General features: G+C 38.4%; 16 protein-coding genes across 18 annotated transcripts; 11 read left to right on the top strand and 5 right to left on the bottom strand.

The window, feature by feature from the left end:
* Positions 1-2,558: 2,558 nt before the first annotated feature.
* On the bottom strand, positions 2,559-24,169 carry apol1 (apolipoprotein L, 1). The gene is made up of 37 exons (XM_084732850.1): positions 23,923-24,169; positions 23,714-23,767; positions 21,988-22,059; positions 21,643-21,708; positions 21,398-21,466; positions 21,091-21,162; positions 20,897-20,965; positions 20,709-20,771; positions 19,866-19,931; positions 19,710-19,778; positions 18,763-18,828; positions 18,610-18,678; positions 18,448-18,519; positions 18,278-18,346; positions 18,120-18,179; positions 17,297-17,362; positions 17,007-17,072; positions 16,567-16,614; positions 16,318-16,386; positions 16,169-16,222; positions 15,963-16,037; positions 15,159-15,212; positions 14,334-14,399; positions 14,002-14,079; positions 13,828-13,887; positions 13,085-13,138; positions 12,282-12,350; positions 11,583-11,633; positions 9,925-10,017; positions 9,739-9,789; positions 8,298-8,387; positions 8,127-8,177; positions 6,272-6,310; positions 5,494-5,571; positions 5,352-5,388; positions 4,203-4,254; positions 2,559-3,856 (listed from the first exon to the last, which is right to left on the bottom strand). Exons 1-37 carry the CDS (start codon positions 23,923-23,925, stop codon positions 2,902-2,904), a joined length of 3,195 nt encoding a protein of 1,064 aa, XP_084588976.1. The 5' UTR covers positions 23,926-24,169; the 3' UTR covers positions 2,559-2,901.
* Positions 24,170-25,566: 1,397 nt separating this feature from the next.
* Positions 25,567-58,855, bottom strand: tep1 (telomerase-associated protein 1). The gene is made up of 56 exons (XM_084732000.1): positions 58,699-58,855; positions 56,382-56,884; positions 55,561-55,749; positions 55,226-55,375; positions 53,723-53,887; positions 53,497-53,634; positions 53,149-53,220; positions 51,294-51,418; positions 49,784-49,941; positions 49,444-49,553; positions 49,221-49,299; positions 48,204-48,396; positions 46,939-47,200; positions 46,682-46,834; positions 45,717-45,788; positions 45,339-45,460; positions 45,051-45,116; positions 44,350-44,493; positions 43,944-44,235; positions 43,698-43,819; positions 43,382-43,495; positions 42,984-43,101; positions 41,812-42,000; positions 41,131-41,297; positions 40,048-40,189; positions 39,525-39,704; positions 39,285-39,377; positions 38,401-38,536; positions 38,087-38,246; positions 37,775-37,908; positions 37,587-37,675; positions 36,719-36,833; positions 36,529-36,555; positions 36,228-36,438; positions 35,965-36,085; positions 35,223-35,347; positions 35,039-35,138; positions 34,796-34,951; positions 34,138-34,350; positions 33,902-33,958; positions 33,595-33,730; positions 32,699-32,947; positions 32,405-32,556; positions 32,085-32,192; positions 31,870-31,974; positions 31,473-31,602; positions 31,246-31,331; positions 30,673-30,799; positions 30,206-30,336; positions 29,991-30,112; positions 28,706-28,849; positions 28,062-28,161; positions 27,065-27,176; positions 26,866-26,948; positions 26,392-26,496; positions 25,567-26,077 (listed from the first exon to the last, which is right to left on the bottom strand). Exons 2-56 carry the CDS (start codon positions 56,880-56,882, stop codon positions 25,958-25,960), a joined length of 7,770 nt encoding a protein of 2,589 aa, XP_084588126.1. The 5' UTR covers positions 56,883-56,884; positions 58,699-58,855; the 3' UTR covers positions 25,567-25,957.
* A 1,555-nt stretch (positions 58,856-60,410) lies between these two features.
* LOC146317809 (uncharacterized) lies at positions 60,411-72,335 on the top strand. Its single transcript, XM_084733040.1, has 5 exons — positions 60,411-61,200; positions 65,685-65,780; positions 65,874-65,979; positions 70,007-70,108; positions 70,677-72,335. The coding sequence occupies exons 1-4, from the start codon at positions 60,675-60,677 to the stop codon at positions 70,062-70,064; spliced, it is 786 nt and encodes a 261-aa protein (XP_084589166.1). The 5' UTR covers positions 60,411-60,674; the 3' UTR covers positions 70,065-70,108; positions 70,677-72,335.
* Positions 72,336-76,434: 4,099 nt separating this feature from the next.
* LOC146317808 (protein lifeguard 1) lies at positions 76,435-83,775 on the top strand. The gene is made up of 6 exons (XM_084733134.1): positions 76,435-76,586; positions 78,276-78,534; positions 78,851-79,051; positions 79,555-79,683; positions 80,446-80,589; positions 82,974-83,775. Exons 2-6 carry the CDS (start codon positions 78,277-78,279, stop codon positions 83,106-83,108), a joined length of 867 nt encoding a protein of 288 aa, XP_084589260.1. The 5' UTR covers positions 76,435-76,586; position 78,276; the 3' UTR covers positions 83,109-83,775.
* Positions 83,776-85,293: 1,518 nt separating this feature from the next.
* parp2 (poly (ADP-ribose) polymerase 2) lies at positions 85,294-96,708 on the bottom strand. The gene is made up of 17 exons (XM_084732697.1): positions 96,513-96,708; positions 95,447-95,656; positions 95,033-95,206; positions 94,727-94,797; positions 93,269-93,319; positions 92,927-93,023; positions 92,693-92,768; positions 92,500-92,602; positions 92,238-92,391; positions 91,476-91,614; positions 91,305-91,368; positions 91,070-91,204; positions 89,216-89,343; positions 88,871-88,970; positions 88,396-88,494; positions 87,073-87,197; positions 85,294-85,488 (listed from the first exon to the last, which is right to left on the bottom strand). Exons 1-17 carry the CDS (start codon positions 96,583-96,585, stop codon positions 85,329-85,331), a joined length of 1,959 nt encoding a protein of 652 aa, XP_084588823.1. The 5' UTR covers positions 96,586-96,708; the 3' UTR covers positions 85,294-85,328.
* A 316-nt stretch (positions 96,709-97,024) lies between these two features.
* Positions 97,025-104,077, top strand: mettl17 (methyltransferase like 17). Its single transcript, XM_084732698.1, has 14 exons — positions 97,025-97,468; positions 99,167-99,308; positions 99,410-99,559; positions 99,843-99,930; positions 100,568-100,649; positions 101,037-101,110; positions 101,191-101,285; positions 101,411-101,481; positions 101,851-101,958; positions 102,084-102,152; positions 102,254-102,304; positions 102,402-102,494; positions 102,576-102,778; positions 103,947-104,077. Exons 1-14 carry the CDS (start codon positions 97,400-97,402, stop codon positions 104,038-104,040), a joined length of 1,389 nt encoding a protein of 462 aa, XP_084588824.1. The 5' UTR covers positions 97,025-97,399; the 3' UTR covers positions 104,041-104,077.
* A 1,574-nt stretch (positions 104,078-105,651) lies between these two features.
* On the bottom strand, positions 105,652-109,900 carry sdr39u1 (short chain dehydrogenase/reductase family 39U, member 1). The gene is made up of 6 exons (XM_084732212.1): positions 109,742-109,900; positions 108,279-108,385; positions 107,741-107,823; positions 107,363-107,484; positions 107,088-107,240; positions 105,652-106,158 (listed from the first exon to the last, which is right to left on the bottom strand). Exons 1-6 carry the CDS (start codon positions 109,755-109,757, stop codon positions 105,731-105,733), a joined length of 909 nt encoding a protein of 302 aa, XP_084588338.1. The 5' UTR covers positions 109,758-109,900; the 3' UTR covers positions 105,652-105,730.
* Positions 109,901-116,071: 6,171 nt separating this feature from the next.
* ltb4r2b (leukotriene B4 receptor 2b) lies at positions 116,072-119,260 on the bottom strand. Its single transcript, XM_084733044.1, has 4 exons — positions 118,436-119,260; positions 116,938-117,138; positions 116,781-116,824; positions 116,072-116,368 (listed from the first exon to the last, which is right to left on the bottom strand). The coding sequence occupies exons 1-4, from the start codon at positions 118,775-118,777 to the stop codon at positions 116,119-116,121; spliced, it is 837 nt and encodes a 278-aa protein (XP_084589170.1). The 5' UTR covers positions 118,778-119,260; the 3' UTR covers positions 116,072-116,118.
* A 15,600-nt stretch (positions 119,261-134,860) lies between these two features.
* nfatc4 (nuclear factor of activated T cells 4) lies at positions 134,861-154,782 on the top strand. Its single transcript, XM_084732730.1, has 13 exons — positions 134,861-135,520; positions 142,847-143,013; positions 143,975-144,487; positions 144,561-144,736; positions 145,573-145,735; positions 145,937-146,037; positions 147,525-147,626; positions 147,993-148,180; positions 149,356-149,496; positions 150,529-150,584; positions 150,761-150,887; positions 151,369-152,076; positions 154,514-154,782. Exons 1-13 carry the CDS (start codon positions 135,319-135,321, stop codon positions 154,582-154,584), a joined length of 2,715 nt encoding a protein of 904 aa, XP_084588856.1. The 5' UTR covers positions 134,861-135,318; the 3' UTR covers positions 154,585-154,782.
* A 3,486-nt stretch (positions 154,783-158,268) lies between these two features.
* bcl10 (BCL10 immune signaling adaptor) lies at positions 158,269-161,890 on the top strand. Its single transcript, XM_084732348.1, has 3 exons — positions 158,269-158,824; positions 160,299-160,587; positions 161,238-161,890. Exons 1-3 carry the CDS (start codon positions 158,774-158,776, stop codon positions 161,639-161,641), a joined length of 744 nt encoding a protein of 247 aa, XP_084588474.1. The 5' UTR covers positions 158,269-158,773; the 3' UTR covers positions 161,642-161,890.
* Positions 161,891-164,821: 2,931 nt separating this feature from the next.
* On the top strand, positions 164,822-171,606 carry mcoln3a (mucolipin TRP cation channel 3a). The gene is made up of 13 exons (XM_084731903.1): positions 164,822-165,180; positions 165,792-166,023; positions 166,710-166,877; positions 166,972-167,125; positions 167,399-167,480; positions 167,560-167,656; positions 167,759-167,858; positions 169,050-169,162; positions 169,581-169,730; positions 169,835-169,936; positions 170,029-170,151; positions 170,281-170,487; positions 170,596-171,606. Exons 2-13 carry the CDS (start codon positions 165,796-165,798, stop codon positions 170,734-170,736), a joined length of 1,665 nt encoding a protein of 554 aa, XP_084588029.1. The 5' UTR covers positions 164,822-165,180; positions 165,792-165,795; the 3' UTR covers positions 170,737-171,606.
* Positions 171,607-172,146: 540 nt separating this feature from the next.
* ssx2ipa (synovial sarcoma, X breakpoint 2 interacting protein a) lies at positions 172,147-180,678 on the top strand. The gene is made up of 14 exons (XM_084731902.1): positions 172,147-172,458; positions 174,813-174,960; positions 175,160-175,326; positions 175,494-175,703; positions 176,563-176,673; positions 176,773-176,908; positions 177,015-177,090; positions 177,184-177,364; positions 178,103-178,250; positions 178,473-178,609; positions 178,801-178,974; positions 179,076-179,193; positions 179,958-180,111; positions 180,345-180,678. The coding sequence occupies exons 2-14, from the start codon at positions 174,918-174,920 to the stop codon at positions 180,487-180,489; spliced, it is 1,800 nt and encodes a 599-aa protein (XP_084588028.1). The 5' UTR covers positions 172,147-172,458; positions 174,813-174,917; the 3' UTR covers positions 180,490-180,678.
* Positions 180,679-181,316: 638 nt separating this feature from the next.
* Positions 181,317-185,216, top strand: LOC146317799 (guanine nucleotide-binding protein G(I)/G(S)/G(O) subunit gamma-5-like). The gene is made up of 3 exons (XM_084732685.1): positions 181,317-181,534; positions 183,785-183,927; positions 184,929-185,216. Exons 1-2 carry the CDS (start codon positions 181,367-181,369, stop codon positions 183,908-183,910), a joined length of 294 nt encoding a protein of 97 aa, XP_084588811.1. The 5' UTR covers positions 181,317-181,366; the 3' UTR covers positions 183,911-183,927; positions 184,929-185,216.
* A 1,367-nt stretch (positions 185,217-186,583) lies between these two features.
* gpt (glutamic--pyruvic transaminase) lies at positions 186,584-218,161 on the top strand. Of its 3 annotated transcripts, none has more exons than XM_084731416.1 (12): positions 186,584-186,697; positions 194,476-194,662; positions 206,280-206,369; positions 206,569-206,677; positions 207,502-207,635; positions 207,910-208,153; positions 209,467-209,546; positions 209,642-209,778; positions 210,353-210,527; positions 212,701-212,856; positions 215,323-215,435; positions 217,497-218,161. In XM_084731416.1, exons 1-12 carry the CDS (start codon positions 186,663-186,665, stop codon positions 217,585-217,587), a joined length of 1,551 nt encoding a protein of 516 aa, XP_084587542.1. In that variant the 5' UTR covers positions 186,584-186,662; the 3' UTR covers positions 217,588-218,161. The 3 variants fall into 3 exon arrangements, with proteins under 3 accessions (XP_084587542.1, XP_084587543.1, XP_084587541.1); XM_084731417.1 differs by lacking the exon at positions 186,584-186,697 and adding an exon at positions 193,792-193,957; XM_084731415.1 differs by lacking the exon at positions 186,584-186,697 and having other exon boundaries at positions 194,050-194,662.
* fuz (fuzzy planar cell polarity protein) lies at positions 186,707-188,451 on the top strand. The gene has a single exon (XM_084731418.1). It carries the CDS (start codon positions 187,050-187,052, stop codon positions 188,346-188,348), a length of 1,299 nt encoding a protein of 432 aa, XP_084587544.1. The 5' UTR covers positions 186,707-187,049; the 3' UTR covers positions 188,349-188,451.
* Positions 218,162-234,426: 16,265 nt separating the features above from the next.
* On the top strand, positions 234,427-238,006 carry c1ql3b (complement component 1, q subcomponent-like 3b). Its single transcript, XM_084731809.1, has 2 exons — positions 234,427-235,904; positions 237,217-238,006. The coding sequence occupies exons 1-2, from the start codon at positions 235,284-235,286 to the stop codon at positions 237,394-237,396; spliced, it is 801 nt and encodes a 266-aa protein (XP_084587935.1). The 5' UTR covers positions 234,427-235,283; the 3' UTR covers positions 237,397-238,006.
* The last annotated feature ends 2,378 nt before the right edge of the window (positions 238,007-240,384 follow it).

Here is a 240,384-nt window from a genome sequence, read left to right as displayed (position 1 = left end):
GTGTCCTCTGTGGTAGCTACATATGCGATATAAAAGTGTTAGAGGAAAACATTAAAATTCAATTTATCCTCTGAAAAATCCTGTGCTCAAACTATAAAAAATATCCTGTAACCATGATAAGATTAGAAAAAAAAAATCTCAGTGTTCTTTATAGTGATTTTAGGTTGCAGTAGGTTTTGACTTATTGTTGAAAATGCTGATGTTTTATTTTGTGCAAACACCAGTAAATGACTCCAATATGAAGGTCTCCTCTAAAATCACAGCTGTGTAATGTCTAAACATTCAGTCAATCAGTGTGTCATTGTCAGGACTTTGGATCTCCCATAACATTGAACAGCTGTCACCCTAAATCTGTAAGTTAGTATCCATAATTCATATTTGACTCCATACAGAAAATCACTGAAAACCTCAGATACTAACTGTAATCTCACATGAATTCAACCCTCTTCCCCTAACTGTTTATACATAATCAAATTAGTATGTAAATTATCCATCATGTTAAAAAAAAATAAAGAATGACAGTAGTACCAAGACATTTGCTGCTAGCTGACTTACATCTACACTCGTGGAAATCAGTGAAGAAAAGTAAATAGCCAAGGACACTTTGAAAGAGAAGCTTATCTTGGTTATTAACTCGGCAAATAACAGCTCAGTAAATGCACAGTAGTTGTTAGCAGGAAATGAAATGTTTGTTCTGTGGCATACAGACTTTACAAAGTGCACAGATTGACAGAAAATGTTTTTCTGACCTTTAATTATCAATTTTACATTTACATTTATTACACATGGAGTTCTACAATATATTGCACATCAAAAGGTATTATTGAATGATCAACACCCAAAACAAGATGGAAAAATAAATATAAAGTTCATTCAACAAACGGCAGAGCTGACATCATCAGAGCTTACAGTACAGATCACATATCAAACGTTGACATAATAGTCTATAAAAAATAATGCCATGTTAAAGGAAATAAACAGTCTGACACATTCCAGTCGTCTAATAACGGATCATTTTAAACCTGGAAACCTTTCAAACACCTACTGTGACAAAAGACATGATTGTAAATCAGCTAGCAAAACCTTTTTCCCATTTGTTGTCACCTCATAAAAGTTGCACCAAATGTTCATAAGCTGAAACTTACTCTCACATTTAAGCGTGTTGACCAAGTGGAGATTTTCCAATCACTAAGTTAAAACATGCTCTTCTGCAAAAACTCTACTACTAACTAACTGCAATTAAATAATTATATTCAGTGCCAGCTTGCTTAACTAACAGAACCAACTGACCAAACACCATATTCTCCAAATTACAAAAAATGCTTAGACACATTACTAAAGTCTCTTGTAACTAAGATATTACTACAGTACAGTTGATAGCAGTTGGCATAGCCTCAGTTTTGAGAAGCAGCAGAAATACCAGCATGGAAGCTAAGCAACGCACGGTTTTGGACAGGGTCAGTAATGAAACATGTTTGAGCCACTATTTAAGAATATTTTCACCACTTTACCTTACTGTCAAACAGCCTTTTCTGATGGGAAACCTCTTTTATGTAAGTCAAACATTGCTCTATTTTGCTCAACCAAACTCCACTGGTAAAATCAGTAATAATACCTCCAAGGAGTTGCTGAACAACCACTGCCTTTGTCAGTTATTTTGCTTGTGTTATTGTGTGACTTTGATGTTTTAAAGGGTTAGTTTGGATTCACCAAAGTTACACAATAAGACAAACAAATTAACAGATTGAGGCAGCGGTAGACCAGCAATGCACATGTTCTACGAGGTAAAATGGTTGCTTTTGCCAAAGAAGTCTGCAGCAAGATATATTGGTTGAAGATTTTGAACTATGCCATATACTTTAACAGATAGTTTTTTTTAGATGGCTAAAATTAAATATTTTGCTACTGATCTTGTCCAGAGCAGTACATTGCTCAGCTTCCTCCACCGATACCCCTCTCTCCTTCCTCAAATTGGGGGCATGTTGACTGCCACAGTAATACACAGACTATGGATAAGTACCTCAGACAACCTGCTTTAAATAATCCAAACTATCTCTTTAATGTGCAAACCATCTTAGTGAGTCACTGGTTTGAAACTAGTAGCTAGTAAGAACTTAAGACACAATCTTAGTGATATATTGACAAACACCTGGTGTAACCTCATTCTTTTTCTTTGTCACTGTAATTTTGTCATTTAATTGGCTCTTTTGTCAAAACAATCTAAAACAAAGCTTATTATTACCATTCTTAAAATTGAGACCAATATCAAGCCAAATAAGACTTCTACTAAAACCACATTAGATTCAAAACTTTCCATTAAACAGCATAAGGAAACAGACTAATGAATCATATTTCTAAGGCATTATAAATAATAAAGGCACTAATCCCCATGAGTATTCACAATCCCTACACCTGGTCAGTAAAAGTCCCTGTGCTTCAATATGAACCAACACACTCTGAGGAAACTGAGAGCAAAAAACTACAGTCTAAATTAAATAATTTGTCTCTAAAACTGTACCAACCAAATGCATGAATTAGTTAAAACTTTGAATCCCATTTTCTCACAAGACAGCATGGTGGTTCCACAGCTTTGCAGAGAAGCAGATATGTTACTCAACCACAAAACCTCAGCTACTCCCAGTACTGTAAATGCTGTTAAGATTCAAAAGGTTCATAAAAGAGTTCATAAGTTACAGAAAGCACAAGTGAAGTCTCTTCGCTTTTGAATGTAGTTTTTAGGAAAATGGCACCAACCACCTCTTATGTGCAAACAAAGCATAAGTATGCTGGAGTTTTGAGCCACTACATGTTTTGTGGGGAAGCTGGGAAACGAACAATGCTTGAATCTTCCAGTTGAAACAAGAATAATGAAGCAGAGTTTCAGGCCTTTTCCAGTTCCTGTCAAACATATTCTCTGTTCTCTATGTCCTGTTTAATGGCTTTTTTAATACGGTCGATTTCATCCTCCTCTGAACTGTCATATTTGTCATCTTTCTCCTTCTTGTCACTGTCCATAGCAGCTGTTTCACTGGCTGTGTTTTCTGGCGTGGTGGACTGCAGCTCCTCTCGGATGGCGTTTAGCTCTACCAGACCCTCGTGCAGCTGCGTCGCCACCTCCCTGATTTTGGCAGCGAACTCTGACTTGGCGCCTTTCTTGAGTTCTTTGGAGTCTTTGGCCACAAAGTAGATGTCCATACCTACAAAGAGTCCGGTGAGGACACCAGTGGCCATGCTGGCAATCTGGACCGCTCTGGCTGCTGTACTGCCTGCCACATTGGCGATCTGCACCACACGCATGATCTCGTTAGCGTTGATGAGGATGGCCTTACCTGCCATGGCACCGTCCTCGTAGAAGCTAGTACTGAGCACAGGGAAGTCCCGGTTGTAGGCGTGTTTCTTCATCTTGATCAGGTCGAACTTCTTCAGGTTCTCGATACCCTGCTTGATGAATTTCAGGCACTTGTTGAGGTCAACCATCTTTTCCTGATAATCCTGCACGATCTTCTCCACCTTCTTGCGGTCCATCGAGTTGTTCACCTGGTTGGAGATGCCAGCGCCCGCAGATGTCAGACCGCCCGCCGTTGCGACGCCCAATCCCACCGCCGTCACAATCAAGGAGGTTCCCATGGTGACTGGTGCCAGAGCAAGGCCGGCGATGGTGGCCACGCCCCCGATGGCGCTAGTGGAACCACCGGTGATTTGAGCAATCTTTGTGTTCTTGCTGAACTTGTCCAGGCCATCTGCGATGCTGTTGAGGTCGATCACGTGCTGCCAGAGGCTCTCAGCACGCTCTGAGAACAGTTTGTTGAAGACACGGATGCCCTTTTGCACCTTCTCTGCCGTCACAGCAAACGCCCTGCGAGGAAAACGGGAAGAACATTAATTACACAGACCTGGACCACTGTATCTTAAAGGGATACAGATGGTAAAGTGGGGTGGAATGAGGTATTTATCCATAGTCAGTGTTTTAACTATAGTAGATGGCCATTGACATGCCTCCAGTTTGGAGGAGCAGAGAGGAGTACCAGCAGCAGTACACTGCTTAGCATCTGTGCTCGGACTCCTCTCTGCTTCTCCAAACTGTGGACGTGCTGACTGTCATCGGCTGTGGGTAATACAGAGACCATCGGTAAGTGCCTCATACAACCCTGCTTTAAATAATCTGAACGATCCCTTTAACACATATTAGAGCCTTCACTTACTTGGCCTCTTCTTTCTCTGTCATGTCATCATCTTGAGGCGTGTCCTCCCAAGCTGAGGAAGTAATAAAGAGACAGATATTTATTACATGGCCAAGAGCATGTGGACACAGAAACATCTTAATCCAAAGGCATCAACATTAATATGCTGTTATAACATTTTTTCAGGCTGCTTTGGAGTCTGGCTGCAGGAATTTGTTCATTCAGCCACAAGAGCATCAGTGAGATCCAAAACTGATGTTGCGATGATAAAACCTGGTTCACTGTCTGCATTTCTATTTATCCCAGAGGTGTTTGATGGGGTTGAGGAAAGGGCTCTGTGCAGGGCAGCTGTGTGCTTCGTGCACAGGGTCACTGTCATGTTGAAACAGGAAAGGGTCTTCCCCAAACTGTTGCAAACAAAGTTGGAAAAACTCTATTGTCTAAAATACAACTGTACGCTGCAGTATTAAGATTTCCTTTAAGAACTTAGTAGGGATGACCAAAATGCTTTGAAATGCTTTCTACTGCTGCCACGGTAATCAGTGTCCAAATCAGTATTCAAATGCACGTTTTACAAGTGCAGAGAAAAGCATCCTCACAAGGGAGCATTTCTGCTCCGTGTGCACAAATGTGTGAGCTTGAACTTTTGCATGTACACACTGTGGCTGATGTCTCCCATCCTGTCCTTGTCTCATTAGATTTAGAATTACAATAATAGTATATAAGTTTGAGGAAAGTATGATAGTGATGCACAGGTTGATCCACAACCTGGGTCAGGCAGGTTTGGGTCAGTCTTACTCGGGTTCGGGCTTTTGTACTTTTAGCTCAGCTGAAAGCACGTTGAAAAATTTAAAAATCCTGACCCACTGACTATAATGAACAGATCGCAACAAACCAAATGTGGGACAGAACGTATGTTGTGCTGCGATGGGAGTTTCTGAAAAATTTTGATATTAAAAAATAAACATTTCTATTCTGCTTGTAACATCTTGTTATGTTTCGCTCTCTGGTTGATTCAGTAGCACACGGTACAAAATAATTAAAGAGTTTCCTAGTCTCTGCTGTTGTTGCCTACATCGGCATAGCTTATGACTTTGTGGTGACTTGCAATTTTCCCCACTGCAGGGAAAGTGAAAAAAAGCCAAACTATGTGAAAAATTTGTGACTTACACTCCACTGTCTTCCACCACTCCATGAGATCCACATCCTGAAAGACACCATTAGATTTATAAGTTGTATGTATGTTAATAATGTGGCACCAGATTGTATTGAAATTGTTACTATGGTGACATGTTTTGCTTCACAAACCAACCTGGCTGTCTTGAGGCTGTGCTGGGTCAATACGTAAGTCCTCCAGCTGGTCAAACAAGGACCTGTTTCCACCTTCATTCTAAAACAACAGAAATAACACAACTTAAAAATGATATATCAATACCAAGTGATTTTTTCCCTGGGTAAAAGTAAAAGTCTGGGTCCACCATGTAGCTGAAGAGAATGTCAGTGAGAGAAAAAAAAGACTCAAAACAATGTATGAAGTGTCACATATTCTCAGTTTCACTTTTTACATTGTATATTTCAGATAAAGAGGAGGAAGTGATGGTAAAGGGGGTTCTGACTTTTTTTTCTGCTGTTTTTGCAGAAGTAAAAAGTGCTGCAAATCTGCCATGGACAAGTTGAAAAAGGAAGCAGAGAAACAAGTCTGGGCACATTGCATTCTGAACTCCTCTTATCTTCCATGGTAAGTGCAGACACAAACACTGTGTGAAGGTGTGGGGGTGGGTTTCATGTCAAGAGAGGAGAAGAAGAAAAAAACAACAACAACACATGTTGAGTATTATAGTCTCTGTTGGGAGCTGAGTGGACACCCTGTAGGCAAACAAAAGACAGAGGCCTAGTCAGATGACTGAAACAGACCTTTTGTAATTCTGAACCACAATGAGTAAGACGCACCAACGTGTCAGTGTGGTGGACAAATACTGTCCACAAATACTCACAGAGACTGGGAGGGAAAATGTTAAAAGTTGCTTTAAATGTAACGTGAAGTGAATGAAAGAAAGAAAAATGTTTGATGAGTGTTTTATTTTCTTTACCTCTGCTGCAGCTACGTCCTGTGTCTGCTTCTGTTTGGCCTGAAATCAATAAACACAAACACACACATCCAAACACACAGTTAAGGCATTTGTAATATCACTCACTCATTCTTGAGAATGGAGACAAAACTGTGTTTTTAAAAGGTTTTGATTTTTACTATTCAATTATGCTGCATTATGCATATTTTATATATATTATATATATATTATTATGCATATTTATACATATATTTCAGACTCTTGGCTATTAAACCTTGTAACTGGCCAAACTAGTGATTTAATTTTTATTTAATACCTTTTTGTTCTGGCTGAGAACTTGAATTTGTCAACTCTGTCAGACACATAATCATTTATAACACAAAGAACACACATTAGGTGTGCCATGATATTTTTCTTTATTTAAACTAATTTATAAAAATCCTTCTGAACATATATTTGATGAAAACAACAGAATATAAGAGGGGTGTGTCCAGCCTTTTTTGACTGGGTGACCCAAGTGGGGCACTGACTTATTTTGATCAATTGCTTTTTTTATTATTATTATTTTTTTTTAATCAAATTAAAAAACGGTACTAATTTTAAAACCTTTTTCAATTATTCAAGAGAACTGAGATTTACGTCACCATGACTCCATAAGATAAGAATATCAGACAAGACTGGCGTCTTTCGGAGCTGACAAAATGACATTTTTTAATTTCACAGCATAATCATAGTGAGTAGCCATTAATTTTTTTTTTTTAAGTTCTCAGAGTGCTCTTGATGCTAATTAAAATACACATTTTAAAGCCATAATTCTTATTTAGCTTTGATTTATAAAGGCTACAGAGTTGATATGTTATATTTGATACACATCTGAAAAGCAATATTATCTAATGCATTCATCAAAAAATAGAAAGTTTACAGTCTACATTTTTTTTAACTTCTTAAGTGAGACAGGGTATAGCTAACCCTTTTTATGTCTAATTAAATCATGTTTATGTAAAAATCTGACAGACGTGATGAAAATCTGGGACACAACTTTAAGCGGCCACCCTTTTCATTAAAAATATGTTTAAAAACAGAGATGATTATAATAGCACATTTTTACACCTACATTATTGGTAGGTATTGTTACTTTTACATTTTGAGGGATGTTAATAAATTTTAATTGTTTGAAGTTGTGAATTCTTGTCTGGGACCAGGGTGTTTTCTGGAACAGGAAACATTTAGAAATTTTAAAAAATTAAAGCAGACCAAAACATTTTATAAACTACATATGTTTCATTTATTTAAAAACTTAAAGTGGGATTAGAGTGTTAGAAGTAATAATTTCTAATGTTTTGGTAAGTTTGGGAGAACATGATATGTCCCAGTTGTCATGAACGGGTGCATCATGAAATTTAGCTTCTGGATTGATATTGGTCCAATACAGTCCAAACGACTATAAAGCCTTTACTTAGAGGCAGACCTGTTCTGGAGGTAAAAGTGATCTTTTCGGAAGAAATCAAAAATGAGTTATGAAGCAACCAACGTCAAAATATAATTGGAATAATAACTTCTTTTTTAAAATCTTCCCTTGAATCAGTAGCTAACTTGTTCAGTGGTTTGCTCATAGAGGTAGAATGTACTTGGAATTTCAGCAATGCTAACTTACTAATCTCACCAAAATAACATGGCAGGACTGCATATTTTCAGTTACTGTAGCAGAGAAACCCTCTGACTAATTTGTTGTATGATGGACGGATGCAGAAGATTTGACTATCGTGTTGTCCTCATTGATGAGTTAGTGTGTTTGAAAACATTTTAGCAGTGTTATTTAAATAAACAGATGTTGTCCACACAGGAGGAAACAGGTTTGTACATGTTGGAATGTTACCTTGACCCGAGGCATGAAGGGATTATGTTTCTTAGGTTTCTTGACTTTTGTCTAAAAAGAAAATCAGGATAGAGGTCAAATTCTGAGCAATTTCAGTAAAATGAACATTTGTTCCTGTTCAATCAGTCAACAAGCAAATCTGGAGCAACAGGAAATGAGTTAAAGCACCACCTCTGTTTTGTCTTTTCCCTCCTCATCTTTCTTTTCCTCTCTGGATGAAGAATCATCTTCTTCTTTCAGCCCTTCATCGTCAGATGAAGCCTGAAGTGAACAAGAATCAAAGTGTGAACATGATGAAATAAATAAGTACATTGGAGAAATAAAAGTAAAACAAGGTTGCAAATAAAATAGTCAACAATGATCTCAAACAGTGGAACAAGTCACACTTTTCTTGTCTCTGCATGTTTAACCTTATTCTCTTGCAGCCTTTACGTTAATCTGATGACATTCAATTCAAACTTGTGCCATGTTGAAAATGCTTGGGAAATGTTACTTGGTCTAACTTGTAAAAGCCGCGGTTGTGGCTTTCATTTAAAAGTGACCAGGGTGCTTATTCACACATGAGAATAACCTTAAATTGCCATTAGATTAACCTAAACGAGTACATGTCTGAAAAGGCTTTATGCTCACACATCTGTATTGCTGCAATATATCTTACAGTCATCAGCGGTAACACTGAGTTTATTTCTGCTGAGGATGACTACTGTCATGAAAAAGAAATTACATGTGAAACTTGTGCTGTGTATAAAATCATTGCCTTGTTTACTCATTCTCTATCCCCTATAAAAAAAAAAAAACACTCGATAGTTTATCAATCAAAGTTGAGCAGGAAGTTGACATTTTGGACACATAAATAATCATCATTTTGCACATCACTGACAGGTATAAATGTATAACTTTAACATCTAACAAAAAATATTGCCTTTTGGAACATTTTGCAGGGGGTATTCAACATGATAGAGACACTGCTTGTTTGTTCCTTTGGGGTGGATATATTTTAGACCAACATTTGGAGCAAAAAATAAATTATATGCACTTTGCAACAAACAGGAATCTGACACAGCTTTGGATTTTACATGGATTGGTGTAATGAAAATCCTCTATGGGCGTAAGTTTTGCTTTGTCAGTTAACACCAGTTGATATCAATTTACTTTTGTCCTGATAGGTCATATTTTCAACATTCATCTTGTCATCATCATAAAATTCATAGTTATTCTATTAAGTCAAGCACTCTATGCCTGAAATGGGTGGATGTGTTGCTCTTCAGGACTCTGTCATGTACTCAAATTGAACTTTCTCCAGTTCAGCAGCATGCAGAAACACATTGTCTGCTGAGCAGGCAACAGAGTGATACAGGTCCACTGTAAAAACATATGATTTCTTTTAGGATTTAAGGATGCAGAAGATGTGACCATTATGTGATCATTATAACAAAGCGCAGTTAGTTGGTGTGTTAAAAGTCATTTTGGCAGTGTTGTGTGACTAAGATGTGACTATTGTGTTGTCCTCAATGATGAGTTAGTGTGCTGAAAGACATTTTAGCAGTGTTGTTTAAATAAACAGATATTGTCCACATTGGAGGTAACAAGTTTGTACATGTTTGAATGTCACCTTGACCCGAGGCATGAAGGGATTGTGTTTCTTAGGTTTCTTGACTTTTGCCTAAAAAGAAAAGATTCAGTGTTACTCTGTGGAAGATGAAGAAATTGTTTCCTGATGACAATCATTGTGATAATTAAACCAACTGTTCAATTAATCAACAAGGAAACTGGAGCAGAAACAAATTAGTTAAAAGACCTCCTCTGTTTTGTCTTTGTCCTCCTCATCTTTCTTTTCCTCTCTGGATGAAGAATCGTCTTCATCTTTCAGCCCTTCATCATCAGATGAAGCCTGAAGTGAACAACAATCAATGTGTGAACATAACATTGAAATAAATCAGTAGCTCGGACAAAAAAAAATGACACAAGATTACATATGAACTCAATCCAAATTTAAAATAAAATTTTAATTCTAACATTCTGTGGCCTTTTTAAAAAAAATGAGGAGGTTATCAACTACGTATAGAACATATAACCAAAAGAGAGACAACGTTGAGTGAAGCAATTTAGTGATTTCATCTACCATCCATAATGTCTTTAAAAGAGTCAGAGAATTCAGAGAAATCTCTGCATCTGCAAATGCAAGTTAAGACTCCACCATGCAAAGACAAAGGAATACATCAACAACATCCAGAAACATTGCAGACTTTTCTGGGGCCCGAGCTACTCTGATATGGACTGCCAGGGATGTCTCTGCTTATTCCAGCAGGACAATGCCAAGACACATTCTGCACGTGTTAAAGCAGCGCGACTTCATAGTAAAAGAGTTCAGCTACTAGACTTGGCCTGCCTGCAGTCCAGGCCAACCTCCCATTACAAATGTGTGGTGCATTTTGATGCACAAAATTCAACAACAGAGACACCGGTTCAGCACATGTCATGTACGTAAAAATGACTTTCAAAACTTCAGCAGTTAGTTTCCTCAGTTCCAAAAAGCTTACTCAGTGTTGTTCAAAGAAAAAGTGATGTTTCACAGTGGTAATCATCCTTATGTTCCAACTTTTTTTGGAACATGCTGCAGGCATCAAATTCAGAATGACTGCATATTTACAGAAAACAATAAAGTTGATAAGTTGGAACATAAAATTTCACATCTTTTTACTGTCTTCAATTGACAGTGGGTCATAGAGGAATTGCAAGTTTTTGCATTTTGTTTGTGTTTATGTCCCAGTGTCTAAAATTTTGGTATTGGGATTGTAAATTGAGCAATAAACTGAGATTTTGGACATTCATAAAGTATCATCATTTTGGATTTTTCAATTTCATAAAAGTGTAACTTTCACATCTGTCATACGGAGATACACTGCATTGTGGAATATTTTGTAGGAGGCAATGAGAGTTAGAGTTAAAACAAAAAGTGAGCTCTGTGCACCAAATAGGAAACAGGAAGTACAGTTTTGTCAAAGCTTTGGATTTTACGTGGGTTGGTGTGGAAATTCACTGGAACAAGTTTTGTTCCACCCATTGAAATCAACTTTTTTTTCCTCCTGATGGGCTGTATTGAATATTCATCTAGTACTGGATGCCTGAAATAGGTGGATGTGGTGTGTAGCACAGGACCGTGACATGTAGGATAACAACAGCTTAGATCGATCGACTCAAATTCTAGTTTCTCCAGTTCAGTGACACGCAGAAACACATTGTCTGCTGAACAAACAACACAGTAATACAGACCCACTGTCTTGGCAAAAAATAAAAATAAAAAAAATCAAAATTGTAAAGACAGGATGCAAAATATGTGACTACGTGTTGTTCTCAATGATATGAACAGCTCAGCGAATCCAGTGTGGATGTACTTGGTGGGCTGAAAGACACAGGTATTGTCCACATGGGAGGAAACAAGTTTGCACGTTTTACCTTGATCCGAGGCATGAAGGGATTGTGTCTCTTAGGTTTCTTGACTTTTGTCTAAAAAGGAAAATCAGTATTTCAGTGTTATTCTGAGAAAGATACAGAAATTGGTTCCTGATGAAATTGTAAAAATCAAACCAAGAACTGTTTAATCAACCAACAAATAATAATGGACCTGAAGGAAATGGGTTAAAGACCTCTTCCTCTTCTTAGGACAACATGATATTACTGTCAGACAGTATTTAGTAAAGATTGTTTTAACAACCTGACAAGCTAATTAAGGAAAAACACAAGTGGGAAAACTGTATGTTAAGGTGTTCAGTTATCTTGTGACTAATAACTATTTGCAAACCACATGGATTGGCAGTAACCACATGTCATTTGAATGGCTCTGGCATGAAAGAACCGACAAGACAGAAACAGGAACTAACAGAATGCCTGCAGCTAATACTGTTTGTGTTTGTTTTCATCTTCGCATAGCAGCAAATACGAACCATATATATATATATATATATATATATATATTATACAATTTAGAAAACTAACAAAATTTTTAGACTCACAAATGCACATACACACTATAGAGGTCAATCAGTCAGTCTCTATAACAATTGTGTGTAACAATCAATTATCTGAGCTTAAGGCCAATACTGAGCATTAGTGATTGATACAGTTTGATTGTCAGTGGTGAAGAGTTAAACTTACTGTTTTTTCATCATCCTCTTTGGCTTCAGCAGATTCATCTTCTTTGAGGCCTTCATCATCTGATTGGTTCTGCAGAAAATTAAACTTATTAGATTTTAGCTAATCTTACAGTATGATTGAGCAAAGTGTTTTCTACATGTGCGCACTGATATGTGATGAAAGGTGTGCCTGTGTTTTTGTCTGCAAAGTTTTAATGATAAAGGCTTGTGGAACTGTGATATCATTCAAATTATTCAAATGGTATTATTATTGTTGATATTGTTGTAGTGATGCCAGTATTCAGTCTACAAATCTGACAAATTTAAAAATTACAACTGTTCGTGGTTCTTCAGAATTGTATTTCTTTTAAGGTGGAAATAACTTGAAACAGCTTTTAAATAATTAAGAGATATTTTTAGATCCCTTCCAGACATTTTTTAAGACAATAATAGTAATAATGAATGTAATAATAATATAATAATAATAATAATATAATAGTCTCTGATATGTTTTTTTTCAATATCAGAGACACAGGATGTCTCCTTCTTCACAGAAAAGTCCATTTTCAGTGTGCGCTGAATGTCTCAGGTTGAATAAGCTGCATGTTTCAACATGACTGACGGCCAAACTAGTTTTGACTGAAGGGGGCTTTAAGTCTAAATTATTTTCTGGCTTAGTATATTCTTTGTAGCTGTGGTCATAAAGAAACCTTAATTATATCCAATAACTGATATCTAATATTTCACAAACAGCCAATACTGGTCAGAAATATCAGCAAACTAATCCACTAGAATAACAACCACATTGTATCTATGTGTAAGTACCTGATGGTGGCTCTTGTGCTTTTGCTGATCACGTCTCGCTGCTTTGTCCAGCTCCTGCAATTAAACCAGAGCAGTTTCTTTAAGCACGGAGCTAATAATTCAGCACACACTGGCACACATCTGCCCCACATCTGCTCCAGCAAATAGCTAAAACACCACAAGCTTAAACTGCCTCCTCTGACAGTCTGGCAGGAACTACAGGAGTTTTTTTCTCTCTGGAAAACATGTCCTTGTTATCCCGCAGAGGACAACGTATAAGAAAGCGACACTCTGCTGATACTGTACCTTTCCATGTCTACAAACCATGTCAGAAAGCACAGTATGCAATGTTGAGGCTTTCTGCTTGCTTACTGAAATACAGTCATTAACTGATTTAACTTGCCTTCTAACACATATATTCAAATATATTTGAACTCTGAGAAAGCAGAAATCAGGGTTCCTATACATTTTAAATTTAAAATTCCATATTTCTCCAATTTCAAATTTCCAGATCTCCTGTTAGATTTTCTAGGCTACATCTGACATCTAGCTTTCTTTTTCCATTGAAATCCTTCAGCTACCAGGCTTTATATTTAGAATTGCCAAGCCACTCCTACTAGGAAAACTTGTATTTTAACATTGTGGCCACCTGTGCACTGTTTACTAAAATCAAAATCCATACTTTTCCATACTGTGTACCGACACTGAGCGATATGTAGACAACCCACACATTCCTTAGTATAACTGATAAATGCCAACCGTACCTGATTTTCCTCAGTTCCTCTTGGTTTTACTTTCTTGTATGTGGACATGCTCTTCATCTCCTGTAGAGAGATCACAGCTTTAATAACTCAATTTACCAGACAGAGCCGAAGTAAGAATAGTATCACTTGGACAACATGTCACTAAATGACAGTTGCATTCAACTGCTTGCGAACCTCTTCAGTTGGTCTCGGGGGGACCAAGGGCGTTTCACTTCTTTCTTTTTTCTCTCGCTGGATCATGTTGCTTTTGACCTGACAAGGACACACACACACACACACACACACACACACACACACACACACAGTCACACAGTGTGGTGGCACAGGAGGACAGAGAGGCTTGACAATGAACAAGGAGAATCTAAAGGGAGGTGAAAAGGAAGAGGAGGATGTGGTGAAAGTATGGAAGAGGAGAAGCATGAGGACAGAGGGTATTTTTGACAGAAGTTGATCAGCTGTGCGTCCGGTCACTGATGACTCATGTGTGATGCGAAAAATAGACTGACCACTTTCAGCTTCTCTTCATCTTGTTTCTCATCCTCTTTGAGCGTCTCTGTGTCTTCAGTGTCTTTCTAAACGAAGGAACAAAGGACAGTGATTATTAGTAACTAATCCTCATCAACCAAAATCTGGTCACTTCTGCAGCGACTGAAGGATAACTTCAGTATTTTTCAACCTCGACCATATTTTTCCATGTTTTTGTGGGGAGCTGATTGATTTTTTTGTGTCTAAGTAACTAAGTGAAAAATACCAAAGTTACCCTTTAGAGGACCATACCAGTTCTTTTGCAAGATTAACTAAAAATCATGCCCTATGTATTTTAATTTTTCATAACAGTGGTCATAAAAGGGATACTATAACTATAAAAAATATAGTTCTAAAATTGTTCTAACTCAGGTGAATGGTGGAGTCTGGACCACAGCTTTATAGTTATGGACTTCTCCATCCACTTAAGCTATATTTTTTAAATCCTTGGTGTTGGTGGCCCAATACTATCATTTTTTTTAAGTTTTAGTGATTTTCATATTGTACAAAAATAAATGGAAAACAATGGTTGTCTAACTTGGTCGTAAAAATACACCCTAAAGTCTAAATCACATTCATATTGTTTGTAAAATGGTTATATGTGGTGTAATGTATATGTAATCTGTAGTTAACAACATGCTAAATCACTGCTATGGTCCTTTAAAAGTGTGCATCACTTGAAGCTCATTACTCTTCACTTAAATGAACAAACATCACCATCACCATTATTACAGTCCCATCACCGCTACAATAACTATCTCACTGACGCCGCCACCATGACCAAACACAATCAACAGCGTAGTTACTTTGTTTGCAGAGCGGAATATATTCAGTTTGGACATGGCTCCACCCACGGTGCTCTGAGAGGGTGGGACATGGACACATCATTTTAGATTTGTATTTGCTTTGTCAGCCACTTGACCCATTGGGTTCTAATTTATACCAATATATTGGCCTGGATAATATATTGGCCAATATTAGCTAACAGTCCTGCCGAGATTTTGGTATTGGGTATATGTCAGCCGTTAAGTAACAACAAACTGAAGAGGAGAAATGTAATGTAATGGCAAGATCTAAGATCTAATCTAATGGCAAGAAATTTTGGATAGTCATCATGTTTGCACATTACAAACACAGTCTGGGGTTAGCCAAGTCTGAGTTAGAGGTTGTCATCTGGGGCTGGGTGGAGACAATTATTACACAGAACTTGTATTAAAACAATTTTACTTGGTCTGTGTAAAAAAAAAAATCCTGTAAGACAAGCTGATTACAGATATTTGAAGTTGTTCCTTGTGAACTGAAAGATTTTAGGTATGGTGATCTCAACAAGACCAGGCAAGACAAGTAAAGCTGGACTGCAGAGTGAGCCTGTGGGTAGAATACTTCCCAAAAAGCCTCACCCATGCACACAAACATACACAACTGGCATTCAACACCAGGAAGTGTCAAGCACCCCCCTCGATTGATAACAGCCAAACAAGATATAGAGGCTGTTCTATTCCTCAATGCGTCATATCTGTGCTGAATAAAAAGACAGTTAAATGTCAGAAATATGACACCATACTTACAAAATAACACAGAGAAACAGGAACAAGTAAACATCAAAGCACCTGTTTGTTGCCTGATGACTTCTCGCTGCTCACAGGTGGATCCTCATCATCATCAGAGGCTGCCTGCTTTTCATGCTGCAGAGAGAAGAAAGAAATCATTATTTTATGAAAGACCCATAAAAGATGAGGAATAGTTTTATTTTAATGTATCCATTTATCAAAAGAAACATTAAATATTTTTTGAGCATAATCTAAACCTTCCTTACTTTGTTTGCAGATCGAAAGGGATTCAGCTTTGTCATTGCCTCAGTAAGCTTACTCTAAATAGGAAACAAAATAAAAAGAGCAAAAATACAGTAAGAAACATACAGAAATAAACTGGGGATTGAAACTGGGAGATAAAATCTTTACAAACCTGTTTGTGACTGGGCTGGCCCTCTCCATTGTCCATTATTTCCTCACTGTCAGAGTCAGAGTTCTTGTCCTGCACATTGAGACAACATTTATTGTAAAATATAAACAGTGGTAGATAATCGTAACAATAGCACGTCATCTTTCTGCCAGAGAGACCATTCAATTTCAGGGGAGGTTGAAGGAAAAGATGACGGTGACGATGCATGGTGACATGCAGAAAACGTCAAGAATAGAGTGCACCACTTCTTACCTGTTTGTCAGTGTAGAATGTGCTTTTCATCATCGCACTGAAACCATTCTGAAATAAGACAAGGACATTGTTACAGTCCACTTACAACAAAAAAGGCCCCAGTCCATGCCTTTGCATCACAAAATTTCTTTGAGCCAACTAAACCTTCCTAAAACTCGCTCCTTTTTGCTCTGTGCTCCAGTACTCTCAGGTGCAAAGCTTGTTGTTGACTTACTTTTTTAAAACTTAGCTGAACTATTATATTCAGTTTTTTAATTTAATTTTTTTTTTATTTTCAACATAGCACAGCCGAGCACACAGCATATCAAAGGAAAAAGCTGACCGAGGTTCAAGGCTTGTTCAGCTGTTGGAGCACAGAGTAAAAAGGGGTGGGACCATGATGTCCAAACTGTTTTAAAGCAGCAGAGAAGAGATGCATTTACTCTGGCATAAGAACCCACTTGTTTGGCTTTGGGCTTCTCTGTAGTAGAGGCGTTCTCATTTGAGTCACCAGTCTTTTCTTTATCCTGTAACATCACAATACATGTTACCAACATGCCATTAATTAATACTTGGTTGGCTAGAGTTAATTAAGACCATGACCAACAGTGTTATGTGCTGACAGAGAATCCAAAGCAGTAAGGTTACAAACTGATTATATTTGCTGGATTTTCTGCTGATGTTGATGTAGTGCAGGTTCAAGTGAAACCCAAAAGACAAAAACTAATCTGCAGTAAGCTTCATCTCTTACCTTTGAGGATTTCTCTATGAGGCTGTCGCTGCTGGCAGAGAGTTCACCTTCTACAGGCAAATCATCCTAAACAGAAGGATACAGTCAGAACGTAACAACCAAGATGAATAAAGACGCTCAAGTGTTTTATTTTGAAGTAAAATATCCTATATCCAATGTTCGTTTTATAAAATGGTAGCAGGCACTGGTTCAAAACACACTGGTAGTAAGTATTAGTGAGCAGGTCAGAAATGAGAGAAAACTGGCATCAAAAAGCAAGAGGGAAAAAAGGACTTTCCTTTTGAGATCCTTTCATCTGCAACCAAACAGAGGAATCACTGCACTTTCTCTACTGGCTGCAATGTGGCTTTATGAACTGCCATTTAAAAAATCTTTGGTTTGGTGAATAAAGAAACTGCTGGTGGCGAGCTGGATGTCCATGTAAAGTATTGATTCTAGTGATCATTCTCTCTCTCAGTGATCTGCAGTGTTTTCACTTCTGTTTAGTATCAGCTCAGCTTGCTTGGAACCTCGACCTAGATCACACCAAGAGGTGATACCAGTACCAAGTACCAGGTACTATCCACAATTTTTAACACTGAAAAACCAAAAAGGAGCAAGTTGAGTTGTGCCATGCAGTGGAAACCTGGCATCAGTGGCTTTAAGAACTCAACCATGCAGCAAAACTGAAAATCAAAATGAACAGATGGATTGATAAATGAATGAACTTTTTCACTCTTGTTTAATGTCACGTTAGGACTTTTTAGAAAACAAAAATATCTCTCAAACAGGATATTAACTTTGTGAAGTGAAAACCTGCCACTGACAAACTTGGCCATCTTACCTGAAACTGAGATCTGGGAACTTTTTTTCTGAACACACCACTAAAGATTCCTCCTTTCTCCTGAGAAAATAATTAGAACCCAATGCTTAATATCACTACATTTGCTGTTATGTTTCATCTTACAATATGGTGTCAGTTGAGGATTGAGGTGGCCTCACCTTAGTGTTGTTATTCTCAGAAAGGTTGTCGTTGCTGCCTGAGAGCTCGCTGGGTGCAGACAAATCATCCTGAAGGTGAGAAACAAATTTAAATGTATATTATTCTAATAATTTAGAGTAACATGGTTTGATGGCAAGATAAATAAGCTGCTGCAAAACTTGACTCTCACCTGAGATTCAGTCCTCGCTCCCAAAGGCTTGGGGGATTTTTTAAACATCCCGCTGAAAATCCCTCCTGCCTCCTGGAGCAAAAGTTAAATGGAAATGGTTTGAGAAATTTTGCCCACAATGGATGAGTTTAGTAAAGTATTCCTCTGCCCTCACAACCTCACCTTAGCATTGCTGTTCGTAGACAGGTAGTCTGTGCTGCCTGAGAGCTCACTGGGTGCACATAAATCCTCCTGAAGACATGACATTCCCTAATGATTATTATCATCATGTCCTAATAATGTAACACAGATAAAAGTGAGATTCACTATTCTCACCTGAGATTGTGTCCTCGCTCCAAAGGGCTTTTTTTTAAACATCCCACTGAACATTCCCACTGTCTCCTGGAAAAACATCGCATGAAAATGTTTTTGTGAAAATTTGCCAATAATGGAGGACTTTAGCAAAGTGTTGGTCTGGTTTCAGATGTCAGATGGATATGCAGGCACACAGCAGTCTGGGCTCTCCTCTCAAATGCTGATGCATGCAGGTTTAACTCATGCCCATCCCAAAACACACAAAAACAAAAAAAGAAACACACATCTTCCAAATTCTGCATGCACATACAAACAGCATTGAGGTACAGTCACATTATCCCACAGCTCAATGAAACTGCCCACGCTCAGCCTTGTAAAAGGATATGATGTCCAGTGGTGGAGGAATATTAAGTAGTTGGCTGCAGTAGAGTTATTGTATCCATATTTACACTGCACTGTAACTACAGCTACCTTGTGTAGTGGAGTAAAAAGTAGGACTGAGCAATTAATTGCAATTTTTTGATAAAGGTCAAATGTGTCACAACATGCCATTATTAATGAAGCATTGTGATGCAATAGAGAAGCCCTGACCTACAAATCATATTCTCCACATGCAAGGGAAAATGCTTGCTTTGTGCAGGCCACAGAAAAAAAAATCACATCATCATCGTTTTTATATTTTCTCAGTGAAAATGAAATTTAAAAATTACCATTCCCACTAAAAATGATGACTCATATTGCAACTACAGCTGGTTGATACAGCTGAAAAATAAAATGTTCAATTTTAGTCAATATCAATAATCATTGCTAATTTCTAATGACCTATTTTTTAACAAAGAACAGGAGAAAGAAGGTTAAACTTAACCATTTTAATTAGCATGAGCAGGAACAGTCACAGTAGCTGAATATCAAGGATATCAAGGAGACACTTTAGATTTGTTTGATGAAGGTGGCTGGCTAAAACTCACCTTAGTGTTGCTGCTCACAGACAGATTGTCTGTGCTGCCTGAGAGCTCACTGGGTGCAGATAAATCCTCCTGAAGCAAAGAAACAAACATCCCCTACATATTATCATCATCTCATAATAATGTAACACAGATAAAAGTGAGATCCACAACTCTCACCTGAGACTGTGTCCTCGCTCCAAAAGGCTTTTTTTTAAACATCCCACTGAACATCCCTCCTGCCTCCTGGAAAAAAGTCACATAATAATTATTTATAGTTTGTGTTATTTAAAATAAAATAAAATAAAATAAAACCAGTTGTGTTGTATTTTGAACTGATGCAGCTGTCAGATGAACAGGCAGGGATTTAGTGCTTCACACACTGGCCAACAGATTGCTGATGCATGCAGGTTCAGTTCACGCTTTCAAACTCCCACAAAAACACAAACACACCCTTTCCAAATTCAGCATCCACTGAGTCAAGGTCTACACTCCTACAGAAGGTTAATGTCCAGAATCACCGACATATATCACTAGTTAACAGGAAAAACTCAGTCTTCTTTTAGGGTAAAATCAATGTTTAAAAAAACAGCAACTTTTCATATGATGTAAATATGATTTTAACTCTTAAATACCAACTTTGTATAACCCAGTAATGTTTTAGGTACAGGAGGCTTCTGTCCAGAGAAACATCTTCTTTTGCACAGGAAGTGATGTATTCTCCCCGTCATCACACCTCCTCCTAACATACAGCAAGTGAATGATGAAGTGCAAAAAATTGTCCAGATAAACTATGAGCAAATATTGTAGCACGAAGGGGAAATATGATATTTTGTGGCACCACTTGTGATTCCTCCCTTTGCACATGAGTGTGTAAGTTCCTCTTCCTTAATGTTAACTAGTGACATCTGTTAGTTATCTTATTTATTTTGTTCACTACAGTACTGATTTTTTACTTTTTATCTTTCTTGGACTTTTGGACAACTACTGCATTTAAAAAAATACTTGGCTGATGAGACTCACTTTAGTTGTGCTGTTTTCAGACAGACTGTCATTACTGGCTGTGAGCTCGTTGTCCAAAAGATCCTGAAACACACAATCATCAATGAGCCTCATAGTTAAATAATACAACACAACTTTTTACATTTCAGATGATCACTGTACTCTTCAGAGGATTTATCTCTGACATATGATAGAAGATTGTGTTTCACCTGTGAAGGTGTACGGACATGTCCTGGTTTAGGTCGTTTCAGTATTCCGCCCAACACACCTGATTTTTCCTACAGAGAAAACGTCAGAGGAAGGTTTACAGGTTTTGATGAAGGAAGGTTTAGTTTCAAAGACTATCATGATGAAGTTTTGTGTGGGAAAGCTAAAATTGTCACAAAGCAGAAATTAAACTCACCTTTGATGACTTGTTGTCTGTCAAGCTGTCACTACTGGCAGACAGTTCAGGATTTAGTATTGAGAGGGTGTCCTACAAAAGATTAAAAAAAAAAAGTATAGTCTTAAACATAGAGTTCTACACAACCAGAGGAACATATATTTTAACAAACTTAATTATTTATATACTTTTTTTTTTAAAACTTTTTCCCATTTTTGCTGACAGGTGTATAAATAAATTCTAATTTCTTGCTTGTATGACATAGTTGGTACCAACTGATGCCTTAGGTCATAAAGAGCACAGTAAGTTCAAGACAGTCACTACAAACCTGCTGCTGGCCCTCTTTGGCAGCTTTGGTTGTCTTCTTAAACATTCCTTTAAACACGCCTCCTTTCTCCTGAAATATGAATAAATAAGTGCATCTACATGCTATAAAAACATTGTTTCTTAATGTATTTATAACACAATGATATATTCTTATTATTATTATTAACATTAGTTACTGATGATCAGAAATAGAAAAATAAAACCTAACACAACAAACAATTTACAGAAATGTTTCCTGAGCATCACCTTGGTGCTGTTGTCAGTCAGACTATCACTGCTCTTTGAAAGTTCACTGCTGGCTGATAAACTGTCCTGTAAAGTCAACACAAAACCTGTGTGAGTAGATGCAGAATCAAATAGTATAAATCCATAAATTGGTTATAAGTCTCATATCTGCATTGTACATGTCTATTTTACAAAATAATAATAATTTTGTTGCTGTACATATCAACAAAACGTGTGTGAGGAAACATCTTAAATACTGTATTTAACATTCAATGTCAGTTACTAATATTCAATATTAGCTTTTCATGATTAAATTAATTAGACGTTAAGTTCTAGATTTAAAATAAGGAAAGTTAATACAATCACCTGTGCTTGGACAGATGGTTCTGTAGACTTGGCGGATCTTTTGAACATCCCACCAAATAAAGCTGCTTTTTGCTGAATGAGGAGCAAAAAAGAGAAAAGCAATTTAGGACCTAATATGCATATAAACATACAAAGGATGAAAACACTAATCTCTACTGTGGTTTCAGTAGAGACATATCAGCCTCATTCAGAATGTAACAGAAGGTTAACATTCACCGCCACGACCTGTGTGTCAGCAGCAAGAATCTGGTTCTATGTGGAGGCTAAACATGAAAAGATGCTGCAAATGACTGACAATTCACTCATGACTTCAATAGCTGACACGATGCATTTACTGGTTCACATCTCACAGCCCAGCTTCACGTCCAGATTTCAAGTCTGAACTTGAAGCTGGTTTCATGTCTGGACTTGAAACCTTGATGACAGTAAATTTAGAGTGATTGTGATGTTTCTAGCTCTGAGAAAATTAATGATCACACTTATCTGCCTGATAAAGAATCACATAAAAAGACACTGAGCCATTCATTACCAACAGACTGAATAAAAAAAAAAAAGGAAAACCACAGTGAAGTGTGGGCTCTGTTTTTAATTTCTGTTTACATTTTAAAGCCTTTTCTAATGATAAGGAGGTAAATAAATCAACATCTGCCTATAAACTCAACATAATAGAATCAGATCAATTAAATGAGTAAGTTAAGTGCCAAATTAAATTGTTTTTCAGGAAACTTCCAGGAAACAAGTAAATGAAGATACATAATACAAAGCATTAGCACTGAAACAAGTTATATTTCAACAAACTAAGTACCCATGTATTTTGTCTTTTCCCTGACCATTTGGAAAATCACACAGACAAATAGACTACATGCTATATGACACACATTTCAATGTTTTGGCTCTGCACTCCAACATTTAAAAAAAAAATACAAAAAAACAAAATATTAAGTATGGGACCAAAGCATTTTGCCTTACTTAGCATTATTATATCCTATTCAAATTTAATTACAATAACACAGAAAATTAAAGTTTTACAATGTACATAGTTTTCTAAAGGTATATTAATTAGGCTGCTCTTAAGAAATGTGCCCCTTTCACAAAAGAAACTGTAAAAATTCACCAGAAATCAAGAGAAATACAGAAAAATTGTGACTCTGAGAAAGAAACCTGGAGTCTCGTGGGGAAATCGGGTGGGCTGACATTGTATGAGTACTCCTGCTGCTTCTCCATACTGAGGGTGGACCTACTGCTACCTACTTCATACACTGACTATTATACAACCCTGCTTCAAATAATAGGAACTATCCCTTTGAGTCCTGAAACTTGACCCTCACTCTTCTAGCTTTGTGCTTCATTATATTCATGGCGTCATGGGTACTTTGGTGTTGGGGGGGGTAAAGGGGGCCCAGTGGCACATTTTTGCCCTGGAGCAATCTGGTAGGTTAATCCGGCCATGATGGCAGGGCTACAGTTACTTTAATGTAAAGTCAAATTAAAGCTGAAACTAAAAACAACAGGAAATACGTTGATAATTATGGACTGCACTAAACTACGTATTTGTGAGTGAGGGTTTCAGCTGCAGCGATTGAGGTCAGGTCAGTAAACCTCTCCATGACAAGACTTTAACTGACTTTACCAAAGAGAAAATCTGTAAATCCCAACTGTTCAATCCTTTAAATGCTAACATTAGCTTAAGTTACATTAAAGACAGTGCAAGACAACGTGTACTCACGGCTACGCCTCCTCCATCACACTCCAAATCCAAATCCAAGTTTTCGTATCGCTCCTGTCGAACAAACATCGTCATTAACGTACGCATTCACACACGCGCGCACGTTAACCGACACTTTTAACAGCTAACTAACGCTAACGTTCATGACAAGTCTGTCTGAAGGTCTCGACACAAACGTTTTTAAAAGACGACTTTAGACGTTAACTCACCATTGTCTGCTTTATGTCAGTCCTTGTTTAGTGTTGGGTTATTGCTTTGATGTCAGTTGTTGTGAACCGACGTTAGTACTGATTGATCGAGATGTTTCCGTCCGCAGTCAGTTTCTGTTTCTCTGTGTTGATACAGTCGGTTGTTTTCACTCACTAGCCCGTGAAGTTTAAGATCCTCCCTGAAAAAAAGGAAAAAAAAGGAAAAACAACAGACTGGAGATCACAGACTTTCCACAGGTCCTTGTGACTTGAGGTTTAATATAGCTACAACACTGAAACCGGTGGACCCAGTTTTTTTTTTACTTTTACCTGTGTGTTGTCCTCCAGGTGAGGGCGTGTCTGTCTGTCTTACCTGGGAGGTGGAGATGAGCCTGGTGCTGCTTTCAGGTGCTGCTCGGAAACTCCTGTTTTCCACTTGGAGAAACAAACAAACAAACAAACAAACAAACAAACAAACAAAAAAGCGCTGGACAGATGGACAGTCAATATTATCAGCCCGATACTGGCCAATCACAGCTGTACCATTCTATATCAACATATATATTATCTAATAAGTGCCAGTATGAAAACTTTTTTTAACAGGATTAATACCTTTTTAAATAGACAGTATTTTTCACAGTATATTATCAAAATATACAAGTGAAAATTGAGAATTTCTTTACTCCTTAATATTGGTATCAGCATCCGGCTTCCTCCCACAGTCCAAAGACGTGCAGCATAATAGGTTAACTGGTTATACTAAATTGTCCATAGGTGTGAATGTGAGTGTGAATGGTTTTCTGTCTCTGTGTGTCAGCCTGTGATGAACTGGTGACTTGTCCAGGGTGAACCCCGCCTCTTGCCCAATGCCAGCTGGGATAGGCTCCAGCCCCCCCAGGACCCTTCAAAAACTTTTTCCCAGTGCCAATGTTTCCATTTCCAACATCTGATTTGTAAAGTTAGGAATTTAAATGTGTAAATCAAAAGATCAGGTTCTGTCCGACACACTGGTCCTTAAAGGCAGTCATTCACAGAGACTGGATCATGACCCACAGGTGAGCCACTGGAAATTTTATTTTGATTGGGTAGTGTGTTCTCAATAAGAATCATTTGGAAAAATGTGTTTTAATGGACTGATGACAGTCTGAACAAAAGAAGTCTATGATTTGAAATATATTACAACAGTACAATGTGATTATTAACTGTCATTAAGGTTCATGTTACTGTTAGTTTTATGATGGCTGGGTATAGTTTTAACCACTTATCAGGATTTATTGCTCTAAATGTGGCTCATTGTCAATATAACAGAAGCACTTCAGATCAGATAACAGAGTTATAAAAGCATTAACTGATAAGCTGTGTTTACATATCTTCCATCGATATCTCACAGGTCTCTCATAGAGCTTCTATAAAATGTTCCAAATAGGGACCAAAGCTAACTGTTTGTTCTTGGTTCAATCCTTTAAATGCAATTATTCACACAAATATGGCAATAGCAAGGCTGTCACTAGACCTCTTCTTGTCCCAGGAACATAAAACAAACACTACTGGTCAGAAATCCCTTACTGAAAAACCTGTCAAATGCGAACAAAGTATTGCAGACAACATTTATTGGATAAAACCATGTAGTCTCATTTCGTCCTTTAAAAAAACACAACAAAGCGCTGATTTGAACATAATTTTATTGTCAAAGAAAATATCATTTATGTTTAGCCCCCATTTTTCCACTTCAAGTGTTTCATATCCCACATTCATATTTTCCCTCCCTTTCAATTTTCAAATAAACGAAATACTTCCACCCACACAAAACTACAACTGATAATATTTTTAAAGCTTAAAGTATTTTTTTTACACTTGCTTGTTACATTTGCAAGTTTAGACATCTAAATTAAAGGCACATGTAAACATTTCACCTTCTTTTTTTTGATAGGCTAATTTATTGCGTATTCACCGGCACTGAAGCAAAGACCAAGCAAAACATTTCTGGCAATCTTTGGTCTATGTAGTGATTAAGTTTTTTTTTTTTTTCTAAATGCTGTATTTAGCGTTTAATATCTTATTCTTTCCAGGACAGAAAGTAGAGCTTTCCCTGTCCGTCACCACAAACCAGTTGAGTGGGTTTTTCAGGGTTCACCTCCAAATGCACAACAGGTCCTGCACACACAAACATACCCACCTGGAAGACAAGAGGGAGACAAAGAACAGAACGCAGCTGTTACTGATTAACAAAAAAACTTAAGGTTAAGTAATGAATTAGTCAGAATGTTGCGTAAGAAGAGAGCAGAACCTTTATAGTGCACTACTATACTTTTTTGCCAAGATTTAGATGATAAGATTGATATCACTCTCATATATGTTTGTTAAGGGGATGGTTGTGATTATTTTAAGTGGGATTGTATTGATAGCCTGTATTATCTGCGGTGGATGCCGGAGGTGAAAATAAGTACTTTTGATTTTGGGGTGAACTGTTCCTTTAAGACTCTAACGTACCTGCTTCTTGGTGTTTCTGTCCCACAGCTTCACTGTCCTGTCATAGGAGGCTGAGATGATGGTGCGGTCAGTGAGTCTCAGCACGCTGATCTGATCACTGTGGGCCTGGGGATAAAACATCACTATTAAAAACAACTCAGAGGAATATTCATGTTCTGTTGCTAGGTGTCTCTTTCAGCACCGGCACTGGGTTTTGTGACTGTTGGTTGGACATCACCTTGGGCTCTAGGAAACTGTGATGAGCATTTTTTAAAAATTTGATGCCATTTTGTTAATTAAATCACAGTGCAGTCTAATCGCATTTTGTGAGAGACACCAATTTGCAATAACTCATCACAAACTAAATGTGGAAGATTTCAATAACTGTAACTGATGCCTTCTCAGTTTTTCTGAGGTTTCTTTTTGCTAAAAGCCACAACATAAAAAATGAACAGCAATCTGTCATGTTCTGTTCCAGAGTCTCTCAGCTCTTACAGGTTTTCTGCTTCTCCATGTGGAAGGGTTTGGAGGCTGTCTGAACCACATGTTGCCCTTCACGTCTCCACACACAACAAAATCTGAAAGAACATAAAACACATCAGATAATCACACAATAAACTAAACAAATAACTGGTAACTGGTAAGTAAGAGTAGTGACTCTCACACGTGCAGTTTAAACACTTATGTACGTTACCTCTCTTCATAGTTATAGCTGATATCGTGCTCCCCTTCTTCTCCTCTTCGTCAGTCTCTACTTTCATTGAACTGAAAGCCTCATAGATTATACTGTTGGGGCCCATGGCAAACTGAGGAAAGAGAGGACAGAGGCATTGACCAATAATTACAAAGAACAAAGTATTTTGTGCACTACACTTGAAGTTTGACTTCATTTGTAAAGTAGGGAAGCAGGACCTTCCTTGTGTAAGGGATTACTATTTGTCAGTCCAGCCGAGAGTCTAGTAAACTGTTGTAACTCCATTTATGTGGCTTGAAATATATACTCTATATATAATAGAAATAATCTATATCAGCACTCATGGAATGTCTCTCATCTAATCAAATTACTTGGTCAGAACTAACTATGATTTTACATTCAAAGAGAGATTAAGTTACTCAGTTGGCCAGCATATGATCTGGATTTCACGCCAGCATTCCAAGACTAGTAACAGGCAATGGTCTCAACTTAAAATTACAGCTCTATGTAACATTGTTAGAAACTAGAGGCTGGATAGCTTTCAGAACCTATGCTTGATATAGAGTTAGACAGGGCAGATTTCTATAGATACTTACAGTTTTGTAGCTAGTTTTGGAAATAGATAAAAGGCCTTAATCCAAAAGAAACAAAAGTATTTCACAAAATATGTACGGACACCTGTAATTCATGGAGAAATAAGGGTATTATGAGCAGTTATATTATGACCTGTTATAACTGGGCAAACACTCAACAGAGTATGTAAAATAAATGTGAGAGAAGAAATGCAAATAGAAATAACAGAAGAGATGTGGACTGATGCAAAGAAAAAACAAAATCTCCTCCACAAACTTGTTATCCTTGAGAGACACTGGCTGAAAACCATCACTTCTTTCTCCATCATCACTAAACAGAAATCAAAACAAGCTGGACACCCCTCTGCCATATTGGAGGGAATGTGGGACAACAATGGTGAACTGTGCGTATGTCTGTAACTCACCAAGAAGCTGATGTTAACTTGTCCCTCTGATTCGCCCACCAGCCACATGCTTATCTCGTCCTGAGGGATCAACCCCAAAATTCGGACCGAGTTGCTCCAACTGCAATAAAGAGGGATTACTTCAGTATGTTTCAACCTTGACACTATTTTCCCATGTTTTGGGGTCTAACTGACAAATGAGAACAGCGTTTTTTAAAATTCGTCTGGTATTGACTGTGACTACTACAGCCATCAGTCATGAAACTGTGCTCGTTGAAGTACGTCCACTAAATGTGCTTCTTAATGCCATTTTATGTTAAGCGTCTGACATTATGGATGTAAAGAATCTGTACAGGGAGACACTTTTTGGAAAAGAAGATCTTTTTGTTTAACCAGAAACAGCTGTTTAATTGCTCTGGACAAACGCACCATTTACAGAAACAGTAATTACATAATTCTAAAACACACTTCATTCAAAGTCAACAGAAACGAAATAAACCAAAATGTCATGGCTCATCTTTCCATTGTTTCAACAATCACCAAATCAGGACATCAGAGAGGCAGCGGAAAGAAACACATCTGACACATCTAAGAGTTTATTGAGTAAAATTAAGACTAGTTTAATAAAACAGATGTGTCTAAATATATACAGAATATAGTCTTACTTGTTGACCATCTGGTGCCAGCTGTACTCCTGATTGCTTGGCACGGCAAATATTGCTCCATTGGGTCCCACTGCGATCAGGAGTGAGCAGTAGTTGAGACGGACCACTCGTTCTGTCACTTTGTAGGTGGTTACCTTCACCAGGCTTGAAACAACAGTAATACAGAACAGGGCAGGACTGGTTAACATGTACAATCAAACTCATCATGCACTTCAGGGAGTGTACCTTAAACTCTATTATATTTCATAGTAAAATATTACACTTTTTACTGTACTTATTTGACAGGTGTAGTTACTCGTTATCGTGCAACTTACGATCCTATGAAAGACAATTTATTGTTATACAGTAAATTAAGCCATCTGACAGTATATAACATTCATTCATTCATTCATTGTCTGTAACCGCTTATCTTTGAAGGGTCGTGGGGGGCTGGAGCCTATCCCAGCTGACACTGGGCGAGAGGCGGGGTTCATCCTGGACAAGTCGCCAGTTCATCGCAGGGCTGACACAGAGACAGACAACCACTCACATTCACATTCACACCTACGGGCAATTTAGAGTCACCAATTAACCTATTATGCTGCATGTCATTGGACTGTGGGAGGAAACCGGAGTACACAGAGAGAAGGCATGCAGACACGGGGGAGAACATTCAAACTCCGCACAGAAAGGCCCTGTCCCAACCACAAGCTCCCCAACACCCCCAGCTGGCTGGGGGATTCAAACCCAGGACCTTCTTGCTGTAAAGTGCTACTTTTATTTTATTTTGTTAAACAAAAACAGCAGAAGCACTGTAAGTTAAAAGGAATAAATAAATTTTATATGAACAATGCTGCACAGGTCAGATTTATTATTTATTTGTTTTTTCAAGTTGTCTTTTTTCTTTGTTTTTTAATATCACAATAAATATTGTGAATTTATTATTAAATTAATCAACTATTTTGATAAATATAATATTCCAGAATCTTAAATGTCAATATTTTCTGGTTTCGTTACTCCTTTATGTCAGTAAATTGAATATCTTGAACAAGATATCTGAGGACATCATGACCCCCCGCCATTTACTGACATTAAATAAGCTACAGATTAATCGACAGTGAAAATAATCATTAGTTTAGTCCTACTGGACTTATTGTGCTATTATTTGATATTGTTACATCCCTGGTAAATGAGAACTTGTTCATGACTCCTGACTAAAATAAGTTTTAAAAATAATATAACAAAAATGGTGGACAGGGTAAATCCTTCTTGGAGATTTCTACTGTGACCTTTTGCTGTTGTTTACCTCGCGGTGCTGCGTTGTTGATTCCACACCAGTTTCCACACGTCAACAGCAGGTTTAATGTAGCCGACAGCAAACTGGTTATCAGGCATGGAGCAGATCGCTGTGATGGTGCCGTCTGAAGTCTGACACACGCAAACACACACACGATATAATTACATAAACAAAACATGCACGTGTTCAGTATACATTGCTTTCTTTGTGCGTGTCCTCTTCACCTGCTTGTGGCCAACCACAGCGTTGTGCTGCCACAATTCCAGGAAACCGGATTCATAACCAGCAAGAAGCAGATCGTCACTTGGAGCGAAGCACAGAGCTGTGACTGAGCCTTTCTGTGTGGGAGGAGCCTCTGAAAAGACAGAACACACACGTGAGGTGGGATACAACATACATCAACCAGGTAATGTCTCTGTCACTGAGCAGCATCAGGTGACGACTGTGATGAATGAAAGAAGATGGTGGTTTCAAACAAGGCTACAGGTCACACCTATATTAGTTTACTGCTTATATTTGAGACTTTTTTGACAAGAATGGATAATTGTTATTTGGTGAAAAATAAATGATATATCAACTACTTTTTGGGAGTAGCTAACTAAAATGTAGCAATGGAGCAATGAATTTCATAAATGTACTGTGGACCATTTTTCTTAATCGTATTATATGAAGGTAGAATATCAAGTATTACGTGTTGTCCATGTCCAGCATCGCAATGAGCAGTCTTCAGAAACAGTGAGGAATTCTGGGAGCCTTTCTTTGAGAACAACTGCGCTTATCGCACCGTTGTGACCCTGGAAGGAGCTGAAGTGTTCCACCTGTGTGTTAAGATACAGAATGTGAGAGAGGACACAAAAAAATAAAAAAAGAAGTGCCCATATGCAACATTTCTTTAAAAAAATCCCTTTCAATCATCATTTATGACCCACTAGTACTGCGTGGTAGTGGCTGTATCTGCAGAGGCCCTGCCCTCCACATGTATGTCCTTTTTTTTCTGATTATTTTACCAACCCATAACATTGCTATTTGATGTCCTGGAAATAAAACTCATCAACTATCGTTCTGGTGCCTGAACAGCCTGGACAAATCCTACTGATTTTCCCTTGAAGTCATTTGTGCTCTGCATCCAGATAAGAAGTAAGGATGAGACCAAATCAAAGAAAATATGTGACTAAAACTAAAAAACAACGTCAACTAATATGATGGAAATATTTTACTAAATTGGGGAAAAAAGCATATTCTCATTGTATTTTGACTGACAGACCTGTAGTGGTTTCCAGAGCTGCACTGTGCCATCATCAGATGCAGTGAGAACAGCCATTTCTTCTGGGTTGACTTCTTTGTTCTTGTCTTAAAAACAGTTTTAAAAAAGGACCAATTAGAGTCACACTCAGGCTTGATCACTCTTTATATTGTACAATATGAAATAATGAGGTCGAGACAAATACAAAGACTGGAAGTTTATGTGCACTGATTTTCCAGACAGTTTACCTGTAGTTGGTAGGAGAGCACAGTGGTGGATACGCTGCTTGTGTGCTGCAATGTGGCAGATTTCTGTGTTTGTTTCCCAGGTCCAAACATGTAGCGCTCCCTCTGAACAGCCAGCGATCACATACTGTCCCTGCACACAGAAACACCAAACACCAAATCAACACAGAAGTCCCTTAATGAAGCAGATTGTTTTGCAACCTAGATTCCAAAATAGTTGGAACAATCAACTGAATATAGATTATAAGGATTTTCTTTTTACACAGCATCCAACTTTTATTGAAATTAGAGTTCATTTACTACAACTACATATCAATTAAATGCATAAAGATTTTTCAGGATATTAGAAAAAAACACATAGTTCTCTGGTATATAAACTACAGATGTATAACTTGCTCACCACACAGCAGACAGACGTAAGAGGATTCTTCCAGGAGATTTCTTTGAGACGCTGGCCCGCCTGCAGATCCCACAAACAAAGCCTCCCATCATTTGAAGAGCTAATCTGAAACAGAAAATGGAGGCTGATGAAGACAGATTTATGGAAACACAATATTCCTGTGTATCTCCGGTTTGTTACATTTCTTTATGACAGAAACTGTAATGAAGATTTACCACACAGTCTGGAGTCCAAACACAGCCGGTGATCCAGTCTTTGTGACAGTGATGGAGCGGCTTCGAGAGAACGGCAGGAGACACACTCACGTCCCACACCATCAGTGCCTGAAACAACATATCTGTCAGTACTGCATTATACCGACCAATCCTACGCTCATTTACATCAGAGACAGTAGAAAGACTGCACAGTTCAGTATACAGTTTACACTTCAACAGCACCACAGACTACATCGTTCAAATTGATCATCATGTTGACTCAAAACTGTTTCAACAAAAACTGAACATTAAAACCAACCATTTGCTGATTTTTGCTGTACCTGATCTTTTCCACCAGACAGCAGCTGGTCCCCGTCAGGACTGAAAGCCATACAGGTGACTCCTCCAGTGTGGCCCTTCAGAAGTGCATGAGGATCAATCGCGGGGTCGAGGGCCAGATCGCTCAGCAGCCACAGAAAAATGGTGCAGTCCTCTAAATCAACAGAAAACACAGAAGGGTAAAAAATAAAACAGTTATTAGCAGAAAGTGTGTCACTGTAAGAAGAGGAGAAGGGGCAGCTGAGAAATGTTGCTTTGGACGGTCATGTTTTTGTTTTAGCATCAGTAACGCTCACCTGAAGCTGTGGCCAGGTATGTGGAGTTTTGTGCTATTGCCAGGACGACACCCATTTGGCCAGCAAACATTCCCCACTGTTTCAGTCCACCCCTCATTCCCTCCTCTCCTTCTTTTTTCTTCCAGACCCTCAGACGTTTGTCACTTCCCGCAGACACCAACACATCCGGTTCGGTCTGCTCTGCACTCAGAACGACCCACAGCATGGACTGTACAGACACATCAAGGTGGGCGTCCCAGATCTCCTCAGCTACGGTTAAAATAAAGACAGTTATGGTCTGTTTGTTTAATACATCTGTTTTGTGATTTTTTTTAAAAAGCATATTATCCTGATTTTGTGCAATATTCACACAGGGAGATGATTTACATCTTTGTTATTTAACATAAGCTTCATCAGTCTTTCATGTTGTTTGTTGCTACTGTTTCAGTTTTACATCCGTAAACGCACTGAACATAATTTCTGCCATTACAGGTCTACAGGTATCTCTCTCTCACTCATTTCTCTGGGTTTGAAAATTTTAGATAACATTAGTATACAACTAAACACAAAATATAACATACAGCTGGTCTAATTAATTTTAGACATTTTAATAAAGGATTTTCAGATTCCATACTCAATATTAGGGCTGCAAGATATGGTAAAAAAACATATTGCTATTATTATTTTGACATTATTTTTGCAGCTAAAAGTTCTGTGTGTGAAAAAGCATGTCATGTTGTGGGCTATGTATTTCTTCCTTCATGGGAGTATAATATTTCTGTGATTATTTGAGAATGACGTTTTTTTAGACTGCTCGGTTTAGCAGGGATGTGTTAAAGTTATATATATATTTGTCTTACATCCTTCTTATTCTTTGGTAAAAACTTGTAAAACCCATTTCTTGCACATAAACACACCTGGATTAACACTGAAGAGTTTGATGCCCTCAGCGTTGTATCCCACAGCAACATAGTCTCCATTAACAGCCACACACAGAGCAGCAGGCTCAGAGGTCACAGTCTTACGCTTCTTCAGAGGAGGAGAGAGCTTGCCCTAAAAGATTGATTTGGAGAGAAAACGACGCAATTCCATCTTTTGTAACCAAATGGCGACTACTATTTTTCAATCATACTCTGTTCATTAACACTAATTCATTAACACTAATGCATGAAAGATGGCTGAAAAGCATGAAGATGAGCTATGCAACATGCAGTTAACACTTACTTCATTACGTATTAATGCAGAGACTGAACGTCCAAGTCCCCCTGACCAGAGCTGGAGCTGTTTTACAGAAGAGCAAAAAGACACAGAGAAAAAAGAGGTTGTCCATTTCAGAATAAGGGACAATGTGCTCTTGAGAGGATAGTTCACTCCAAAGTGAAATAGCAATAAAGTCAGTATAATTCAGCCACTCTGGCCTGCAGAGTTAGGTTCAACGTGCACAGGCCATGATGCCTCACCATATGATCAGAGCCGGCGCTCAGCAGCATCCTCCCTTCATCCAGGAAGGCGAGGGCCTCTGTGGCTCCAGAGTGAGCATGGAAGCAACCCACACAGGTGGAGGTGGGCACCGACCACACCCTGACCTCTCCAGACACAGAGCCAGAGCAGAGCATGGAGGAGGAAGAAGAGAAGGAGAGACTTCGCACAGAGCGCTGGTGACCAGACAGAGACTGAGGGAACAAAGAAATGATGGCTGTTTTTTTTTTTCAACATTATGTTTATTGGTTTTATAACATACAACCCTCTGGCTAAATAACTTAGCAATGTACAAAAATGGATTCAAGACTGTTTAGAGTATAGAAGAAGTATTATGTTATGGATGCTTTCTTTAGAAATGTTAGAGCCACCCCAAATCTCTGGAAAATTGTCAAAACACATCCACAAAGAGTGCTTGTTTTGCTACTGACAGGCTCAGATTGATTTTCTAAGTGTCTGACAACATAATAGAAAGCATCACTACAGAGACAGGCCTTTTTTTTTTTTAAAAGATCAGATCATTTTTGTTTTAAAAGAAACTGCTATGTCGCTCCGTTCAAAGCCACCAGACTCAGTTGACAAAAACAGTAATTTTCCTCTCTTTTACCATTCTTTTGGCCTCTCTTCATGATAACTCACCGCCAGAGTTTTATTCTGGAGCCAGTTCCACAGGATCACATTCCCATTCCAGCAACCAGCAGCCAGCAGGTGATCATCAGGGTCAAAGGTCACACAGTTTAAAGGGCTGGAGCTGGACAGGGCTCCCACCTCATGACCTTTAGTAGAGGACCACACCTGACAGCAGAAAAACATTCAGTCAGCATAATTAATGAACCAGTGTGTAAGATTTAATGGCATCTAGCAATTGCAGATGAGACTCACTTTTAGCATGGTGTCCAGAGACACAGTGGCAAGGTGCTTCTTGTCTGCAGTGGTATCACTTGCCGTTATCGCATTAGTGTGAGCGTCAATAAGCGCAGCCCTGCAAGGAACATGAGTCAGTTAATTCAAACATCATTAGCCTGTGTTTTATCTGAAGAATCTGAAGATTCAACTGCCTACTCACCTGCAGCCATTCTCAATGTCCCAGAGCTCTATTCGTCCATCAAACGAGGTGGTCGCAAGACGTCCATCCTTAAGAAAGATGCAGCTCGAGATGCCGTCACAGCTGCTCACCAATGACTTCACTTCCTGTTCACAGCCATTAGAGAGTTAATATTAGACTTTTTTTCAGTATATGTGACAACTGAGCATCTCCTTTTTGTGGTCACGCCTCCTTTATTATGAAAGGCTGTTTCTGGTTTGTTGCAGATGCTTTCTCTCATGAAATTATTTATTCTCTTTGCTGATTGGAGTTTGAATCTCACCTGTTTATAAACTGCCATTTCTGTATTACACTGATTATGGCTCAGAGCTGAAATGTGATTGTTTTTTGCCCACAGTAAACAAGAAAACTAAGAGAAGTATTTATCTGTGAATACTGGTATTTTGTTTACTTTTGTTTGCCTCTACACTGTTTGTTACGTGTGCAACGGCAGCATAAAGGCAGAAATAAGGTCAGAATAGAGGAAAAATGACTGAGCTGCTGCATTTACACATGGTTACTATAAGACATGTAGAGGAAATGTCTTGCAGATTTTCTGTGCACCCTGACTTCTTGTGTACGTGTAAATGTACTGATGTGAACTGAAAACGAGTGTGGTAATGTGTGAGGTTCACAATTGTTCGGAAACCAGGAATACAAACCACCCAGTCAATCTGGAAGACCACAAAATGCCTGACAAGATGAGGGAAGAACCTGTTCATACCTGTCCAGTCAGTGTGTTGATGATATGCAGCGTTCCCTGACCAGTGCCGACCACCATCAGCTCTCCATCTGAGCTCATGACCAGACAGGTCGGTTCAGAGGAGAAAGTCGACACCAGCTGACTGCAATGGAAAATACAAGACCATCGACACATTCATCAATATTCACTCAAAAACATAAAAGGCTAAAAAGATGAAAAACGAGATGAACTGAAGATATTTGCATCTGAATTAAAGGGATACATACAACAGCAGAACTGCTTACCATCTCTCCTGAAGGACCTGATGGTCATTGTTTAGCCACTCAACGAACTGGACCCCTCCTTTTTTTGCCAGGTTTTGTGCCCAGATGTGAGCAGAGGTGTCAGGAGGCTCATTGAGGGCTTGCTGAATGCAAAGAGCTGGCCAGGAGGAGAGCAGAGGGGCATGACGCCGCAGGAAACTCCGGCAGTCGTCTAGACAATCATGGAAACCAACTGAGAGCACAAAGAGAAACTTGTAAGAAGAAGGAGTAGAACACACTTGGCAGGAATTCATTTGTGACTTATGTATTTTTAAGAACTTACCTGACGGTGCAGACTTTTGCTTGTCATCTACAGGAGAGGGAAAAGGTCACAGGATACCAACATTAGCCGTCAAAGTCAGGTTCATCCAGGTGAGCACAAGAAAACATTAAGTACTGAAGGGAGAATCATATAAAAATGAGCCAAACAATCACAAGGTGTGGCCACACTCATCACTGTCATGCATGCTCACCATACAAGATGTAGGTCTCCAGGAGGTGGTGCAGGAGGCCATGGCGTACATTAGCATACAGGAAGAAGTAGCTGGAGAGCAGGGAATGAAGAGCCTCCAATTGGCCACTTTGAACCTGAATGAGGCCAAGTAAAGGCAGGCAGGTGTTAGTTGGAAATATCATGTGTAACTGTGGCGATCTGGAGGATCTCACATCTCAAAAAGTCTTAATTGAGCATTCTGTTTGGCATTAAGTATGATTCAAACATGATCAAAAGAAAAAGATTTAATTTGATTTCATCGCAAGGTTTAAATAATTTCCAACAATTATATATCTAATGAGAAAGTAAGAGATGATAGGCAAGGTGTAATTAAAACTTCAATTGAGTCATACATGATGAAGGTCAGCAAGCTGAAACTTTTGACTGCATAAAGTTAGTACATGTGACTAGAGCTGAGCGTTAGTACTCATTACTTTTAAGGTATTGTTCATGGGCTAATGGCAGCCCTCAGAGCCATTTGTGCAGCCCCCATATGTGACCCAAAACACATGCATTATTTATATATTGTTTCTTTTCAATACTTTAACTTTCAATAGTCTACATTTAATAAACTACATGGGTACCGCGTCAAACTGTGACTCCCTAACAAGGTTAGGTTAGAATGACATGACAGGATGACTGAGCTACTGCTTCCATTGCAACAACTGTCACTGCATGTCTGCTGCAGGAATTATGTTCTGTTATCACTGCTCGCGCTGCTTGTTCAAGTTACTGATTTCAGTTGACAGCTTGGCAGTTTAATGTGGAAGTGAGACAGATAAAGTCATTTGCCTTATCTGCTGATCGCTTTTCAGTGTGTGTGTGTGTGCTGATGAGAGACGACTAACCAGGCTGGAGGGCAGGTGCATGACACTGTTAGGCTCACAGTGAAGGAAGGTATCTGTGCCCTGCTGGTCAGCTAGTGCCCACAGGTGAGCTGTATAAAGAGACAGGAGAAAGTGATTGAAGACTAATTCAAATATACTGTGACCTTTACTTATTTACACTGTATTAAAACAGATTGTGTGTACTTTACCTGCCAGTACGAGATGAGCTTTGGTTCTGTCACTGTCTGTCTGGAGGAGAAAGTCATCAAAGGCCCTCCTCACCTCCGGATTGGGTAAAGTCAGCAGGTCGTCAGTGTTGTGGCAATGAGACAGACCAGTCAGGCTGAAAATAAGCATCCAGATAGGTTTAATAATTCTTCCTCCTTTAGAAATGTGGTCTGCAGTTTCACTTTTTATCTAAACAGGCTGTTTTCTACATAATGAGGAGGACTTTGTTACTGATGCTGGGATTTTTCCCAGCATCCCTACTTCTTGGATTTGCATCCCTTTGGGACTCATACCTTTTCAAACTCTGTACTATACGAGTGAAAGTTGCCATGGGAATGCGTCCTTTGGGCTTCCTGGACAGATGCAGCACTTCCTGCCATGTGACCTGTCCGTCCCGTGAGGACAGATCATTACACGTGCTCAGTACAGAGTACAAGTCTCCCTCCCTCAGGCCTGTCGATCAAGACACCAAAATGTTGAGGCAAAAACAAAGACAGCTGGTTATAACATCCCTTTCAATATTTTATCACTCTATGTATTGCTCTTCCTGTCAATTTACCCAATGTAACACTCCATAAAGTTTAAGATGTACATGAAAATGACTTACCGGTGGCACTGACAGCAAGTACTGCCAGAGCCCAGCGGAGCCCCAGCACGTCTCTGTACTGCGAGCAGAGTCGGTCCAGGCTGTAGTGCACCAACTGACTCAGAGACTGAGGCAAACCCTGGAGGTTCTCCTTCAACTAAAACATACAAAAAGTTTATTGTAATCATTGTTTTTAATCAACAAATTGATAATCATGTGAATGCATCAAGTTAAACTGGTATAGGGGTGGTCTAATATTGCAGTGAAATGGTCGAGATGAGCAACACTTAACTACATCATCGGGTCAAAAGATGTCCAGGACTTTGGTTTATCATTAAATGGCTGCAAAAGTAATTGCAGCATCAGCTGTACTTTATGTACACTGCTAATTAGCAAATGTTAGCATGCTAATGCATATTTAGCTCAACATTATCACTATGATACACTCTCACAGAGCTGCTAGCACGGCAAGTCTTGTTTTAAAGGGAAAGTTCACCCCCAAATCAAAAATATGTTTTCCTCTTACCTATAGTGCTATTTATCCATTTAGTTCAGTAGAAATAAAATAGTTCCTACGTGAAACTACTCTCAACAAAGTCTGGAAAGAGACATGGATGTTGAGTTTCTAAAATGTTTTTGGGGAGAGTTTGAGCACCACAAGCTGAGTGCCGTCTAATTCTGTCAAAACAAAACAATCTACATGTATAAAAAGCACTACGGGTAAGATTTTTTGATATGGGGGTGAACAGTCCCTTTAATATTGTCATTATTTATGTTTACTGGTGTTTGCATATTGTGAGAAAGTTTTATGTAACATCCACCCAGTACACAGTATTATCACAGCCAACGCTGCAAAGAAAACCAGTGTGATGATTGTGGAAGTGTCAAAAAAAGTGACATGAAACCTTGTCAAAGGTGGCAAAGTTCCTCAGGTCTTCACAGGCCAGGTGTAGGTAGAGAGGACTCACTGCTCCCCTCTTCATTATCAGTGTCTGGAGCTGGACAAGCAGACACAGCACAGTTAGAGGACAAAAAAAACTGATAAATTAACGAAACATTAAAAACTGTCGGACAGCTGTTATCCATATCAATGGCAGCATCACGCTTAGATGCAGAATTTAGTATGAAAAACATAGAAGAAGAACCTGGTTGTTGAATGCAGATTCACTGAGCTTCTTCCCGAATGTGTCCAGCCCTCTCTGAACTATGTCCTTCCGGTCTTGCATGGTTAGTTGTCCCACAGTAAACAGGACAGCGCCATTTTTCTTGGCCAGTGTTTGTAACAGTGCTGCTTTGGATGTGATGCTCACCACTAAACAAATTCCCTGACAAGAAAAAGAATACCTCAGTCTTACTGATGCAGAGAAATGCTTAAAAAATTCAACCATAAACAAAGCAACCAGTGTATATTAATGTAGAGGAGCAGCTCCGGACATTGCTAACAATAATGACATAAATATAATATGTATAATTTTAATATCATTTTGTGCCTTGCATCCAAACCATGCAAGTTTATGAAGATCAACATTTTGGCAGAAACATCAGTCTTACTAAATTACAATAAATGCACCTTCAGTTTTTGAATTCTGTCTTTTTTTTTAATGTCTTCTAGGACCTCACTAGAACAGGTGTGTGTTTCCCTTCAGTCTTCCTATCCATGTAACTGACCTGTGGAAGCTGCTGTGGTATCCAATCAGAGCAGAGCTGGCCTTTGGCGTCACGGACATGATCTACCCCGTCGACCAGCACTGTCAGAGGTTTTTTGTCCTTCATGTTGCACAAACTGGAGTGAAATTCTGACACCAAATCTCTGTGATCACAAATAATTAAGAGAAAAGGCAACAGCTGTTAGTGTATAGACTATACGACGTACTTGTAGATCTTAAAGAGATAGTTCAGATTTTCTGAAGTAGGGCTGTACGAGATACTTATTCATGGTCATTATATTACCCACAGAAGATGGCGGTTACTAGGGGAGGGAATCTCTTGACCCCCTAACAATTCAATTTCGATTCAGAGGTCTACAATGTGATCATAAAATAATTATCATTGTAATGCGTCAAAATTTTGGATTTCTATGCATGATTTATTTTCTCACTGTGTGCTTTATTTTTACTCTACTTTTAAAGCATAACATCTTTGTAATGATCAATAATTAGTTTAGGTAGAACACAACTTGAATACAGCGTGGCTCTTGTCCAGGTCCTTTTTCCCTTCAGCTCAATAGAAGCCAAAATGCTTCCATATGTTAGCTTTTTAACAAGGTTTCTACACGTTTTCAAGATCAAATTCAAGCATTTTTCAAGAATTTTCAAAGTGCATTTTCAAGCTTTCTAAGCACCTTACAGTTGTGTTAGCTGTCTTCGCCAAAACACAAGAAGAAACTGAGCTTAGCAGATAAACATGACACGAATGTACACATCTGTTATGTTTCATCATCCAGTTGTTTCAGCTGTGAGGAACATACAACCTGTTAGTTTCCCATCAGAAAAGGCAGACTGACAGCAAGGTAAAGTCATGAAAATATTCTAAATATAGCATGTGCTTTTTATTTTTAGGTAAAATATGTTTTGCTGCTGACCCTGTCCACAGCAGTACATTGCTTGGCTTCCTACACTGGTACTCCTGCTAGTTCTGCTAGCCGTCATCTACTGTAGGTAACACACTGGCTATGGATGAGTACCTCATACAACCTCAAAAAACATGAACCATTCCTTTAACTACTTTAAGGACAATTCAAAAGCTAGGTACTTGTAAGAGTGGGGAAGAGGGGATTCCTCCTCTGTATCCTTCAATTTCCTCAATCGCTGAATGAGGCACTGGAGCAGGTTTTCCACAGAACGTGCTGATTGGCTGGCAGCAGTAGAGTAGGAGATGGCATCAGTGCGGTGAGTATAGACGAGGTCTGCTAGAGCGGCCTGAGTGGAGAGGGAGGAACAGGGGTAGTAATGTTTCCAATGTAGAGGACTAACATTCAGTTACCAGTTTATTAGGTACAATAAGCTAAAACTGATGCAATCTCATACAACAGTCCTTAAAAAAAATCTTTCAGGCAAGTTTAGACTGAGTTGCACGAACAAGGATTAATTTAATCTAAGGTTCAGATGAAGTTTCAAATTGAAAATTTAAAAAAGTTGCTCTGTATTCCTTAAAAAAAAAAGATTCTTTGCTACCTAAACACTTGGTTAGCCTAGATGGCCTACTCACCAGAACATTATTTTACTCAAACCATCTCAAAAAGGAAGCTTTTTTAATAGTTAAATCTCCTAAAATGTAAGTTTAAATTTCATACTGGATCACATTTTACATTGGAGTTTGGTGCAACATAGTTACACCATGATTTAATTGGATTTAAAAAATAATCCTTGTTGGCACAGCACGGCCTTAATAATAATTATTAAATATATATTTTTTAATTATCATTAAATTTACCATGAAGACAGTTTTGCCCTCTCCAGGTCCTCCCTCCACCACTATCATCCCTCCTTTTGGCTGGACCCTCTCCACCATCTCGACAGCCTTGATCATCAGCTTCTGTCTGCCGGAGAACTGCCTCAGCAGCGCCTCGTGGTGCACCTCCTGCTCAGTCACAGCGGACACAGCCCCCGCCTCGTCATGCTCCTGCAACACGGAAAATAATCAGGTGTTATTTCTGATCTACTGTCTGTTTGCTGTGTTGACAAATGTTGTCACTGTAGTGGTTTCACACAGCGATGGAAAGTAAACAGATTTAGCCGAACGCAAATTTTAAAAGGACCAGCGTGTGATTTAGTGAAAAATGCAAATCCCCTATCTAGAAACATGGCATACACCCATTAAAACATACTTATGAATATTATATTCAGTTTCTGCCATAGTCTGAAAATAAATCCCTCTAAATCTTACATATTGGACCTTTGAATAAAGAAAAGGACACTTTCTTGCATATTTTGGTTATTGCACAGAGGTGCAGGACAAAACAAACATGACTAAAGACTAAAGACTAAAGACTAAACATTTGTATGCATTACAGAAAAGCGATTTTATAGATTTCAAAACATTATTATTCCTGTTTAAAGCCTGAAATAGACCAGAAAATTGATAGAAATTGTTTATATTAAGATTAAATGACAAAGAAATTTAATTTGAAATGTCTGGATGCACATACCAAATTAAAGCAGATGTGTATTTCAGTATATGACATCCTGATCAAATATTATATATTACATATTAATATATTATATTATTCAATGTAAGAAAATGTATAGAGAAAAAATTTCCATCATGGAATTGGTATAAGTGGGTTACAGAATATTATTTGATTTTGTAAAACTGGTTTCAGCGTGTACACACTGAAATGAGCCAGCTCTAGTCAAGATAATATAAGATGAAGAAATGGAAGTAAAAATGGCCAGGAGCATTCATTTACTTCATAAGATTTATTACTAAGGCCCACTGTGAACTGGGTTGTAATGTTTGTCATTTTTAAAAAGTGGATCCCCAGAAAAAAGTTAATTGGACTAGTTTACAAAGGATGCAATAATATAGATTAAACTCAACAACATGTGAAGTACCACTGGCATATTTAGGAATAATTAATGGTGATCTAATAAAATAACACTAACTTCCACAAACTGCTTCACAACAGCCGTCCACAGGTCTTCCAGCACCGCCTTGCCAAAGTCATCCAGGTTTTTCAGATACGGTTTTCCCTCCACGACGCCTCCCCACTCACATGTGTAACTATGAAAAGAAACAAACAGAAGAGGCCTCAGCTAGTAGCTAGCAAGTTTTCTCAAAATATATTGTACTTCACCAGTAAATACTGGTGATCCAGTATTACGCTTCGTTCAACTGGAACTCCTAATTATGATCAAAGTCTCAGTTCACAATGTAGGTTACCAAATACCACTTTTAAAACTACTAAAATAAGCCTTAAATGAGCAGTACTCTCAAGGTGTAGTGAACTGTTGTTTTAATACCACAGCTACAGTGCAGTCGGGAGGTGACTGAGATGACTCACTTTTCAGTGACCTTGACTTGACTGTCATGGATCTGTCTCTTCAGAGAGGCCATTTTAGACTCGGCCTCCTTTGATTCAGGAGCAAAATCAGATCTCCAAGCCACGGGAATCGATCTGAGCAACAACAGCGGAAACTTAAATTAAAACACAAAAGACTTAAATGGATTACAGAACTGAAACCAGTTTTATGGAATCACAAATATTTTACAAAAACATCCTATGAACATTTTAAAAATTAACTTGAGGAAAATGAAACTGGTAAAAGAAAATACTTGACGCAAATTGTGACGTGCATATGTCAGTATGTATTGCGTACTTGACGATTTTTGGGTCTCTGAAGTAGCAGAACATTCGCTGGTGTGCCGTGTCAGGATAAAGAGCCTGGAACTGACGGATCTCCATCTCTGTGATGGACAGGCCTGCTGGGGCCGACTTCAGCTGCACAAAAAGAACGAAATAATGCCTCTGTAAATACTTTCTAAGAATATTTTAAATCAATTTTTTTTTATTATAACTAGAAAATTATGAGCAAATTTAAAACATTTCTGATCTCAAGTCTTACCCAGCTGTGCTGTGGCAGGTCAGGTAGGACAGGTTCAGGAGGCACCAGGCCGTACCTCTCCCCCAGGATTCCTACCATCATCTGACTACGACACACCTCTGACAGGCACAGCTCGGTGGCCCGCCCCGACTCCTCCTCCGTCACACCCCAACGCAGCTCCACCTCCTGCACGTAGAGGCAGTGCGACGCAGCCCGACGCCGGAGCTCCGGGAACACGTTCCGCACCAAGATGTCGCGCTCGGCATGCATGTCTCTGAAGGTGGAGGAGATGAACACACGAACACCTTGCCACCTGAGGACAGAGGAAGGAGTTGGTGTTAAACTAGCGAGGAAAAGAAAACATCCTGGACAGCAAGCCTTCAACGTCAAGTGTCAAATTAGAAAACCACTCAAACATTAAAATTACCTTAACTTGGGGCTGGCAGGTATTGACGCGACATTGTTTGTGGTCTGAGAGTCTTTAGCTCCCTCTGGAGGTGGGATGTTGTAGAGTTTGTCTAAATGCTCCACGTGGTCCAGCAGCCTGGATGATCCTCGTTCTGCAACAAACCTGGTCACACAGTTAAAGAAATAGTTAAAGTGGAAAATACTTTTTTTGCTTTCTTGGTGAGAGTTAGGTGAGAAGATTGATACCACTCTCATGTATGTAGAATAAATATGAAGCTATATCTTATAGCTGGTTAGCTTAGCTTAGCATTAAGACTGGCAACATGGAGAAATAGCTAGCCTGTCCCTGTCCAAAGGTAAAAGGTAAACAGTCCTCATCATCCCTTTTAACGTGTTACATCTTGTTTGTTTCATCAAAGTATTTCTTGACCAGGTCCAGTGACTTTCTGGTTGTTTTCACATTTCAGGTTTTGTGTGGAATAAGCAAACGAGACATAACAATGTGTAATAATTGGTGAGCTGGTAGATACAAGAGTGATAGTGATCCTCTCATCTAAATTTCAGCAAACCAATGAGCATGTAAATGAATACATTCCTACCATTATCAATAAATCACAATTAGAAAGCCAAGGTTTGCTTTCAAGTGCCATTAGGCTTAACATGTCTTACATTTACACAAAGAATATAAAGCTGATAAAAATGAGCAACCAGACATTTTACCTCAGCATCTGTTCACTGAAACCTGCCAGCTTCACACAGTTCCTGTCACTGGTGTACTCCAAGTCTCTGCAACAATACAAGCATTCAGGGTGAGTTAGAAACGAGAGAGGGGACAGAAATCAGCTGAAAACATTTTTGCAAACAAACAAGTTTTAAAAGAGCACCCATCTATGCTGAAAGAATATTGAAAGAAGAAATGGTAATTGGTCTGAGTGCAACTTTAGCCTCCCAACAGAGTCTGTAAGACATAGGAGTAACAACAGCTGCAGCAGCAACTTGTAGTTTTACCGGCCTGAGAAGTAGATTTCCACCACGAGGGCTTTGTTGTTTATGTCCTTCTTGTAGTTGTTGACGGTCCATGTGACTTCATGATTCAACCAGTTGTCAGTCAACATGATGATGTTGTCCACCTGATATACAAAAGTGTACGAAGTCAAGGGTGACAAGGAGGAACCTTCAGCTGTCATCTAAAGCCACGGCTCTCACTGTTTTGACTTCTGATCACCATCGTTTTAGAACTGCAGGTCTTTCGTGTTCATGTGAGTTTAGCAGCCACCATAGGTTCATAGTTTGCATAGTTTGCAATCTGCAAGTTCAGGCTAGATGCTACTAAATCACACAAACTAGTCAAGACTAGTTAAGATGCATATGTAGAAATAAACTAACCTTGTTTTTCTTGTTGAATATCGTAGAAATTACATCCATTTCTTCATTGGAATTGTCACGTTGACATTGCGCCTGTAAATGAGAAGAATTCATTAATAAAGGCCAAATTAAATTAATTAATTTTTTCAAAACACAGACCATCTGTTATTTCACCAATTCAGAAATATACTTCAGTTAGAGCAACAATAGGTAACAAAAGTCATTAAATTTACTGAAAAGGCTGTCTAAACTGCTTTTATACCTCTTTACCTCGTGTGAGGTATAAGGATCTTTGTTAGTTAGAACTGTACGCTACCACCTTACATTATATCAGTTTTTGGGCTCCTAAAATATTGAATTTAAAATGATATAGAAATAGTAATATAATAGATAAATGCAGCAAATTTGTGAAGTGTGAAGTAGATGAGGGAAGACTTTCACTGCCTTTAACTATTAACAATTAAAAACAATCCCCTACATGAAACACTGAATATTTCTTGATTATTATATACCTATAGATATTTTAATTAGAATGAAAAAAAATAATTATATATAAATAATAATGACTTTTATTATAATTAATTAGATTTTTTTTTGCCTTGCATTAGACAAACAATTCGTGGACTGTGAAATCAAGATTTTTTTTTCTTTTTCTTAGGAAATATTCCCATAAATCAGTGGGTACTAACAAAATAATAACAAATGGTAGATACAAAAAAAATAGAGAACATTTGCCTGTAAATGGTTACTTGCATGGGATCCATTGTTTGTTATCTTTGTTGTTCAATGAAAAAATAATAAAAATAAAAAAGGAAAAAAAAAAAGCTTACCATATCTACCCCTTTTACAAAACATGTTCTAATAAGCAGCACTTTTACTCCTGGGTTTAAGCTAAAAAAACAAAACAAAACAAAAAAACAAAAACAGAAGTTCTAAAAACAGAAAAACAGAACACAAGAAGGATGCCACAGAAACAAAGCCCTGACCTTTATGTGTTTCATCACAGTCCTCACGTTATCCAAAAGAACATCAGACTTCAGTTTGACTTCTTCATGCTTACTCCAGTCCATTAACCAGAACTGAAAGTCCTCGGCACTACTGGCGATCATCAGAGAGAGCAAAACTGCCACCTCCATTGACTGAGAGAATGTAAACATGGAGACATCAGGAAAACATGAACTGGGTTAGCATTGTTTTTAGCAGCTCATATGTCCTGTGTGTTATTACTAATCAGAAGACCTACAGAGGGAGTGAGCGGGTCATCCTTCTTTTTCTTCCCCCGTCTCCTTGTGGACTCTTCATCTTCCTCTTGCTCCTCTTCTTTTTCGGGGTCTGGTGGGAGGCAGAAGTCCAGTTTCAGGGACTGATCATCCCTTATGTTATTGGACAGTAGGATGACGGTCCGTCCAGGGAGTGGGGACACGTTGTAACGACAGGAGATCTGAACCGCCGTCTCCAGAGCTTTGCGGTAACGGTCCAACAGAGCGACATCATACTGCCTCTGACTGGATGCATAGACACAGAAACAGTTACAATGAGTATACTTCTTTTCAATCCATGCAGATGTAAATCTTGTCTTTTTAATTAATGTAATAAAAAAAAATTCTCCATCAAAGCAAACACTGCACACATTTGTTTTTTGTTTTTTTTAAATTTTGATTAGCATCAAGAGAACTCTGTGCTGATGGAGGTGACATACTGTAAATCTCAGTTCTCTGTTGACTAACGTGTTTGAAAGTACTTTTTTCTCAGTTTAGTTAAAAATAAATCAAATAAGTTAACACCTCAATTGGGCCACCCAGTCAAAAAAATCTGGACACGCCCCTGTACATGACATCAACTCAGTCTCATAGTCAAATCAAATTATTTTCTTATATTCCTTAAATATATGTTCATCTGGATTTATAAAATTAGTTTAATCAACAACAAAAAAAAAAAAATATGGCACACCTAATGGGCTTTACTTGATGTTATAAACTATTACAAAGTCAAATTACATTATCAACAGAAATTGTACGTGGGAAACATTACAACTAAAAATACACTGCCTGGCCAAAAACATCACCACCTGGATTTAACAAAGCAAACAGGTAAGAGCCTTCAATTAGATAATTACTGCAGTGATTAATATATTTCAGCTGGCAACAAGTTATTTAAGTCTAACTGATGCAGTGAGTAGCTTCTCATGTCTTAAACAACCATGTCAGAAGACATATCGTGTGGTCGTGGAAAAGATGTTATTCTGTTTCAGAAGAATCAAATTATTGGCCTGCATCAAATAAAGAAATAAAGTGGTGAACCATCATCTTCCTGGAAGAAATGTGGTCAGAAAAAAATCTTTAATGACCAGAGATCACTTAAACATTTGGTGAAATCAAATCGTAAAAAAATAAACTCATGGCTATGTTTAATAGTGAAAGCAAGAGCATTTCCATGCACACAATGTCAAAACAATATCAGAAGATATAAGAGAAAAAACACTAAAACGGACAAAGGACATTCTCATACTTGGCCTTTATGAGCTCAGCCTTCTTTATTTTGTAGAGTCGATAGATGAACGGCACTCCAAGTGTCACCCTGATCCTGCTCCTTGGAGTTGTGTCCCAGTCCTGACGGTTGAAGCGTTTGCTCTTGGGAATCTTCTTCAGGATGCCCTTCAGGATCTCTTTAACGGGGGGCATCGCCTGCTGTGATGCTGAGGCTGCAGGACAGAGAGGCAAAGAGGAGGCACTGTCTCTGTTGCAGGTCAGAGGTGCACAGATATATCTTGTCAAGAAAAAACTACTAGATCTGTAATACTCTGTATGGGTCAGCACACATAAAACCAGTATCTGAAACAGCTACACACTGCAGAGTTAAGAGTGCATTTGTTGGGGATTGTTGGGGATTATTGGGGACGAGCTTCTGCTCTACTGAGTATTTGGAGCGACAGGACAGTGTACAGTATATGGGATTATCGCCAACTTTTTTGACAACTGATTAATTGTTTAAGTTATTTCAGGCAAAATTTTCAAATATTTGATAATTCAAGATTTCAAATGTGAGAGTTTCCCGCTTTTGTTGTGTCTTGCATGACGGTTACCAGAATATTTGGGGGTTTTGGACTGTTGGTAAAACAACACAAGGCATTTGAAGACGTCACTGGATGGCGTAATGGACATTTTTCACTGTATTCTGATGCTTTATAGACCAAAAAATTAATGATCAATGATAATTAATGATTAGTGGTGATAATGAAAATGATCACTAATTGCTCTCCTAGTCTTAACATGAGATTTGTTGACATTAAGAAAAATATAAAACATCACTAGCCTCATCCTTTAAAGTCCACAGCAACAGAAAACATCTGTAACGATGCAGCACAGTTTTTTTCATTTAGCATTATTGTATTTTTGTATTTGAACTTTTCAGTTATATTTTTACATTTTGGACACTCAAAATGCATTACCCTGTCTTATAAATTAGCTACCCAAAAATTTGTTTCTATTTTCAGTCAAAAGTTTAATGCCAGTTGATGTATCTCACCCGAAGTGTAAAGCTCCATGATGACTTTGTAAGCAGCGAGGAATCTGAACGGAAACTGTCGGCTCTGAATAACTGCTTTCTGTAAGCACAAAAACGTTACACAAGGCATATAAAGAAACGTGACAACCAACTGAAATACACATGTGAGATTTTTTTTCTTTTGTAATGAAAAACTGAATTGTAATTTTTAGAAATAAAGACTGAGTACATGCTTTACTCTCACCTTATTGGTCAGTTTGCTGAGGATCTTCTTGTGATGAGCCTCACTGATGCCCGTAATGATCATGTTCCTCAGGTTCCTCAGCATCGCCATGAATGGAAGAGACTTTTTGTCTACATGGTAGAGACAATGTTCATCAACATGTGTTCATGGACGTTTGTCTTGGAGTATTATTAGAGGGGTGTTTTACTGTATAAATGAAACTTAGATCTCATGTAAAGTGTGCTGTATCTTTAACTTAAGTTAGGCTTTTATTTATCCAAACAAATGTAAGAAACTTGTGAAATGCGAAACAGACAAATGCCGCAGATTGTTCCAATTTGTCTGTATGAGCTCAGCAGACCTATGAGCTTCTCCCAGGTGGCGGCCTTGTTGCCCTCCAGACTGAGCAGCCGTTCCCACGTCTCTGGCTCTTTGAGCTTCATCCGCTGCCCGGCTCTCTCTCTGTCCCACGTGCCCTTCATTCCACTGCGATTGAATGTCTTCAGGTCAGCAGGATACCTGGGAGCAACACAATCATGATTTTAAAGTGGAAGCAGGACGGACACACAGATAGACCAGGGGTAAAAGTTACGTGCCTTTAGGACAACAGAGATATCACAACAGGCTTGAGACTGAATCCATTCTTATTCTCCCTTCATATGTCCACTTTTCTGTCTTCATATTGTCTAAACAATAAATGTACAAAGGAATAAAAATTTGAATTATATCTGCCCTTTATATATTTTCTGACTGTACGCTTGTCATCAAATTTTGGTAAAATAATAATGGCATTCACAAAAATTAAAGATGATGACTGGCAAGACGTGGAAAATACAGACCTCCTTCAACAAGTCATGGATATTGAGAGAGTTCTCTTGGAAAAGTTTTATCCATTTTTTCCATCACACTCAAATTCAAGAGTAGACAAAAATTAACAACACTGGAGAATGTGTGAAGCACTGACTGCAGATGACTCACATATATTTTGTTTTGGAAAACTGGACAAAAAACAATGCCAAAAATAATGAAATATGATACCTATGATCTACATGGTCCTTCTTCTATCTTCTATCTTTGAAATTGTAACTTTACTAAAGACACTGGAGAAATAATGGATAGGTATTTGGTCAAACTACTGTTGATATCCAGTAAGAAAAACTCTCACAAGGAAATGAGGAGAAATAGACACTCAGGGACAGTAGATGATATTTATACACTGGAAAAACTGACGCACTGCGTGCAACAGAGCACGCTCTATAAGTTTTAACCACACGACTTTAATTAAATCCAAACAGTTAATGTTTTGTATTGTTGCTTGGTATGGGAAGGGCACATAGTTTGTCTGCAGGTTGCTTATTTGCATTTATTTCCATAGAAGACGCTTAGTTGGTCTACTGGACCTGGATGTAATAGAATCTCCTTTTGAACCAGTCTGTAAACTTTGTCCTAGTGTTTGCTGGTTGTCCACCAGTGTTTAAATGTTTTGTGCATTTTTAAATGGTCCTCTAGGCAAATCAGTTTCCCTCTAGGGACAATAAAGACAATATCTGTAATCTGACATGAGGATTTTTCACTGTTATTTTTAGTATATTTATGAAGTTGTCAAGAACTTTAACTCCCTCTGTGTGATACATCCATGGAAAACAGATAATGAATGACATTATAACACAACTGTAATTATATAAAAAATATCTTCACAGGAGATGTTACAAATGTTTAAGACATTAACAAGCACTTAAAATGTCCTTAGCTCTACTGAGGTCTACTCTACTACAGACAGCAGGTGAATGTTATTTATGGGCGTGCTCTGTGTGGACGCCAACAACATTCAACCTACTCATTAAATGATTAAGTGTGTTTGTGTGTCTTACTTTTTTCCCAGGATGGCCATAACATGTTCAGCCGGTTCTTTAATGTGAAGCCTCTTGATCATCTTCTTCATACTGAACTCATTCTGCTTTTTATCCACCACCTTTTTGCTGCCCTCTAGCTGCAACTGCGCCACACAGACACACACAAAAAAGTAATTAAAATAAGAACATTAGCAACTCTGCAAGAGAAAACCTGCAATAAATATAAATTATACAAGATGATGATGATGGGATTTCTTCTAAGGCACCAAAACAATGTGTTTTGGTGGTCAAAATTAATAATTTTTTTAGTTTAGCAATTTTCAGCAGACAAATATTCACATTTTAGTGTGACCAGACAATTCAGAATTTCTGACTCCTATCCTGCTTATCCTGAAAATAATTGTTACACTGAAAGATAAGCTTAAACGAGAACTACCTATATGCTGTGAGACTCAACTTAACTGAATACTTGAAGGCAAAAATGTTGAGTCCTGATGCAGTGACAAGGTAATCTTGAAAGATGCTGCTAAATGTATTGGGTATTTTGAAGTGCTGCCAGTTTGTCATGAAAAATAAATAATATTATGGAGGAATGTGCAACACCAGACCCGCTGTCACCAAAGTAAAGAAGACGGAAAATTCAAATGAGAGATTTCATTAAATTATCAATTAGTCTACAAAAATCAGAATCAGATCAATAGTTTTTTCCTACTCTGAATCACAAAAATATTCTGATTAAATCACAAATATAGGCTACAATTCCTGCTTTCAGTTATGTAAAAAATGTCAAAGTATTATTGATGTGTCTTCACTTGTCTGTTGCACTGATTAAGCTATCATTAATAACAGATTGTTGATATAATTTGACTGGTTTTAAACCAGATGATGGAAAGTGCAGCTGCCCTTACAGGACAAATTTGTAAAAAAAAAAAATATCTAAGAAGCTCCTACAGCTTAATTACAATCTTGTCTGCTGAAAAAAATGTATAAAATGACTAGTAACATGGGGAGCCTGGGTAGCTCAGTCGGTGGAGCATGCGCCTCATGTATGGAGGTTGTGGCTCCTCTGCAGCTGCCGTGGTTTCGAAGCCCAAGAAAAAACAAACAAACTTTAACACACCTGTCACCTGTGCATAATGGTTCATGTGTCTCGCAAACACTGTCAGGACACTTTACTTCATGTCATTCACAGGATCTTTAGCTGATCTTCATAATATGAATAACAAATTATCAGAGTTACAGTCTGATGTTATTCTGCACGTTTTAATCTTTCGGACGTGAGACCTCCACCCCAAACCTCCTCTGTCTCTCTCTGATGGGGGTTTCTTCTAAAAGCAAATGGAGGGTTCTGATGTTCAGAATGAATATTTTTATTATAATTTAAGTTTAGCTATTCGCACAAAACCCATACTTGTATTCACAGCAAAGATGGATGTGAATTAAAGTACCTACACTTAGCTAAACCCCACTTCTAAAATTACATAACTTGTTATGAAACCGTCTCAATTTATTAAAGATGCCTCCACATGAATACATAAACTAACATCCACAAGAAGACTGGCTCTAGGATTAACCCTGAAATCAGCTGAAACAAGCCTATGTTTACATTTTCCCACAGAGTTACAGTGAGTGGTGTGTTAGCCAACTACAAAGAAGCAGAGGGAGATTTTTATTTAGATAATTTTATTTTTGACTTTATATTTCTGGTTATTAAAGTGGAAACTACTTTTATCCACAGGGGGATCAAAAATCAATGAAATATGAAAGTTCCTTGTAGTAGCTTTAAATATAAGTGACTAAAAATGTATAAAAAAAAAAAAAAGAAAAATAAATCTTGAGTGACACAATAGGAAAGTACTTTATATTAACTTACAAACTTCTTCAGGATAGTTGCATCTGATCTGAGCAAGTTCGCCCACTCTTTCAGCATCTGACCACTTATGTTCTGAAAAGAAAGACAGCATAAGAAGAACAAACTATAAATAGACCAACAGTGCAGTGTTAATGTAGAGAAATGAGTATATTGTCCTAAAAATAGAAACTGCACAAAGTTTCAGTTAACGGCGTATGGAATTTTTTTAACCACAGTGAGAACACTAAAGGCAGGAAATATAATTAACACTAATATGGACAAACCGTTTTCTGTCTGATAATGACAGAGGTGTAATATAATTTGGTTTAACTTTAATTTTAACACTGAACTGGCTGAATGCTTCTGTACCTTGGCTTTGCGCCTGTTGCGGCTGTGTTTACAGCGGTGTTTGCGTGTGTTATATTTGGCCAGCTGATACTCGCTGAACTGCTTGAACTTGTCAGCCATCGCCTTCTTCAGGCACATTGGCAGGGAGCGGCTGAAACACTGCAAACAGACAAAAGTTGTTCAGACTGGACAGAAGTGACACATCCAGATTCCACCAGACAACAGACCACGCTCGTTCAAGACTTACCGTGCTGTAAATCCTGACGACTTCCAGCCAATCAGAGGGCAGCTGCACAGCAGCACAGAAGTATCTGCGGACATGTGACTTGGTGGAGGGCTGATTGGCAGCCAGAGCCAACAAGAAGTTTGCTGTGATGCGGATGTTCAACTGCTGTCGAGTGTAAACTGCTACCTGAAATGAAAAGGAAAGAACAAACACTCTGTACACAACTAACGAAAATTATTATAAACTTTTATAGTCATTTTGGGGCCAACTTAAAAAGATTGTCTGGTTAGTTTGTTTGTGTTATTGTGTGACTTTGGTGTTTGTCAAACCGCCATCTACTGTTGGTAATACACTGACTGATCTGACTAATCTGAAATACGCCTTTCATGATGTCACCCTAGACACCCAAGACCAAAAGCAGACAGTTAACCATCCAACAACCACGTTGGAAACTCCAAATGCTGTGCAGCAGTGAACCTGCACTTCAGGGCACTTGACAGGAGACACCTGACAAGCGTTTTTCTTGCCGCCAGCAAAAAAGCTCCAGTAAACTAGAAACTGGTGTAAAACTGAGAGTACAGGGAAAGGGCAGCAATTTGGTGAAAGGTATTCACTGGAAAAGGGCGACCTGCCTTTCAAGAGTTAAAGGAAATATTTTCAACATGAAAAAAAAAATGTTTTACATGAACCACATATCAAGGAGTCAAAGGTCTTTAGTTGCACAGCTGGGAACACAAATCCTTCTTCTGGTCATTTAAGTTGGCAAACTGAAAAACATTCATGGGGACCACAAACGCAAAATAGGAGAAGTTGAGAATGAATCACACTTCCTTCTGTGTTGCCTGTTTTTATGGTGACTTAAGAATAGAAGAATATCTATATTAAATGAAACATCTGTTCAAAATCTAGGAATGTTCTTCTGCGCTGATGTTTAATTTTGAAGCTCATAAGTTGGCTACCTTTGCTTCTGAAGTTGGGAAAAAGCATCAGGATGATTTATTTGTTTAGTATCAACTGCAATTTATGTTCCTACTCTGGTTTCTGGTTGTTTTTTCTACATAACGGTGTCTTGTAAGCCTGTTTGGGCTGGCCACATTATTTGTGCATGAAACAATAATAATAATCAAATCAAATCAATCATGTATATATACAAGTAACAACTTTTGCTCTCACTTATGTGTTTTTCCTACTGTCACGTTTTTTCCTTTCCAAGTTGGAAAACTCAGCCAAAATGTTTGTATTTTTCAAGTCTGTGGCATCCATTTAATCCTGCACCATGCTGTCATATTGTGCTGTACCCCCCCCCCCCCCTTTTAAAATACTTGAATAAATTATATTGAAATAGTTATTTTTTCTTTCAATTCTTGTGATTTCCATTATTTCCAGTAGTGTTTTTCTGGGTGTATTTTCCCAGTTGGTTGACGATGATGTCCCAGAAGTCTTCAAACTTCACTGTTTTTACATTAAATTAGAAGTTCAGGAGCTACAATCCATCCAAACACACGGACGCACACAGACACACACCTTGAGAAGAAACGCTGGGTCGTTGACAGAAATGTCCGCTGCCAAGGTTTTGATCCTGGTCCAAACACTGTTCTCTGAGTCCCAGTCCTGCTGGCCTGGAGCTGTGCTCTTATTGACCAGAGAGCAACACACAGCATTCAGCAGGAGGTACTGAGGAAAAGAACAGAAACACAAGCAGGTCTGTGTTATAGTCACTTTAATCGACACATAAAATAAGCACACAGGAACATAATTTGGTAGCACTGGTGCAGAAAAATAATAAACTTGCAAATACGGCACCAAAAAATACCACGTTTTTATGACATAAATATGCAGAGTAAACTATTTTCTCCAACCTTCTTGTCTTTCAGCTCCTCTTTAATGCTATCTTCTCCTCTATCAACCTCAGAAAATTCCTCCTGTCTGATGACCAAAGGTTGTTCGAGGTCCTGGTCATCCAACTCTGTTTCCAGGACCGGTAGTTCCATGGGTGTCCCAGCATCCTCCTCTTCGTCAGTCAAAAGATCATCTTCCTCAGAATGTGTCTGATGCAGAAGAAGTCGCATTAAAACGGTAATAAGACCAAACTGGATGCACCAAAAATGACATTTGTCAAATATTTTAAACATGTTTAGCAGTAGGGGTGTCAGAAATCTTTAAATCAATGATTTATTTGACTTCAATGTTGAGTCTTGACTTGTAAGATCAAACGATCATTGGTTTTATGGCCTGACAACCATCATTTACATCTTCAAATTACTTTTGAAAAGTTAAAGACTATATGGTATCAGCTATGATAGAACAGTGAGTAGGCTGCACTGTGTCGTTTTTAAAGTGTTGTTTTTATGGCTGGTCACTCTCCAGACCAAAAGTAGATGGTAGAAAAAACCCCCAAAAAACATAGTGAAAATCACAAATTCTGCATTTGACTTCGATTGTTCAAATTGAATCAATTCTCTATTTAACATTGAAAATGTGACACCCCTAATTAGCCCCTAATTAACCCCTTTGACTAAAATCTCATAAATTCATCCTTGAGTCCAAGTGGACTTTTGTACCAAATTTGAAGAAATACCCTCCAGGCATTTCTGACATATCACGTTCATGAGAATGGGAGGCATAAAAATCCAATATTGTGCTTCCCTTGTCAAAAAGTAAAGCAGAACATTTTGCGTACCACACTTGCTTCTTCATAATAGGACTGCATCTCTTGAGATGTTTCCTCTTGGTCTTCGCCTTTGTCATCATCTTTCTTCTCCACTCCACCCAGACCATGATGTATGAATGAAGATGGATGAGCAAAGTGACTGAGCAGAGCACTGCTGTTGAAGGATGTTGACAGCAGGGAGTTATTAGGGACAGAGGTCAGGGAAAAAGAGAGAGGTGAGCTGCTACTTAGAAGCTTGTTCTCAGTGCTGAGGAGAGGAGAGGTGAGGGAAGGTGAGAGGGAAGGGGTGGAGAGAAGGGAGGAAGTGGTGGAAGACAGGCTGGAGGGCTGGAGAGCAGGGCAAAGGGAAGGTTGTGCTGTAAAGCTTAAGAGCGGAGAGCTGGAGGACTGAGCCAAGAACTTATTCTCCAGACTTGGAGGAGCGTAGTTGGAGGACAGACTTCTCCCACATGAAGCCTGCTGCTGGAGCTGCTGCGCTCCATCTGACTGCTGCAAAGTCAGCGCCCTCATCTCTGCAGAGAAACACATCAATCAGAAGGTCAAAGACCGACACAAATTTGAGCTCCTCCTCTCAATCACAAACACAATCCTTCACCAAGACAGCATTAATGTGGAGTCTGTCTGTTTGGTTGGTTTGGAGAAAGTGATATTTGGCTTGTATAACGGCGATTTCCCATCAGAGAAGGCTGTCTGATGGCGAGGTAAAGTACACTTAAACCATCTTTTTTTTTTTTTTTTTAGGTAGACCTTTGTTTAAGTGGCTACCATTTGCTGGTGACCTCATCCACAGCAAGTCATTGCTTAGGCTGTGCTGGTTAAATTATTTGCAGTGATTTATGGGCACTTTCAATGAAAAAGGCTCCTAAGTGAGTTGGGATAAAATCATTTAACATGTAAACAGATTTTATGCTAGATTCATTTCTTACATTTTTTCCCCTACTGTATCTGCCAACTCAGTATCTTCTTTTAAATCACTTTTGAAGACTTATTATCGAGAGGCTTTGTTATAATTTAATTCTTAACAACTGAGTTGTACTTTAAATTTGACATTGCACATCTTGCGCTGCTTTACGTATGCTTTAAGTTTCATTGTACAGATTGTTAATTATATTGTATCCTTGCTATTTCATCCATTATTTTTAAGTTTAATTCTGTATGCTTGCCTGTTTGCTCAGATACTACTGTGCATTTTATCATTGTGTTTTATGTGTAAAGCACTTTGATATTTGCTATACAATTAAACTTTATTACTATTATTGCTACTGTCATCATTATTATTATTAGTGTGTATAAAAACTGAAACAAAATTTCCCAGTGATTATCACTAAAGATTTGTAGATTCTCATAGGCACGTGTGTCTTTTTTCTTGTATTTTGGGTTCTTTGCAGCTTTGTAAAATTGACAAAACGATACGTCGGACTTATAGCCAACTTAACACCGAAAAAAGGTATAATGCATGTGAACATACAAAAACTAATCAGGACTTGTATTGAGAAAAGCAGTTCAACAGCATTTCTTCTGCTGTTTAAACAAGCATTGCACTGCTGTAGTTAAGGGTGTGTTGCCCCATTGAAAGCATCCATAAAAAGGGAACAAAGTCTAAAAACAAACAGCACATGGTCTGATAGACTTTTCAGTTTCACCACACAAGGAGCACAATGGATAAAATGCAAAAATACAGAGCTGTAATGAATGAATGTTATTAAAAGTCTTTTGATAGTTGATTAATTGATTTAAGTCATTCTTAAGGGGCAGAAGTCAAAATTCTCTGATTCCAGCTTCTTAAATGTGAAACAATGATCAACGTTTTTCACCATTTCTGACATTTTATAGACTAAGCAACAAATCAGTTAATCAAGGAAATAAGCAGACTAATCAGCAATGAAAATATTCGTTTGTTGCAGCCTTACAAAAAATATTTAATTATGACAACAATAACTAAGTAATCTGGCACACAGCTGAAACTGAGTTAGGTTGGATAAGACTCTTACATTGATGGAAAATGTTTAAATAAATACCAACAAGTTTATTGTTGTACTGCAATCTATTTCCTCTTGCTAATAAGTTAGTATTTTCCACCTATTCATACTAAATGTGAACTTCTAGACCGTGTGTACTAAAATTTAACCAACAGGAGGAAAATAATATCACTACCACGATATCAAGGCAGCCACTAGGTTTATCTGACATAATGAACTGAAGTGGGACATTAGTTAACACTCAACATTAGTCAGTATGTTTCCTAGGAGCTTCATCTTTGCAATGACTCAAGAGTTTGTGTAGGTGTGGTGGTTAGCCTTGAACAGATCTGACGTAGAAAACTCACCGCAAACACCTCAGTACAACCTGCCCGGACGAAGCGCGGCCTCTGAACAAACGTGTCGTCTGGCCTGTAATGTTTCTGTTTGAAGTGCTGCAGCATTAGCTTCTATTTCTGAAGCTGATCGACCTAGCTAAGTATGTCCGGCTGCTGATTTACTGTAAATTTCCTCATACGAGGAGCAGCTGCTTGGCTACTCGACTGAGACCGCTGATTGGTCAGAATTGTTGTATACTTTTTTACCGTAATGGTACTTCTATGGGTGCCTACTCTCAAATCATCTAATATTAAGCTGAATGAAGGTGGAATTTTGATTAGGAAGGGAAAAAAAAATCACAGATTTTTAAAAATTTTATTCAACAAATAAGATAAGCTTATTTTAATTTACATTTTCACTGAACTCACTTCTATTATTGTTCTGTTATACACTGTTTTTTGGATTTTGTATTGTTTATTGTTTGTTGCATTTCACTTTATTTTTAAAGTTCTAATGTTTTTATTCTTATGTTATTGTAATTTTGGAGAAATCTCTGGCACAAGAATTGTCTTCGGGATCAGTAAAGTTATATCATATCTTAGCCCAACAAAAAATGTACATATTATGTCAGGCACATAACAAAGTACACAACACAAAATAGAGGGGCTGATAACAACAAAATATCAGAAATAATAAGAAAGTGGGGGATGAAAACAAAATAAATCGATGTAATGAGAGACAAATAAATATTTTACTTTTAAAAAAAAAGCTGGAAATTTAATAATAATATTAAACTAAATAGAAATCTTTAAGTTAATAAATAATGGCAGACATTAGAGAAGAACAATTAATTTGACTTCAGGGGGTTCATCAAGCATGTTTTTTTTTTGTAATTTCCTAAAAACTTGAGCGAGAGAATTAAACTTGAATTAAAATCAATCCAAAAAAGAGGTCTGTGAAACTAAAAATTTGTGTTTGTATTGTTTTGTTTATGAATATAGAATTTTCCTGATTTTTTTTAAAGAAAAACATAGTCCAGAGATTTTTTACTCAGGTTGCCATGATAACAAAAAATATTTTAGGAGTAAAACAGTAAGTTAAATTAGTGATATCGAAAATGTGAGAATTTAAATCAGACCAATTTTTGGTCAATTATTATTTTCACACTGACAGAATAAATGAACAGATGTTTTATCGTGTCTACAAGAATAACAAGAAAGATCAATATCCACATATCTGGAGAATTTAGAATTCATCTGATAAAGTTTTGAAATTAATTCATTTTACTTGGTTAGGAATACACAATTTATAAAATAAAAGCCATGTTTCCCTCAGTTTATTTCTTCCAGTAAAATGTTCCTCTCACTGTGATTTTATTTTTACTTTGAAAGATTTTAAAAAATGTTTTTTTCCTTCAATCAAAACAAAAAAAATGACACGTTACATCAGACACATAATAAAGTACAGAACACAATACAGAGAGCTGACAAAAACAACAACAAAAATGAAATACATATTGAAAAACATACAATGAAACCAACGTGTAATAAGAGACAAAAATATTCCAGATATATTCTAAATTTAATAACAACACAAAATGAAACTGAGACTTTAAAAGAAAGAAAGAAAGACAGACAGACAGACAGACAGACAGAAAGAAAGCCATTAGAAATTTTGAATTGATCTGATTTCAGGACAAACGGCTCGGCTGACACGGTGACGTTACCGTAACTGTTTGCGTACGGTTCAAAGGAGGAAGCGAAAACGCTCTATTTCCGCTGCAGCAGCGAGAAGGGGCACGTCAAAAAAGAAAGGAAAATGTGGACAAATTGAGGCCAGAGACGGAGCGTCGAACTGCGTATGTCGTATTTGTTGGGCTCAGTTGCCAGGCATCTGTTCTTATTTAAGTTTTCAGACAAATATTTGACAGTTTAAGGGTCGTTTCGAGGTGAACTCGTCCCCTTGTTCTGTGGTGGTTCTCTTTGAGGAAGCAGCTCGGCTAGCGATGGGGACGAGAGCAAGTCGCCTACAGGAGGACCCGGTTCCCTCTGCTTTCGGAAAAGATGGCACAAAGCGGGATTCCTATCGGCGACCCCGCTGTACCAGGCCCACCAGTCTCATGGTCGAATTCTCGGGGAGCTTCGAGGACACGGAGCCCAACCGGAGCCGATCGGAGGAGGGTAGCGACTCGGACCTGGGGCAGCATGGGGCGAGCGCCGACGGTAGCCCCGCTGACCACCACAGCATCCCCTCCAGCATTAGCCAGGCGTCACCTGTGGACGATAACAACAGCGAGGGGAAGCCTGACGAAGACGGCAATATTAGCCCTGAGCCCCCCGTCGTAGCGGAACACCAGCCCGGAGAGGAGACAGGCCGCACGCCCCACCGCACCTTTTCTGAGCGGCTGCCCGGGAATCGACACTCTTCAGCCCGCAGCGTCGGCGCAAGATCCGCCCGGGTCCGAGGCACACACCAGCGGCCGGTGTCAGAAGCTTGGATCGGCCTTTACCGTGTTAATAACCGTCATGGCAGTAAGTTAACACATTCACACTGTGCGGTAGTGCTACATATATATTTTTTATTATTATTTATGGCTTATAAATAACCCTGGCCATAGTAATTGTCTGGTCTCCATCAGTAGTTGATGGTTTGTCTTGTTTTTTAAATGTGAAGACAGCTCACATGCCGTTTCTATCAGATGTTAAAGGGACAGTTCACCCCAAAATCCAAACTCATTGGACGCAGTTTCATATGGAAACTATTCTGAAAACTATTACTATTACTACTGAAACTATTCACAACCAGGGCTGCAACTAAGAATGAGTTTCACTGTCAAATAATCTGCTGATTATTTTCACAATTAATCCTTTAGTCAATTATAAAATGTAAAGAAAATTGTGTTAAGTGCTTATCACAAGCCCAAAGTGACATCTTCATATTGCTTCTTCTGTCCAAAACCCAAAGACTCTTCATTTACTTCCATAAATGACAATCAAAAGTAGCAAAGTCCCACATTCAAGAAGCTGAGGGGGAAAAAAACTGTGAAAAATGTTCATCACAATCTGTACTTTTTAGGGGCTTTGATCACCACAAGCTGAGTGCCATCTAGTCCTATTATATTCGAGAGAAGTAAGACATATTTCCCAAACTCAGCAAGTCACACCAGAATCATGTAGATGATTAAACAGCATTACCGGTAAGAGGATAAAATATGTATTTTTAGAGTTTAAGGTGAACTGTCCCTTTAAAGTTTCATGGAATTCATGGATGAGTTAAAGTTTTGTAATATCAGGAAAAATAAATTACTCAATACCCTCGACATAGAAAATATGACGAAATTTGAGTCATTACTGTTGATCCTCATATGAGACAGCTGATATTCAACTGACGACAGGAGTGGATGAGGTGTTCAGAGAGAATAATATGGATGTGATGGTTAAGTATTAGGCAGGGGTATTTACTGTCTTGTCTTTAAATTACTCATTTTGTCCAACCAATGGTCAAATATCCAAAGACTCTTCATTTACTATCAAAAATAGCAAAGAAAATCAGCAAATCCTCACATTTAAGGAGCTGGAACCAGTTTGAAATCTTTGCTTGAAAAATGACCAAAATGAATAATCGATTATCAAAAAAGTTGGTAACTAATTTCTTTTCAGTTGATTAATCAACTAATCATTGCAGCTCCACTCACAACAAGGTCTCTGGATGGTCTTGAGTAACCAGGTCATGATTTCTGGAAAGAGACATTGTTTTTTGAGTTTTACGGATGTAATTTTTGGGGCGCTTTGACCACCAAAAGCCATAAAGAGAAGATCAACATTTATACAGCCAATATCTTGCAAAACTCTGCAACTCACACCGAAACAATCTAGTTCTACAGGTTAGAGGAAAATATGTATATTTGGAATTTGCAGATGAGTTGTGGTTTGGCAAAATTAAATGACTCAATTGGATAAATCAGCAACTATTTTGACAGGCGACTAACCATTTGGAGTAAAGTTTTAAGAAAAAAAAAAGCCCAAATTCTCTGATTTCAGCTTGTCAAATCTGAATATTTTCTGATTTCTTCACTCCTGTATGACAGTAAACTGAATATATTTGGGTTGTGGACAAGAAAGGACATTTGAGGACGTCACCTTGGGGGAGTTGGGAGACAGTGATCAAAAAAATTTCTGACATTTTATGGACCAAACAACAAGTCGAGTAGGGATGAGTAGAATTTAACATTTTAAAAATACTGTGATAATAATAGTCATGATCATTTTGGTCACTATAATCATGATATGAAATTTTCATACTGTTTCATCTCCATAATCAAGCAATTGAGAAAATGATTGAGAGATTAATCAGTAATGAAAATAATGGTTAGTTACAGCCATGGACTCAATGCCTCAATATAAATATGCTGTGTGACTTTTGTTACTTTCATGAGACAGATGATATTTAACTGAAGACAGGTGTGGGCAACAGAGAGAATAATAGTTATGTGGCTATGATGGTCTAGTAGTAGGTAGGGGTGATCATTGTCAACTTTTCTAAGCCACAATAGTAAAATAAAGTCACTCTAAAGCTTGGCCTTTTAAGGCCAATAAAAGATATCTAAGACTGTTTCAATAGTACACAAACACATTTATTCTCACATCGTGCTATGAATTTTAAATCAAAATATCTCCCAGTGTAACCTTCAATCTACCCAGAGTGAAATTAAAATGGATTATTTGGGGAATTTACATTCCTGAACAGATAATCTCTTTTCCCGTGCTTGCATGCTGACTAAAATCATCAAGAGACCCTATTGTATGAGGCAGAGCTATGGCGTAAAACTGGAAGTGGTGACATTCAAACTCTCATATCACAAGGCCTGTTGACAGCGGCTGTCAGTGGTAAATCCTACAGCGTGCAAGTCGAAAACATTAAGTAACTGACCGCCTCTTTTGTAAAAGTGCATTAAAACGGGAACATAAATATGCGGAGGAAGTGAACATGCGCCCTTGGTCTGCATTAGACAATCAGATACAGAGAGATGGTGGTTGGTGTGACGGTAAGCATGAGATTGCGAGCCAAAACACAACAGTGTGGTGGGTTTCCCAGGCCAGCCCTCTAGCAAGTGTAGGGAAATGGGTCACAACTTCACATGCCCGCTCACTGCTAGCAGCAGCTCATAGATGGAGGAGGAGGAGAATGTAGGGCAGCAAGGCACTGTTTCTGCCTGCCTGTCTGTCCCGTCCACTCTGTTGTAGCTTTCCCTGCAGCCCTTTCAACTGTTTTGCATGGTGCATACGAGGGCTGGGATGATGTGCTTATCTCCCATTTTGATACTGCGATGAAACTTTAGCGCTGATTCAATATGTTTTGCAATTCTACAAGTATTGCAATTTGATATTATGACTTACTGCAAAGTTGTTTGCTTTTTTTAACACTAGACCATGATGAAAAGTTGAATCATACACTTCTAGAGACTATATCATGAGTCACATTTCCAAAAACGACAGACATCACATGTCAGTCAGTCTGTCTGAATTCTATTTCAGCAGCATCGTTGCTATACTGCATGTACAAGTGGTAAATATAGTATTTTTTAAGTTAAGCTGTTCCTGCTCACTAAGATAGTGCCATTAGAAAATAATAAATAAAACAATATGTTAGGCCAAAATGAATAGAGCCCCTGATTGTTTTTAAACCCTTTGAGTTTTGACCCTTGGAGGTTGCTGTAGCTCGTCAGAGTGGAGCGTTGAAACCAGAGTAACAGACTGAGTTAATGTGAAGTCAGCAGATATCAGTTTCTTTCCATAGACCGCAAAGTAGGACTACACATACAAGGTGGGAAATTAGCTCCAGCCACCAGTCAAATAATGGTAAAATGTGAAAGTGGCTGGTAAATACCATAAAGTACACACAAAATAATGATTTATTATTGAGTGGCTGGTGAATTTGAACATTTATCTGTTTGTGGTTGGTAGATGTTCACATTTTAAAAAGTTAATTGAGATGAGAAGTGAAATGGATTCATTTGTTAAGATAATATTACTGCAATCATTAGTCATATTTCCAGAAACACTGACCTGTTGCTCGATTGCTAAAATAATATTACTGCAATTGTAATGCTAATTTCTGTTAACACGTAAATGAAAATTACCAATTTGCATTAGCATCGTGCTAACAAAATAAGAGCTTGTTAATTATATGGAGAAAAATATATAAAAATCAATTCAGTAATCCTAAAAAAAAAAAAAGAATCACAATACTTAAGAGTTTTTTTTTTCAACAGCTGTTAGCTGATTTTTTTTTTTTTACAGAATATAATGCAGTTAGGTTTTTTGTTTGCTTGTTTTTGTTTTATAGATAGAATTTTATGTATATTTGATCCTTTTACTCAATTCCAGTTATCCTATTTGTGTTTTTATAGACTTGTTTATAATTATTAAAACCAATGAAAGTATACAGTCTATCAGAATATTGGCAGATTATATAAATAGATTAGAATGGAATCTTTATTGTCATCAGGGATGGAAATTTGTCCTCCGCTCACCAAGCACAAGAAATAACAGAGCAGTTAGTATAAAACAAATACATGGGTAAGGTCAAATTATATATTAAACACTATCCATTAAACACTTAAAGCAGTTCATATCATGTCTGTGGCTTAAATCACATCAGTCACTTTGCAGAGTTAAGAATACTGATGGCACTTGGGACAAAGGACTTCTTAAATACACTTTTAGTTGCCTGAGGGACTCTGTAGCGCCTCCCGTATTGATATTAGAATTTTCCGCCCTGATATCAGCCCCAGCCCCAAAATCCAGTGTCAGTCATACTGTAATTCACACTGTGTCCCGGTTGAGAATACAGCCTTCACACTGGCTGATTGTGTTTCAGTCTGCCCTTCGACTCAGTCGGTGTAATCTAGATGTCCAAACACACCACTTGTGCTCAACATGATGTGCACCTCATCCATCATTTATATCTCACTGTGACACAGTGTGTTAATCTCGGCTCCGTTGTCTCTGTGTAGATATCCGCTGTCCTTTCTGCTCGAAGCCCTTCCCCGGGGGTCGGATCGAGGATCACCTGTTGAGCTGCCTCACGTCTCCTCCCCTACCTTACAACAGTGAGTATCATTATATTACAGAAATGGCCCAGACGGTTGTGTTTTTAAAAAGCTGGAAACACTTATGGTTGCTTTGTGTGTGCGTGCGTGCAGCGGATGTGCTCAGTAAAGACAGCGGAGAGTGTTCCATCTGTTTGGAGGACCTGGTGCAGGGAGAGACCATCGCCAGGCTGGCCTGCCTCTGCGTCTACCATAAGAGGTAACAAAGTTCAGTTGATGTATTTGCATTACAATAACGAACACTTCAGACATATACAAACGAAAAGAGGAGAGAGAAAAATGCAAATCAATGCAGGGGAGATTAAAAACAGACGTTCAAATGGCAGTAAACATTTCAGATCTGAAAAAATGTGGTGTCTGGGCTCAGGAGTTTTTGTACTCGTGCTCATATCACTAAGCATTTCTGATAATTAAAGACCCATTGTCCTTGAACACAATATGATGTTCTTAAATGATCTGGACAACCGCTGCTGAGGTACTGTGCAGGACTGCAGTCAACCAAAGAAAATCTCGACTGACTGAAATCCTGCCTACTGTTTAACCTATCGATTGATCGACAAGGGAAAAAAAATGCTATTTCTGTATATTTATTCTTAATATCTGCCTCCAGTCAAATCCTCTGTGGAATCTGATGCAACAACCCTGTGCTTACATTTTCACAGACTGCACTGAGTAGTAAGTTAAAAAGAAGCAGGAGGAGACTTTTATTTAGATCATTTTACTTTAAACATTGTACTTTGTGGTTATGGCAGTAGAAGTGCTATCACTTTTGTCTACAGGGGCCTCCAAAATGAAGAAAATATAAAAGTTCCTTGTAGTAGCTTTAACTAAATCATCCAGAGTGTACTGAGCGCTCTCTACCTGGAAGTCTAAATGGTGATAATCAAAGTTGTGGTTCCAAACAAATGAATTCCTTCAGTTGTTACCTTCATGGCATGTCTATCAAGTAAATTTGTATACAGTGGCAACTAGGGCTGTCACAGGACCAGAGTTTTAACTTTTATACAATACTTGTATTAAAAAAATGATACTTGTTACCTCCTTCTATACCACAGCAAACAAAAACTCTTTGTAGTAGCTTTAAATTAACAATCTGCCCACAGTGCTGGTACAGAAAAAGTCACTGAACACTGTGTCGATTTCCAAATTTCAGGCAAAAAATAAAGACTGAACTGAACTGAGGTCTTGAGGGAGCTTTAGATACTTTTAAATGTTAATATTGTATTGTTTTAAACAATGTGGTATTGAAAAGTATTAAAGTATAGATACTTTAGACAACATTTGCAGAAACACACACAAACAGTGGCTAGTGGATCAGAAATTGACTTGCCTGAAGTTAATTTTTACAAATTGTACTATTAATTAGTAGTTATCAAATAACAGCAAAGACTAAAGGAAATTATCTTGTTTAATCTTGGGCTGCGCGTCTACAAAATGTCATAAAATTGTAAAAAAATGTCCATCCCGGTTTCTCAAAGCACAGGTGATGTCCTTAATTGTCTTGTTTTGTCAGTTCAAAACCCAAAGATATTCAATTTTGTATGATAATAAACACAGAAAAGCTGAAAATCTCTGTATTTAAGAGACTGAAAAAAACATTTCTGCAATTTTAACATGAAAAATTACTGAAATAATTAATCAGTTATCAAAATAGTAATAATCCTTTTCTACTATTTGCCTGGTCGGGCAAGTGAGTTGCTTGATTTACTTCCCTAACATCACATTTTACTTGCCCAGGGCAAGTGGGCACTTCTTACTGTTGAGCCCTGTCCACTCATTTATTCTGTCCTCTGAGGCCGGGGGCCGATGTAGTGATTTGTGCCGTTACTTTGACATGGTGTCAATTAGTTTGGAGCCGAGTAAATGTTCAGTAAATACATCAGTTCTGCATATGTCTGTTCCACCCCTAAAAATAATGGATTAAGAGGTGCTTTTCTCATTCTGAAAGGAACACTAGTGTTGAGAACATAAAGACCAACCGTCCAGAAGGATTCAGCCCTCGATGTCTCATTAAGAATCATTATTTTGAACATGAGAAAAAGTGGTGAAGTGCAGTATATGAGTGAAAATCTGTTCACTTTTTGTAGCAAGAGAAACAGTTTGTGTGTTTCTGTTCTCTTAACAATTTATTTTACAAATTAATGGTGTGAATATTTTCCACTCCAGCTTTCACAAGTGTGAAAATTACTGCATCGTTACATTTTAATAAGACACAGTCACAGATTTATCAGATCAAAGACTTGTGAAAGCATTTTTTAGACTTATAGGAAAAAGAAATAACCGTGAAGCTGTTAAAAGGACCACAAGTGTTTATGCGTGTTTCAGACAATTTACTGCTAATTTTAACGTTCAAAGCGTGCTGTAATGCTCAACGCTTTTGGCCTTTCCCAACTTCCAAGGAATCACTGGTTCCCTATAATTTCAGTACAGCATGAGACTGAACTTGCTGAGACTTGACATTTACCAAGATTAGGTAATCCATCATAGTGAAGAAGATCCTGTCTGCTATTTTTTCAAGCACTCGAATCTTCAAAATCCGCTCTCCATTTATACACCACAATAATGTTACCCTGGCGACAGTAAAAGCAGACATGATGTCTAACTATGATAGATAACCCGCAGAGAGAAAGCTGAACATGAGTTGCAGCACAAGTTCGAGGGATGACTCAGTACCCCTTTTTCATGTCTGATACTGCAACCTTGAATATCTTCCAGGACCAGTTTGATACTGTCTTTTCCCCTCTCTTAAATGACTAAGCTGTTAATAATATATTTATATGGACGCACTTTGCTTAAAATAGTCACCTAAAACCATTGTACTCAAACTGTGAAACAAATTTCTCCTGACACAAAGGAAGAAATATGTATCCTACAACATGACTGTTATGCAATACTTCTAATTCTTTTCATTTAAACAGAAAACAGCATCTTTGATTGGTCAGCACCATTCAAACATCCAAAATTAAATTTTAATAAAATGCATAAATTGCCCTCAGATGTTTTTGCTTTTCTTCATTCAACTTTGTCTTTATAGAGGTTATTCTGCATGGAATATTGAATGTAAATGTTAGTTAGTTATTGCTGTTTTGGTACTTTTTTGTTCGTTTATGTTTGTTTTTTTGGTGCTGTGTGTTTGTGACAATTAAGTTTTCGTTCTGTTTTAGGTTACTGCTGTTTTTGATTCTTTTCATTTAATTTCTGAATTAATTTTGGGCTTATATTGCATTTTCTTGTCTTATTGATACTGTGTGATTTTAACTTATTGTCTTTTTATTGTTTTGTGTGGACCCCAGGAAGACTAGCGACCACTTTGTGGAAGCTAATGGGGATCCAAATAAAGAAAATCTGATCCAGCGATTCTGGCCAGTGTTGGACAGATACTGAGTATTGGATGAGCTCATCTCTAATAAGTTTGTCTCAGTTAAAGCACACAACGTGTCTATCTTTTGTTTTGGTCAAAGAGAGCAAGATGTTTTCAGTTTTGTACCTCAGTTTGTAGGTGTGGCTGTTTGGCTGTGTTGTAATTGGCTTTCTGATCCACCCAGTCGAGCAAGTGAGATTTGGAAAAAGCCCCTGGAATTTTCTAATGTAAAAGATGACGGGGTTGGAAATAATCATACAGTATATGTTCACACAAGCTTTTTTTTAACAATGAAATTATTGTATTAGTGTCTACAAATGATCATTTTCATTCTTTATTAATCTGCTAACTATTTTCTTGATTAGCTTATGAATCATTTGGTTTCTAAAATGTCTGGCAGAAGAGGAAAAAAAAGTGTCACAGCTCCCTGAAGCTCAAAGTGAAATTGTTCGTTTTCTTTGAATAGGTGTCCAAAACCCAAATGTGCTCAGTTAACTGTCACTAAATCGTCACTATTGAGAAGTTGCAAGTAGCAACTATTTGGCATGTTAGCTTGAAAAATTACTCTCACTCTTGACTAAGGTTTTTAGCTGTGTATTAATGATTGAGGCAAATAAAAATAAGTACTAGCCCACCACAGTTCTCACTTGTAATCTCTGGTCCTATTACATTTAACAAACCACAGGTCCTTAAGCTTATTCACAACCGGCTGCAGTGATTACATTCAGTTTGGTTTCACTGTCAGTAAGTGGATTGATCCTAAAAACCAACCATAGAGGTTCTGGCACATGAGTTAACTTGAGTGAATCAGCATGTCATGTCTTGGTGTTCCCTCCCTCATCATCTCTGGTCTTTCTCCACGTAGCTGCATTGATTCCTGGTCCAAGGTGAAACCCTGCTGCCCTGAACATCCCTTTGATTGACTCACAGGTCACATGTATTCCGCACGGTGACCAACCCGACTCAGGTAAGTCTCACTAAATGACCTCTACAGTGAGATTCAACATCAGGCACAACGAACCTGCCATGTTAGTGAGAAATAATAAACCAGAAGCTACCAAAGTGTCATTGGAGCCAGTACTTTCCCAGACCAATCATAGAAGTAATCAAGCCACAATGATAATAGTGATCCATTTCATCAGTGTGGAATCTGCAAGCTGCAGCATAAACAAAACATCCACATAATTAGTATGGAACATTAACTTGACTCATTTGTTACGCTCCACCCGTACTAATGGCATGCAGTGGTCCCACTATTGCAACACATCAAACACTTTCTGTCCACACTGAATTTGTTATTTGAGTGCAAAACCATTTTACGCCAGTTTTCTGCATTTGACAGACACATTTCAGTGTTTTATGTGATTTTGAATGTATTTGCCATATAATTATATGATAAATTAAACCGAATAATTATATTAATGTGATATTGATTTCAACCGTATTGTCCTACCTATGCCTGTTGCAGACTACAGTATATTTGAAGTATGCATTGCTGTGTCTAATGGCCACTCTCCCTTTTTCCACCCACACAGGAGACTACACTGAATCCAAGTAAAATCCCATTTAAAAAAAATAATAATAATTGAACAAATAAAAGCTCACTGTCCCTCTCAGACGCAACCCTATATTTGAACGGAGAACAGACGATCTTAAGAGGAAGCTCCTGTTAGCGACACTCAACTCTCTCCGTTTGGATCAGTCCATTTGAACTTGGTCTGGACCGTTTCATGCCAAACTCCAACAGTAAAAACGGTGGCTCCGTCTAATCTCTGGTCGAGACCCTTGTTGGAACACAAGTGGAAGAGGTTCTCTTTCTATATTATGGACTTGGCCTGAATCCAAGGAACATTTAAAAAAAAAAAAAAAAATCAAATAAACCCTGTCATCCCAGAGATGGAACTTGCCCCAGGACGATCTTTTACTTTTCACTTGGGGAGGAACACAAAAAAAGTTGTCTGGATCCTCTCCTGAGCATTTTTTTTCTCCCTCCAAGTGGGACTGGTTATTTTATCAAGTATTTTGCAGAAAAAGTATTGTTCCATGTCATACATTGGATGAATGTTTTCTTTCCTCGGCTGACCCCAAATGAACCAACCTCACACTGAAAGCGTGAACTGTTCCCACATAAACATTGCTTTACTTTGAACCAGCTGGAGGTTGAGGGCTTGTTTTTGGTGAATGGGGGCTGCCGTTACTAGGTGTTTTTTTTTTTTTTTTTTTTTCTATTACCTGTAAACATTTCAGGGGAGGTTTGGGGGCTAATTGTTTTTCTGAGTAGGTCAGTTTTCTTGTAGGTGGTTAGTTAGCTCTGAGTTTAATGTGCTGCTACTTGCTGAGTGTTTAGGAAGGTTGTAGGTATTTCATAGGGCCACAGTAGCACTGGTGTTGGCACCAATTTGAGCACTTTTGTCCTTCAAGGCTGATTTTTTTTTTTTTTTCCCCACATAAGTTCTGGGTTTTGTGTGTGGGTGTGTGTGTTGAGATGATGACCAGGGACAGGAAATGTCCTGAGCATGACTGAAAGTGTGTGAATGTGTGTGTGTGTGTGTGTGTGTGTGTTTACTGTAAGTTGCCCAGAAGTCTGCTTGGTCAAGCGGGTTACCCTTTTTTAATTTTTGATGCGAGTTTTTAACAACAGTCACTCTAACAAACATCCTGTTACATGTGGTATTGGTACGCAACATGGTGGCTCATGTGTATGGAAGAGTATTAAAGCCAGACCTAAGGACAGAAATGAGAGGAGGAAGATTTTTTTTTTAATTTTGCATTTCAAGAATTAAGTCAACATGAGGAGAAATAAAGGCATGGTATGTAATTTCTGCCAGTCTCTCTCCCATCAAGACAGACTTTGATGACATCATGAAGTAGCATGAGATCATGGGAGTTGTTGACTTCATTGTTAAACAACCACCACTGCTGATGAAACTCTATCAGACATGTTTGCTTCTTTCTTCCCGACTCTCTGACTTATCCTCAGATGCTGTTGACAGGTGACCAAATGAAACACAGTTACCTACATGATTGGAAACATTTGAGATAGATTTGACAGAAATCATATGAAAATGAATAACGTGTTTCCTAAATGTTTTAATTTTCATTTATCATTGTTGTAGGCCCAAAGTGATTCGTTCATTCTCAAATTTGAAAAATTTGTAGCGTCGCCACAGAAAATAAAAGAAAAATGTAAGATTTTGTCAATTAACAGCTCTTTGCCTTTTCCACTAAATATTGCTGGTGGCTAGTTGTTAGTCCTCCTAGGCTATGGCCTATGGCTGCCAAATCCAAATAAAGAAGGAAAGAAGAAGGAAAATGGATCCAATTTTTTTTTCTTTGGGGCAAAAAATTTGATTGTAAAGGTTGGCAACCCCTGGTCTAGTTATTTAGAGTTGAAATGTTGAGAATAAAGTTAAACTTTCAGTCAGTATTAGTCCCTGGCATAAGAAAAAATATTTTTTTTATTTTTGAAAAAAAAAAGTAGAAATGTTGAGAATTAAACTGGAATGTCAAAACTAAAGTTGAAATACGGCTCTGAAAATATTTTCAACTTCACACTCAACATTTCAACAAACAAAACTCTCAACATGCAAAAACCCAGAAAAAACTTTCTTCCCTGATTTATTTAAAGTTCGACTTTGTTCTCCACATTTCAACTTTCTCGACGGTTTGATGTAAAATTCAGAAAAACTTTCTCCTCACATATTTTGTTTTCCTATGCCTGGCTCTAAGGCTTTGTTCCGACTGCAAACAAATCAGATTTGTTTCTCAAATCAGATATTTAAGACAAGACAAGTCGTACTGTTAAATGCAAGTAATCAGACTGGATTAGTGTGTCCAGACATGACCAATCTATGTGCATGAGTTGCTGTGGTAATGACTTAGGCGTCAGTAATTACATGACATGGCTTTCTAATGTGTAACAGAAACCTCATCCAAGTGCCAGAAGACAGTTAATTTGAACATCCGCCTGTTGTTCTCTGTGTTGACTTTATCATTGTGTGTTGCTTTGTGAGTGACACATAAGACAGTTTAAAATCCAACTGGAGCAGCCAGACTGAGACATATCTTCAGGAATATGATTGGAATTGATTTTCAAACCATAGATGCCGCATTGGGATGTGGATCGTACGTCAACATTGCTACCATATCGGACAGGTCAAGGCTGACCCATAAACAAATAGATGTGAACAGAGGAGCTGCGGTTTTACTGGATAAGGTAATAGAACAAGGTTTTATGAGTAAGAAAAAAAAAGGTTTATTTTGTAACTTTCTTATATTTAAATTGAACCATTGAATATAAAGCAACTCATTGAAGTCATTTGAGATATAAATGTTATAATGCTTTTTATCCAAAACAAAAAACAAAACAAAAACATGCAGCTCCTCCGTTACCATGCATTTGTTCATAGGTCAATCTTGCATTTTATGGCAGTGATGTTTACGTAACGCAGCGACAAGCTGAAGTGATCAGTGCAACATCTACAAAATAATATGTCTCAGTTTTAAACAACACCAAATGTTGCTTGCATTGGGGGGCAATCTCACAGACACAGACCTCTCCAGACGCGTCGCCAGCAAAACCATTGTTTTGCCTTTGTCAAGGCGTTTTTGAAGCACCTGTATCGGTAGCTGTGAGTCTCTGTGGGATCGCCCCCTTTCATGTGTTTTTTTTATGTCTGGACAGATTTTTAGAAGGTTTTTAAAAAGTCCAGACTTTGTAAACTCAATCTGGACTTGTATCATACTGTACTTATACCACATATACCAAAAAAAATGGATTTTGACTGGCAGTCTGAACAAGGCCTAATACTCTTCTGTACATGTTGTCCAGCTGTACTTTGAATGCGGTTTGGGTTTTTATCCCACTACACCCTCCTCCACCCTCCTCTCTCTGGGGTGTAGTCCGGATTTTTGGGCCAGACCCCAAGAGACAGTTTGACCATCTGGTTATACTAATGCCAGATCGGGGAGGGATAACAGGACGGATGGACTGAGGGATGTATTTTTGGGGGCATGTTTACACCATGTGGCATCTGTGTCTCTTTCCAACACTGGAGGCTATGGACAGCTGATGGTTAATTATTACATAACTAGCCCCCACCTCCCCCCCTTTTTTGTTTTAGGTTTTAGATATTATATCATCACATTATGATCATAATTATTGCTAAATGTGTTAAGTGGCTTTCCTTTGCCTTTTTTGTGTGTGTTGATTGCCTTTGCCTGGTGAAGGGGTTCTTGTTCCAGCAGGTATTTGTAGTGTTTTTAGGGCTGAGCTGAGGTGGAAGCACAACGGTTAAGGCTGCTCGACAGATGCTGCAGATTGTACACAGGCCAGGGGAAAGTGGGGAAAACATGAATTGATTGCATTTGCTGCCTGCTCACATGGCAAGTCTGTTCCATGTATTTTAATCTGTGTGCTTACATGCGGTATGGATCAGTTTAGAGGTCAGCCCAGTGCACAGGTTTCCTACTGGCTAGTTTGTTCACCCCCCAGCCTGTTTCTTCTCTGGTCCCTGGTGTTCTGCAGTCTGAGGTGCTAATGACTTGTCCTGCCACTAGAGGGCAGCCCTGTGCATGTTTCTCATTTTTTGTATTGGAGAATATAAAAATAATGCCAAAAGTCTGTTTGTGCATCGGGGGCATTGTGTGAGAGTGCGGAAGACGAGCTGCATTGATCATTAGATGTTACATTTGTTGTGGTGATAAGTTATAATGTTGTATACTTTGGCTGGGAGGGGTGGGGGTGTTTGTGTGTGTGTGTTTGGGGGGGGTTTAGAGGTGGTGGTTGGGTTGTCAATAAAGATAATAAGACAATCTAAAACCCCCACATTACTCTCATTTACTTTCTTACCCCCTGTAAGCTGTGTGGTGCAATACCTCAATTTTTACCAATGCTAACTAAACGCTCTGTGTGTAAACTAGCTCCTCTCCACCGATGGTATTTTGTACAAATGTCCCTAAATCCTTGGTTTTGAATCGCAGGAGTGTGCGCCCTGCGCTTTGAGGCCGTTGTATTAGATGAGAATGTTTTTCAAAGAGTCACCACAGCGGTATCTGCATCCCCAAGATATGGACAATCTGCCTTTACTCTGGTATAAAAACAAATTGAATTTTATTTATTAAATTGTAAATATGTAATGCAATTCAAGAAAAATGGCTTGGTCTTTGTCTGTTCAATATACTGTTTCTAAGCTCCAATCTTTTGTATGTCTCAGAAATTGTTTTTATATGTATTTTTTACAATAAATATGTGTGAGAGACGTTTTGTGAATGTCCGTTTTGTGTTTTTAAGTGTTAATGATGTGTTTGTAGTTGTTTGTGATGTTCAGTGACACCTAAAAAAGGACACACTGTCCCGACAAATGTTAGTTTAATGACAGAATTTAAATTACAAAATTTACGCCACTGTTTAGTTTTGGTGATATCAGTGCAGATTCACATATTTAAGATTATATTTGGTCTCATATCATTCATATTTTGCCCAGCCCTCAGTGTGAGTTGCTGAGTTTCATGTAGGAACTACCTTCCTAGAAATGAAGTAGTTCCTACATGACTCACAACAAAGTCTGTGGATTATCTTGAGTAATCGTGTCATGAGATATTGCTATTGAGTTTTTCAAATGTACTTTTTGGCCCTTTGAGCACCACAAGCTGAGTGCGATTTAGTCTTATTATATTGAAGAGAAGGCAAACTCTCCAACTCACACCAAAAATATGGAGATGGATAAATAGCACTACAAGCCAGTATTTTTGACTCTGGGGCAAACTGTCCCTAGAAATATCTGATCTTATTAAAATACATTATGTTTTATTGGCACAAATAATACACAACTCTTAGCTTGATACTGTAATCAGACTGAAATGCCATTTAGTTTCTCCTGCTGAAATCTGAGACAGTGGACAGTGATTCAGAGGTTTGGAAACAGACTACACACTTATTATTACTGCAGTTAAAATTTCTGCCTGGCAACAGCTGACATCAGTGGTTCCTAAACATTTTCAGGTCAAGTATTCCCAGACACAAATCAGATAATAATGTGACCTACATTTTCCAATCTATGATTTTGTACAGAACTGGCAAAAAGTGACAACTTTAGTTAAAGATACAGTGTGACAAAGACTATAAGTTGACTTTAATTGTACTCAACTCTCGACAGTCCAAGTTTACTGTGGACTCTATAAGACTGACGTTGGGGCCCCTGGAAATCTCCAGACAACCTTTGCCCCAATGTGAAGTAACAGCGGAGTTTCCTATTGCTGCACTGAGTTCTCACAGACTGGAATTTTTTTCTTCACTTCATGCTGACAGGAAGTGAAACCTGACACCACAGGTTGGTAGAATAAATCAGACCCATCACTAAACCAGAAAGCTTTTTTGTTTAGTCTCCTCCACACGCAGCACCTTGTGGTGTTAAGACTGTCGTTGTTCAATAATCCAGCTAAAGGTAAGCAAATTATTCACTTTATTCTCTATTACAGAACTTCTTCTGTGTGTAAAGTTAAAGAAAACATCCTACTGTTTACTCTACTGCATTTGTATTTGCTTGTGGCTTGTCAATATGACAGCAAATATTTCCTTAATAACAATAATAATAATAATAATAATTATAATAATAATAATAATGAGAAGAAGAAGAAGAAGAAGAAGAATCTTGTAAAGGGTCTTTTCACTCAAATTACTATATACACAGACATATATACATATATAACCATTTACACTTACGATTATCTACTCATGCAGATACTGTTCTAGTAATTCACTCACTGTACATACTGCACTATTTCCAAAGCCAAATTAAATCTCATTTCAAAAATTTCTGAGGTGCATTTTCAAGCTTTTCCAGCACATCACAGCTGTGGTAAATTATCAATTTATATTCATATCAAGAAATGTGTCATAGCGACTGCAAAGAACTGTAAAAAGGAAGCAGGCGGAGTGCTGTAACAATGGATCTTTTCAACTAATTTTATTTGAAATAAATAATTTAAAGAAAATGTATCTCTATTCACTGCCACCCTGAACATATACTTAAACATTTAACCCTCAAAAAACAAAAAATAGTCCATCCAAATATATTTAGTTAAAATTAGATAAGTCAGCAAAACATCAAAAACAGTTTTTTTTTAACTACATAACATACATAACACAACACTGGTTTCTTTGCTATGTTTACTGTAAGAGAAGTGGCCCCACAGTTCAAGTTTCATTCCCACCTTGGGCAACCAGTCTGCAGCAGGCCTACATCCAAACTACATCACAGGAAATGATCACAATGACAGTCAGAAATCTCATATTATTACACAAAGGTACATCTGAACTGACACTGAGTGAAGTGTAGGTGTGTTTGATTTAGAGACCAGCTCAGCCCGGCCTTTGCTGAAGCAGCCGGATGATGATGTTTTAAGGAGAGGACAGGAATCAGATAAATTTTGACATTTTGGTCACAAACCACAGGTGATTTTAATCAAATAGTAAGTGACTGTCATTAAATAACACCTGCTGCCCTTTAATGACTTCAGTCATTGATTATTTATCAACATGAAAACAATTGTGAAAACTAGTAAATATAAAAAAAATATTTTCACATACTTAAATTCCTTACATTTTATGACTCAGACACAGGTAAGTGAATAGGCACGCTGTATGGCAAAACATATGAGAATTCTATGAATATGTAGTTTATCTCTGTAGTTTTTTAAATTTTTACTATGTTTTGGCGTCTTTTGGTGTTTCCTTAGTCTTAGTTGTAGTTTTACTTCAAGTTTAGCTTTGTGTTGACACATTGCATCCTGGGTATCCTGCTCTTTTGCTGTCTGTCAAAGCACTCTGCAAACTGTTCTTAAAGGTGGGATTTAAAATTATTATTATTATTATTATAACTGGTTAAGTCTCAGGCTTACACCTCGTTGATGATATCAGCAGCCCTGGCTGACAGGGACAGTCCTGGCTGCTGTCAACCAGTCAGAACTGGCTGGAAACATCCTCTTCATTAGTTCAGACACCAAAGTTAATGACTAAATTATACGAAATATTTGAGGAACTTGCCACTTCAGCTGCTGAACAGAATGTGTCCCATCATCATTACTTTTGTATAAGTTGATCTTTTTAGTTAACTGAACTTTGTCTCCTCCAGAATGTCAAACACAGCCAAAGAGACAGAGGACGCTCCTGGTTATGATGTGTCCTCCTACCAAGGAGAACAACCTCCACCCTACTCTGCCGTCATGCCAGCATACCCTCCATCCAAAGTAGACACAACTTACACCCATCAGCCTACGACTGGGTACGAGTCTTTCCGAGACGTGATCCCGGAGGCCCCCCTGGAGACAACTCCACTAATAACCTCGTCTTCTTTTGACGACGAGACAGTGAGGAGAGGCTTTGTTAGAAAGGTTTGTACAACTCTCAACTTTTGGCTTCTGACTTCAGGAGTAACTGCATTTTTTTTTTTTTTTTTTTTGTGCTTTTAACTGATAGTCCAGCTGAAGAGATGACAGGAAAGGGGAAGAGAGACAGGGGACAACAGGAAATAAAGGGCCCCAGGTTGGAGTTTATCCTGGGGGCACATTCTACCAAGTGGGCGCCCTGTATCTGCATGTTTTATCCATGACAAACAATCTTTGTGACATATGTTTGGTTTCTCCCAATAAAATACTTATGAGAAAAGGACATTTTGTAATGAAGTTTTGTTCTTTATGTTTTCTGCAGGTGTTCGCCATCCTGACTCTGCAGCTGCTGTTCACCTTCAGTGTGGTGTGTGTGTTCACCTTCTGCAGCGTGGTCAGAGACGCCGTGCAGATCAACCTCTGGGCCTACCTCAGCTCCTTCATCATCTTCATCGTGGTCGCCATCGCCCTCAACTGTCTAAAGTCCTTCAGTCGGCGTCACCCCTGGAACATCGTTGGTTTGGTGGGTTACAAACACAGAGGCATGAATCCTCACGTTTTAAATGAGGAAATTTATTTTTCACAATATAGATACTGTCACAGATACCAATATTAAAAATACACAACAAAACATTTAAATAATAGCCTAAAGGTACAGTTAGACGAAATGAAAGAAAAGTTAAAGCCGTTATAGCTGTTCAAAAGGAAATATACGCCACTGTTTACTGAATATGAAGAGATCACAAAGTCACATCCTGGAAGAGAAGTGAAATATTTTGATCAAGTTGGCAAACAGCTGCCTTAGCTACATGTTGCTCAATAAAAAACAGGTTTCTGGAGGAACTATCCAACTAAAAACTACCCCAACAGAAGTAAAAGTATTGAATCTAAAATTACATAATTACATAACTATATAAAGACATAAAAATGAAGAGTCTGTTTGATGCAGTTGTGAAGCAAACTATGAAAAAGATCTTTCCCAGATATTCTCAGAGTTGTTTAATACATTGAATTTTGCGCCTACAGGTTGTGGTCACCCTGAGCTTGTCGTACATGGTGGGAGCCATCGCCTCCTTCCACAACACCACTGCTGTCGTCATCACTATGGGAACGACGCTGGCCGTTTCTGTCGCAATCATTGCGTTCTCCGCACAGGTCAGACAACCAGGCTGAAGAGCTGCATTTCAAAACGCTTCCTGTACACACCCATCATGGTTTGCATTTGTTCTAAGAAAAGATGTGCAGACTTTTCAGTTGCCTTATGGGTCAGTTATGAAGTTATAGCTCTCCACCTTATTCTTGTAAAGAATATCCATATTTGACTTTGGGATGGTACATGTTGTGCTGGAAAATATTATCAGAGGAGGTTGAACATGAATGTAGAGCTGAAATGACTGGTCAGTTCATTGATAAGCTGCTCAACAGAAATTTAATCCGCAAATGTTTTGATAACTTTTTTTTTTAAGTAAAAAAAATGGTTTGGCATGGTTCCAGCTTGATTTGACATTCAGATTGCCACCTTTGACTCTGGGAGACAGACAAGGACACTTCACAGTTTTCTGACAGTTAATGGACTAAAAAAAATAATGGATGAATAGATAAAGCACTTGAACGATTGATCATAAATCAAAATTACTGGTAGCTGCAGATCTATATACATATATTCTCTATTACAGCTGTTCTTACTGAGCTGTATACACTGTGTGCTGAAAAAAATGTGTTGAACTAAGTAATTATGTGCAAATACTGTGTGAGATTCAAATAAGAGTAAAAATAAGAATTAGAAAATGTTTTAGTAAAAATTCTCTGATTTCAGCTTCTTAAATATGAATATTTTCTGGTTTCTTAATATCTTTGTGTTTGAGGACATCATCTTAGGCTTTGGGAAAAACTGGTATTTTTCACCATTTTCTGCAGACTCGTTATGATTTCACCATCTGCTACGGTGTTGCGCTGATTCTGGCTGTGGACCTGCTCATGTTCGGGTTATTTTGCACCTTCTACTACTCCTACATCACTGATGTCGCCTATGGGTGTCTGGGTGCTCTGCTGTATTCACTGGTAAGGGGAAAATCTGACAATATATACAATGACAATAATACTGGTATTGAAAGGAATCTGCAAACAAGACTCATTCAACAAGTCCCACTTCCCTGTTCCCACATAGAGGGAACAAAATCAAAAACACATACTTACATAAGTCACTCATAGATTTGATTCCTTCTCTTGCTACATTTGCGTGATTTGTATTGGACCCGAGACCTGAGAGATCCAGTATTGATATTGGGCGCCAAAACTTACATAGTTCACTCAGTGAATATTGGACTGACGCCATCGATCAACATATCGATTGAGAGTCTACAGTCTGATGTTGTATGAGACATGAAACATGCCGGCTAATTCAACATGTTCTTAATTTTTAGATATTTCAGTCCAAAACCCACACACACAAAATAAAAACAGAGAAGCAAGTCAGCAACTTGTCTGTATCGGCAGACATCCAAATTCAGGTACTGGAATTGGTTCAGAACTAAAAAAAAAAAAAAAGTACCAAATTCAGTTTATACTTTTTAAAACCACCTAGAATGCAAGTTGATGCCTTTTTCACAATCATACCAGTCAAAGAATCTCAGAAAACCAGTAGAGATATTAAGGCCTACAAACATTACAAACATTTCTAATTACATATTCAGAACACATTTTTGTCAGCACCTCTAAGGTGTTATATAATGTATCACTTAACACGGCACAGATATGTGGATGGATGGATTAGCCTATTAAAAAAATATTCATTAGTTTCAGGCAAAATCAATAACTGATGAGTAATGATAATGACTAAAACCAAAACCAAAAAAGAATTAAATAGCCTCCAATTCACATAATCCACTGCTGCACTAGTCTCACTTGTAGTTTATAGATGTATAATGTTTCCCAACAGCCTGCAACCACATTAAATTCCCCCCCCCCAAGAATACAAGTGGTTTTGCACGCTCATGTGAGCCCGTCTACAGCAAACAATTCCTCTGTGAGAAAAGGGAAGCTCTGTGTGAGGTTCGCTGTCAGACTGCACAGTTCCACTTCATATAATTGAAATTTTAGACACTTAACTAATCATCCTCGTTTGTGTCATCACTGACAGGTGTGGAGCTACACAATAGTAACTTTTGCATCTATAAAATTTGACACATTGCCTTGTGGGATTGTTAGCAGAAAGTAGCACACATGCTATGGATGCACTCAAATAAAATGGCAGAGGGTAAATGTGCAGAGTGTCCAAAATCAAAACTACATGCAGACTGAGCAGGTTTTCACACAAGAAAAGTAAAAGTGGCATTATCAGTTTTTTTTAGTGTACTGTTGATTCACACTTTCCTGCCACAATGCAATGCACAAAGGAAACTGGCTGCATTCCAGTCATCACAGAATTCGAAAATTTCCAACCCACTGATAGAAAAAGTAGAATGGAAGCCACTGAGAGTTCTACTTGTAAACCTGGGGCAAATGAAATCTACCCCAACTTCACGAAGAAGCAGTTGCATACATGCATACAGAATTATAAGAATAGAAAATAAGATGTGTAAAAATATGTACATCCAACTACAATATATAAAATAGATAATATAATAATAATAACAAATGTATACAGTAAGAAGTGTGTAAAGGTGCATGTGTCTGATCTACAATATATAATAGCAATATAAAAATATAAAACTGCAATATGTAGAAAATAGATGAATAAAAATATGAGAATGGATAGGCTAGTGAATGGAAAATTTAGATATATTTTGCACAAAAGTGCTGTCAAATTAAATGTATGAAGGCATCTGTTGCCCAGTGCATCTTTTCCCATCCTTTCTTTCATTTATATATAGGAGGCTGCTCCGCTGAGAATTAAATTTTGTGTACACTTGCTAGAGAAACATCATTTGTCACAGATAGACATGTTTTTTGTTAACATTTGGCAATGTGAACCTAGAGTGCTCGGAGGTCGGAAGTTGGAAATTTCAACTGGGAAATTCTGACCTCCGCCTTTGACTGGAACGCAGCATAAATGAGCGCAAGGGTCAAAGCCACACAGGCCCGCGGGTGGATGCAATGACAATGACTTTTAGGAATTCATCGCACACAAAAAGCAACTTCCCCAGCAGCATTTTAAGTGAAATAAACATGATTTGATGACTGCCAGCTGTAAAGATGCACTCTATACCACTCGGCCCTTTTCACATCAGACAGTTTGACTTGTCATAGCAGTAAAAGTACAGGTGCTGCACAATACCACAACCCTAAAATTGAAACAGCTGAATGGATTTCAGCCATCGTTTTTATTATTTGCACCTGTTCTTTTCCCACTGTGACATGCCTATTATAACACATCATAATTTACTATTAGTTATCTGTTATTAATCTCTCACCCTGTCCTCGCCCTCACTTCCTGACTAATTCAGTTCCTGATGATCGACTGTCAGCTGCTGATGGGGATGATGAGCCACCGCGTGGATCCGGAGGAATACATCAACGCTGCTCTGATGATCTACCTGGACATAGTCCTCATCTTCCTTTTCCTGCTGGGGAGGAGGTGAAACTGTACATACATGTAGACAAGCACACACATTAACTCACACAGATGAACACTCCGTGTAACCTCAATGAAAATGTCCTTTATTATTATTACTGTAATGTACATACTGAAACTCCATCCTGTTTTAAGTGACAATGAATGAATGATATCGATTTTTTTGTTTTGACTGAATCTTGTCTTTGTGTCAGTTTGACATAAATAAAAAATTCATTTATAAAACTGTTGTACAATATTTGTTGTTTCACACTGAATGTTAACCCATACAACAATTTAAATTACTGAAACAAAAAGGCAATCGCCTTCTAGTTTTTCAACATTAAAAAGATACATTCAATAACATGCAGGTAATTATTCAGTATAAATCCTCACGTCAAACTTGCCTAAAGGCTCATCAAGTTATTCCATTTATGCCAGAGACTGATAATCCATAAAATCTGTAAGGCCATTTGTGGTTCATAAAACACAAAAAAGGAACCAAAATGCAATGAATGTTTCCATATGTGATATGCAACACAAGACAGCTTACTATGACTAACTTTACATGCACAAAATATTCCAGTTTTGCCGTTATTCCAAAAAAGACAATATTCCTACTCAGCTGTTTACACGGCTGATGAAAATGCATATTCCACTAATATTTCCATTTACACGTAGCCGTGCATAATCTGATTTACTCTGAGTTTTCCACCAGTGGCCGACTTGTTTTCATTCTTTCTTGAAAAGGTCCGCGTTGCCATATTTGGGCGTATCCAAAAAACCTGCATGTATCTAAATCTTTCACAATGTTTAAAAGCAGGTGTGTTTGTCCAGAAATGTGGGTTCTTCTTTTGTGCCTTGTAAGCTAAAGATGCATGAATGGTTTCTCTGTTTCTTGTGACAGATAACCAAAAATTTCACATTTAAGAAATTCATAAAACCTGTTAATACGCACTTCAGCATAAGAAAGAGCAAAGATGGATGATTTAATATTTCACAGCTCTGACCAAACCAAATCTAAGTGACATCACAGTTCTGCCTCTTCAAATGTTATTTTTTCTTGTCTGGTAAAGTACATAAAAAAATTCACAAACAGACTTCAAATGATTTGACATAATCAGTCAAATTAGATATTATCTGCTATAATCTAATTATTGGAATGATGTTTAATATAGATTCCCCATTGTGGGCCAATATTTATCATGCATCCCTCTTGCAAATGCTGGCTACTGGGTTTGATTACAATGCACAAAACTGACAGTAAACAGCCAAGAGGCCATGTGTCAAAAACTGTGGTAAAAAAAACCCTATAGATCTTTTATCGCAGTCATATTGATAAGAAATGGTAGGGTAAACACAAGTGTTACCAATTAAATGAATTAAGGTTCCCCCCAAATAATATCAGCATATCCCACATGTCTATGTTGGGAATAAGTCAAATTAGGGAATTTTCAAGCAGAATATCCTGTTTACACACCTGTATCAAATTTGGAATATTGTCACGTTTTAAATAATAGTGGGAAATTAGTGTGCATATAGTCGTAGTCATTATCATGAGGACATACACAATATAGACCAACATGGACAAAACATAGTGCAAAAGTTCAGCATATTTTCTTCTTAGTGTATCACATGGATCCATCCTCACCAAAACTGTAATCTCTCTCTAATAACCAAACAATAGTCATGATTATTTTACAACATCATTTTCTGACTCAAAAAGAACAAATATAAAATGTTGTATAACTCGAGAAAACTCACTGTAGAAAAAGTAGAAGCTGGTGTTTTTCTCAAATTCAAAATTCACACACCTGTTTACATATTGAGAAAGTTGTATAAACTTTGGACCTGTCAACCCCCCTTGTGGGCATTGCTGTAGGGCTGCAACCAATGATTTATCTACCAATTTGATTCTTAATTAATCCAGTTATTTTGTCATCAGGCAATAAAATGTCAGAAAACGGCAAAATAGGTGATGTATTAATATTGCTTGTTTTATTCCATCAACAGTTCTCACTTTTAAGAAGTTGCAACTAGATAATATTTAGCATTTCTGTTTGGAAAATGAAAGAAAAACACTAAAACTATTAACTGATTATTAAAGTAGTTGCCAGTTTTACCATCCAATCCCCAACACCTGAACAGTATGTAATTGTACATGACGAAGTGATGCACCATCCCTGCTTCATGGAGAGAAATTCCTTCCCAGATTTCACACACACACATTTTTTTTTTTTGCACAGCCTCACCACAGTGAAGAGTAGTTGAACTTGATCCGCAGCAGGTACCTCATGCGAGTCTGGGCAGGGTTGTAAACGATGAACTCATTGTACAGGAGGGAGTAACTGTTAGCTCTACCCACCCCGGTCCTCACCCCCGGCCCCATCGGCACGGTCACACCATCCCTGAGAAAGAGAAAGAGTGAGACAAATGAGAAGATGCATTTTTGTGAGGACCATTCTGGTGGCTTTAACATATTAAATACAGATTGGTACAGAGAGTTAAGATGTGCTTGAGATGAGCTGAGACCAACTGGTGCCTGGAAGGTTGGGAATCTAACAAATTATATGATGCTTTTGAAATTTGTTTGGCAGTAATATGAAATATACTCATTCTTATGGCTGCAACTAATGACTTTTCTAACATACTGATCTGACATTTACATCTCTATGAACTGATTTAATGCTCGTCTCAAGAAAAAAAGGCCTAGCCCAGAATTAGGGAACTAATGTTTATCGATTAAGTGACACAGAATTTAACTGATGATGATTAAAAATGTATTAATCAATGGTTTACAAATGGCAGTAATTGTGCCTTATTTACAATTTAATAATTCATTCAGTAGACGCTTTTATCCAAAGTGACATACATCTGAGAGCTGATGACTGATGACATGACTAAGTGCCATAAAACAAAGTTCAAGTCTGATAGGACAGCCTTCTACAGGCAGTACACGAGGCAATACATCAAGTGCCCTGGGTGTTTAGTCTTTTCTTAAAGAGTGAAAGGGATTCTGCAGATCAAACAGAGTTAGGTAACTCATTCCACCACGGGGAATTACAAAAGAGTCCGTTGTGGTGGTTGAACTAGTCGGGAATGTAGACCTGAAGGGCCTGAGGGCGTTCAGGTAGACGGAAGACAGAATAACTTACTTAATAACATGGACTTCCACAGACAGTATATCGTAAGTCACATTACCAAAAACACTGCACATCACGTGTGTCAGTCTCTGAGTTTTATTTCTGCAACATCGTTGCTATTCTGCAGGTAAAAGTGGCAAATAAGAAGTCAACTGCTACATTTAGCTCTTCCTACTCATCAAGCTTGAATAATATGTACATTTAGCTGCAATGATGAGTCAATTAATTGATTAGTAGATTGAAAGAAAATTAGTTGCCAACTATTTTGAAAATCGATTAATTATTTCAGTAATTTTTCAAGCACTTATGTCCAATATTTGCCAGTTCCAGCTTCTTAATTGTGAAGATTTGCTGTTTTTCTTTGTCATTGATGATAGTAAATGAAGAGTCTTAGGGATTTTGGACTGTTGGTTGAAGATGTCACTTTGAGCTCTGGGAAACTGTGATGAGCATTTTCAAAATGGTTTTTGAGATTTTATAGACTAAACAATTAATTAATTAATCTTGAAAGTAATCAGCAGATTAATCCATAATGAAAATAATTGTCACAGCCTACTCAGAATCCTAGATCAAAGATGTTGCCATCAAATATCCTGTTTTGTGCGACCATCAGTCCAAAACCCAAAGATATTCAGTTTACAATCGTAAAAGACAAAAAAAAATTAAAATAAAAAAAATAGCAAATATTCACATTCTCTGTGCTCATCAATCTGCATTTTTTATTTACTAATGTAATTAACAAACTCCCCCTCTCAGACAACATAATGATTTTTTGTTGTGTAACAGTGAGCACAATTAAATCGATGTCTGGCCTGTATGAACTGTATCAGTGTAATGAGACAGACTAACAGTGTGACAGAGTTTTTGGGGTCAGGTCCAGTCTGTCCCAGGCCCTTGGTACTGTCTTTTCCAGCAGGCAGATTGTTGGCCTCGTAGTCGGCATCCAGCAGCTCATTACAGTCCCCCAGGGCGACCTGCGACCACACACAGACACAAAGAATGGACAGTGAAACAGTGCTGCATCACAGCTGGGCCAAACGTAATGTGATGTTCAAATCATGTTAGATTTTTTTTTAGGATAATACAAGTTTTAGACTTCAGGTTTACAGGGTCTAAAATAAACAGCCCATAAGCATCAACCACTGAAATCAAATTTATCTTGATAAGTTTACCAGTAACTTTAACAGACAACAAAGTAAAAATATTTTTACACTCCTTTTTGATAGAGGTGATGAATGTGTGAGACCTGTTAAATGAAAATCTGCTCAATAAATAAGTCTTCAAGTTTTGTAGAAGAAAACACTGCTTGTAACTTTGTTCAACTTTGTTTTGCACAGTGCTAATAACCGACACACAACTGTGTGCTACAGACTGACAATACCCAAATAAATTACAGGTATATAGAGGGTTTTTGCAGGTTTCAACAGGTTAAATTTTAGACTTATAAGACCTTTTAAGAACCATTATGAATGCAATTTTAGACCGATTTTACATTCATATTGGCAAAAAAAAAAGTACAAGGTCAGTCTGCATTGGTGGTTACTGGGTCAATGTTGGCTTTGTTTTGTACTTGTTACAATGTGATCAACACAATTTCTCCCAAAAACAGACTAAAGTTAACTTCTTTTATAAAAGTAATGTTGCATTCATAATTCATTTTTGAAGACCTATCTAATTGTTAGGGTTGTGAAGGTTCAATCATGCATCAGGTTTTAATATGTAAGCACTCCCTCCTCCCTCTCCTGTCTCTCCTCTTCATTTCTTCCAAACGGACAGTGAAAGAACTGATGTCGTACCAAACTTCCATAATGGCCAAGTGTGAAACAAAACGTGTCAGACATCAGTTTAAAGCCACAACAGAGTACACTACAGCATCACTGTTCCTCTACACAGTCAACTTCAATCAAAACCACAGCACTCTTGATATGAAACAGAGCAGAATATCATCTTACTGTAAAAATGCATTTTAAACCCTTTTAAAGTTTAAATATTCTCATGCAGGCTACGGTATCTCATTTAATTAGATTCAAATTAGATTCCTAGTAAGATGTTAACACCACTGTAATGTCCTCTTCTCTTTCTCTTTCTCTCTCTCACACACACATACACAGACACACACACACACTCTCTCTCTCTCTCTCTCAAACACACACACAGAGTAAATTAACTCACCTCACACAGTAGCAGCAGTCCAATATTGCTGTTCTGATTGGCAAAGCAGTAGTTGGCACTCTTTGACGACATGTCAGCAAAATAGATACCTTTTCCAAACTGAATGAAGAAGAAACAGGGAAATTATCACTGGAATAAAAACTATAGCTGTATTGAAGAAAAACTTATAATTTGTAGATAACTTCATTCCAAACTCCATCATCTGTTGAATAATATAGAGGTTTCTTTTCCAAAAATTGCATTAGGTGATTTTGAGACCCCACATCAAGTATAACAAACACCTTGTTGTATTGTATGTATTATTCCTTACAAAACTGGCAGCAAACTGCTTTAACTGAGCCAACAACATGATTTTCCAAAATCCATTTCTGTTGTATACTATTTATTTTTGACTTGTGATTTGACTTGTTTTTTTAAACAGAGGACTTCTCTTTGAGAAAAACAGTATATGCATTTTTTTTTTTGTCCATCCTACCATGTAACCAGTTACGGGGGCTTCAGGTGGGGCCACTCGAAGCCCCTGACTGAGGATGCCAACCCAGTTAGACAGACGGGACCCGTGCCACAACAGAGTCCTGGAAGGCAGGCAGGAGGCAGGCACACAGGCAGACAGGTAAACAGACAGACAGATGTGGGTTATGAGAAGAGAACCGTCATGGGCATCATATTTCTATTTACATCATTGTCAGACATTATGCAGGCAAATATAGAGCTACAGTGAGAAATACAGTAAGTCATCTGAGACAACATAAACCAGTGACGGTATAAACCTTAAGGTATATTGATACTATACAAATACTACGCCCACTGTGTATTTTACCTGTTGTGTAACTGTGAGAGGAAGTTGTTGCTTTCGCTGTCTCTGTCCACTGAGAAGATGTCAAGGACAGTCATGGTGTAGTCAGAATGGGTGGGAGCGTGAGTGGACTGGAGATACTTTTCTATCACCTTTAACCAGAGAAGAAAAGAACAAGATTCAGGTTACAGCAGCTTAGTTTCACTCAACTTATTATTAATTTTGTCTGAATGCGTTTCTGTCAGCCTAACATACAGGAATATTATACCAGTATAGGAAAATAAATAAAGCAAATTAGTAACCAATTACTTTGTCAAAGTTTGCAGACACAGAAGTTTCTGATTTGTTTTGTGGCTGCAGTGCTTTGTGGTCTATTAGGGCTGCTGTCAGGGTAAAATATACCTTTCTGTTTGATGAACCACTGACAGTATAGTTACTGATATACATGAATATACATAAATGTAGATGGCTGAACTGTCAACTCCATTGTAGCTGGTGAAAATATCTTCATATGGCCAGGTATGCAAGGTAGCTAAAGAATATTTTTTTAAAAGTATATTCAGTCACACTTAAGGGAAATTCTGCTGTTTTTAAACAGGGGCCCTATTTTTATGGATCCTAAATAACACGTTAAAACACCAAAGTTACACAACAAAGTAACCTATTGTAGACCATTAGACCAGCAAACCCCCATGTTGTGCTAGGTGAAACTACTGTTTTTATCAAAAGAGTCTGGTGGCTTTGAAAAGAGCAATATAACAGCTTTAGTTCCCCATCTGACAAGGTCTATCTCTTTTGAAATCCTTTCCATCCTGAGAATAACAATCTGAGCCTGTCGCTGGCAAAAACAAGCACCTTCAATGGACGTACTTTAACAGACGCATTAGCACCCAAGGAATCTACATTGCAGCCATTATACCCCATTTTGCGGTCGCCACTCTACCAATTTGAAAACCTTTTGTAAGAATTAGTCATTTAGATTAGGGCTGCATAATTAGTCAAACTTTAATTGAAATTGCAATATGGCTTTCTGCAATTTTCAAATTACAGGGGGTGCAATATTTGTTAAAGGAAAAACGTGTCAAATTTCTTTTAAATAAATGAATGTTGTGAGACAGAGATTTCCTGTCTCCCACATCAGATTTAAGAAAACATCTTCACACCATAGTCATTTAACATGTTTTTCAGTCAAAATAAGAACAATGATGTAAAAATTATCATTACCCCTAATATCGCAAAATCATATCTCAAAAGTGACCCCAATAATTTTATTCACTCAAAGATGGGGGTCCACAAAACCTGTGGTCCACTGATGAAGTGCAGACATATCAAGAATACAATCCCTTCATATTCTCTGTCATAAAGGTAGTGTAGTTCCTTTCTGTGTGCGTAGTGCGTGACAGAGAGAGAGTGGGAGAGAGAGAGTGATGCTGAATGCAGTGGAGCAGAGGAAATGTTGAGCAGTAAAGTTGCAAATCTTTGTTTGAATACAATGTGTAAAATAAGGGTAAAACAGGTTGCAGCTTCGCAAGACCAAAGCACCTGCGTGTGTCATATTTCCCAACTGCTTGAAGTTTCAGTACGACAATCAGCTCTACCTACACTGGAAGAGCAATGTGCAGTGGATAAACTAAGAAAAAGTACCAAAAGCACGTAAAGTCGTGTCGAGCCATGCCATCCAGTGAAACCAGGGCTTTGGATTTATCAGTCCTGGCTTTTCTGATTTGACTGTTATACAATTTCAGTGACTTGGTTTGATAATAAATGCACCATATAGATCCTGAGTGTACATCCATAAACAGAGTTGCATTGCAGTAGTGTAGGCTGATAAACCTTGACCTTCATCATTATAACAGCTATGAATTGCAAAACACAGACCATGTACTCATTGCAGCTGGTGTCCAGAGGCTGCAACTGGCACTTGAGGGAGCGGTACTGTCGGTCCAGAGGATGCTCGTCACTGTCTTCGCTGGTGCGAACCATTTTCACTGCTATCTGAATGTCACTCAGAGCCTTGAGAAGGAAAGAAGACAGAAAAAATAAAGATACTATAGCACAGATCACAGATCTAGAGGAGCAATTGTTGACCTCAGTTAATGGAGAACCTCTTTACCTCCAACAGTGCAATTTTTTCCTTCAGCTCATCCTCTGTACGAATAATTGGAGGAGTTTTCAACCTGGAGAATTACATCTTTTAGTTACAGCAAGAGCGAGATCTACTTATTCAGACATCAGCCAACAGCATTAGAGCATCTCTGTGACTGTACAGCCACACATTCCCTACCCAAAGTCATGAGGGATGCGGGTGTAGAACTGGTTGCATGCTTCCAGCAGCTCACGATTGCTGCCCTTCTTCTTCAAGCAATCCTCGATCTTCTTTAGTGCCATGTAGCCTGCACGGATCTGCTCTGAGGTCAGCTTCCCTGCAGGGAGAAAGACAAACAGTAAATTTGAAAGCTTAAGGTTTGTCACCAACTGAATCTACTCACACAGTCAGATAACACAACTGGAGCTAAATGACAACTTAAAGGCATAGTTAAGATTATTTGAAGTGGGGTTGCATGAGGTTCTTATCCATAGTCAGTATATTACCTACACTCCTGCAGGGAAGTTAAGCAATCTACTGCTGTGGACAGGGTCAGCAACTAAATCAAAACAACTTTCCAAACCCATCTGACTTCAATGTTCAGTAACACAATAACACAAACAAACTAACCGATCGAGGCAGTGACAGACCAGTTACTCCTATGTTTGGCTCAGTAAAATTTCTGGTTTCATTAAAGGAGTTTTGACTGGTTTGGAGAGAGGTATGTTTGGCTTATATTACGCTGGTTAAAATCCATTTTGTAGCTGACTCTGTCATCTACTGTTGGTAACACACTGACTATGGATAAATAAAATAAAATAATTCAAACTACCCCGTTAAATATTTCTTCTTATTATTTATTTATTTATAAATGTAAATCTTGGAAAAGTTATTAGTAGAAATTAAGAGTATAAGAGGAAAAAAATATTTCTGTCGTGATTTTAATTCTGTCAGACTGACCGAGAGGAGCTTTCCTGGTGTCAAACTTCATCTCCAGTACACACTCCTCCATGGCTTTAAGGTCACAGATGAGCTCCAGGAGTGACTGGACCTTCAGATCCAGCTTAGAAGTCTTCTTTTTGGGTGCAGCATCCACTGTAGTCTGGTTCTCCTCCTGGAACAGTGAATAATGTTTATGTTCACATTGGAAGCTCCTATTTCCTAGATGTCAAATCTTGATTACAAAGACAGTGAGGAGATATATGGGCTGTTAGTGCTTTGCCTTTTCATCCGTGCTGTAGTCCATGAACACCATGTCATATTTTCCAGCTACTTTCTCAAAACTCGCTCGGTGTTCCCACTCATTCTTGGTCTTGTCTAAGAACCTGCGGCAAAACAAACAACTTTCAGAATTTTCCGAAGCTCACTTCAATGTGAAACATCCAGACTTATTTTTTTTAACTGCACAATCTCACTTTTTCTTGAAGATGTCTTTGGCTTTCAGCAGGTCTCCACCACAGGCTGTCAGACTGTTCTGACCTACTTTTCCCACTGAACAAACAGAGAAAACAAACGAAAATATATTCAGTCAGTTAGTTTACATTTTAGAAAAGATCATCCAAACTGCAGATTTGGGTTAATTTCCTGCATTAATACAAACATTTATATATATTTCAAATATGCTAACAATCATCGGCACATAAACTCACCCCTGCCCCATCTCATCCACACACTGTAAAACTTTGAGTTGTCGTCTTCCAACAGCTGGATCAGGTAGTATTTGTTGTTATTAAACTGAAGATTTGTCTGCAAAATAAGACAGAAAATTTTTTGCTGCAAGTCTGATAATCTATTCTCTTTCCTAATAATCAAAATCCAAAATAAAAACACAATTCATACAATATTTTTAAACAAATATTTGGAACAAAAAGAACTTCACGTGTAAAAAAGACAAAGAAAACAAAACAAAAACACTTTTGGGAAACCCATTCTAATTCATCTAACAGATACCTTTGAGTCAACTTGCAATTAAATGTTATTAAATATTTTACCTGATTTAGCATCACGTCATAAACATCATTTCCTTCACTGTAAACATGAGCCTGCAAGAGAAATTACACAGTTAATAATATAATTGAGGTTAAACGCACCTGATCTGAGGCTTGTAAAGAGGAAATTTAAAAACTTCTTATTTTCTTTCTTACACTGCTGTTTGTTTTTGTTTTTACAATACATTTTCTATACAGTAGTTTACTGAAACAACAATCATTTAGGAAGGTGTACATACAAAACACAGCATTTTTTTAGTAAGTAAAAGTGAGTAAAAACAAGGGCAATAAGTTTTTGGTAAAAAATAAAAATAAATAAATACTCTATAAGCACTGCATATAAACAAGTCATTATGTTCATTATCAATTATTCTGACATGTATTTTTTAATGAATTATTGTCTATGAAATGCAAACCCTCCCAAAAAACCCAAAACATAACACAGTGGTGAAAAAAACCCACAACAATGTTCCAAAACTCAAACTTTGGTCGCTGCAAACTGGGCTAAGTGCCGCAAAACATGTTTTTGATTGGTCTAAAGGAATGCAAACCAAGCCGGGCATTTTTTCCCTTATAACAGAATGTTTATGTGTGGAGTCAGACCTGTGGAAAGAGGTCTGGCTATGCAAGCCCACTATCTTGTTAATCAATTAATAATTTCAGTCAATAAAAATGTTTTCTGGTTCTAGCTTCTTAAATGTGAGGACTCACTGGTTTTCTTTGTAATTTATGATAGTAAATGAAGAGAGTTTGGGTTTTGATATGGATTCATTAGTAGGACTGGGAGTTATGATCCCTTTTGGTCGGACAAAAGAAGCAATTTGAAGGCGTCACTTAGGGCTCGTGGACATTGACAGAAGAGTTTAAAAAATGTTTTAACTTCTGCAGACTAAACGATCAATGTGAAAATAGAAAGCTTAATCGCTAATAAAAGATAATCGTTGATTGCAGCCCAATTTCAAAGATTTGAGCATGGGTTCAACAATAATGTCTTTTTTTCACTTGTCCTGTTGGGAAGTGATTTTTTTCTTGTCCCTGTCAGTCCAAAACCCAAAGATATTCAGTTTAATATAATAATAAACAAAGAAAAGTGGGAAATCCCCATATTGAGAAGCTGAAAACAACATTTTCTGCCATTTTGCATGAAAAATTCCTTTAACAATTAATTGATTTGAAATTGATTTCTGTTTAATGCCAGGTTTACTTGCCCTTAGTGGCATTTTATTTGTCACAGGGAAGTGGGTAAGCCTTCTTGTTGAACCATGCGAGTTGCAATCTAATTAATTTTTTGGATTGATTTAAGATCAGACATTTAGGACACTCAAGTATACAAACCATAAACTGTGTCATGCTCACAAAGGAAACTGTAACCAGAGCAACAATGTGCATAGCAAACAGGAGTCACAATGTGGCTGATGTGAATCATGAGTTTCATATCTCATGTTGACATGGATACTGTACCTTTCCGAGTTTGGCTTTACATTCAGCATCAACTGGAGCTTTTCCCTTCATGACCATTGTCTTTACAACCTCTGTTAAATATCAAAAGACCAGAGACAAACCATTAATGAGGTCAACTGACATCTAATATGACGTACAGGTAAAACCATGTCCTTTTAACCTGTATAAACCCAAAGAACCAGAAATCGCTTGATGATGTTGCCCTAGTTACTACACTTTGTGGGTCACCAATTACTGAACATTACTACCTTATTTCACTTTGGTTTGTGATTATTATATAGACAACAAGTGTGAAAATCATAGCACTGTTATCATCACCTTTTGTTTCTTCTTTGGGCATTTCTTCAGTTTTTGTCTGACCCTTGCTCTGCCCTCTCTTCCTCTTAGCTGTAGGTTGTTCTTTGGTCTCCTCCGCTTCCTCCTTAACTTGAACTGGGCTCCCATTATGTGCAGTCACGTCACCTGCATCATTCAGATTTTCTGAACAAAAGAAGACAATAGAAAAAACATGTTAAATACCTTCAGTAATTTTGATCATTTTATCTACAAATACAAAATTAACAAAACTCCATCAGTTTCACGCAATAGTTCTGTTATGACTACTACTACTAACTACAACTTAAAGCTACATAGAGAAAATCTAATAAAAGACTTACAAAAATGTGATCATGTGTGTAATAAACACAAGCAGAGCCCTAACCCTAAAACACACAAATGCACCTGGTTTTACTGTCTGTGAGCGAATTTTCCTCTTGTACTTGGTAACAGGATTGATTTGAACCATCTTCTTCAGGTCAATTTCGTAGGCCGTCCCAGAGGTCAGAGACAGAGCAACAGAGGTTTTTCCTGAAGAAACAGCCGCGTCCAACAAGGCGCAGGCCGACGGTGGGTATGGCTCCCACTGTCCTTCATCTCCTTTCCACTGCCACACTGGTCACACATAGAGAGAGAGGGGGTACGGTTTACATGCTTAATTACCACTGTGACAATTCAAATACTCTAATTTTAAACTAGCAGTTCAAGTTCTGGTAATGTGGAATTACCTAGAAAATATTTTGACAGTTCAAAGAGAAAATGACTAAGATGAGCTATTAAGTTAATTAATAATGAAAATAACCATGCAAAGCCATGTTATGTGATGTTATTAAATATCTCTGTATCAAGGCATGTCTAACAACTGACAGCAAAGAACAAAAACGCTCAACTTAAGATTCAAACACCAACTGCAGCAATTTGAAAAGTTGAGACTGATTAAATTTTACCTGAGATACTGACTACAGTCTGCTCTGTTCCAGGTTTCTGTTAACCCTCTATACATAAGGTACAAGTAATACATTTCATTCCAAAAAATGCACAGTTGAAATGGTTATTCATTTTTTTATTTGTCTCGACTCAGTTCATATTTAAAATTTGTAAAGCTTTTTGGGAGTACTTATACATTTTGAATAAACCTCTCTTGTGTTGTTCTTACACAAAACTAGCTAAAGTAGAAGAGTGAAAAAGTGGCTTTTGAGGTAATGATGGTTACAGTGACAAGCATTATCAGGTTATACTAACATGACCAACTGGAAACGGATACAGATGTTATTGAGCAGAAAACTGTTGTTTCATACGATAACTGCAACAACAGTACAGCCCACATGGACGGTGAATATATGACGTTTATTTTCCTGCTCTAAAGTCACTCTGCCTGGACATGTCTCGAGTCCACAAGTGACGTAGTTACAGCAGCTAGCTAACGATATACTGTCAAGCTAATGTCCCGGCGGGGAAAAAAAACACCCACCTGTTTTTGACAGGACTTCTTCATTTTCTTGTGCACTCTGACTTTTATTTCTCGAACTTCTTGTGCGCTTCATGATGGTTTATGAAAATAACTACCCTAGGTAGTTACGGCAGTGACGGAAACACAGTAACAACAAAGAGGGCGGAAAACTTTCCCCGCCACCGGTTCCTAGTAGCCGGTGCCGCTAAAGATCGTTTAGTATGAGGATGAATCACGCCGTGACGCATGCGCTCTACAACTTAGAGCGCGGTCGTGTTTTGAAGAGAACCCTTGATTTGCGAAACTCTCGCGATTAGTATTTTTGCGGTGGTTATTTATTGTGTACCCTGTACAGTTCCTTACATTTGGCAATATGAACATGCTGTAGTCAAAATCTGGATAGATTTAAGGACAGGAAATCCTTCAGGTTATGGTTGAGAAAAGATCGTGGTTTTGGTTAAAATACAAACTCTCGCGAGATGTCTCGCGGGTTTGGATAGCCCTTCTAGATGCACGGAGGCATTTACTGTTACCATGGCAACGATTTAAGCACAAAACTAAAACAAATTAGACTTTTAATACTATCCGTTTTTGTGTAATTTTGTTCATACCATGTTAATATTGATATTTTCAAGACGTAAGCCACATAACGGAGCTGTTTGACTGTAGTTTCCTGGTTATATTGTTCATCTTTAAATGTAGCCGGAAAAAACGACGGAGTGAGCACTCTGTATGTGCTCTTATGCGTGGAACAAAACCTCGGGACCAGACGTTCCGCCTCTACAGGTAGTCGGAATTATTTTGTTGAAGGATTGGTAGAAACCTAACGTGACACCGCGCTCATCAACGTGTGGATGAAAGTTAAAGTGAAATATAAAGCCATTTAAACGCAACAAATCACCGCAGATATGGCTTCACGGAGCTGTAGCGCTTGTGTCCTTTGTCAGAAGGCGGTGGTCCTGCGGATGATGTACAGGGTGAGTGTGTTTTCAGTGTCCTTGAACGTAGCATCTTTACCAATGAGGAGGTTATAGTTAGACAAACAGCTCAACCAAGACTGGGATACATTTTTATACGTCAGAACTTAATGTATCACGTTTCTTCTTAGGTGAACTAGCAGCCTCATCTCTATTCAGTGTAACGTTTCTCATCTAGTTTTTGACTAGGAAATACATTTTTTCCCCTAATCTCCGACAAGTTATTATTATAAAAATATTATTTGCTACAGTTAGATTGTTATATTAATCGAGATATTGTATATTTATGTCTTTTCTGCAAAAAGCAATAGGAACAAAAATCTTGGAATCACAGTCTGAATCAATTATTTAAAAAGTACTGATAAAATATTATTGAAGAAGCCTCAGCAACTAAATATCTAACAAACAAGTTTCTGAAATTCTTTTCTGGTATTGATTTTATTATGGTCATCATACAGTCTGTAATACAGATAAAATTATTTCATCTAAATAAAATAGATCACAATTCAGTGAATTTAATTTATCAGATTGTAAATGGCATAGAAATATGCAGTATGACTCTGTGAATGCCATGTAACCCCACTTAAAAGTCAAGACTCAAATCTGTTCCTACAAATCAAGATTTAGGGAAGAAATCAGAAATCTACTTGTAATAAAAAAAAAAAGAAAGAAAACATAATATATGGTCAAATGGACTATAGACTAAAATCAAAGGCTAAAATCTTGCCTCACAACGTCTTGTCTGTCTATTATAGTTTTCTCACTTGCAGTGGCTCAAATCTTCTTATTTAAAAAAAAAAAAATCATCTCTGAGCAGTTTGTTGTTCACAACAAATTTGGATGTCTTATTTCATCAAGCTAATTGCATGTGTTTTGGCACATGTGTGCAAAAGAGTTAGTACAGTTGTCCACAGTTTGCACAATAACCACTTTTCTATGGCTCACTGCTGAAAAATGATTCACAATTCTTCACAAATTCTAAATATTTGTTCATCCTTTGAGCAGTCACGTGCAAAATAATCTGTTCAATTGTCTGACTGAATATATGACATGGAAAAACTTTAAATTTTGGGTGCATTGGCCAATTGTTTGGCACAATAACTAATTTTGAAGGATGAATAACCCTCATGTCAATAGAAAGTCAGGTGTGTTTTTTTAATCCACAAAGCACTGCTGGAGTTTCAAAGGAAAACAGTGTTGCAGAAACTCCAAAAACAACATAAGTTAATTTTCAAATGTGAAAAAAAAATGCCTCCACACTGCTCATCTAGTATAATCTGACTTGAACAATGTAATGTACACCATGTTTTAGCCAAATGTTCACTGTAGATCCTCAGCTTGGAGCCACATTCACGTGCGAATACACACCATCTGAACTGGGTCTGTGGGGTGACATGTGCATGCACAAGTGAACAGCATGCTGGAGCTTTAGGTGACTTGGATTATACCAGATGAACAGTATGGAGGTATTTCTTGGAGTATTTTTGTTTCTTTTTTCTGTTTGAAAACTGGACACCATTCAGTTAAATTGGAAGATTCTGCAGCGCTGATTTTCTGTGAAACTCCAGCAATGTGTTTGGGTGATTTATCCCTTTAAGACTGTTTCCAAAGTCATTGAGAAAAGCTGTATTTTGCTTTAACTCACTAGAGCTTAAAAAGGTGGTAAAGAAACATTTGTTTTTATTTTTTTATCCTCAGGGAATGAGTGCAGCTGCACATCCACAGTCTCAGGTAGATTTCCTTAAAGGAGAAGCACACAGGAAGCACCCGGGTGTGACCAACCTGAAAACTCTGTGCCTGCCTGAGGAGCTCCAGACAGCTGCACAGTCCATTATTCACAGTAGGTTAATAAGTTATTACTGTGGCGGTCAGTTGGTGTCTTCAGTGGTTCTGAAATTAGTGAAAATGCGGTGTGCAACTCTGTAATTTCTCCACCTGTAGGAGCTCAGGTAACTCGCCTAACTGACAAAACTCGCAGCCTCACAAACTTCCTGTGGAGCAGAAAACGAGCGGTGGATGATTTGACTCTGAGGAAAAACGCTGTGAGTCTGGAGAAAGAACTCTGGGAGAAAGCGATGGAGAAAAGAGGAGGTGAGTGACACACAAATCAAAACATAATAATTTCAGGGAATATTCACACTTATTTTGCTACTGTTGTTGTTTGCTACTATTTGTATATTTGACTTAGATTCTTTTTTGTTTGTTTTCCTTGCATTATTTTGTTTTCCACATTTTGTAGAAGAAGAATTTAATGGCTAGCAACTGCTTCATTGTAATTGCTGTGCATATGACAGATAAATATGTCTTTACCTTAAATTTTAAGAGATTATATGATGCATCAGTGAGAAGTAAGTACATTTGTTTTATATTGCAGACATAGATGAACAAGCACTGGCGGACCGCATCAGGAAGAAAGTGTTTTCAGAGCTCAAAAGAACCACATATCACTGGACTCCCGTGAAGTAACATTTGCTTTCATCTATTCTTTTATATGAGGATGCTGTACTAATTGATTTAACTACTTTCTAATGTAAAAACAGCTTTCTTTACCCAACATGAGACAAAACACAAGTCTGATTTGTGCCAATGATGATCAGTATTTAGCAGTTTTATGCCTTTTATAGATGTAAGGTACATTTGCACCTTTGTTTTCATATTGGAACTTGCTTGATATGAAGTTCACACTCTTAATGTGTCAAAAACTCTCAGTGTATCAGGCTCTGAACAAAGCGACGGGGTTTCATGAAGTCCTCGCTTAAGTTTTCTTCTTAAGTAGGACACTTAAGGATCAATTTCTCTTTACTTTACTGAGGGATTTACTTCAAGGTGCAGGACATTCATCCCCATAAAATGAGCGATGTTGTGGTTAAGATAGCGTCAGAGGTACATTTAGGTTCTTTCCTTATTTTAGTTGCTAAGGTTTAACTAACTTGAATCTTGAACTTAAATCTTAAATACTTAAGTGAACATTTTAAGGAAACCAATCTTAACATAAAATGTTTTGTGCAACTGGCGCCTGGAGCTTGTAGCCGGTGATTTCTCCTGCTTCATTTTGTGATGTAGATGATTTTGTGATGTAGCTCACTGTCTGTGTTTCAGGTATGACGAAGAGTTGGGCGTGGTGTACATGGCGGCTCGGCTGGCTGGAGGCTATGCGGCAGTGAGGAGAGCCATAAATGAGGTAATGAGCAAGACGGTGCAGATCGAACGCTTACTCATCTGAGAATACCAGAGCTGTTCTTAAAGAGTCACTTCACCCAAATAACAAAAAACATGTTTTTATACTTAAACGGAGTTTGACCAAAGTATCAAAAGGTTGTAAGATGCTTTATTATGTGGTATATGTACAAAGTTAGGAATAGGCTTGAATTTGAATATGCTCCTTAGAAAATGCTTCATTTTCAACACAATCCGGTGTTTCCTGTACACATCTTTCTATAAAGTCTTTTAATATTTGAAAGGAAACATTTGTTTGATGTCTTCTGAGGTCAAATTAAGTAGTCATTAAATAATAACACAGTCAAAGTCTTAAAAAGTTGTCTGTTTTTTCTTTTTTTAATCATTTCAGATAAAGAAGAGGGATCGATCTTTTGCTCCTCAGTCTCTCCTGGATTTTGGTTCAGGGTTGGGAACAGTCGCCTGGTTAGTGTTCCACACCGATGCTGCACAAAGTGGTTTTTCATGTAAATTACGGTGACATGAATCGAGTTGTTCTCCCGCAGGGCGTCACACTCGTGCTGGGGCGACACTTTGAAGGAGATGGTGTGTGTGGACAGCTCCGGGCCGATGAACCTCCTCGCAGAGCGACTTCTCAAAGGTGCACACGCAAACACTTCTGTCAGTTTTGATTCAAAACTGTTTAGTTTGGGCCTTTGTCAAAAAACTGAAAATCTAAATCAAAGCATTCTAAGTATTTTTTTTTTTTTTTTGTTTGATGAGCAGGTGATGACGAAAGAGCTGAACCTCACATCAAACAAGTCTATTTCAGACAGTTCCTCCCTGTTTCTCCAAAGGTAAATCACCACAATTTTTTTATTTCAGCAACAGTTAAACATATTCAGTGTCAGAAAGTTAAAGAGTTTCTTCAATTTTTTTCATTTTTTGGGCGGGAAGTGTTGGCCTTTGTGGCTAAACAGAGACACAAAATACAAAAATTCATCAAGAGAAAAAACTACAATGATGAATGAATGAAGTGCTACTCACATATTTATGGTGAAAGAAGGTGTCTGCGAAATGCAACATATGAACACCACAGTAAGCCTGTTGCACCACGTTGTTAAAATTCTAAAATAAAAAGAGCATCATGTGTTTGGAGCATTTCTGTCTTAATGTATTTATTATTGTATTTACTAACACACACCGTCCTGTGTTTCTCCCTCCAGGTGCAGTTTGACTTGGTGGCGGCTGCCTTCACTCTGTCAGAGCTCCCTAATGTGAAGGAGCGAGAAGAGGCGGTGCTCACTCTGTGGAGAAAGACGGGCTCGTACCTGGTTGGTTGACATAACTCATATAGATGATGTGCACTTTACTGTAGATTTTCTGTGTGTGAGGTGAATATATAAACTGCTACTTTGATGATATTTGATCATATTTTTCTACATTTTTTTTGTTGTAGGTGCTGGTTGAAAATGGGACCAAAGAGGGCCACCAGATACTGATGGAGGCCAGAGACACTTTATTAAAGGTATTCAAATACAGTAGAAAACGGTTGTTAGATGCTGCTGTGTGTAAATGATTTGACGGTTGAGACAAGCAGACTGATGACATCCAGTTCTCCATCTGCAGAAACAGGAGAAGATCGTCCACGACGCCAGACCAGCGTCAGTGTTCGCTCCGGTATGTTAAAATCTCAGCTGGTTTAAAATATCGCACTGTGCTGTCAATCAGTGTCCTCTTACATCGTCTCGCTGTTTTGTGTTTTTTTTCCCCCCAGTGTCCTCATGAACTGATGTGTCCTAAACTGTCCACTAAGCTCAGCACACCCTGCAACTTCCAGCAGCTGTACAAGCCTCTGCGTCTGCCTGGGGTGAGATCAAACTTCAAGATCTATGCTAATATTGTTTATGTCTTCTTTTGTTTATTGATTGATTCATTGATTGATTTTCAGCACAATGAACATCAGACGGAGAAGTTCAGCTACTTGATTGTGACCCGGACAGAAACCGAACCAGCAGAGGCAGAAACAGAGGGCGTTGACTGGGCCAGGCTCGTCGGTCCTGTGCTGCGCAGAACAAGACACGTCCACTGTCGACTGTGCTGTCCAGACGGACAGCTACAACACCTGGTGGTGACGGCGCGCAAACACAGCAGGTAAAATGTCCCGCAACACAAATACTGTGAAACGCAGCAACAGCATCATCGGGTTACTCATCGTTAATCAAGATTCACAGCTTGTTTTTTTTTACTTGTGGTCTCCTCTTAAAATGAAGGCCAAGTTCAAAAATGGGTGCATAAAGACTACTGAGTGCTCATGGATCAATGTCAATATGTTGGTGTAATCACATCACAAGATGGTCTCTAGTGTTGAGATATTAAGGGCATTGATCCAAGTATTATAGGTTTATTTCTAAACACAGGGGAGGGACTGGTTCTCTAACAATATTTAAGCTGCTACAATTGATTCTGGAGAAAGATAATTAATTGATCTCATTCCCAATCATTGAATACTGTCTCTAGAATTGCTTGTTGCACCTTTAAATATTAGATTAATATCAGCTATCTTTCATACAGTCATTAAACTAAAACAAATTACTTACCTGCCAATAATTCCTCTAAAATAGGAAATTGAACTTTTTGTAGAGAGATACGAGACCACCTGATGTCAGTGCCATTTCTACCTTTTCCTTTAAACCTTGTAATTCATAATAACAAGAAAGCATGTGATGAAGTGTCACAGAAAAAGCATCAAAGCATACAGCAAGTATGCCATACCTTGTCTGTGATACACATATGCAGTATTTATTATTAAAGGTATCAGAGGATCTAAGGGAAGTTATTACAATGTGTAAGATTACTGAAACCAAAATGCCAATTATATTTTAATTTAACAAAAGAAGCGGCATGTTTCAAATGTTAAATGCTGTCTAAACAAATGTACAAAAACTTTTCCTTAATAAAATAGTTTAAATTTTGATTTAAAGTGGATTTATTGGTAGAATATGCAGTCTGTAAGTTCGACGATAGATGGCAGCGGTCATGTGAATCCTCAACAACTATATATGTAGTCAGAGATTCAGTAAACAGGTCTTCAAATCAACCACCAACATAAAATGCTAGCTCTTAGTATTTAGCAGTTTCTTTTTGTTGTTGTTTTATTTCTGAGTGAACCAAAGACGTATCACAGCGTCTTTGTGGTCATGGTAGCAGAACGCTCCTTTACTGACGCTGCTTGTCGGTTGTCCATTGTTTATGGTGTCTGATCATGGCTTAATTTTTAACTCAGTTTGACTGAAAATTGTGTTTCATTTCCTTTCATCAGAGACATGTACCGCTGTGCTCGGAGCAGTGACTGGGGGGATCAGCTGCCAATCATTCGGAAAGTCAATGACGACGTCCAGACTGATTCAGAGTGATGATTCAGTGACGAAGAGTGAACAGACTCCGTCTTCAGACCTTTGAAACGATGAAAAAGCACTGAAACAGAGATAAGATGGCCGTCCAAGGATTTAACAACTTTTAGTACAATAAAACATTTTAACTGTAAATCAAGACTCATGTTACAACCGACTACTTCAATAAAAACCCATAACCAAACTGTACTTTACCCAGCGTCATTGTGCACTACCTTCAGCAAGTAAGGAAGTCAATTTCTTACAGCAAGCATGATGCAATTTGGACAGTAATGTGATATTTTAAAAATGAAGAATGCGACATTTCCTCCTGCATGTTTCAGCACTTAAAGGTTAAAATTTACAATCTGGAAAAGTACTAAAAGACTCCCCAAGTCAAAAAGCACCACTCATCTTCATGGTTACTTTCTCATGTTCGAGGTGATTATAAGGGAGTGGTTACACTGTAGTGGGTGTACTGATCTAAGAAACTGTGTTGCATTAGTTTGCTGTATGAGGGTAGAAAAAGGAGAAAAGAGGAGAAGAACTGCAACAATTACTTGATTAATAGCTTTGTGATTTGAGAGAAAAATGTCCCTTTCAAGCAAAAATCCCATATTTGATTATTCTAGCTTCCTGAATTCTCAGGTTTTCCTTATTTTACATTACAGTAAATCGATTCTTGAGGTTTTGAACTGTTAGTCAGACAAAACAGGACATTTGATGCCATCACCTTAGGTTGTAGGAAACTTTTTTTTTTTTTACTGTTCTCTTGTGTGGTTTTTATGTACTAAACCAGGCCTATTCAATTTGGCAGCCCTCGGCCACATCTAACCCTTTAACAACCTCAATCTGGCCCTTTGATATTTTATAAAAATGGATAGTTTTATCTTATTAAAAAGTTTTAACTCAGGCTGTTTAACCAGACGGAATATAGGAGAGTCAAACTGAACATAAAAAGATGGTAAATGCAACTTCGTGTTTATTAAAACAAGTTACTTCTAAGATTATACAGGTGTATTGTTTCTCCTGTGGTTTTGTACATGTGTCTTTTCCAGTTGTGAATAAAAAAAATTAAAGGTGCATTGTTTTACACACTCCTGATTTTACAGGTCACACACAGGAAATGTAAATGTTCAGCCCCTTTGCACATTTTTCATATCTGGCCCTTTAAGAAAAGTAATTGAATAGGCCTGCGCTAAACCATCAATCAAAATGAAAATAGTTGTTATTCAGAGCCATAATGTCCAGATCATCCAAACTGTTCACACATCAGAGTCTTTTATGTGAAAGAAAAGAGTAAATGTTGCTGAACAAGAAATACAGGTACAGCACAGCATGAGAAGTGGATTACCACGATACGTTTAGCAAAAGGACTTATGTCATGTATATGTAGTCCTAAATGTTTTCACTGCTGACCAGCAATCCAGCTTGAACAATCATATCCCAGTGCACCTCAATGTGTATTTAATATAAAGTCTGAACAAACCCTTTAGAAACAAAAATCTGCAGATTTTAAACCCTGATTCATAAACTTGTCTTCTGCGACATGAAAAACATTTCCTGATCAGTCTTATAAGTAAAGAATATGACCGTCCTCCTCTTTGTCATGATTAGTTCTTGTTCAAGTATTGATTTGAGCTGTCATAGTTGTTTATATTGTTCAAACACAGTAAATATGAACACAGTTACAGAAAAGTCAGCACACAACATTTCAACTCCCAACAATCTCTTTCAGGGCTGAGGACAGGTCCGGGTACTGGTACTGAAACCCGGCCTCTTGAGTCCTCTTTGGTATGACCTTCTGGCCCTGCGTGAGGACCACGGCCCTCTCAGAGCCCATCAACGTGTTCATGACGAAGCTCGGCACAGGGAAAATGGTGGGCCTCCTCATGACCCGACCCAGCTCTTTAGTGAACTCGTAGTTGGTGTTCAGCGCAGGCGCGACACCGTTGAACACCTGTGGCGTCGGAGACGGGGCGTCAGCAGGCGGCTCCAGGGCGTGAGCGATGAGTCCCGCCAGGTCTGAGACGTGGATCCACGGAAATGGTTGACGTCCTGACCCCAGGGTGCCCCCAAGGCCGAGCCAGAAGGGCAGCAGCATTTGCTTCATGGCACCACCATCGCGACCCAATACTGCCCCTGGTGGAGAGAGGGAGGAGCAGATGTTTACCAGTCCAAGTCTAAACAAAATACTAAAGGAATAGTTTTGATTTTTTGAAGTGGGGCTGTTTGACATACTTCTAGTCTGTCTATTTCGTTTGTGCTATTCTGTGACTTTAGTGCTTTAAAGGGATTGTTTGGATTCACCAAAGTCACACAATAAAACATACAGATCGAAACAGCAGCAGCCCAGTAACTCACATATCCTGCGAGGTCACTGAGTGACTGTTTTTGCTGATGGAGTCTGGTGGCTTTGGAGAAAGTGATACTTGTCTTTTATAACGGCGGTACACCAGGAGCTCCTGTGTTCTACAAGGTAAAATTACTGATTTTGCTAATGGAGTCTGGTTGAGCGTGAGAGAGCAGATATTTGGCTCATATAACGGTGGTTTCCTGTTGAAAAAAGGTTATCTGAAGGCGAAGCATAGCAGTACATTTTTTAGCTTCTTACATCAATAGTCCTGCTGCTTCTTGCTTGTATTCTCTAAAATCCAATCCAGTAATTTGTGCAATTTGCCTTCAAAAAGCAATACTATTTAAATAATTTTCTCTTAATATCATGCTGTGCTAAACATTTATGTTTACATTGACTAACCACCCAAAACCCTGCAGGTACATTTAGACCAAAATATTTTTCTGATGTTGTGGAGTGACAAAAAAGTAGCAAGATTTCAAAAGAAATTTAGAAACATTGCATCAGCTGTTCTCAAACAGCGGTGAGCAAGCACTCCTTCCAGGGAAAAATTAACTCACTACTTTTTTTACACTTCAACATTTCTCACTTTTAGTGCCCTCTTTTACAATTTATGAAAATCCAGCCTGTTTGTTACACATGAGCTTTCTATGTGCAACTTACTGACACTGTATAACAAAGTTCACTTACAGTGAAATAACTATTGTTTACATACCAGGCCTGATGATGACTTGTTTGGTGTTTTTTGCAATATTTTCCGGAAGAAGTGCCGTGGCCTCCCACTCCCTCACAAGTTTGGAGAGGAGGTCAAATGGTGTCCATTCACTGTCTTCTGTATACTGGGCTGTCAGACTGGGCTTGTAACAAGCTGCAAGTCAAAAGGCAAAATACTAAATAATGTCACTGTATACTATTTGTGACTTTGTGTGGTCTTTTGTGCCACTAACAGCAGACCAGACTGTCAAGTTTTATTATCAGGCAGAACCTCACCTACACCTGATACCAGGACCCAGGAGTGAGGAGGACTGGGGGAGGCGGCGATGGCTTGAGCCAGAGCTTTTGTAGTGTCGATACGACTGGAGAACAAATCTTTTTTGTAGCTTTCATTCCACCTGAAACCACAAATAAAAACAGATCAGGTCTGAACTGTGTGCGGTGTGCACACACAAAGTAACCAGGGGTCCAGGCTAAATATCTACAGTGAAAGTTTAGGCTAAAACTACCATTCACTTATTCATTCACCATACAAAGTCTGGGAGATTCTGAACCTGACCTTTAATCAACATGAGAGTGAGTGGATAATGACGGAATTTTCATTTTAGGGTGAACTATCCCTTTAACATCAATGTACGTAGTTGTCGCTCTCACCATCGTAGTGGGTTCATCAGATTCTCTCCAGCCAAGTTGACAGCACCCTCACATGGTGGGAGGCCACTAGACTCCAACTCACCCTGCAGAAGCACAGAGGAGAAAAAATCAAAAGCTTCCACAGACATTTGAGATTAGAGCTGCAGCAGTAATTTGATGAATCAATTAGTTGTAAACTGTTAAATCAATCACCAATTATTAATCTTTTTGAGTCACAAAAATATACAAATTCTCTGATTTCAGTTTCTCAAATGTGAATATTTTCTGGTTTCTATAATCCTATTTGACAGTTGAGACATTTGAGGACATCATTTTAGGTTTCAGGAAACACTGATTATCATTTTCACAATTTTCTGACATTTTACTGACCAAACACCTAATCAATTAATCGAGAATATGATTGGCAGATAAATTGATAATAATTGTTATTTGCAGCCCTATTTGACATTACAAAGTGCTGTTATGAATCAGGATCTCCCCAAGATGAGAAATGGCTTTGGTCCCTTCTGTTTGACTCTGAATTAACCAGAGATCATACCCATGTTATCTTCCCCGGACCAGGCTGTCGAGAGATCACTGTGACTTCATGACCTTTGTTTTTGAGCAGGCGAGTCAACTCACGGCCCACAAAACCAGATCCCCCTCCTACAAAGAAGACGATACAGAAGAAAAGCAACATACTGTATTAGATATTGACGATGTTATTTATAGACATGCCCCTGTCTCTCATCTTAAACATCTAGATGCTGTCTTTTACCCAGCTCTGCTGTTGTATCAGAGGCTGGGTGGTCCTCCCTCTCTGTCAGGTGAGATCAGCATTTTTTTCTATTCACCTACAAAGGACTATTCCAAAATTACTACCTTATTAAACGTCACTCCAGATTTACATAAAATTTCATGACAAGAATATTTTATACTGCATTGTTTACCTTTTGTCATGCTGTTGTCTATATTAAGAGATGTAAGAATACACTGAATATTATGATTGAAAAAAAGTCTCAATACCGTACCAGACTGTGACAAACTCTACCATGATATTACATTATTAATCATTTTATTTATTATTCTTATTTTATTTTATAAAAGAACTGCTGCTACTGTCTGCCGCATTGTTTGTGTTTTGCAATTATACATACATAATGAAGCAATCATTGTTAAAGACAATTCATGCCAGTTTTTTGCATTTACTTGGGTCATGGAAGGCAAATGTATGTTAATCACAAATAAAATTATTACTATAAGCAACATAAGAATCATTACTTTATTAATGTATTTCATTTTTTAGTATGGACTTAGGTCTCACTTATAAACGAGATCTCAATGTGACTTCCTGATTAAATAAAATAATAAACAGAAGAATCACACATATTCTATCAGCTACCAGTTACAGTAAATGTGGCTGAGAGAACAGACGGTTCAGGTCGTATTTGCCTGATTTGAATGATTTATAATATTGATTGCGCTAGATTCTGATGCAAACACACTGTGCTGAATGCAATCAGATGTCATCATAAACTTTACGAATGTCAAACTAAAGGCACTAGAATCAGGGTCGTCTCTACTGGGAACCCTTGATTTGCGAAACTCTCGCGAGATTTGTATACGTTGCTCTTTACTGTGCACGTCAAATCAGGTTAAAATTGTAAGTCTCGCGATAACTTTCGTGGCTCTAGGGTTCTCTTCTACACATGCGCCATAAGCTCATGACGGGTGCGCATGCGTACTATGCATGCTTACAAAACAGGACTTTTGTGCATAACTTTGGCAAATTTAGCCATACAACAACTTTCAAATCGTAGCGACAGTTTCCAGGTTTACTCACACAGCTGTCACGCTTTTTACTGTTATTTCATGGGCGAACAATGCACATGTAACTTACGGATACATTACATTCAATCCATGCCTGCAATGCTGGCATTAACCAACAGCTAGCTGGTAGCGTTATGTCACATTGACCTTTTCGAGCGACATAAAGATGCAATTATTAAATAACGTACATACCTATTAAGACTCTCATGGTGGCTCAGGCACCGTCCAATGATGAACTGAATAACTGAATGTTGCAGCAGGTCACACCGCTTCTTTATGACTATACCTGACACACAGGCAGTGAGTTGTTGTTGGCCTTTTTGTACCAATAGGAATACCGTAGCAATATCTGAGACGTCATTTTGTAGTTTAAAACGTCATTGCGTGTGTGGGAATGTGGTTTAAAACAGCAGGTGGTATTCAATCACGGGCTTATTGAACCACACAGTTGGTTATCTCTCCAGTGACTTATTAATGTTTAATCACTAAACAAGTGTGTTGATTGAATAAGTCATGGTTTCAAACGTGTTTTCATGTTAGGGACTGCAAATAAAAGGCTTATAATACACCAATTTATTAAGTTCAACTCATACAATCTGTACCACTGATATATATTTTGTATATACTTATTTATTTACAGTCAGTGGTGTATACACATATGTGAAGACAAGGCAATGACCCTACATTTTCATGGTGAGACACCATCTGCTGAGGGTAAAAATAGGGAGATTATTTACATTATTAATTAGCTTGGATCCTCCCTGTAAAATCAATCACAATCATAATCAGAAAAACTTCATTGATAATAAAAAAGAATGTAAAAATGTGTGTATTATCCTACACAGTAAATGAAAAAAAAAAAATAGGTCTATTCATAAGTGTCAATAAGTCCAGCATTGATGCCAGTGTAAACGAGAGTATTGCATTGTTGAATTATTGCACAAAATGATTATACTGAAGGGTAAATGAAAAATCACCTCAAATTCAGCCCCCAATCAAAAATCTAACAAAAAACTACAAAATAAGACACGCAATTAGCATAAAATATAGGGTATATATAATATAAAGAACAACAACAGATAATATTACTGTTTGGTGATTCCTATACTTATTTTTAATTAAGATTTATTTGATAGCTATTTTAAAATTATTGTGAAATATTTTATCGCTAATTTTTATATTTTATTAGTCCAGAATTATGTTTCTATGCACAACAACGCCACCCTTAGCTGGTAATTAAATTATGTCTGAGTATTTGTTGATAAATTTCTCTTATTAAAAAAAAATATTATTTCAATAATAATATGCATTTGCGTGCATTAAAGAGAAAATACTGTGCATAATTTACGGGTGTATTTGGCTCTTTTACAGGCTCCTCCGTCAGACCCGGAAGCTTCTTCCTGTTATGTGACGGCAGACAGCAGTGAACACGTGGTTTTGATAAAGAGATAAATTGAGCTTCAGCCTCATTAACATCCTCTCTTCCTTGTTGCGGTGAAGGAGGTCGGACGTGTTGTGGCCGGGAGACAAACACCGACATGTGTACATCTGTTTACGGTAATTATTTACATGTTGAGTCTATATTGTTTATGTCGTAGGTGGCTGTATTTATGAATCTGCCTGTGGCTGTTTGTTGCGGTTATTTACGCACAGGTCGTCATTGTTAGCTGCTGCTGCTGCAGTAGCGCCAAACCGACCTCATGGTCTGAAAAGGTAGTAATGAGCTGAACTGGGCCTCATTCGACAAATTACAGCTTAAATTTGAAAGTTACATCCCAGTGAATCTTCTGTTTGGACTAAAATGACTTGATTAGTACATTAATGAATTCCCAGGTATTACTTTTCTAAATATTGACGTTATATTTCAAAGTCTGCTGCATCCATGCATGCATTGAGCATAATTGGTTTGTTTGCGTGTGCAACTGACGGGCATAAATCTTTAAGTTTTAGGGCGATCAACCTGCACTCAGTAGTTTTAGGTTATGTTTGCATTGCTAAAACTAATGCAGTCTAATTAAAATCCATTTGAAATGGATGTTGTTGTTTTTTAAATTCGAAGGTTTGAGGTGTTGCTTAAAGGTGTTTCTATTTTGTCCACGTTTATATTAGGGTTGTAACTATTATTTTCATTTAGGGCTGCAGAATTAATTACAATATGGCCAAGTGTAATATCCCAATTGCAGTTTTTCAAAATATGGTATGTTGAAGTACTGAAGTTCTGCAGGTATGTCCTGGCCTACAAATCTGTTTAGTTCTCAACATGTGAGAAAATGTTTTTGTAGATCCCAGCAAACGTCGCATCGACTTTTTTTATTTTTAGTAAAAATTAAAATTGTAATGCAAGAACTGTAATTCCCAATCACACCACAATTTCAGGCAGATATATGTATTGCAGGACTGTTTGTGGTTTGTGGCCAGGCATTATTTACACGTGCTGCAGGGTGTTGTGGGTTTTTCCTGTTTGAATCTGCATCTCAGTGCAGCTATAGAACCACCTTTTTTAATAATAAATCAACTTGAATCTTTATTATAAAGTCAAACCTTGATGATGAGTTGCATGTGAGTCCGTGTTTCACCTGAACCTCATGATTATTCTTCACTGCACTGATGGGTTTGATACAGACACTAATGAGGATGTTTATTGTCTTGAAAGTTGAAACTAAACTGGTCATCTTTTCTGTTTAGGATATAAAGGCCTGGACTGAATGCATCTTGATAAGGTCAGTGTGTGTTTGAATTGTTTATTATTACACTGATTATAAAATCTGCCAGTTTTAGGTCCTGTAGGTAAATTTAATGCAGTATGTTGCTACAGTGCTGCATTAAATCTTGCATTCATTAATGAGGTTTAGGTTTTCCCTCATTTCTGGAGGGAGTAGTTTATGTGGCTGTTAAATTGCATTCTTACACTGAAGTGTTTTTTTGTCTCCACTAATGTACAGCCTTCAAAGTAACTCATGTTGAATCACACCTAAAACGTTTTAAAAATATATTAATTCCTCTTTTTTTGCTTTTTACAGGTAAAATGGGAATGCATCAAACTGATTCCACTGCTGGATCATTCTGAGTTTGGAAAGTTTGTTACTTGTACTGTGTTCATAGTTTGAAGGAAATTTGAAACCCTGTTAAAGGGATACTTCACCTCAAAAATGAAAATTCAGTCATTATCTACTCACCCTCATGCTGATTAGAAGGTCTGGTTTAGATTTTTTAGTCCAGTATTTTCCAACCCTGTTCATCAGGGCACATTGCCCTACATGTTTTAGATGTTTCCCTGCTCCAACACACCTGATTCAAATGATCAGCTCATCAAGCCTCTGCAGACGCCTGATAGCAGCCTGATCATTTAAATCAGGTGTGTTGGAGCAGGGGAACATCTAAAACAATGCAGGACAGTGGTACTTCAGGACCAGGATTGAGAAACACTGCTTTGGTCAATAAAACACTGCTGGAGTTTCACAGGAAAACTGTTGCAAGTGACCTGTTGTCAAATGGGGGGAGGGGGACTGCTCACCTGCTGTAATCAAAGTCTCCTAAAGTCCCGACATGCCGTTGACTTGTGTGCACATACAGTCCTCCAGACACCCAGCTGAGATGATGTGAACGTGACTCCAAGCCAAAGATCTACAGTGAAGGTTTAGGCTTAAAACATGGTGTAAATTATGTCTTTCAAGTCAACTTGGCATCTTGGAGCTTGAGGACAATTGGTTACATTATTTTTCAGTTTTGTCTGTTTTGTGGACTGCAAAACTAAACCAGACCTAACCAACCAAAACCAGGGTGTGTAGATAATGACAATTTTTATTTTTGGGTGAACTGTCCCTTCACTGACTCCATTGCCTGTAAAATGACTACAATGTAATCTGCACACGTATTATGTCAAAGTCCTTGTTTAGCCCTGTGACTGAGCAAATGTAAGATTTACTGGTAAATAAAGATTTTAAATTTTGTGTTGTCGTAAAATGTAGTACAGAACATGCACATTTGTCAGGCAGCTTTTCTTTCACATCCTCATGAAAACACCTGAGGAAATGTGTTCATTGAGAAGGTGAGAAATGCTTCTGTAAAACCTTTTTAGTGCAGTCATAATTCAAAGATCCTAAAGCTGTTCATCCTAAGAGTATGATGATAAATGTGTTTAGGGCAAGTTGGGTTTTTGTGAAGGGTGAATTCAGGTGCTTTTGGACACTTTTTGGTAGATGACAAAAACAACTAAAATTTTTAAGTCTTGTGTAACTTAAATAGCTTCTGCTATTTTCAATGGAGGTAAAGTGTTAAAGTTCTCCAACTTTAGCCCTGTAAAAAAAAAAAAGAACCATTATCTCACTTGATACTATATATTCAGGTAAAATGGGACCATCATTGATAGTTAAAAGTTACACCAAACAATTGAACTTGATTGAAAATCAGTTGTCTTTCATGTTAGTTTATAAATTAATTTCAGTTCAGAGATTATTGTGCAGTCCCTCCCTGTACTTCAATATTTATTGACAGATATTGACACTTATAACAGAGTGGAATAAAACTGTACAGTTACTCAAGATTTAATGGCTTCTGGTAGCTCAGAAACATGGCAGTTTTGCTTCAGAAAAAATGTCCCATTTTAACTTAATTTTTTTGTCCTAGTCTTCCTGAATGCTTTAGGTACTCGGTTTCCTGTGTAGTATATCTGTTAAAATATTTGGATTAAAAGTGAGTCAGCAAAGTTCAGCATCCTGTAACAAGTTTTGGTCTTACAGTCTTATTGGTTTAGCGGCAATATCCTTATAACCAAAAACCAAATATCAACCTGCCACGTGGTTTCAAGTTCTGGGACCAGAAAGAACGTGTGGTAATTGGCTGTGAATGTGTGAAGAGCTGAAGATGTAAAGCCTCATTTGCTCCATTTTACCCAATGTCCCACAGTGTAGAATAGGGCTGCACGCTTATTGACATATTAGTGAAAATGGCAATGCGGCGAAGTGCGATATTCAAAATGCAGATGCTGCAGTTTTTTTAAAAGAACAAATATGTGACAAAACAGTATTATAATGTAGAGATGCCCTGGTTTTCAAAACTTGTTCGCTAGAAATAAAACATGTTTGTTTGGTACAAACACAAACAAGTGTCACATCATTACAATTTTAATAGTATTTCATAATACTTTTGCATATTAAGTGAAAATTGTGATGCTAAAATGACCACACAGTCTCAAACATAAATGTCAAAATAATTGCATTTTTTTTTTTTTTTTTACAAAATTGCGCAGCCATATTGTGGGATGTAAAAAAAATTAAGTCAGCGCATCAGTGAATTTCTGCTTTATTGAACAATAAAATTACATGTTGAATAAAAAAAAAATTGTTACAGTGCTTTTAAACAGTACATCAGTGCATGACACTTTCAAAATGACTCTAAACTGAAACTGAGATCCATGTTGTACAAAAAGTTTAATTCAAAATGTTGGCAACTGATTGCGTTGTCAAATCCCACATCACAAAAAGTGAGGGAGAATACTAAGTGGTAACTTACTGATCTAATTGACAAACTGCAAAATGCATAATAAAAAAAAGGGGCAAAGAGGTTGTAACTCAAGATTTCATTTAGGTTTTGTTACAGAATAGAAAAATTGGTGCAGTTTTTGTAGTACAGAGCTCCAGGTATTTCAAAGAGGAGGAAAAAAAGTTGAAATAAAAGTATTTGAAGAGTGGATTTTAGTTCTCTGTAATAAAATGTTTCATGCACCAGATTCTGTTTGGAATATTGAACATTGTTCAGTGTGGTTATGATGCAACAACTAAATGAACAGGGTGAACACAAGTATTTCAGTTATCTCTTTGGTCTGTGGTCAGTGGTCTCTTTGATCTGAAGGGTCAGTTTATTAGGTAAATGGACAAAACACTTAAGTCCCCCCTCCCTCATTTATAAAAAATATATAATCATCTCATAAAGTGTTAATAACAAGCATGTATTAATGTATTCAGCACCCATAATTGGTTGCTGCTGTACATATAGACATATACGTGTGTGTGTGTGTGTGTGTGTGTGTGTGTGTGTGTGTGTGTGTGTGTGTGTGTGTGTTTGTGTTCACAGAAGTTATAAGTGCTGACAATTACTGTACATGAATAAAAACTTTAAAATGCCATATCTACATAAACTTCATTGTAGTGTGTTATAAACCATGCATTAAATGCTTATTGCTTTTAAAGGTGGGCTTTTAAAGTGAAGTGTTGCCTGTTGTGAAATGAAAGTTTACTAAAGGTATGTAGTTATTTTGTAGATATTAATTATTTTGTGTAATCCTTGAAACTGACACACAATGTAATAAAATAAAAATTTCATAGAGTATTTACAGTTCTGAGATACAGGTCAGATACAAACAATTTAATTTCTTGTGCCTGCACCACTGATTTATAGACAAACAAATTTTCAATCTATCTACAAGTTGGCTCTAAGCAGGTACACTGGTTTTGTCCATACTTTTTAAGCTCAGCAAATTCAGGCTCAAATGTTGCTTTAACCAAAATATACACACTCCATATGTAGTTTTACAAATGTTTTCTTATTTATGCACAAAGTTCATTCAGTGCTCATTTCCCATTTTGTGAAGCTGGCATTCCTGTGCTGGAGTCAGCATTACTGTTTCCCATAGTGTATTTACACTTTTTTGTTCCTGTTTGGTCCAAAGATGTCCCCTCGAAGAGACGAGCCATGAAGCTGAAGCCGTTCTGCTTGATGTAGGACTTTCCAGCGAAGGTGTAGAGGACAGGATTGGCACAGCTGCTGATGAAGGCCAAAGCTGAGGTCACTGCACGACTGGATTTAGAGATATGGTCCAATCTGCAGACAAACAGAGCATTTTAAACTAAAACCTGCATTTATACGTTTGAAAAACATATTTAGTGACTCCAAAAATGAAAAATTAGCGTTCTTGAGAGCTTACAACTACAAAGCTGCAAAGAATGGCTGCTGAGAGACATAATATGACTACAAAGAGACAAAACATGGCTGCAAAGAAACATACATACATCTACAAATGTAATGTAAATTAATCAGCTTTTCTCAAATTTGATATAAGGAAAAACTGTTCTGTGAAACATTAGGGCCTAGGCCATTACTTTGACACTAGAAAAATCTTATTGATTGACTTTCTTAATATTTCTGTTGTTATTATTTATTATTATTATTATTATTATTACTACTATCATTTTGAGATGGTGGGTGAAAATGGTGACAATCTTTTGTTACTCACATTTCTCTTGTAGATGACTCGGGGTCATACCACTCAGCTGCCACCTTGAACAGACCAAAATATACTCAGTGTTAATTTGAAACATCAAGCCATTGATCTAATAACAAATATTCGTATTTCATGTGATAAATGGTTCTGTGAACATCCTCTCACTCACCTGTATCATGTTGATAACGTGGTATGGAAGCCAGAAGATCCCAAACATCACCACAATAGCCAGGATGAGATTCTCGCTGCGGACCTTTCTGCGGAACTTGGTCTGCCTCAGGCGTCTCAGGATGAGGACATAGCTGATTATGATGACTGTATAAGGAAGAATGAATCCTGACACTGTCTCAAGGGCGTACTGAAATCTCACCTGCACACAAGAGGATAAAAACACAGATGTGGCAACTGTAATGATTGCATGGATTTATGTCTGACATGAATGGATCTGTCAAAACAAGGCAGGGCAAAAAAAGGGCGATGTGTTACCAGCAACATGTTTGTTCATCAAACAAAGAAAGAAAAGCAAATGAAAGAGTAGATATTTTAGTATTTTATATGATTATAGTATATTTAAAATTATTATGATAGCACAAGTTTTTGTTAGCAGAAAATTATGTCAAACAAGTCCCAGAGATTTTTAAAAATCTAACCAACCAGAGCGTTTTTTTGTTCATTATGTTTCGACATATCAACATGGAGTTTATCGAAGAAAGCATTCAACAGATGTTTAGTCTCATGCAAAAATGACATAAAAATAGTCACTGCTTTTTCATCCGTCAGCACACAATTTTTCCTAATCTTCATGGGTCTTTAGACCACGAGAAACACAGACAACATCAGGATGAAAGAACCTTTTAGCCCTATGAGAAGAAACTCCTGGGACTAAAAGCTCTGGATATTTTGGGTGGAAAAGCGGCTATAAGAGACTAGCTGCTGAACATTATGGAGCATTTAGCAAATAAAGAGTCAAATATTTCCTTAAGTAATTGGTGAATTGGTGGTGAGAGTGAAAATTGTTAAGTTACACCTTGTTATGTCGTTTTTGTATTGTTATATCTTTTACGTTATATAGTTTTTGTCGTGTTACATCTTTTCCATCATTTTCATCTTGTTACATGTTTTACATTATTTTTGTCCTGTTATGTCCTTTGTGTAATTTTTATCTTGTTACGTTGTTATTGTCTTACTATGTGTTTTACATTTACATTTTTGTCTTGTTACATCTTGTTACATCATTCGTATTTCATCTTGCTACATTGTTTCGTGGTTTTTGTTTTTGTTTTGATGTATCTTTAAGCAATTTTCGTCTTACGTATTGTGTTATTTTCATCTTGTTACATGGTATTCGTCTTGTTACTTCTTTTAGATGTTTTCGTGTAATATTTTTGTCTTGTTGCATCCTTTTTTGTTGTTTTTTTCTTGCATCAAAACTAGAAGAATAAACCTGTTTTGAAAAGGAATAGAAAATACATGACAGGAGTAAAAGTAAAAAGAAATACTCCAGTAAAGTACAGATACCTAAAAAATCACTTAAGTACTTTTACTTAGTTACTTCACATCTCTGGTTATGGCCTTTTGAGCAAACGCTAAATCATTTAGTGAAGAAAATAATCAGATGAATGACAGGTCATGAAAACAATTGTTAGTTGCAGTATTGATCTACTTACATGTCGAGGCTGGGTGTGATTAGGCGCACACACCAATCTTGTTTTATTCCTTTCATCTTTGTCTTCTCTCACGTCTCGAAACACAAGCGAGGGGATAGCAATCAACATCACCAGCACCCACATGCCCACGATCACCCTCATCACAACCTTCTTGCTGAGAAGGCCGGACACCCTCTTCGGAAACACCACAACCACCAGCCTGTGCACGCTCATCAGTGTGATCAGGAAGATGGAGGCGTACATGTTTGTGTTGCACAGGTAGAACAAGCCTTTACACATGGCATCACCGAAGATCCACGTCTGCTTGGCCAAGTAGATGATGAAGAAGATGGTGAGGGCCATGAGGAAGCCATCGGCACACGCCAGGTTGAGGATGAGGAGAGTGGTGACCGAGCGTCGCCGGGTTCGTGCCAGGATGCTCCAGACGATGAACAGGTTGCCAGGGACGCCCAGGAGGAAGACCAAGCTGAGAATGAGCGAACCCAAGGCCGTGGAGAAGTCATTGCTCACAACGCTGTCATCCTCTGGGTTCGTGGTAATGGTCCTGAGGACAAGAGACAAAGTTAGAAGCTAAATATATTTGCTATTAATAGGACAGTTCACCCCAAGATAAAGGTTACAAGTTACAGCCCGCATACCTTGGAGGTATTTTTGCACGTTAACTAAAAATCAAATGCATGGCTCCTACAACATTAGTTCCTACACGAAACTGCTCACAACAAGGTCTGCAGATTATCCTGAGTAGCCGCATCATGTTATGACGTTTCTCTGGCCAATATCTCCAAAACTCTGCAGCTCAGATAGACAGATGGTTCATTCAATCACCTGCCAAGTGTTTTTGCCAAGTGTCTGCCCTTTTCCAGACAGTTTCTAAAGACGATTTCCCAGATGGCTCTGTTTTAGACGTGCTCATGTGTGGTTATGTGGTCTTGTATGTTAATGCCATCAATCTGCTTTTATCTGTGCTTATTATTTTTTTAAATGTTGTTTATATACAAGTAACCCACCAGGGACTGCAGATAAAAACTAGTCTGTATGGCATATTTACCTGATGATTGTGATCATGTTAGTCAATGTGCTTTGTCCCTTCTTAAATAAACATAAACATAAACATAAACATAAACATAAACATATACATAGATGGACCTTCTCTGGAGTAGAGACAAAGCAAATCTGACCTTACCGTTCAGTCTCTGCACTTTCATAGTTTCTAACTGAATCTCTGTGATTTGAAATTTAGTTTATCTCCTGATGCTCTTTTTAAGTATATGCTTTGCTTTACTCTTTTGGATAACAAAATAACATGGGATTTTTATTGTGACAGATTTCTAGGAAGTAAAGTGTTTGCTGTTTTACAGCAAATTGACTCAAGCAAACCTCATCTTCCATTAAAAGACGTTCCGTTTGAATGGAAAAAGTGTACAGGATGAATAAATGGCACAACAGGCCAGAGGAAAATTAGGTAAATACATATATCTGATTTTGGAGTGAACAGCCCCTCTAAATCACCAGCTTTGTTCATGACTTTGTAGTATCGCCCATCTCATCATGATGATTTAATATCTCATTTTTCCGAGAAACTTTGTCATTATTTTGACAAGATGATTAATAATCATTCATTTAAAAAAACAACACTGCAGCAAACAGGAACAACAGGCAAAACAACATGATGACAAGACTCTTAGTTCCTTTAGTGAGTCACGCTGTTTAGGCCTGTTCTGGCTGCAGGTACTAATCAGGAACATGAGCTGCTGGCAGGATAATTAGATTTTAAATGAGGAACCTTTTGTACACCAGGCTTTTGCCAAAGTGAGCAATTCAGCATGTCAGAGACCTGCACCTCAGTGAAGTGGAGATGGAGCAGAGGACATGGGCTTCCACTGATGCTCCACTCCACTGCATGAAATAAGATTCACTTAATTCTGTCAAACAGCTGTTTATCACTGCTGATTATATTTGGTCACAACCGTACAGGATCTAATTTTAGCATCAGTGAGGGTGACATTTCTTGTATGTCATACCTGCTTTCAACACTGATCACATCTATGCTGAAGTACATTTACTCAAGTACTGTACTGAATTACAAATTAAGGGTACTTTTACTTTACTTGAGTATATTTTTCTCATGCTTTATAGTTTATATCCTACTTCACTACATTTCAGATGGAAATATTGTACTCTATTACATTTATTTGACAGATTTAGTTACTTAGTTACTCATTTCTTTACAAATTTGCACACAAAACATATGAAAATGTATAAGTCCAGCGGAAATTATTTAACTATTTTGATGACTGTTTAATTTTTCAGAAGTATTTAATGTTTCCATCTTCTCAAATGTTATTTCAATTTTAATTATTTTTTAATGATTTTGAGGTTTCAACTTTTGGTTAAACAAAACAAACATTGTGAAACTATTTTCAGAATTTTTATAAACCAAACAATCAATCAGCAGATTAATCCATCCTTGAAAATAATAATTTCTTTCAGTCTTAAACAAAATAGCTCAAAATCATCTGCACCTCAGCTGACCAGATCTGAATTTATCCACACCTGTTTGTTATTAAAAGTTAATGAGAAGATATTTTCCTGAACTTTATTCCCCTCCTGATGGCTTAAAAAAAAAAAAGCCAGTTTGAGACTGAAGTCAGATGTCAGACAGGGCTGCCTCATCTCTTTTGAGAACTTCCTGAAAATATTTGCTCAACAACCTGTTCAATAGTTTTTTTGCAAATACTTTGACAAAAAAAATGTCCTCAAATGTCCTCAAATGTCTTTGTGGCACATTGCATCACTCTTCTATAACGTTAACAGGAACCAGCAGTTTAAAAAAAATAATTTCCTCTTCAAGGAAAGGGTTTGTAACTGTGAGGTAGTAAAAGAGGTAGTGAAAAAGTGAAAAAAGGTGATTGACTACATAATAAATAAAGCACTGGTAATTTAATTATTTCACAGACCACTTTATTCAAATCATAGAAGAATGGGGGTTTGGTCTGGAGAAAACAGTGCACCAGCAAACAAAGATAAAAATGTTGTTCACTGATGGCACACAGGCTGCTTCCAGGAGTAAACGATGACTGCCACCCTGACGCAGCCTCTAAAATATTCACAGCAGAGTCTGAAGCCAACAGTGGTGCTCAAACTCAGAGGCAGCGTGCTAAAACACGCCGAACATTAGCAGCACTGCGTCAAAAGAAGACCAGGATTTCGACACAGTCTTTGATTCACTTTCTGTTTTTTTTTTTTCTTTCTTGTCCTCATTTGTCTCTATTCTTTGGACTCTTTCTCACTGTCCAGGGACATGGAAACCAGAACCACAGAGTGCACAGGTCAAACCAGGTTGACCTTTAAGGAATGACACAGTTTAAGATGTCATATTCCTGATTAACCCCAACTTGTATACGCTGGATTGGAAAAATTATAGAATTTAATTGGGTCAGAGACGATATGATCTCTGCAAAACCACATTTCCCTTTATGAGTTCATGTTTCCTGATTAAGTCCTAATTTCCTTGCTCTGGTCCCACTAAAGCAAACTGTTTATTTTCCCTCGATGGCTATAGTGAATGAGTAAACAAAGCCACATCACAAGTGGAAAATGACAACAGAAAAATATAACATAAAACTGATGCTGTCGTATGGAAGGATTTTCTTAGAAATGACAGATAGATTTTTACAAGAATACAGTTACAATTTATGATAAAAAACAGATATTATAAAGCTACTCCCACCCACAGACGAAAACAAAAAGACAGAAATCTGCAAATCATGATGCAGGGGTTCACAAACTTCATGTCAGACTCACACATTAGATGCATGTTAGACCATCGACCGCCGGTTTGAGAGGATTTTGTGTTAAGGCATAAAATGCTACATTTTCAAAAGACTCATATAAACGTAATCCCTTTCAATCATCAAGTATGACCTACTATTTATCAGTATTTGACATCTTGCAAATAAGACTTAACAATAAACTATCTTTCTGGTTTACAAACAGCTCGGACAAATCCTATTGATTCTACCTTTTAGGAACCTCCTCTGAGTGCTTTTTATTTATTTTGTATTTAAGTCTTTATGGTCAACCAGTGATCAAACTAGGAGGAAATTACAATAAATAAAAACAGCCAACCCTATTCCTTCCCTTGTTGTTCCAACTTTCAAAAAATGTGGTAAAAGTTAGAATATTAAATCCCCCCTTTTGCTGGGTAGCCCCTACAACGCACTGAACGACCCCTGTTGGTCCCCAGACCCTAGTGTGAATACCACTGACTTAATGTTGCAATGAATATACAACATAATTATACTGCTGTAAAGGAAAATGTGCACTGAGGAGGAAAAACTGATGTAATTTATGTTTAAATGACAAAATAAGAGAAGGTCTATAAAAAATGGGAAACTGACAAATGGAAAACAAAACATGATTTTTTGACAATTCTAAATACTTATTTGGGTACAAAAACAACAAAACAAAACCTAAGAAACATTTTAAAAGATCATAAAATCCAAACAACACTGAAAATGACCTATTCCTGCCAGAGACTCTATTTGCCAGTAAAGTCGTGACGATGGAGTCCAAAGTTTTGAAATAATGAGTCATAAGTTTGTAATAAATCCGCTCCGTGTAAATAACCAAGTCAAGAAAAGTAAATTATTATGTTAAGAAGGAAGAAAGAAGAGGAAAGAGGGCAGATGTTAGTAAAACCTGACAGACAAACTGAAGAAAAATGTCAATAAAAAGTGAAGAACTCAAGGTGCAGGTTTTCTGGTTAATGATCAAGAATGACTGACCTTCCCACCTACCTGTCTGTGATGTTTGTCATATTATATATATATATATTATCCCACTGCTGCTCTGTCTCCTCTCTGTCCAGCTCTTACAGCGTGTCCCTTACAGTGTGCGATGGTGTCTGTTACCTCCGTCCATAATAAACTGAATCACATCCTGCCCCACAGGCTGCAACATGCTGTGTAAAAAAGGGAGGCAGAGAGGCGTGTCCTTCCCTTAAACTCTCACTCTCCCTCTGTCTGAAGTAATGTATATTCATCTCTATATATCTGATTATTTTGTGGAGTGTATTTTAAACTTCCTGTGCTTATAAGCCTGAGTGCCTGAAGGCACTTTATAAACAAACATGCATTCTTCCTAATAGCATGTCCTACTGTCACATATGGAAATGCAAATTTGTGTGTCCTGAGGCACTTTTCATGCTACGTGAGTCAACTGTTGCGTAATCTGAAGGAGTAGAGGACTATAGGTGATTCAAATTCTTGCACAAGCTCCCCTGTGTCATGGATGCTGAGCACACAAGCGCAAACATGCATACAGATAGCAGACACACACACACACACACACATAAACTGACACTCACTGGTTCATACAAGTCTCTGACACTGACAGGAATGCTGGAAGAAGTGAAAAAGTGAGAAGAAGCCTCAAAGACTCAAAGAGTGAATGAACAGGTAACATTCATGCAGTCTCATACCTACAGAGACAGACTGAGAACATTTCACATTATTTTGAGAACTACTAGCTTATTTGTAGTTAATAAGTCATTATTTTCAGGTACTAACTCATTATTTTGAATTAATAATTCATTAAGTCAAAAGAAGAGCAGGATTTCGACACAGTCTTTGATTCACTTTCTGTTTTTTTTTCTTTCTTGTCCTCATTTGTCTCTATTCTTTGGACTCTTTCTCACTGTCCAGGGACATGGAAACCAGAACCACACAGTGCACAGGTCAAACCAGGTTGACCTTTAAGGAATAACACAGACACATTCCCGATTAACCCCAACTTGTATACGCTGGATTGGAAAAATTATAGAATTTAATTGGGTCAGGTTTTAAAAAGAGAGAAGAATGAATGGAATGAAAAAGATGATATCTCGGGGTATTACAATGTAGGAATGAGATGTTAAAGGGTAACTTTGGTATTTTTCTACCTGGACCCTTTTATTCCTATGTGTTTGTGTCTAAATGACTAAAGGGCAAAAAAGCTGTGGGATACACGCATCCAAAAGACTACAGGTGGTAGATCAAAAAAGCAAACTGAAGCAAACTGATTGACAAACAAATAGATCTATTTTCTATGTAATGATCTGAAATTTTATTGAAGATTTTTAAATTGTGATGTTTATTCTTAGCCTGTGATGTACTAGATTTGTATTTGTGCAGCTTGGTGCTTCCAGTGCTGTCTTTTACAGGAATGCTGTCTCCCATGATCGGTCTGGCTGTGGGACCTGACTGACTTCCAATCATCAATGATCAATGGGGACAACAGTTTTTGAAATTGCTCCAGTTTTGATAGAGAGAACCGCAACATAATTTCTCTGGGCAACCGTTTAAGTAAGCCTGCTAAAAATGCTAGTTTTTGCCACTGATGCGCTCAAATTGTTCTCCTAAGTGTCTGGCAAGATTCTGGAAAGGATCGCTACAGAGAGAGGCCTTTTTTAACGAGAAAGATCTTTTTTGTTCTGAATACCGCTTGCCTCACTCTCCTTTTCCATGAGTGTAAAGGAGACTTTGGTGGCCATGGTTCACCTCAGCTGAAGAGGGCCCATGCCTTCTGCATATAAACGGCTCATTCTGGGTAACGAAAACACAATTATTATTTTTTTTTAGGTCATCATACACTAATGAAACATATCCCATTCCTGCTATATTCTGCCAATAAACCCCTGTAAATTTTACACACTGGACCTTTAAGTTGTTTAAAACTTTAAGAATCTAACCAGAGATATATGTTTTTATTGTCTGTGCTTGATGCTGCTAAATTCAGACATCAGAATTGGCAGCGGGGGTCAGTCTGCTTATGTAAACAGTACATAGGATATAAAGTAAACAAATATAAATATATTGACTTGAGCAGGTCATTTTTAGTCACAGGAAATGACACTGACCTTTGGCTCAGACCACTTTAGGACACTGTTAGTGCAGCTTCTTTTCATGAGACAAACCAACATGTTATATTTTATCTCTCTGAAATAAGTTCAATGAATCAAATTAATTAAAGGTTCATGTTCTCACTGCAGCAACTTTAAGAGTGAAGTGTGATGATACTATAAATATCAAATATTTATTTCTGTACTGGGTTATGTTGCCCATTGTCACATTGTTGAAGGGGACCTGTACATTAAGTCTCTTATAGGAGGTAAGTATGGCTGTGATTCTTTTTCCTGGTACTGAATGTGACCAGGATGAAGTCTGTTTACTCATCATATAGATATACAGCGTGTAATCTGTAATCTGTTACTGAACATACGGCCACACTGAACAAGAACCTGTTATATCCATGACAGGAGTGATGAAACACTGGAAAAGATCATTACATTTCCCAAACTCACAGAGAACCATGAAATCATTGATTATTGTAAATGCACAGTCAGAAAAACAGTTTAGCTTTTCATCTGACCATAATGATGTACAGTTTCAATAACCGTGTCCACGTCGGACAGCTGTCGCCTGTTTGCCTTTTATTTTACTGCTGCTCCGATAAGAACTTGTCTGAATATATAGTATGTGAATATATTTTAATTATTTATAAATAAATTAAACGTCCAGGTATTTATTGTCCCAGTATGACACAAATTGAATATAGTATTCTGAAGTGAGTTTTTATTAGTGTATGACGACCTGTCATTTTGTTATCTTAAAATGAGCTGTTTATAGTTTCATGATGGTCACCATATTGCACACGGCTCTAGATGTGGACTTTGTGTTTTGTCTGTGTTTCGCAGGCACCACAGATTCTGCTACACCAGTGATATTCAATACAATGAAAAACTGGTTCACACTGGGAATCCTTTTGTTTATACAAATTAGTAAATGTTCAGTAATAACTCTTGGTTGATGTTTGGGAAGTTGCGTATAAACTTACACGCACTATAAGAGCTGAAATGTGCAGTTCATTCTGTTCCTGGTAGGAGAAGTTTGTTCATGATTAATTCCAACATCTCAGTAAAATGCATGACGCAAGCTATTGTATAAACTCTTTTCAATGTTACCAAAGCATTAACAATTAAAATGAAACACAGTAAGATATCAGATCTATCTGTCAATCCTCGCATCAAGATAATTTAGTTAAGAAATTAGGTTATTAAGTCATTTAATTTCTAAATAATACATTTGAAAGAAATGTTTGGGGTTTTTTTTATGTTCATTCATGTTTGTTTATTAATTGGCCCCTAACCACTTATAATTTTGCCTTTTATCCCCATGCTAGGAAATTGAAAGTGAAATGATGTTTTTGCAATCTCCAAACTCACGACTAGATGCCTCTAAATCCTACGAACTGGTCCTTTAATATTTAACAGCAATCTAACAGCAATTTAACAGAACATCAGTGAACCAGGAATCAAATTGCAAAACACTTTTCATTACAATAATCTGTAACCTCAGGCTAAGAAAGCAGAAGTGGTTGTTGTGGAAAGTTACGGTAAAACTGACAAGAGGCAGCAAGATGAGCTGAGGAAACATGTCTCTGACTGCTGCATCCTTTCTCCTCTGCTCCTCTCCCTGTACACCAACAGCTGCACCTCCAGTCAACAGTCTGTCAAGCTGCTGAAGTTTGTGGATGACGCCACCCTCACTGAACTCCTCTCAGGTGGGGATAAGTCTGCCTACAGGTGGGAAGGTGGATCATCTGGTGACCTGGTGTGGACAAAGGAAGTCAAAGCTCAACGCTCAAACCCTGTAAAGCATCAGCAATCAGCCATCAGCAAAAAAATATGTTTTGTTTGTATTATATTTGATATGTCTGCCATTTATGAACATTTTAGAAACAGAATTATTGTTAACTGCTTTTGGAAAATTGAAAGAAATTTATTCTTTTTTTTTTCAAACAGGAACATTTAGCTCGCCATGTGGTTGATATAGCTTTGATATAACCGAAAAGGTTTTGCTGGTGTATCTACAATATACTCTTCTTCTTTAGATAAACTTGAATCTTTCAATTTTGGAAACGCAAAAAAATGTATTTCAGTCAGAAATTGGTTACAGTGAGCTGTGAACCTGATTCCACGTTTTTGAGGTTACTCAGTAAATTCTGAAAGACATTTCTGGTGGTTTTGTAAAACTCAATGATTCAAGTTTATCTAAAGAAGAAAAGTAAATTGTCTCAACAGAAGATGAGTAGTTGGTAAAACTCTTTCAAAACTGAAGAGTTTGAGCTGAGCTCAAAACTTATCTAAGTTGCCTTGAAAGTTTTCTCATCATTTTCATTTTAACAGCGTATAACATACAGATTATGATGGTGAAGGAATTATTTCAGTGAAAAAATAAAAAGACAGTTATAAGTAGACACTTGCTATATGTTTGCAACATCCAAGTGATGATAATGAGAGCAGTTTGCATATAAAATCATATAAATATATTAAGATGACATTTTTGTCAATTCTACGTTAAAGTAACGTACAAAATATTGAGCAATTATAGGTTGTTATAATACAGTTAATATTCATATATTATTCAAATATTTGTAACAAAATGAATGTTTTTCCTATTTTTTCAAAATTAGCAAAGATTCTCCTGCCAAAAACATGCAAGTTATTCTGTGAAGGCAGCCATGTTGGATATCTCACTTAAGGACCGGCTGCTGCCTGCAGTGCTCTGATGATCCACCAGGGGCAGAAGACATGACTCAGACTGAATGCAAGAGGTTGTAATGGAAAGTACTGATATCAAAAGAATGGAAACAAACAAGACGTTTTGGTAAACTATAATGTTTTGTTGAGATAATTTTCTATTCATAGAAAGTTGAATCCTTGAGTTAAAAAAAAAAATGCATTTCAAAAATTGTTGAATTAACTCACTGAGGTGGAGATAAATAACAGTTAATCATTTAATATTTTCAGTTGCAACCATTTCACTTTAAGCACCTGAATAATGACAAATCAGGTTAGACTTAAAACTGAAAAATTTAGTGAAGGAAGTGGCCTGGAAATTCTGATATTTTTTTTTTCAACTTTTTGTTTTTTAAGAGTGAAATGGCAATAAACCTGATTTGTATTGTCTGAGCTGACAGTTGGGGAAAGTTACAGTAAAATTGTTCCACCTTTGACCACATGATGGCAACACGTTCACATGAACCAATTCTTCTGTTTCTCCTCCTCCCATAAACTTGACACTCAGCAGTTCCTCCTGCGTGTTGCACTCATCCATCACATTGCAACAATTTATTAGCCTTTCAACTCCACAGTTTCACAATGGCCTGAAACTTTCCATTTCTAGAGCGGCCTCAACTACTGAAAACATGCATACATACAATACCTGCATGTGGGAACTTTTTTAAATTTCAAATTCAAGTTCAGTTTTTATTACCCAGTGACCTTAGTATTAATTGGAAATTAATCACATATAAAACTAAAACAGTTAATTTTGCCACTATGGCTAACCAAGTTATTCTCTCTCTTGAAATTAATATTTATCTACTGTATGTATTTTTTGTATTTGACCTTGAACCTTGACCTTGCATATTTTTCTCTCCATTATGGCCTTCCATACACACTATACTGCCAGTACTCACTCCCAAACACCTTTCTAAAACAGAAGATAAATCTGACAATAGCAGCTTTACTAATGTGGGTGAGGAAAAAAGTTGAGTTGGGATGTTTAGTGTCACAACACAATGTGATGTAAATCACTTGTTGGTCAATCAAATACATACAAGCACATATTGCTGGTTGATTACTTCATAAAGCTTTGTAAAGCTGTAGTCTTTTCTTCCTCTTGTTCATTAAGATAAATAAAATGTCACCATAACTTTCCAGAGTTGCCTCAAGATTTAAGATTCAAAGAATTATTTGTCATACTGATATTTTTTATGTGCTGTGCAATGTGAGGGTGACCTACTCAAGAGGACGTGTGAAAAGGCTCATGTGAGAAAAAAGCTCTATCTAATGTAACATTTCAAAGATACAAATGCATATTAAAAAGTTTAGGTGCATTGTCATGCTTTATCATGTTTCACTGTCTGATAAGTCTTTCTGGACAGTGTCTTGTCAGTGGTTCCAGCTAAACACTTTAGATATAGCTCTCTGGGCATCTAAACCCTAAATCTGTTTTGTGCGTGTTGCCCTGGTTCGCCCCATGTACTGAGGCTGTGAGTCCTCTGCTGTGGCTGTGGGTTTGACTCCTGCCTGTGGCCCTTTGCTGCATTTCATCCCCTCACTCTCTCTCCCTTTTACTGTCATACCTTCGGTTGTCTTATGCATTAAAGGCATAAAAAGACAAAAAATAAAATAAAAGAAAAGAATAAAGATTTTCAAAAAATTTAAAAAATATATCTGTTTTGTCTTTCCAACACAGACAGTAGACTTAAACGTCGGTAACATTGTTACTGGATGTGATTATTTTTCTTCAGGTGGTGAATCTGCCCTGCCTTTGATTGGCTTGACCTGATAGTCTTATCCTAAATCTACCCAATCTCACTCCTAATGGATAAATCTGCCCAGATCACAGGAGTTGCACACAGGAGACTGGGGGGCTATGGAGCCACAACTATGAAAACTTTTATCTAACATTCGTAGCTAGCTAATGGAGACTCAAGAAGACTAGCCGCTGTCAAAATTTAGAGGAAATGGTACCAAGCCATAGATGCAGCCTATAACGCACGCTTTAGTCGACAAAATGTTAAAACTTTTTAAAAAGTTGGTGTACAAACTACATATTTGTACAGTTATTTGTACAGTTAGCAAATGTAAATCACTTTACACTGCTAAAAAAAGGATACTTGAGACAACTCTTATGCTTTGAAATGAACCAACCTGTAATCTTTAGTTTGAACCTTAGTGAGCTGTGAACCTAATTTGTCATTGTTTCGTTGCCTGAAAATTAAATTGTTTTTAATTGAAAATATAAACATTTTTAACCAACATTCACTTTCATTTGAATTTTTTAACTAAAAATTTGTGGAGTTTATAAAACTCAAAGTTTATCTACAGAAGCAAAGTCCATAATCTGAACAAAAGATTAGTAGTTGGTGAAACTTATTGAAAACTTAGAACTTGAGGTCAGGTCAGATCACTACACATTTACTCCTTGCAGTAACTTGCATACTTCTTTATCAGGATAATGTTTCCAGGTAATCCATTCGCAGCCTACCAAGTGTAAATGGGGTCACAGCAAAATTAATAGCTGCTTTGAAGCCCTCAGACACCACAGAGCAAACAAAGTGAAAACCCCAGTTTCGATTCATGTTTTACCACCAACATTTAGGAATACACAGCTTAATTTTCTAATAGAGTCCAGTTCTCTACTTGCATAATGTAGTGAGACTGTTTTACGTGCTGCACATCTGTTTGCTTCCTGTCAAAGTCACCTTTGCCTCCATAACTAGTGATTTTTCATCATTATCGTCGGCTTCAGTTTTCACAGTTAGCTTGGTGCACATTATATTTACCGTTTTCTATCTTTTTGAGCATTCTGAAGATCACCTCAATGTTTTAGACAACCATTACCAGACAGCTAAGTAGCTAACATTGTCGTCTTCACGGCGGCAGCGGTCTCAGTTGTTGTCATTATAAAACTGAAAAACAGTTTGGGTCTTGGAAAATAGGGTCCAGGCTGAAAATTCAATTTCAAATTTCAAATTTCAAATTTTTCTAAAGACAGTCATTTTTGGCAGATTTTCCAAGCACCAAGAGAAAAGAAGAGCCATAACAACATCATGTTAACTAATCTGTGAAAACCAGGCTAATGTTGGTGCTACCCTGAGTGATTAGCTAACACCTCCAATGATTATCCAACAGCAGTGTTTCCCAAACTATTTTTTTTCTGGGGATCCACTTTTTAAAAAATGCAACTAATTGTGACCCAATTCACAATAGGCCTTAATTATACATCTCTGGAAGAATTAATTTGTGAATACTACCATTTCTGCATCACCTCATATTATCTTGGCACATTTTATTGAAAACATATACACATTCATTACTTTATAGATGAGAAAAAAATGTATTTAAGAGAATTAACAGGCAAAAATTTGCATCTCATCAGTAAAACAGTATACACATTTCAAAGCTTCATAAAAAGTGTACTCTTAAATTTGCAGAATTTCTCTCATTGTCTTTTATTTTTTTTGGCGACCCAAATAAACTCCTGTGATCCACTGTGGGTGAATGACTAGGCCACAGCATCAAGGTGGTGTTCTTGCTGGGTTTGGCTCCCAGCAGCCTGGGGCTGAGTCACTGCTAACCGAGCCAGCAACCTGGGCTAACCGACCTAACCGCGGTTAGCCTCGGGTTGCTAGGAGCTAAACAAGAACAACAGGAGCAGCACCTCGGCATGACCTCGGTGCTGTGTTCCCTGTCACACACGGAGGCTGTGTTCATCCTTGGTGAGAGTTTGTGGGTGAGAGGGGAAACCAGAAAATATTATCTCCGTAAAATATGATTCCGTTTCACCAAAGCAGTGAATTAAGTCATAAAGCTCTGATTTTGTACAGTGAGGCCAAACAATCCACTCTGCTCACTGGATGGATGAATGGATCCATTTGTCTTCCACGCTCCATTGCGTCATAAGCGGGGAAGAGTCTCATTGGACAAATCTTTAGTAACGCCCCCGTGAGCAGGATAAGTCATTAACCATTTCAAATCGTTTTGCAGAAGAAGGCACACTATGAAATATCATTAAAAATACCAGAGAATATCTACAAAACCACTTTTTTTTGTTCATTGCTGGGTCAGATACTGGTGTATAGGTGACAAATAGATCAATACACATGAAATAAAAACACTTGAACATTGGTTTTGAGTTCATGGCAACTTTAATAGGGGTATGGGTTATCAGATTCTGCCTTGGGCCCCAGAAAGTCTTGTGTCGGCTCTGCTGGCAGCACTTTTTTCTCTCTCCCGACCAGACTGTAACATCTTGAGATCAGTCCAGGATCCAAGGCCTGCCCACACAACCCCAAGAGGATGACAGGGAGAGTGAAACGAGCCCCCAGTTCCACGCCAGTACAACATACGCCTAATGATTGTGAGAATTGGAGGAGGGTGAGGAAGGAGGACAGAGGGGGGAGACAGAAGGGAGAGGGGGGTGGGGGGTAAGGAGCTGGACTGAGGCGGAGAGAGCCAGAGAGAGTGTGTTTATTTAAGTTTTTCGTCTCCTGACTCAGACAGAGAGCAGACTACAGAGGATAATGAGAAACAGATCTTTGGTGGAGAGGAAGGGGAGGGAGGGGAGACTGAAGAGGAGGAGGAGGAGTTGGTCGGGAGAAGAGATGAAGGAGGAGTGGGGTAACAAAAAAAAAGGAAAAAAAGAAGAGGAAAGGGGGAGGAGAGGGAAGAGTGACAGCCAAAAAAGGGGGGCTGTCGTGTTCATCGCCACAGGAAATAGGCCCTCTTATGTTCACTAACTGACATCACTAACATCACAGCCCTGCATGGTGGCCCGACGTGCAGCAGCCGGCCCACAATGGCAGGTTTTTGGAGACAGCGAGCTGCTTGCCATGAGTCCTGCTCATGATTGGAATAGCAATCATATTGTTTTGGGGCTTAAATGTGTGAGAAAAGTTACTGATGTTGAGAATGATGTGGAGATACACCTAATTCTAGTGGAAAAAGATAGGTGGATGATGCAAAATAAGATGTAAACTGCAACGAAAAGCCATATGTGCAGGGTTTAAAATAAGTGCTCCTGGATTGAAATGAAGCCACTAGAAGAAAACACTGTAAAAAAAAAAAAAGCTATTTGTTTTATCTTTAAATAGTTAGCATCCAGGCAGCCTTAAAATTTTAAGTTGACTCAGTTTGAAAGGACAAGTTGATGTAATTTTGTACTGATTCAAATCAAATGAACTTTTCTATTCAAATAAACTATTTTAATTCAGCTTACTTGAGAAAACATGTAACAAAAGATTAAGATATTAAGTTGAACCAACAACTCCTCCGTCACACTGACAAACATTTCAAACAGAATTGATTTCTTTTTACATGAGGAGTCAGTTCTTTAAGTAATTTCCAACTGCTCCCAGTGAACTTATAAAACTTTTAGTGAATTTAGTGAACTGAATCAGTAGTGACATTCATCATTTTTGTTTTCATTCATGAAAACAAGCAACCATGACTTATCTTAAATTACAGAGGCACACACCAAGTTTCCATCACATGTTTTCTTTGAACTGTAAAAAGAAGGATTCGTTCAACTCATTTCACAACTTAATTTCACATCAAAAGACTTCAAATTAGAACAACCCATGTTCAGTTCTGAAGTGTTCTGGAAATAAATTTTAAATTTAATTAACTTGGACAAATAAAACGTCTATTTGTCTATTCACTATATGTAAATTCTGCCACTGGCGGTCTCTCTCACATTGAGACAATAACTAAAGATGTGATGTGATGATGTCGAGAAATAGCATGGGATCACGGAAGTTATTGTATTTATTTTTAAACAACCACCATTGCCGATAAAGATCTGTCTGGCGCAACTCAGGCAGTCATTATGTTCACACATGAGGTAACACGTTTAAGTTTTATTCACATTCCGCTTAATCATGTTCACCGACTTCTCTGTGTCTGAACATTGTTGGAAACGTTTGGAATAATGTAACTATACAACCCAAGAAAACACAAAACACATGTCCAGGTGTTTTTAGACATTTTAGGTTTAGTTGCAACATCACGGGTTACTTTTTAAACCTGATAATATCATGGTTTGACTGTGTTGCACCAAACTTTAAAAATAGCTTAAAACTTAGAAAGATTAAATTTAAACCTCTGATTAGTTTTAACTCTAAACATATTAAATTGAATTCTGTTGCCTAAAAACTCCTATTTAAAATGTAACCCAGTATTAACTTTAAACTCACACTTGAGGATATTTAACTTTTAAAATGGCTACATTTTATTTTAGATGGATTGAGCATTGAACTTTTTAGCTTATTAGAAAACAATAACATTTTGTTTGCTTCTTAAATATTGCAAAAAAAAAATTGATTGTTCTGTTTATTTTTTAACTAGTTGGTAAACAGTGTAACGTTTAATTGAATTTTAACTATCTAGGAAACAGTTTAATGTTTTGTTGACTTTTTAACTAGCTTGCAAACTATCTAAACAATCTAAAGTGAGATTAGTTTTTAATTATGCAACAGAGCTCTGCTCTATTTTAAACCTGGATTTACTCACTTTAAACATGATTTTGCTAAACTCAGATTAGAACTAATCTTAGATTAAATTAATCTTTGTTGGTGGAACCTAGTCTTGATGTTATAAATGTTACATATTAGGGCTGTAGTTTTAAATTGAGAAAAGTTTTGTGGATATCCCTCTATGATATTTTTACAGTGAAACCTCCAGAGTGAGTGAGGAGGGGGGGTGGGGGGTGGGGGGGGGGGGGGGGGTGAGGAGGGAGGCAGGCGGTTGGGGCAGGGGGGATTCATGACTGACAGGCGCAGGGTCCTATGGGGAATGAGTAACGGACCAACTGGAGCTGGGAAACCCACCCAAAGGCAATTAAGGGTAAAGGACGACAAAAATATTTGATAAACTTTTTTCTCTCTCTGTCTTGACTGGGGAAGAAGAAGAGGAGGAAGAAGAAGAAGCTATTGGGATGTCGCTGGATGTAGAATGAAAGAAATATCTGGGAGACATGTTTCGGAAAAGACCGTGAGACATCCTGAGCGAAGATTTGATGTGGACAGCAAGGCATGAAGGCTGAAAAAGTTGCAAATACCCGAGCAAGAAGCAGCAGCAGTCCTCATCGTGTGGAAGCAGCGTGGAAAAGTTGCTGAAGTTACATCTAAATCATCCAGGAGGAGGGCTACTTGCGCAATGACGCGCACATAGGAAAAGGAGAAAAGTTGTTGGGGAAACTTTCGAGGACGTTAAAGTGTCTCTATCAGATTGTATCACTCTATCTGTATCCTGTCCTTGCTGCCGGAGGGCGATGGGGGCCGCGCCGGGCTCGGGCTGGGAGGAGGGCGAGTTCGAGTTCAAGCTGGTGTTTGAGGAGGACCCGCCGCCGCGGCAGAGCCAGCAGGGGCCATCCCCGGTGCGCGCAGCCGAGCCGGAGAGCTCCATTCCCGGGGAGGAGAGTGAGGGCGCCCTGCTGCACCTGGAGCCCCACAACAGCAGCAGCAGCAGCCTGGGTGAGAGCCATTTACTGGATGTAAAGGGAGACAGTATAGAGGAGGCCTGACAGACACTGTGGCTACAAATGCATGGGAACTTGTTTGTGTGTGTGTGTGTGTGTGTGCGTGTGTGTGCGTGTGTGTGTGTGTGTGTGCGTGCGTGTGCGTGTGTGCATGTGCCATAACGGGTGCCTTCATCTGCGTGCTTGTGCTTATGTGAAGTGTGTGTGTTTGATGTTGCGTGTGATGTGTGTGCGTGCCTTCATCTGTAAGCATGTGAGCATGAGTATATTGTTATTGTGTGTTTGTTTTGTGTGTTGTGTGTGCATATTTTAGTGTTTTCCTGATTGCGTGCGTGCATTTGTGTGTGTTTGTGCATGTGTGCGTGCAGCCCCAGACACAATGTGTTTCTAATCAGCTGTGCGTGTGAGTAGAGTTAACAGCTGCCATCTGGGAAGGAACCTCAACCTCTGTGTACTGAACACGCACCACATACACACCTCCCTCCCTCCCTCCCTCAGCCTCCATCTCCTCAACTTTTCTCTCTCCACACACACACACAAACACACACACCTCACATCCTCACATCCACTCTCTCATTTGTTTCCCGCCCACACTGGCATACAGTTGTATTACCACACCCAAGGCATGAAAGTGAACTGCAGGAGAAACAAGAGAGCGATTCTTCACTCAAGGTGATAACGTTTTTAGTCTCTGAGCACTTCACTTTGCTGTCACTCCTGGTGTTCACATTTATGTCCTCAGCTCTTCATATCTATTGACATAACATGCAAACCAGTGGAACAAGACTCTTTTGGCTTAAAGATCCAATGTGTTAGATTTATTGGAATTTATTGGCAGAATATGGCAGAAATAAAATATTATAAGATAAGATCAACTTTATTGATCCCACACCAGGGAAATTCACATGTTACAGCAGCTCTAAAAATACAATTAGAAGAAGGAGTGAGTGATACATGGAGTGCAAAGTTAGAATTAAAATCCAAAAGAATTAAAAAATATAAAATCTGAAATTTAACAAGCTATACACTAAGACTGTGTCAACCATATACACCTTTCACTTATACAGATATATGGCAATATTTGGATGTATGGACAGATATATGGATATGTATGGAAAACTGCAGGATAAATGCACACATGTTGAAATATACACATGGTGTGTACCATTATATTAAGAGAAAATAATGTAAGAAGAAGTAAAAATTCACAGAAGATGATTTAACAGTAGAAAATGTCACAAAGGGTTATTGCACATTACAATTTTGTTATTTATTTATTCTTTATTTATTTTTTTATACTTTATTAATCCCCAGGGGAAATGACATTTTTCACTCATATTTTATTCTACACACAGTCCTGAAATGCACACATGCACAAACAGAACCTATAGATATGCATTGGAGAGATGTCAGAGCCAGGGGGCTGCACACATACATATACATACATACAGTCAGGCGCCCTGAGCAGTTAGGGGTTTGGTGCCTTGCTCAAGGGCACGTCGGCAGTGCCAAGGAGGTGAACTTGCAATTCTGCAGCCACCAGTCCATGCTGGACCTGAACTGGCAACCCTCCTGTTCCCAAGCCAGGTTTTTATGGACTGTATATGTACAATAAGAGTATATGAGGATATATTCTGTCAGATGGTAATGTAATATGTGTAAATATTAGTAAATGAGATATGCAACATGAGACAGAGGCTAGTGCAAATCAGCTGTATGCTGATGTCGTAAGTGATGAGTGATATAACAGACACATAACAAGGCTACATTTTGATTCGCTGGTGCAAAAGAGTCTGACAGCTGTTGAGATGAAGGACCTGTGGTCGCGCTTCTTTTTGCAGATTATCGGTTTTCTAACACTTCTCCATGCTCCCCTCCAGGGAGCTGCGATGTTTTGATTGCAACAAATACCTCCAATTTAACCAATCCCCATGCATTGTGCATGACCTTGCAAATTTGTCCAATCACTGCAACTTTTCCACAAATTTGACCAATCATCGTAGCTTTCCAGTTCCACCAGTTATAGCCAAACCAGATCAATGTTTTTATTATTTACTTTTTTTTTCATGGGTACTGAAAAGAAAAGAACAGAGTTTGTCGTTGACATTAACATTTATGTTCTGTGCACTTTCATATTTTATAATTTTGGTGCTGTTTTTGAGTTTTAGCTCCAAAAGGACTTTAGTTCTTTGTGGAATACCCCCCAGGTTAACTTCTTCACTTCTTAATAAAGTGTGTTATGTTAGAAGTTGTGTAATCCTCAGCCTTTTTGGTGAGGAGTGTGGTTTCATTCTCCCTGAACAAATAGCCTTTGATTTTTAATGAATTATACAAAAAAGCACCTTTTTTTAAAGTTATGTTTTGGGCTTTTTTTTGCCTCTATTGGACAGGACAGCTGAAGAGCAGACGGGAAAGGGGGTAGAGAGAGAGAGGGGATGACATGCAGCAAAGGTCCGCAGGTGTCAAACTGGCAGCCACTGCAGAGGACCAACAACCTCTACACATGGGGTGGACACTCTACCAACTGAGCTACAGAGCTGCCACAAAAAAGCAACTTTTTTTGTTGCAATTTTCACTTACACCGGCAATTTCATTGCAAAAAAACACCTAAAATATTACAGTATGCATCACAAAGCTACCGTGAAATCATGTAGTTTAGCCCACAACAGTCCCCCAAAAGGCTAACGTTAAGCTAATGCTAATACTAGCGTTGCTAATGCTACGTATTTAATGTAGGGTTGGGGGGTGTGGTCTAAAATGTTTATGTCAGTCTGATTTCAAGCATGGACCGTAACGGCATATTTGTTTTTCTTTATATTTCAGTCTACATTTTTGTGCACTGTGGTGAATTGTTACAGACCAGTTAAAACCAAAACCGTCTGTATACAGTCTGTTTAGCTTAGTTTGACATATACTGTATCTTCAAACCTCAAACTTTGGCAAAGCTCTGACGTTATTGGTTCTTTTATCTGTGCTTTTAATGTTTTGTTGTAACTTATTATCATGCTGCAAATGAGCTTAGAGGTGCATTACCACCAACAACTGTGGTAAGCCGTCCTCCTGCCCAAATCATATTACCTTGCAAGGCTGCTGGATTTGCGAAATCGCTGCTGGAGTAGAGAACAGTGTTTCAATTACATAAAAAACCTTCTTGTCTAGTAATGATTGTTCTAGGTACCAAATCCTCAGCCTTTACCAGGGAAACAGAGTTATTGCTTGTGAAAAACTTGAGATTCTGATTGCAAAACACATGAAAATTAATGGTCTTATTTTTTGTGTGTGTGTGTTTGGCAAGTAACCATGGTATAACCAAAAAACAACCTTTAAAGGGATAGTTCACCCAAAAATTATCAGTCATTATCTACTCACCCTCATGCTGGTTGTACAATAGGTCAGGTTTAGTTTTTAATCCACACTGCAGCAAGAAAAAAGTGTTGCAGAATCTCCCAATCAGTTTAAACGAATGGTGACCAGTTTTTAAACGGAAAAAAACAACTGAAATAAAAACATAAAATGCCTCCGTACTGCTTGTCTGGTGTAACCCAAAGTCTCCTAAAGCCCTGACATGCCGTTCACTTGCATGGGCACAAAGTCACACCACACACACACCCAGTTCAGACAGTGTGATCATGCATGTGAACATGGCTCCAAGCTCAGGCTCTACAGTGAAGATTGAGGCAAAAAAACATGGTGTAAATGACTGTCTCAAGTCAACTTGGCATGTTGGAAATTCTGCAGCGCTGTTTTCCTGTGAAACTCCAGCAGCGTTTTGTGGACTAAAAACCCGAACTTCGATCGGAGGATGAGTAGATAATGAATGAATTTTAATTTTAGGGTGAACTATCCCTTTTTAAGTGTCCATAATCAGGAATTAATGGACTCTACAGAGGCTGCCATGTCGTCCATTAATTCTTGATATTGGACACATCATTGGGTATTAACCCTATGTGACCCACAGGTTGAGAACATAATGTAAACATCAGTTTTTGTGAGAGGTTCAGTTCAGGACACAGAATAAAATATTACAGTATATGAGATCCTGCACACTTGAAACAAGCTTTATTGTGTTCAATAAGTGTGAGGTACGTGTTTGTGGCTCGTAAACTCCTCTGTTGGTTTGCACACAAACATCTAAATCATTGTTTCATGTGAAAAATAAACCAGCAGAGGAGTTGCCTCAGCACTGCAGCTTTAATCACTTGGAAATATTTCTGTTGCCAGGAAACATTTGAAGAGATTTTTCACCCCAAGTCTTAATTTGTTGGCAGTTGCCGTTGTGTGTCCGCTTTGTCCAAAAATTGCGTGTTTGTGCCGTCACTGCAGCGCTACAGCGATCCGTTGGAGCCTCGCTCATTACAGAGTAACTACTGTTTGGCTCCATGTGGAGGCCGACCACACCACGCTGGGGAAATTTTGTGGTGAGGACTGTGGTCTCGAGGGGTCGTGTCCTCATTGAGATGATTGTTTGGTGAAGTTAAAAAAGTTTTGTGAATGTTTTCTGGATTTTTTTTTTAAAAAGGGGATGAAGAAAAGCCCCAGATCACCTTCACAACTGTCCAGATTAGCTGCAGATTTCTTAGCAGTGTAAGATTTGGATCAGTGAGTGAAAGGTAAACTTCGTGATTTGGTTACAATTCCCACTTCACCCTTTACTGCACTATTTGTGATTATAATACATGGAAAAAATGTATTGAACCAGTTCTTCACAGTCAAAGTAGAGTTTAAAATGGGTGTAAATTGTTGCCATATGACTGTGTGAGATTATGAATAAAAAAAGAATAAAAATCAACAAACCAAATATCCTGCTTTGTCATGTAGTTTTCGACCAAGAGTTGGGACCAAGTCATTTTTTTCCAAGTCCTCCCACTCAAGTCTCAAATAAAGTCCCAAGTTCCTAAACTTTGAGTTGTAAACAAGTCATAATTTCCTCAAAGCACAGGCAGACACGAGTGGATTTCTTGCTACTTGTTTGTTTGAACTTCTTTTTCCACTCCACCATGAAAACTAAACACAGTGTCAAGAAAATATAAGTTGGACTATGTTAAGTTAGCATAAAAAATAGCATGCATGTTTCACATATTGCAATTTGTTTTTTGTTGAGGACCTCATAGTTTTTGTATTCAAACAAAATGCTCTCCTGCAACTTGATTGGATGCTGTTGGATTGGTTCAAAAGTGGCTCTAGAGCTAACGTTGGGCAATTCAGGCAATGAAGGGAAATTAATTCATTCGTAGCACATTTTTTAAATAACAAAATTTTTTTGTGTTTGGTGTAAGCTGTCAAGTATTTTCAAGTTAAAAAGATCAAGTCTAGGTAAAGTTGTGTTTCATCGGTCTTAAAGTTTGAGTCGAGTTTCAAGTCTTTTTTGATTTTGTCTAATTGTTTTTAAGTCATCAAATTTGTGACTTGAGTTTAACTTGAATCCAAGTCATGTTATTCAAGTCCATACCTCCGTTTAAACCTATATATGCTGATATTTATATTTTGTTTATCTATAGTCGCTTGTAATATTTCTGATTTAATAGTTCTGATTAATTTTTCAGAAATGTATCATTTACCATTGGAAAATAATTCACGTTTGGGAGTGTAGCTTTGCCAACTCAGACTGGACGATGTCTTTCTGGTCTGATGTGTGGGCTGTAACGGCCAATCACATGACTGATGCCAGCAATTTATATGTTGTCTAGTAACAGTTATTTGGCAGTCTCCTGACTTGTGGGATGTTGCATTTGCCGCTGATGTAAGCATATTTTTATTGATGAAATATCTGTACACTGTCTTATGGTGTATTTATCTTTACTCTCCTATGCGTTCTGTCTCTTTCTCTCTCTCTCTCTCTCTGTGAATATACATCACTCAGTCCCTCCAGAATTTCACAGGCTGTTTTTAGCTTTGTTGCTGCCTAAAATGCCTGATGTCACTGCAGTTTTTCTAAAAAATTGTGGTGCATATTGCAATGTTTTTCGGCATTTTTTTGCAACAAAATTGTGGGAGTTCTAAGTGCTCTAAGCAACCTTACCAAAAGGCTTTTCAGAATTACAAAAATTCTAACAAAATATGTGTTATTTAAAGAAGTGCACCTGGCGGGAAGTCCACAAAGAGGCAAAATCTTTTTTTTTTTTAGCTCAAACAAAGAGCAAGCACAAAATTATGAAATATAAAAGTGCTCAGAGCATTTAGAAATGTCAATAACAATGACAGACCTTGTATTCTTTTGATTATTGAAAATACAACAAGTAATAAAACATAGAATTGGTTCATTAAAACGTGGATGTATGACATGTACATGGGGGACTGCTATGATTGGTGGAACTCTCAGGAATCTACAAATGGTCAAATGTGCGGAAATGGTGATTGGACAAAATTGCAAGGGCTGCGCAGAATTCATGGGGTTTGGCTGAATATGCGTTGATTGTTGTGATCACAACATTGCAACTTCCTGCAGGGACTGATTACTGGTCAGATTGTGTGTTTTTGTGCTGAACGTCCTTACTGACACAAGGCACAAAATTAGCACCAGCCACCAGCCAAATGCATCAAAATTGATGTCATTAACCCTCTTCACTTTTGTAATATGTTGTTTCTTAGCTTCAGTGGAGAGCTTCTCTTTATGTGGGCATTTGACTTTTGCGTGTACTTTATGCGTTTCTGATGATGAACAGTTGACAGATGACAAATAACTGGCGACAGTGACAAATAAAGCGCTATCTTTCAAAAACGGCATTACAGCTCCTGAATGCTCCGCGGTTCCCATTCCCTATTTACTGTGCACTTCCTGAGGAAAATTTCCATTTGCAAGCATTTTCCATATGGCAGCGATTACAGATCAGCAAATAAAGACGAATTGATGTGCATTGAATGATGTAGGCATGCTGATGATAAAAAATGAATCTTTACTTACCACAAATTGTGTTTACAGTAGTTTGATTGACATCTAATGAGTCTTTTTTGTGCCAGATGTAAAATAACAGCAGAATTTGAGAGCTAAGTGTCAGTTTGTGGTTATGAGAAAAGATTAATGGGAGGTCGCATGACCCCAAAACCCACAACATGTGATATAAAAAGAAAGTATGTTCAAACAAAAGGGGAAAAAAAAGTTTTTTTGACAAGAAGGAAGCCAGAAAATAAACTGTTGCCAGGTGTAAGTAAAGGTGTATACTAGGAGAATAAACACACTGTAAACTTTTAGGCATTTTTTAAGACCAGCTTAACTGTAGGTGCTCTGAACTTGTGATGTTTGCCACTTCATTTTATAAATCATGTTTTGGTGCCAGTGTTTGTCATGTTTCCACACGTTAAGTCTGATCATTCTTTCTGTCAGTTACAGATAACCACATGGCTGCCACTCACACGGGACACTCCATCAGCATCCCCAGCCCGCCGCCCTCGGCCAATCAGAGAGCTGGGATGCATTCCCCGCCCCCACGACGGGCCCCCGTCAGAGAGTTCAGCGGGACCTATGAGAGCCTGCCGGCACGCTCTGTGCAGGTGAGACGACCTGTTGATGCTAAAAAAACTTCTAGACCATTCTGCACTTCACACATATTTAACCCATTAACTGAAAAATTACCAAGAGGTGATCTCAACTATGGGTCCTTCACCCAACAATGACATGTTTCTCCATACAATTACAAACTTTAACATACGTTATTATAAATATTTAGCAGTTATTTAACTGGAGATTGCCTGATTCTGAACTAAGCTAAATCTACTTAGATTCACATTTAATTGAAGGAAACTAAAGCTTCAAAGATTAAGTTGCTGCATAAAGTGGGGACACTTTTAACACAAGCTCGCTCTGACAACAGTTATATCTGGCTCTGCCCAGTTTTGTTGATGCAAAGTCCAGGGAAGATATATTACTGTGGATCTTTTTTAAATCATATTAAAGGGTTCTATGTAGATTTTTTACGTTCCAGACATCCAAGGTCATGAAACTTGCTTAAACTAATTCATTGACCATTTAGTTGATTTATTTTCAATTACAAACAGGGAAATCACTGTTGCATTTACTCCTTGTTGTTATGTCTGTTGAACCATGAGTGACAGGATTCAAATGGATGACTCAGGGACAGATTTTGATTCAAAAATGCACTTCACATGTCTTCACTCGCCAAAAAGAGGCACATATGTAAGTTGTAGGCAAACAAAACCAACAGTTGATAGCTAAAAGTGGGGTCAGGATACAGGCAAAAATCCAAAAAAGCCGAAAACTCATGACACCTGGAAGACAAAAGGCCGGGATGCTAGACAGGGCAGGACAGACGATCAAAACTGGGCGGAAACAAACGGGACAGAAGTGAAGTGGTTAAAAACGTGAGGAGAAATGAGTAATAAAGTAAATTACTTTAACTGATTATTAGATTTATGACATTTTCACATTTTCTGTACGTTGAATGAGAGTCAGTCTGAGAATATTAAAGTGATCTCGCTGTCATCTTCCCTGCAGGTTTCGGAGTCTCGTGTGGTCGAGTGTCCCAGCATCCAGATAACCACCATCTCGCCCGAGGATGACCCAGCACCCACCATTTCCAGTTACTGGGACATGGGTGGTGGTGGTGGGTGGGACAGAGAGCGCCTCTACCTCCCCCTGCTGGACCCCTTCACTTACCGCGACAGGTGTCCCAGCTCCCTCAGCCCCAGCCCCGCCTCCAGCCCCTCGTCCCGCGGCTGGCTCAGCCCCGCCTCCAGCTGTGACTCCCTGCTGGTGGAGGAGGAGGAGCTGAATGAGGCCACGATCAACTTCGGACTCTCGCCGTCCTCGAGGCCCACGTCCCCCGGTGGTAAAAAGCGTCGAAACTCCCCCCTGGCCTCCCCCTGTACCTCACGGAGGGGCAGTTACTCAGAAGACCTGCAGGGATGCAACCCCGAGGGAGGAGACTCCATCACTCTCTCACAAGCTCCGCTCAGCAGCTGTGAGCTCAGCATCCCACAGAAAACCAGGAAGACGTCGTTGGAACAGGTAATGATGGTGCCTCCACGAGAAAGATGATTCAGACGCTGATTAGTTAAAAAATTACTTCTTTGTTTTCCAGTTGTCTCCCAGGGAGGTGGACCAGGAGCAGGCTCCAGGCCACAGCTCCCCTTGTCTGCTGCCAGAGACCCAGCAGACCAGGAGAGAGCCCCCCTCGCTGGGCATGGACTACCTCTCTGTGCCCCCTGCTCTTGCCTGGGGCCGGACCCGAGCCAGCGCCCACAGTCCTCTGTTCAGGTAAGGACACACAGCACCGCATACATGATAGTATCCATCAAAAATCACAGTCTGAAGCTCAGTAGATTGACAATGTGTTAAAGGATTGGTTACCCAAATTAAATCAATTTTAAAAATTAAATATGAATTCTCTACTTGCACAAGTGTATCTGTTGTACATCTGTTTACTGCCCATCAGCTCTACAGTAATGTTAACTTCTCCACCAAAATTAAAGGGACAGTTCAGCCCAAAATCAAAAATCCATATTTTCCATTTAGATTTTTTTTTTTGGTGTGAGTTGCTAAGTTTTAGAGATATCAGCCGTAGAGATATCTGCCTTCTCTCCCGCATAAACTGTCTCCAACAGTGTCTCTTTCCAAAAATCATGACCACAGACCTTGTGAGCAGTTCATGTAGGCGCTACTTCCTTTCTAGGAGAAACAAAGTTTTTCTGGTGAATTCTACTGCAGAAAAAAAATAGTTCCCACATGAAACTGCTCACAACAAGGTCTAGGGGCTATCTTGAGTAACTGGGTCATGATTTTTGTAAAGAGTTTTGAATTTGTCAAATGTATTTTTGGTGCTTTGAGCACCACAAGCCGAGTGCCATTTAGTCTTATAATATTGGAAAGAAGTGAGATATCTCGTAAAACTCTGCAGCCCACACCAAAACAATCTACTTGGTTAATTAATTTGATTTCAGGGTGAACTGTCCCTTCATTCACCTCACTGTGCTTTTTCATCCTTAAGATTGTGAATACTTCTGGTATTTCTGTCAAAGTCAGCAATTCCAGTATAATCACTGCAAAAAAAAAAAAAAACTGTCTAATGCTTTACTGATTTTATACACTTGAAGGTCTAATGCCCTGCCACCACTTGACTGGCCGCTGCCCTCCCAGTTTGACCAGTATGAACTGCGTATTGAGGTGCAGCCTCGTCCTCACCACAGAGCCCACTATGAGACAGAGGGGAGCCGAGGAGCCGTCAAGGCTGCACCAACGGGACATCCTATCGTCAAGGTGAAACCAAAATCTGCAGATTCAGGCAGTTGTACATTTATAACATAGATGGTCTTATAATTAAATTATTTTACCACCTTATTTCTGTTGAAGCTGAAGTAAAAATCATGTCTTCATAACACTAGAACAAAGTGTTAGGACACGTGCTGTTGGCCTCATCACAGTTTGATTTCGTCCCTCACACTGTGTCTCTCTGTCCAGCTGTGTGGATACACAGAGAGGAAGCCGCTGTCCCTTCAGGTTTTCGTTGGAACAGCTGACGACCGATCAATCAGGCCACATCCTTTTTATCAGATACACAGGTACTGAACTGTATTTCTCTCTAAAATCAAGCTTCCTTCCATCATACATTAACATTCAAGGCCACACAACATACTGTATGTTCATCATCTGACCACTGTGGCTTTAACCATTACGTAACTTACCACCAACTGCTTCTAGTGTTGGTCCAGGAAATTTCTTGCACCAGTTGTTCTCAGTGTAATTTGCTCTGGATGAGAACATCAGCTAATTTAAAACATGTAAAATCTTAAAATATGATTAAAGTCCATTCATCTAAATAGATGAAGATGAGGTGCATCAAGAGCAAAGACGTGTGTCTACTGTGTGCTCTCTCATGAAATCCATGAAGTCGCCATAAACAACGTGTTTTGAGAGGAGAACGTTAGAAAAGAAGCTCAGAGTTAAAGAACGTGGACCTGATAAGCCGACATCATAAAGCAACGACAATCAGAGGAAGATGATAAACTCTCTGAGGAGAACATAGTGACATTTACATCTCTCAGGGAGAATTTATATGCAAAAAGTAAATTTTAAGCCACAAGATGGCAGTTTTTAATTAATTAATTTATTTATTTATTCTTTTTCTAATAGATATTGGTGTGTTTAGAATTTTCCTCCCTTGTCTGAAGGTTTGTGGTATCAGATTTCTTTCATACTTATTTAGGGTACTTTTTATCTACTTTAGTCTTTCAGCATAAGTTGTAAAATAAAATAGAATTATTATAAAGGATTTGCACAAATTGAAGTAACTTAACTTACCTTAACTAAGAAAGTTCCATGAGGTTATAAAACATGTTCATTTAGTTCTGCAAGTACAAATAAAGGCCCTTTTCGTACATTAAAATACACTGGTCTGATACCATAAGATGTTTGTCTGATTTTCGCTATAGCCCCCCCTGGAGAAAAATTCACCAGCCGCCACCGATCTATGGGATATTTTGGAAAAGGACATGTTTCATTTGTGTTTTAGTAATCAAGACATTTTCATGACCACATGATTATTTGTTCTTTTCATCATACAATCATCACACATAAACTTAAAAGTGTTTCATTAAATTTTACACACTATAAGTAGAATTTAACTGGAGCAAATATGATGAAATGTAGATTCAATTTTTAAAAAAAATAAATATTTAATGTCTAATTGATAGTGGGTTAATCCAGGATAAAAAATGTCCTTTTTATTTATTTGTTCACATAAATTAGTTTTTCTTTGTAACTTAAAGTGCTTCTGCTTTCCTTCTTTAATAAAATAAAATAAAGCTACCAGCCATAATCTAAATGTGCCAAAAATTGTCATGAATTGTCTTTTGGCAATGAATGCTTGAAGTAGGTGCAGTTGCAAAACAAAAAAACAATCCAGCAGTCAATAATAATAAAATAAGTAAAATACCATTAAAATAATAAAATATGTGCACCTGTGACAGAGCAGCTGTCTTCGATTCAGCGTAAATGTTGTGAAGTATGAATGGAGGTCCGTTAAATTCCTCTGTCTCTCTCCTCTCAGGGTGACAGGGAAGATGGTGGGAACTGCCAGTCATGAGAGCGTCCAGGCGGGGACCAAACTGCTGGACATCCCCCTCAACCCTGAGAACAACATGACTGCACTGTGAGTAGATGAGAGAGACGGGGAACTTTTCGCCTACAATAGGTTTTATTTGTGCATCTTATTCAGCTCTGTTTTCCACTTTCATTTCTTCTTTCCCAGTATCGATTCTGATACCTATTATTTTTGTATATATGTGTATATATATGTACACATGAGAATATACATATGAGAAGCATATTTGGTCACAAGCGAAATTGGATTTCTTTTACTCTGCAAATATTGAAGAACTAATGAGATAATTAATTAATGTGAATTAACAACACTAAAAAGCAACTGCTTCTGCAAGGTTCTGAACCTCGACCGCAGCCACAGTAAGTAGGATGTTGCACAAACGAGTTAATCAACACCTCTGTTTTTGTGTCGTAGCATCGACTGTGCAGGGATTCTGAAGCTGAGGAACTCGGACATTGAGCTGAGGAAAGGAGAGACAGACGTTGGAAGGAAGAACACCCGTGTCCGTTTGGTGTTTCGTACCCACCTCCCTCTAGCGCCCCCTGTGGCCCCACCAGGCCGAGTGCTGGCTCTGCAAGTCGCCTCCCTGCCCATTGAATGCTGTAAGTAGCTGTTAGACACAGTTTTATTGTAACAAATCTGCAAAGACAATACACCTTTACATAATACTTACCTAAGTAGGTTATTAAAGTCACTATAGATGTTTTCAGACCAGAGGAACTTTTTCGTAGTTCTAATAACATTTTGAGGATCGCCTCACACTGCCGCACTGCAGTAACTTGGGATTGTAGTTCTTAGAATCCACTTGAAAGATTTTTTTAGCTCCTGCTTCATACTCAGTACTCTCCCAGCACCAGAGGGACCTTGAGTGACAGAAGTGTACATTCATTGGTCAAACACACAAACCAAAGCAGCACTGGCAATTGCCGTTTTCAAAACCAGTGTAAAACATTAGCCATGTAAACATTAGCCTTTAAAAATAGAACCAAACATGGACAAAGAATGGCATGCTGGGTTGGTGTGTCTGATGTGCAGAGCACATTCACACACCGATTAATGATTTGCCATACTTATTATTTTTGCACTCACGCTAATTACACTGATTTTCTTCATACTAGTCCTTCCAAAACAGTCCAGAACTTATCTAAAACCTTCCAAAACGTATCCAAAATTATCCAAAACATCTCTAAAACCATCCAGAACTTTTCTAAAACCTTCCAAAACCTCTCCAAAACCTTCCAAAAACTTTTCCAAAACTTTCCAAAACCTTTTCTAAAACCTTCCAAAACTGTCCAAAATTTTTCTAAAACTTTGCAAAGCTTTTCAAAAACCTCCCAAAACTTTCTAAAAGCTTCCAAAACTCTCCAAAACCTTCCAAAACTTTCTAAAAGCTTCCAAACTCTCCAAAACCTTCCAAAGGTTTTCTACAACCTTCCACAAACTTGCAAACCCCTATCCAAAACCTTGCCAAACTGTAATAGTAGTAAGGAGATATACACCAAGCATTAGGCACACAACCTGAGAAAGTTTCAGTTTGTGTTTGTATGTTGTGCAGAAGTGACGTTGCTATGGCGTTGCTAACCGCTGGCTGACTTACGTCACATTTCTATTGGTGGTGGGAATGCAAAAAGAAAAACAAAAACTTGAAAACACCGTATACGTATGGAAGATTTGTGGCGTGCATCACAAGTCAGAAATGTGTTAATGCATACTGGTTTTAAATTATGAGCGTAGTAATGAAAGTTATATTTAATTCTCCTGACTCTCCCTGCCTCAGCCCAGCGTTCGGCTCAGGAGCTGCCCGTCATCGAGTCTGTCAGTCTGACCTCCTGCTCTGTGGAGGGAGGGGAGGAGCTCCTGCTGAGCGGCTCCAACTTCCTGCCAATTTCGAGAGTCCTTTTCATGGAGAGAGGGACAGGTAAAGGTCCACAAAGGACACAGGATGCTTTATAATGTTGTTTCTGATCCTGTGTCTCAAATATCGTGATGAGTTCCTGACCAAATTATAGCCAGAAAAAAATGCAGATGGGTCTGGAATCAAATCCAAATTAAAAAAATCAATTTCAGTAGTTACGGTAATAATAATAAATCAGCCCACTGCATGAATAGTTTGTTTTCTCTTTTTACTCTTTTTAATTTAGTGTAATTTGTCACAGCTCAGGACAGTGTGTAACCACGATGAAATGCCAGCTTACAGACCCAACTTTTTTTTTTTACAAACCGCATCATGAGTTGGGCCATGTGATGTCTCTATATGAGAAAATGTTTTCGTGTGAAACAGGTTTAATCTGTGTGGGGACAATCAGAGTTTTTCATAGTGACTGTGAAACACATTTCGGTTGATTTTTTTTTTTACATGAATATGTCTGTCACGGTTTGAGGGTGCAGGAACAGGGGGAGGAGTTGGGTTGAAAGAGCGAGTTATTATTTATCCTGGAAAACAGTAGTCATGTTGGAAAAATAATCAACTCTAAAATCCTTATCTTTATGGTTAAAAGCTAGTAGCTCTTTTAAAAGTCACATGCCTGCGATTTCATTCACTTACAATTAATTATATTCACTAAAGTACAATTTTGACATATTGGCACTTCATTTCAGTTTTTGTAATATTTTGTACTTCTAGTCCACTACATTTTTGAGGAAAATATTGTACTTTTTACTTTACTTCATATATTTGACCACTTTATTTCAAAGTTAATTTGATTCAAATTATTCATACAGAATATAATCAACTAATAATTTATAGGTTAAGCTACCCAGCAGGATATAAAGCAATTAAAATTAGCTCCACCTTTACTAGCTGCAACATTAAAGGGATAGTTCACTTACAAATGAAAATTCAGTCATCTGACCTGTGTGTGTGGGGTGTGATTGTGTGTGTGCACAAGTGAACATCATGTCGGAGCTTTCTATGTGTGTTTTAATTCTGCCTCATGTTCTTATCTATCAGATGGTAAATTACAGTGGGAGGAAGAGGCTCATGTTGACCGTGACAACAGCAACGAGGTAATTTTGTATGTGCGATATCAGTCCAAAAAATGTCCAAAAAAAACCTAACCCATTTTGAACAAAAGAGCTTTTCATCACTGATGAAATTGTACAGTAATTTAATTCAGCTAAAGCAATAGACAAATGTCCTCTAACCTTTAATATTCTGTCTCTACACCTCTTTTTCACCACAGTGTTTGTTGTGTGTGAGAGTCCCCGCCTACAGTGACCTGTCCGTCAGTCGGCCGGTGTCTGTTAGTCTTTACGTGTCCAACGGGAAGAGGAAAAGGAGCAGCACTCATTGCTTCAAGTATCTCCCCAGTGAGTGTCCAATCTCACCTCATTCACCTGTTTCTCTGCTCTCTGTCGTGGGTTTTGTTCAGTTTTTGTGTTTATATTTGGAGATGGTGATACCATCGTCCCTGAGATTAGTTCCCAAAGATTAGGGATATGATGATGTCAAAAACGATGAATGGTACAATAATACCAAAATTAAAAAATCAGTGATACTTAATTCGTGATATTTCTTCATAACAACTTGAAAATGTACTTAATTAAATGAGAAATCTGATGTTTATGCATTTTTGTTGATATAAAATTAGCTGACTAGGGTATTAGGGTTGCAAATTGTGAGCACTTTCCTTAATCAATCATTAGTAACAGCAGTGATCATTTGATCGTTATTAAAAAAAAACATGAAAAATGTGCTAATTTGCTAACATTCATTCTTAATTGCATTAATACTGAGTGAGATAAATAATATTATTTCCACCTATCAGTTCATTTTTTTTTGTCCTTACAGTTATGTTCAAAGAGGAGGACCCTCTGCTGTCCCGGCCCTCGGTGCTGCCTCTGGACGGGGGGCCTGTGTGTCCTGTGGGGGGTCAACCCAGGATGGACAGGGGCTTCCATGTGGCTGACGATCGAGGCCTGGGCTTTCACCTGCCCCCGTACCCCTCCACCTACTCCCCACCTTGCCCCACCATGGGTTACCACGAGGAGTACTGCTCCAAACCTGACGCCGCGGTGGACGAGCCCGGCGGGTCCAGAGCGCCGCTGTCCGAGCGTCACCCCAGCTTCGAGAATCTGGAGCTGGGCTTCACCGAGCTCCTTCCCCCCCTGTACCCCCGTGGCCCGCAGCCCCCCTCTCCCTCCCCGTCCCCGTGGCTGGACTCACCCTACCTGTCTTCCTCGCCCTCCCCCTCCCACTCCTCCTCTCTCAGCCCGTTTCCTGCCGGCAGTCCCATCTCCACCTCCCCTCTGCCTCCCATCCCCACCTCCCCTTACCCCCAGTACTCTGCTTATCCTCAGGAGGTTTGTCCCTCCCCTCCCTCCAACCCCAGCCCCTATCAGGACATCTGCCCAGCACCCTACTCCCACTATGACAGCTGGGACCCCCAGGGAAGGGTGCTGGGGACGGGACACGGAGGAGAGAGGGACACCAAGATCCAGGAGTGTCCCCTGGAGTTTAGCAGCTCTGCCTCGATGCACCACATCACATTCGAAGAAGGTCGGTTCATGTATTTGTCTTAATTAGTGCAAATGTGAAATAAATCATCTGTTGAGAATGTGATCTAATTGTCTGTATTGCAGATATGGAAAAGGCACTTAAAGATGATAATTTAACCTTTATTTATACACAAGACATCATTGAGGGGTTATTTACAGTGACATTGAGTCAATTAGAAGCAAACAACAACAACAGAGACAGAGAAGAGACAATGCCACAGCTGACCAATAAAAAAAAATGTTAAAACTTCTCGTTAAGAAGAACATTTGATAAATAGATAAATTACATTGTATAATAAAATGCAGTTAACAAAAACCCTAAAACTTGCAAATGAAGCAGTTTGTTTGATAGATAAATTAAAATAGAGACAGAGCACATTTAAGCCCCGCCCCCATCGGCGGGTAAACGATCCATGGCTCTCTGTTGACTCGTATTGTGTGACGGTACCTCTTGTCACTTTCCGTCTTCTAGCAAACAACAGAAAAAAGTTTAAAAGCTGATATGTGCTGGCATGCGCTACTGATAAGTTAAAGAACCCAGAACTAAGTTTCTATAAGCTGCAGAACCAAAAAAAACAAGTCTTTAAGAAGACAGAAGTGGAGACAGACGTGAGGCGTCAGCAGGATGAACGGGGACTTTGTGGGATCCTGACATTTAGTTATTTTATGTCTAGATTACAGTTGCTAATTTGACCAGACAAAGAGTAGACATTAAAGATAGCTTGGCCATAAAACGCCAGGTTTTGATCTTTGTTAGGTAAAATGATGATCTTATCTGGTGATCCGATCATGTTGCTGTTCATATTGAAGTAGTTCACCTCTGGCCGTTCAGTGGGATCATTTCTCACAGAAGAGTAGAGGAGAGACGCTGAGATTTACTGGAAATATTGAGTTTGTCGGTATAACTTTTCTTCTCTGGTAGACACACGGTGCTAAAATGATCTCTTATGCTGAAATCTCAATCCTCATTTTTGTTCCAGAGATCAGGTGCACTAAAATATTAAAACATGAAAGCTATTTTGTGAAGTAAGTACAGTTGAGTGTGAGGATTAATGTGTTGGATAATAACAGACAGGTGTTGTGTCTGACTTAATTACATAAGAAATTATATTTTAACGTTCATATTACCTCCTTGGTCAACTACTACTTAACTGTAAACTAAAAAACAACTTCACAAATGAAACAACGAATGCTCTGTCGTGGTTAAAGTATGAACAAACAAAGTTAGCATGTCTTTTTTTTTTAATTGTTTGTCAGGTTTTGCAATTTTTCAACAACAGATTTCAGTTTTACTTTTGTAATTTGAGTTTAAGTCAGGGTGGAGCTCAATTGTTACAAGTATGTGACAGCCATTATTATTAATTATTACTATTTAATTTATTAGTGATTATCTAATGACAAGAAAGTTATTTCTGGAATTAGTAGTGAGTGTTTTTTTGTTATAATCAGTTTTGTGATTACCCGACTTCCCCCGCGTTCAGCAGCCCTCTTAGCCGCCGTGTGAGCCAGATGCTGTCGGCTCTAGTTAGGAAACTGCAGCGACATTTTTTAGAAACTTGAAAAATTACACCATTTTGTCTGCCTTGCAGCAAACTGCCCAGTCTATTCTAAGAGTTTCTGCAACCTTTAATGCCTAAACCCCTGTTTCCGGGATAATAGAAATACTCGCTTGCATCACAGCTGAACAACTTTTTACCAACCACCATTTTCCCATGAATGCTCAATCAGTTTAATGTATACGTTTAGCAGTCAAAAAATGAATTGTCAGTGTCCTCTGGTGGATAAAAATGTCAGATATATATTTGGCATTTCTGTACTGCATTTTCTTGATATACACACTGATAAGATATATTGGCGATAAGCTAATATCGACTAATATGTCTCTGATATTATCTAGTTTTTGGACATACTCTTTCTGAACATGTATTTTGAACCAATCAGCAATGAAGAATTGTGATGTGAGCCAACCAGCAATGCAAAGCATTTGACCTACAAAGTATTTAAAAAAATGTGAACAGTACATTTTCTTTTAAATGTTGATGTCAGAACCTGCAGAATAAATGTAGATGCATGTAGAACCTGCAGCAAAAGCTGTGTATACATGTGAAGGAGCTCAGGCCTGAGACAGAGAGGCTGCAGATACTACATATACTTAAAATGTACTTAAAGGTGCAATAAATTATTCAGGTGAAAGATTGGTGCCACCAGCCCAAAGTATCAGTATCAGACTACCTTTGTGTAAGAGGAAACAAGTTTTTTGGATGCTTCAATCCCTGCTGCTTTTCAGCTAAATAGGATTAATTCATGTTAAATAATACATACAGGTTGATTACCTATGATTATAGCGATGCATAAGCTCAGTGAAGTGTATACTGAGTGTATAAGGTGAATGGAAAGACGGAGTGATGTGATTGTAATTTTCTTTTCTCCCTCCACAGTGACGGAGTTCATCGGAGAGGACATCCGGTCGTACCAGTCAGGCTCACAGATGGACAACCAGCCAAACTGATTGTCTCCCATTTGATATTCAGCATAATTTTAAATCCATCATGCACTTGGTAGTAAGATGCATCGCTCCAGTTACATGTGACATTGACAGGGGAATTTGATTACCAGGACACTGTTGTAATTATGACCACAGGTAACTGTTTTATAAAAGGGAAACTAATGTTTTTAACATGTTTTCAATATAAATTATACAACAAAGTGCTTGGGTTTGGTGTGTCTTGTGTGTCTTTCTAGCTAAAAACAAAATTAACACTCAACCAAGATGAATCCAGAACAGAAGGGTTTGAAGGAAAAAGGCTTAAATCTGATGGAAAACGAAATCGTTTAATGAGATATTATGCAAGATGCTGCATTCTCTATGGAATCTATTATCCTGCATAACTATAAAAATATATTTCCTTTGTTTCAGGAGATGCAATTACTTCATTTTCCTGATTGTGTCTTTATTCTAAGATTGGACTTAATCCATCCTGCAGTAGGAACACATTTCTCCGCTCAGTTCCTGGATGTTATGGAAATTTTCTAAGTAATGGCGACAGGATTAAGGATCACGTTTTGCCAAGCAGCAGCAATTATTATGTGCTTTTTGTGGCTTTCTATGACCTCACTTTAAAGGATTCGAAAGGGGAAGAGAGAGTAGAGGGATGACATGCAGCAAAGGGCCACAGGCACAGATCCCACACACGGCCAGTACAGGGGACACAATATTAAAATAATGTAACTTAATTACTTTCCATTACTCTTGGATAACCTCAATATCAATTGTGGCGAAACTGCTTAGCCTAATATAATGTTTTCTGTTTGTTATGTTTATTAATTGTTTGTCCAGATATTCTTTCCTTTGTCATGCATGAATGCATGTTTAGATTAATAGTGGTAATTACGTGCCTGTAAATGTACTCTAAATAACATTATCCTATTCACAATTCACACTCAAACTTCAAGTAAACTGACAGAAACTAGCAGTTGGTCTATATAGCTAACGTTAGCAGTTGGTCTGTGTAGCTAATGTTAGCAGTTGGTCTGTGTAGCTAACGTTAGCAGTTGGTCTCTGTAGCTAATGTTAGTGATTGTCTGTGTAGCTAATGTTAGCACTTGGTCTGTGCAGCAAAAGTTAGCAGTTGTTCTGTAAGCTAATGTTAGCAATTGGTCTGTGTAGCTAACGTTAGCGGTTCCTTTGTGCAGTCAGTGTTATCAGTTGGTCAGTGTAGCTAATGTTAGTGGTTGGCCTCTTCAAATTAGCTGTTAAAGTCTTGGATGATGACTATATTTTCACAGCTGAAGGCAGAACTTAATCCCCATTTTTACAAAATGTAACTGTAATCTGATTATATCTTCTTTTCTGTAACTGTAATGGAATACAGTTAAATTTTTATGTATCCTAATTACGTAATTCTGTTACTCCACAGTAGGGCTACAAGGATTATTTTCATTGTCGATAATTTTCTTAATTAATCATTTAGTTATTTGGTCCATCAAATGTCAGAAAATGGTGAAAAATGATGTTGAGTGTTTTTTGCAGAGCACAAGATAATATCCTCAAATGTCTTATTTTGTCCACAACCAAAAGATATTTAATGTACTGTCATAGTGGAGTAGAGAAACCAGAAAATATTCACATTTGAGAAGCGGAAGTCAGAGAATTTTGACTCCTTTTAATTATAAAATATCTCAGAATGATTAATCTATTATCAAAATACTTGCAGATTAATTTAATAGTTAATTAATAATCAATTCTGCCCAAGCCAGCTTATAATTTATCTTATCGCAGTGGATGTTGAGTCTGTGGGTCATGTAAAGGTAAAGTGTTGAGACAAAAGACAGTTTGACCTCATGAAAGGACGATGAGACTCAGCTGTGACTGTTGAAGCTGTTTGAAAGGTTTGAATGAGAAATAGTTTGTTAGATCCTCTCTGAGCAGAGCAGGTTTTGTCTTGGAGAATAGTGCCACCTGGGGGGACTCGGGACCCGGGTGCCTCAGCAGTCCTAAATCAGCAACTGTTTGAGATATTATTCAACCTGCTGTAAAACTTCACAGCTCTTATTTTCTATTATGCGTGCTTTCTCCACAAAAAGGAGTGTGGCTACAAGAAAGATAGACAAAAGTGTTTAAATATCGCAAAACAACAAAGGCAATAAAAAAGCACCAACCTGAACACCAGACACTAAAGTAGCATTATATGTTTTCTTGACAGTTTTATGGGCCTAAATGAGTCGGTGCAACCATAAATGGGCATGCTGGGAGCTCGAGACCAAAAATGCCTTAATGTTAAGGGATAGATACAGTTGGTGTAGGGCTTTGAAATCTTTTAAGAAGAACTTGCTGTTGGAATCTGGAGCCATAATTCCTCCATGACATTGACTTTTCCAGTTCCAGCTTGTACTTTTTTCTCTGGCTGCAGCTCAGGAAAGGTAGTTACACATGGAAAGTTTATGAGAGCTGAATGTAGCAAAAAAAAAAAAAAAAAAAAAAAAAAAAAGGGAGGTAAAACTCAAAGCACAAACCACTGACCAAGATTATTATATTTGCCCCTTTGCTGCAAATAACAGCATGAATTTGTTTATATTATTAAAGTCTGCACTGCCACCCTCTGTTCTCATTTCAGATTCAGATTCAGGTCAACTTTATTATCTCACGCAGGGAAAATTGTTTGGTCCAGTGCTGCAGACATAAAGACACCAAAAAATCCCCAGAAAAAAAAAAAAAAAAAAGAATATCATACATTATAGGACCACAATATACTCATAAACGCAGTTGATCACATTGAGACAGAATAAACCAATAAAGTCAAAAAAACAATCAATCCAAATCAGTAAAATCAAATTTGATGTAAAAGTGCAAATCACCAACAGTTTGTGCAGGCTGACATAATGAGGAATAAGATGTCTTGTACTTGATTTGTGCATATATATACATATATATAATGTTTAAAAGAAAAAACAAAACAAACCAATAACAACAACAAAAAAACAGTCCAGTTATGAAATCTATTGTAAATTGTATGTATATTTTTTATATAGAAATGTACACATGAAAAATCTCTAAATGTGAATTAGCAGAAATCCCCCAAAAAAACTAACAGATGATTTGAACTGAGAGAGAGAGCATGCGCCGATGTCCACAAGCAATGATGATCATGCTCTGTCAATCTTTGTCTTAACTGCAGGTACGTGTGTCCCAAATTATTTTATATCGTTGTTATATATTTTAGGAATTTTGGGAACGTTTAAAAAAAAAGAAGAAAAAAAAAAGTGTTTAAAAGAAAAAACAAAAACAAAACAAACAAACAGTCCAGTTATGAAATCTATTGTAAATTGTATGTATATTTCTATATAGAAATGTACACATGAAAAATCTCTAAATGTGAATTAACAGAAATCCAAAAAAAAGAAAAAAAAGAAAAAAGAAAAAAAAAGATGATTTTCACTGAGAGAGCATGCGCCGATGTCCACAAGCAATGATGATTATGCTCTTATCATCCTTTGTCTTAACTGCAGATACATGAAATAAACCTGACTGTTGCCAACCAAAAACCAGCTCCAAGAGGTTTATTAGGAATCACACACAGAGGTCACATATGTATGTACAGATAGATAGTTAGATAGATGTCTTATAATTACTTATATTACCTCCATATTATAATGTTCCATAAGAAGTCTCTGGTAAATGTACGTCACCTCTCTGCTGTACGTGTGTCAAGTGTGACGATCATCCAACAGCGCCACCCAGTGGACAGTTTGAATTTAACTTCACCTGTATCAGACACGTTGAACAGAGTTTAAAAACTCAACACGGATCAACAGGAGGAAAGTTGGACAACTGAAGCCCATTCTGTCGGTGTAATAGACGGTTTATCTTAATTGTATAGTTTTTTAACTACAAAAACCAGCCGTGAGTGTGAAACTGACGAGTCTGCTGACAGTGAAGTTCAACTATTCTTCTTCTTCTCTTCTCGTGTCGACGTAAACCTCGACACAATCAGGAAGTCCGGGGATTATTGACAGAAAACTTGAATGGACATGCTATACGGCACCTTTTAAGGACAGATAATGAAGAACTACATCCGATAACGCTTACAATTAATGTATTGATGTAGTTTACCTCATTATCACCATATTATTAACTTATATTATCTGGACTCGTCGTCGTTACCCGGAACACCTGGATTTTCAATTTGCGGGTCAGAGGGATGGATGTTCCTCATCTCACTGAAGATGAAATGGCAGAGATTAAAAAAGACGTGAGTACTGTTATTCTGACAAAATATTGCATCCAAACACAAAATCATTCAAATATGGCAATGTATGTTGAAAATACAGACAGATCTACGGCCGTGCTGCCACTTTTTGCACCTCATTTGTCGTTAAAGAGGCCTGTTAAAGGAGGAAATACCCCACCACACCTTCTCTGTGACCACATGAACTATCAGTCCTCTGGATGATTAACAGTACCACGGTCACAATAACACACAAAAACTGGAGACTGAGGGCACTTTTATTGTTGAACAGACAGGACTCACTACCAGAAGCTCAAGCAGAGATAGAAACAACTCTGTGCCATGGAGAGCAGGACCACACCAGGTTATACAGCTGATATCAGACCCCCTGCTTTAGGATTTACTGTTATGTTTAGTTAGGAAGTTACCCAGTAGTCTTTGGTTTGAGTGACAACCTGCAGATCCTAAGCAAAGAGTTACCCCTCCTAACAGCAATAGCTGCAATAACAAGTCGATTAATCAATTAATTGTTAGCTGTCAAGCTAATCCTAAACTATTTTGATATAGGCCTGGGTTATATAGCTGAAAAACCTATCAAGATAGTGGGAAGTGTCATATCGGTTGATACCGATAATTATTGATCATATAGGTTGTGACTGACAACATGTTGTATACTCCAAGGGGTGGAAGTAGTTAAGGTGATAGAAAATAAGTTTGTTCTATTATAACTGGGAGATACAGGCAAAATCACATATCATGGTATTTTTGACCAAATACAATGATTTGGTGCTTTCACAAAATATTAACACAAGGGTTTTTTGCATTTTTCTTAATAGGTTCTTGAAAATGCTAACAATCAATTAATAAGCTATAATTAGTAAGATACATAACACGTTTTTTCTTTTTTTTTTTTCTCATTTTCATTTTTTCTCTTTTTCCCCTCATCGTAAGTATAAGTTTAAAAAGCCTATATTATCAAAACAAAAAAGACAATTAATCTGTAAGTATTAAATTATCTGTTTTGCTCTGAGACTTTTCATTTTTTGGATTTAACAGCCATAGCTGTACCAGGGAGACTTGAGTCTGGAGCTAGAACGTTTAATAGGATAATCGATTAGTTGTCAACTGTGAAATTAATTGTCAACTATTTTGATAATCTATAGATCAGTTTGAGTAATTTTTAAGGAGTAAAATCCCCTCAAGATTCTCTGATTTCAGCTTCTTAAATGTTAATAAACTGCAATAAACTGTCTGCAGTAGTTTTTATATTTTTTTTTGCCAGTGGACATTGACAATATGGTCAATTCTATTAGAGGAGAGACTTGATGTTTTCTATAAGTAGGTGAAAAAATAGTGCATATATCTGTATCAGTGAAAATGAGTTATATCAGACACTGGCATAAATCTACTATTGTTCATCCCTTGTTAGTTGCAGCTCTGCTAACAGCTCACTTAGTTCTCCTTTTGCCTCTTCTGCTCGGCTGCTGTGGATCTCCAGGTGCTGACCAGATTGCGGCACTACCTCTGCGACAAGATCAGAGCCGAGCGCCACCTCGACTTCCTGCGCTCTCGTAGGATCCTGACGCGGGACGACGCAGAGGAGATCAGCTGCAGGACCACGCAGACCAAGAGGACGGCCATGTTGTTGGACATACTGGCCGAGAACCCGCTGGGCCTGGACGCCCTGACCGACTCCATCAAAGAGATGCGCTCCCAAAACTTCCTCATCACCAAAATCACAGATGAGGTGCAGAAGGCCAAAAACGAGAAGATTGAGTCTCTAAGAGGTGAATGAGCAATCTATGTTATGTTCTTGATGCTTTAAAGGGACATTTCAGTGTTTTTGAAGTGGGGTTGTATGTGCTTATACATAGTGAGTAAGGCTGGGTATACATTTAAGTTTATAAGTTTATAAATTTCTGACATCTGTATCACTTTACGGGTGATACAGATGTCAGAAATTTATAAACGATACGTGTTCAATACCCATCACGTGAGTGGAAGCATTCCTGAAATAATGCTTCCCCATTTTATGCTTTTATTTTTTATCAGATGCCACAGGTGTGTAGTATAGCAGTACTATTATCATTTTCCTCTGTCTCTGGCGTTCTTTAACTATCAGACTGCACCAGACCTTGGCAAAATGTGGCCCTGGGGCCGGACGCAGCCCACTGAAAGGTTTCATGTGACCCACAAGATCATCATGGAAATACCAAAAATTAAAAGTCTAGCAAAGACAGTCCTTTCCATTATTAGAAATTTGGCCATTATTAGGACCTTATATAATTTGTGTGGCCCACAGCAGCCTGATGTGCCATGAAAAATAATGAAAAATAATTGCCCACATTTACAACCTGACTTAAAAAAATCACTCCCTTTAATTCAACTTACTCACTTTTACTTACTTTCGACTTTTCCCCTCTCTGTCACTCTACAGCAGCAGCTTCTAGTTCCTCATCTGACAGCAACCTCAGCCCTTCAGGCACAACCAGCGACCTCCCCCCGACGTTTTCAAACAGTTCCACCCTGCTCTTCCACCCGGACGGAGAACGAAGCCCGTCCATGTCAGACATAGCGGGCTCAATCACCCTGCCGTCGTTACACAGAGGTGGTGGAGACTTACCGTCTGGTGCTGGCGCTAGCATTGGCGTAGTTTCCTCCACGACCTCTTCCAGCCTCCCGAGGCCCGGGGATCCCGGGGCTCCCCCCCTGCCAGATGAAGTGATGGTCGAATCTCCCTCCAACATAGACGCGGGAGCGCCAGGGTACACCAGCAGCGGAGGGGACGCAAACTTCCAGCCTCTCCGGTCGCGCTCGCTTACTCCACCTAGAAATTTATAATGCAATTAAAAGGACAAACCAACAGAATCCTCGACCACTCAACTCATAAATGAACCCTTGCATTATTGTCTCACACTCTTTTTGGTGTTGCTCTTACCTTTAATCTGGCAGTTATCAAGAAATCGCTACACATGGGAAGGATATACTACTACTATACCAGTTAGCTTGTTACAAGAGAAAATTGGGACAACTTGGGTATCGAGACAGAGCGCAATTAAGTCCCGCCCACACTGGAGGGGAAAACAATCCATTGCTTCTTGTTACTTTCCGTCTCCTAGCAAACAACAGAAAATGTCTAAAAGCTGCTATGTGCTGGGATGCACGGCCAATAAGTCAAAGAACCCAGATTTAAGATTTTGTAAGCTGCCAAGTCAAAAAAAAAGTGGATACAGACATGAGCAGCATGAATGAGGAAACTGTGGGAAAACAAGACATTTGAGGACATAGAGAAACACTGATGGACATTTTTCACCATTTTCTGACAAACGACTAAAACAAACGACTATTAATAGATTAACTGAGAAAATAATTAACTGATTAATTGACTATGAAAATAATTGTTAATTGCAGCCTTAAATGGTGATCTTACCTGGTTTGTCAGTTGAACTTGCTGAAGTAATCTTTTGACGTGCTTTGATGTCATCAGTGAGCTGCAGTCACTATGATAGCATTTCAGCACTTGGTTTCATGTTGTGGTGTCGATCGTTCCCCCCCGGGTGGGTGTGGTCGTGCTCTGTCTCCATTGTTTGAAAGTTTTTGATGGTGGTGCTGACTTGAAATTAGCTAAAATAATACCTTAGTTTTGAGAATATATACATGTTTTTCGCAAAACTTCTGTTTTGTATTAAACAACCAACCGCGTTAAATGTTAAATGTTGTCTAAATGAAAGCAGGTGGTTAAAAGTTTGCCTAAATATAACTGGTAAAATACTGATTTAAATCCGAAACTGTCTGATCAATATACAAGTAAAGCAGAGTTAGAATGGATGAGAGCAGCTAAACCCACTTGACTGGTGGTAAATATAGATTCAGAAGTCTTTGCCACTTTAAACGCGTTAGATAAGAAAAAAAGTATTGCTTTTCTGACCAGACGGGTGAGCAATTATGTTATGTCTTTGCTGTCACATAGAAAACATTAAAGAAATAGTGGCGCTTTCGGTCTGCCTCTATCAAAGTGGACAAAACTGACACGTACACTTAAACTATTAAATCTTTAGGTAATGTATTTCAGCCACTTTTTCTAACATTAAAACGCTTCATTTTGCTGCTTCCCTGCTGTTGAACCAAACTCCATTCTAAAAGCAGGTGTTTTATGGTAAAATCATATTTTCTCACATTTAAAACTTTAGTCACACCATCACTAAGACTCAATCTACATCCACAATCGGCACACACGTCTTCTGCTCAGTAACATCATAAACTAACCTATGAAGAAGTGTTCGACACAAACGCACATACTGACCGGCCGCGTTTTCAGTGTTTGTTTTCGCCCGAAGCGGGGTGCGGTCATCCTCAGCACAGGGATGTGATGTATGGCTGTTCTCATTCATTTGATGACACCTTTCGGTACTTAATACTTTCCGATACTGATGCTTCAAACTTATTTGTGTGTGTACTGAGGTTTGATACCCATGTAGAGAGCTAAGAAAATCTGACTCATCCACTCCTACCTACTCCTCCTCTGTTATCAAAGGTGTGATGTATGAAAACATGGCAGCTACAGTTAAGGTGCTGTGAGGAAGTTTTATACACTGGAATGACTACTTGAGCCTCTGTGTGTGAGCCTGATCTCACGAGACGCTGCCTTTGACCAGAGCGATGTAACTTCAGATAATGATTTCCAGTTCTTTCTGTGCAGCATTAAGTAAACAAGTTGCTTTGCATGTTCATCACTACATGAAGTCTTGAATCACAAAGCATGTTGTGAAATACAAACTATGTCCTGCTCTTTACTTCATTCACTGGTCATGTACATTAATCTGTTGCAAACTAAAGATTTTCTACAAGAACTCAACTCATGTTTTCTTTCTTCATTTGTGACTCTTGGTTTAGAAATACATCTTGTAGTTTAGTGTTAGAAAGTGAGGACATACAGTATTATTAAGGCAGGGGTATCAAACTAATTTTTAAACAGTTAAAGCATGTCATAACAACCTACAAATAACACACCTCATCACCACCTTTTTAGTGGGAAGAAGTACATTCTGAAAATGTTGCCAATTAATGAAAAATAGATGATGGACAGCCTGAAACGGGTGCAGTTTCAATAAGGTTTTAATGTTTTTTCATGTTCAATACTGTAATTAATGTGCACTATAACTTACAGATGATTAGATGATAAGAACAATGTTTTTTTAAGTTTTCAATACATTTCCTTTCCTGTGTAGTAATGCTAGTGTGAAGCACAACACCAACTTCAGTGGAGCTAATGAGGAAAAAGGTTAGGTTGTCTCCTGCATTGCAAACTATTTCCATATTCACAGTTTTGTCTGAGCCTTAGCAGAAGGGTGCCAAGAAATATTGTTTTAGGATAGAACTCTGATACAGATTATTTTGTACTAATGCTGCTGATTGGCAACGGTTTCATATAATATGTTCAATATTTTTTCAGGTATTCTGGTCTGGAATTAATGACTGCAATTTTTTACACTTTGCAAAGTTGTCCAGTGGGCCACAATGGACCCTTAAGAGGCCCTGTTCTGGCCTGCGGGCCATACATTTGACACCCCTGTATTAAGGTAACAACAAGCAATCCGGTAGCACTGAACATTACAGTTAATGTGGTAATTGTGGGGTAATAGTTTGAAAGGTAACAATGAAGTCTTACTGTGTAGTTACTACAGTAGTACTAAACTATTCTGTAATAGTATAGTAATGTTTTGGTAACAGTTTGTTAACAATAAAATGATTTTATCTGTGCAATAATGGTATTAAAGTTGGTAATATTAATATGGTGACATTAATGGGGTAATAACCTGATGATAACGAGGTAATGTAGGTTGATGTTTTTTTTATATTAAAGGTGACTGTTAGCGTTTTTATAATGCTGAAATTCATCCTCTCTTATCTTCCAAACATAAATATAAGATTGAATTACATGTTAAATGCTGTGACTTGTTACCTTGAAACACTGTGTAATAATCCTGAATCAGGACTGCAAAATGAGGATCTACCTGCTTTTATTTAATTTCACACCACTTTCAATTTATCACATTTGACTCATTTGCTTTCTAATAATACTGTCTTAAATGATATTCATGATATTCACAATGTCAAATTCAAATGACATTTTTGACAGATTGCAGACGCCTACAAACAAGCGGTGTCAGTTTGTGTGCGTGCAGAGACTGTAACTGGGGAGCTCTATTTTTGTTTTGGAAAAACTGGAAAAGCTTAAAATGACACAGACGAGTGACAGTCATTGTGGTGAAGGCTGGTGCGGTGACTGCATCTGCAGCTGATATTCACAGACAGACAGCAGGGAGTGTTAGACTAGACAGTCTGTGGCTCACACACACCTCCACAGCAGGTATCAGCAGGTAATTCTTATTCTCTTATTTTACTGTATATATGTTAACTTTTTCCTCAAAGTTTTGAGCTCTTACTATGTAATATATACTGTATATGTAGATATATTCCAGCCAGGGGTTGTAAAAATTTTATATAATTACACCCAAATAATATGTACAATGTAAGAGCCCTTAATCTCCGGTCATTCTGTTCGCTGCTGTGATTTCTCTGCAAAGATTTTAAATTTAATAGTAAGATATGTTAAGTTATTTGCTAAAGACGTAGTTCAAATCTGACTTTATTGTCTGTTATATGTTCATTGTTCCAGGCAGGTCTGCTCCAAAAAACCTTTAGTGAGCTAAAAATGGATGCCACTTTTTTTTTTGTTATTCTGTTTTATTATTTATTTACAGCTAATTTTAGCATAATAGTCATGAACTCCAGACTAACATTTAAAAGAAAGTGAAGTGTGACAGCTGTGAGCTCGTGCCGGAGAACCAGTTTGATAAACATCAGAATGACTGGAATGGTTGAACTCTTTACCTTATCTTCAACATATCTCTGATGTGAGCTAACAATATGAAGAAAAAGACAAAACTGTCTTCTCAGAAACAGTAAAATAATACTTTATACTCTATAGAACAATGGAGGACTGTGAGCAGCTGTTGTCCGGGAGGTCAGAGGAGAGGAGGGTGAACGGTCACTGCAGGTGGAGCTCTCACAGTCAGAGCCTGGAGTCGAAGGTGGTGGAGGACTTCAGACGGAGGCTCAAGTACTTCTTCATGAACCCCTGTGAGAAATACAGAGCCAGGGGTCGCAAACCGTGGAAACTGATGATCCAAATATTAAAGATTGCAATCATCACGGTCCAGGTATGATACAGAATTCTTCAGTTATCATGATTTTTTTATTATTAAGACCCCCACAACAGCCATGTTTCTACTGCAGGAAGATTCCCCAGGGACGAGGAACCTTTGGATGAACTAAACGCATTCCCACAACAGGAACCAGATTCTAAATTAAGTTCCAGGGACATTGTTTTACCTTACAAAAAAGTTCCTGCTAGTGGGCGTAGTATTTTCTCAAAATACAGGAACTTTGGATTGTATTTCAGCATTCTATTACAGCCACCATTATTAAAAATCCTGTGTAAAAACATGTGCCACATGCATCATCATCATGTGCGTCTTACATCAATAGACTAAATAGTCAGATTTTTCATGGCTCTTTAGGCTGCAGTGGAAACATAGACAACAAGAGGCTGAAGGAACCTTGTAATTCCTTGAAAAGTAGTTCCTAACACTTAAACCTCCAGGTACTGAGGGTAGAAACACAGCTAATATATGCACGTTAGACCATAAACCCCCATTTGACCTAAGTACTACAGTTGTGCAAACTTAGTACTTCAGTGAGTTTCTCTTTTCCTGTTTCTTATACTTATTTAAATATTCTGTTTCTCCTGTTGCTGAGGACCCCCTACAACCCACTCAAGCTCCCCAACTTGAAAATGTCTTTTTGTCTCAAATCAATGTTTTCTTTATGCCCTTCTCTGCCTCAGTTAGTGTCATTTGGCCTGAGCAACGAGATGATGGTCACCTTTAAAGATGAAAATCTGATGACATTCAGACACCTGTTTCTAAAAGGATACAAGGATCACCGGCTGGAAAGCTACGCTCTGTACACGAAAGCAGATGTGTATGATCACATCTACTACATTATCGACAGGGTACTGACATTTGAGATAGTCTACTATTATATTACACTGGTATTTTGTGTGGAAAACTATGTATTTCACTCTTCTTTCCATATTTGTTTTTCAGTACATCAACCTCCAAAACGTGACAGTAGGTAACCTTGCATACGGGATGGTGGATGGCAAGTACAGTCCTCTGTCTGTCTGTCAAGAGTTTTACAGAAACAGCAGCATTGATCCTGGAAATGAGACCTTTGACATCAATCCACATATTGATAAAGGTACAAAGACACAAAATTGCTCCATAAATACATAAAAAAAATAATTTAAACATCAAGTAGATTCATAAGTAGGTGTGGAACTTGTGCATATAAGTCCATCAGCTACCTTGGGTTTGTACAAGATGTATTTTTGGAATCTGTTCCATGGCATGAATGGAAAATCATCATAATGTGGATTTAAGCGTGATTCATGAAAAGAGGAAGCTGAACCATCCAATGACTAACTCATCTAACTGCTTTTGAACTTATTGCCCATGCATTTCCTCCTTACAGATTGTATTTCCATATATCCTGTGCAGTCGTTTGACAACAGCAGTTTGGCAACACGTGTGAACTTCTCCTTAGATTTCAAAAGGTGACTGAACTGAAAATACAGGTTTCATGCTGCTGGGTGATAAGAGTGCTGTCTGTCTAATGTTTGTTTGTGTGTCCAGGCTGCTGTCAGTGAGCATCCAGCTGACTCTGAAAACCATCAATCTGCAGACTGTCCGCCACCACGAATTACCGGATTGTTATGACTTCCATATAATGGTTGGTGACATCATCTGAAAAATGCCACACCCTAAACAGATGAAACATACATGCTCATAAATAATTTGTTGCCACTCACTAAATCTTTCTATTGTCATACAGATCGTGTTTGACAATCGAGCACACAGCGGGAAGATAAAGGTTGATGTTGAAAATAATGTAAGAATTTATGAATGCAGAGACTGGAATGTAGAAGGCACCTGTAAGTTTTATCCCAAACTCAATTTCATAACAACCACTGAAATATTAAAGAGATTATTTGTTTTTGTTTTTTTTCTGTGAGGTTGTATGAGGTATTTATCTGTACTCACTGTATAGAGTGCTGCAGGTATGAGTCCTAAATCCCAGAGATGAGTTAGCACATTTAGCACTTCCTGTTTCTTTGTCTCAAAGTCAAGGGTTTTTTGAATTGACTTTTTGTTATTTTCCTTGAATAAATTCTGCAATAATCCAAAATCCACTGCAGAAATCCCACTGACTTTTTGCGGAGGGAACCATAGCGATGCTAACTTTTGGTTTGGCCTTCAGAAATTCGGCATCACTGCAGCAGCATATTATCTACAGTGGATGGCGGTCGACATGCCACCAGGAGAAGTTACTCGTACTGGTGTAGGAAGCTAAGCAATGAACTGGACAGGGTCAGCAGCAGAATGTATTTTAGCCACCTAAAAAAGGCCCACATAAAAAAAAAACTTTAGCATATGCTACATTTAGAATATTTTCACAGCTTTATCTTGCCATCATCAGTTGTTAGATAGGCAAAGCTGCCAGATACTTCAGCAAATATAGTAATTTTACTTTACAAAACTCAAGAGTTGCTGGTCTACTGCTGCCTTGATCAGTTAGTTTGTCTGTTATTGTGTGACTATGAATCCAAAGTAACCCTTTAAAACACAGAAGTCACAAAACAACACAAACAAACTGACAGATCGAGACCAGCAACTCCATGTTCTGTGAGATAAAAAGAAGAAAGATCAAAAAACTCTGATTGGTTTGAAGAGAGTGATATTTGGCTTCCTGTCACAAAAAGGCTGTCTGATAACAAGGTAAAGCAGTGTAAATAGTCCAAATACAGTGTACACTTTAGTTGATACCTATTTTTTTTAAAAAGGCTTTTTTTTTAGGTGGTTAATATACATTTTGCTGCTGATCCTGTCCACAGCAGTATATTACTTTGCTTCTCCTCTCTGCTTTTGCAAACTGGGGGCATGTCACCCGCCATCTACTGCAGGCAACACGCTGACTGTGGAAAAGAACCCTTTAAGACACAACCAAGTAAAATGCACCCATACTTATTGCATCAAAGACCAGCAGGGGGTGCAGTGACATTATTCTGTAAACTGCAAGCAGTTCATGCATAAAATGACCTGAAATCTGTGTCTCTTGTTTCCAGCTGATAAAAATGATTACCTCCTCTTGTCATTTGACTCTTTGGTCATCGTCGCCTGCTTCACCTCTCTCATCCTCTGCACACGATCTGTCATCAACGGCATCCAACTCCAATTTGTAAGTTATGTCGACTAAACAAGAGATTTGGGGATGTGAATGTGAGTGTCAGTCTTAATTCATAAATGTACATTCTGAAACAAATAGAAACAAATGAAACTAAATAGTTGAAAAACATATAATCAATCAGACTTTTTTTGGAGTGGGTTGCATTGTGGGGGGGGGGGGGGGGACTCATAATAATCTCAGTATTATTGACAGGTGAGGGTCGAGGCCAGTATTTTATACTGATCAGATTATTTAAGAGTCATCTCCTCCTCATCATATGAGAAGCACAAACCTCTCACATTTAAGAAGTGTTACCATATCACGTTGGAATTGAGCAACTGCCATGTGTAGGAATGTATTCTGGCTTGTTGCATATTTGTTTAATTAGTGTATTTTAGCATTTTACTGTATCTGCACTTCTCTCATGCAGGAGTTCAACATATTCTTCCATGCCTACTACAATAAAATAGTGACGTGGTCAGACCGCATGGAGTTTGTGAATGGTTGGTACATCCTCATCATTGTGAGTGACACACTGACCATCGCTGGGTCAATACTCAAAATTGGAATACAAACAAAGGTTTGTTTTTCATTGAACTTTACCAGCTACTGACTCATTTAATTCAATGAATTGCACTTATGTGATATACACTTTATTTATCTGTACTCTCTTTGTTCTTGCAGTACCTGACAAACTATGACGTCTGCAGTATCTTGCTGGGAACAGCCACAATGCTCGTCTGGGTTGGCGTGATTCGTTACCTTGGTTTCTTCAAGAAATACAATGTAAGAGCTTCAATGACACTGCTTTTTGTTTCTGCACAATAAATGGTCAAAGTAGCAAATGCATATCCTGAAAAACCTGTATTCCTATCTAGATATTAATCTTAACCCTGAGGGCGGCATTCCCAAATGTGATCCGATTCTGCTGCTGTGCAGCCATGATCTACCTCGGCTACTGTTTCTGTGGTTGGATCGTCCTCGGGCCTTACCACGACAAAGTATGAAAATTAAAATCATTAGTTATTTCTCATGTCAGTGTGGTCTTATATATCCACCCAAGAATGAATGTGCTCTGTTTTTTTCATACTGAAATATTAAAATGCAATATCAAAACATTTTTTCTCCAGTTCCGGACACTCGCCAAGGTGACAGAGTGCCTCTTCTCTCTCATCAACGGGGACGACATGTACGCCACCTTCCTGAAGATGAGAGACAAGAGCTACATGGTGTGGCTGTTCAGCAGACTTTACCTCTACTCCTTCATCTCCCTCTTCATCTACATGGTGCTCAGCCTCTTCATCGCTCTCATTACTGACACCTACGAGACCATCAAGGTCAGTCTTAGCCACCAGCATCCAGAGACTGAGAAATATTTTTACATCTTGCAGTAGAGGGGTGTTTTTTTAGATCACAGTTTTTATTTATCCTTGGTTCTTTTCCAGCACCACCAGCAAGACAAGGTACCTGTCTCACAGCTTCAGGCCTTCATCGCAGAGTGCAGGGACCAGCCTGAGTCTGGAAGATACCAGACCGATGAAGAGTCAGCTTCCTGCTGCCTGTCTCAATGCTGCTGCTTTGGATGAAGTGATAAAATGTGGCTTTGTACCTCTGGCAAGTGTGGACAAAGAGTTGGCACATCATGAGGCTGCAGAGAGTCCTGACTGTGTGCATGGAGCATTTGATTATATTAGTGGCCCTCAAACCTCCTCTGACATGTAGAGTTTACAACCCCTCACCCCACAGTTTTTAATCAATCAGGAAGCATAAAAAGTGAAATGGTCAGTTTCAGTCTTAATCAAATATTTCCCAATGATGAACTTCCCCAAATGCACAGAAACAGCATAACTGTAGGTTATGTGGCTTTTTGCAAGCACTTGAGTATACTATTTACTTAAAAATTAAAAAGTGAAAGTATATTTATATGGTATTGAATGTACTATATAATCAAAAAATCTATCCAATTATAGTAAAGGTCACTGTAATTTCTTATTTTTCATCCTTTCTAGTATCTTATTGTACTGTACATATTTTCTGTGTGTAAATATATTAATATAAGAGCTATATGTATTGTGTCAGTGGTTTACTTTTGTGTATGTTGCACTGTGTCTGTGTAGTTTTTGCATCTCTGACCAAATGCATTTTCTTTTTTTTCCTAATTAAGTTGATTCTGACTCATTGTGATCATATGCTGTTTTTATTTCAATACACTATTTGTCTTCAGCCCAACATATTTTTACTGACAACTAGGCATGCATGGTAAATACTGAGAATTTTTTGGTCCGTAGTAGCACATTTATATTGTTATTTATTATTCCAACAATTAAATTATAGCTGATTTGACATATTATGTCAAAGAACTTAATTTGAATTCTTAGGCGCAATGCTGTATGTGTGTTTGTTAAGGTTTTGAATGAACTTTACTAGAAGAAAATAAATTAACATTTGAAGAGTCAGAGCTGTGGTTTGTTTTTGTTGTAATGCTGATGTGAGTTTGCTCACTACATCTTTCACACCTTTCTTACTCACAGTTCAGGTGTGCATCACCTACAGGTTATATGAGCTACTTTTAAAAATACAAAGAAATTTGAAATTGTTGGTTATCTTATTGGCATCTACCATGACAAACAGGTAATTATCGGTTTCTGGTGTTGGCTGAAAAAAAAGTCTATATTGTGTACCTGTTTTGACAACTATGAAAACATAAAATAAAATGTATCCCCACTGTGTCTCTAAAAAGTAAGTCTGGGACAATAATTTCACCTGTACTAACCAGCAAAGTATCTGTGGTTTATATTGTTAATTGACTACATGTAAATCGGGTGTTTTATATAATGAAGTAAGGTGTAGCAGCTCCATATAGGTGACATTTACCTCTTGCCGCCACAGGGGACCCACTGCAGCGCTTTATGACACCTGACAGCGTTTCTCATTTGCATAATCGTCCACTGCACATGTTCATATCCAATGCACGGCTCGCATACTGGTTGCTTAACAACGCTACCTCCAATAACAGAGACGTTTGGTTTGAAGCTGACTGAGGAAAAGACTTCAAAAAAACACAATCAGCTGCGGCAGCAGGAGCCTGTGAACCTGTCCTACTGTCGGGACATCTCTGCTTCGCTGCGTTAAAAAAAAAAAAAAAAAATAGGTGAGGTTTCTGCTTGTTTTGCTGCAGACGAGGCGACGACTGAACTCGACTCAGTTTCTGGTGTTATCGAAGAAGGAGCGTTTTGTTAATTTTGTAAACATCACCGAACTTGGCGACTGTCGTATTGAGCTGACCCATTTCACTTCACGCCGTAACCGTGAGTATGTTTAACTTAGCATAAAGCTGCTACAGTGGTTAGCAAACACTGCGAACTCACGTCACTAACGTAACGATAGCCGTTAATAAACTGCATGTTTGTAATTTCCGACCTAACATCAAATTAATTTGACAGAGCAGGAGTATTATTCTGAGTTACCTAGCTGAAGTGTGCCAGCCGACTAGTTTACACTAAAGTTGGTATGTTAATTCACTATAACCTTTGAAAGCCGTGAAAAACACGGCTCTGGGCAGCTAGCTAACTAACGTTTGCTAACCTGGTAAGCATTAAACGTAAGCTACGTCTTGTGACTAGCGTAAGTTGACAATACATTAACTCTCACTGTATGAAGACATTTTTAACTGGCATCATATAACGTGAAGGTAAACCCACTAAATTAAGCTGAAGCAAACGTGACTTTATCTCCGCCTCAGTGGTGTGACTTCAGATAAAAGTTGTGTGTTTTCTGGTTTGTTAGATAAGAACAGAAACAGTTTTCTGAGATGCATTGACATGAAACACTTGTGTTCACTGGTAACTAAGCTAGGTTAGTTGTGTCCTTACCAACATGCTGCTCACAAGCTTGTGCTCAGTGGTAGAAGTACTCAAATCCTTTAGCTACTTAAGTAAAAGTACAAATACTCGTTACCAGCCAAAAAACGATATTGCATCTAAACCCATAGTTAAGTATTATCAGCGTAATGTACTTCAAGTGTTTGAAGTAAAAAGTTCTCGTTTTGCTGACAACCATCTGATAGCTAAGTGGTTCCCAACCTACGGTTCAGATCCCTCAGAAGGGTCACAAGATAAATCTGAGGGGTTTTGACATGTTTTTTTGAGTTTAACCATAGACTGTACATTATGGTGGATGGAGCTTCTGGGTCTGAAAAGTGAACTCAATATGCTGGTTTCAAAATAGTCTGACACAAGGGATGCACACGGCTGGTTTAAGTCCTGCCATTGGCGGCTTGCTTTAAGTGGCATCGCATTATCTGCTATTTACATGTTCAAAGTCCCAAGAACAACTTCCTAGTTACAACCTACACACTGAAAATGGCGAAGTAGAACCTTGGATGTTAATGGTATGAAGGTAACCAAGCTAACAGCTGTTATCTTTTCTTTTACAGTGATGTAGTATTTTTAATGCTGGAGTTTTCCTCCTGACATGTTCTACCAAAACAAGTTCCCCCTCCACACTATTTTGTAGCAGCACCATCGCTGCATCCTGGGCTTAGTGATGTTTGTGAAGATGTTTGTGATTGGTTTAAAGGGATACAAACAAGGCATTCCCTTATACCAGAATGTGGATGCATGGGTCCAGACCTTTCTCCAGCCTTGAGCATTGTATTGAGAGGTCTGGCTATGCAAGACTAGTTTCAAAATGAAGTCCGTTTGTATGTACTCTATACTTGCCAACCTTGAGATCTCAAAAATCGGGAGGTCTTCATAATTAAAAATAATTGCATTTCAGAGACTTTGTTTCTTCCATTTAGATGATTTTTAAAGAATGAAAATAACTTAATAACTTCCAACAGCATTTTATGTTAATTACTTTTAGGAATTCAAAGGAAGTTTCCCCTCTGGTGGGAACTTGGCAGATTTTACAAAATGCATGCGTATTTTCTTTTAGGCTTTCCTTAAGAAACAGGAGTAATTATTTCCAGAGAGTCTGGTTTCTTGTTGCTGTATTGTTGTCCAGGGGGAAACAATCGATTCATTAATGGGGAGAAATACTACAAAATATTGATCAGTATTCTGTTTCTACATTGCCTGTTTCTGACCTAAAATGTTTTCAGAAGTCTTCAAAGCTTAAAAGCAATACAGCCCTCAGTACAGATACCGCAAAATTGTACTGAACTATAATACTTGAGTAAATGTACTTTGTTACTTCTACCACTGCCTTTACTGTTACATAACATGATTGTAATGTTTTCCCTTTTGTCCATCAAAACAATGTGCTTGAAAGCCCCCGGGCACAAGTCAGAGCATTTCAGTTATTAGTACATTGTAAAGTTGTGGGAGTGTCATGTGAAGTTATCTGGTTTAGCTTGTTTTACCAGAGCATGTCAGGAAAATAATATTGTCCTAAAGACATGAAAGTCAGAAATGCATCAGCACTCTCAGATTTAGTTTCTCTCTGTTTTATCTGTGTAAATCTTTTGGCTTCCGAGTGAGATCATCTTACTACCCTGTGATTTAGCTGCCAGTGGCCAATAGGAGAGCCCTCTTAAACCCCAATCGACATAACCCCCCACTGGCACACGTTGGACAGTTAATCCTGTGTGGGTGAAGCAGCAGCAGCAGCCCAGATTATCTGTTGCTGGTCTATCTCATGGCTTGATGCTCTGTTGCAGGGCTCAGTACCAGTGGGAGCCTCTGATCCACAGCCTGGCTGCTAATCCAGCTCCCGGGTTGATAACTCATGACCTCGCATCCTCGTCTCCTGATGTGTCGGTGATATGGGAGAGTGGTGGACGACTGTGCCAACAGGGACATCTATGGGTAAATGTCTTTGCTAATGGGTGTGTATATTTCAAGAATAGAAAGGCTCATCAGCTCTGCTTTTTTGGGACCAGCTAGAGGTGACCCATATTTTTGTTCTCATTTTAGAGCAGCAACCTAATTTAAGCCTATCAGTATGAGAAAGTACTATAGATGTAGTAATGTACCCTCTCTGTCTTCTGTTTTTTTTTTTTTTCAGGAAACTATGACCTCTCCAACATATCACATGTGACAATGTCCCCCTCGAGACAGAACAACCTTGTGTCAATGTACTCCTCTATGCCCCTGTTCAAAAGCTCCTACAGTGTTATAAGTGCCTTTTGCACAGATGATAATATTCCTCAGTGCATTTCATACATCAATCAGGTACGGAAATTTCGTGGTTTAGTTAGTATTTTTACTAGATGGGATGGTAAATTTGGACAAATGTGCTCCAACTAATGCTCATGATCACAATGTACTTGGCCTTTTCTTAGTGTCTGTGGAAATCATTTACTACAAAAAGGTGACACATTTACCTCTTTCTTTGACAGGAGCTCGCCTCATTGGGCCTCTCCTCCACATGTATCGAGGCCAGCTCACCGGGGGGAGCTGGCCTGAACACAGTGCCAGCTCTGAATGCCATGTATGAGCTGCTCCAGATTCATCGGCGCAACATGTGCAGGTTAGAGGAGCTCGAGAAGGAACAGCTGAAGAAGTCCAGTTCCTTGGAACATATGCAGATGAATAATTCCAGACTCAAGGCAAGACAGATATACAGTACAATACACACAGTCTACAGTATATATACAGCACAATACCCACAGACTACAGTATATATACAGTATAATACCCACAGACTACAGTATAATACCCACAGACTACAGTATATATACAATATAATACCCACAGACTATATCATCTGTCTTGCTGTACAGTGCAGTAACAGATTGTTACCACTAGAGAACAGAAAATAAACTTCTGTTTTCAGCAGGTTTTCTCCCTTTCTCTTCTTCCAAAAAGAACTGATTATATTCTTTGCCATTTTAGCCATTTTAACCATTTTTAGCAAGGATACACCATATAGATTTTTTTCAGCTGATACTGATATGATATAAACTGATAATTAAAAAATACATTTTTGTATTTTAAAAAGAAGTTCATATAGCATGTAGTTTATGCACACCTAAGGATGAGGGAGGCTCAGATGTAGTGAGCAAAGATGGACGTGTTAATATTGCAGCTCTGACCAAACCAAATCTAACTGGCATCATTGTTACAACATAAACAGTTAGACTTTTTCTAGTAAAGTATATCAAAGAACTTTGCAAATATAGTTTAGCTTTTATTCATGTTTTGCCAAGAATTCTAATTAAATTATTTAACATAACATGAAATCTGATATTAGTATAGACATTTTTATTGTCTATATTCATATACAATATTCACGTGTGGATATTGTTTGTGTATTTACAGTCTGTCTACTCAGATGGCTCATAAAAAATTAGGATGGGATTTTGCTCAGGAATCCTCTGATGTAGCTTTAACTCTGAACTGATTGCTTGTGTAGAACACTGCCAGCTGACTGTGCTCATAATAAGTGTGACGTCTGTTTCCTTCTAGGATCAGTTGGAGCTGTCTATAAGGGAGAAATCTGGTCTACATGAGACAGAAAGGCAGTTGCAACTCAAAATTAAGACTTTGCAGAGCTGCTTGAAGACAGAAAAGGATGAGGTATAATTTTACATAATCTTATAATGAGTGACCTTCATGTTCGCAAATTATGTAAGAACACACAGTATGCCTGAGTCATGATTTAATTATCCTGCACAGGTTCAGAAGCTCCAGAGTATCATTGCCAGCCGTGCCTCTCAGTACAGTCATGATGCCAAGAGAAAAGAGAGAGAAGCTGTGAAGCTCAAGGAACGTCTCAGCCAGCTGCTGGTTGACAGAAAAGATAAGAAACTAGGTAAACATGCTTTTCTTCTGTAGAAAATTAATATAGGTTGCTCTTTAGTCTGAGAAATTCTAAAGAAGATAATTAAATGTTGACCCTTTTTCTTTTTTCCAACTAGCCATTGATGTACTGAACTGCTTGGGACGGACAGATGGTAAAAGGAGCCACTGGAAGACTGCAAAAGTGACAGCTAGGTATCATGACAGCCATCTTGTCACTGGTTGGCCATACTTGCAGAATATGTCATCATCAAGCCCATAACTGTATTTTTAAATTGCTGTCTTCAGCCATGAAGGTGAGATGTACAAGTCGTTGCTCAGTGACTATGAGGCGAGTCAGAGGTCCTTGATGCTGGAGAATGCTGAGCTGAAGAAAGTCCTGCAGCAGATGAAGAAGGAGATGATTCACATCCTGAGTCCACGCCAGCCCTCGACCAGAGGAGCTGCTGTAGATGACAGTCAGGAGCAGGTATGGTTTTTTTTTTTGTGGTTCTAATCCACAAAACAGAAACCTGGTGAAGTTTATAGACCTCAGAGTCTTGCCTATTTTGTCACAGTTCAGGAGAGACCAGAGAATTCAGCAAGCTTATTTTGAGCAGAAAAAACACCTCATTATGTAAATAACTTCTTATGTCAACAGTAATCTGTGTGATTACATGTAATTGAGTAACATTCAGGGTGCTGGTTTGCTCATGGTTAGGCCACTAAATACCCCATCAATAATTTGATAAGTCTTTATATTCAAACTTTACCTGCGAGTACGGATGGGTGATGTGACCTGAAATGGATTAACTTTTTTAAAATGTGTTTGTTTTTTGTGGTGCTACCATTATATCATGTTTTTTACAAAAATAATAAGGGATACTCCACTCAGAACATGAATATCTTTTTAGTCTATGGACAATGTAAGAGAACATGTCTTATGAAAGATGAATTGATTAAATAAGCATATGTTAATTTGTGTTCAGCTCTCCCTGCATGTTATTCCAGTCACAGTACAAGACAGTATTTTTAATATGCTAAAACATTTATTATTTATTTATTAATAGTGTTGCAAAATCCATGTCATGGGCAAATATGGCAGCGGTGGTGTTACTGGTATATAGCCCACCCTTACCTGTCAGTATGTTCATATGTGTCAGATGTAAAGAGATGAGATGCTTTCATGTTGGTACGGTAACCTGTTTGTTTCTTCTGCTTTTCTCAGGCTGATTCAGACGGGGAGGAGAAGGTGGGTGACTCTAGTCGGGAGTCTTTGGACCAATCCTGTGAGCAAGCCAGGGAGCAGCTCACCAACAGCATCCGTCAGCAGTGGAGGAAACTGAGGAACCACATGGAGAAGTTAGACAGCCAAGGTACATGCAGCACTGTGACACATACCCTGAAATATGGTGAAAGTAACTGGAGCTCTTGTTTTGCTAGTTTAATAACTTAAATGTTTTGATTCATAGTTTTTTTCTTTGATAAACAACGAAAGTTGTTTGTTATTAAAAAAGTTGGATTCTAGAAAAATGTGTAGCTGTTCCAGCAGGATGAAATTGAGCCTATTAACTGTTGCGTTTTTTTGTTTGCACAAGCCTTGCAAATGCAGAATCAGCTGGAGTCCAGTAAGGAGGTGATACCACGGGAGACCCACGAGGATGAGATGGAGCGGATGAGGCGAGAAGTGCAGCAGTGCAAAGAATTCATTCACGCACAGCAACAGCTCCTCCAGGTCAGTTTCTGTTGGTTTAGAAGAGTAGATGGGGTCAGTACATCTGAGTTTGAGTTTTATACTCATAAGTGCAAATTAATGGAATAAATGAGCCCTTGTCTGTTAACCATTATTGAATGGCATTTGGAAATTCTAAAGAATAATTTGGTCTAAAATAATAAATGTGTGTGTGTCTGTTTCTGGCTGTGCAGCAACAACTCAACACACCGTTTGATGATGAGACAGCAGCTCTTCTTAATGACTGCTACACTCTGGAGGAGAAGGAACGCCTCAAAGAGGAATGGAGGCTCTTTGAGGAACAGAAGAGAAACTTTGAGAGGGAGAGAAAGAACTTCACAGAGGCTGCGATTCGCCTCGGGAGAGAGGTAATCAAATCTTCTGATGTTGCACCACAGTTTTATTTATCTTATGTTGTGGGTGTTGTAATTGCGTTGAATTTTTTTTTTTTATCATTTGAATTCCACAGAAAAAGGCGTTTCAGGAGGACCGTGCTGCTTGGCTCAAGAATCAGTTTTTGAACTTGACTCCGTTTACAGACCGGAGGAGATGTTCCTCGTCTGATGGTCAAAGTGCCTTATCAATCAGTAAGTCTGTGTGAATAAAGACAAAAAAAAAACCTCTAACTGATTAAACTTCTGACTCACAAACAGAACTTTTCAGTTGTAAGAGTGAGGATGATTTGTGCCACAAATTATGGTAGAGAGCTGAAATTATGACATAATTGTGATAATGATGTAATTTGGAGACTACAAAATTATCCGAAAACTACAACAAACAGCAGAGAATGCTACAATATGATTTTGGGTGTATTTAATGGTGCCTCAACTTAAAGAGAAGAGATGCATTTCATCAATTTCTGATGAATAAAGACCACTAGCTATGATATGCTAAAAAAACCCTGTAACAATGTTATTATTTCTTCATCTAAATACCAATGAGATTAAAAGTGCCCTCAGAGTGCAGATGAAAAGTAGCATGAAGTTCTGCTTGATTTGTAATTAATATCCAACATACATAGAGTCTAGCTTTAAAACTGAGCCTGCCAGCATTAAGATAATATAAGGTGATGTAAAAATGTTCAGGAATGTTCATTTATGCTCAAATTATATCTTCCCAAGATTTATTAATAAGGCCTACTTTGAATTAGGTTGAGATGGTTCTGTATTTTCAGAAAGTGGGTCCCCAGGAGAAAAGTTTTGGAAACACTGCTCTGATAAAAGCTGGACAGATTTAAATGCGTCTCACTCACACTCATGATCAAACACATGATCACTCCAGGTTATTGCAGCCTGATGTAGATAAAAAGCATTTTAATTTTACTTTCATTTTAATATCTCCTGCGTTTTAGGAAGTGAGCCAGAGATGAGAATGTCTTCCACAAACTCCCAGCTGGCCAAATCTTCAACCTATGCTACATTTTCCACTCCTAAACCTACACAAAGTGCTACTGTGCCATCCACGACCGAACTTTACCGCACACTCCGCCTCATTCCAGACAGCAGGTAATATTCAGTCACTTATTGTCTGTGTTTTAATGTTTGCGGGGTTGGGGTTTAATATGTGCAGTGTTATTGTATTAGGAATGTGCCAAGCCAGCGTTGGTTAAGAAATTTGAACTTTCAAATTCTTAAAAGATCTGACGTGCTTTGTGTAGGAGTGAGGATCCGACCCTGTTGCTGGTAGTGTTGGTGCTGTGTCATATTGGTTTAATCCTTTTCCTTTTTTAAAATTTCAGTTCCTCCAAATATTCAAATCGAGGATGCTGGCAAGAGTCCAGCGCCATTGAAGATGGAGACACTCGGTTCAAGTCCAAAAGCAGAGTTCGATGTGGAGACTTGAGTATCTTCTCTCTGGGTGAAGATGAGAATAGCCTCAGTTGAAGAACTTCCAGTGCCTTATCTTTTTTGGAGTGTGAATTTGCAGTGGACTTAAGCATCAATTCATGGCTGAATTCCATCACCACTGATGAACACTACTTTTTCTTTTTTTTGCAGCATTGTTGTGATGTTGCTTTGTTATGGACATGCACAAGTCATTCACCAAAGCTGATCAAGCAACAAAGCACTTTAATTATTCTTCCATTGTCCATTTCTTTTCTTTACAAGCAAATCAACACTGACAAATCAGATTTTAAGCTATAGATCTACCAAGTAGTGATTTGAACATATTGGGAGTTGGAATTCTCTCTCTCTCTCTCTCTCTCTCTCTCTCTCTCTCTCTCTCTCTCTCTCTCTCTCTCTCTCTCTCTCTCTCTCTCTCTCTCTCGGATTATATTGAATGCTTAAGTTTTAGTTAAACCTTCAATTGTTTACATTCCCTAGATGTATAAATTATAAGTATAATTTTAATGTAAGTATATATTGACATTAGATTGATAATGATCTGCTCTGCTGCAGCACAATAAAGATATTTTTAATTTAAAAGGTTTTATTCTGGCTGTAATTTGGCGCCATCAAGTGGGTGTAAATTGGAGTTTCAGTCATAAGGTCGTGTCTGGAAGGGAACCTTAGAAGCGAAACTCTCGCGAGATTTCTATGTGCAGTCTCTTCCTTTTGTGTCTTGTACAATCAAAGTGGGCACGATAATGGGACAACACTTTGGTTTAAATCTGATTATGTTTAGGGACAAATGCATTTGCTTAGAATTAGGCAGATATTATGGTTGTGGTTAAAATGATTACTCTCGCGAGTTCTGCCGCGGGTCAGGAGTTCCCTTCTAGTAACGACCCAGTCACAAGTGTGAACAACCGGAATCCGGATGTCATCATCTTTGCTTTTGTCTCAGCAGCATCCAGCCCAGAATCCACCCAGAGCACGGCGTCTGTTTTTCCTAAAACACACATCGAGAATGTCGGGCTCTAATCTCACGGCCATGAAAAAAGTCGTACAGCAGCTCCGCTTCGAGGCGAGCATAAACAGAGTGAAGGTAATTTATCTGCTTATTGTTTTTCTGACAAATAACCGAAAGGGAAATCTCAACCGTTAGTTACCCCGATCCGCTAACGACGCTAACTGGTGCCAGTGGCTAACAGTTAGTTAGCCGCTAATAGTCAACAGGCAGCAGGGCGTTGTTTGGACCGAAGGGGAAGTGTTTAAATAGCTTATACTCCGATATATCGTTAAGATTAATGTCACAGCATTTGACAAAGGGGAGATAATGCTGAGACCTTTGGCTTGTGGCAGCTACAAATCTCCTGTCTGAAGATTACCGGACTCGGGTTGTAATTTAACATACCTAAAAGTAAAGCTAGAAGTTACTCAACTACTTAAAGTCAAATGCGTTGTTTTGCTAGCAGCACAGCAAATGTATGGATTTCCAACATTTCTTACATCGTAAAATAAAGTTACAACGCAAACTAGCAAGAGAAATATGATAGCTCATTGATTAACGAGATAAAATGAACCAAGTAGTGAGTCAGTGTATTAGTAGACTAATAGATATATTGGTCGATATTGTTTACGCCGAATAAAATTTTCAGAATTTAAAGTATATACATATAAAAACATTTTTTGCAACGATCCCCCTAATGGTTAACAGTTATGACAAAGATGAGTAATGGGGGCAGAATATACAGTTTCACAATAAACTTAAATCTCCATAGTGCTATCAGGCCACTGAAACAGTAAACTTTTGGTAGTTTAATAGTTAGAAATAACCATAAATTAATAAATTCTTCCTATAAAGCTAATACTTAAAAACAACCTGTATTATGATCTGCTTAAATAAGTTACATATTGAACAATGTAAATTTCGATATTGATATAAACCAATATAGCTGTAATGGGCGGATATCAGGCCGATGATATTGGGAAAGCATTGGTAGCATAACCACAGTGTGGAAATAGTCTGTTGCTAGTGAAAGTAGTATAAATACAAACGCATCAGCGTTAAAATATACTTATAGTACCTGAAGTTCAAGTACTCATGATTCAAAATGTCCCATTTCAGAAGAACTGGCTATATATTACTGGATTATAATTTTGATGCAGTAATATGCTCATCACTGTAATGTTGCATCTGTTGAAGGTGGAGTTAATTTGAATTATTTAATGTACTGCTGGGTGACTTGTGAATTGAAGTTCAAGTAAAGTGTCACAACAATTCAGTACAGGCGTTTCCATAAAATTGAGGGGCTCCCAGGTGAGGGATTGAAAAAAACAGTGGCCACAATTAAAGTACCAGAGACCAAGATATTAGGGATGGGTGATACCAAACTTTTTAATCTGATATAATACCTATACTTTTTGTTTCAAATTTACATATGCCAATACAGATAATTTCTAAGCTGTGTATGTGATTTTTCAAAACAGTAGTTATTTTTAGGAGGGGGGAAAAGGTTTTATAATCTCATGCCACATTCCAGCCATTAATAACAAATTTGTTACAGAAGTAAATACAAGTACAAATAAATAAAAATGTTTGTGGTGATAAGTGTAAAAATAGTCTATCTTACAGAAATATTTTGATAAAATACTAACAAAATAAACAACTGTCTTCTTGCCTATGTTCATCCTTCTTATAACTTTTAGGTTGTGTTGTTTTTAAACATTTGAAGAGGTTACTCGTGCCGCTGCTGTGTGGCATGTTCCTGTTACAAAAAGCATATCTTCCTCTATTTTTTATCTGTAGGTGAAATGTTGCACACACTACATTTCCTTTCTGCCACTCTCTTACGAGTATGATGCTAAGATGTGTGTGACTGTGCACTTTGTTCTCATGTCTCATAGATTTCCACAGTCACATGACATGGGCCAGCTAAATATGTCTTGTCAGGGCTGTTTATTGGCAAGAATGTTATATGAAAGTACTGAAAACCTTTGGAAGTGAGTTTTGAAAAGTACCAAATGAGTAGCTTGTGAGCATCAAAGTATTGATCCCACAAAATTGATCCACCCATCTCTACAAGATATCCTGACTTTTTGTCTTTAGTATGGGTCAAGCATAAGAAATGCAGTTCATTATCATCATCATCCTTTTTTGATGATGTCATTAGGGCTGTATTTTCAAACTTTGAAAAGCTCCCTCCAGAGCCACAGAAAATATTATCCAACTGTTTTCCCTGGATAAGTTGTACTCAGGAGGAGTAAATTGTGCTAAAATGGTGAAGATCCCCTCAAACCTGTCTGAGATAAGCCCATGTCATGGTTTCCATGTTGATTCCTCATCTGTCACCAGGTCTCCCAGGCAGCGGCAGACCTTCAACAGTTTTGCATGCAGAACGCCTTGCAGGACCCTCTGCTCACCGGTGTGTCCTCCAGCACCAACCCCTTCAGGCCGCAGAAAGTCTGTTCCTTCTTGTGAAACCACTGTATTCATTGGTCAGTCCGCCACCCTGTTTACACAATTCACACACACACTCATACTGCACACTCATAACATACTCATTGTACATACTGCACAAACAATTGGTGTGGTTTCTGAAAAGCTTTATGCAAAAGTCTGACAGTAGTGTAAGTAGTGGTTAGAATTTCTTTAGAGCAGTTTGAGACAGGTTTTCCCTAAAATTTGTATTTCCAGTCATCTGACTCACCTGGTGCACACTACTGGTTTAAGCCTGCCATTGGTTGCTTGGTTTCAGTTGCCAGTGCGGCATCCATTATCTACGTTTTCAAAGTTCCCAGGAAACAACAACATCATTGGAGTTATCAACCTACATGCTGAAAATGACAAATTAGTGCCTGGGACATGGTATGAGTAGCTGTTACCTTTTCCTTTGGGGTGATTTAACCATTTTAATGCCAAGCCTCACCTCCTCAGGTGCAAATGTTGCACCAAAACAAGCTCCCTCTCAATGCTTTTTTGCAGCAGCACCATCACTGCATCCTGGGCTTAGCTACACCCAAGACATTTGTAATTTTTTTTTTTAAAGAAATGCAAACAAGGCAGGACAAGCTGCAGCTGATTTGCTCCTTTATTATACTTTTGATTAATCACAATGCATCTCTATTTGTGCAAATACAGCTGAATAGACCTTTTTCACAGCACCATTATAAAATGGTTCAGTAAACACAGATGTTGCTAATGATATTTATGATGACCAAAAATTTCCTGTGAGCTAACATGCACAATGGCAGCAGCCTGACTCTGTTTGACCTGAATGGAACAGGACCTTAATTAGTATCATAGATAACACCTGTGTTTACCCTCTTTATTACCCTACTTCATGTCATGAAAAAGGTCTGGAGTAAAAAGTAGATTATACACCACAAACCATTGTTTATACACATTCTAAAGAGAGTTGATACCTATACAAATATCTCTAAATCCTCAGTCTGATCTGTGTTGTATTTGTGTGTGGTTTTATCATCTCATTCTGCAGGCCTTCATTTTGATGCTACAGGGAAAAGTTGACCTCAACACTGCTCCTCATGCCAAGCCATTGTACTGCCACGGGATCTCTTGAGTGTAGAACACATTTGAAAAATGTCAGGAAGATGACCATCTATTTTCAGCCACAGTAGAAGAAGAAAGGAGACAGGTTTATTTTTCATGGCACAGTATGATTTTCGAGTAAATTATTGTGCCTTTTCTATTGTTCTATTTTAGTCATCACTGTTCTGGACTTTTTTGTATTTAATGAATAAAAAAACATTCTTTACTACTCCAATGTTTTGACTGGCTTTTTATGTTTTTTGCTACTCAGCAAATTATTTGACAGAATTGCATGATGACAGATATAACTGCTTGTAAAAAATCAATTGACAGAGCACTGTCAGAAGTATTTTAATGTATTTCAGAGATTATAATAGAAGCAGCTGATATTTAGATTATGAAATAGAAGAAATTCGGATGTCAGCTCAGAGGACATTGCATTTCCTAAGTTTTTCTTTCAATAAAAAACAAAAACAGATTTTAAACATACAAGCAGGGGATCTTGACAAGTAGTGGGAAAGGTGTTTCTACTTTTTCTAACGCGGGGGTAAATTTAAAAAATATCCTTGATCCTAGTTTGATCATAGTTGATCAATGATCAAACTATAAGATCAAAATTACAATAAATCAAAACAGCTAATCCCTTCTATTGTTGCTCCAAATTCCATAAAAAGGGCTCAAAAGTTAAAATATTCAATTCCTGGGGACCCACTACAGCCCACTCAGGGACCCCATGTGAACCACTGCTGAAAACACTGCTGAAAATTGAGACCAGAAATAGCGCAATGTAAACAAACTCCTTTACGAGTAAGTCTTGCATTATCATCTTAAGAATATGAGAAAGTGTAGGAGTAGTACAACTACTATTAAATATAATATGAAAATGAGATGAAATCAACTGACATGGTATTGGAGACGTTAGAAAAGTGTTTGTGTGAAAATTACATAACATGACTTGCCGAAATAAATAGCAGATGAGATGAAAACTTAAAATCCAAAGAGAGTCTTTTTAATTCCATATGTGACTTTCCCTGGTGTGGGATCAATGAAGTTTATCTCATCTTATTATCTTATGATATAAAATGGAAAGAGTACAAGTACCTCAAAATTCAGCACAGCCATGTTAGTTTACTAAATGTACCTGATTTCTTTGCAATGTTTGTTGTGATTACAATGTCTATTGATCTATAGATGAGATTTTAGCGGTACGGTCAAGTAATAAATCTAGTAACCACTGAGAAAACACTATCACCAGCGCCTCTCGCTGGTTTAAGTCGCGTCAAGAAGGGAACTCCAGGACCACGAAAGATCTCGCGAGACTAATCGTTTAAATCCAAACTGCGATCTTTCCCTAACCATAACCAAACATTCCTGTCCCTTCTCTGATCTTGACTACGGATTTACCACAGTATAAAATGCATTTCGTTTGTTCAACTGTAAGACAAAGAAACGAATTGTGCAGTCTCGCGAGAATTTCTCAAATCTTGGGTTCCCATCTATGGGAACGACTCGCAGGTCTCGCGAGAAGGGAACAGTCGGTTGTGAACAGCACATCTATGAACTCTAGGGACTGAACCCAGGTCGGTCTTGTTGCCCTGCTTCCTCATCTGTTACAAGGGAGCTCGTAAATCACAACTGCAGCTCGACCAGCCGAATGAGACCGCCCTCTACAGTGTGAAGAATGAATCATGGGACATCGTTACTGTGGAAACGACGGTAACTTCTTCTGTCAACTAGCATGTTAGTTAGAACAAAAGCGTATGGACATGTGTGTGAAGTCCAGCCATGATAGAGGGGTTTGCTGCATGTTATCTGTTGTCTTGTCGTTGTTTGTACACGGCTCAGCAGCTTTCTTCTGCTGCAAAAGGGTTTAAAGCTAACGCGATGCTAACGGGTTAGCATAACGGATATAAGCCTACAGCCAGATACAACTGTTAACTGGTCGTTTGGTTGTGATTATACAACCAGCTCAATGAAGACCGTTACTCGACTGGCTCTGTAGTCCGCTGCAGCTGAAAAACAAGGCTGTACTGTGCATGCTAGTTTTTTGCACAGCTAGTCCAACTTCATGATGATGCTCCAGGATGGCTCCACACAGCTCCTCTGTCTCACAGCCAGCAGTGGAGTCCCTCTCTTCACCAGAGGAGCCTCCAAACAGCTGCCCTTCTCTGTCATCGGCTCCCTGAACGGTGTCCACATGTTCGGAGGGGGTCAGGGAGCAATACTGTCCTCCTGTGAGACTGAAGGTGGGGGTAAGGTGGTGTGGAGGGTTTTCCAGGACAGTGTGATGCTCATCGCTGTGACTGGAGGTGGACATGGAGGTGCAGGGAGCAGTAAAGAGGAGGAGGTCCGCTTACAACGCCTCCTGGAGAATGTGTGGAGCTGCATGGTTCTGGTGTTGGGGCGGGATGAGCTGGCCAATGTCAGGAACGTGGAGAGGCTGAAGAGAGACTTACGATCCTGCTTCAGCCTCATTGATCTGCTGTTAGAGGAGAGGCAAGAGGGCATCCTGGGTAACCTGACACACTGTGCCGATTCACTGCTGCCCCCTAACCCCACTCTTCTTCAGGAGGCTGTGGATGGCTTCGCTCAGGCTGCAGACAGTGAGTTTGGCTGCCTCATCATCCATGGACGGATAGCTGCAGCGACTGAGAAGTGGTGGCGCCTTGCTCCACAGGAAGTAGTGCTGCTCTCTGCATTGATGCGTTCCCTGTCTGCTTCTGGATCAGCCTCTTGTGATTACCCAGTGTTCCTTCCTCAGGGCAGCCCAACTGTGGCCCACCGCCTACTCCGCTTCCAGCTGCTCCCTGGGGCAGATGTGTGCGTGCTGTGTGGCCCAACCCCTTCCCTGCAGAGAGCAGAAAGTGGGCTTGTGGTCCGTTTCTGGACACCCCTGGTGGAGACCCTGAGGGACTGCCTAGCTGTTGGTGAACGCTGCTTACCTGGATCTGTATCCCTGCGCCCTGACGTGCTGGCACTTCTTCTCATCAACCGTGAAACACGGCGCTCAGTCTCCTGTGTGCGGACTAATCCGCTCAGTGATCCTCCATTACCATCCAAGGCCCGCTGCTGGGAGCTGTTGAAGCTCTTCTACATCTTCAGCACGACACGCTACTTCACCCAGGAGGAGAACTCGTGTGTCTCCTTAGAGGAGAAGGCTCAAAGAGGCAACACTGAAGACTTTGTCCTCGGATTCTCCCACCAGCCGCTACAGTGCTATCTTGTGACAGAAGAGTGCAAAAGCTACGGGCTTCAGACACCACAGCACCAGCTGTTCCTGCTCACCCCACTGTCCGTGCCCACCTTTGCACTGCGTACAGTGGCCAGACAGACTCTTTCTGATATAGTTACTGCCACTGGATTTTAACTGAACCATTTACTTTGTTGCAAGTAAAGGTGCAACTATAACTATCAATTAATCTACCAATTATTTTCACAATTAAATGTTTAGTCTATAAAATGTGTCACAGAGACTAAATTGATGTCTAAAGTTTTTTTTTCTTTTCTCCAATCATAAATCCTAAACCCAAAGTCTCTTCACATAGTATCATAAATGACAAAAAAAGCTGCGAATTCCCACATTTAAGCAGCTTGAGCTAGCAAGTTTTCGCTTGGAAACTGACAAACAATCGATCATCAAAAGAGCTGTTAACTAATTAACTTTGGATCAATTAATTGACTAATCATTGCAGCTCTAGTTCATTTTTGGGAGACCCACCATCTTTGAATGTATTAATTTACAGGTGAATAGCCAATCATAGCCTCTTACAGAAGCTGTATTATAGCTACCTGTAATGTGAATTAACCACTGATATTTTGATTTATCTTATATCTTTAGTGTTGACTGCAAACACATATAATTACATGTTGACTAAAAGAAATAGAGTTATAAAAATATGTTTCTATCTGTCCATCTTTTGTAAAGACAATGACAGACCACTGGTAAGAGGTGTACAACAGAAAAGGATATCACTGTCAACAGTCTCACCAGGTTATTTTAATTAAACTGCTGCTCAAGAATTAAAAAGACCAGTGTGTCGGACTTAGTTGCATCTAGCAGTGAGGCTGCAGATTGCAACCAGTTGAATACTGCTCACCTCACCGTCTCCTTCCAAGCGTGTAGGAGAAACTACGATGGACATGAAACTCAAAATGAGAAAGTGTCTGTGTATAGAGCCAGTATTTGTTGTCTAATTTGACTTACTGTACAAACATGGTGGTGAAACATGGAGACCTCTGTGAAAGAGGACCTGCACCCTCTGTAGATATAAACGGCTCAGTCTAAACAAACACAATGATTATTATTTTCAGGTGATTATACACAAATGAAAGCATAATTATCAATATTATATTACATTTCTGTCATATTCTGCCAGTAGATCCTTACACACTTACACACTGGTCATTTTAATCTGGACGAAAACATGAAAATAATTGAAAATGTCATATCACAGTGAACAGCTTTGAGCTTTGTTTTGCATTCAAGAGATAAGTAACAGTTGTGTCTAACTTCAGTGCCTTCAAGGCCATCCCTGTCAGAGGAATGCTGGTTAGATTACTGAACACTAACATTATCACTTGGATACTGACTATATATCAAAATGTATTAGAGAATCATGTGAAAATGTAACACTGGAATAATTAAGTGCCTGCTGTTATTTTCAAAAATAATGAAGTTATTTATTTGTTTGTGCTAGTTTAAATCCTTAATACAGTTGGCTACTTTCTGTGGGTCTTTGGATTATTGAGTGGTTTATTCACATTTTTCTTTTTGCTAATATGGTAGTGATAATGTGCTCTGTTAGTTGAACATTTCATTGCAAAACATGACCACTGTGCAAATGCATAAGAAAGTAGTAAGTAGTATTTTAATTTACACTGTCAATTCATACGCACAACTTTTTCTTGATAGTTATGAGGCACAGACAGTAGACACTGTGAGTATATGTGTATTTAACTTCAAAGCAACAATTCATCCCAAAATCACAAATACAGATTTTCCCTCTTACCTGTAGTGCTATTTATCCATCAAAGTTGTTTTGGTGTGAGTTGCCAAATTTTGAAGATATCACTTGTATAGATGTCTGCCTTCTCTCTAATATAATGGTACTGGATGGTGCTCCTCTTGTGCTGGTCAAGGAGTCAAAAAAATACATTTTAAAAACTCGAAAGCAATTTCTCTTTCTTTAGTGTAGAAAGAAAGGGCCAGAGGAATTTATGATTCAGGGGTGAACTGCCCCTTTAAGAAAAAACATTAAAACAGCAAAAGCATTTGTCTGGAATTCTGTTCTATAACTCATCGTTACGTAATACAAAAAAATCCCATGAAAACTGTCTGTATTCTGCACCACATAATGATATAATAGCAGTGGCAGGGACTATTTACCAAACACACACATCATTATTGAATGAATACTTGGTGGAATGATAATTGCAGTGTTTTTTGTTTCTTATAACCGCACTGATCATTTCAAGAAACTTTTTGCAGTCCCTCTTTTCATTGTGAAGGCACTGGAGTTGTCACAATACCAGCATTCAGATACAATAAAAGTATAAAAACAGATACTCCATACCTCCACAGTAAAAAGAAATAAAGGCCTTGGCACACAAAATAGGGTTACTTTTTAGCAGTCCTAAGGGGGCACTTGAATCATTTTTTTAATAGCTTTGGTACTTTTGATACTAAAAGTAACACATTTTAAACACATGGTATTAAGAAGTCCCGAAGCACTGATGCTTTTGAAAACTTTAGAAGGCACAGAGTTTTACTAAAAGCCACACTTACATCCAAGTATGTAGTTTTTAATCCCAGATTATATGCTCTTCATGCTCATGTTGTGTGTGCCCTGCCATCAAGGGGACTATAAACATTGCTGAGCAACAGAGACACAAAACAGAAATATTCACCTGAAGCCACATGGTTTCGGATGTGGAGGAAGTAATCAGATATTTTACTTGAGTAAAAGTAGCAATACTACAGTGTAAAAATACTCTGCTACAAGTCTTGTCTTCCTTAACTAAAAGTACAAGTATCAGCATTGAAACATACTTAGAGTACCAAAAGTGAAGTACTCATTATGTAGAATGTCCCATTTCAAAATAATGTTTATGAAAGTATAATAAGTTATGTGTTAATGTGTGTATCCAGGGTCCAAAATTGACCATTTTTTGCCCATCAGCAGCTCAATAGTTTACCATTGTTTTTTGGTTGGAAAGTGAAGCAAAACTACCAGCTACTCGCGTAATTTATCAGCATTTGGCTGGAGCTAGTTTTGGTCCCTGTGTGCGTCACTTTAATGTTACAGCTGGTAGAGATGGTGCTCATTTCAATGGCTTCATATTAGGGCCGTCTCAGGGGCAGATTTAGTCATTTTAGGGCCTAAGAAAACACAAGTGTGGGGCCCTCCACATCCCTCGTTCTCCCCCTCTTTCAATCTTAGAAATAAATTTCTATTTATGGTGGAGTGTGGGGGATAAATTGAGGAGTCTCACAGCCTCAGGAATGGTACTGCTCCGTAGTCTGGTGCTGGGACAGTGGATACTTCCGTATCTCTTGCCAGATGGCAGCAGGGTGAACAGGCCATGGCTAGGGTGGGTGTTGTCTTTCAATATCCTCCCACTTCCTCCTTTTTCAGCACTGCTGGGGTAACTTTGGTTCATTTTTCAACAGTCTGCACACCACGCAGAGCCATTTGTTTACATCAGTTGGCAACAGTCTTTCTGAATCATTTCTGCAAATGTGCAGGTAGATCACTGAATAGTCCAAGTCACTGTGGAGGCCCTGGACACATAAGCTAGCATAATTATTACATTTTAGCATATTGATTTTTTTAATTAATTAATAATTCGCAAAAAGTTAAAAAAAAAAAAAGAAAAAAGAAAACAAACAAAAAACTTTTTAACCAAAAGTTTGTGAGGCAATTGAAGCTATCCTAGGTAACTTGGGGCTTAAGGCAATTGCTGACCTTTGGCAACTGGTAAGTCCCCCTCTGGGCTAGAGGGGTTATGATTCAAGCAAGGTGATATATTGCTTTTTCAAATCTAATTTTAGGAAAACTAATAGTATAAAGAACACACCAACAAATAATAAAAGCTGACCTTAAAAAGTTTTTTATGCAATTAGAACAGTGACAATAGATAACAATGCTGCTTTTAGTGCATACACACAGAAAAAAACAAGATAAAATGAAACACTGCTGCAAATTTTTGGATGTATTATTATATCACAATACAGTGTTTTTGAGAATCAATACAGTATCCTACAACATAATATTGCAGTACTCAAGTTTGTCCCTATTTTATAAACCCTTACTTCACCTCACTACTACTAGCTTAATGTATAATATGTCGTAATTTATTTGTTGATTTATATTCTGTGTTAATAATCTAAATATGCAAAGTAATTAGTAACCACAGCTGCCAACTAAATTCAGAGTAAAAAATACATTTGCCTCCAAAATGTAGTGGAGTAGAAGTATAAATTAGCATAAAATAAAAAAATACAATCATCAATCATCATACACTCTGTACTTAAGTACAGTTTGAGTAAATGTACTAAGGGGTGGATTTGGTCATTTTGGAGCCTAAGGCAAACACAGACGTAGGGCCCTCTGAAACCCTGAATCAATAATAAATCATAAAAATAAACAATTGTTTATGGTGGCATGCGGAGGATAAATTGAGGAGTCTCACAACCTCAGTAAAAGAAGCTGTTCTTAAGTTTGGTGGTACGGCAGCAGATACTTCTGTATCTCTTTCCAGGAGGATGTAGGGTAAACAGGTCGTGGCTCCAGTTAGTATTGTAGTATTCAGTCACTTCATTCTTTTTTTTAAGCACGACTGGGGCTTCATTTTTCAACAGACCATTTCCCAGTTCCCATTTGAAGACAGTGTTTTTGAAACATCAATTTTCTGTCTCTTCATTTTACCTCCACTATCTTGCCATCGCAGTTTAGCTCCTAACTACCAGCAATCATGGATGACATGTAAACGTTACATGCATGATCATCACAACTTAGCAGGCTGACATTGAAACAAAAATAGAGGAAAGACAGAACTTATTTTAAATTACTTGTCAGTGATCTCATGCTCTATGCATTTGAAATTTTGTAGCATTTTGATGGTATTATGTGTTTTCAAGTTAATTTATTTCGCAAGAATGTTTCTGACATTCTTCCGTGTACCACTCGAGGGAGCCTGTGTACCACCTGTGGCACAGGTACCACGGTTTGAGAATCTAGGCAATAAACAATATTCCAATATACATCTTGACATACACATTTGCTCTAAAGGAACATGTGGTAAATTGACAAATAGTGCAAACACATGACAATCCTATAGAATATAATGCATTGTTGTAGAATAAACAACCCAACAGTATACAAAGTAATTAGGGTTAGGCATTATGGATATTGGTGCTTTCACAAAATATTATGCAAAAAAATAGTACTAATGTGGTTAGAAAGATGAAGTTGTAAAGGCAAATAACTGAACAGCTTGAGCAATCTGGTGAGTTCAGAAAATTGCATCAACTTACTGTGATGCAGCCTTTAAAACCACAAAGACAACACTACTGGTATATCAGGAAAGAACAATATCCAAAAATGAGGGGACATTCAGTCACATATCACAGCATTGATGTAATATGAATATACTGCCCAGCTATACTCTCTCTTTGTATATATTCTGATTGCACAAGTTGGTATTGTCAGATGAATTTGCATTAAACCACCTCAGCCTATAGAGTGGGCTCCAGTGGAGATAGGAGGAGCACATTTTTGTTATATTCTCCTCCCAAACCACATGGACTCCTCTGGTCCAAAAGTGTGAGGCGGTGCGGTGGACTGGAGACAAAGTTGGGACGCCTTTCCCGGCTTATTGGTTTTTACACTGTCTCTTTCTGAGCCACGTCAGTCGTCCAAAGCAGTTTGGGCTCAGTCGGTAACCGTAGAACCGAACCCGTCTGGCAGCCTCACGGTGGGTAGGATAACGGGGCAGAGGGGGGTGGGATAACGGGTGACATGAAGCCACACAAAGGGGAGGGATAGCTGCGGCGCAGACATGTGTGCAACCCCAAACTTTCAGGAGCGTTTAGAGTAACCGGACAGGGTTTAGAGGAACATCCCGGGAAGTTAATCTTTATCCTTAAATTTGATTTTAGTCGAAGCCCCATGAAGGTAGCAGTTGCACCTACGACCGGTCCAAAGGTCTGAGCGCTCAGTCAGTATTTATAGGAGCACAACTTACACAACTTTGACTCTCGAGTGGAGTGAAGCAACCGGTGTGCTGCAGGTCGCCGTGCACCGCAGACAGGCTTTTAAAGTTTCCCAAGAAGGCAGAGTAGAAATGTCGGCCACGCGGATTCAGCTGTTATCACCCAGGAACGTGCAGTTTTTAAGGGGCTGCACTGGAGCGCAGCCGTCCCGCGGCGGTGGTGCTGCTCCCGGGGTCCGCTCACTCACCTCTTCCCCTCTGTCCTCCTCTTCTACCGGCAGAGCTCTGTCGAGTCTGACTGCGACGCGCCGCGGGCTCCCCAAAGAGAAGATGACCGAGAATGGAGTGTCGAGCCGGGCCAAGGTGCTGACCATCGACACCATGAACCCCACGGTGAAGAAGGTGGAGTACGCCGTGCGGGGGCCCATCGTGCAGCGGGCGGTGGAGCTGGAGAAGGAGCTCTCTCAGGTTCGTGCAATCTCAGTGTCCATACCACCTGTTATGGAAGCTCATTTATGTCGGTAAAAGACAAAATATCCCCATGGTAAATCATAACTATGACATAAAAAGTCAAAATAAACACTGAAAAAGTAATAATTATGAGATAAAATGTGAAGTTGTGAGCTAAAAAGTATAAATTATGAGCTAAAAGTAATGATTGCAAGATAAAAAGTTAAAATGATGCAATAAAAAGTTGTAATTATGAGATAAAAAGCCATAATTATGAGATTAAAAATCGAATTTATGCAGCTAAAGATAAAATTATGAGATAAAAGTCTAGATTGTGTGATGAAAAAAATAAATATTTGAAGTCATAGTAATGAAATAAAGTCATAATTCTTGTCTTTCTTTAAAAATACTGTTGATCTCATAATTTTGACATTTTAAATCTCATAATTATGATTTACCTTGGGGATACTTTATTTCTTTAATGGCAAAAATGAGCTTCCACCCTCTGTGATACGGACTTGCATGCTTGTTTCATCTCATCATTGCTCTATTGGCCAGACTGTGGCTACAAGCTGTGCACCTCATTGTGGAATAATATAAACCAGTTTGCCCAGCATATTTTCTATCAGGAGAAATGCATTATTTCCAGTGGTGGAAGAAGGAATTTTACTTGAGTAAAACACTGTAAAAAAATCAGCTGTTTGTTTTAATTTCAAGTAAGTGTGCAGGGTACCATAAGTTGACTGAATGTGAAAAGACACGTTGAGTTTATTCAAAACAAATTAACATTACTTGTCCATCAGACTTGATATTAATTCGGTTGACCTTGAGGAAATGTTCAATAAGCTTCAGATATTAAGTTGAACCAACAATTCTTCAGTCACAAACAAATGTGATTTCCTTTTATCTCAGTTTGAAAAAGTCAGTTCTTCTTTTCCCATAAAGACCTTACAGCTTCAGCTGCTTCTGTTGGAGCTACTTTGTTCCAGCATCAGCACAAACATAATAGTGAAACTGCTCCCTGCGAATTTACAGTTCAACTGTGGGGGTGGAGACTGAATTCAATACTGACCTTCATCATGGTTTTCAACCTTGACTTATCTTAAAGTGAGAGAGACACACAGCAAGTGTTCATCAATCTACATTTTATTCAAACTATAAAAAGAAGGGTCTCCGGAGGGTTTTAACTCTTTACCAGTGCAACTCAGGCTTAAAGTTAGAAGAACTCATGTTTATAATTTCTGAAGTGTTCTGAAAATAAATACTAGAAATTTAGGTTTAATTAGCTTGAGAAAGTAATGCTTGTATATTTAAGTTAATGACAAAACATTGGGTGATTCCACTAGATTTATGTATTATTCTTGTTTTGACAGTGAAGTAGAATTACCGTAGTCAAAAAATACTCAAGCAAAAGCCCTGAATTCAAAATGCTACTTCAGTAAAAGTTTAGAAGTATCATCAGTAAAATGTACTTAAGAGTATGAAAAGTAAAAGTTGTCATTATGCAGAATGACTGATTTTACTACATTGTTCTTTTTTTTATCACTAACAAATGCTTGTAAGAACATTTTGATGTTGTAGTTTTAGATAATTATTATTTTTTTTAAATTTTAGATGTGTTTTATATATTTTTATGTAATATATATATGTGAGTATATAACTGGGTAATTAGTAATTTAGTACTGCATCACATCGTTGTCCAATCATATGTCTATGTGTAAAAAGTTACTAACTAGTAGTAATGAAAGAAGTCTAAGTTAGTGCAAAATAAATGTAGAAGAGTAAAAAAATCTAAAAAAAGAGCAAAAGAAATTCCTCTGAAATGTAGAGAAGTAAAAGTATGTAGCATAACATTGAAATACTCAAGTAAAGTACATTTTAAAATTCTACTTATGAACAGTAAATGTATTTAGTTACTTTCCACCACTGATCACTCCACATGACACGTGTTAGATTTCAGTTTAACGGAGACTCAGTGTGTTTATTTACTGCTGATGAATGCATGTGGGTTCTTTCTGGTTGAGTGTTGAGAGTCCAGTCAGGGTTTTTCATCAGGCATAATTACAAATCAGCAGGTTTCCATTCCTGGTTATGTTTTCACTATTACCGTCTGAAGAAAACCATATCTTATCACTGGCTGTGCTACACGCCCTCCTGTCAAAGTCCATCAGTCACTCCTGAGAGGCTGATCAAAATCTGAGTAGACTGACGCGATCCAGATATTTGTCTTTGATGCCTGATGTTAATGTCTAACCTATTTTTAAGCCCTGTTGTTGTTCCATAATGAACTGTGATTTCCAAACCACAGTTGCTGATGAGGAGGTGGTCAGTGTGAGAGGACAAAGTCCGCAGTCTAAACCAGAGACGGCTGTGTTTTTCTGTTTTGTTATCAGGACTCTCACTGCCTGACCTACTTGTAATGTACATCCTGTATATGTTGCCTCACTTTACCTTCCCTACCTCCAAAGTGTTCAACTTGGCCCAACTGTTGTATCTTTTAACAGCCATAGATGAGCTTAGACTGTTATCTTTGTAGTAAATGTCTAAAAATCAGTAGAAATAACTATTTCAGGCTCACTGCTCCAGTGTTCAGTGTTTTAAATTGGCTCTTTCAATCCATAATATAAACTGATTTTGTTTTTCATCATAGATATTATTGGTCCTTTCCTTAAAAACAGACCATTTGTGCATTTCTATTTAATTAACTTTATTCAGATTTTAATGTGAGTAACATAAAACATGCAATAAGTAACTCAGAGGTGATTTGAAGGAGTAGAAAGAACAGACATTTGTGTTACAGTGTAGAGAGTAAAAGTTAAAAAAGTTGTCAGAAAAATAAATCCCCAAGTTAGGTACCTGAAGTGATCATGTAGCTTGTGACTGATGACATGTTGTGTATTGCAGAAGGTAGAAGCAGCTGAGGTGATAAAATAAGTTTGTTGTGTTACCAGTCTTGATTGGGAGGCTATTTGCTGCAGTTTGCTCACAACACTGTTCTGATAGTTGTCCATTTGTCCATGGGGACAGCAGACTGAGCAAGACGTCCTGCTCTTTAGCGACGCTCTCCAGCTCCTCTTCTACCTCAGCTAGCTCCTTGCAACGAGAAGGAGCAATGGTTCTACTCTGTGCTCCCTCCAGTCCCTGAGTTGGCTTAAAAAAATCAAAAAAACTGTCACACTGGCGCACTCATTTGGCGTGCTGTTGTCATATGTATCGCTAAGTGCTTCGTGTGGATGGGGCAACCAAAGCAATACAAATTGTCTCTTAGCACCACACGATATGATTGGCTGGTTATGAGCCAGGGCGCGAGCACATGTAGGGTTTGCCTGTTAGATGATTAGCTGTTTGCATGTCACTCATTGGTGGGATGCATTTAATGCATTTAAGTGAAACTGTTGTACATTTTACTTTTTTATTGCTGTTGATGTCGTGTCTATCAATGATACTTGTACTGTATGAGCCAGAAGTTATTTCTTTAACAAATTTTTTGTCACTGTGCTGTTGAATACTATCAAGGAAAATAATTTAGGTTGTTTCTGGCACATTGACATCTAATTTAATGTGATAATGAAATTAAACAGAGCCTAATCATTTTAAGTGATGTGATTTACCACAGCTGTTTGGTGCTGGGAAAGCTTGAAAATGTTTACAGTTTGGGATGGTTCTTCAAATTAAAGCGGCACAGAATCCCATTTTCTATCTTGTTAAAATCCCTGCAGCACTGGACAGTCCCAGGACATGTGAATGATCTCTGGTCAACCCACATCTCCTCCAACATAAAGCTGATAGTGAACGTTTATCAAACATCGAACCTTTCAGTGGAGCCCAGAAACATCTCTCTTTATCTTATAATCGAATTCTTTCCATCACTTTCTTTTTAAACCGTTGTGGCATCTCTCACAGATTTCCTCACGAGTGCTTTCCTCAATAATTATATGTAATTCTAACTTCCAATTCTCTTGTGTGTTTCCTTTCGTTCTCTTCTTTTAAAGCCCTGTCTGTTCCCTTCCTGCTGCACCGTTTATGGTGATGATGTGGCAGCCAGCTGTTAGTGTACCGAGTGCAGTCTGGTGTGAAAACTGTCCTCTCTTGAGTGCTTTGCTCAGAAAGGGATGAGTATGCGAACAGTTTCTCGCGCAGGTGAAAGGCACAGCGGGGACTGTAATGACAGAGCTGACCTTTTTAACCAGATGGCTCACCGACATCATAGATTTTATGTTCTGTTTGCTTTGACCAGTGTTATCCACAGCTGACCCCCCCATTCTTTACAGGATATTTATTTTCTTCTCGACTGAACAAGAGTTTGATCAGGCGTTATCGAATTGGTATTTAGATGTTCAAAAAGCAGAAGAAATTGCAGTTGGATTCAAACTGGTAAAACCAGTCAAGGTTATGTGATACTGAAGTATTCTTCAGGAAAAATAAGAGAATTACCTTACAGCTCTTATCTTTTTATTCATCGCATTTCCATGTAAGACAAGAGAGGCACTGCAGAATCTTTGCTCACTGACAATACACTGTAAATACAACAAAGTAGAGAAAATCCAATATTTTAAGACAACTTCATGCAATTGATCTTTGAGTTTTGAGTCCAGCTCAACTCTTAAAGGGACAGTTGACACCAAAATCAAAAATACATATTTTCCTCTGGCCTGTAGTGCTATTTATCCATCTATATGTTTTTTGGTGCGAGTTGCAGAGTTTTGGAGATATAGAGATGTCTGCCTTCTTTCCATTATAATGGAAGTGAATGGCACTTGTCCACTTGACTTGTGATGCTCAAAGCACAAAAAACCCACATGTATTTTAAAATTTCAAAATCAGTGTCTCTTTCCAAAAGTCATGACCTGGTTTCTCAAGAGGAAAAATATGTATTTGTAAGTTTTGAAAAAATTTCACTCACTACTAATCATTTGTTGAGATACTTTAGTTTTCTTCTTTAGATAAACTTCAGTCTTTGAGTTTTAGAAACCCTCTAAAATGTACATCAAAAATTACTGAGTAAGCACATTAAAGTAAAAGTGAATAACATCAATTTTTGAAATACATATTTTTTAGTTTCTTATATTATAAGTTGGCAAAACTTTTTCTTTAGTTTAATTTAAAACATAAGATTTTGAGTTGGGCTCAAAAATCAAAAATCTATTGCAACAGGAGCCTTCAAATTTTGAGTTGTCTCAACTTTTTTTTTTTTTTTTATAGTGTGCAGCACTGAGCCTGAAGGCAAACATGTATCCCAAGTAACTGTCTCCAGTCCTCCCATCTGTTCACAGTTTTCAGAAGCTCTCAACTGCACTTTTTAAGACTTTTAACTTCTCTCGTCCAAACACATTCCTCTTCATTGTTGCGAACTCCTCCCTTTCAGACTGCAGTTTTGATGGGGTTGGATTACTTTGGGAAACAGGTCACCGTGGAATTCTCACTTTTGTCCGTGAATTAAACACACGCACATGAATACACACTGTAATCTCCGACTGTATACACCTTTTTTTTTTGTTGGAACAGAGATCTTTGTTCTTCATTTACAGTTTGAGTACAAGTTGTACTTTCTTGTTATTTTCCAACATAACATCAACTAACTTGTCATTCATTGCTTCTGCGTTCTTTGAACTATGTTCAACACAAGGCTCTGTGCCAGATATCTGTGAATCAGTGAACAAGTGCACTGATGAAGGCTTGACGTGCAGTTATTACATCGTGCTCTTTGTTTGTCCTAATGAGCAGCTCGCTGATAGTGAACGGGACCCTTTTGAGAGAGTCGCCATGGAGACAGACCATAGACAAATTCTTTCCACATATCCTGCCAGAATGAAAAGGAAACCAAGGTTATTAAAGTTAACTAAAACTAATACTGGGAATGAAGAAACATCTTAACCAGCTGAAATGAAAAAATGAAACCAACTGAAACGATGTGGTGTACTTACAAAACTAACTAAAAACAAAAATGAAAGTACACAGAGAGTTTTAGTCGGATCAGTTTGGTAGAATTTGTCAAAACAAACACGAGGAGGCATTAGTGCACATGTTTACAGTGGCTTGGATGTCTACATCACTGTAGAGATGCAATTGACGATTATTTATATTATTGATTAATGTGCTGATGAGGAGTATGAATCTCTTGGCACCTCACAATTCGATTAGATTCCCAATCAAACCGATTATTAATGCATCTTAATCAGTGCTGCACAATTAAGCACAAAATAATCAAAGGTGCAATATCCGAATCAACATAAGTCACATCTGCAGTTTTTTTGATTAAGGTTAAATGTGTGACCAAACAACATTGTAATGAAGAACTGTAGTGCTGCAGAGATTATCCTGGCCTAAAATATTGTTCTCCAGATGCAATAAAACATATTTCATTATCATCATGATTTCAATAGTTTTTTCAGTGAAAGTGAAAATTTTGAGGCAAAAACGATTAATCCTTCTAATCATGTTGTGTCTAATTGTTTCATCATCCTGTTGGATCAGCTGTAAGGAACATACAACCAGGTCTTACAAAATTGTTACAGGCGATAATAATGTGTAGAATTTGGTTTTAAATCGCTGCCTATTGACTTTTCTGCATTGATTCATAATCTTTCAAGAGAGAATTGGGGCACATCTAAGAATCTTTTTTTCTTCTCCCACCCTGATTATTTTTAACATTAATTGTCATAAAATGCTCATAACATTTTCTCAGAGTCCAAATTGAGGTCTTCAAATTGTGTCTTTTGTCCAACCAACAGTCCAAAACTGTTTTACTTGTCATTTACTGTCATAGATGACGAAGGGAAGCTTCAAATCCTTACGTTCAAGAAACTGAACCAGTAAATGTTTGACGTTTTTGTCTTCTCTGTTGTAGAATTCGTGGAAACAACTTACTGACTAGAAAGTGAAGTTTCTTTTTTTCCTTTGTTTATTATCTGAACTTCACGATATGCTGCTTAAGTCACAGCTTTATTTTCGAGGCCTTTTACTGTTTTATGTCATTAATGGGGCATTTCCTTTGAATAGCCTTTGAGGTAAAAAGAAAAACTGCCCGAGCTTCACATCAGGAGCTCAGTTTCGCCTTCAGTTGGGACTTCAGCTTTGTTTGCTGGGCTGTTTTTATCTGCGGTGGAGGACAAAAAGCTCAGGCCATTCGAGTCGGTTCTCAGGAGCAGAGGTCAGTGTGTTTCTGAAAGACCCTCATCATGAATGGGCGGTACTTTTACCTATAGGGGGTGTTATTCATCCAGTATAATGCCATTGGTCCAGACAGAGAGACACCCCTAATATGTGACCAATGAGAGAGCCAGAGAGCGCTCCTTAAAATCTACAAATCAAACACACAGGCTGTTTTGATTTCCCCAGGCAGGGTGTCAGTGTGAGGTTCTCTGCAGTCTCACGCTGGTCTAAACATCTGGCGTTCACCGCATGTGTGTGTGCACGCTTGTTTATGTGCTGCATGTCTGCCTGCGTTGTTGTTAGTCCTCTGTCAGCGGTCTCAGCTGCTCAAGAGATTATCTTTCAGGGATGTTACATCACTGTCCTGGTTTGACAGTAAATGAATACTTTTACTTTGGTAATATATCCTCCTAATTACTTTGACATGTCGTTTGCTGCTGCTTTGCTGTCTTACGATCTGTTCTTTCTCAGTCAAAGGAAATTAAAAGCCGTTGTGTGTAATGTATGTCTCTGTGTTTATGTGTCAGGAGGTTAATGGTATCAGTACGATAAGGCAGTTTGCACAGGTTGTGACGTTGTTCCCATGTTTACACACACTATCAGCATCAAGGCCGTCTATGCTACTGTGATGCAGTGTAACCTCCCATGTTAATCAGTTTCTTCATGTACATTAGATGTACTTCTGTATTAAAGTCCTGTGAGTAAAGTGTGAATTTTAGAAGAAGAAAATTAGCTCAGAGAATGAACCACTGACACTACGGCTGGGCCACATGTTGATTTTACATCGATATGATGATATGAGACTGGATATCGTCTTAGGTTTTGTTTCCATATGGCATAAGTGTTGTCCTTCTGGTTTTAAAGGCTGCGTTACAGTGAAGTGATGTGATTTTCTGAACTGACCAGGCTGTTCTAGCTGTTAATCATGAAACTGAGTTAGTTAAGTTACTTAATTTTTACTCAGAAAATCAGACTTGTGCAGCGGTGAGAATTAGAGCCACCCTGTGGAGTTTTTTTTTGTTTAAACTCAGTTTTTCATTGAAACATATTTTGTGTCTCCTTGAGTTAGAAAGTTTACTTTTTTATTCAATCAAAACAGTGAAGATGGATAACAACACTGTTATCTTGTGGTCAAGGGTTTAAACACCCTAAAATGAACCACTGCCATGAGTCTTTGCTGTTTTTTTCTTTTCTTTTTTGGAAATAATTGAAACAGTATCACAAAACATAACATCACAAGACTCAAGTGTGTCTGTATTTTCTTTTCTTACACCCCTATTCATTCTTTCCCTGCAGTTTATGAGTCATTCCAACATTTCAGTGACTGCATGATGGAAGAGGTTCCAGCTAAGCATTTACAACTAAAATGCAGTTGCATTCATTAAACGTTAATTCAAGTTAATAAGTTAATACATCATTTAATTTGAAAATAAACAATTTTGAACAAAGATGAGGTATTGACCTTTTTAATACTTATTATTTTTTTCTCATAAATAACATTATGTTACACATAATACATACATATGTTTGTTAACTGGTCCCTGGCCTCCTGGCATGTTGCAAAAGTTGCCCCCAGGCAAAGCAAATTGGGTATTCCTGCTATAAAATCATGACACCATCTGCTTTTGGGATTGGTTCCCTATAAGCCTCACTTCCACTTTGAAATCCTGTTTGCTACCAGGCACAATCTCCTGGGAGACCGAAGGGTCTGTCACATGCAATTTTATCTGCTTTCATGTCTCTATTATAGATTAAATGAATGAATACGCTCACGCTTGTAATGATTATTTTAACCCCTGATGTGTCTTGTAACATATGGAAAAACACCACATGGGCATGTTAACAAGGTTAAAAACATGATTTTCACCAGGAGGGTTTTCCATTAATTTGCTCCCTTATGAGCATTCTAATTCTCATTTAAATAAAGCATTAAATTTGAACCATGAAATTTACTTGGAGTATATTTGTAGAACACCGATCAACTACAGCTACAGATCCGTTGTTTAATTCACCTCATTATCGTAAGGAGGAGTCCATCCTGGAATCAGGAAAACATCAAGGGTCAGTATTACACCTTCATTAACTGATAGTTGAACTACTAACCCTCCCACAGTGTACCCAGTCCATTTATTCACCAGGGCTTTCATACATGTGAGTGTACAGGTACAGAAACACAACAGTATACCAAATGCAAGTAATGTATATATCAATATTTGAGCCAACATAGCTACCCGCAGTCCCAGTTTATCAGACAACCACTGATTGAACAAGAATCCCGCTGGTTCGGTGGGACCCAACACTAGCAATGTTGTCTGAATTGTCTGGAATCAGTGTGACACAGTCATGTTAAGTGAAGTTCAGTGTGTTGCACAAGCCTCCTGTGTGGGTCAAGACATGTCGCCCACAATGCCGCATCTGTGCCTTGAGCAAGATGAGCCAGTGTTATCCTGGTGATATTACCACGACACACCTATTCACCACCCTGGCACCCTTAATCCTCAAGTGTGCTTTAGTTTCGTGCCTTCCAGTTCTTTCATCTTACGTCCTTTTACCACAGTCCAATCGCCAGGTTTCAGATCATGCAATGATGTTTCAGCTGGCAACCACAGTTTTTCTTTTATCAGGTACTACTTGCAACTGTAGATAATTTTTCTTCTTCAGGTCCTTCTTCTTGAACAGGGCAGCAGCCTATTGATTCTTTCCACATCAATCATGAGGTCTTCCTTTTCACTTTCCAGGCTACAACCAATGCATCCAAATTGCACTCAGGGAAATGCTTAAGGTTTAACAACTCAGGACACCAAAAAGGTCACACAGGACATGATTCCCAATAATCATATACAAAATCTATTTGATACTTTAATGACAAATAGTGGGCAAAGCCTTTACAAACAAGTTTACAGTACTAATAGCTAAAAGCAGCTGCCACAAGGAGCGGGTCTGGGGCTCACCATGGCTGGTCAGACCAGACAGGAAGGAGGAAGAGTTCGAGAGACCAACAAACTTGACACCACACCAAAACTACACAGGTTCAGTACAAATGGGGAAGAAACACCACAACCAGACTGGTCTGCCACACACCTGAGGGCCTCAGGACAAAAGCTGCATTAACTAAAGGAGGTAGCAACAAGCAGAGGCGGATGTAACACAAGCATCCCACCAGAAACATGCTGCACAGAAAATGTCCACACTTGGTGTAAAACCTGCTAACAGGGACAAAGCAACAGACAGCCACACCAAACTGTTTGCGCACATCACCGCAAAAAAGCCAGGTGCCAGGTAACAGGCATGAAGAGCAGCAGTACACACGCCTAAATATAACCTGCGCTGCACCGCCCAGTAGTTAAGACGCTGGTGAATATTGAGCCCAGTTGGCGATAATGAGGTGGTTGAGGCAGAGAGAGGGTGAGAAGACCCTAACATGACCTACTAGCATAAGCTTATATAAGCCTAACAATTAGGGAAACATAAGAGTCCTTCTTAACCCTCTGCTTCCCCCCAAAATTTCTGTAATTATTTTGAGTAGATTTGTAGGAGTTTTGTAAATACCAAGAGCTGTGTCCACCGTCCTTCCTTTTTGACAGCTGGATCTCCTCCATGTGTCAGTTCTGCTTAAAAAGAAAGAAGGTTTTAAAAGGTAGAGACATCGTCATCAGACTACCACACATTATTCAAGCGTACACTTGTAGCCCTCATCCAGGCTGCTTTTAAACGTTATCAACGCATTTCTGTGCTCCGACCAAATCTGTGAGAGATCAGAGAAATATCAGTTATTTGGAACAATTACAATACTGGTTTGTGTGCGCTTCTTCCTTTGCTGGTGTATTGAGAACTACCTGTTAAAACAGCTTTAAAGAAGTGAACAGTTAGTGTCACTGAAGCATATAGTTATTGCCATTTTTCCCCTTCTTTTTACTTTTAGTAGAACTATCAACATGCTACACACAACCAGTTTCCTGTAATCTTTCCTTTTTTGTTTCAGTTGACTAAAATGTTGACCAACATTTGGGACGGGCAACATGATGCAGCAGTGAAAGTATAGCTAATAAGTTAATTCAGCAGTTGAGCTTGGTGGATAATTTAATTTTCACCATTTCTTTACGTACTCCATCACAGCAAAGTGGTTCAGTCCAACGAACAGCTATATAATCCATCCCTAGGAGCAGTTTTAAGTAAAGCACAAACCCGCTGTGTGCTCAGCAGCTGCTGGCCTCTCAGCCTCATGTGATGTGAATGTTTATAGAGAAGTTATGCAGGTTATGTGTTTAAAGCTGTGTGTGGGTGCAGTGTGAAGGGTGTTTATGTGCAGTGGGTGGTGGTGGTGGGGGGGTCTCAGTCATCCGCTTTCTCGTTGACAAGTCCGAGTCAGGTTTGTTAATGGATAGTCCTTGTAAAGTTCAGAAAATAAAATGACATTATTTCTTGTCAAGAAATGCTGTCATTGTCTTACATAATTTCTTTCTGTTGTGTTTATGCTTTTCAGGGAATGAAGAAGCCTTTTGCTGAGGTCATCAAGGCCAACATTGGTGATGCGCATGCTATGGGCCAGCAGCCAATCACTTTCTTCCGACAGGTCTGCTCCCCTTCCCCCAACCTCTGATCTAAATATAGCACTTCCCTCGTCTGACTTCTCACTGTCTATGAAACTGATTTCTTCCTCTTTAACTAATTTGGTGTCAGTCGTTTTTTTCCCTGTCTCGTGCAGTAAATTGTGCAGGATTTTTCACAGTGTCACTTCCAGCCTTTATGCTCACACCTCTCTTTGTTTCAAGGTCTTGGCGCTCTGTTCCTACCCTGAACTGCTGAATGACAGCACATTCCCAGAGGATGCTAAAAGTAGAGCACGCCGCATTCTGCAGTCCTGTGGAGGGAACAGTATGGGTGTGTATGAGTGTGTTGTGCAAGCACAATAAGCTTTATTTAGCCCAAGCTGCTAATTATCACCCTAAGACTTGTTGTACTCTCCTTGTGTATTGAAATATGCTCTCTGGTGGTGCTCTGTTGGGTCAAAGGGATAATTCAGATTATATGAAGAGGAGTTGTGTGTCAGTGTCTTACCTACTGTAGATGGCGGTCGACAGTTTGAAGAAGCAGAGAGGAAAATGAGCGTGGAAGCTAAGTAATGAACTGATATGAACAGTGTCAGCTTTTAAAAAATGTCGCTCTAAAGAAATCAATATAATTTTAAGTACATGTTACATTAAGAATATTTTCACTGCTTTTCTTTGCTGTCAGACAGCCTTTTCCAATTGAAAAGCACCATCATATAAGCCAAATAATGCTCTCTCCAAACTTTTACCTTACAGAAAACAGGAGTTGCTGTCTACTGCTGTCATGATTTGTTAGTTTGTTAGTGTTAACACTGTTCTGTAACAGTGGATTACCATTGGGAAAGGCTGTCTGACGGCAAGGTAAAACTGTGAGAATATTCTAAATATAGTGTACACCTTAAAAAAAAAATCTGTTTAAGTGGCAAAACAAAATTTGCTGCTGACCGTGTCCACAGCATTTCATTGGTTATCTTTCATGCTGTACTCCTCTCTATTTCTCTAAACTGGGGGCGTGCCAATCGCCATCCACTGTACGTAATACACTGACTATCGACAAGTACCTCGTACAACCCCGCATCAAATAATCCAAACTATCCCTTTAAAACTTAAAGTTGCCATAGCAGCTTATTTTGTGTCCATATGAATCCCTCTCAGGCTCCTACAGTGCCAGTCAGGGCCTGGACTCAGTGCGTCAGGACGTGGCCCGATATGTTGAGCGAAGGGATGGCGGCGTGCCCTGTGACCCAGACGACATTTACCTCACCACAGGGGCCAGCGACGGCATTGTGGTACAGATCACCTCTCATCTGTTACACTGACTTTGTCCCTGTTGTACTCTAAAGCATGCTTGTTGGTTTTCCCTCCAGAGACAGAAGGAATAATACACAGTACTCAAGTAGCAATGGGTTAAAAGTTACCTGATAACTAAACTGACACACTACACTGCCAGTACAGGTGTAATTTGTAGTAAACCCTTGATCAGTGAGTCCTCTTTTAAAGGACATGAAAAATAAATCTGTTAACCTGTCATATCTTTGTCGACCTCCCTGACCGCACTCGTAGACGATGCTGAAGCTGCTGGTGTGTGGCGAGGGTGCGACCCGTTCAGGTGTTATGATCCCCATACCTCAGTACCCGCTGTACTCTGCTGCGCTGGCCGAACTTGGCGCCGTGCAGATCAACTATTTCCTAAATGAGGACAAGTGCTGGAGTCTGGACATCAGCGAGCTGCAGCGTGCGCTGGATGAGGCCCGGCAGCACTGCAACCCCCGAGCCCTGTGCATCATCAACCCTGGAAACCCCACCGGTAAAGTTTCCATCTATTTTTCATCAAAGTCATGGGTTGTTAGTATTTGTCTGTTTTCAGACATTAAATCAGTGCTCTAGATAATTCAGTTGTTTAAGTTTACCTGAACCCGAAAGAGGACTTTAATTTAGACATAACAGAGAAAGCAACCGTCTCAAACAGTAATTTGAGCTCCTTTTTGTCAGACCACTTTATGTTTGACATATTGTATGTTCCTGATTTTTAATATTGTTCCTTAACATCTTAAATGTTCTGTCGAGCATTAATTTGACAGACAATCTTAACTCAAGGTCCACTTACTAGCTTTGTGCGGGCTTTCATCTTGCATGTTGTGTCCTTCCTCAGTGGATGGAGTTTGCACCGCTGTAATGGAGATGGCTCAGTTTTCATCACTAAGAATGGTTGCCTGTTGTCAACTGAGCTGTTTCCTTAGCAACTGAGCAAACTCTAATGCTGCTAATGAAGGTCGCAAGGTGCGGTGAAAGCCCCAGAAAAAAAATAGTAAGCGGATCTCGAGTCAAGAATGTTTTTGTCAATTTAAGTTATTTTATTGATGCATTTGTAATTTAGTCAGATATTGTTTGACCTTTTATAGATTTACATTAGATGCTGATAATCAATATATAACAATACTGGGGAAATTCCTTTTCAGTATATCGGCCGATTTTACAATAATCTCTCAAATGTGCTTATCAAACACGTGTGCCAAAGATATGTAATACAGGCAGGATTTTTTACAGTTCAACAGTATACTTAATTCTTTGACACAATAACATTTTACGGCTATTTTAAATGAATAAAAATAACCAAAAAGATTAAGAAAAAAGATAAAAAAATAAATAAAATACTGCCTATAAAACTAAAAAACACAGATCTGTCAAAAAGAAGTCTTCTTTTTAGGGTATACTGGCTGTACGGTCTGCATACTAAAACCAATATGACCATAAAATTGAAACCTTTCTGCATGGGTGTACACATCATTCTGTCTCCTCCATAATTAGTTTTAGTCATAAGACATAAGATAATTGGTAATTGTAGGCAAAGAGAAAAATTATGTTTGATAACTCTCAGAGACTAGCAGCTATTGACATAAAATAAATGATAAAAATAAAAAAGAAGAATAAACAAGATAAATATTATGAGGTAGCATCTTATATCTACTTTGTCTGTACAATAAATAAAGACATTTTTATAACCTCACACTTCATGCACCAGTCATAGAAGAGCCACTAGATGGCAGCAGATGGACATATCTGCCCTCCTGATCAACATTTCAAACCTCTCTCCATAATGAGCCTCCCTCTTGTTCACAGGTCAGGTTCAGAGCAGGCAGTGCATCGAGGACGTAATCCAATTTGCAGCAAAGGAGCGTCTCTTCCTCCTGGCTGATGAGGTACTGACCGTCTCTGCATGATTGCTTTTAATATTTGCCTGCTTTATTGTTTGCTGCACACCTGAGACATCTGTCCCTCTCTCTTCATCTCCCAGGTGTATCAGGATAACGTGTACGCCGATGGCTGCCAGTTCCACTCTTTTAAGAAGGTCCTGTTTGAAATGGGGCCAGAGTACTCAAACACAGTGGAGCTGGCGTCTTTCCACTCCACCTCCAAATGTTACATGGGAGAGTAAGTCATTTTACTGTTATACTGGGATGAATCTGTGAAAATAATTCTTCGTTCTTTGTGTTTGCTGTCTTCCTGTCTTAGGTTTTGTATGCTACTCTGCAGAGGTGGTAAAAGTACACACAGTCTTTACTCAAGTAAAAGGACTCTGTCTTTTACGTTGTTTTCGACTTTTAAGTGATGTTGTGTTGTTTTTGTCTTTAACATCATTTTCATCTTGTCTTTTTACGTCTTTTTTGTCTTTGTTTTTTTTTTGTCCTTGACTTTTGTTGCTTTTGTCTCACGTCTTGTCATGCGTGATGCGCACTGATGGATACACTATTTAGACACCGTTTACACTGTCCATTTAGGTTGAAATCAGTCTTGATGCTGGGAAGCCGGCGTGCATTGATGCAAAATAAAACTAATCCCTGCAAATGCATTAAAACTAAAGCAACAAGCCTGTTTTGAAAAATGTAAGGAGTACAAAGTTCAGATATTTGTGTTAAGATGTACAGTACAAAAACAAAGTATCTGTTCTTTGTCGCTTCCCACCTCTGCTACTCGCTCTCATCCAAATGTTGTCTCTCCCTCATAGGTGTGGTTTCCGTGGAGGCTACATGGAGATCATCAACATGGACGACGAGGTGAAGGCTCAGCTGAACAAGCTGGTGTCTGTCCGTCTGTGTCCTCCTGTTCCTGGACAGGCTCTGATGGACCTGGTGGTCAACCCTCCGCAGCCTGGGGAGCCCTCCCATGAGAACTTTATCAAGGTACACAATCAACATCCCACAACCCTCATTTATTTGCAGTAGGGACAAATTAATCAATACACCAATATTCTGCAATCTGATCTTTGAAACGTGTCATCAATACGCTGCTATTGATTATTGATGACAATGAAAAAATCTGATATATTATGACATTTAAAGTATATTCTTCCTTTCAGAGAGAAGCTGAAACTTTTGTATAACAATTTCCAGAACTTGTACATGTTAATGTATTCAATCAACTGCGTGAATTTTGTCACAGACAGAGACACTGATACAACTTTCATGTAAAATAAGTCATTTTTTTTTATTTAAGTGACAATATACATTGATTTCTAGATGTATTAAGGAACTTGAGGTTGCATTTATAATAACATTTTAGATGTGAGGATAAAGGCTTAGAGAGTCTGGAAAGTTGGGCTTCTGGAACTTGAAAGTGCGTGAATATCCTTTTAAAAAGCTGTGTGAACCCTGAGTAAAGGTAGAGTGTGTAGGATTTATAGGGATTTACTGGCAGAATGCAGTAATAAAGTTGGAAAAATAAAATAAGAAAGGAACATCTGAACGCACTGTGCTCACAAAATCCAATCAAACTGTCTGGGCAGTGCTGATCAATTATGGATGAAGATTCTGTTACTGCATTGCCTGTTTCTCACATAAAATGTTTTCAGAAACATACGTTAGTGTACTGTTTGGCTGTAATGTGGCCTGCCATGTTGAAAATGGACGTGGCTCATGTGCATCTGGACTGGATATCAAAACGAAGACCAGAGAAGCTCAAACACACACAGAGGGAGTGCGACTTCATTCTCTGCACAGGACGCCTTTACTCCACTATCTGTACACAGAAAAGAGTTGTTTGCCGACCCTGAGTAAGGCTGAATGTCAAATATTAGACCTTTTAAATGCTATTTATGAGAGCCTCTGAAAGGTCATGACCTCATGTGGGTGTGAAATAATCTTGTGTGTAATAAGATAAGAAGATTTGTTTACCTCAAGGCATTCATATGATCTCTGTTTACACTTACTGTACAATATCTGGCATGTCAGTTCGTCTCGTGGAGCTCACAGACGTCTGGAGAAATTCAAGTAGAAAACTTTGTTAGAAAAGGCCAAGAGACAAAGTGAGCCACCGTTTTCACTTCCAACTAATAAAGTAAGGCAGGTGACGACTTAATGCCACTGAAACGTAGCCGTTTCTACAACCCCTGTTCCAAAATGTAAAATGTAAATAAAAACATAATGCAATGATTTGCAAATACCCTTCAACTTGTTTTCAATTGTATACAGTACAAAGACATATTTAATGTCAAAACTAATAAACTTAATTGTTTTTTGTAAATGTTGTGTGTGCAACATGTTCCAAAAAGTTGGGACAGGAGCAACAAAGACTGGGAAATGTTGTGGAATACACCTGTTTGGAACATTTCACAGGTAAAACGGTTAATTAAAAACTGTACAAAAAAACTGTTTAAAGGATATTACATAGATTTGGGAACTCTTTAGAAAATGAAAGCTGTATATCAACAACATCCAGAAACGCTGCAGACTTCTCTGGGGCTGAGCTCATCTGAGATGAATCGATGCAAAGTGGAAAAGCGTACTGTAGCCTGACGAGTCCACATGTCAGATTGTTCAGGGACGGGCTAAAGAGAAAAAAGGACCGTCCAGACTGTTACCAGCGCTAATTTCAAAGGCCAACACCTGAGATTTCAGCAAGACAATGCCAAGACACATTCTGCATTTGTTACAACAGCGCAGTTGTAAGAAAAGAGTTCAGGCACTAGACTGACCTGCCTGCAGTCCAGATCTGTCTCTCATTGAAAACGTGTGGTGCATTGTGAAGCAAAAAATACGACAACAGAGACTCTGAACTGCTGAGCACCTGAAATCATATATCAAACAGGAAGGAGAATTTCACTTTCAAAACAAAAGAAGAGATGATGTATGCATGCAGAGTTTAACATGCTCCTGTCCCAGTTTTTTAAAAATGCGTTGCGGACATCAAATTCAGAATCAGTATATATTTACAAAAAATTTGCTCAGATGTTCTTCAGACCTTCCAAAGCTTGACAGTACAGGCCACTGCTACAGGATACATCGTTGGAGATGTTTCCAGATGCTTTGGTTTAATCTCTTTTCTCTCTGTTCTGTATCTTCTCTCCTCCACATCCAGGAGCGCACAGCCACCTTGGGTGCCTTAGCAGAGAAGGCCAAGCTCACAGAGCAGGTTCTCAACACGGTGCAGGGCATCAGCTGCAATCCTGTGCAGGGTGCGATGTACTCCTTCCCTTGTATAACCATCCCTGAGAAGGCCGTCAAAGAGGCCACGGTCAGTCCTCAAGATACTCTTCACGCATAAATGTTTCGGGGATTCAAGTTTAACTGTACTGTCTCTTCAAGGAAAAAACATTGATCAGAAGCAACAAAAATAGAGGAACAAAATACACTCTCACTAATGTACTATGTATATATTAGTCATTTTTTATTATTTTCATACATTATTTTTCTTCTCAAAGGCCCTCAGTTCACTAATACTCATGTTCCACTAACAGGCATAAAAGGGTAACTTTGGTATTTTTCAACCTGGACCCTATTTTCCTACGTTTTTTTGTGTGAGAGACTAACAGGGCAACAACTTCTGAAACTGGTCCAGAATTGAGGGAGAGCGCTAAAGCCAGCAGGAGAGAAACTGATCCCTCTGGGCAACTGTGCGCCATCAAAAAACATCCACAAAAATCATCCCACTGACAGGTTCAGGTTGTTATGATAAGTGTCTGACAACATCATGGAAAGGATCGTCACAGAGACGGACCTTTTTAATGAGCAAGATAACTTTAATTAAACCAGAAACCTCTTTTATTGTTCTCAGTAGAACCTCCTGGGTGGGTTTTAGATAAAACCACTGGAATAGTAAGGGATTCCTCAGTAGAACCCCTTGAGTGAGTTGAAGATGAAACCCTTGAAATATAAACGGGTTCTCACTAGATCTCCTTAGGTGGATTCTAGATAAAAACTCATGGTTCTTCAGTAGAACCCCCTGGATGGGTTCTAAATAAAATCATTGAATATGGACCCTTGGAACATAACAGTTCTCGGGAGAACCCTCAGGGCAGATTCTAGATGACACCATTGGCATATAAAAGTGTGGGTTCCAGGTGAAACCATTGTAATATAAAAAGGTTCTTGATAGCACAGAAGGGTTCTCCTTTAGAACCTCTCATAGGGGGTTCTTGGTGAAACCTTTCACATATGGTTCTAGGAATAACCCTTTATGTCGGGCTCTAGGTAGAACTCTCTGAAAGAGTTCAAAGTGGAACGTTTATTAAAGGTTCTACCAGCAACCAAAACAGGTTTCTATGGGGACAAGCTGAAGAATTCTCTATAGTTGTAGTTGGTACCTTTATTTCTTTGAGCGTATGGATTCTTTCCATTATAATACCAACCTGAGCCTGTCGGTGGAAACACAAGCACTTTGGAGAACGTTCTTTGTCGGAGCACAGTTTCTGGAGGGATTATGTTGTAGGTCAGTTTCACTTCTACTGGCTGCTGAGCTCTCACTCATCACTGGACCAATTACAAAGACTGTCGCCCCCATTAGCCAGTTAAACATCGTGGAAAAAAGGATCCACGTTGAAAAATACAGACGTTCCTCTTTAAATGCACAGCTCATACTCTACAGTGTGCTGGATTAAATAACTGTTTAACCAGGTCCAGTGTGCTCTGCCTCCTCCTCCTTGTTTGCTGAAGGGAACAAATGATTTCCAATAGCTTGTAGTTTCAATTCTGTCCCGAGGTTGACTGCTCACTAGGAATTTCATGGAGGGCGGACGAGCCGAGCTGAGAATCTGATTAGCCTTACAGAGGATAAGGTCAGAGTGAAGCTGACCTGCTGACACCTCATCAATCGCAGCGACTCCCCTCACCATCTTGATCACACAGTCGTAGCGATGCTCCGTTTCTGTGCTGTGCTTTTCCCAGAAACCACGTAAAGTCAGAGCTTCTCCTCTCACTCACGTCACCATTGGCAGTTTAAACGGAGCTGCTGTGCGGCTCATTGAGTTTGCTCTTGATCGCGACATTCAGCTAATTCTCAGGCTGAGACGCTATAAAAAGAAGGATTTTACAAAAGGTTTTGAGATTAATTTGACCTCAAATCAATACTCGTCTCCTTTTCTTTTACTTACGTCAACCTTCAGTTATCTTCATACTGCTGAAGAAGCTTCCTGTCCTTTACTCAAAACCATGTCCGTCTCTGACGGACACGTCTAAAATAATCTGGAGTGCTTGAACAAAAGGGGAAAATTGTTACCATGAAACTGCAGAATAAAATAATAGAATAGTACAATAGTAGGAAACTAATTCAAGGAGCAATTGGGGAGTTTTTTTTTTTTCCAGAAAAATAGTGCTGTATAATTAATTGCGATGACCCATTTTTTTTTATGTTTGATGTACAGGAATGGACTGTGCTCAATTGAGCTGTTTCTGCTTTCATTTGGTCCAATTCTGCTTCAAATGGATTTGAATTTGTTCAACTTGGAAATCCTTTCTAATTAATTTAAATCGTGAATAAAAATGGAACACAGTGAAAAAAAAATGAAGAAAGCAGTACATACAGTACTTTAGATATACTGAGTCACACATATGTGTTCTGTTACATTTGTAGGTTATATTGACAGTACAGCTGCACTTATCAAAGAAAAAGTAGATGTATTTTTTGATCAAATACTTGAAATAGTCTCTTTCCAGCAGAATATCGAGCCTCATATGATGCTATGTTTATTTTTCTCTCTGTCAGGACAAAGGTCAGCAGCCTGATATGTTTTACTGCATGAAGATGTTGGAGGAGACGGGCATCTGCCTCGTACCAGGGAGCGGCTTTGGTCAGCGGGATGGAACCTACCACTTCAGGTACAGAACATTTAATAAAATATATATATCCATTCTAGGGCTGCAACTAATAATTATTTTCAGTAGTTATGAATCTGCATTTTTTTAAAATCAAAGGATTCATTGTTTGGGCTTTAGATTTTTAAATAGCCTGAAGTGCCCGTTGTGCACAATTTGACTTCTTTAGATTGCTTTATTTGTCTAATCAACAGCCCAAAATGGAAAGTTACTCAGATTTTTCTGGGCATTTTTGTTTAAAATATCGCAAAACATTATTTTATTATCAAAACAGTTGCTAATTATTTTTCTCAAGATTGCCTGTGCTTACTCCTTTGTTGCAAAATAAATGTGAATTTGATGTTAAAGCTATTAAACCGATATCAATTTAATATGTTGGTCTCATGTCTGAATGAGTATCTGGGTCATTTTTTGCATAAAGTCACAACGGCAGTCTTACTAGGTCATATAACGTTTCCATGTATTTTTAAATGTGGCACAAGTCTGAACTGAAAGCTGACAGAAAAATGTAAAGGCTGCAAGGTCAAACATGCAGGGAGGAAGAGATTCCCATCACCTTGTAAGTTCACTGTAATAAATGTATTAACTCAGTTTCCATCTCTCTCAAGCACAAGTGAAACAAGATCAGTTAGATAAAGTAACAATGTGAATCAGCCAGGTTTCTCCTTATATTTAGAATCTCCCAGGTGGCAAAAGTTCACTCTATTCAAGTACAAGTGCAGATAGTTGTGTGGAAAAAAAGACTGGTAAAAGTTGAAGTACTGATTCATCTTCTTTACTCAAGTGAAAGTGGTAAAGTACACTGAAATGTACTCAGAGTGTAAAGGTGAAACGTCGCCCTCTGAATGACTTTTCTGTGGGCTGTTCCTGTGCAAAACTAACTGAACCTGTCTATTTCTTCACAGTCGAGTCTGCCTCTAATATCTGTGACGTCACGTGATGTTTTTTGTCTTGTTACATCATTTTTGTCCTGTTGTGTCATTTTTCCTCTTGTTTTGTCTTTTCAGTCTTGTTGAGTCTTTTATACGATTTTTTCATTGTATTACATCATTTATTGTCTTGTGTCAACTTTCTCGTCTTGTTGCGTCTTTTACATCGTTATGCGTCTTGTTGAGTCTTTTTTGTCTTGTTGTGTCTTACCTGAAAAATCTACTTAAGTACAGCAACTAAGTATTTGTATAGTTACTTCCCATCTCTGGAATTTTCACTCATGCCAACTGCATGGATGAATAAATGAGTATCAGTGAAACCCTTGACATACGGCCTGTGAGCTGATTTGAATTAAACAAGTGTCCCATCTTAATGTCCTGTCAATCAGTGCTTGTTCGTGTCAGATATTATAAAACAGGCAGCGGAGTTGGCTCTCTAATGACATTAAAGGATGAAATTGAAGCTGAAATGTATCAGCGGATTCACTGTGGAACGTGAGCGTCCATCATGGTCATGATGGTCATTAATTAAGGCTTCAACCTGTGAGTTCAGTCTGTGAGAGAACTGATATCCTCGCTATCATAACATGACTAACCTCTGCTCTCTGTCTCTGTTTTTTTTTTCTCTCTCTGCTCCTCAAGTTTTACATGAGTATCCTGGCTCTTTTCCTGTCATGTGTAAATGAACTGCTGATGTCACCTACATTGATCTATATGATGATGTTGACCAATATACCTGTATTGATTTTTTTTTTCTATATTGTTTAACGCTTCTGAAAAGCACTTTGTCACTCATGTCTGTAAAAAGTGCTATAGAACAAAATTTTGTCTTCTTCTTCCTCTACTTGCTCTTCTCTGTTTCCTCTTCTTTGTCTTCTTTCTCTTCTTCCTCTTCCTCTCTTTCCTCTTCTTCTTACTCTTCTTCTTCTTCATCTTCCTCCTCCTCCTTTTCAACAAGTCAGAAAGTAAAAAAAAGTCACTTGAACAGTCTGTGCAGTAATTGAGTTACCTCCTGGTATTATTCCTGTATGATTCTTTAAAATCGTACTAACCTTTAACTCTCAGCGAAGGCATCTGTTGGTACATCAGTCCATGCAGTTGATTTGTCGTTTTCTTTTCCGCTCTCCCTCTGCAGAATGACCATCCTGCCACCGACAGACAAGCTGAAGATCCTCCTGCAGAAAGTCAAGGAGTTCCACCAGAAATTCACTCAGCAATATTCTTAGATGTCCACATCTGTGCCTCCACTCATAAAGAGAGGAGCTCACCAGCCACGACAAAACAGAAACTCAGCCAATCATCAGAATTTATCTGCCACTAATAAGTGCCTTTCTTACAGCGGCTCTGGTGGTCTCTGTGACGACACACTTCAGCCTCTACAGATGTCTCATTTGGACGCTCGCAGACAGTTTAGAAGACACTGCTTTGTGTCAGAATACAGAACAGGAAGTGAAGATATTAACAGACGTGTGTCACTTCGGTACGAAAAATATGGCTTCGCCGTGTGCGTGTGTGGTTTCAACTTTGAAGGATGTACAGTTTGTACGGTAGGTCTGTGTGTCTGTGAATATGAGACATTGTCTTTGTGAATACTACCCTGAAAAAAGAGCGAAAAAAAAGAAGGTATAATTGAAGGAAAAGTGATGCTGCTTCAGACCTTGAGAACATGTATAATTGGTTAAAATATTTTCCATTCCTGCAGGCAGTAGTTACCCGACAGGGAGAATGATGCACACAAGTTCCATTTGCATGATGATTCAGAGATGATTTTTGTAGTATCAAAATAAATGTAAAAGTCTGTATTATGTCTCGTTATTTTGGAAGGAGCTGTCAGATGAGTTTTCAGTTTATATTAGGACAAATCTGTAGTTTTTCTTTGACCATGAACATTTATGGACGACTGTTACAGCACTGTGGTTCATCTTAAAAACCACATTTTTCCATTGAAAGTGGTTTATATCACAAATGCGTCATGTACCTTTTTCTTTCAAATCTTCATACTTTCCTAAAGGAAAGGACTAGGCAATAACAGTTCTGATATGGGAAAAGAAAATTAAACTCTTATATATATATACTGCTCCATATTTTGACGGGGAGATGATTTTTACTCTTCAGTTATGCTGGGAAAATCTATTTTAAAAGATCAAGCTCTTGGCAAATAAACCTTGTAACAGGCCAACCTCCTAGTGATGAAATCTGTTATTAAATGCAGGCGTCTATGGAGTTGAAATTTACATTTACATTTTTTCATTTCACAGCATAGTCATCGTGAATTGCCATTATATTTTCAGAGTTCTCTTAATTCTAATCAAAATACACATTCTTCTTTAGCCTTAATTTCAAATGACTACAAGAGTTGAAAAATGTGTTGAAAATCAGGAGGTGAGACAGGGGTCCTTAGGGTATAGCTAAACCTTTTTATGCCAGATTAAATTATGTTGACATAAATAAAGAACACAAAGAAAACAAAACAGAGTGAGGTATTCTCCACTCCACGTATATCTGCTTTATGGATCACCTGCAGTTTACATCTGTGATCACTAGAGTGGCTTTTCATCCTAAAGTTATTAAAATACTTTCATTCACTTTGTATATAGTGTGTATTAGTGTGTTAGCATTTTCCATCATCTTGATATACAGTTAGCACTGTTAGCTAGCCCCAAGCTAACATTGGTTGCTATGGCTCTATTCTGCTTGGAAGCGCTGCCCAAAATCAGAGTGACTGACATGTCCACTGCTGTTTTTGTGTTAAATTATCGTACTGTTTGGTCAGTGTAAAACACAAAGCCAGCTTAAAGGCGAGCCCTCAGGATTTTTGCGTGAAAAGAGCTCCTGTGGAGTTGATCGCCCTCCTCATAAACTTCATTTTTTCGTTTTCATCATGTTAACAGCCAGTTAGACCAGTTAACTGGCTAACCTCGCTATTTAAAAACACCTGTGTGATTATCAAAATGATCAAAAATACTAAATAAGCACTAGTTTATACTGTTTACAAAGTGAATGGTAAAATATTAACAATACAAGTACTTTAATGACTTGAGGATGAAAAATCACCAAGTGGCGGGTAGTCAGTAAAGTAGATATAAATCACATAACATCGTGCAAATAGAGAATAAACAAACTGTTAATTTCATAAAATCTTTTATATTTTATATTTTTTATAGAATCTTAAGATACGTGGATATTATCATTATCATAAATAAGAAACTGTAGGAAATATAAAATATAGAAAATAAAAAGTAGCTAGCTAGCTGATTTAAGCTAGCTAGTTAGTGCTTGCTGATTGATGTAGACTAGCTAGCTAGTTAGCCAGTGTTTTGTTGACATGAGCCAGATGTAGGCTAGACTAGCTAGCTAGTTAGCTACCGTTTCGTGAACATTAGCTAACTTAAGATGTGACTGTATGCCTCTTTAACAGGTACCTGAGCAACATCTTTTAACCATCTTCAAAATCTATTTTCAACATTCAATACGCTTAGCACGTAGCATATCTTAGTACAGGAAACTGCAATTGTGGGAAAAAAAAAAAGAGGTTCCAAAAGAGGCGGGACTTAAAGTTTTTACTGCTTGGACAAGAATGAAGCAGCATTTTAAGATTATTTGCAAGCCAATTTAAGGAGTAATTCTAGGATAGGAGAGACTGAACTCATGATTAGTAACATTTCCACTTTAATTTCCACTGTAGCATTAAAGAGTTGAGGTTTCTTCCCAGGTGTCTCACACACACACACACACACACATCTGTGAGAGGGCCAGCTGTCTGCACACTGCTGAAAACTGTCACCTCTAATAATGATGTTGTTCAGCTTGATTTCAGGCTAAAAAAGGCTGCAGATACCACGACTGCCTTTATTGTCTCTATTAATCTGTCATCTATTTTATTGCCTAGTATGCAGTTTCCGAGCAGGCTGGGATGATGGATGGTGCTGCAGGTTATGTGTGTGTGTGTGTGTGTGTGTGAGTGTGTGAGTGTAAGGTATAGAGATTGAGAGACTATGTATAAAGTGTGTTAAAGTGAAGCATGTAGTCTGAAGGTGTTTTCTGCTCTCTTCCTCTCTCCTCCACAGTGGCTGTCAGCTTTAATTATCTTTGACAATGAGCCTCCTGAATTCTAATTATACTGAGGCTTGTCTTTCCTGGAGCTCCTCACCATTCACTCCAGCAGCATGACGCGCTCACACGTTCCGGTCCTCTTCACCCTAAATTAATTGGGTTTTTTCTCTCATCTCCTGACATCTTTTGGGAATCAAAGGTCGTCATTAGTCCGGGTGAGGATGTAGGGCGACAGAGACAGTCATGCATCAGACAGCAGGGCTGTCATGTGGCTGTCCTGGTTATGACAATGACCAGTCTTTATTCACTGTGTACAGTCTTATGTGAGGGGATTCATATGACTGACCAGAGCAGCTTATTGAGGCTCAGCAGCGATTGTGAATCGACAATTGTATTGTGTTCATTATTCTGTGTGTGTGTGTGTGTGGACAGTGATGACCATAAGAGACTTTTAGTTGGTCCAAGTTTTAAATTTGCCTGGCATTTAGCTTGGAAATGAAAGGTGACTGCACAGAAAATGTCACAAAAGACTCACACCACAGGTATTCGATATCTTTACTCCTAATTAATGCTGTTTAACTTAAACTGTTCAACAGAATTTATCATTAAAATGAACCAATTTAATGTAGACAGTCAACACATTTTTTCCCTCATATAGGCCTACTTACTGTCGTAGTTACCAACCTTGAGACCCCAAAAATAGGGAGGATTTCGAAACCGAAAAATCTGATCTGTTTCCTGCTTTCTGGTCACTTTTAAAGAATGAAAATAACAAAATAACACAGCAGAAGTACAAAGCACAACGTTTTACTTTTAACTCTCAAGATTACAGAATAATTTGTTCTGCTAAAGTGGACATTTTTTGCCCTGACCCTGAAAGAAAATTGAGGTGTACCCTTTTCTTTTAAAACTTTACTTTGGAAACCTGTAAGTCTGGTTTGGTGTAGCGTTATTTTTGGTTGGGAGGAAACGGTAGACATTTAGAGTCGTATAGGGTCACTCAGCAGAGTGCAGATCTCAGCCAGGCTGCCTGAAAAGAATATTTAGACATCACTCCTTTGTAATCACCAACATTTTGATTGATTTTGCCATAATAAGCGCATGAACTCCTGAGTTATGTGAGGTCACAGTGACCTTTGACCACCATAATCTAATCACTAAATCTTTGAGTCCAAGTGTTCATTTGTGCCAAGTTTGAAGAAATTCCCTCAATGCGTTTTTAAGATAACGTGTTCGTGAAAACAGGATGACCCAAAAACATAAAGCCCCTGGCCACAGCTGTCACGAGTGTGGAGCCATAAAAAAGGTTTTTCAAGATTTTTAAAACGCTGTGACTCACAGAGGTCCTTCAGTATACAGTCACAAATATGCACAAAAAAAGCAGGATGATTGGTGTAGTAGTATGGGAGATTAGCTGTGGACAAGCTCCAGGTCCTTTCATCATGCACACACAGCAGGCGATAGCATGATCTCCTCCAGATTTACGCCTGGCGGAGATAATTATTTATTACTTACTACTTTTATTGCCTGTACAGTCATTGTTACAGTTGTTGAGAATGTAATTAAATTACAGTTACTAACATCTTCTAGTTCTCTGTGGCTTGATCGCTGTGAATGACCCTTCTTATGTCGCACATGGTCATCTGATCCATTGTGACCCATGGAAAAATGCTCATGAGAGTCTTAAAAGTTATCACATTTTAATATACTGAGTCTAAAATCATTAGCCTATAAAATGACGACCATGCAGAGCTGCCTTTGGCTGCTAAAACTCCCACATTCCCAGAAACGTGACAGAGGTCATGACCTCGGTGTCCTCAGTGGAAACCACAGTCCTGAATGACTGATGTGGAAGGTAAATTTGTTTGATCAACACAGCTGGCAGTGGTTTTTACTTTAAAACACATATCTGGTTAAATATAAGGTGTCCTGTTTTTTTCATCATGTCAGCAGGATTCAGACACACCAGTGTCACATCAGATCTGTCTGTGGTACTCACACTTTGGCAACAAGGATCCAGGTCTGTTTCTGTGTTTGTCCTGCTGTAACTAAAACGTGCTGAAAATGGCACTGATGCATTGTGGGAAGTGAACCAGGCGAGACTTCAGCATCTCCAATCAACAGCTGCATTGTTTTCTTGAAGGTAGGACATGTTGAGCTAAACTGTTGTTGTTGTGATCATTATGTTGAACACAATGATTTGAATTTAGTTGTTGTGTAATTACAGATCTGAAGGTGGGGGAAAAAAAAAAGATTGCTGCTGCCTTTGTCATGTGATTGGCTGTTTCTGAATGTGAGCCTGATTTGTGTTCACGTGAGATTTAATCTTTCCGTGTCACTTCGTCTTCTGAATCTTTTCAGTTTGAAACACAAACAGAAATTTAAAAACAAGAACAAGTCAGACAACCAGTAACTTTGTCAAATTGCTTACAACAAACACCCGCCTGCAGAATACTGAAGCAGTAGCAGATGGTTTTTTCTTTGCTTGCATTAGATGAGAAGATACAACTCTCATATCTGTCTGTTAGTTATACAGCCATACACACAGACAGGAGCCAGTTAGCTTAGCTTAGCTCAGTATAAAGACTGGAAACAAGGAGAAGCTCGCCTGCCTCTGTCGAAAGTAACAAAATCCATTTACGATACATCTCATTTGTTTAATCTGCACAAAGACTGAACAATAATTCACTGCAGGCCAGCAGCAAAGACTCTGAGAGGTCATTACTCCCAGGAAGTCTTAGTCACTGAAACAGTCTGGCACAAAATGACTTCCCCTAAAATGTAGAATCGTTATTGTTACACGTCAGTTTTTGTACAAATTTAACAAAGAAGATAAAACATGTTAATTAGTGAGCATCAGAGTTGTTTTTATATATTCAAACTACCTGTTTCTCCTTGTTTTCAGTCTTTGTGCTTAGTTAAACTAAAGTAAAATGCCTTCAGAGTGTAGTTTCTGCAAAGTCATTTCTGGCAGAAATCAGTTTTTGGCAGAAATATTCCTGTTGGAAAGTCCAGAAAGCTATCTGACAGAAAAGTCTTTTTGTTTTTTGGCTGAGAGGCTTTAGAAAGTCAGGTAACAGTGTAAAGAGCATCAAAGTCCACTTAAAGACCATTAACCACTTTGTATTGGTTAAAACAAATGGAATAAAATGCATTAAATAAAATTATTTTGTGTATTATGTAACATGGATAGTGAAAGAAGAAAAGGAAATCTGAGCTTTTTTCTTGTAACACCTTTGTAGGATTTTAAGCTCTGATCATATTATTCAGGGTGTCGTAGCTTCTTGTTGTGCAGATCGGACATGTTTTCTCCTTGTATGTTGGAGCTACGTCGCATCAGGGCAGTAAAAAGTTAAAATATTTTAATTATGGACGACAGTGCTGTCTACCATTACCATCAATGGTTTTCTCTGCTGGACTCACCTAATTTTACCGATCCTCTCTTGTCCACTAAAAAGATATCCAATTTTACTCTCTTATGGGACTAGAAGAAATTAAACTAATTAAATGCTTATTCTCTATTCAAGTAATTTAAGAGACAAAAAAAACAGAAGATCTCACAACCAACACTTGAATTTTATTAAAGGATCTCATCATGTGTTACTGATATTAGCGAGTTTATCTTGTCCAAGTTTTATCGCTCCTGTTGGTATTGTTGATAATTTAATGCAGTTTTTTATTTGACACTTCCAGTCTTGTCCTGCTAAAACTATTATCATTAGTTCATTTTCTTTCTTTTTTTTAACCCCTGCAACACATTATGAGGTCATGCTGGAGTCAGTGAATGGAGAAGGGCAGGGCGAAGAGAAACCAGAGAGAGGGAGTGATGATACAGAGATTGGGTGATAAATCTTGTTCTGATCAGGTTTCTCTGGTGCCCTCACACCTCAGTCTCTTTCTTGAGGTAATTAATCAATCCCAGACTGGAGGCATTGATCGGCCTCTTGCGGCCCTCGGTATGTTTACACTCCTCGATTGTATTTGCCACTAAGCCTCTCGCTGCCGCTCAATCTCATCGGCAGAAAATGTGACACTCCACCCTCTGATGCCATCAGCGAAACGGTGCATCGATTGACATCTCGATGAAAATCAATCTACTTATTTTTTTGTTGCATGGGGGATTTGGTTTTGTTATAATCCTTTGTTGTAATCCTGTATTCCAGGTTGCAATACATAAAGTTTTACTGGCAGCAGTCAGAACAGTCCTGGAATGCAGCATTGAGCAGTTTCCTCAGAGACAGCAACATACAAAACTACAACTACTGTTTCATTTATGTCTTTCTCACAAATATATAGTCATATAAGAGATTATTTATATATTAAGTATTTTATGAACTAATTTGCATCATAACCAGGGACACTGACCCTTTAAATACATTATGCTTTCATAGACAGTCCTCAGAGTCCTTCCTAAGCTAATAGTGGAAGGAGATCCTAAAATTTATATGTATATATATATATATATATATATATATATATAGGGAGAGAGAGAGAGAGAGAGAGAGAGAGAGAGAGAAGATTTCATAACAAAAGGCAACCCAAAGTGCTTTACAGAGTACACAGGCAAAAGCAAAAAAAAAAAAGACAAAAGATAAAAACAATAAAAGCAAGCAAGATAAGGCACATAGAATAAATACAATAAAAGCAAACAGGCAAAAAGCACACAGAGTAAAAACAATAAAACAATCAGAAACACACAAAATGAAAACAATAAAACACACAGGTGAATTAGATTTAAAATATCATTATTTAAAGCTGCATCAACACCAAAAATAAAACTCTGTAAAGAAAAATAACCTACTGATCTAAACACGGGCTCATATTTCACTTTCACTATAGGCTTCAAGATAAATTATACACAAATAGCCGATCTTCAGGCTGATGGTCTTGTTTGCTTACGTAGGTCATACAGAGACATCAGTTTTTTCACATTTGAGCAGCATAGAAGTTAGACACAGCTTTCTTTTTAAGTAAAAGCACAAACAATGTAATATATTTATCATATATTAATTGAAAGAGTTTTCTGTTTGTCTAAATCTTCAGTTAAAATTACTCTTAAAAACCTCCCGTTGTGTTCTGCTGTTCAGTCATGCTGCTCCAATGTTGCAAATTTTGGGCATTTTCCTTAACTGATGAAAAAACTAAAAATCGATTCATTATTTGGAATTTTTTAGATACAAAACACGTGGGTTTTTTTAAATTCTGATTTTCATTTTTTTCTTCTTTTCTTCTGTTTTTGGTGGACCTTTGATGAAATATTGATTAAGACATTTTTAATTAGTTCAATTCTTAAAAGGCAATTAATTGATAAATGAATAATCTTTAACATCCTTCATCTGCATGTCATTGTTTTCATTGACCCGTTTGTGATCAGATCACCTTATTGGCTACAAAAATGCAGATAAAAGTTTTGGACATTAATTCAAATTACTCAAGACTCAATAATTATATTAAAAGTAAATAAATAGATGTGCAATGCATACTTCTGTACAAGTAAAAGTACAGACTTGAAAATCTACTCATATCAAAGTACCCAAAAAAATACTTCTCAAGTACAGTAATTTGAGTATTTGTAATTAATTACTTCCATCCCTGGTATTACATTAGTTGCTGTCTATGTAGAATGGCCTAGATTAGCTAGAAAAGTAACCCTGATAAATGTATTTTTAAAAGTATTTAAGATTTATTCACATTGTATTAAGTCATGTTTGCCAGCTTCCCCTCTCACTCTCTGACACACTCTCTGCCCGTGTTTTCCTGGAAGTTTTAGCAGCTAGCGGCTAACAGATAATGCACCTTTACTTTGAATAAATTACACATTTCTCTTGGTTTTTCTGGTGTTGAAACATGTAGGATAATCTAAGTACACAGCAAAAGTATATATAAAACATATGTCTTGTGTTTTCAGACATTTTAATGAGGAAATGTTACAAAATCATAGGGGATGCTATTGCACTTGCACATGGTGGATGGTTAATAGCTTTTTATTAATTACCGTCATTTTTTTGTTGACATACATTTTGCACAATGGTATTAGGTTGTAACCATTAATTGCGTCCATGTAGAGTGACCTAAATTAGTTAGAAAAGTTATTTATTAGCATTAATGCTGATAATGAGTCAGGTTACACAATATTTTAGTGGTTTTAGAGAATGTACTGGTGCAGCAACAAATCTAGGGGGGAAAAAAAATCACTTTTTAATATAAAGCTTCAAACTGTTTCAGTGCACTTGAATATCAACATGAATCTTCACTGGGACGCTCGTCTCAACCGACCAATAACCCAGACGTTTCAACAAATACAACAACAACAATAAACCTGCAATGTTGTTTCATTGTCTTGGCTTAAAAGCTCCTGAACACACAAACAAAGTTGGAACAATCACTTCCCAACTTTGGAAATCGGACCATCTGAGGAGCATGTGGATGCAGCATTAGTTACAGCACAGATCACCATTGTAAACATTAAATGATCCAGTGTATTGTTGAAGTTTATTTTTGCATTTTCAGAGTAACATGTGTCCCAGTTTCCCCTTATTATTCAGTTGGTGCTGTGGAGGGTTTGAGTGAGACATGATGGTCTAAAGTACTGCAGAGGATTTCAAACATATTTTCAGTTTATCAGGGATTGAAGCCTGAAAATCTTGGTATCAGTCTTTAAAATTCATGTCAGAAACTAAAATCTATCGCCTGATTGCAGATCTCTGAATTGCTGCCCACATCTCTGATTGTTATCAAATTAAATAGCCTCATTGTCTAGATATAAAATATCAAATTCACCTCATGTACATACATCAGGTAATTTTTGAATACTTTTGAAACATTCCCAACTGTATTTATTTACTTATTAGTTTACCGAGTCATATAAACATTCCCTGTGCAGCCTCTGTTATTGCACCACAGATCTCCTCTCTCATAATTTGCATTTTCTCATTTTTCTTCTAAACCATGTGTATGCTGTTCCATATTGTTTCTGAGCCTCACACAGGATTCAACCCATGATTCAACATCTTATTCACAGACTGCATGTGAGCGATGACGTGTTTGGCTTTGAACTCCTGCTGGAGGACAAGACGACACAGCAGAGAGGAAAACGTGATGTTTTAATTTAATTAGTAAGATGAAAGACTGCTGTGATATGTAAACTAAAGCAACTAGAAACATTGTTTAACCCAGGTAAAGGACATCTAATAGAAATAAGAGAATTTTAAATGTTTTCTTTCACTATCTTGTGACATATAGGACAGAGTTTAAAATGCTCAATAGTTCTTCCATGAGACAACACATTAATATTTTGCATAAAAGCCTAATTAGTAGTGATGTGGCTGTTTACTGTATTTTAACATTGTCTGGTCACTTACTGGAGGTGCAAATAAAAGTATGCTAAAAAAAAAAAAGAATGATGACATTACTGGAAAATCAACAATATAACTGATGCCTGAAATACCTGAACTGTCAGAAATGTCAATCTCACCATTTCAGCTCTGTCTATAATTGAATCCTAAAAACTCTGCTGGGTCAGTGAAATTATTTAAACTTGTTTTACTTTTGTCAATAATTTTACAAAAATGAGTCTTGAGACGTGACAAAAAATATGCAGGTTGCTGTGCTAGATTTGTGAAAAATTAAACATGATTCTGCAAAATACCTGAAACAAGGTGATTTGCATGAAAAATCAATCAATGCACAGAATCCACTGGAAATAGATAAATAATATTCTTACTGCATGGTCATTTCACTTGAAAGTGAGTTTTGCAGTGTGCCAGTCGAGCAGGAAGGAGCACACCAGCTCATGCATCTTAATTTGATATCCTCTTTTATAAAGTGGAACAGTTTTATTTGCCTGTTTATGTTTATTATTATTCTTGTGGCAATTGTTTATGCTGACATCTTTGGAAAAACATGTTTTTTATCCCTAGTTAAATGATGGAAAAATTAAATGAAAATGCAAAACATCAGGGTATTATATATTTTGGTTAATAACATTTTGGTTAATAACATCAAAGCACAAGTAATGTGATGGAAATGGATACTTCTTCTATCTGAAGTAGCTCATTATTCTGAAGAAGTCAGCTCTGTGATGAACTAAGCTTGGTATACAAAAGTTCACATCTACCCTAATCAATCAATGATTTAATGCAAAAGATTTTTTTTTATAAGTATTTTCTTTTATCTCATACTGAAGAGTTTCTATTCCCAATGCAAAACAGAATCGTTTGATTTCTAAAACATTTTTTTCAATTTCTGATTTTTCAATATCATGACTGCAGTTCATGAACTTTCCTCTAGGAGGTGCTAGAACATCCACAACCAAAAGTACTACTGTTAAAAATTCTCAAGTACAATCTCTGAAGTCTCATCCAGGAGCTCTCTGATATTTTTCTTAAGTGTACTAAAAACTTCCAGGCTCGCTGCTGCCTGCAGTGCAGTGATAATAATAAACCAGGGGGCAGAAGACGCGTCTCAGACTGCAAACAACGGGGTTTTCAGGAAAGCATTCATCGTATTAATATTGCAGAGGTCTCAGAAACTCATGTTTCAAGTGGCCTTACAGGGTTAAATTGTTTTAGTTCACACAAGAACACCCCGTCTGGAGGCCGGAAAGAACAGCAGCACACCGACACAAGGACGTGCCTTTTTTTTTTTGCCTGTCAGCTGGAAGCAAATAATAAAACCAAACAAAACAATCACCAATCACACCTTGATTTTCACTTCAATGAAAAGCCCTGTTCTCTGGCACCAAACTGAAGTCCCTCCCTGGATGACTGTGATTGCCTCTCTGTCTTAAATACAGTACAGGACCAGCTTTGAGTGGGCGGCGTGGTAACGCATTCTGTTATTCCCCCCTGCCCCCCCCCGCTGAGCCCAGCCTTTTCTGCAGGAAAGAAAAATAAACACTCAAATTCTGAAAGAGCAGAAGGTGTGAAAAGTACAGAGGGACATGCATCTTTATCGCCGCCTGGCACACATGGTGTTTTATCAGTTGATGAACACTCGGGTGTCAGTGGTCACATAATATTTCTGTTTATATTCCTGGCTGGTAATGAGAGGTCCATTCAGCTTCCTTCCCATTCACGGCGTGGACGCTTTGACGAACCTGTCTCAGCTTTGATTGTCATATAACCGCAACTGAACCCTGCTTAGCCACGCAGGTCAGGCTACATAAACGCCATACATATTTCATGCAGCATCACATTTATCTGACAAAGGGATTTTTTTTTTTCCTTTATTTTTTTTTTTTTGTGAATTGAAATCACGCCTCATATTTCATTAGACACTCGGAAAGCCTCGGCTCTGTGGTCAGATGGGCTGTATGTTTTATTCATGTCTTCTGAACATCTGCTTGTCCGGATGTCAAAAATCATCAGGCTCCCACAGGACTCCTGCCCGGCTGGTTGTAAATGAACTCAAAAGTGGAGACTCAAAACAACCTGTCAGGACTCTCCACCACCAGAGGAATCTTTCAGTACATCGGCGGAGGTGAGCTGAGTAACTAAGATCTTCTGCAGCAAAAGAGTGATGAGAGTCAACTTCTGACACACGTGAGATCCTCGTTTTCTTTTTCTTTTTTTCTTTCTTTTCTTAAAAAGTGAACTCTGACTCAGTCGGTGTGTTACTGTGAAAAGATTTCTAATAAATCAAGATGCGTCTTCTTCCCACGGCTTTTGGTGGATTTTTGACACTGCTGTTCACTCTGGCTCCTGGTCGACAAGTCTCCCTGAGTCACTGGAGGCTCGTGCCAACTGGAGGGAAAGAGCCTGACCACTAACAAGTGCTCACTGACTCATAGCCGCCACAGTATGTCCCACTGTGTTTCTGAGTGTGTGTGTGTGAGTGTGCATGTGTGTGTCTTTATATACTACTCCATTATATACTATTCTATTTCCCACTTTGCACCCATCCCACAGAAAATGTGTGGTCTTTTAGAAATGATTATGTATTTTAGCTCACATGCAGTGCCCTCCCAAACTCAGCTGTAACCAGGCATGAATTAGATGAATATTTCAACACTATAAAATATATTGAGTTTTTCTTTCTTTAGGGGAAATTATAAGAGAACGTTAACTCTAAAAAATCCTGTTTTGATTATCAGCATCCACTGATGCAAGAGTCACAGTTGTTCATAATGTCTAAGTATCCATTAAGATCTCTATTCTTATGTTTTTTCACTTTAAATCTGTTCTGAATGACCCTTGATTTAAGTAATGTTCATTAAGTTGAGTTTATCATCCTAAAACTATATGCTCAGTGCTCAGCATGTGAACCTACATCTCTGAAGCAAAGGCCAGACATATACTTTCTTTTCTGGCATGGCTGCGTCACGTATCCTCCATCCTTTTGAAACATAGATAATATAAATATACTAAAATGAAGTAGATAGTGAATGCCAATATGGCGCCTATTCAGTCCAATGAGAGTTGCTTGCTTAGCACATAAGCTGAGAAGCTTTCTTGCTTCTGGGTTTACTTCCTGGTTGTATGGTCACTGAATATGTGCAGTAGTATTTCCCCAAAGCCCTGTCTAGTTCTATAAGTCTGTGGTTTGAAACATTGATTGTGCACATCCTCAGAAATGTAAGGCAGCCCCCCCCCCCCACACACACACACACATGATCAGCAGTAAAAACACTTTGCCCTGGCTGTCCCATTGCTTTCCTAAAGTGAGAGTGGTTGCACCCAACTAAAGCAGCTCTGCTTTACCTTGGCGTGGTGCACTGCTCAGATTTGCTCAAATTATTTGAACTCCCATGTTGTTTGCCGCTGACCTTTCAAAGTGCAGCCAATGAGATGACAGCTGCATGTGAGGATGCAGACAGAAGAGACCACAGATGTGTGGAAGCAACACAAGCAGAGGAGGGAGAGACTGATGGTCGAGTCCTGAAGGGAACCCCAGACCTCATGAGATCTCATGAGAGTGATCATTTTAATGTTCCTACAATGAGGGAACAACAAGCACAAAGCGTGCAAGAATTTCATAAATAAAGGGTTCCCTTACAGAAATGACCGAACAAAAGTGTTTTAGGGTTTCCCAAACTTTACAGACAGACTACAATCTCAGTGTTAAACATAATGCATGGTGAAAAGTAAACAGTAAAATCGGGCTATTTGTGAATCATTTAGCTTATGGACTTACTAAATCCAATGCTAAAGTTAGTTTAGCCGTTTGTGTACCAGGCAGACAGGACGTAGTGGTTGTAGTGCTGTGCTTTGCCTCTCTTCGCCCGACCTCACAGTGAATACAAATGTCTTATCATGTGAAGACCCCTTAACACGACACAAATTTGTGGTTAAAAAGCAAGTATATCACACAACCTCGCAATGGCTGTGTTTCCATCTAATCATCCAGTGAATTGTAAGGGAACTATTGAAATGTTGCCAAAAAGGAAAAAAAAAAAAAAAAGTTGAAAATTGAAAACGATGAATTTTTATTTTGCGGTTTTATTACATTTATTATACATTTATTCTCTTCTGATTTTCTTTCAGATTTATTTGTTTAGTAGGGTTTACATGTGTACTGAATGTCCAAAGGTGATAGTTATTTTGAATCACTTTAAGGACAGGATAGACTCAGACAAAAAGTTAATTGCTGGGAACATATGAGCTGTGCTGTGCTCTCCTTAAAAAAATCTGGACCTCAGTAGTGAAAATGTTCTAATGTCCAAACAAAACACAATAGATCCAAGTCCACCTATGGTAATATTTGGGGTACCTTCAAGTATGGCTGGGTATCAATACCTGTACTCTTAAAGTTATACCAATACTAATGGAGTCCTTCATTTCAAAACTTTTTTCTGCTTCACTCGATACTCATCAAGTGAGTGGAAGCATTCCTGAATTGAACCTTTCACATTTTATGCATTTATTTATTTTTTTTATCAGACAAAGGCATGTCATGTAGCCATACTTTGAACATTTTTGTGGTATTTCAGCACGTTAAACTGCCAACAACATCAGATACACTGTGATCCACTTCACCACACACGGACTGTTTGGGTTGTAACTGTACAAAAAGTATTTTTTTTTTCTATATCTGGGTACAAAGTGTTGAAAACAGGTATATTTTAACTGGAGAAGTTTTAATAGCATTTGGTGCTGGATTATTACAGCTGATATCTTGAATACTGACACCCAGCCGTACTTTAACACCACAACTTAATATCAGTCGAACACTACATTCACATCATTGTTTGCTTGTAAGGCTGCTTGTCCTTCTTCTTTTATACGATGGATCACTGAGGCCAAGCTGTGTCCTTAAATTTAAAAACTACAATTTACTTTGAATGTATTACTTCAAAATACGGCATAATGCAAGTCTCTCTTCATTGAATTTATGGAGACGCTCTTATAACATGCAACTTGAAAACACCTTCACCTCTTACTGTCCTTAATGCCAACATTCTTGTTTTTGTCTTTCTTTTTTAGTTTGTACTTTGATTTTCTTTAATTCTCTGCAGTATGCGGCTCTATCTGTGTATTTTCGATCCAGAGTTATATGGTATTCCTATTTGTCACTGACAGGTATGAACAGACTGTATGTTATTGTGCAATTTTCTCTCTTTGCCACGGTCATCTGTACCACTTGTATTGTCTTTTTGAAATAATAATAATAGCAAAACTTGATGGGCAGGCGAGACCAGGAACAATGGAAATACTTTTTATATCTTCTTTCATAACTCACACACTACTTGAAGTCATCTTTTGATATAAGAAACATATATATATGCACTATCTTATAATACATTTGATATACCTTCAGCAATAAGGAAAAGACTGTTATATTAAATTTAAAGCAAAAAGTCATAGGACAATTGTAACACAGAAAATAAGTCATATCAACCTGCTGTATCTGAAATAGAAGCACACATAAAAGTAATCAGGTTACTGTTCTAGTTTTTAATAATGTTACTTAGATGTCAGGTTCTGTCTGTTTCGATTTTTGCAGAGGACTTGGCAGCCATTGTTGTGGTAACTCGATCTTAATTACTTGAATTGAGTTAAAAGTTTTAATATCATTTTAAATTTAGATTTTGTGAAATATGTTCATTTTCTAACAGTAGGGTGCGCCAGTACAAACAAGGGGTGCACATTAGGCCATGTGGCTCAGGGGGAAGTTGCAACACAGTGTTACAACTGCCCCAAATCTTGCAGCTATGATAAAAATGTTGTATGCTGGATGGCAACACTTATATTACCATTGTTCATGTTAAATGTTTAACCAGTAACCCACAGATAAAGATCGGTTCTTTGTTAAAAACGTACCTGAAGTGAAATGATCCTGCTCCTGCAACCCAGGCAGAGAGAGAATCTGACTGAGCATGTGCAGACTAAGTGTCATCACTCAGCTTGTTTCTGATTAAAGTGAGTGTGCTACAGTTGCCCCCAGTCTCCCCTACTAGAGAAACCACATGTGATCCATAGAGATGTTAAGAGGCAGCACAGGTTTGTAGCTCTAAATAAAACCTTAAATACATACATTTACATGTTGGATATAAACATCTGATAACTTTTAAACAATTTCCTCTGTAACAGAATAAGATCTTCAATGTCTGTTAAGCGATACAGTTCATTCTTTGTTGTGTATGTTTACAGCTCCTTTAACTACATCTTTCTAAAGAGTTTCACTCTTTTTGAGATTATGATTCCACAAACATATTGTTGCATTCGTGACTTCAATAGAATTTCATTTGGGCTGCAGTCAAAGCCTCCCTCTTCACCAACAAACAAACAAACATGCAAGGCTGTCTGTGTTTTTCCTTCCTCTTCATCTATCTCTCTACCTGGCAGTGAGGTGCCATCGAGGCAGAGTGACAGCCTCTGCATTCATGAGCACATCATCATCTGCCCTCCTCACCAGGAATTAGCCCTTCATCACTCAAACCTTTACAAAAGTTTTATCCAGAGAGGATATTTTGTTTTTAAATCTTGGAAATCAATATGTACTGTTTGGATCATTTAATAGATGATTGAAAATTCAGCTGTAAATTTAAAACTAATATGTACGTTCTGTTTTTTTTTTTTTTTAAATACAGCTGCTGATGGTGAATTCTTTATAATTAATTAAGTGATCTCAACCTATTTTCCTTCAGCATTCAGTCATTTCATCAGTATATTTGTTTGAAGTCATCCGTCACTGCCAGCTCCTAGTGACTCCCCCCTTCCTCTCAGTGGCTCTATAGATTTTCTCCAAATGATAAATTGGACACAGGGAGCCACTGAGGTGTGACCAGGTGCCAAAGGAGTATAGCTTTTTGTCTATAATGGGCCTAATTATGCTTCTTAAGACCTTTAGAGCTGGTTGGGTGAGTTCTGATAGGGCTTAGTGGGGTGTAACCTTACAGTCATCAATAGAAAAAGTAATACAGGCAGTGTTGAAATGATACAAACAAACGCGTAAAATAAAAAAGTCACGTTTCAAAGTTGCATCAGTGTTTTGTATGTTTTCCACTTTCTCTCTTTTGATTGAAGAAACGCATGGATTCTGTCCCATCCATCACCTCCACCCCTCCTCTCACTGTCCAAACACAGGAGCGCTTCATTTCGAGCCCATTCTCTCCTGTGGCACCGCGGTGGGCAGAAACTTGTGCTGCTGACTTAGTGCTGCAGATTGTGTAGTTTTTTTTTTCTCTCATAAGCTCTTTTGTTTTTTTGTTGTTTTGTTTTGTGGAAATGAATCAGTTGAGCGGACACCGCAACAGTGCGTAAAAGTTGTGGATGCTGACTTTTACGCATCAATCAAAGGACTATTTTGCATCCAAAAGTTGCAGTATAATAGAAGAGCAGGTGACATTCTTCCCTCTGCAGAATTATCGCCCACAAGCAGGCTGGAAGACCATCCACTCCGGAGAACACAGCGAGTCCGCAGAGCGCAGATGATCGCAACTGGTGTTTGTGGCGTCGCGCTGGTGCTGGTGCTGGTGGTTCTGATCCCGGTCATGGTGAACACCGCCGGGACCCCAGCCCGCTACGAGATGCTCGGATCCTGTCAGATGGTGTGCGACTCTCACGGGACCGCGGCCACGGCCACAGCCAAGGCGACCAACCCGATCAAAGACAACCGCCTGGTGCAGTCGCTCCCCACGTTCATCCAGGGTCCTCAAGGAGAACCGGGGCGCGTAGGAAGGATGGGTCCGAGGGGTCCGGGTGGAGAGCCCGGGCCACCTGGGCCTGCTGGCCCGCCCGGGGAGAGAGGGGTACCGGGCCCGCCGGGTCCACCGGGTCCCCCAGGAGCAAACGGGCCCACCGGTGCGATCAGCGCTGCCACTTACAACACCGTGCCAAAGATCGCGTTTTATGCAGGACTGAAGAAGCAGCATGAGGGATATGAAGTGCTGAAATTCGACGACGTGGTCACAAATCTTGGCAACCACTACGACCCCTCCACAGGGAAATTCACCTGCTCAATACCCGGAATTTACTTCTTTGTTTATCATGTGCTGATGCGAGGCGGAGATGGAACCAGCATGTGGGCTGATCTCTGCAAAAACAACCAGGTAGGACGCCTCAGCATAGAATTATGTAACAATTTTTTATTTAAAAAAATATATATTTGTTCATAACGCAGTCAAAAACAACAGCATTTTATGAACACGTCTTTACGTTTTACGCAGAGTTGTAAGGGTGTAGTGGGTCAACTGTAGTTTATCCGCCTTGTTTCATTGATTGATAGAGTTTACTTTGGGTTTACCCCTCTACGCTCCCGTTGTACCTAAAAAGGAGCTCCAATAATACGTTCCCGGGCATTTAAAAACAGAAAACTGTTCACATTAAAGCTGTTTGAGGTTGAAAATGAAAAGACATCATTTGATTTCACTTCACGCATTTTTACGCACAACTTTTACGCACAGTTGTACCAGTGCTCACAGTTAAGTTTCCTGAGGCATAAATTTAATAGAATAAAAAAAGGATTACAATAAACATATACAGGGTTGGGTAGTAAAGGACTATATACAATCAAGATTATGTAATGAGATTACAAAATACAATCAGCCCAGTTGAAAAAAATGTGTAATAAAAGTTTAGTTAATTGTCAAGGATTACTTAATTACATTTTTGATTACGTCTTTAAAATATGCAAGTTTTCAAAGTTATGGCACTTTTTTCAGGACTACCAAAATACCAATCCTATTTTAACTCATGAAAATAAAAAAGTTAAAAACAAACAAACAAACAAACATTTTATTTGTATCTAAAATGTTTTAGAGATGCTGAGAGAAAAAAAATAGTGGAACTCATTTTTTTTTTGTGTGTGGCTGCATTCATGTTTTGTATAAGTAGTAATATTTGCGTAAGTAATCAAATTAAATACTTTTTTTTTGTAATTTAATGGATTACGTTACTATTTAGAAAGAATACAATGTAATTTGTATTCAGTAACTGACTACATTTCAAAGTAATCTGACCGAACCTTGTATATATATGTACATGCTCTGTATCTATGTCTGATGTTTTTTTGTTTTTTTTTAACGGTAGAATCGGTTGGATTTGTCCGAGCTGTTCCTAAACGCACCACAAAGATACAAAGACATAAAATAGGGACGTTTTGGGTTGGTAAAGTGTCCAGAGCACAGCAAAATACTGAGAAAACAAAGAAATAGAGGCAGGGGGCTGCTTCTATTTGCTTACAGTGGGTCATAAGTTTGAATATATGAATCTAGATATCGTTTTAAAAGAAAATGTTTCATATTATACCCTTAAGTTTGAAATGAAAAAAAAAAAACCAAAACAGTTCTATGGAGCTGTCCGCGGTCCTGATTTCAAAATAAAAGACCCATTTCATCAGTGGATGTAACGCTTGTCTTCCAGGTGAGAGCCAGCGCCATCGCGCAGGACGCCGACCAGAACTACGACTACGCCAGCAACAGTGTCGTCCTCCACCTGGAGCCCGGGGACGAGATTTACATCAAACTGGACGGCGGGAAGGCGCACGGAGGCAACAACAACAAGTACAGCACCTTCTCCGGCTTCATGCTGTACGCTGACTGAGACACGGAGGAGAGGATCTGCTGAGTTTATCGCTTTGCTTCACTGCTCATGCTCGATTCAGTGTCAGTTGGATTATTAGAGACAGAGCTCACCATTCTCCATACTGCAGAAAAATGAGGAGGATGTCATGCGTAAAAAAAAACAGGACTGCACTTTGCAATGAAGAGCTTACAGTGTGATTACAGAGTAATAATGAATTTTAAGTGTACAGCACTGAATTGTACCCCTGTCAGATTGATTAGTGTCGCTACTGCACCCTGAATGAACCTAGCTTTACAAATTAAATTTGCTGATATGTCAAACCTACTGTAGCTGCTGTGGTTAACACATACTGAGTGAGTGTAGACTGGAAGTTCAGTGTACTGTCCTTTAGCACTCAATCATACATGCTAAAATTATACTCACATAATCACCACTCTCATCACTGTGTTGTTATTCCATGTGTGTGCATTATTTTTGATAAATATCTGATAGTTGTTGAGTGGAAATGTAAAATTGATGCATGATTGTAAAAAAAGAAAAATGCATTTCAACACTTTAAAGAGAAGATAAATGTGTAAAGGGCCATTCTGATTGAAGCACTGTCACAAAAATGATCACTGTAACTCAAGTTTCTTGTCTCAGTGTGACAGCTGGTTGGGGCAACAGGGTGGTCTGGTGGTTAGTCATCATGAAACTGGACACTGGCACTGTCACAAATGCATCAGTCTTCCTGCCGTTTGTTAAAGGGATAGTTTGGATTATTTGAAGTGGGTTTGTATGAGGTAATTATATATAGACAGTGTATTACCTACAGTAGATGGTGGTCAACGCAATGTATTGCTGTGGACAGAGTCAGCAACAAAGGTTTTTTTTTAGTCACCTAAAAAAGGTCAGCCCACAAATATCAGTATCAGTTTATGTGTATGCTATATTGAAAATATTTTCAGGGCTTTACTTTGCACCAGACAGCTTTTTCTGACAGGAAACCGCCATTATATAAGCCAAGTATCACTCTCTCTTGCTCAACCAAATTCCGTTGGTGAAATCTGTATTTTTACTTGACAGAATACAGGAGTTGAGGGTGTACGGCTATCTCGACATGTTAGTTTGTTTGTGCTGATGTGTGACTTTGGTTAATCCAAACTAACCCTTTAAAACACCAAAGTCACACAATAACACAAACAATATAAGACATAGAGACAGGAGTAGACCAGCAACTCCGATGTTCTGCGAGGTTAAATGACTGATTTTGTCTGTGGAGTTTGGTTGTTTTGGACAGGGGTCAACAAAAGGAATTTAAGCCACTCAGACAGCTAAAACAAAAATCAAATCAGTATCAGTTTAAGTGTATGCTATGTTTAGAATATTTTCACGGCTTTTGTCAGACAGCCTGTTCTGGGAAACCACTATTATATATACCAAATATTGCCCTTACTCGCTCAACCAGACTCCATTGGCGAAATCACTTATTTTACCTCATAGAACACAGGGAGTGCTGGTCTACCACTGACTTACTTACTTTGTTTATTTGTATTATTGTTTGATTTCAGTGAATTGGAAATTTCCATTTACATAACAGAAGTCACACAATAACACCACCAAGGTATGACACTGAGCCCACAGTAAACCAGCAACTCCTCTGTCCTGCAAGATGAAATTAATGATTTTACCAGTGGAGTTTGGTCAGTTTGGGGAGAGCAATATTTGACCCATATAACAACGGTTTCCTGTTGGAAAAGGCTGTCTGACAATGAAGCAAAGTGGTGAAAATATTCAAAATATAGTGTACACTTAAACAGATCTTGATTTTTTTTAAGGCTGAAGTACATTTTGCTGTTGACCCTGTCCACAGGCAGATATTTCTGATGGGAAAATATTGTTGTATAAGCTGTTTTATTGCTCTCTCCAAAGCCACCAGACTCCATTGGCAAAATCAGTCATTTTACCTTGCAGAACACATGAAGTGCTGGTTTACCGCTGCCTCAGTTGGTTAGTTTGTTTGTGCTATTGTGTGACATTGGCATTCAAAAGGTTTGTTCAGATTAACCAAAGTCACACTATAACAAATGAAACAAACACTTGAGGCAGCAGTGGGCCAGCAACTCTCATCTTCTGAAAGATAAAATGACCGCTGTATTTGGCTTATATAACAACGGTTTCCTGTTGGAAAAGGCTGTTTGACAGCAGGGTAACGTGGTGAAAATATTCTAAATATAGTATACACTGGAACTGATACTGATTTTTTTGTCTTCAGCAGACCTTTTATTAAGTGCCTAAAACATGTTGACCCTGTCTGCAGCTTGCCTGGGTCCAGGGCTTTGAATCTGCTGAGGATGTGGAAATGAAGCGTATCAAGTTCACTATTCAGTCTGATATCATTCTAGCCCACAGCAGTTCATGGCTTTGCTTCCTTGTTGGTTCTCCTCTCTGCTTCTTCAACAGGTGGTGTGTCGACCGCCATCTCTGGTAGATAACACACTGACTATCTTTGAGTACCTCATACAACCCCACATTTAATAATCCAAACTTTGCAGACTGTCAGTTAATGTGCAAAATACTATGATGCACAATTAAATGCTCTGGCTCATTTTGTAATCCTCTCAGAAGATGAATCAAAGTTATATACACAGTTGTTGGTGGTGCACAGTCAGCTGTGGCGATTGTGCCATTGATCATGCAGCGAAGTCACCCTGTGAGGCCACCTGTTCCCAGATGAGAGGAGAGCATGTCCTTCATCGTGGGCCTGCCAGCCAGTCAGCCTCCCATAGACACCCAGACACCCACTGAGGGGCAACAGGACAACTCATCTAACACAGCCGCAATGTGTCGAGAGCAGAGCAGCATACTGATTATTCTCGTCCCATGAAAACGTGTTTGCAGAAATGTCACTTACAGATACAAAAGAAAGCGACACTGACACTGAAAAATCAGTTAGCACCATTTTAGTGAGCACCATGAAAGAAAAGAAAATATTTCTCTTTACATTTCTGCAGACAAGAAAAAAAA

The sequence above is a fragment of the Lutjanus erythropterus genome, chromosome 12, assembly GCF_056507025.1.
Source record: "Lutjanus erythropterus isolate fLutEry1 chromosome 12, fLutEry1.hap2, whole genome shotgun sequence".
Classification (NCBI taxonomy): domain Eukaryota; kingdom Metazoa; phylum Chordata; class Actinopteri; order Lutjaniformes; family Lutjanidae; genus Lutjanus; species Lutjanus erythropterus.
The sequence above is the reverse complement of the archived record's forward strand: the minus strand, read 5'-3'. Positions and strand labels throughout refer to the sequence as shown.

What these genes read in the sequence shown, in the direction of transcription:
- gpt (XM_084731415.1), top strand. Translation starts at nt 194,327, where the DNA reads ATGTCGGCCACGCGGATTCAGCTGTTATCACCCAGGAACGTGCAGTTT. An exon ending in TGGAGAAGGAGCTCTCTCAG is followed by an intron (nt 194,663 to 206,279) that starts GTTCGTGCAATC and finishes TATGCTTTTCAG; the next exon opens with GGAATGAAGAAGCCTTTTGC. An exon ending in AGGCCGTCAAAGAGGCCACG is followed by an intron (nt 212,857 to 215,322) that starts GTCAGTCCTCAA and finishes TCTCTCTGTCAG; the next exon opens with GACAAAGGTCAGCAGCCTGA.
- fuz (XM_084731418.1), top strand. Translation starts at nt 187,050, where the DNA reads ATGATGATGCTCCAGGATGGCTCCACACAGCTCCTCTGTCTCACAGCC.
- apol1 (XM_084732850.1), bottom strand. An exon ending in AACCATCTGTCCAAGCACAG is followed by an intron (nt 21,709 to 21,987) that starts GTGATTGTATTA and finishes TTGACTTTACAG; the next exon opens with GACAGTTTATCAGCCAGCAG. An exon ending in CAGACAACAAGTCATCAAAG is followed by an intron (nt 20,966 to 21,090) that starts GTGAGTTTAATT and finishes TTTTCTCTGTAG; the next exon opens with GAAAAATCAGGTGTGTTGGG.
- mettl17 (XM_084732698.1), top strand. Translation starts at nt 97,400, where the DNA reads ATGGCTTCACGGAGCTGTAGCGCTTGTGTCCTTTGTCAGAAGGCGGTG. An exon ending in AGCCTCTGCGTCTGCCTGGG is followed by an intron (nt 102,495 to 102,575) that starts GTGAGATCAAAC and finishes ATTGATTTTCAG; the next exon opens with CACAATGAACATCAGACGGA. An exon ending in ACGGCGCGCAAACACAGCAG is followed by an intron (nt 102,779 to 103,946) that starts GTAAAATGTCCC and finishes TCCTTTCATCAG; the next exon opens with AGACATGTACCGCTGTGCTC.
- ltb4r2b (XM_084733044.1), bottom strand. Translation starts at nt 118,777, where the DNA reads ATGGCCCTCACCATCTTCTTCATCATCTACTTGGCCAAGCAGACGTGG. An exon ending in ACGTTATCAACATGATACAG is followed by an intron (nt 116,825 to 116,937) that starts GTGAGTGAGAGG and finishes GGTCTGTTCAAG; the next exon opens with GTGGCAGCTGAGTGGTATGA. An exon ending in GAGTCATCTACAAGAGAAAT is followed by an intron (nt 116,369 to 116,780) that starts GTGAGTAACAAA and finishes GTTTGTCTGCAG; the next exon opens with ATTGGACCATATCTCTAAAT.
- LOC146317799 (XM_084732685.1), top strand. Translation starts at nt 181,367, where the DNA reads ATGTCATCATCTTTGCTTTTGTCTCAGCAGCATCCAGCCCAGAATCCA. An exon ending in CGAGCATAAACAGAGTGAAG is followed by an intron (nt 181,535 to 183,784) that starts GTAATTTATCTG and finishes ATCTGTCACCAG; the next exon opens with GTCTCCCAGGCAGCGGCAGA.
- sdr39u1 (XM_084732212.1), bottom strand. An exon ending in GTCCGGGGAAGATAACATGG is followed by an intron (nt 107,824 to 108,278) that starts GTATGATCTCTG and finishes GTGCTTCTGCAG; the next exon opens with GGTGAGTTGGAGTCTAGTGG. An exon ending in CTGATGAACCCACTACGATG is followed by an intron (nt 107,485 to 107,740) that starts GTGAGAGCGACA and finishes TTGTGGTTTCAG; the next exon opens with GTGGAATGAAAGCTACAAAA.
- LOC146317809 (XM_084733040.1), top strand. Translation starts at nt 60,675, where the DNA reads ATGGGGACGAGAGCAAGTCGCCTACAGGAGGACCCGGTTCCCTCTGCT. An exon ending in TCCTCCCCTACCTTACAACA is followed by an intron (nt 65,781 to 65,873) that starts GTGAGTATCATT and finishes GCGTGCGTGCAG; the next exon opens with CGGATGTGCTCAGTAAAGAC. An exon ending in CTCTGCGTCTACCATAAGAG is followed by an intron (nt 65,980 to 70,006) that starts GTAACAAAGTTC and finishes TTCTCCACGTAG; the next exon opens with CTGCATTGATTCCTGGTCCA.
- tep1 (XM_084732000.1), bottom strand. Translation starts at nt 56,882, where the DNA reads ATGAGGGCGCTGACTTTGCAGCAGTCAGATGGAGCGCAGCAGCTCCAG. An exon ending in CACCTGGGAGAAGCTCATAG is followed by an intron (nt 49,554 to 49,783) that starts GTCTGCTGAGCT and finishes TCTACCATGTAG; the next exon opens with ACAAAAAGTCTCTTCCATTC. An exon ending in TACCACAGCAGCTTCCACAG is followed by an intron (nt 39,705 to 40,047) that starts GTCAGTTACATG and finishes TTTTCTTGTCAG; the next exon opens with GGAATTTGTTTAGTGGTGAG.
- c1ql3b (XM_084731809.1), top strand. Translation starts at nt 235,284, where the DNA reads ATGATCGCAACTGGTGTTTGTGGCGTCGCGCTGGTGCTGGTGCTGGTG. An exon ending in ATCTCTGCAAAAACAACCAG is followed by an intron (nt 235,905 to 237,216) that starts GTAGGACGCCTC and finishes CTTGTCTTCCAG; the next exon opens with GTGAGAGCCAGCGCCATCGC.
- bcl10 (XM_084732348.1), top strand. Translation starts at nt 158,774, where the DNA reads ATGGATGTTCCTCATCTCACTGAAGATGAAATGGCAGAGATTAAAAAA. An exon ending in TGGCAGAGATTAAAAAAGAC is followed by an intron (nt 158,825 to 160,298) that starts GTGAGTACTGTT and finishes GTGGATCTCCAG; the next exon opens with GTGCTGACCAGATTGCGGCA. An exon ending in GAAGATTGAGTCTCTAAGAG is followed by an intron (nt 160,588 to 161,237) that starts GTGAATGAGCAA and finishes GTCACTCTACAG; the next exon opens with CAGCAGCTTCTAGTTCCTCA.
- ssx2ipa (XM_084731902.1), top strand. Translation starts at nt 174,918, where the DNA reads ATGGGAGAGTGGTGGACGACTGTGCCAACAGGGACATCTATGG. An exon ending in GCCAACAGGGACATCTATGG is followed by an intron (nt 174,961 to 175,159) that starts GTAAATGTCTTT and finishes TTTTTTTTTCAG; the next exon opens with GAAACTATGACCTCTCCAAC. An exon ending in TGAAGACAGAAAAGGATGAG is followed by an intron (nt 176,674 to 176,772) that starts GTATAATTTTAC and finishes TATCCTGCACAG; the next exon opens with GTTCAGAAGCTCCAGAGTAT.
- nfatc4 (XM_084732730.1), top strand. Translation starts at nt 135,319, where the DNA reads ATGGGGGCCGCGCCGGGCTCGGGCTGGGAGGAGGGCGAGTTCGAGTTC. An exon ending in TGCCGGCACGCTCTGTGCAG is followed by an intron (nt 143,014 to 143,974) that starts GTGAGACGACCT and finishes TCTTCCCTGCAG; the next exon opens with GTTTCGGAGTCTCGTGTGGT. An exon ending in CGGGACATCCTATCGTCAAG is followed by an intron (nt 145,736 to 145,936) that starts GTGAAACCAAAA and finishes CTCTCTGTCCAG; the next exon opens with CTGTGTGGATACACAGAGAG.
- mcoln3a (XM_084731903.1), top strand. Translation starts at nt 165,796, where the DNA reads ATGGAGGACTGTGAGCAGCTGTTGTCCGGGAGGTCAGAGGAGAGGAGG. An exon ending in CAATCCACATATTGATAAAG is followed by an intron (nt 167,126 to 167,398) that starts GTACAAAGACAC and finishes TCCTCCTTACAG; the next exon opens with ATTGTATTTCCATATATCCT. An exon ending in ACACCTACGAGACCATCAAG is followed by an intron (nt 170,488 to 170,595) that starts GTCAGTCTTAGC and finishes GTTCTTTTCCAG; the next exon opens with CACCACCAGCAAGACAAGGT.
- parp2 (XM_084732697.1), bottom strand. Translation starts at nt 96,585, where the DNA reads ATGAAGCGCACAAGAAGTTCGAGAAATAAAAGTCAGAGTGCACAAGAA. An exon ending in GTGGATGAGATGGGGCAGGG is followed by an intron (nt 92,769 to 92,926) that starts GTGAGTTTATGT and finishes CTGTTTGTTCAG; the next exon opens with TGGGAAAAGTAGGTCAGAAC. An exon ending in AAAAAATTGCACTGTTGGAG is followed by an intron (nt 91,205 to 91,304) that starts GTAAAGAGGTTC and finishes TTCCTTCTCAAG; the next exon opens with GCTCTGAGTGACATTCAGAT.
- LOC146317808 (XM_084733134.1), top strand. Translation starts at nt 78,277, where the DNA reads ATGTCAAACACAGCCAAAGAGACAGAGGACGCTCCTGGTTATGATGTG. An exon ending in GGAGAGGCTTTGTTAGAAAG is followed by an intron (nt 78,535 to 78,850) that starts GTTTGTACAACT and finishes TGTTTTCTGCAG; the next exon opens with GTGTTCGCCATCCTGACTCT. An exon ending in TCATTGCGTTCTCCGCACAG is followed by an intron (nt 79,684 to 80,445) that starts GTCAGACAACCA and finishes CATTTTCTGCAG; the next exon opens with ACTCGTTATGATTTCACCAT.